This window comes from Onychostruthus taczanowskii, unplaced genomic scaffold, assembly GCF_017590055.1.
Source record: "Onychostruthus taczanowskii isolate IOZ18803 unplaced genomic scaffold, ASM1759005v1 scaffold75, whole genome shotgun sequence".
NCBI classification, from domain to species: Eukaryota; Metazoa; Chordata; class Aves; order Passeriformes; family Passeridae; genus Onychostruthus; species Onychostruthus taczanowskii.
The window spans coordinates 2,010,667-2,268,923 of NW_024505339.1; the positions used below are offsets into that span (position 1 = coordinate 2,010,667).

Here is a 258,257-nt window from a genome sequence, read left to right on the forward strand (position 1 = left end):
TAATGCTGCTGTGGGCATGTAAGTATTGCAAAGAAAAAAAAATAGAGTTTTCCTAATGAGCCAAAGGTTCTTGGCAGGGCTTTCAGTTTGTCAGCATAAGCTCTTGCACTTTGTGATGCTTTCCAATGAAAGGCAAAACTAGACCTTGTCCCTTGTGCAGGCTCTTCTCTGAAGGTAACAGCAGCTGCCCAGAAAGTGCTGCAGTTCATGAAGGACTCCTTGTCTCCCTGTTGAATCCCTTGCTTGCCCTTGGCTCCTCGTGTTGGATTTTACACAGCCATTGTACAAATGTGGGGTCCAGTGGTCTCTTAACTCAGTAACGTGAGGGTGGAGATGGGCACCTGGGGAAAAAAAATCCGAAATAACAAAATATTTTTAGAGCAGTTGTGCAACAGGGCTGGAGTGGGGGGTTGTACCCGTTGGGCCACCTCCTGAGGTATGTTTGAAATTCGCTGACAAGGAGCCTGGTAGTAGCACTTTGTTCCCATTTTAATTTTACTACACTACTACTTGGCCTTTAACCAACTGAAGCAGCATCTTTTATTCGGTGCAAGTGCTGACTCCACAGTCTTTATCACCGTTCTGGGCCTTATCAGCTCTTGGGGAATTTGATCAGTCCAGGGCCTTGCCTTGCTATGATGTTTCTGGGATTGGGAAGCTGAATGCTTGAGTCTGAAACGTGCTTGAAAAAAGAAAAATGTCCTGAACTTGATAATCTGCTCACAGAGAGCAGAGATAAGGGGCACAGAGGGCTTTCCTCTAAGACAGGGCTGCAGAGTACCAAAGGGATGATAAGCTAATTCACTTACAGCGAGTTAACGAGCCCTGACGTGGTCAAAGGGGAAGGTGCTGCCTTACAGCTCTTTTCCCTTATTTATCTGAGCTCTGGGTGGGGAACTTGCAGTCTGAAGGTCCCTCACAATCTGGGCAGATATGACAGCTAGGATTTGTGGAAGGGCTGCACGTGTGAAGCTGTAAACAGGAAAAGAGTAAAGATGGTAAATATTCAGTTTGTACAGGAAACACACTGTGCTGATCAGCAGCTGTCGTGGGAAGGTGCTGGCTGAGAGCAGCTGCAAAATGAAACCACAGCTGGTGTGAGAAGGGGAGTTTTAACTGGGGCTTTGCCTTGGTCATATGAAGCTTTCAGGCATCCAGAGAGGGGGTCTTGGAAGTGCAAGTGGAAGGGCAGGGAAACCCGAATAAATTGCTTTTGCAGTGGTACAAAGCAAGAACATCTCCTCCCAGTTCCCAGAAGTATGACACCATCCTAAAAAGAGAAAACATGTTCTTATGTGGGCAGACTGCAGAATCAGTTGTTTGCACATGTCTTTCAGTGTGCTATTTTTTTAAACCAATACTCCCAGTTCTTTGCCCTTGATTTCTGGGTTTTTTTTTTCCCCTCCATTTTTTTTCTTCTATAAAAAAGAGTGGAGGAAGATGAGGGTGTGCAGGCTGTGACAGAGCTATTGTCAGGGTGGCTGGGGGTGTCTTGCCTGTTTGACTCAGTCTGATCCATGAAATAAGATGAAAGGAAAGCTGCTCTCTGCCATCTGAGATGGCAGTCACTGCTGGAAAAGCCAGACTCGTTCCTCTGGTGATGTGGTGTGTGTGTGCCTGGGGTTTGAAGAGGTCAGTAAAGAGCAGTTAATGATTGACCTGCTACATGGAGAAAGGAGGGCTTTGAATGTTCCAGCCTGAACAAATCCCAGCAATGATCTTGACATAAATGATTACCCAGGCAGCCTTCTCCTTACCTAAGCTGTCATTCTTTAAATAGTAACTTGAACTACTAATTGGGCAGTAGAAATCCTGCTGCTTGTGTGGGGAGTGCTGTAAAAATAGGCAGCAATGTTCTTGTAATTGCTGGTAAAGACTTGTAGCTTCTGCTGGCTTGTCAGTGAGGCAGCAGTGAGTGAGCACAGCCCGTGCTGCTGCTTTGCCCAGGTGTGACACCTTGAGTGCTGCGTGCAGGTGGACTTGGCAAGAGGATTTGGGGAGGGCACCGCTGTGGGCACAGAGCCAGTCCTTCCCCAGAGCAGTTTTCCAGACGGAGCCAGGCACGTAGGAGATTTTCCCGGGAGTGTGGCACGCACCGATCTGGAACTGGATCTGAGCTGTGATTGAGGGGAAGCTGCTGTTTGCTGTAACCAGGTGCATTAGGTAGGTGAGTAGTTAGGCAGGTTCTCTGCCCATTAAACCCCTCCTAGCTGCGTGTCCTGTGCTGCCACTCGCTGCCCTGTGCCAACGAGCTGCTGGCACCCGAATCCGTGCTCGCGGATGAGTCGGCTCTTGGCTGGACCTTGTGCCTGCAGCACACACCTGCAGCCCTTCCAAAATGTTCTATTTATGGAGGTGGCTCAAAGGATCAGGGGATGTCAGGGTGCCAAGGGCTGCTGGAATCATTTCCATTACGCCTCAGTGGATCTTCTCTTGTTGCTCAGGGGCTGCTTCTATTTTCACAAACAATTTGTATTTCCACATAGCGCTGTTGCCTGGCCCCTCCTTGGAGCTGGCACCCAGCAGCTGTAAACAAGGTGATTGGTACAGGCAGGGAGTGAAGTTTGGTGTCCCATTCCCAACCTTCCAGTGTTCAGAGAGGGGCAAATTTCCTTGCTGTTTCTGAGCTGTGTCCTCACCTCGTGCAGCTCATCATGGGAGGGCCAGCAGGTGTGTGCTGTGTGAGCTCCTTGGGGACACGCAGCAGGGAACACATCAAAACATGAACAGGAATTTGTGTTCTCCAGCTTTAAAGGCTGAGTATTTCTGCTTGGAGATCTCTGTGTGGGGAGGGTTACTGGGGCTTTAACACGTGCAGAAATTATAAGGTCACTGCACTGTTCCTCCACCCTCCTTCCACTCATCAGCTGAGCTATCTCTGGAGAGTGCTGACACAGGGAAACTGCTACTACTTTGTCAATTCCCCCCCTCCTCCTTGTTTTCCCGAGTTTCACCTCTCACCCACATCTGTTTCCTATGAATTTATCTTTGTGGAGAGCCCAAAAGCCTTGATGCTGTGGGTGAAAACTGCAGAGAGCCTCCCAAAGTCTGTCCAGGACTGATTTCTAAGGATGTGACTCGGATGCCTCAGGCTGCAATGCTGCCTTCCGTGCAGAGCAGATGCTGCTGGTGGCACACGTGACATTTTGGGGATATTTGTTTCTTACTCTTGCTATCCATGACTAACAGGACAAGAGAAGGGGCAGATTAAGTTATCAGTCAAGAGCACATGGCAGTAGAAAGGAACACAGACAGTTAGAAGCAATCTTAGCAAAGATGCTGATGAGAGCAATGTAAATGGGGTTGAAATGCCCCAGCCTTCCCTGGAGTGCTGGGAGGGATCAGAGGCAGCTCCAAGGCCTCAGATATCAGTGCCTGAATTCCTGCTGATACCTGATGGCAGGAAGGTGGAGCGAGGTTTGTTTGCAGTGGACACAAAGCTGGGAGGGTGGTTTAGGGCAGCTGGGAGAGCCAGGGTGAAACCAGTAACTGCAGAGGAGCTGGGGTTTGAGTAGAAGGGAGGGAGGTGCAAGGTGGGGCTGTGCCACCTCCAGAGCTAACACAGAGCAGCCATGGGGATCTCTCCCACCAGCCACAGCAAGCAGGGAATGGGAAGCCACTTGCACATGAGGGATTCCTGCTAATTAACTAAACCAACCAGGGCTCACTGGGAATCTCCAGCCTCACTTCATGCTGGTGGTTATGTCGGTGACTTCTCTCTGTTCCTCCTTTACTACTGAACTTTGTCAGATCAATTATTAAATAAGAAGGAGAGTGTTTTATATCACTGGCTTGCAGCAGCAGCAAGAGAGCAAGTGCTTTGTCATAGCAGCAAAGGTTCCAGATAAGTGTTGGGAGGAGGAGAGCTGGAGTGTACTGGAGCTGTGAGTTCATGGAAGTCTGAAGGCACACAGCTCACTCGAGGAGTTGTAAGCAGCCTTGGGATAGGCATGTAACAGGAGAAGAGCTGACATGAGGCAGTAAAAGGGAACTTCTTTCCTTTCTTTTTTTTTTTTTTTTTTTGAACTGTCCTGATTCTGTCTTGGTTACACAACGTGGGCTCTGTTCAGCGTGGGAGTTTGCATGCAGAGTTCCTCATGTAAGGGCAAGAACAGAAAGCTGGGGATATAATTGATCTGTGTGACCTAAACCCATTTTGAAATGACAGAAAATGCTAATTACAGGGTAGGACTTAAAGATGCATCAATCCTTTAGAAAAACTGAGAAGGCAGGTGAGCTGCCAGCCCCCCTGGGAACAGGGTAGTTAAATCCAGGAAGGATTTTTCAGAGCCAGGGCAGTCAAAGCAGGGTGGCTGCTGCAAAGCCATTCTTCATCCTGGTGCCTGCAGTGAGGGTAGGAAGCTTTTCATTTGAGCAGGCTGCTGCTCAGTGCCAGGCCTTGTCAGCCTGGTGTCTGGAACCAAAATAACTGATTTGGCTGTAGCTGTCGTTAGTTTTGTTAGGGAAAAGATCTCTGAGAACATGACAGCTGTAGATTAGGAGGACCTTATTTTTGTATCTCTTTGGGTTTAGCAGGATTTAGTCTCCTGTAACTGCCAGGACATTGCTGTATAGTTGTTTTAATAAATTAAGGACTCTTCATCCCTAGGTTTTTACCTTGCAGCTACAAGGATATGTGTTTCATGGCTGCTTTTTCCTGCTCAAAGCAGAGCTCATCAGGTTTCCTCATCCTTCTACTGCTCTGCTTCTCCATTTCTCACTGATTAGAGTAAAAACTGAACTGTGGAGGGCATATGCCCAGCAGGGCTTTTCCCTTCCCTCCTTCCTGCAGCATTTTAAATCCGATCCTAACACACTGTCCTCTCCCACCCCATGCAGAGACCACCACCAACAGCTCTGAGCTCGACAACAGCACAGCTTCAGAGCACAAATGGCCTTCCTGCAACGCCCAGGATGAAATGCTGAACTTGGCCTTCACCATTGGCTCCTTCCTGCTCAGTGCCATCACGCTGCCCCTGGGAATTGTCATGGACAAGTACGGCCCCCGCAAGCTGCGGCTGCTGGGCAGGTGGGTGTGCAGGGCTCCAGGGGGGCTGAGGGCTCAGCTCCCACCCTGTCTGGGTGCTGTGGGCTCCCTGCAGCCTTGGGAAGTGTCTGAGGGATGAGGCTGGGATCTGCACAGGACAGCAGAGCAGCTCTTGGGTGATTTCAGCCAGCACAGTGAATTGCTCCATAAGGGGAGGGCCTGGGACTCCATGTCCACACTTCAGCTCTCCAGTGCTGCTCTGTGATCCCTGTCCAGATGGAGCCTGGAGGAAGAGCAGAGTAATTTGTGAGTCAGGGAGGATAGCTTTCTCCTTGGGCTGGGAGCTATGTCCTGAGAGGCACAAAACCAAGATGTTACATCATTGTTTGCAGGCTGGGGAGTTAACTCAGGGATAAACATGTCCTGTTGCCTTTCCCAGGGCCCTTCTTTTCCATGTGGTGTGTTGCTTTCCACCTCAAACAGCGAGGCTGTCAACTGCATCTGTCATGGCACAGAGGGATTAGTGACTTTTGGGATCACTGGACCCCAGCACTGTTTTAACTGTCACAATTTTAATGCAGTGAACTTGATTAGAAACCAAACTGGCCTGTGGGCAGAGTGGGAAAAACAGAGCAAGTCTCTGACTCAGACCCTACCAGAGAGGAGTTGAGTGCTGGGGCTCAGGACAAAGGCTGCTGGTGCTGCTGCCTTTGGTCACCCTGAAGTGAGGGCTGGAAAAACTGTGCTGAAAAACCAGTGGGAATTTGGGTCCAGACAGAGCTGTGTCAGTGCTGGGAGGAAACGTTCCTGCCCCAGCCCTTGTGCAAGGCTTGCCTGTAATACTTGTTTGCCAGTAATTTGGGTATTTCCCTGGATTTTTCTTTCCAGATTGCCAGCTTCCCTCCCTCTTACACAAAGTGCCCTGTGAGGTGCTGAGGAGGTGGAAGCAGCTGTAATTGACTGTGGGTAAGGCTGTTTGTGAGAAACTGATGGCTCTGGTTCCCTTTCAGTGCCTGCTTTGCCGTGTCCTGTGTGCTGATTGCGTACGGTGCCAGTAACCCAGACTGTAAGTTGGCATCTTTCTGCTGAGCTGGGAGCATTGCAGGGCTCTGGTTTGGGGTTTTTGGGGAAGCAAAGTTTAAACTGTCACCCCCCAGTGCTGTACTGGGGTCACAAGCCAAGCAATCTGCCAGGCTGAGGGAGCCAAGTGGCTCTGGGAAGGACTGGTGTTTCACAACACCAAGTGGAGAGTGTAGCAAGGGCCAAACGTCTGAGATACCCTGGTCTCTTAGTTTTGTGTTTGGGCAGGAGCAATTCCAAACAAGTTCCTGGCTCTTTCAGGGTTGGGAAATAGGTAATAGCACCCAATGTGTAATTGACTTTTTTAGCAGAGGTAGATGGAGCTGGCTGCTCAAGAGCAGATAGTGAGATGACCCTTTGGATTGTTTGCTCAAGTAAATCTTCCTTTTGAGACCCACCAGACAAGCTGCATCAGCAAGTGTGTGCATTAGAGAAAAGGAACCCCTCCATCCCCTCCTGAGCTGCCTTGGAGGAGAGCCCTGTCCCTGCCAGTCTGTGGCTGGGGAGATGGGTGCTGGGTCAGGAGCAGTGTGGCATGTCCTGAGGGTGTTGATCCACGTCAGGACCAAAGCTTTTAGGGCTCTGTCTCCTTTCCCTCTGCACCCCAGTGGGAGCTGAGGGCAGGTTTTTTTATTGTTGCAGCTCTGTCTGTGCTGATATTCATTGCCCTGGCTCTGAATGGCTTTGGTGGGATGTGCATGACCTTCACGTCGCTCACGGTAAGTGAAGAGTTACTACCTGACTGCTCTATCTCTCACTGTGGCTGTGAGCTGGGCTGGCAGGCAGGAACAAAGTGGATCTTCTGCCTGTGGCTTGAATAGCACGTGTTTGTGTTTGGTACAAAGGGTCAGTCACCCTTGGGAGTGAGTCCTTGGTTGTTATTCTAAAGCTTGTTTTCCCCAATAGGTTTTTTTTTTTTTTTTTTCACCTGCCCTATGTATCTCAGGTGAAGGTGGGGGGAAAAAAAGGAAGTGTTTTTGTCTAGGGCTCATAATGTGCCTGTACATGCAGTGCTCAGCTGCTTGGCACAGCCTGGATGTGTGTTTGCACTGGATTTAGCATTGACATAGTGCAGGAAGAATCAGCAGGGCACAAACCCTTGCAGCTGGGTATGAGCAGTTTTCTGCAATCACAGTGTGCCTCTCACCCCCACAGTTCTTCTTGATCACAAAAGGTTTTGCTTTTCAGAAGGGTGAGAGTCCCTCACAGGCTTCCTTAGAAATGCTGTGTTGTTGGGTGTGCACAGCCCCCTGGATATGTATGGAAGGCTTTGGTCAACAACTGTCAGCTGGATGTCTGCGTTTTGGGGTTCTTTCTGCCTGGAGGCAGAAGCAGTATCACTCTCCAAATAACTGCTTTATTTTCTGCCTCATTACCCTGATTGTTGTCAGTGTGGCTCAAGCAGGGCTGGGTGGAAAGTCGCCCAGGAAACAAGCCTGGGAAGCACTCATTTTTTAATTTTTTTTTTTTTTTCCCCTGAGCTGTAGTTGAAAACTTTCAGATTTGGACTGCACTACCTTGAACTTGCTGTTGAAGTAAAACTTCCTGTTAAAGTTACCTCTAAATTAACAGGGCTTAGACACTGGCTGAGGTCCTGAGACCTAAATTTGGCAGAGGCTGGCTTTAGAGGGCTCTCTGTGTACCATGGTTTTGCTGCTGCTGTTGCTTTCATATATTCAAAGCTTTCAGAACTCTGTGCAGATGTTTCTCTCTCCTTCATATATGGTGTTCTTCACTGGAAGCCTTGGCTGTGACCCCAAGGAACCGTGGGGCAAATGTCATCCTGCTTCAAATAAAAGCCAGGAATAGAGGAGCATGTCAGCAGTGCTGTGGGAGAGGATTCCCATCCTGCTGCCAGTATTGATTATTGTCTCTCTAGGTGATGATTAAGGGGTCACAGATATTTTAGAAGCACTGGTGATGATAGGAGTGAGGGCAGGATAGGGCAGGAATAGATTGGGTGTTCTGTGCTGTGGCTTTTAGCAGCAGAAGTAAGCAAAGCCACTTATTAGTGTCCTCATTAGTGAGCCAGTTCTGCAGTGCCAAGGAAGAGCAGCAGCAGGAGGAAGGTCAGCTCTTCCAAGAGGAGATCCAAGCCTTGGGGAGGTCTGAAGGAGGCAGTGATGTTGTGAGGCCACAGGAGCCTCAGGTGGAGCCCATCCCCTCAGCATGTTCTGCAAAGAGCTGGGGTGGCTTCAGGCCTGACTTCTCCAATCCACAGGCAGGTGTAGCTACTTGTGCAGCTGCACAGAGGCATTTTGGTACCTGAGGCGTGTGAATGTAATTAAAAATAGCCTCAAATGGGAGGGAAGCACTCCTTTACCTGCACCACAGCGTAGCTGTGCTGCTGCCTGTTAGAACCAGCTGCATTTTGGTTGTTGGCAGCTTACAGCTTTATCATTCTGCCTGCAAGCTGCACTTGGTGTGTCAAGAACCATCTTCTGCTGTCACAGGGTGATGCCTTGTGGATTCCTTCCAGCTGTGGCCCCTGGGGACAGGCGAGGGAGGGACATAGGGACAAGCCCATGGGCTGTGGCCTGGGCACGCTGTGCTCCGCCTTGTGCCCGGGAGGGGACGGGCTGAACGCTGAAAGGGGACACTGAAAAGACCTTTGTAAGGACCTTCATTACCGAGGAGATGATGAGCCCTGCTCCTCCCGGTGCCAGGGCAGCTCGGTCTGGCTGCCACAGGCGCAGGCTGCGTGCACAAGTCACAGCAAGGTGACTCTCTGCTCCTGCCAGCTGCAGGTGACCTGAGCTGCTCCAGGAAATGGGTCAGACCCACTGCTGCAATGGTCCTTGGCCACCCCAGGCAGGTTTTGGTTGCTGCTTCATGACAGGGTGTCCCCACCAGCTTGTGGGGTGTCAGGTGTTGACACCTCCTGGGACATGGTGGCAGGGACCGTCAGTCAGGGATAAACAGGATCTGAGTGGATTAGAGCCTGGGACAGTGTTCCACAAAGCTTTGCCTCTTGAGTTTAAAGCCTTTTCCAGCAACAAGTCCCCAGGGTATCATGAAAACACATGGCAAGCTGTGGAGCCAAAACAAGCTGCTGCTCCTGGGTGCCTGGCCTGTGGCTTGGGGAGGAGGGGGCAGCCAGCAAAGGCTTCCCAGTTCTGGGAACAAGGTCAGGCTGTGCCTGTTGTTAAAATGCAGAGGGGAGATTCTGCCTCGTGACTTGGTCTTGGCCAATGTAAGTGAAGATTGGAAATGGAAACAGATCTGTGCTGGTGGCTCTGACAGCAACACAGGAATCTGGCGCTGCTTCTGCTCCGAAGCTATTTCATGCAAAGAAATAAACATGTGTGATAAATTACCACAAAGAGCCTTTTATAGATTGTTCTCTGTGCTGTTTTCCTTTCAAAGAATTACAGCTGCTTTGCTCTGATTTTCTGCTGAAAACAGCCCCCTTTAATCAGAGGGGGGAGGGACATCTCTGTGTAGGGAATCTTTTTTGCTTGGAAATATTAGGAAAACTTAGGGCTCTGTGAGCTTTTGTTTGCTGGAGAATGGGAACAGGAGTTTCCATATGCTTTGGGCAAAGGGGGCAGTTTGAGGCTTTCCTGCAGAACATATTTTTAGTGTCTGTGTAACTTCCAAATACACCCTCAATAGGGAAAACAAAGTTTAATTGAACAAAAATACCATTTTTCAGTAGTCTAGTTTTCAATGCCTTGATTTTTTTTTTTACTGTTCTTTCAAGCAGTCCTTGCAAGAGGAGGAAAGCAGGCTTTGGTAGCAGTGCTGTGCTGTTTTCTGTATATGGAATATCTCCAGGGAAAAGCTGGAAAACAATATAAATTATTATAATCACTGTAGGGAAGATGAGGAAAAAAAATCTGCAAGAGGAAATGATTTATCAGTTTAGGATTACAGACCTGCAATAAAGGACTCCAGTAAAAAACAGTTACGTGTGGCAACATTCACTGAGTGTCTTTGTGACAGGGCATAAAGTTAATATTGCATTGAGTGTTAGTGACCTTTAAACAAGAGGCTTAAGAGTTTCTGTCGTCATAGGTCTTGCAGAATTGGAGCTGTCATACCAGAATGGGCAGAAGTTAGTGGAGGAGTCACTTCTGGCCTGAGGGGATGAGATCAGAATGAGGATTAGATCCTTTTTGGTGGCAGAAAAACAGAGCTCACTTGCTCCGTGGCTTGTGTTTTTTATTGCCTTTTTTTTTTTTTTTTCCCTCTGTGGTTCAATTTTTCCAATGCTTGCTAGTATAAAGACAGCATGAAAAATTACTTGGTAAATATTGCATGTTGTTTTTGTAGCTGGTCTTTAGATGAGACCTGCACAGGCCCTGCCAGTGCTGGCACAGTCTGAGAGGTATTCTGGTCTTGAAGGGACTCTTCCCCCTTCATTTCCCCTCTGCCTCTCCAGGTAGTCCCGCATTTCTCTCCATTCCAAGTGCTCAGTGTTTGCAGTTTCTGCTTTGATTGGGCTGGATAAGACATTAAACCTCTTCTGTCCAATTGTTTTAATCTAGCTGCTTGCTGGGTGCCTAATTGGATTTGAGGAAATCTTTAGCCTTTTTAGGACTTCTGTCCCAAGGTGGAAGCAGCCTTGGGTTCTCCTGGTCGTGGCTTCCTGTTCTGTGTCTCCAGTAGCCCTCAGAGCAGGAGGATCCACCTGGAAGTTCCTTTCCTGCTGTATGAAAAAAGCTTTTTGTGGACTCTGGATCTCTGGGGAAAACCAGCCTGAGCCAAGAAGCAGCTGTGTTTGTGCAGCTCTTGCCCTGCCCTGAGCTCCCCAGCAGGAGCAGCAGTTTTGTTGTCATTTCTGGACATTATTTTAGTTTGGGGTGTTTGGGACAGAGCAAATGCCCATCCTGGTGACAGCAACCAGCCTTTTTTACAACCCTCAGCTATTCCACTCTGCAGATGCTGCTTTCTGGGAGTGTGTACATTGAGGCCAGTGCTTCCAAGAGGAGATTTTTCAGTGCCTGGTAACAGACCTTTGGATCCTTCAGCCGTTTCCTGTCTGCAGCTCCCGGGAGCAGCCTGCTGGCAGCTCTCCCGCATGCGGGGTGATGGGTGTGGGGATGCTCCGCAGAGCAGCGCAGCCTCTCCTGCCTCCTCCTCCTCCTCCTCCAGGGTTCAGGGACAGCATCAGGCTCAGCACATCACTGCTGCTGCTCCCCAGCCCGGGGTTATGTGAGGACCTGCAGCCTGCAGTGCATAGGAAGCTCTGCAGTGAGGCACGGGGATGATAAACAGCCAGATGGGTCCCGGAGTGCTCCTGCTCAGGAATATTTTTGCCTTGTAAACACGCCGTGACACAAGCCAGATTTGCTTGCCTTATATGCTGCTCCTGGGAGAGATGGATTTGTTTTTCAGCCATGCAAGGGGAGTGTGATGGCAGCACTTGCTTGCTCAGGCTGATATTCTGTGAATTGTTTTGTTCAGCAGCCTCTTTGCACAGATGAAGGAAGGGCTGCTCCTGCTCTCTGTCCTAGAAGGCATCTGCAGTGTCCTGCTTTGAGGTCCTCTGAGGCTGACGTGGTAGTGATGCTCAAGTGAATTTGGGGAGTAAGTGACCCAAAAAAAGGGAGGTGGGAGGGAAATCTGCCAGCCTGCAGCAAAATCTCTGCCCGTTGACCAGCTTCAGGAGGTGTCAGCCCAGCTCTCCATAGGCTGATAACTTCAGTGCTTCTCCCTGTAACTTCCAGTTTCCAGGCCAGCATTAGTAAGTGATGGAAACTTGTTCACTTCTGGTTGTTTAGGTAAACAGGGGGTTCTTCCTTTCCCAGAAGAGTAGGAAGGTCTCCCAGCTGTTTCTGCCTTTGGATCTTGACTGGAAGCAGGGGCTGGTGAGCCATCCTGGGAGTGATTTTGCTGTTCAGGTAGCAGAAGTGTTGCTGTGAACTGCTGCTGGCTTACTGAGAGCTTTGCTTTCCCAACAGCTCCTTGCAGAACCAGCCTGGTCTGCTCCCAGCAGTGCCAGCACACCTGATGGGAGCCCAGGCAGTGCAGGGGGGTGGGTGGCAGGAGTAGCAATGTCAGTGTAGCCTGCTGCAGAGCTCAGTAGCTGTGCTGAGTGACAAATCCTTGGGTGTCTGGTGTTTGTGATTCCTTCCCTGCACCTAGCTCTGGGTTAGTGTGCTGAGGCATCTGAACCATCCCAGTGATGCAGAAATGATCAGCAGAGAGTCTGCTGCCACAGAAGAAGCCGTGGAGATGGCTAGAAATGGAAATGCAAACAGCAGCACTGTTTGTGCTTGTCTCTGTTCCTTCTTGTTATAACAGGAACTTTCTGGTCTGCTGCAAAGGATTTGGGTTCAGACCCAAGGTGCATAAACAAAGCTGGAACTTCAAGGTGTTGCAGGGTGTGTTACAGACTGCAGCCTGTGTCTAACAACCCCTGACTAAAAAGAGGGTGATAAACAGAGAATTTGGGGACGTATTTATGGGAGAGGAAAAGTGGTGGCTAAAGGTTTGGGGTAAGAAACTTTTAAAGGAAGCACAAGAGCTGCAGCAAATGCTCCTGTGCTAAAGGTGAATGATGCAAAATATGCTGTCAGGCTGGAAAGAAGCAGAGTCAGTAAGCACATAAATCTTGGATTGTAGACATTCCCTGTCTCTGGAGACACCAGTGAAACCTGCACAGTAATATCTTGAAGAGCTAAGTCATGCCTAAGTAAAACTGGCTGCTTCACATTCTGGTATCCAGGAGAATTAATCCTAAATGCCAATATCTCCTCAAGAAAGCCTCATTCCCTTGGCAGCAAACTGCTTCAACTGATTTTCCTTTCTCTCCCCAGCTGCCCAACATGTTTGGGGACCTTCGTTCCACGTTCATTGCTCTGATGATTGGCTCCTATGCTTCCTCTGCTGTGACTTTTCCAGGAATCAAGGTGAGGCTGTGGGAACAAGGCTTGTGACTGGTGGTGTTGTGCTGGTGTCTTGCCCTGTTTAACAATAATGTGGCAAGAAAGAGAGACCATTTGCTAAAGCACTTTTTTAGGGATGTGCATTTGCAAGATTCAGTTCCTGTCTGTATTAGAGACTTCCCAAGTGACTGCCTCAAGAATGCAGCAGATAGAAAACTTTTGAAGTGCTAAGTAGAAGTGAAAAACTAAAGGGTTGTTTTTAGAAAAGATTGCTTTGTTAATCTAAAAGTTGTGTGTGTATATATATATATTTAATATACATGTGTATTTTATCTACGTGATTGTCACCAATGGTTGGCTTTGAACATAATTTATGGCTGGCAAATGGCACTGAAAGGACACGAGATTGTCACCTGGGCTGCCTGGATAGATCACTTGGTTCTGAACCAGAGATGTTTCATTGCAGTCTCAGGTGTGCAGGGTAATTCCTGCTGGTTTTCCAATAAAGTCCTTGTCACAAAATTGTTTTTTTCTTACCACTTGAGTTCAACCCATTTTAAGTGTATCATGATGTTCTTTCCCTGCTCCTCTCAGACCTCATTCCAAAAATATTGAAGCCTCTTTCTGCTCCTGTAGCCAAACCCATATTCCTTTGTGATTCCCAGGTTATATATGACTTTGGGGTCTCCTTCATCCTTATCCTGCTTGTCTGGGCAAGCTGTGCAGGACTCGTTTTCCTCAACTGCTTCTTCAACTGGCCCCTGGAGCCTTTCCCAGGACCAGAAGACATGGACTACTCGTAAGTCTCCAGGGCTAATCCCATTCCTAATCCTCTAGGAAAAGCTGGCACAAAGAATTTAGAGGAGTAGACAGGGAACCCCTTGCATGTTGTTTATTGCTGCCACCTCTTAGGCTGAGGATTTCTGCCTGCCACTAGCATGTGATTACCTGTGCAAGGTTGGACTTTCCAAACTGTGGGAATTACAAAGGAAAAATTATCTGTTCCTGGTCATAAGTATTTTAATATTGATTTATGCCACGTTGGCCCAGGGAAAGTATCTCAGTGTGCTCTGGATCAAAACCATTTGTGGGTCTGTAATGGAAACCAGTGCCTTAAATCCACAAATAGCCTTTCTGACTCCTGCAACGTGGCTGTCTCTGACTCCTCACCCTGTGTTGCAGCTCTCACTCTCTTTGCAACCCAACAGGGTGAAAATAAAGTTCAGCTGGCTGGGATTTGACCACAAAATCACTGGGAAGCAGTTCTACAAGCAAGTGACGACCGTGGGGCGCCGTCTCAGTGTGGGGAGCTCCATGAAGGGCCCCAAGGAGCCAGCAGCTCTGCAGGAGAACAACAAGCTCTGTCTGTCTACAGTGGACCTGGAAGTGAAGTGCCAGCCTGACAGTGCAGGTGTGGTTCTGGGGTGCCCCAGGGTGCTGGCACAGGCCTGTTGGCCTCCCTGCTCTGCTCCAGACCTGCTTGGCAATACGTGATCTAGGTGTTGCCAGGGCCTCGTGCCAGCCACCAGGACTGGAACAGGAGTTATGTAAGGAATCCTGTCCTTGTGTCCTTCCCTGAATACAAATGGTGTAGCCAGTGGTGGGGACAGCACATGGTGTGGCTGCAGGGGGACAGGGCAGCTGGTCACTGCTGGCTCTTAGGTGCATTGTTGCCATCATGACCAAGCCTTCTTTACTCTGAGGCATCATAGAATGGTTTGACCTGGAAGGAACCTTAAAGATCATTTCATTCCAACCCTTCCACCAGAACACATTGCTCAAAACCCCATCCAACCTGGCCTTGATGGTGAAAGCAAATGGTTTGAGGCTTCTTTTTGTCCTAGTCCACCCAATCAGGGCAGCCTTCTTTCCTGCTGCCTTGCCCCAGTCACTGGTAGCCAAACTCCAAGCATCGGCTGCTGTTGATGTTGATGGGAGTTTGTGAGGCACCAGGTGAACTCCTTGGAGCTGCCACTGGCACTAGCCAGCAGAGACCCTACTAGCCCAGAGGAAAACAAAATGTTTGCCAGGGTGTGCTGCCTTCTTCAGAGGCTGTGTTATTCCTTCTGCAGCTACTCCCTCCTTCATGAAGAGTGTCTTCAGTCCCATCCTGCTGCTCAGCCTCATCACCATGTGTGTCACTCAGCTGAGGCTCATCTTCTACATGGGAGCCATGAACACCATCCTGGAGTTTCTGTCTGGAGATGAAAGTCAAGGTAGGGGAACCTCTGAACACCTTTACCTGCTTCCTTGGGGCTGGGAGCTGACCCAGACTTGGGCAGTGAAGGCAGAGCAGCTGATTACTCAGCAGATACTCTGAGCAGGGCAATCCATGGTGTCCAAGTGCACTGACAGCTGCTGGGAGGGTCCAGGGAAGGGCTGGAACCAGCCCAGCACAGAGGGGCAGTGAGGTAGGTGCTTGAATGTCAAGCTAATTTTAACCCTGTGTCTGTCAGATACTACCCCATGCTATTTCCCCACATGGGCTCTTGCAAGTAACCCCTGGGGGTGGACTGCTAATTTTTATTTTAACTGGAAAACCTATTTCAAAACCTATTTGCTTGTTATCCCAAGCAAGCAGAGAATGCAGAGCAGCTGACTCTCATGAGTAATGGTTGGACTTTGTGCCTCAGCCCAGCACCCAGGGGGGGAGAAGTGAAGTCAGAGCTGGTTTTTTGTGCTGCTTTGGGTGCTAGGGAGATTCAGGGCTGCTCCCTGTGCTGGACTCCCTGCATTTATAGTTCTGATGAAGTTCATGGAGCAAACAGGAAAGAGTACATTAGTTTACTGTCAAAAATACCCAGGATTGCAAAACAGGACTTAGCCTTTTTTTGGTTTTGTTTTTGTCCTTTGTAGTAAGATCCAGTTTGAACTTGTTAAATCTGGATTGCGTGAAGCTGATAAATCAAGAGGCACTCCTCTGAAAACAGGAGTGAGCTTTGGGGGAGGGAAGGAAACTCAGGAAACTCCAAGTGCCCTGGCATTCCCTGAATTGCTTTGTTTCTTGAACCTCTGACAGCCTGCAGCATTCAGCTCTTTATCTCCTGGCTCAGGAGCCAGCTTAGACATTAAACAGCAAAACAGGACAAACTTCACACTGCCTACCTTTCCCAGCACTGCTTCCTTTTCTGCTTACCTTGTAACTCTGACACTGCTTTTTAAAAAATTATTATTTATTTTTACCCTGGCTTGCTGTACTAATTTAATTTTAATTTCTTTCCTTCTCCTCCCCTCCTTGGAATTTCAGAATTAACATTAACTATATAAGCTGCCAATTCAGGGAGCTTAGATAAAGCTCCCTGCTAAAACAGGGATTGTGCCCCTTGAGTATACTGCAAATTTTCTGTGCCACCTTTAAGATTTCTTCCTATTTTTTCCCTTCCTCCCCCTGAATGTAGCCTGGGCTCATTGCAGTGCAGTCTGTCTTGGTGTTTCCATGGCATCAGCAAAACAGTGGTATTGTCTGGTCTCAGCAGTGTCAGGCTCTGCTGCAAGAGCAGTTCCAAGGCACGTGCAGCTCTCCAGAAATGCAATCTGTGTGTGCATCAGGAGGGGATGGGATGCTGCTCCCTTGCATTCCTCGTGATTCCTGCATTTATTCTCTTGGGTGGGGTTTGCTCAGAGAGCTCTCTCCACCTGCAGCTGCCCTTGGGAGCACTGAGGGAAGAGGAGAGCTGAGTCAAACCCTGCAAGTGTTGTGGTCAAAAGTTAAATATTCCTGGGATTACAACAGGAGAGAAGGATGTGAGGAAAATCATGCAGATAAGTAGTGAAGTCTTTAATTGCAGTGGGGCACAGTGGCCTTGAAAGTTCCTTCTGTGCAGGTTTTGATGACTTGGACCTGTCAGGAAACCAAAAGGTGGAGAGAGCAGTGAGCCTGTGGATACTTATCTGCTGAAACCCCCAAAAAGATGAGGAAGAAGCTTAAGGGTTCATTCTGTGAATGGCTGTGTAATTGTGTTGTAGGAAGGCAGAGGAGAGGAGACCTGTTATGCCTAGAGACTGAAATTTGTCTGCATCTTTCATAAATTGTCACCTTGCTCTCAAATGTGGTGATACTGAGAGACTTTGGGGAGAATCAGGGCTGGAAAACTCAACAGTGTGAGGTGCTTGCTCAGGGTAATTTTGAGTGAAAAGCATCTAAAACAGGGAATGTAAAGGCTTGCGCCCATGTGTGCTTCCTTTGCTAGGTATTCTTGCTTTTCCTCCTTGGGAAAGAATGCTTTTTAAAATGACAGATGAGCTGAGGGGGCCTTGTTTTGTAGCAGCTACTGTCTTTCCTCCCCTTCCCTTGCTGACCCCATAAATTTCACTCCCTAATTCAAGCTGGCCTCTGCCCTTGCTGTTTAGAGCCTAAGATTAAGTGTTCAGGGTAGCATAAAGAGGCAAAACATGACAGCGTGGCTTGCTTCTTACCCTCTATTAAAAAATAACCAGACATCAGTAAATCGGCTCCTGCAGTGCTCACAGAGAGTGATGCCACCTGTTTCTCTTGGCTGCAGCAGTTGCTATAATGAGAGGGGATGTGGGGTCACTTCAGGGCTTGCCTTTGTGGGAGGAACGGGGCCATGAATGTGAGTTGGGAGGTTGGAAGTTCCTCTCAGCTCCTTTGCCAGCAGCTGGAGCCAGGAAAAGATCACCAGGTGCCATGCTTGGGCACAGCAGAGCAGCCCTGCTGGGGTTTGCTGCAACTCTTTAGAAGAGAGAGGCTTGTTGGAAACTTTCTCTCCATTACCAAGTGGATTTTGGTGGAAATCCTGGCTGTACTGCTTTGGCTAGACTTAAAAACAGGAGGGACAAATGAAAATTTGAGCTGCTTTGCTTACAGGGCTGTTAACTTGTGCTCTGTGCTGAGATGGGCAGTTTCAGAGCTACATCCTTATTTCAGAGCTGTGGCACACCATGACTCACCAGCCCTTCTGTGTGGTGCCTCAGTCACCACGTGGGCTGCCGAGAGGAAGTGGAAAAAAGCCTTGCAGGGTGGGGGAACTGCTCAGTAACAGGAGAGGACAATTTCTTCTGAGTCTGCTGGCATCAGCTTTCCCTTAGCAAGCCATGGAGACACTTCTCTCATCGTTAGCACGAGATTTTCATCACTTTGAGCTTTTTAACAATTGCTCACAAATGATGTTATTTTTAGATGTTAATCTCCTGTCCCCTTTCTTCCAAACTTGTCCATTCAGCACAAACTGGGTTAGTCCTCACCTTCCCAGCCTGATTGTCCTCACTGGAGCATCCCAGCTGGAGAAGCTGTAGCTGCAGCTCCCAGCAAGCCAGGAGAGGAGATGACTAAAGCAGGCCTGGCTGTGCAGCACACAAAGCTTATAAAAACTTTTCCTGCTGGTCCTGCCCAGAATAAACCTCACTGACACTGAGTGGGTGCTGTGTCCCCATTTTTGGAGCCCTACCTGCTGCTGCCCAGAGAATTCCAGTGCAGGATCAGAATGGCTGAAAGAAGTGTGCCCAGCATGTCCATTCTAATGTCTGGAAGGCTGATGAATGACTGGGCTTTTAATAGGAGAAGTGATCAATGGGAAAGCTTTTTTCATTTTTTTCTATCTTTTGGACTGAAAACTATTTTTAACTTTTTTTTTTTTCTCTGCAGTGGCTTTCTACACTTCCATTTTTGGGGTCCTGCAGCTGCTGTGCCTGCTGACAGCGCCTGTGATCGGATACATCATGGACTGGAGAATGAAAGAGTGTGATGATGGCTCAGAAGAGAATGAGGAGAGCAACGCTGAGCAGTGCGTAGTGTGCGCCTCACGGGACATGCAGCCACCTGGCAGGCCCCCTCTGCTCTGCCTTGTGTGCTGTGGGATGAAAGACTGAAAAGAATATTGGCTCTTCAGTATAGAAAAGAAAGCCTGAAGGAAGACTTGATAATTGCAGAGGAGAGGAGCAGACTATCTTCCATGTCCACTAAGATCAGTCAAGAAGAGCAAATTTAAGTTGTAGCAGGAGAGGCTCAGACTTCCCTCCTAGCCTAAGAGTAAGAGTAACAGCACTGAAATAATTACCCAGATGTTCCTCACCTTCTACTGGTGGAGATCCCAGCACCTCCATAGGCAGATCTGTAACCAAACTGGTGTAGATAGTTGTGATGTGTAGAGAATCTTGCTGTGAGTTCCAGCAGCTGCTGGAAGTGTTTGTAACCCAGGTTTTGCTGTCCTTCCAGAGGTGACAAGAAAAAGAAAAAGCGTGACCGTCAGATCCAGAAAATCACCAACGCCACCAATGCCTTTGTATTCACCAACTTCCTGCTGGTTGGATTTGGAATCACCTGTCTCATTCCTAATCTACCCTTGCAGGTGAGTAGGTGAAATGGGTGAGGTGCTGGCAGAGTGACAGCACAGTGCCAGGAGAACCTGCTGGTTATGGCAGGAGGGCTGGGACTGGCACTGCTGGGAAACTTCCATGCTGCTTTGCAAGCCCCACTTTTAGAGCTGAAACAAATAACACTGTGCAGTTTAGATCTCTTGGGGAAAACCTGAACAAGCAGCTATAGTTAAAATGCCAGTTGATTCAGAATTTATTTGCACTTAAAAGTTTCTGCAGCTGGCCTGTGTGGCAACAAATTCTTGCCCACCAAGATCTGTCAGCAGTGCCTGTACATTTAAACCGGGCTTGATTTAAGCTGCTGAAGGTTGGAAAAACTTGCAGCAAGAAGCATAACACAGTGATGTGTACAGCAGCTTATTCCTGCGTCAAATGCTGTGCCCAATGGTACCTGTGGGATTTTAAACCTGTTAAAATATTTATTCTGTGGCACCACCTATTTTTGGCAGAGGAGTTTAGTGATTTTATGCTTAAACATGCCTTGATGATGTAGGCAAACAGCTGGAGTTTGCTCATACTTACGTGTTGTCTGCAATAACTTGTGGAAAATTAACTAAATTGGTGGCCATGGAAAAGCATTGTGATCCTGGCCAGGGGTTGCTGGGAAAACGTCCTTGGAGCAGTGCCACTTACAAATGAGAGAGGTCGTGTGTGTGTGCAATGTAAGGAAAAGCAGTGCCTGGAGATAAGTACAAATTTCTTCCCTCGTGCTGATATTTCAGGTTTTGAGTCCAGGTTTGCCAATCCTTCTAACAAGGTTTGTTTGTTAGAAGAACAGCTTTCAGGAATGGCTGGTGTTGGGGTTTGGCACACCTGGGTGGATGTCTAGGATGTGACATTTTTCTGCTTCTTTTTTCAGATTCTGTCCTTCATTTTGCACACAATTGTGAGAGGATTCATCCACTCAGCTGTGGGAGGCCTCTATGCAGCTGTGTAAGTCTCTGCTTCCCTACAAGATGTAACTAGCCAGATAAACTGGCTGTGCAGGGGAGAGGGAGATCAGGAATGAGGTCTTCATGGTCAGAGGGTAAAAATGATGCAACTTGTTTCCTCAGTCACCTAGACATGACAATAGCTGGACTGAAATCCCAGTGCTTTCCTTGTTTAGCAACAGAGACAGGAACAGTTATGTGTGAGACTAAACTATTGACACACAGGTTATATAGTAAAAACTCAAGGCTTTTTTTGTCTTGCAATGAGCAGATGTGCATGTGCCCAGGTAAAACATTAACGTGACTGAAAACATTGCTGCTGCTCTCTCTGAAGTTGACATTGGTAAAACATTGCTCAAGATAGCATTAGTGATACCTCCTCCCTTTCCCAGGACAGATCACCCATCCTGTTTCCAACTTAGCAAATTATCAATAGCTGAATCTAAATACTCTCTTCCTTATTAAGCAATGTTTTTGGTCTTGAAAACAGATCTGTCCCTCAGTGCTGAGAGGTAGGACAGAGGAACAAAGAGGAGCTGTTCTCTTTCAGGGAATCAGATTTGTTGAGGTGGGAAGGGACCTCTCAAGACCAAGGTCAGCTAGTGCAGGTGGTCCAGGAGTGCATCTGATTTTGTTTGGATATCTCCATGGATGGAGAGTCCAGAGCTTCACAGACTCTTTCTGTCAAAGGCTTAGATCCCTGTGTCTGGGGAATCCAGACTAGAGAGCACATCTAAGACTCTTCTTCAGAAATGTATAAACTTTTGGTTCCCTGGCAGCCAGAGGCAAAACATTTTTGTCTTGGGCAAGGTAAATAAATGTATGTTGCAGTATGTATCACCTTACTTGTAAATTAATCCTATTTGACCATTGCAATTCTGGAACTTCCTGGAGTTGAGGTGTTTTTGCTTTGAATATGACTTTTTTGAATATTTGAAGGTTTTGATTTGCTTCTTTGTTTCCAAGTTTAGTTTAACCTGACTCTTAAATACTGCTCAGTCATGGAAAGAGAAAGATGTTAGATGATTCCTGAAATTTATTTTTCCATTAATATTATCTGATACCAGCACTTGCCAGTCAACAGTGTTTTTTAGTTTGACATAGGATCAGACTTGTCCTCTAAAAAGGAAAACACTAACCTGTTGTACAGGTTTCACTCACCTCCAAAGGGAGCAAATTGTTATGACCAGATGAAGATGATTGCTCAGCCACCAGTGTTGTCATCTGGATAAAGAAGCCCTGCTTTTAAGTTGTAAATATCCATACTCTGCTCCCTGTGCAATAGAAACAGGAGCTGTATAAGCACTTCCACTTGCCCACAGTAGAGCTGCAAAACAAAACAAGTGCTGGAGCTGATATTACTGAAGTCTGAGAGCTCAGGATGAGAATAATCTGAAGAAGAAGGCTCCAGCTTTGGCACCAGTTCCATTCTGCTCTTGAGAGCAGTGTGTGGCACCACAGGGTATTTGTAAACACTCTGTAAAAAGGGGCAGTTACACAGTGCAGGAGGGAGTTCTGCACATTATGCCTGTCTTGGGACTGTGCTCTCACGTTGGTCTTTGTTCTTCCTGGACTGGGAATGTAATCTGACCTGGGTGATATGAACAGTCAAGGTGACACATAATAATGCTGTTGCTTTCTTTGTTGACAGATACCCCTCGACTCAGTTTGGCAGCTTGACAGGGCTGCAGTCGTTGATCAGTGCCCTCTTTGCCCTCCTGCAGCAGCCCCTGTTCATGGCACTGACGGGACCTTTGAGTCTGAGAGCTCAGGATGAGAATGATCTGAAGAAGAAGGCTCCAGCCTTGGCACCAGTTCCATTCTGCTCTTGAGAGCAGAGTGACACCACAGGGTATTTGTAAATACTCTGTAAAAAGGGGCAGTTACACAGTGCAGGAGGGAGTTCTGCACATTATGCCTGTCTTGGGACTGTGCTCTCACGTTGGTCTTTGTTCTTCCTGGACTGGGAATGTAATCTGACCTGGGTGATATGAACAGTCAAGGTGACACATAATAATGCTGTTGCTTTCTTTGTTGACAGATACCCCTCGACTCAGTTTGGCAGCTTGACAGGGCTGCAGTCGTTGATCAGTGCCCTCTTTGCCCTCCTGCAGCAGCCCCTGTTCATGGCACTGACGGGACCTTTGAAAGGAGACCCCCTCTGGGCAAGTTCTCAGTGTTGATGTGAAAGCTTGGGGGTTAAGATGATTTTTGGCTCATTTAAGGACTCCTGTGCACGGACCAAGTGTGTGACACCACAGGGTATTTGTAAACACTCTGTAAAAAGGGGCAGTTACACAGTGCAGGAGGGAGTTCTGCACATTATGCCTGTCTTGGGACTGTGCTCTCACGTTGGTCTTTGTTCTTCCTGGACTGGGAATGTAATCTGACCTGGGTGATATGAACAGTCAAGGTGACACATAATAATGCTGTTGCTTTCTTTGTTGACAGATACCCCTCGACTCAGTTTGGCAGCTTGACAGGGCTGCAGTCGTTGATCAGTGCCCTCTTTGCCCTCCTGCAGCAGCCCCTGTTCATGGCACTGACGGGACCTTTGAAAGGAGACCCCCTCTGGGCAAGTTCTCAGTGTTGATGTGAAAGCTTGGGGGTTAAGATGATTTTTGGCTCATTTAAGGACTCCTGTGCACAGACCAAGGTTAAGAACAGCTGTAATTTTACATGTCCCTCAGTCTGCTGTTACCTTGGTGCTGTCCAGGAGACCTTTCCCTGTGTGAGTAATGACTCCCTCAGCAGGAAAGCCAGTAAACCTTATGGTGAATGGAAAGGGAGGAAGGGAATGCTTTCCACTAACAGTTTATGTGGTGAGTCAGAATCTGTCAGGTTAAAATGGGTGAGTGTGAGCAGACCTCAAAATTGAGGAAAAACACTGTGATGCTTGAGAGCTACAAGCTCCAATTACCAGTAAATTTTGGATTGCTGATGCTAATGTCCAAAAAGCCAAATGGCTGTTGAGGGCAGGGCTAATGTGGTGTCTTGCTGAGAGTCTGGGCAGCTCAATAAAATCGTAACATAGGTAAAGCTGGGGAGAATTCTGGTCCCTAAGCTACGTGTGCCCGTGCCTGTTCCTCTTTAATCAGCAAACTTGGTGTGAAACACCTGCAGCTCCAACAGCCCTTGCCTGTTCTGTGGAACAAGACTCCCACAGCCATAATCCAGAGTGACAGACTCTTGCAGCATTTAGCTTGTACACACAAGGTTCTCTGGGCACGGGAGTGTAAATATGAAAACAGTGGAGGATGTTGCCAGCACACGGAGCAGGGCGTCTCCTGGTTTGCCCACAGCTGGGCGATGTGGGCTGGGCTCTGACACGGCTGCGTGCGTGACTGGGTTGTTGTCTTCTCCTAACCAGCCTAATTTTGGTTTGCTTTCCTCCTGCAGGTGAATGTTGGCTTGCTTGGTCTGAGCCTCCTGGGTTTCTGCCTCCCAATCTACCTGGTCTGCTACAGGCGCAGGCTAGAGAGAGAAAAAAAGCAGAAGATGGAAGATGCCAAACTCTTCTTCAAAATCAATGGCACTCCCACTGAGGAAGCCTTTGTTTAAACTGGTGCTTCATGTACAACCTCCCCTGTACAAGTTCCTACCACATCTGTGGGTTCTACCTGTGGTGTAAGCCAGGACTTTTCTCCCCTGGCTCTGCCAGTCTTTGCTCATCACTGGAGTGAGGGCTGGACATCATGACTGAGATTTCCTCAGATATATGGCAGGAGGAGACTTCCCACTCCTTATTCCAAAACACGGGACACTTTTCCTTTTTATAAAGGCCACACAGCTATTGTGTCTTAAATTATCCCCTGATCACACTCTCCAGCAGCAGAGAGTTTGCATGGGAAACTGGGGAGAGAAGGAATAGAGAGATGGGGGAAGAGGGAAGACAGACCATAATTTGAGTTTGCAAATGTAACACACTGCAGTCTGTTTTCTCCCCTTCTTCCCCCAAACTTGGCTGACACAGTCTCGGATGCAAGCTGCACTGTCCTCCCTCCCCAAGGCTTCATAATGGTCTTTCTGCTTGATGTTTAGCTGGAACCAGTGGTTTTACTGTCTCTCCAGACATATCCCTGTTTCTGAGGCAGGGAAGGGGTTTTTATTCCTATGTGTATGAGCACAGCTTCAGTGTTTTGCTAAATGTTGGCTGCTAGCACTGACAGCTCCCAAACCTTTTATTACTGCAAATGACACAGACTGTGAGCAATGGGATCTGCCTTCCACACTGAAATGAAGAGCCCGTAGTGGACTGGTGGTCCTAGACCAAGCCTTGGGAGGCCTGGAATTCCTCTTCTTCCCGGTTCACAAACTCACCTGTACGTGTTTTAAACTGTCTGCAGTCCTGGAGCCTCTGAGATAAGAATTGGATCTTGTTTACCGATGAAGTGCTTTGAGACTTTGTTGCCTTTTGCCTCTCCTTCCCCCCAGACATGCCCCTGGGAGGGGAGCAGCAATGTGTGTTCAGTAAAGTGGAGAAGCTTCTTGAAGCTGAGTTCTGGGGCTTCAGATACCTTGGTGTTCATGTGCTGTGAGCTGACCTGCTGGTGGAAAGAACCAGGAGCGCAGAACACTCCTTTGTGTCTGGAACTGGATCCTATGGACATATGGCAGGTTGATGTGGTGATACTATTTTTCCTTTAGCCATAGCTTATGTACCTTGCTATGATAATGGTCACCGAGCTGCTGATCACCAGGTTACTGTGACTGACCAAAATGCTGCCAGTTTGGCTGTTCTAGGAGCCTTCTACAATGCTGATGCTCTGTCTGGACAGAGCACCTGGTGATTGTATGGTGAAGCTGACTGTCAGAGCAATATGGTAGGTAAAGGTGCCGCAGGCCTGTTCACACCAGGGAGGGAATACAAAGGGAATTTTTAACCTGCTTATTTTTATAGAGGTTTTCCTTGTCTAAAGCAGACTTTTCTGCCCTTAACCTTCTTGTTGAGCTCGGTAGCTCAGGCTCTGTAGCCCTGTGTTGAGCTGCTGGGAGCTGGAGCTGGACTGTGCAGGGGTGAGGACGAGCATCCCCGGCGGGTGCGGGCACCGACTGCACTGGGCCGAGCTGGTGGCTGCGGGAAGGTTGGGGCAGAAATAAAACAATTCTGGAGACATAGTGGTGGTGTTTTACTGCAAAGCCTGGCAGGGGATCAGACATTCAACTTGGCCGTCTGGTTGAAAAAGTACAAGAAACAACACCGTGCTGCGACCTTCCTGTGACAAACTACCTGGAAGCTAAGCGGGCTGTGAGCCCCTTCACTGGGGTTTGAAGGAGCAGACCCTCAGCCCGGCGGGGTTTCAGCTTTGCTGCGGGGCGCAGAGCCCGGCAGGGCAGCGGGGCCGGCAGCCCCGCGGCTCCCGGCTGGTGGCAGGGCCAGCGCTCCGTGCGCCGCCAGCGCCATCTCCAGTCGCGGCTGCCCCGCGCTCCGTGGTACCTTTTAGTCTTCGGTCACTCGTTTCAGAAGGATTCACCACTTGAGGACTTCACACATCTCTGATTTTTATTTTTTTTTAATGTGTTGCCTTTATTAAATGTGTTTGTTTCAAGGCAGCTTTACTGCCTGCTGTCAACACTGTATTCTTCTGGAACTTTTTGGGTTTTGGTGATGATTTAGTGAGATTTCCATCTTTTTTTGAGCAATAATTTAAGAAGGCAGAGTTTTGATTCATTTTGCTGGTCACCTGTCTTGTCTGAAGTACATGTTCAGAGACACACCAGCAGTGGTACAGCCAGAGGGCTTTCTGCAGATTTCTGTGTTTTATATTACAATACTTCTAAATATTTTGAGAAGTGTCCTGTTCCTGCTCAGAGATACTCGTGACATGACAATGACAGATTAAGTATCAGGTGTGTGAGCCTCCATCCATAGTCTCAGTGTCCTAAAGCAGAGTTGGTGTTTTCTGTGCTAGCCAGCATTATTTCCACCTCACTTTCAGAACTGAATGTGATTTCTTCCACTCTTAGGTCACTTAAATGCCTGTTACAAATGTCTCAGCAAAATAGTGAAATAGAGAGTGGCATATTTTAATGAAGTCTTAGTGGAGATGCTGCTGCCTTTTAATTTAGCTGCACATACTTCAAAGAACACAGTTTCATTTCTGCCATCTACCTCCCTACTGCAGTTCCCAGTTCCTGCCCTTCATTAGGGCTCTCTTCAAATCCAGTTTTATCTGATAAAATGGTGAATGTGTGTGCTTAATGTCTCTGCTGATGTGCCAGGGTGGTCAGAAGCTGCTGGTCAGCTGTGAGGAGAGCTCAGGTCCTGGTGGGTACAGAGTGAGCTTTTAGCTGTTCAGAGTTGAACAGGCAAATGGGATCATGCTCTGGGGCCGTGCAAAGTCAGACTGGAATTCTTTGCTGCAGAATGTAGTGGGGAACAGAAGTGTCCATGTTTTAAAAGAAGAGGCTGGTTAAACAATGGTCTGCATCCACTAACTCAGGGAGATTTTAAGTTGCTGTAAATAAGAGTTATGCCAAGGAAAGATACTTGTCTGCATGTTCTGTCTTGTAAGAATTGGCCAAAGCTGGAGAAAACACGCTGGGCTGAAGTGAAACACTGGTCTGATCCAATGAGGTAAAATTCATTTTGACAGTTGTGAACCAAACTAATTTCAGTCTCATTTATCTATCAAAAACTGCACCTGCATGCAAGATGTGCAAACACTCTACTGATTGTGGCATAACTGCTTCAGAGCTGCACCTCCTGCAGCAGTGGGGTCAGTGGAGGGCAATATTCTGCCTCCAGATTGTTCTGAACATTGTCTTGCACAGCAGAAACACAGCTGGGGTGGTCGTGTCACGTGTGGTTGATCAGGGGCAGTTTGCCTTGTCCTCTGATGCTTAGGGAAATAAAATTGTTGTATACATTTGGAGTGGAAAACAGCACTGCTGCTTCCCAGCTGAGTGTTTCAGGACCAAGACAGTGCCTGGTGCACTCCCTGCGTGCATGAGCCACCTTGTGGGAAAAATAAATGGGCTACCAAAGAGTAGAGAGTCACAGCAGTTAGCATCAATAATGCATTTATCTGTAGAACTCAAATATAGGTCAATGTGTTGAACTGCTCTCATAATTCCTAAATGATGAATTTGTAGACTTGGGTTTTTTTTGTCCTTTGTACCTCCTTACCCTGATCCATATGGGAAGTACAGGGAGGGTGGCCATGGGAAAGAGCTCCATGGAAGCAACCACAACTGAATGTAAGGAAGCAGAAACCTGATCTGTGAGTACCTCAGAGCCAAAGGTGTTGCTGTGTAAAGCAATTGCACCTTCTGGAGACACTGCTCCCAGGCTGTACAGCCTCTCACATGCATTTAATCTGCATTTGTATTAAAATAAAATTGAATTCACAGAGTGGGGAAGGGAGGGTGACAGCTTTTTGCTTTCACTAATCTGTCAGAACCTAAGCCCTGTTGACACAGCCTTTATAGCACTAATGCAATGACACAATGTCAGAAGTAGCAGAGAAAAATCTGTGCTGTTCTGCTTAACAGGACACTTACACTATGACAGTCACTGAGTAAAGCTATATCTGGATCCTTGAGATGAAACTGGACACAGATGTCTGGGAAAAAAAAGGGGGCAAATCTTGCTGAGACACCAACTTAACTGCAATGCTGCTACAGCAACTGAAATGTTCAACTCCCACAGCAAAGCCTGGCCTCTTCATGCTCTGTCTGCAAAGGAAAATTGCAGGATAATGAGATTTTAAATGTCTGTAAATCACTAAAATGTTTTCAAGTAGGAGATTTCCCTCTTGACAGGCTGATGAATTTGGAAAATATGCTACAAAATTCAAAGCAGATACTGTAGGGTAAAAGGAATGAAATCTCTAAACTACACATATTTGCTACTCTTTTTTTTCCCCTCTGATTTTTTTTTTCTGCATCTGCAGAGCTTTTTGGTATTCCCTACACCCCAGTTTAAAAGTGCAAAGTGCTCATAATGGAAAATAGTATTACACTACAACAGATTCCTGTTGGGAATGGACTGGTTTGGTTTGTGGTTTTTTTTTTGTTTTGTTTTTTTTCTTTTTTTAATTAAAAAAAAAAAAAGGTCACTTCTGATTCAAAATGTTATCTTCTCTGGAATAGCTGAAACAATGATGTGTTATATAGCTGCAATCTTACATGTTAATTATAAAGCCCACAGGTCCTTGTTTTCCTCCATGTGCTGCCAGCCTGTCTCTGTGCAATCTGTTTTTACCAGGTGTCCTGTGCTCCACGTTGTCATCCTACTGGTGTTTGTCACTTCCTTGTGCCTGACCTCTGTCACCTGCTTTTTATTCTGGAAACAATCCCCTCTCTCAGAAAACCCACTCTTTAACCTTCCAGCATTACCTCTCCCACCTTTTCCTGTCCACAGAATTTTTTGTAGCGTTTGCCGAAGTGGAATTGTAAACTCCTCGGGGCAGGCCTGTGTCATCTTCTCTGTGTTTGTAAGGTGATGTGCACTCTTGCAGTACTATCTCAAAATAAAGTGATAATAAGTTAATCATTAGTTTTCCTTCTGAGGGTGAACATAATAAAAGCATTGGTTGCTTCCTAATGAGATTATGGAACAATGAATGCTTTATAGGGTGGCATCTGCCAAAGGGCAGGACCCAGGTTGAATATTTCCTTGACTCTTCTCTAGGTTAGGAGCTAAGAGCCACTGCCAATTAATTTTTTCTTCTCTAAATGAGCTTAATCTCTGAGAAAAAAACCCAAATCCTGTAGGTGGCAGGTTGAGAATGAGATTGAGCTCAGCTATACAGTGTGAACTGCTGTCAAACAGTGACAAATGAAGAGTGTGGCCTTAGAAGGGATCACAGGTGTCAACAGCAAAGCTGCACGCCTCGGTTATCCATGCCCTAGCTCGGTGATGCTAAATCTGTGGTGGTTTACTTTTCCAATCCAATAATGACAATCATTGAAAATGCCATAAATCATGACCTAGTGGCAAGGTGAAGCCCATAACCTGAAGCCACTCACCCTGTCTGACTGTAGCACTGACTTATCCCCTGGCTATTTGCGTTAATACCCTGGTCACTCGTCATTCCCCTTCCCCACCCTCCCAAAAGAGGGGGGCCAGAAAGTTGACAAAAATACTGGAGCATGTCCCCTGTTGAGACAGGGTGGGAAATTTGGGTCAGTTCAGCCTGGAGAAGAGAAGGCTGTGTGGAGACCACGCAGCACCTACCTGAAGGAGCTGCAGGGGAGCCAGAAAGGGACTCTTCATCAGGCACTGTAGTGATAGGACAAGGAGTAATGGGTTCAGACTGGAAGAAAGGAAATTTCGGTTAGATATTGGGAAGAAATTCTTCCCTATGAGGGTGGGGAGGCTCTTGCACAGGGTGCCCAGTGAAGCTGTTGCTGCCCCATCCCTAGAAATGTCCAAGGCCAGGTTGGACAGGGCTTGGAACAATGTGGGCTAGTGGAGGGGGTCCCTGCCCATGGCAGGGGGTGGAACAAGACTTTGGGGTCTTTGGGGTCTCTCCTAACCCAAACCATTCTATGATTTAAGGAGAACCTGCTGGTGGCAGGAGGGAGATTTCTGGGAGCACTGCAGGGAGACTTCTCGGGAACCCCAGTCCTGAGCTGAAACAAGTAACAACCATGCAGTTTACACCTCTTGAGAGAACCTAAAGAAGCAGCTGTAGTTTAAAATGAGTTGATGAGTTGATCCAGAACAGCCCGAGCGCTTGCCAGGAGAACCCTGCCAGCGGCACTGCTGGGAAGACTGCGGCACTGCTCTGGCAAGCCCAGCCTTGTAGCTGAAACAGCACCGCGCGGTTTATACGTCATGACAAAACCTAAAAAAAACCCCAAACACCAAAAACCCAGGCGTTTTAGTTTAAAACGTCAGCGGCGACCCAGGCAGAAAGCCGTGAGGGAACCTAAAAAAAAACCCAAACACCAAAACCCGGGCGTTTTAGTTTAAAACGTCAGCGGCGACCCAGGCAGAAAGCCGTGAGGGAGGCGCGCGCTGCCTGAGGGGGCCGGGGGCGGGAAGAGCCGGGCGGGCGGCTCGGCTCGGTCCGGTCCTTTCCATCCCGCGCAGCGGCTCCGGGACGCGCCTCCTGTCACCTTCAGCGGCGCTGGCCCTGGCGGGAGGCGCGCGGCGGCGCCGCCATGGTGCTCATCAAGGAATAGTGAGTGCGGGGAGCTCCCCCATCCCGGCCCCCTTGAGCCCCTCCGCTCACCTCCGTCCGCGCCCGGGGCCTGGCGCGGTGACGGCCGCGGGTGGGCGGCCCGGCCTTGCCCCGCACTGCGGCCGCGGAGAGGGAGGGAGGGAGCGGGGAGCGCCGTGAGGGCCGCGGCGGCGGTGGGGGCGGCATGAAGGTCACGGCGGGGCGGGGGCCGCGGCTGCCGGCGGGCACCGGGGCCGCTCGGCCCCTCTGCGGCTCCGCGGGGGCCGCCGGTGCCCCCACGGCCTCCGCACCGGCTGTGCGGGGTGGGTGTTGCCGGTGCCCGGGTGCCGAGGGCCGGGCTCGGTGCCGGGGGTTTCTGAGGGAGCTCTGAGGGAGGCAGGGGCGTCTCGTTGTACCGGAGCCAAGTGTCAAGCCTGGCTTCGATCCCCTCCCGCCTTCGGCTGTGTAATCTCCAAGGAGGGACTCCCGAGAATGTCAGAAGTGAGGTAGCTCCAAAATGTTTGTTGTGTGTGGAAGCCTCACCTTGGAGTTCTTCACTGACCCTGAGGCTGCTGCGGTTGTCCTGCCCTGTGATGGGGATGGAGGGGTGGAAAACGGGCTGGACATGAGGGTGTGTAGCTGTTAGTCACGTTGCTTGTCACAGTCCTCGGTTCAGCAGCTCTGTGCTTGCTAATGTGGAACATACTCTTGGACCGGTGCACTTTGGCTGGGTGTCTTCAAAGCTGTGTGCACTCTGCACATAGTTCTTTCCTGAATTCTTAAGGTTAACTCAAGTGCATTCCCAAGTTAAGTGCATTCCATCGTTTTAAACTTCTTTTGGCCGATGGAAGAGGCTTTCTGTTTATTTTGTCTTTCTCCCCTTCCAAAAGATACCTGTGGTCCCAGTGATAAAGTGGGTTTTCAGGTCTTCTCTTAGACACATTTACCTACATGACTGTGTCCTCCTTACAGGAATTACTTTGCAAGATTATCGACCATGGTGTAGATTTAAATATTTAAACCCTGTTGAGGGTTGTACTGATCCTTGTAGTTGCCTTTAAACTTGATTAACTTTTTTTTTTCCCCCCCAATCCTTAAACCCCTGCTATTTTTATCCAAACAATAGGAGTGTAGGATTCAGGAGCAGCAGCAGAGCTGCTCTTTGTAACACAAAAACACCATTGCCTTCTGTAGTATTAAACTGGATGGCAGGCAGAAACCTGGCCTAAGTGCTTTCTTTCAGGTGCATAAAAAGATAATTAACTCCTTCTACAGCATCTGTTTTGTTGATGTTTTCCTGTGGATTTACTACTTTCCCTCCTAGAGCACCTTAGCTGGGTTATCATGTATCTTTTTCATGCTTCTGCTCACAATCCCTTGCCCTGTACCGCAGTAAAGCTCATTATCAGTGAGCTGTGCTTTAAAGGTGAGAACATATGTACTTTGAATCAGATTTCTGACACTATGAGCACTTCATTTTCGTGACTATCGCTTCCAAAAAGTCGTTTTACTCAACATTATTTACCTCACCACATCAGCATGCCTACTAGTCTTTCACACTGCCTGCTTCAGAAACAAGGTGTGAAGTGTAAAGGTTAAAAGACCAGAATTACTACATTGGTTTCCTTTTACAGGTTTCCATTTGTATTTTCAAAAGGGTCACTAAACCTTTTTAGTGTTGCTGTTATGCTGTTTCTTCCCTTTGTTTTGCCCTTAGTAAGACATATGTGGCTCTAAGGACAGTCAAGGTTGCTGCTGGACTTTCCAAATGAACATTTAGTTTTGACTTTCTGAGATTCCCAACCACCTCTGCCAGCTGCACATTCTGAGTTGTGTCACTGTATTGGCTCATATTTAAATATTCCTGATGTGGTACGTGCCCAATTTACATCCTTTTTGAGATGGTTTTGATGAAATCTCATGTTCCAGGAAGCAGTTGTACTTGTTTAAGGCATGCTGAAACCTCTCCCTTTGGTGTGAGCTGGCTATTTGAAGTGCTTTGCTGGTACTGTTTTGCTGTTATTAATGTTAGTTCTGTTTGCATGCAGGTAATTACTGCCTCCCTGCCATAGGTGGTAAAAAGCTAAATGATCTGTAACTTCATCTCATCTGAGCAGATTGTTCTTCCATCTCTGTGACCCCTTTTCACCCTCTCCCTAGTAAATCAGATGGGTTTTATTATGCCTGTATTTTAGGAGCTGATACAGAAATAGAGCAATATAACAAAACCTGATGTCACATTTTATTATCAGCCAAGTCTGTGTCATCATTTCTCTACAGCTTCTTGTCCTGATGGTTGTGCAGTGATGACTTTAACCCTTTCATCTGATGCCCTGTCAGACTTTCTGACTTATCTTGCATTTCTGTCCATCCGTGCTGCAGATCAGCTGCATGGATTTTGTTCATTTGTTTGCATTTTTTGGGTGTCAGGGTTTGTAAATGCTGGCTGGAGTCTTGCTTGCTGTCCTTATTTTGATTTAAACTGCCTTGGAAGACCTTGAGGAGAATCAGAGTGTGGAGACTCACTTCCCTTTCCTGTGAAGTGACGATAATGCCACTGACCTTCCCTGCAGCTGTACTTCCCTTTGCTGTCATTTGAGGCAGATTTTAATCTAACAGGGGTCTTAAATGTTCCTCACCATTTTCAGGCTGATCACGTCATATAATTTCTCATAAACTGAGCAAGTTCTTTCCTAAAGTTAGGAATCTTTGTTCCCATTGCTGCTCCTGCAAAGCTTTTCCTCCAGATCCTCTTGAGGAGTCTTCCCTCCTCCTGCTTTATCACTTGACTACCTGTAAGTGGTTTTCACCCCCACTCTCTTGGTTTGCTGGGCTGAACAAACTGCAAACCATTGATCTTGTTTGTATTTCTGTTTCTCCATTGAACTGTAAGATAACAATTCAGATTTAGTGTCTTCCAGTTTTCTAAATGGAATTTCATTCACTTACAGCAATGTTTTACGCCAGATTTTCTGAAGAAAAATGTTTTAGCTCCATTCCAAAGAAATTGTTTCTTCCCTTTTTCTTGGTCTTTCACTTTAATTTATCATGCAGCCCCTCTTTTATTGCACTTTTATCCAGTTAACTAACCCAACATCATACTCGATGGCAAAGTCTACCTGTGAAAATCCCTTTCCTTTTTTGATCCTCCCTTACACCACACCGGTGTTGGTCCTCTTCCCTCTTGCCTTTCAGCAGGTATTTTCTGTAAACAATATATAACAGTGAGTGAAACAATTACAGTTCAATGTATCCTACCAGCAAGTGGCACGTGGGTTTCCATGAATTGATCAAATCCCATTTAAAAATTGCTTTTACTTGCTATGTTTGGCAAGGAATGCCATGTCTTCAGGAGATGTGACATAAGGAAGCACACGTAATTTGGTCTAAAATTTGTTGCCTAATGATTTTTCTGTTGTAAAACAGTCACTGTTCCTTCTCCATTCACTTTTTTTTTGCATCATTTATGATCTCTAAAACTCTTCCATACCTGAGCCTTTTAGCTGGTTTTTCTCCCAAGGTGAAAGACCAAGTCTTAATTGCTTTCATCTCACAGAGAAGTTTTTCCCATCTCCAATAATGTTTTTTAACTTCCTTCACTTGTTCTGTATCCTCTTTGAGATAAGGTGGCCGGGACTATGGGCAATATTCAAGATATTGATATGTGGGAGATTATAGTGACATATTGTCTTTTCTGTGTGTGTGTCTGTGTGCTGTTCCAGTTTCTAATACTGGATTTACTTTTGAACTGCCACTGAGCTGATGTTTCCTGCTGCTTTTCCATAAAGGCACAAGATAGTGGCAATAACTAACTTGGGGCTCATTAACCCCATGTGTTTGGTAAAAATAAGTGCCTGTAGTGTATTTATTATTATTTTTTTAATTGACACTGAACTTGATTTGCAGTTCTCAATAGTTCTTTCTGCAGTACTTTGCAGTCAGCATAAAGTGTTGCTGTCACAAGTAATCTTGCATAATCTGTAATCTTTTGCCCCTATTGCAGTTTGTTCTTTTGGTAAAGTGTAAAAAAAGAATTCTATTTTCACCACTATTGCTTTTTCATAATCAGTTTATTAATACAGAGGGCTTTTTTTCCTGATTGTGTCCTAGTTCCTTTGAGGCTAATTCCCAAAGAATTGGGAATTCTTCTGCCCATGGTAGCCATATCCATTTCCTATCTGTCTCTTGCTTTGGTTCCTTGTTTGACATCATCCTTGCTGAAAGCAGAAGTCAATCACAGATCCAGTTTTGGAGAAGACCTTAACAAGCATATATTTCTGTCAGCTTTAAATTGATCCTTTTCCAAAAAATCTGTATGACTTCAGGCAGTTTTTGCTGTGTTGTCCAGCCAGTTGATTCTCAGAAGCATTCAGGAAACACAATAATAATAAAAAAAACCCCTCATTTAAAGCAGTGGCAGCACCCTGCTTTGCAGTGAGCTCTGAGAAAGCCTTTCCTCTGCTGTTTGCTGCTGCTTTGGGACATGTGAGCAAATCGTGCAGTGCCTTGTGGCTATTGCAGATCTCTGCAGAATTGCTGAGGCTCACAGAAACCTCCCCAGCAGCTTGATGAGGAACAAGATGGGATTGCTGAAAGGATGGAGTGAGAGGGATCACCACTGTGTTGATGCTGTGTGGGTTTGTAGGCCAGTGAGGGATCACCAGTTGAATTACAGAGTTTTAGGAGAGGGTTGCAATTATGCTCTATCGTGTATTGGTTCTCTTTGAGGTTGTTATATAAATAGTCTTTGGCCTAAGGAGTACTGCGTGGATGCTGGAATTCTGGGGGGAGAGGAGAGCTGTGCAGCCATTGCTGTGAGGAATGTGGGAATTTTGGGGCTGCAGGGATATTTGCTAATCTCTGTCTCTGTTTCCCTTCCAGCCGCGTTATCCTGCCCGTGTCTGTGGAGGAGGTAAGTTCTTTGCTTCTTGCTTCCTTGCTTTAGGACTGGAAATAAACCTGTGATCAAAGCATGAAAAAAACCTGGAAAATGCAAGCTGTCTTCAGGAGCCCCTGTGAGCTGTTACTCATTCACCATCATTTTTGACCAAATAATTGTATTAAGTCTGAGATGCCAATCATCTCTCTTACAAAATACTTTCAGATATGCTGATTATAAATCTTGAGTTGTCAGGCTGTTTTCAAGTGCAGTTTCCTTTTCATTAGCACTATTGTTCTTTTCTGTTTTTTTTTAACAAGGAGGGGAAGCTTTAGTAGAGATTTAAGTCACCTTTTAAACTGTGTTTTGCTGTGTTTTTGTTTTATACTCTTAGGCAAAGATCAAGAATTACTTAGGAGGCTCATACAGCAAAAGGACTTTTTAAGATCTGTGCTATTTAGCTCTTACATACAGCAAACTTTCTTTTTGTTTAGATGAAGCTGAATTGAGAGAAGAGATGTAGTTTCTGTTGGACAGGGTGATTTTCATCACCAAACCACCCATGGAATAGCTGTGCAGACTCAGTGGCTGTTTCCCTCCTGTTTCTTCTGATTTTCAGCTTGCCTTTCCTTCCTCCCTCCTGCATTGAACATCACTCTTGAAGAGGATCTAACCATATAAGTGTTTTGAGTTTTTTAATCTTTATACTAACAAGGTAGAAATTGAAATGACTGAATCTATAGCACTGCCATAGCAGATTCCTTCTTCTGGATGTGTTTTGTTTTTTCCTTGCGATCCTTGGCTGTAAGCCTTGGGTTTGTGAACTCTGATCAAGGCCTTGTTCTACCTCTTAGGGAGAGCTGTGATAACAGCACTCTTGTTCATTTTTCTTTCCTCTGAATATAGCAGCTACTGTGGCGTAGACAGTGGTGGGCTGGCTCATGGCAGCACTTTTTAAAGCACATCCCTTTTATAACTCTCGCTCTTTTGACAGAACACAGTTTAGAACTTCATGTAGTGCATTCCTGCAGCCATCAGACTGGCTAGTAAAACAAAAAGAGGTGTCTGAGTTTCTTGTTCCTGTGGCTCAGTCTGCTGTGACAGGTATCAGATGCTGACAGGAAGCCCAGAACTCTGATCAGGGAGTGGGTTTAGATCTGGGTTCTATGTTAGTGCAAGAACAAGGCTGTTAATGCCAGAAGTTCTGTCTGTTGCTTGCTCCTTACCTGTAGCTTTTATGCTTTCTGCATGAATCTGTTTCAAGCAGTTTTAACAGAAGTCAGACTGAAGTATGAGAGTAGGGAAGTTTGGATCTTTCATTGTGCCTGAGCGCCACTCACAAGAGCAAGAGCTTGACAAAGGAAGGAGTAACATGATCAGCTTTATCAAGTAAGCACAAGTTGCAAACTTTCAGGTTAGAGAAAGCTGTGGGTAAATGGCAGGTTGCTGGAGCTCAATGGACAGAAAGGACCTTCCTGACTAACAGGAACCCTGCCTTGTAGTGTTATGGCTACTTGGTGTCAAGCTGTGTAAACAGAAAGCCAAAGCATCAGCATACAGATTGTTTCTTTGAGGGGGTTAGACTGGATGGAGCCCAACACAGGGTTTTCCTAAGTTCTCTGATACTGGGATTAGCCTTCATCCAGTTAAAGCGAGTCCCTGGCTGTGCTCTTGTCCCTCCCTGCCTGTTCAGAGCCTTGTGTGTAAACTGCCTGTGTGGAAAACTGAGGGTTTGGGCTGTGGATAAACCTGTCAGTCTCTGGCAAATTCCTTGTGTGGGTGCCCTGGGGTTATCTGTTTCAGGACATGTATTGCTCTACTCCAGTGCTTGCCTTGTGGAGAAACCCCCAACCTGACCAAATCAAATTTTTCCCCAAACTTGCACACTGTCACTGTGTCCCATGAGTGATGTCCCTTTCCAAGATCTGCTGTTTTTCCTGTGATAGGGCAGATTTCAGGAGCCAATTCCCTGAGCAGAGAGGGTTCTAAAGTTCACTTAGTTTTGCCTATGTAGCTGGGTGTGCTTAAGAAAAAAGGTTATTTCCAGTGTTGACTCAGAGGATGAGTACTGCTGTGTTTATTGCCTCATCCCCCTTCCTGTGTGCAAAGATGCTGACACATCTGTGCATCACTTGGTCACTGCACTGCTGTCTGTTCTACAAACCAGCTGTTAAACCTTCATTGCTTTCAAGGATTTCCTTATGTACTAAACTCTTAAATAGGGCTCTGGAGACTTGTTTGCTCCTGACTGTGTAGCTGCTCATGAAACATCTCTGGCTAGCAGGAGGACTTCTGATTTCATTTTTATATGGCTGATTTTTGCTCAAAAGGCTTAAGAGTTCACACCTTCTGCATGCAAATTATTGGCAAAAGTCTGATGCCAGCATGTAAGATAGGGAATGAAATTAATTGTAACTTTGAGATATCATGAAAGGGTTGAGGGAGTCTTTTGTGAGGTTCTGTGATGTACCAGGGATTCTGTGTTCAGTCTCCACCCTTAGCAAGTGGATCTTAACCAATAGTATGGAATTTAAGAGAAAACTGGTGATCAGGAAGGCACTGGGGAGCTGTGACTTAATCAACACAGAGCTCATTGCTGCTTAGCTAGCCAAGTTGGGAACCAAACAGTGCAAGAGAAGCCCTGGCGATGACTAAAACTCAAGAGCTGGCATGTAGGAGTTAGACTGTAGCAGTCTGTCTTCTACATGGAAACCCTGCCAAAACACAGTCCTGCTCAAGTGCAGGCTGCAAGCTGCACTGCTGTGTTGGTTTATCCCCTGTCCCACTGTGGGGAGCAAAGGGAATCTCCTCGTTGAGTGTTGGGTGCCAGGCTTTGCTCCCATTCCCTGACCAGCATCAGGTGCCAGCCTGGGGAGCGTGGACTCGTGTGGGTGTCTCTGCCAGCTGCCACTGAAATGCTGGTATGGATTAGAGCTGTGTGTACACATTCTGTGCTGCCTCTTTGTTCCTTTCACATGGCAAGGAGCTTGCCAAACACACAGGAATCTTATTAATTGCGTTCAAAGCAGCTTTCAGGAAAACAACTGCTCTTGAAGATGGTTGTGTTGAGATCAGGCCTGCTGGAGGAAATTTGGTGCAATGAAGATATTCTCTCAGCTGTATAAGAGGTGTTTGGCACAGAGCAAGAGGGATGACTTCCTGCAAAAGAGAAGAAGAGTTTTTTGGTGCTCTCAGGTCTGTCTGAAGTTTAGATTCCTAGAGCCAAAATCTTTCTCTCTGTTTACCTTTGCAGGGAGAATGGGATTTACTCATTGGGACAGTTTTATTTGGGCCTTTTCCTCTCTTATCAATGCAATTAAAGGCTCAGAAATAACAGGGAAGTTTAAATAGTGAAGATGTTAAACCAAGAGGTTTATCTTCTTAGTGTCTGAACTTTGCCCCAAGTATTTGAAAGGGAGAAGGAATGAATAAGAGGCTGTTACTAAGAGGAATTAGTTGGTGCTCCTTGAGCTATGTCCTGGGACTTGCTGCAAAGCAGTCAAAGCCATTCAGTCCTCCCCTGTAATCCTGTGCTTACCAAACTCATAATAAACTCTGTTCTATGAGTATTTGTGTGGCTCTTACTCTACTAAAGCAACTTTGCTTCTAAGGTTTCACAACTCTCATGTTTTTCTCTTCTGGAGGGAGGTGAGTGTTCTGCTTTGTGTGGGTCATATGTAGGGAGTCATAAGGAAGGCAGTGTGCTGTATGAAATGTCAGAAGGCAGAGACTTGTATTGCAGCCCAAAATGCAGACTGAAACCCAGCCTGCTGTGACAGTGCAGGAACTGTCCAGCCAAGTGAGGGCTGCTCCTGTGACCTGGGCCAGGACCTTCTTGGAGAGATCCAGAGTGCTGCTCTTAGCTTGAAAATGGTCTGGTTTTTATTCTGCGCCACATGAGCTGAGGCCAGGACACCTAGCCTTCTTACTCTGACTCCATCTATTCTTCCAGCAGGCCTTTGTTGGCACCAGATGGCACAAAATACCACAGAGCTTTGGGTACTGTTGTTATTTTGGATGCTGTGACAACAAAATTTAACGACTGTAGAAATCTTCCTTCACTGCAGAAGATGTTCCAGCCCAGTGAAGTATTTCTGGGTTCTCAGCTCTGAGCAGTATTCCACTTTTCCAGGCTGGCTTTCAGAAGTGCTATTCCTGTTTCTGATGCAGAGCCTTATGCTGTGGAAAAAGAAGATGGCCTGAACAGTGTTGCATTGCTTTGTAGTTATGTTATGGAATTTTTGGAAGGTTTTGGTGGTTGATTTTTTTTTTTATCATTGCACTTCTGGTGCCAAACCTTTGTGGTTTACCCTTTCAGATTGTGTCCCTGTACTGTTGCCTTTGGCAACAGTTGCTGTTTTGCTCACTTAAGAGTTCTGAAAACTTAACTCTCCTAAGTTAGAACTCTTCCTTTTAAGTCAGTGGTTTAGCTTCTTCATCCTCAAACTTTGCTCATGTAGCTTTGCCTCAGAGAGACCTGTGTGAATTTTCTTCATTTGATCATGTGTCTTTTGAGCTCTGCACCCCCTTTTTCAGCTACAAGAGGCAAGAGTGTATGAATCTTTACATCTTCTGCAGAGGAGAATGTTCTCCTTTGTTTATTTTTGGTTTTTCCTCTGTTCTGCCCTGAGAAACATTTGTGAATGCCTCTTATGAAAGAAATTGTGTAGTATCAAGTACTTCAAGTGATTCCTGGGAAATAATGCTGCCAAGTGAGTGTCTGTAGGAGACTGAGAAATTATTTTAGGGTAAGAATTTTACTGTATGTTGAAATTCTGTGCTCTCCCTGGGAGTGGTTTAAGCTTGTGGCTTAGAGGAAGTGTGATACAAAGGAAAAACAACACAACCCAAACCAAAGATAATAGGAAAAATATTAGTGGGAGCAGTGACAGCATAGATCAGCTGGTCATTTGGGACAGTGGCTCAGTTATTTCATTAGATAAAGTTTTCAGAATGAAAATACCCTCTTTACTTTTGGCTTCATACTCTGTTGTTTGAACTGCACGTGTGGGATGCTCACCTTTGACCCTCGGGGCTCCTAAGCTGTGCACATTTAACAAGTTTGTTTCTTGGGGCACTTAAATCAGGTGGTGCAAGCACCCTTTATTTTCTGTCTCCCTTATTAAGTTTTTCACTCTCTTCCCCCTTCCCCTGCATTTTATAAAAAAGCTTGATGTGAATTTCTTTGGGACTCTTCTGGATGCAGCACTGCCTGCTTATTGATTCAGGACTGGCAGTGGCTTAGTCTCAGTTTTGTGGGGACATCTGTGTGTCACTCAAAAAGAGTGAAACCCAATGGACTTTGCTACAGTATCCCTGAGGTCATCTGTGTTTTCTTACTTTCTGATGCTCCTTTCATCTTTCCTGCTTTCTCCCGATTCTGTGTTGATTTGGAGCTTGAGCTGGAAGGGTTAAAGGTAAGTGTTTTAGTGGCAGTGCTTTCCTCCTAGCGACCACTCAAGCTTTCTATCTCAAATGAAATAAATGAGCTGCTTGTCTGCCCATACCAGTGGATGTCCTTTTCTCTGCCCTCTCCCCAGGTAATAAATTTGTCCTTGGCTTCTTCTGGCAAAGTTATTACTTCAGCTGAATTATAGCCATGGTAATAATGTGTCTTTAACTCCTCCAGTATCAAGTGGGGCAGCTGTATTCTGTGGCAGAAGCCAGTAAAAATGAAACTGGTGGAGGTGAAGGAGTGGAAGTCCTGGTGAACGAACCCTACGAGAGGGATGGAGAGCGTGGGCAGTACACACACAAGATCTACCACTTACAGAGGTATGGCAACCAATTCATTCCCAGAGTTGGGCAAGAGGAACCAGAGGGATTGCAGCAGCTGTAAATCACAGATTATATGAAGGCTGAAAGATGCAGAAGGCAGGAGCATACAGCACCTGGCAGTGAGCATCCCTGGGACACCCACCCTCCCTCCCCTGTAAATGTGACTCTTGTCCCAAGAAAATCTGGCTTTGAGCTTTGCAAAGCAAGTCTGATCCTGCCACCCAGTATTTTCATACTTGAATTTGGCTAAAGAACAAAATGTCTCCTAGATTTCAACTTGCTTTCAGCCTCTTTTATTTGTTTTATCTTTCATTATGTAAAGAATATTTATTTTAACATGTCTGATTTAGCATTTCTGGAAAACATCATAATGGGGGTGGGGAGAGCCCTACCAATTCCAGAACCATGCAAAGTGTTTGCATTCCAGGTGATGTCCTGCCTCTCACTTCTCATTCCATGTAGTCCTTATCAATGCCTTTCTTCCTATTTCCAAATTCTGCAGCAAAGTGCCAACATTTGTGAGAATGCTGGCCCCTGAAGGAGCTCTGAATATACATGAAAAAGCATGGAATGCCTATCCCTACTGCAGAACTGGTGAGTGCCTGAGGAAGGACTCTGGATTCTCCCTTTTTGTTTTCAGGGGGACAGAAGGTGGGGGGGGAGGTATAAGGAAAGACCAGTAGAGAAACTATTTCAGCTCTCAGATCTTGGATTCCTGTTCTCTAAACCCTTTGTGTGGTCAGGAAAAGCAAAATACAGTGCTGAGGAGTTAAAAGAACTGCCCTTGTCTGATGTGCTGCTAATGAGTGACCTTTCTCTGTGAGAGGGAAAGAACAGACCAAGAAATATCTGTTAGTCTTCCTAAAGGAATAGCTGTGTAACACAGATGGAATAAATACATGAGGGGTGATTGTATGTGCTCCAGTGCAGCACAGCCAGGTGGGAAAAAGTGGAAGAATTAAGAGGGGAACAGGGCAGATCTCAGGTGCCTCTTGCTTAGTGCAGGTGAGGGGAACAAGTGTTCAGTGATGGGTGTTTGCTCACTTGCAGGATCTGAGGTCAGTGAGGGTTGACCAGAGAATGCTGCAGCTGAAGTGAATCCATCTGTAAAGGCAGGGCTGAGGCTCTGGAGCTGTGTAAAGTGCTGGAATAATGTCAAACCTATTTTCTGCAGGAGTGGTTAGTATTTACTTACTGAAGTTACCAGCCAGTGTTTAACCACTACAGTTTCTCTGGTCTTTACTGCTGTGAAATGAAAATTTGACTTTGCCTCCAAACTTATGTAGTGTTTTTGGCAGCATTTTGTGCTGTTTGTATCTCTGAAGGATACATTTGATGCTAATTGGTAGTGGTACAGTTGCTATGGGAACGAAACACTTAAAAAGTCCAACTGTTCTTGAAAATCAATATAAAAAACCCCTTTTTTTACAATTTACTTAAGTGAATTTTAAATGAAGTGTTTTAAAAGAAGGAAAAAGCTCTGCAGTGGGAGAGGATAGTGTTACTTCAGTCTGTGAAATTACATGCAGCAGTCTAGTGGAATGGATATTTCCAACACAAAATTCAGATACTGCCATCAGCTTTAGAATAAATTTTTAATATCTCCCAGAAGATGTGAAAACAAAGTTGTTCACAACCTTTCTAAGCTTTATGCACTTTTCTTGCTGCATGTTACTTAAATTAGTTAGTAAATGTCTAGTTTATTTCCATGTTAAGCCCACTGAGCTGATTTAAATGCCTGGCTGTATCCTCCACCTCCTCTTTCCCTTCTCCACCAATTTCTGAAACAAAGGTATGGAGTTACTTCTTTTATTATTCTTAAGCTGCTTATCCTTCAGTTACACACTAATAAAATTCCACTGAAGAATGGGATACTAAAATCTAGTGCAAGACTTTTCAACACAATCAAAGAAATTTCAGATTTTGATATGCTAGTAATGATAAAAAGCCAAAATAACCCCCTCAACTGTAATAAACAGCAACATAATATGAGATAAAAAGTGCTTTGTTGTGGGGGTTGGAGCAGAAGGCACTTTTGATGCGGAGGCTGATAAATCTGTTTAGAGAATCTGCCAGCCTGACATGAAGCAAGAGAGCTTGGAAAAGTTTCTGAAACCTTCCTTTGGCTGGGATTGGGCAGGAGGGGAGAACCCTTGGATGTGGGAACCCATGGATGAGAGGACTCATGGATTTGAGAGCCCATGGATGTGAGAGAGGACCCATGGATATGGGAACCCTTGGATGTGAGAGAGATCCCATGGATGTGGGAACCCTTGGATGTGGGAGGGAACCCTTGGATATGGGAGCCCCTGAATGTGTTGCAGGGCTGCCTTTTTTTACCATTTTCCTTTGGATGCGCTTGGGTGTTTTGGTCAGATGTGGGGAGATGGATGCCCTGCTGTGAATCCTTGGGCAGCAGAAAATGCTGTGCTGGCTCAGAGCAGCCAGGCTTTCAGCCTGTCTCACTAGAACCTGAAATTTCAGAGCCAGGGACCCAGTAGGAACTGAGTGTAGGAGCTGCTGGTGCTTCTGCCCATGCCTCCTGTCTGAGGTGGTATTGCTGTGCTGTCCCTGGAGCACAGCTTGCTTGTTCACAGAGCCTTCTAAACTGGAATAAAGCAGTGCTTTTACTTAATTGTGCCTCGTGGTGTTTTTTTTAATTATATGACTGCATCCTTCTCCCATTTCCCTGTATCTCATCTGAGAAGCTCAATTAATATACATATTATGGGTCATTATCAAAGTAGTGCTAGAGATTGAGGGAATTGAAATGCCTAGCTTATAACTTTCTGCAGTTCTGCACACTTCTTTGTGCTGTAGTATGTTGTTTTATGTACTTTGAATGGAAGCCTTGCTTAGTTCCTTTGAGAGTATAAACTGTAAGTGAGGTGGTTGTTATTGTATGGTTTCACAACTTCTGCAATAAAAATGAAGTGAGGATTGTCTAATAGTTGTACCTGTGGGCTGGTGCCAAGGGGAACAGTGTTCTTCTCTGCAGTCTGACTTAAATATTAATGTTGCTTAAATGTTTTTAGAAGAGCAATTTGATGTGTGTTCCACTCTGAGTGTAACCATGGCCTGTGGCCAAATGTCAAGAAACTGAGAAGTTATAACTGCAGTTGAAACATGTAGGAGTTGCTGCTGTAATGCCTCAAGAAGCAGGTCCTAATTTGTAGCAAGCTGAGCATTGAAATTTCAGTGGACATTTCTGAGGAGATTAATTTGTTTCTTTACAAATGAGGAGTCCTCCCCACAAGGGAGAAGTTAAGGAGGTGAAGGAACCTGTTTTGAGGCAGCTGCAAAGTCACAGCACACAGTCATGGCAAAGTGGGAAGGCCCTGGTTTATAATTATTGCTGATTTATTCAGTATTTTGTTGGACTAGCAGGAAAGAAACCCCATTTTCTTCTTGCAGAAATAATGAAATGTTCTTTGAGATGAAGTTCAGCATTTGAAAAATTAGCTTCAGCTCTGCTTTCTTGTTCTCTCCCTCCAGCCCAACATGCCAGTCTAAATAATTGGCTTTCTGTAAAATTGCTGTAAAAAGCAATTTTCACATGCTAGGGGTTTGGAACAGTCCAAGCCCAGCAGTGGGTAATTAAGGCAGCTGGATGTGCATGATAGGTGATTTGGGATGGTAACTGTTTGCAGGATGCTGGCTTGGAAACTCAAGAATTGTTACAATACCTTTAAAACCAAATTGCTCCTTAATCAAGCCCTGATGTTAGACTTCAGAACAGACCAGAGAACTTCACCTCCAGCTTCAGACTTCCTTCTGCTTGAGTAGAATCGCTCAGGTAGAGCAGATGCTGACTGTTACAGGATCTTTAATTGCTTTTCTGTGTTGAATAATTGAGCCTTGGTGTCCAGGGAGCTCAGTTACCACGAGCAGCACAGATGCAGAGGGTCTGGTTACTCCAGGCAGGGCTGCTCTGGCCTGAAATCCAGCATGGGTTTCCTTTGGAACTATGGAGAGGCTCCTTATCTGCAAGCTGAGAGAGGATTGGTAAAATGCTGTCAGCTGAACATACTTATTCCATCTTCTCATCCAGCTGGCTGCAGGCCAGGGAGCACAAGTGGCAGTGCATAATTAATTGCTGCTCCTCTGGGTTTCTCTGAGTCTGAGAATTTCCAGAGGAGAAGGGGGAGAAGTTAGCTGGGTTTTATCAACTTCCATGTCTTTTCCCTCAGAGGTACCTGGGAAGCTGGAGCTGTCCCTGTTTGGCTGAGAGTGGGAGGAGGGCAGTGCTTGCTGTTCAGTCTTTCCTCACTAATGTACTGTGTCTCTTTCTTTCCATGTGCTGATTTCTTGGACCAGTTATTACAGTAAGTATTGCTTTTACTGATAATCTGTGGAATAATGACTGAAATGAAGTGTTCTGGGTAGAAGAAGCTCTTTAACTTGAGCTAAAGGCATTTTAGCTTTTATCCTTGTAAGATCACATAGTTTAACTGCCCCTACCAAGTGTGGTGTGACCATGGACAGAGATCTGTCTGTGCTCAGCAAAGCTCAGCTTTACCAATGGGAACAAGCCCTTGCTTGGGTAAACTGAGTAAAAGCCAGTCAGCTCCTGCCATGCTGTCTCCTTGATTAATCTCTTCTGAATCTGATATTTCCTTTCCACATGCTGAGTGTTTCACTGGCTTGTGCTTTTGTTTCTGCTCCCCTGAGAGAGGATAGGGTTACCTTTGGGAGTCCTTTGCTGCTCACAGTAATAGTGAGAAATGGAAAGTTTTTTGCTTACTTGGCAGAACTGTTCTTCTTGTCCCTTCTCTTTTAGTGTCAAGAGCTCTCAGCACGTCAGTTTAATATTGTTATTAATTTGAAGAGTTGCATCAAAATATGTACTCAGTGCTAGATCAATAATCTCTGTGGAAAGACAGTTTCTGCCTAGCTAACTTATGTTACCCCTTCTAAACTCTATTTAGAGTGGCAGATATTGTCCTTTCAAGAAAAAGCTGTTTATAAACTCCAAATGTTTCACTAAAACAATAGAATTTGTGGTGGGTGTTTTTTTGGGGGTTTTTTTTGGATTTTTTTTTGTGTTTTTTTTGTGAACAGCTTGTGGTTTATTTAATCCTAAGTAATTAGTGATCAATCAGTTTTGCTGAAAGCCATGATTTGGTTACAAATAATTCTGAAATTCCCTAAGTTGGACGCCAGTCAAATGGAAAGTTCATTCTTTGAATTACTCAGTTCTTCGAGTTGACTCTCCTAATGCTTATCTGTGTAATAAGAAGACAAATTATATATTTGTCTTATATAATTATATATCCTAGAATAACAAGAAGCTTTATTTTGATGACAGAATGAGTATATGAAGGATGACTTCCTGATCAAAATTGAAACCTGGCATAAATCAGATCTTGGAACACAAGAGAATGTGAGTACTTGTGTCATGTGTTTTACTCATCTCTTTAATGTCACAGTGCTGCTTTCTGTGCTGGGTTAGAGAAGTGCTGTGTGGAGCTGTCTATTCACCATGTTCCTGCATTTCAAATGTTTGTCTCACTACCAAGGCAGACTCCCTTCTCTTGGCTTCACACATAAACTGAATAAAATTGACCCCCAAACACTTGTTCTGTGTGAGCACCTTTGCTTCTTTAGAAACCCTCCCACTGTGTGTTTACCCCTCTGTGGGTGGGAAGGGGAGCACTGGGTGTCTGCATTTCCATCTGGCTTTATATTTTCTTAGGCTGGGAATGTTCTACCACTGAAGCAGCTCCTTGGGTGATGTTTTTTCCCTGCAGGTGCATAAACTGGAGCCAGAGGTATGGAAGAGTGTAGAAGCCATTTATATAGACATTGCTGACAGGAGCCAAGTACTCCCCAAGGTATGGTAGGTGGGTAGCAGCTCCCTGGGGGAGAGGCCTTGTGCTAAAAGGGGGGGATCATGGACAAACTGCACTTCCAGGGATGGTCACAGCAGGACAAGTGGGAGGATGGACAGAGGAGGAAAGGTGTTCCTTAAAACTGCTCATTCCTAGCCAGAGGAAAAGCTTTTAAAAACTGTCAGCACTGCCTGTAAAATGTGTTGCCTGTGCATGTAACAGTATTTCTCCAGCAGTGCAGCTGACTGAAGTGCTTGAATAGCAGGAAATGGCACTCCCCTTTCCATACAGGATCTCTCCTAAACTTCCTTCTTTTTGATACTGACCCATGGCTTCACAAGTATATCTGGAAATGATGTAGCCAATACTTGGTTCTAAGAATCACTGCAGTTACTGTGAGAGAGAAAGGGGTGTTTCTTTACTGGGAAGAAAAATCAACTGTATAAAAATGGAATGTTGGTTGAGTTTCCTGACTTTCAAACAGTATTTGATACCATTTTCATGGTAGTACAGTGAGTCTGACTGTATTTTTCTTCTAGTGAGCAGCATGTGAGCATCACACTGGTACAGTGCTGTGAAAAATCCTAGATAGCACAGCTGCTTTCTGTAACAGCAGTGTTTAGCTCCCAGAGAACAAGTGGTTACAGGAAACATATCCTACAGAACTTCTGATAGCCTTACAAAGGTCATATCAGTTTGTTACCACTTCTTCATAGGTCTAGGACACAACACAGTGGGGAGATACATTTCCTTGGAGAGTGTCTGACCTAAAGTTGAGGTCTGAAAACAGTAGCTCTTGATAAGGCAGAGGTTAGTCTTGGGCCAAGAAAATAAATCCTTTGTGTGAAAGAACAGCTGGAAAACAGTAGGATAATTTGTGTTTAATCTTTGTGTCTGTCCAACAGGATTACAAGGCAGAAGAAGATCCAGCAAAGTTTAAATCTGTCAAGACTGGACGTGGGCCTCTGGGTCCCAACTGGAAGGTTTGTACTGATGAATTCAGGAACTCTATTAGGACAGATACTGGGGTTTGGAGCCAAAGATACACCTGGAAAACACTGGAATCCCTTCTGCAGAAGGAAATGCAGAACTCAGTCCTGAATCTGTTCTGATTTTAAAAGAAATTAAAAGAGCTTGGTACAAAGAGAATGATTTCCAGGAAATCTCTAAAGCTGTCTGGTGCTCAGCCCAATTGTTCACCCAAGAGAATTCAAGTATGAGATAGCTGAGTAATGACCAGCAGTGTGTAACCTTTCACTGAAATCCTTGGAATCTGAAGACATTACAAGTGCAGATATAATACCAGTCTTTAAAAGGGACTTTGGGTGGGATTTGGGGAGCTACTGGTGTGCAGGTCTGATTCCTAGCAGACAAACTTGGCAGAAGCTGAGGCTGATAGAATTCATTTGTGAAGAGTGGTTATGGCTCCCATAATGGGAAATAGGAAACCTTGTGGAGTTTTCTTTAAGACTTTATAATCGTGACTCTGATGATATAATCTAATTCCAAAATGTTTTAGGTAGGGACTTTATCAAGAGACTTTTAAGGAAGCAAAGTAGCCGTGGTATAACAGTGAAGATGCTGAAAGACATAATTTTAATGGAAGAAAGAGTGGACAACAGAGGAGAGGAAGGAATAGTTCTCAGAATGGAGGGAAAGCCACCTGTGAAGGAGACCAGGGTCTAGTTTCATCATGCCTTGAAAAAGGGTGAGCAAAGGTGTGACAAAACTTGTCAAAAAATATGAGAAAGGTGTAATAATGCAAGAGGATTGTGGGGAATTGTGGGAAGACTTCATAGTTAGGACTGAAGGAGATGCTTTCCTGGAGACACTTGGCTGGAGGCTTAGTGTGAATATCTTTGTGTCTTTGCAGAAGGACCTGGGGAAGCAGTCAGACTGTCCATACATGTGTGCTTACAAGCTGGTAACAGTCAAGTTCAAGTGGTGGGGTCTGCAAAATAAAGTGGAGAACTTTATACAGAAGGTAAGTTCTGTGGTGGGGAGAGATGTGGGAATGGGGCACATTTCATCACCCACCTGCTGTACAGGCAATGCCTCTGCCTGAAGTTCTGCACTCAGTTAAAGCTGGGTTCAATTTGCTGCTGGGGATCTTTCTGACAAGTCCTAGAGCTCTAGCCACACTTTCCTCTCCTAGTCTGCTGCTTGAAAAACCTGTGTTAAAAAATAAGCAGATGGTGGGAAACTTTATTAAATTAAAACATAAATAGCATATTGAAAAGAGCTTTTTTGTGGCAGAGTCTATAACCCATGAGCTGCAGCAGGATGCTACACCTGGGAATGGTTGTGTGTGGTTTTCCAGGCAGTGCTGTGTTCATAAAACTCCTGTGCCTTTAAATCACAGAGACTTCCCAGTGCTTTATATTGGTAAACCACAGAGCTGCTTCTGCAAAAGCAATTCTCTGGTGATACAATCTAAAGGCAGCTCCAAGGGGGAATGACCATGGTGCTGCAGGATTTCAAATACCTCTGAAAAAAGCTCTGAATAAAGCAGTGTCTTCAGTCTCTTTCTATTTATGAGTATCTACAGGTTTGCATCAAAGTATTCAAGCTGCTTTTGATAGATATGAAACCATAATTGGTAAAACTGAAGTGTCCTTCCTTAATGAGGTCTTTCCAAGAGGCATTATATATCCCTGTCTAATGTAATGATTTTGCCTAGTTTATGTCTTATAAAATGGAAATAAATTGCCCCAAACCTGGAGTAGTTTGTGCACATTAGACTCCTCTGCTGAAAGGTTTTCAGCTGTGAAAAACCAGTTTAGGCATTTTTTTTAGGTCACTTCAAAAGAAAAAAAATAAGATAGGTGCATGTCAGCCCTTTACATTTCCTCGCTTCTAGTTTTTAGCAAGTTAAGGATTTTAAAAATACCTGTTTCTCCTTTTTTCTGCACTTCCAGACCAACTTCCATGCTCTAAGTAAACCCAACTTGGAGCACTTCATTCAGTCAGAACAATACTGTCAAATCAAAGGAAATTCACTAATTCTTTCAGTGCAGTGTGCAGGCTGCTGTCTAGGTTTGGAGGGGAAAAAAGAGGCATTTCTCTGGGGATTCAAGGCTCTAGATTAGATATTCTGATAAAAGAATAAAAATTAGCTATCTCCAGTTTCCAATTGTGGCAGCTAGATGGAAAGGTGGGCGAGGGAGCCGATTCCACACATCTCTGAAAATTGTTACAATGCTGTGAGCTCCATGGTAATTGCCCTGTGACTAAGCTGGTTTGTGTTTTATTCCTCCTTTTGCAGCAAGAAAAGAGGCTCTTCACAAACTTCCACCGGCAGCTCTTTTGCTGGCTTGATAAGTGGGTTGATCTGACTATGGAGGACATCCGTAGGATGGAGGAGGAGACCAAGAGACAGCTGGATGAGGTCAGTGGCAAACCAGGGCAGGTGTGGGATGTGTGAGAAACTGCTTCTCTCCAGCACAGCAGAGAGGAAAGGCTGCTGCATTGTCAGGGCACGGTGTGAATTGTGCTCCTGCTATTTAGGTCATGCTGTGTGTGCTTGGAATGATTGGCCATGAGTCCATCCTGCTGGCATCTCCTCCTAATCATTATGGAATTCTCCTTCTGTTTGTTGTTGAGTCAGTAGATGTATTGAACCACAGGTAATGAGGGGTTGAGTGGCAATGATTCATTTACTGCCTCAATATCTTGTGTTTGCTTTTACTCAAAGCTGAATGGTCGATTTTGTCCTCATTAGTTGCCAGAAACCTGTTGAGTAAAAGGGGTTTTTAGCTCTTAAGTACCATAAGCAGGTAGTGGGGGTATGTAACATTCTTACTCTGAGAAACACAAGTTTGGTAATAATGAGAACCTTGTTCTGTGGTTTGTGTCCTGCCCTGCACCCTTCTCTCCCTTCATGCCTCAGGGTATTTCATTATGGTTTCATGTACACTCTTGCCCTTTGGATAATGGTTCCAAATCTGTTGCCAACCCACAGCTTAACCAGAAATGATGCTACATGTGCATTTCACAATCACTGATTTGAGGTGCTGAGATACAATCAATGTCTTACACACAGGAGGTGTTCCATAGTGATAAATTTTGAGATAACACATGTGAGAATCAGTACTTGAACACTTCTTTCCTCTTTCAGATGAGAGAAAAAGATCCAGTGAAAGGAATGTCGGCTGCAGATGACTAGTATGACTCCTTCCTTGTGCACTGTAGGTATCGGGAGATTTGATAAAAATCTGTATTGCCTCATTTAGTTTAAAACCCCCAACATTTGTGTGAGAAATGATCCCCTTCACAGCTTCTGACAGGCAGATCTGTGCTATTGATTGTTTTATAGTGAACCCATTTCACTGACAGGTTGATGAGTGAGGTTTACTGCCTCATTTCAGAACTATTCTAAAGAAAAGTCTGAGTGAAAAGTGTAAGAAAAATGTGTTAGAATATTCTGTAGTTTACTGCTATTATTTCTGTAATGCATATGTTACTTTCCATGACTTGCAGAGAAACTTTTGTCAGTTTCAAAAAAAGTAAGTTAGACATGCAAATACTTAGAATACAGTTGGAAATTGAGCATTCCAAGCATTTAGTGAGGAATTTATTTTTTCCATCGCTTGTTAGTAGTGTTTACTAATGGGCCAAGGCTTGGAGTAACCCTTGGGCATTGCAGGAGAAGCAGCAATGAAGAAGAAACAATTTTAAAGTTTTTGACTTGTTTTCTTTCTATTCTGTTAAATATGTCATCAGTTTGGGGGCTGGTTTTGCCAGATTTTTCTTAGACACTGCAAAAATGTTGTGCAGTATTAGAGAGGTAAGAAAGCAAGGAGAAAGAAGGGATTGTCCATTTATGGTGGGAAGAACAGGTTATTAGGGCAGTAAAATGCCATCCTAGTTATCCTTGGAAGGAATGGGGTGGGGCAGAACCACATCCTCCTGGAGTACTCACTATTTACTTCTGTTTGCCCTCTGTTATCTGCTGGTTGTTTGGTGGTAAGTGGGGAGCATCTTTTGATAGAAATACTTCAGTTTTTGAATGCCACTTGAAAATCAACCACTTGATTTTCTTCTGTCCCGTTTCCTGTGTATCAGCGCTGCAGTGTTACCGTGCTTTGTCTGCCTGGTGACAGAGTGACTCACATTTGCTCTCTCAAGGTTGTCTGACACCTCCCTTGGCACGCTGCTCTCCCAAAGCCATCCTGAAACATTTCCCTGTTGTCTCTTTGTTTCAGTTTGCAAGACAGTCATCAGGAAGGCCCAGGGAATCCACACCCTTGACTGACGGACCATCTCTGGATCAAGCCTTTCTCTGTCCAACTGGCAGGCGATTTTAAACCTCCCATAGCTAATTCTAGATGCCCCTTAATATTGTGAGCAAATAGACAGTCTGGTACTAAGCACTCCAATGTTAGCACGTGCAGCCCAAGGAGTTTCCTCCTCCTCGGGGCCGTGTGACTTAGAGATCGCTGTATTTACAACTCCTCCCTCCTCTTTTTTTCATTGTGTTCAGACCAATTTCCATGTGGCCCTGTTTGATTTCCAAGTGACATTTTTAGCTCAAATAGTCTTGTGATGTGGTGACTTAGAATTTTTTTGTTTTGTTTTGTTTTGTTTTTTTTTTTTCAAGTGGGATAAACTGCCACCTTTGTTTCTGCCCAGCCCTTCACCGTTCTTTGAATGTCTGCTTGGAGAGGGAAATAGTCCATATTTAAAAGTGCAAAACTCTTCCACGAAATGTTCTGCTCTCACCCTTGCTCCCAGAGGGAGATATTTAATGGCAGGTAACCTGAGTACAACATGAGGAGCAGCCAGAGAGTTCTTGGTTTGTGATGAGTTGGGATTTGTGGCTTCTGCAGGGCATAACTTTGTTCTGTCTTAACAAACATGAATTAAAGACTGTCCAGAAGCTGCAGTCAGGCCCTGTACTGGCGCATTCAGCACTTACCTGTTGATTTTCCATTTTAGGGGTCTCCCTGGCCCATGTAGCTCTGTTGTCCTCCAGCTATGCTTGTCAGTCTTACAGAATCTTTCTTGACACATGTTGCAACTTCCTGGTTCTTTGTTAATTAAGACTTCCCATAACTTATAAAGCTGGAATGCTTTTGACTAATAATAACAGTGTGATTCTCCCTGGACAAATTGGGATGTTGCAAAGGCTGGTGTGCAAGAGAGGTGTTGGCATCTGGTTACATCCAGGTGCCTGGGGCGGTGGTTCTGCTCAGCAATAATATTCTTCCCATTGCAAGACTGACTAAAATATCTCCTTTTGTGCTGTAAGAAAAGCTACTTATAAAGACCTGCAGTTTGCTAGGATATCTGTTGGTTATTATAAATCATAGAGGATACTGTTAATGTAAAGAGCTCTTATTATTTAATGAACTCAAATATTTACTGTAACTATCCTTATGTTGATATCAGCTTTAGACAATCAACTCAGCAGAACAGAATCAAGGAAATGCTGCTTTCTTCAATACATATGAGGAAAAAAATTCCTACTTCTTTACTTACCCCTGAGGCCCAGTGTTTGATTTTTTTCCCTCCCCTAGTAGTAATAACTTTATTTTCCACTTCTGTGTTTGGCAGCACTAACATGAAACCCTGAACGCCAAACAGTCGTGGGTGTATCACCACTTTTGAGGAGTCTTTTTAGCATTCTGTAATACTCTGACTCCTCCAGCCCTTCCCACTCCTGCAAGCAGGAGATCCTGAAATGATCCCATGCCCTGCTGAACAAGGCTGTGCTGGGATCAGAGCTGTTTTCAGTGTGAGGGAAGGTGGGAATGCTCTGCAGGGAGAGGATGGCATTGGTTTCTGGGGAGGGGGCAGTTTATCCCTTTGTTTTTAGTTTGTTATTTTGCCTTACTCATGTCTAAGTGCAATAAGCTCTGAATTGTACCAGTAACTCTGGCAGGCTCTTCTCAGTGACCTCAGACGGTTCTGCGGGGTTGGGGTGGGGTTTGAGGGGTTTTAGCAATCTCACCAGGCAGAAGTAAAACAAGTTTATTGTAAAATAGCTAAAGAAACTAAATTTTAATCTTTGAGGCTATTTGGGACCAGGATGTTTCATGACATGTTGTATAGCTGTTCCAGGAGTATTCTAGGAGTGTAGGCCCCAGTTAGAGTTCTTTCAGTTTAAAGTATTTTTAACAGAGAATTTATGCACTGACTTCAGTTCATGTTTGTTGGTAACGTTTTGAGGGATCCTTACACTTGAGGGCAACCTGAGAATACACATAGCACACTTGTTCTTTCAGTCTGTGTTATCCAAGAGGCTTTTTCCATCTGATGACACTAATCGCCGTGGAAGCAGATTGTAACATTCCACCATTGCAATCCTTTTTTGATCCTCTGATTTCAGAGTAAGAGCTTTTACACAAAGCTTTCCTGATTAGTGGAAAAACTTGGAGGGAGAGGGGGTGAAACTACAGGACCTTCAGCCTGAATACTCCCCCTCTCCTCCCTGCCCTTTGTTTTCTGTCCTTCCGATTTGATCCTAAGTGAAAGCATCCCTCAGCCTTTGGATAGACAAATCCTGTAAAGACCCTTCAGTCTCGACGCTTGGTTCCTGCTAGTGAGCATAGCAAAGATCACGCAGCGTTCCCGTGCCGTATCTTCCATCAGCTTGGGCGAGAACCCCGGGACGTGCCGGCTCCCGATGGGATCGGCTCCATCCGGAGGGGCTGGATGCGCTGGGATCGCCACTCCCATCCACGCCGGCTGGGTTTTGGGGGTCCAGGGGCTGCCCCCTGGCCCCAGCCTGGCTCAGCTGGTTTGCTGACAGGGCTGCTCGCCCCTCATATCCCTCTGGGTTCCCCGCCACGTCCCGACGGGTTCTCCGTGCTCTTTCCTTTGGCGACACACACACTTTGTAGAATGGGTTAGATTATCTCGTCGTTTCTTTAAATGTGAGTTTGTGCCTTTTTTGTCTCCTAAATCTTCCAATACAGGCATATTGGAAACGAAATCTAATAAAATACTAGACATAGCCTCTCGCCTCCGCCTCCTTTGTTTTGGGGTTTTGGGGATTTTGCGGGGGGAGGTCTCGGTGCTGCTGTGGGTCCTCCCGGCCGCCAGGGGGCGCCGCCGCGCGGTGCGTGCCCGCCCCCGTCACGCGCGCCGATGGGCGCGGAGCGCTGAGGGCGGCGCGGAGGCCGCGGCCGGGCCGGGCTGCGTGAGGGGAGCGCCGGGGGCTCCGCCGGCCCCTTCCCCGTCCCTCGGGCAGCGCTCCGCTGCGAGAACCCCGGGCATGGAGACCGCGGGCCTTCCCACCAAGGAGTTGAGGTGAGTGGTGGGCGCGAGGCGCGGGGCTGAGGGCGGCTCCGAAAAGTGGCCCCGAGCGGTTACGTAAATGGGCGAGAATTAGCGAAACTTGTGTGTGCGTGCTTATTAGCGCAGAATTACACGAATTGGCGGCGTTGCGCAGTCATATGAAACAGAGGAGAAAAGCTGATTTTCTGGTTTGGAAGGTCGGTGCTGGAGTGGCTCAGGGAGGCTTATGGGGCATTTTTGGGATTTCCCGGAGCTCTGTTAATGTGTTATGAGGGCACGAGCATCTGCACGTCTGTAATGGACCGGGTGTCTCGAACTTGGCACTTTCCGTGGGGAAGAAAGAGCTTGAGCAAACACCGAGCTTCTGCTTTTACGGTGTTTTTACAATGTGTCTTCACTCTCTGTCGGTGTCCTGTCTGGGCTCGGTTCCCTACGGAAACCTGCTTAGGTGGGATTTGGGTAACAGCCTGTGACAGGAATACTTAAACAGCCAAACTAACAAGCTGACAAGAGCTCAAATATCTTAAAAATCCTTTGAAGGCTTTATTATGGGCACTGTGACCCTGAGAAATTCTCCGCTATTGAGTCATTTGAGGATTAGCAGCGGCGATGCTAATAATGACTTTAGTAGGTTGCTTGTATTTAGGACAGTGTTTGTTTCTACCTCTGAGATCTGTGTTTTTAGCAGTGCTGTGGTCACTGGGCACCTTGAGGAATTGAATTTTTGTCTGTAATGTCTGATGGCTTCAACACTATTTCAGTTTTGTTTAATCAGGTAATTGTCTTACAAAATAAATAACTGGAGAGGATTCCCAAGTGGTACATCTCTGGTGGCAAAATTAGATCTGCAGCCTACCTACATTTTTTCCCCCTAGAAGTTTGTTTTGGTGTAGCTTTTGTGTGATTTCAGCTTAGTCTTACAAAGATACACTATTAGTGAGGGAAATTATGTATCATTTTAATCTATTGTGCAAGGTTGTTTTCCAGCTTCTCTGTATACATTTCTGTTGATTGTGGGATAAAAACACAGCCTTAATAATGGGTGTATTGATGGGATTCACTAATTATCAGTGTTCACAAGGTCGTTCTAGAACTCCAAGATGATGGAAAATTAACAATTTATTATTTTTTAAGCCCGTCTGTCGTGTAACAAGACTGACAATAAAGTGAATCTGTTTTTAGAAGCTCTGGTACTGAAATAACCATTTTGTAAAGAAACAACAGTGCTGTGATGTGGGTGTTGAGAGTCAGTGGCTTTGGTTCTGCTCAGAACTTTGAATGTTTGGGAGCTGGAGATTACATTTCTCCTTGCCTGCAGACGGGCACATGATCAAATCAACAATAAATTCTTTTAAACCCTGAGCTCGTCGAATTAACCACATTAAATCTATTATGAAAAAAACCAATTCACTGTGCGTGGTAGGACGCGATTGCAGCTTTTGTAACAACCCAGCCAGTGCGGTGGGAACGCCGCAGGTTGGTTTTTTTTCCCCAGCATTGCTGCACCTACATTTGTCCTTTTGCCTTGGAAGCAATGCTGAATCCCACAAGATCTGGAAAACCCTTATCAATCTCTTGATTGTAATGGGCCGGTCCTTCAGGGCATAGCTTTAACTCGGAGCAGATGGCGTCGCTGAGCAGCGAGGATGCATTTGAGCACTGCCAGGGGCTCTCCCTGGCCGATCTGGAGAGCGCGCCCAGCCTGCGCAGCCGCTCCGCCAGCCTCAGCAGCACCGGCTCCAGCGGCCGCCTGCAGCTCCGGCACAGGGTGGCCCAGCTGATGGCCTGCGTGGAGGACATCAGCTCGGACGATGAGATCCACGAAGAAGTGTCTCGCACTCTGGATGAAGCTTTCCTCATCTGGGGGAAAAAGCTGAAGGATAAGTGGCAAGAATTCAGGTTTTGCTCCCTCCTGTTGGTTGTTTTCGTGTTGGCGTCAGCGCTGGCAAATAGATTTTTAGTTGATGAAAAGTGACAGAAATTCACTTAGAAATTAGAACGTTCTTAGAGCTGGTTCCCTGTCCACATTTAAATTTTAGCATTGGTTTTGTGTGGTTTCTGTTTGGTTTTAGATTGCATTTAGTTACCTGGAACGTGGGCACAGCTTCTCCCCCTCCTGATGTCACAAGTTTACTTCAGCTCAACTCGCTGGGCCCCACCACGGACATGTATGTGATAGGGTGAGTGATACTAAAGAACTTGCTTTATGAGTTTATTGCAAAACTGCTGGGTCTCAGCATGGTGTGCATGAGAGGACTGTGTGATGTGAATCACTGCCTGGCAGATGGTTTAACACTACTGCTACCAGAGGGTGAAGGCTAACTTAGTCTAACAGGGGACTAACTTAGAACAGAGATGATTTATAGCAGTTGGCTGCTGCTGTGTGGTGACAGAATGCAGAATATCTTTTCTAAACACACAAAAAGTTTGGGCTGCTGTTTTTATTTTTGATAGCATGTTCATTTTGATATGAAAGTTACTGGAAATTCAGCATGTTTTAAGGGAATTAGTGCAGGCTTGTTAGGCACAATCTGCCACTATGTTGAAATTCTGAAGTCCTGACAATCAGGTTTTTACAACACATCTTGAGTCTGGCATTGTCTTAAACTCTATCTTCAGGTGTATATAACCTCCTTTAATTTTGTTTTACTCAGTGTCAGATGTATTAGATCTGTGTGTGGGTTAAACTGCTTGAATGAGAAACTGAACAGCAAGAAATTTCTGGGGTCTGTGTTCTGCAAAGTTCCTATGAATTCTGTCCAAACCAACTGGTGCAATGTGAGTAATTGTGATGTATTCAGCTTACAGGAGGTGAATTCAAAAATCACCAATTTTCTGTCTGACCTGGCATTTGATGATCCATGGAGCATTTTTTTCATGACTGTCCTGTCTCCCTTGGGATATATCAAGGTAATTATTTACACCACTCTTACATGTCACAGCACTGAAGTAAAAGTCTTAATTTTTTTTTCCTCAGATTATCCATAAAAGAGAAGTTGATGGTGTTTTTGCAGGTGTCTGTCACTTCCATAGGTATACATATGTTAGAAGTGATTCTTCATCACACCTGTGTTTTCCTGTTTTTCATGTCATGTGAACTCATACTGAACAGCATGTTTCTTGTGGCCACAATATCTTTATCTCTCTCTTGTTTGTAGAAAAGTTTTTTGCTCTGTGCAATATTGGGGAACTGTATTGTGATGCTTCTAATGTAGTCTTGCACTATAAATATCCCAAGCAATGGCAGTGATTTTCGTTAAGATTGGTAAGGCTCCTTTATCTTGTTTTTTTTTTTTTTTTTTCCTTTTTCCGACCAGTTTGCAGGTGAAAATAAATTGCATATGTGTAAAAGAGGATTTTAGTGGGTGTATATATTTACGTGAGGGGCTGATTTTTGGTTGAAGATCTATAACATTATATTGGAATTTAAATGATAAGATTTTGGGGTAATATCAGGGACATAAGATCAGCTAGAGTACTGGCTATTTTAATAATGTCAGCAATAAATGTAGGAAGATATCCTGAATTTCTCTATAAAGAGAAATTCAAAGCCTTTTGTAGTGATTTTCTAAACCAAGCACTATTTCTGGCTGATTTTGCTGAGGTGATTGCATTATCTGCATGCTAATCGGACTCAGTAGTTGTGCTATTCTTTTAATTGTAATTAAACAAAACAAAGGACCCATTGGAAATTACAAAAAGATAAAAACCCACATTGTTCACTCTGGCCTAAGTCATTGCTGATAAAAATTCAAAATCTGGCCGTGGGTTGACATTCAGGCCCTGTATACACACAGTTAAAAGAATTCCTGCCGGTATGCCTGGCTGATTGTGAATTCTAATTTATAACAGAGGCAGTTTGGAGCACACTAATGAATGGATGCTGCCACCTAATGGCTTTCAGCAGGACTTGATTAGCTCTAGTAAGGGGGAGCTGTCAGGCCGGGTCAAAATCAAACCAGGCAGCAAGGAAAGGTTATCCCAGGACTGAGCCAGGAATTTGGCTGAGCGGGAGAGGAGCACTTACCCCTTGGCTGACCTGTGACGAGGTTGGGTGTGGAGGGAGAGGTGTCATCCTTGGGACATTCTGTGCCCTCAGTAGCAGGGTCTGTTTTCAGAATGTTCAATTTGTCACAGTCCATTCTTCCACCATCCACAGGATCGTGTTCCCTCTGTGCAAGGGCTTTGCTTGATTTGGCTCTAAGGGCTGGTGGGACTGGTGCTGGTTCCAGCAGGGGAGGGGTCAGTGCCTGCTTGTGCTCAGATCCTGTAGATCTTGAGAAACCTCTGGGGACTGGCCACAGCAGAGTGAAAGAAAGCAAATAAATAATAAAAGGACTGCAGGATCTTGGTGCCTCTTGAATGTAATTATGGAAAGGAGAACGCTGACTACTAAAATATTTATGCATCGTTGCAGTAATTGCAGTCCATTGTTTCAGTATTCTGTGTGGTATTTTCTTGGGTTCAAGGACAATGAAAACATTAAAATATATTTTGAAATCATTTAATTTTGTAGATAGGGAGACAAAGGAGGAATTCTGTTTTAAATTTTGGGCTGAATTTTTTGTGCTTCTCCAGCAGTTGTGTAGTCAGTTTTATTCTAATGTAGTCTTTTTCTAAATTAATCCAGCATAAAATTGAACTACAGTTAATGTGTTTCAATGCCTGTATTTTAAATTGAATCATAATCATTAAAACACAATAAATTTTGTGTCTCATGCCAGGATCATTGTAAAGTCCATAAATGTTCAATGAAGCACATCTTTATTAGACTGTTTCCACACACACAAACCAAAAAACCCCCAAACCACAAAACCCCCGTGTCTTATATGCCCTCTAAGTGTTTGGAAAATCAGTTTTTACAGGCACTGCAAGGCAGGAGTTTCTGCTGTTTGCAGCTCATTGTTTTTGCAGATGCCTGGAGCTGACTGCTGTGCTTTTGAAGGCATTTAGAATATTTAATGAACTGCTCAAGGATTCTTCAATTTGAAAAAGCTGCTGCTGTTGGAGGACTTGTAGGTGTGAGTTATAAAGCTTTTAGTGAAAAGTGAAGGATTTGGTCGTTCATGAACAGGATTCTTAAAGACAGAAAGAAACAAGAGGCTGGTGAGGCAGAAGAAAAGTCTTTAAAGAGGTTTGGGCAGGTGCATATTTTGAGGGTGACTTCAGATTGAAATATAATGTTGGAACTGTGTTAATTAGCTGAGGAATTGATCAGATTTGTTTATAAAGGATATGTTTTTCACAGCACTGAAATGAATCTGCATTTACTGTCACAGTATTGAGGCCAGGCTTGGCAAGGGAATTGCATGACTTCTGCTGTGGCCTTCTTCCCTAAAAGCTCCTGTGAAGTAAACCCAAGGAACTCCTGGAAATGACCTTTTCTTCTTTTCTGTCTCCCCAGCTCTCCTCAGTTCGCATGCAGGGCTTGCTGCTTCTGATCTTTGTGAAGCACGTGCACCTTCCCTTCATCCGGCACATCCACACCAACTACACCCGCACAGGCCTCTATGGCTACTGGGTAAGGACTGCCTCTGGTCATGCTGGTGCTCTCTGCCTCTCCATGGCTCGCTGCTGGGACAGAGAGCATGTGCTTTAATTAAAAATTAACAACCTGACAAGCAGACTCATTTGTTTGAACCTCATGGGCAGCACAAACCGTAATTTCAGATTTCAGTTTATTTGCTGATACGCAACAAGTTGTGTAGAAGGAAATTGTACTGATTTAAATCTTAATTGCAAGATTTAAAAGGTTGTAGGTGGTGTTAGTTCCATTTGCAGGCAGTGACTTTCAGGGAAAGTTGTTCATCTTCCCTGCCAGGGGAACAAAGGAGGCGTCAGCGTCCGCATGTCCCTCTTTGGGCACACGATCTGCTTCGTGAACTGCCACTTGCCAGCCCACATGGAGAACACAGAGCAGCGACTGGATGACTTTGAGAAAATTCTGGAAATGCAGTTTGAAGGAGAGAATATTCCAAGTCCCTTGGATCATGAGTGAGTTGTTCATTCAGTTCTGTGTTCTTTTTATCTATTGTAGTGTGAACTCTTGCACTGAAGAATTTTGGGTTTGGATTTTTCATCCTTCATTTTATTTTAAATGTGCCTTGAGCCTTGACCCTGAATTCTGGGAGGAAAAGATAACCTGAAAGACAGATGTCTGTTTTACAAGACTGGTCTCTTCCTGTCTCTAATTACATTCATTTGTTAGCATGTAGACTGTACATGTCATGCAGGAAAGCTTTAGAAGCTAAAGCCTGTTTGTACCAAAAATCCTTTAGGTTGCTGTTAAATGTTCAGAGATGCAAGATGCAGGAGAAGTTAGTATTCAGGCAGCAATATGCAAGCAGTAAGAATGCAAGGGACTTAATTTACTGTTTCAATTACTTGGATATTTTTTTTGTTTAGCAGCAGGTTGTCCCTGTGTAAGCTTATCTATAGCTACTTAATGTTTGTGTTAAAGCTCTTTGCATTAAGTAATAAAAGTGATTAGAGCACCTAATTAGTGTCATGGCCAACATTCTGTCAAATTCTTCCCTTGAGTTAATAGATTCATGTAAATCTTCCTTGTTTGATGCATCTTGGTTTGGTTTTAAGGCTTCTCTTCTGGTTTGGAGACCTAAACTTCCGGATAGCAGATTATGGGATACACTTTGTCAGAGAATCTATCAATAACAAGCGTTTCAGTCTGCTCTGGGAAAAGGACCAGGTGGGTTGGCTCAGTCTCTTTGGGGGTTTGGTTTTGGTTGTAATGCACACAAACACAGTGTGGTAGTTAAATTACACCCTGAGCTTCTGATTTCTGTTAAAGAACACAAACTCAGAGCAGTCATGAGGTGGTCATAAGCCCCAGCTAATTGCAAACTTTTTCTGCTTTTGTGCAGTTTCTTACTCATTTACAATGCTCCTGTTTGACTGGAGATTTCTTTGAACTTCTTGTCTTGTCAGTTGTTCCTCACCTTTATCTCTCCTCCCAATAATTCTTTTTAAGACAACATTATTCTGGATGTTTTGGGTAGAATTGCCTCTAAACTTTTAGATGGATTGTGTCAAGAGTTCTGGCTATAACAAAGAGGCCCTTCTGAATTTACCTTTCCAATGTTGTACTGACTGCAATGTTGAATTCTTGGAAGATGCTTTCCCAATCATCCTTTAAGCTCTGATTTTTTTAAACATAATGTTTAAAAGTTACTTTTTATTTCTGCAGTTAAATATGGCAAAAAAGAAGGAAGCATTTCTGAGGGAATTCAAAGAAGGTCCTCTGCAGTTTAAGCCCACCTACAAGTTTGACCTTGACTCAGAGGTCTATGACACAAGGTAAAAGATAAAATGAGTTTAGATGTGGAATGAGAGTGAGTGTGGTGCTTGGTTAAATATCACTTCAGTAATCAGCAAACTTGAATTTCCGGTGTGTACTGGGGGTGTTGAGCTGTTCTGTTAGGCTTGGATTGATCAAATCTGAATAAATGAATTTTTTTGGGTGAAGAAGCTGGGGTCTGCTGATTGTATGAGGGAAGTAATGAAACAACCCAGCTGCCTTTTTGGAAAGACCAGATTAACAAAATAAATGAGCACTTGTTTAAGCTGCTTCTGTTTTGTTCTTTCCTACTAAAAGTGCTCATTGGTTGTCAAAAAGGAGCGAAAGAATAAGTGTCTGTCATTTTTGCTTCCCTTCTCTGTTTAAGCATTTTATTTGATATGCTGGTATTTGCAAATTAATGTCTATTTGTCTTTATTGATTACTTTAAGTTGAAGATGGGGTATCTTAAATTTCCAAAGTTTTTCTGTGATACTAAAGTCTGTTTGTTAAGTATTAGTCTTATCTTTCCACAGAAGGATAAGTTCCTGTCCAAACAGGGTTTTGTACTGACCTTTTTCTTTACTTCCAGAGAACAGAAGTCCCTGTTTTGGTTTAAGTAAGAAGAGAACTTTCTGAATTTTGTAGTTATTTTTAATATTTCAGAATCAAAACAAGGTTCCATCTGAGCTTTTGCTTTGATTTTTGTGAAATATTTGAAAATCAGATGGCAGCTGATTTTCTTTAGGGATTTCCTCTAACCTGTCTGAAAGCTGCAGTGTTATCTACTCTGCTGTTGCACTGAATATTGGAAGTTATTCATGTGGACCCAAAGACATTTTGCTTTCCAATTTAATATAACGAGATGTAATGGGACCAGCAGTAAATCCATCTTAAAAAAATACTTAAAATAATCCAGACCTGGACATTTTACAAATGATTCATAGCCTGGTTGTCTGTATTGGCTGATTTAGAGAACAGTGTGGTTACACATTCTGTGTGCATCCTGCTGCTGTTCAAGCTACCACAGAGACTTTGCTCATGTGGGGGGGACCAGTAAGACCTCAAGGCAAGCACCCTGCAAAAGTTGCTTTTACTGAAGCCCAGAGAATTTTATTTTTGATACTCCTTCAGTGTAAATTCTGAGGGCTTGTTTCCCATCTAAAACTCCATTTTCTCTGAAACAGGGAGTGTTTTACCTTAAGTTGTTCTTTTGGTATTTCCTGCACAGCAGAGCAGACATCTGGCATCTCGTAAAGATTTCTGTTGGTTTAGAGAATTACTGCAGTAAGTGGGATAAGGGCCCTTAGTCATTTTAAATCTTTCCACTTTATTAAAGGTAGGAAGGGATAAAACAAAATTATGTTGAATATTGAACTAAATGGCCTTGGTTTTGATATTTAAACTGACAGTTTTCCTTACACATCCTGCTTTTAACTTTCATAATCCAATCCAATCCAGTCCATTCTAATTCCTCTTCCATAGGGTATGATCTTTTCTCCATTTCAATTTGAAGTGATCCACCCATTCAGAGAGTTGCTGTTAAGCCTTCCTCCCACTACAGAGAGAACCACAGAGGGCTCATGTCTTCTGGTGTAATTGATATGGTATAAAAGGAAACTCTGCATTGTGATAACAGTTTGATGTATAGTACAGTTGCAGGCACAACTTCCTTGACTGTGGAATTTTGAAAGCCTGTTTTTATGAGACAGCAGTAGCTTACAAACCTGAAATGCAGGCTGGTACAATTTAGAGGAGCTTCTAAACAGAGCATTGCTGTGGCACCTGTGATGACCATAAGCTACCCAAGTTTGTCCTGTCTTGTGTTGTTAAAAGAAACTTGCTCTCAAATATTTTGAATAATTTCAAACATCATTCAGACTCTTCCTACGTATTCCTTATGCTTACACCCTCATTTCTCAGAATATGTGCGTTTGGAGCCTGGGGCAGTTGTTTTATTATCTCTAAATTCATGCATGTTTTTACAGGGTTTTAGGAGAAAGTATCATTTCCTGTATGAAGCCAACTAACCCACTGAAATGTCCTTCTCCCCTTCATTTTACTCCTCTTTCAGAATGCCATGATCTGTGCTGAATGGAGTTCAAATTAAGGAAATGTTGCTTGTAAAACACATTAATCAGAGCTGTAAAATGAAGCTTGGATATGATTGCCTCCTTTTATTAATATGTAGCTCACAGTCTTTGAACTCTGAGTAGATTTTGCACAGCATTCTTAGCTTTTGGCAACTTGTTTCTCTGCTCATTTTACTTTTTACCTTATGTTTTTGCAGTGAGAAGAAAAGAAAGCCAGCATGGACTGATAGAATTCTATGGAAAGTGAAAAATCCCAGCGAGGTTGCATCAAAAGAAGGCGAATTCCCTGAAGAAGAGAATCCAGTTTCTGTTACTCTGAATAACTATGTCAGTCACATGAGCTATGGCATCAGTGATCACAAACCTGTCACAGGAACTTTCAAGCTTGAGGTGCTGTCCCAGTTATGAAAAAGTTTGTTTTACTCAGTATTGCCTTACAGCAGCTGATCTCCTAAACCATAATCTCTGTTTTATTCTGATCATAGTGAAGGCAGCAAATTGCTTTCAGGTTATTTCCAGTCAGCTAAAGAGTCGCACGGGTGGCAATTGTGGCAGAGAAGAATAACTGAAGGAATGACAGGCTTGACTGAGTTTAAACTTTGTTTTTTGGTATAGATGAAGCCTCTTGTCTCAGATCCCTTGGTGGTGCTGAATCCTGAGGGTGACTGGAGCGCAGAGCACGATGTTCTCATCCGCTACTCCGCAGCGCCTGAACTCCCCAGCAGTGCTTGGGACTGGATTGGGCTCTTCCAGGTAATGTCACCTCATCTTGGCTCTTCAAGTTGGGGAATGTGACTGCAGGAGCTCCTGGAGAGTTTTAGAGCACTGATTCTTGCTAGTGCAGAGCTCTGTGAAATGGTTGTGTGCTTGATTGCCGTTAGTTTCTGTGTGCTGACAGTTTAGCTCTGCAGCATGTGAGTTCTTCCACACCCTTTAAATTCTCTGCTAAGGTAATCTGGTTGTTTATTGAGGTAAAATATTGCAGAAGCTATGGAAAGAAGCTGGTGCAACAAAGATAAAAGTCAGTAGAAGGGTGAGAGAACAGAGCAGTCCCACCCTCCCAGAAACAGAAGATGTGTGCATGTCCCCAAAATGTTTTGATCCTAGGGGTGTTTTAATTACTTCAGTGCAACAGTAAACATCTCTCACAGCTTTGTTTTTCATGTAGTATGGCTTTTGTTTCCATCAGGAAGCTGATAGTTTGTATCTTTCTCTGCAGGTGACTTTCAGGCATGTGAAGGATTATATTACTTATGCTTGGGTGGAAGATGATGAAATTTCTTTCAGCAGAGACAGCAAACAAGTAAGTTCTTATTTCTTTCTAATGTAGCTTTTCATAGAGTAGCATCTGAGGTCTGTTCCATATCCCCTTCCCCTCAGGGGTTCTGTATCCTCAGTTGAAGCCAATTGAGAACAATATTATTGTTTAAAACCCCTCTTCCTAATTCTTCCTATTGAATGTTTTGGTCCCTCTTTAAAAACTGCTGTCTGCTACAAAGCCTTCTAGTAGTGACTATTTAAAGCGATTTAAACCAAAAAAACAAAAAACACCTTATTTTGATGCAAATGATATATATCCAGAGATTTATTTAAAGCTATTTAAACCAAAAAAAAAAAAAAAACACAAAAAACACCTTATTTTGATGCAAATGATATATATCCAGAGATATTTACCTGAACAAATAGAAGTTGAAATTAGGAACGGTGGCTCCTTGGGACAGGAGCAAACCAAGCTTGTGGATTGCTCCGCTGTTGCCACCAGGAGGCAGCTCCACTCCCTCTGCTGCTCTCTGGCTTTGACCCTTCCCTTCCAATCACTCTGGGTCTCTTCTCCCTTGTCACTGAACCAAGCCAGCCTGCTGACATAGTGAAGGATATTCCTTCTCCTCCCTGATTTAATTTTCAGATGGTTTCCTGAGTTATTTTCATCCCCATCCGTTTTAGCTTACGTTTTAAAATGTGCTTATAAATAGCAAATACTGATTTTGATGGTGTCCTGAAGGGCTTTTTTGTGAACTTCTTTTGCTGTGGAAATTGCTCATTGCCTGTTCTTATTCTTGCCAGGTTTACATGAGTGCTTCAGAAATACCCAAGATGGGAGGAGAATTTTTGCTTTGTTATTTTAGCAATAACTTGCAGTCAATAGTTGGCATCAGTGAACCTTTTCAGGTAATACATTAGGAAGCACTGATTAATGTTGATGTGATTTTTTTTTTTTATTACTTCATTTGTTTTCATATGTATTGAACATAACTGTGTTAATCCTTGGGAAGGTAGCAGCAGAAGGAATTTTTAAAAGGATATGTCCTGGCTGAAAAGGATTTGCTGATGTGCTGAAAGACTCTGAGTAACTGTTACAGCATCTTTATATAATGGTATGGATAATACAGAGCAACACAGTGCTTTTGAATTGTTAATTTGGTTTTTATCCTTTTTTTCTCCTAGATTCAGCATAGTCAAACACCAATAGAAAAGGATGTGCCAGAGGAAGAGAGCAGTTGGCTGTACAAACCTGAGAATCCAGGATCAGGTGGTGGTTCTGAAAATAGAAAAGGCATTTAATGGTCCTGGTTCAGCAGTCAGATGATTCTTTATGTCTTAGTGATTGTAAGCTTTTGCTCTTAGAAGATGGAGTAAGACAGGTAGGAATGTTCAGAAACTTTGGAAGCTTGTAGAAGATAATTTATTGTGGAAATGGTTATTTTTATTCTGGGGAGAGTAACTCTCTTGCACTGGATGAGAACTGTAAAATAGCACTTAAGGAATGCTGTCTGTTTTAAGGTGATAGACATTTCTGATGCAATGATTTAACTTAAGGAGGTTGCAATGTTTAATAGGTTTTTAGGCTTGTTCCTTTTTTGTAGAGGATATTTTATTTACGAAGCAATATTTACTATACTGTAACCACTTAATAATTGATTTCCAAATTTTGAGTTTAAATGAAGTTATTTAAAAATTATTTATTAGATACAGCTAGTTAGCTTGTTTTGAAATTTTATTTGACTTTCAGATGTAAGCTAATTACCTTTTGGGAAACACCAGTGACAACAGGTCACATGAAAAACAAAATCTTTGGAGTGTGTAAAGTCTCCTTTGGTAGATCCTTCTCTTCATGCCTTACTGAAGAACTCTTTATAGGATTTTTAAATTTTTGATTCTTCCAAATTGAAATACATTTATCAAAATGCACTATTCCTGATTTTTGAAATTCTTATTTTATAAAACAATTAAGCAATTTGCCTGTTGCCTTTACCTCCCTCATTAAAAAACAAAAAAAACCCATTTTTGTACCAGTCCCTGGTTTGGAGTGAGCCAGGATCCCACAACTTCTGAGGGAAGTTACAGAAGTTGAGAAATGCTTTAGCATAGATGAGCAGCCCATGGTTGATGATTTGGCATAAACTTTGAAAACTGTAAATATCTTCAATTTATAGCAGTCAGTCTGCAAACTTTCTGTTTCTCTAGAGGTGCTCAGACCTTTCTGTATCCTGTGCACTTGAGGGAGGAGATGGAATAGAAATTTCCTGTACCTGAAAGGTAGTTAGCTTCTGAAAGGATCTTGTTTCTTGATGGGGAAATAGAGATCTTTGGACAGGGTAGGAAAGGGCACCAACATTCCACAGAATCTCAGGCTGCAGTGCTGGGACTGAGCACTTTGAGTTTCCCATGTTCTGTACCCACAGCTCCCTCCCCGGTGTGGTGAGCAGAGTTAGTCACTCCTCACTGGCACAGGGATGGAAAAGAGCAGGTTTGCTTCAGGTGGAAGAGCAAGGGGTGTTGGGATGTTCATGCTGGAATTCTGCTTCACAACTGAGTGGATTCCTTTTTGCTCTTTTTCTCAAAGCCTTATTTTTTTTCAGGGTTGTTTTGAGATAGAAAGTTAACAGCTTGATAGGATATTTGTTTTGCTTTTATCATTCACTGTACAAAACCTTTTGAGGTCCAGGTGTCTTTGTGTCCTGTTGGAGCTCTGACATAGGTTTCTGGTTAGGTAGTTGCAGTGGGCTTTAGGAACACTTGGCCTCTGTAGGTTTTAGATGTATCTCAGCTTGGTGTTGGGAATACTTGGTGAGCAGTGAGGGCAGGTTCAGAGGATGCTGTGTTCATTGCATGGATTAACACTGCCTTGAGGTTTACAGTTTGTACATTCCTGTTACACTTTGGAACCGTATTAGAAACAGTTTGCCCATTTATACTGGTCTCCCAATAATTTGTTTTGCACTGAATCTTCCAGATACGTGACTTCTCTTGGCAATTAGGGCATCAGACAAACCCCTGCTTTGAACTGCAGTCCCTTCTGCAGTTCCTGAGTTGTGCTCTGTCTCTGGTTTCACTGGTGTAACTCTCCATGCAAGGAGATTCTGTGGAGAGCCCAAAGAGCAGTGGGCTTTGAATTCCAGACCACAGCTGGCAATTTACTGTGGACCAAGATCCAGTTTCTTCTAAGCAGGGTGCATCTGCTGGGCAGGAGCAGCTCAGAGGGAGCCATGCAGCCTCTTTGCAGGGGCGAGACACTCGAGATCCTTTGTGTTTGTGGGAGCTGAGAACCCTCTGTCACTGGACACAGAAGCTGCATTTTGTAAACTGATCCTTTGAACCACGGGACTTCCCGGAAAATGCCCCCAGCAGCTGGGATTGGAGCTGCTTGTGTGTAAGGAGGATGCTGCACAGAACTCTGCACTTCTTTCTTCAGTATTATGCACACAGAGGCACTTTTGTTTACTACTGTTACCTATGGTAGCTTTTCAAACTATTCCATGACCTGTAATGATGCAATTTCTGATGAAATTTATCTTTTCTTAAAACACCTTTAATTGGATGTTATAATCACTGGAAATGTTTTTATACTCATGTGTTTTTCTTTTCATGAACCTCTAAAATAAATCCTGGCAGTGAAGTGATGTGCGTGGCCTCTGTTAATTGAGAAGGCACAGACTGGTTTGGGTGGGGAGGATTCATTTGTAACCTTTCTCCAAAGAACTTGTTTTGGTCATGTTTGATACACGGATACAAAGTATTTTAGAAGGAAATCAGTAACAACCTATGGTAGGGCTTGGGCTGCAAGAGAAGAGCAAGGATAAATGCTGTTTTTCCTTTGGACAAAGCGGATTAATTTTTTTTCCCCCTATTTCAATGAATCCAGTATTAAATGCTCTTGTGGTTTTGCAGTTTCTGTCCCTCTTCCCCATTGAGGTTTTGACATTTTCCTTGTAAAAATGCCCCACTTGACATTGTTTCTTAATTTTTGAGGTTCTTCTAATTTCACTTTTTCACAGTGAACTTTTCACAGTGTGATTTCAGGTGTCTCTTTTGCCTTTATGAAAGATCTGCTAAGTTATGCATCATATTTTAAATTTTATGTACTTTAATATAAATTTGCACTCTATTTTCATCTAAGGATAATTTTTCATAACTCCCTGCTTCGAAGAATTAATTTTCAAACGGCAGCTATATATCCCAAGGAATGTTATCCAGTCTAGCCTCATTTAACTCTCCTATATTTCTGATTGCTGGCTAACCTCAGGATGTGCAGTGTATCATTGCACACAGATAGTACAGCTCTGGGTAAACAGGAAATATTTCTAAGATGTCTTGCGTGTTTGTGAGACCCTAAAAATACTTTCTGATAAAGACCATTGTTTCTACTACCACTGCTTCCTTCTCTTCTCTTGGACACTGAGTGACACTCAGATGAACTTGTGTGAATTAATATACTGCAGTGGAAAGGCCAGCTGAACAAAGCTGGAGTTAGGTTTTCTGTGAGAGAGGAAATGATACCTTTTTTGAGAGCTCTGTGTTGCTAACAGGAAACTTCCTGCGGCCCTTTCTGCCCCTGGGTTTAGGAATTGCTGTTTGCACGTGATTGACACGAAGCAATTTCTGTTTAATATACAGTTACTCTGGAAAATTATCTGCTCAGGAACTGCCCTGAACTTATTTAATTGCTTCAATTTGAGGAACATCATGGATCTGTGTTTGTACATTCCACCTCCCTCTATTACAGTGGAACTGTCATCTTCCACTTACAGGGTGTCTGCAGTTAAGGAGAACTTTGGGCAGCCTGGAAAGCAGCAGGAGAAATCTGTGTGGGAACAGCTGAACACAGCTTGGGAGAATCACTGGAGTCAAACAGTGAAGTGTGAGATCTGGGGATGCAAACTGGCAAGAGGAAATGCAGAGGTGCAGGAAAAATGCAGAAAATATTAATATAGGCACGACAAAAGGATGAAAAACAGAAATGCTTTACAGAAAAACAGAAATGTTTTAACCTGCTAACCATGCTTTGAAACTGGCAGTTCTCAGGTACAGACATCAGCTCTGGTAGGGAATGCTTCAGCTTTATTTGACAAATTCTAATTGCACTGTAGCTGTGGTTTTACACCTCAGGCTTATCACAGACCACACTCTGCTCCTCTCTGCCCTTTTTATTTTTTTCTTTTACATTTTTTCCTCCAGCTTCTTTCTGCTGTCTTCACCTTTTTTTTTTCTCTTACCACTCGCTTGTAGCCCACTTTCAGAAGGTTTCTTTGCACATAATTCTGGTATCTTCTCCACAAGAGCCATTCCACTAACACAGCTTTGGTGTTCTGACCATTGTGATTTCTCTCCAGAGAAAGGGGAGGTAAATCAGGCTGGGTATTGCTCCTTATTACTGAGAATAGGGTGGGTTTGTTTGGGGAAATGACAGTGTTGGGTTTTAAAATGTGATAAAATCTATTTTTTTAGTAGACCTCTGTATTGGGAAGTAAGTGCTTAAGGAAACAATTGTTGGACTGGAACAATCTTGTGTATAACAGTGAAGGAAGCATGATAATAATTCCAGATATGAAACGCAGAACCTTTCTTTGCAGTTGCTGAACAGAATTGTATCCACCTGTATCCACTCTGGAGTAGTCAGTGCTTGTTAATCTTATTAATCAATCTTGTTAATGCTTTCTTGGCAAGCATCATCAACTGCAGTTGGTTTGTAGTAGAGTTGAAAATTCAAATTTGGCTCTTCCAAGAAGATAGAAAGAATTATCTCCTCAGCAAATCTTAAAATACCTGAAATTTAGATTGTTATTTTTTCTGCTCAGTCACAGGCAATACCACAAGATATGTGGTATCTTTTTTTGGAGCTCTGGCCACTCCATTAAGGGATGGTATGATCATTGTAAAGTTCTGTAATTGCACTTAAACCAGCGCTCACCAGATTATTTTTCTCCTATTTGCAGGAATTTTTATGCAGTAACGTGCCAATTAATTTCCTTTGCCATGATTAGTGAGCTACTCAAGGACTCAATTAATAATGATTCTGTTCTGCAGCAGTTTGCAGAACTTCCTGTAGTTACCATGGGAGCAGTCAGGGTTTTTTATTGCTTGCTCTTGGAGGCAAAGATGAAGGATTTTTTCTGCACAAAATCCCATGGTAGATTTTTGAAGTCCACCATGGGATTGTTCCGTGCCAACACCTCTGGAACAGCATCCGCAGCGACCTGACTTTTCTGAGCCCGGTGGGACAGAAATGGAACAGCAACAAAGTTGGAGGCCATAAACACAAACATAAATTTAGGCTTCTTGGAACTGTCGTGGCACATTGGAATGAGTGGAAACCAGTCTTGAACTTCATTGTTTCAGCTCACACCTAACACTTGGTATAAATACAGAGGTTCATCTTTTCCTCTCACAACAGGGCTCTGAACCAAAGGCTGCACTTAGTCAAGGTTGGCTGCTGCTGCTGCACACTGAAACCAGAACTGTCCATAAAGAATAGAGGGATTTACTGACTTTCCTTGGGAAAATGGAGCTGCAGATTGAACGTGTTCCTACAGGAGAAATCATCCGCGTGGTCGGCCGCAAGGCAGAGCGCAGGACTGTAAGCCTGGCTTTTCTTGTTCTCTGTCCCCTTCTGGTACTGTTGGTTACACAATAACCAACTTAGATCTGAACTGAGCAACTCCAGGGTAAGAATGGAAGGGTTTGCAAGGCTGGCTGGTCGTTGGAGTGACTGGAGCTGTGTTGTGAACAGTTTTTTCTCTCTGGGATGGAATTAGTAGCAGTAAAATGAGTGGGAGTTTGGAAAATCGTTAAGATTTATTTCCTGTAGAAATACTGCAGTGAACCAAAGCTGGTGTTTGGCCTGGCTGTATGAATTCTGTCAGAATTCTGGGAGCACTTTCAGACTGCAGAGGAAGGGAAAGAGCTTTGCAACAGTTGTTTTGTTCCTATTGTGTTGGCTGTGCTGTCACGGGATTCATGCCCTGAATGTTACAAAATATTCACATATGGAAAATTCAGTGATGCAGGCACATATTAACTAACTTATAAGTATCTCAAGAAACTGACTATTCTGTGAACTTGGCACTTTCTTGACCTGTGTTCAGGGTTTGTATGTAAGCAAATAGAAATCCATGAGCTGATCTTTTCTGGTTTGACACAAACAGTTGATAAGGATGGTACTTTTCTAATAATTTCAGTTTTCTTGGAATTAATGGCTGTTCTGTGTGTTTTGTTTTCTATCTGCATTTTTATAATTTTTAATTAGAGGAGACAAAGAAAAGGAACTGTGTAAAATTTAAAATGTTTGGAAGTACCTAAGTGCAACTGAATTTCTCTCTCTCTGCCATAGCTATTTAAAACCTGTTTAACAGATCTTCATCTTGTACTGAAGTGCACATCTGTGCACGTTGCTGCTGTTTCCTAGCATTGTCTTTCTAGTGACTAATCTGAAACTCAATCTGAAAATGAGCTGAGACATTTACTGTGTGGTTATGCAATTGTCAGGTAGAGTCATTTTACTCCAGAAAAAGCCAAGAGCTCCCTCTGCCTTGCTGGGAGAGGAGACAGTGGCAATTCTGGTGTTCCTTGGTTTGCAGGAGTGTTACTGACTTATTTGCAGTGATAGCAGGGGACAGTGGCAGGACTGAAGTGTTGTTCCCAGGGACAAATGTTCCTTTAAGCCTTAGCGTGTGCCGGGGTCCTGGGGAAGACCTCAAAGAGAGAAAAGGTATCGGTTCAACTTTCTAAAAAGTTTTAAACACTTATTAACATTTTATGAAATAACTTGCTACTTTATGTGTCGAGCAGTTTTGGTGTTGCATGAATACCCAGAGAGGGGTGGTTTAAGAGAAACTTTAAGATACTTTAAAACTGCTGCAGGAGTGCCAAGAGCAGAGCTTTTTCACTGTTTTAGCTCAGAGTGGTTCAGGCTGTTGGAGTTCAGTGTGTAGAATTTCCTGTAGATCCTGACGAGACTGCCTCGGGTATTTCACACCTGTGTGGGATGAGCCAATCTGCTGCTCACAGCGGATGGTTACCCGAGCTCGCTGCAATCACTCCAGAGCGAACTCCACCTGCGTCCTTCCCAGGAACGTGCACTTCTGATGACTCCCACAGCCAGGAGGGGCCGGTAGAATTACCATCAGCGTTCCAGGTTTATCTTGTCCGTCTGCAGCAGACAGGTGCGTCTGCCCTTGGAGGCAGCAGCAGCAGCTCGCTGCAGAAGCTGCTCGGCAGGATGCTGCTGCCGCGGACAACGTGACCAGCGCGGGCCGTGCCGGGGGGCGAGGCGGGGTCCCGGCCGAGCGGCGGGGCCGGTGCAGGTGAGGGCGGAGGCAGCGGCCCGCAGCCCGCATGCCCGGCGCTCGGACATGCTCACTAGCGGCGCGGCGCGGGCTCCCGCGGGCAGTCGGCGCCGAGGCGCTCGCGGAGCCGCCGCAGGGCCCCGAGCCGCGCGTCCCGGGGCACCGAGCGCAGGTGAGCGGGGCCGGGGGGGACCGAGCTGAGCGGTCGGTCGTGTGCGCGGCCGCCTCCCGCCCGCCCGGCCGGCGGCACCGGCGCTCCCGGCGCTCGGGCACATGGCCGCGGGCTGCGGGGCGGCGCGGGGGCAGCGCCCCGGGCGGCCGCGGCTCGGCCGTTCTCCCGCAGCCGCCGACCTTCCCGGAAACTCGAAACATTCTCCACGGAAAGGGAACAAATGAGTGGGGTAGAGCAGCCGGCATCTCGGCGGCGGCACGGCGTGGCTGCGGCTGCCCGCAGCAGTTGCTCGCTGCCCGGCTCCCGGGCGGTCGCCGGCTGCGCTCCGGTAACGCTTCCGTGCGCGCATCCCTGCCCGGCACGGGGCGAGCGCTGCTCGCGGGGAGCCCGAGCGGAGCCGGGCAGGGTGTGGCGGGGCTGCTCCCGCCTCAGACGTGGCCGTGACACGGCCGGGGCTCCAGGCGGCTTGGCTTGCCCTTGTCAAGACAGGCTTCCTGTACATCCCGAACTTGCGTTACAGCTCCGAGCGCTGCTGGGTGTGATCCACCCTGCTGTGCACAGCGCTGACGTCCGCGTTGGAGGAATTCTTCCTTCTTTGCCGGTGCTTGCACAGGTGCCTCAAAGCACTTCATGGAGAAAGCTCGGTATATTTAGCCCTCTCTCACAGGTGGAGATGGTCAAACTCCTTAACTTCTCCAATTTAGACCACAAGTCTTCGTCCTCACTGAGGTTCAGGGGTCTCTGGCTCTAGTGCTGCTTTCATACCGGTTTTCCTCAGTTCTAATACACCCGGAGTTAATTGTTTTAAGTGACAGTGACTCATGGGAGGAATCTGACTCTGCCTGAATGAGCAACTCATTCTAGTAACTTGAATTTTCCAAGTAAGCTGGCTTGAGCTGCATTCTTGTCGTTGGGAGGATTGCAGAGGAAAAGTGGTTCTGGGATACAATACAGAGATTATTCTGGTATTTAATCTCTCTCTGACAGTTGCTTGGGGCGGAAGGCTCCTCCGGAACTACTTGTGGATGGCAGCTGCTTAGTTTTTAAAAGTGACAAATGAGAAAATTTACTCGGTTGGTGGGACAAGCCATGAAAACAGAACCACATCTTAGAGTATTTGGGAAGAAAGGCATTTTTCTTTCATCCCCTTTTGGAGCAATAGACAATTGCCAGTTGTCAGCACCTTTTCAAAACTTTTAGGAACTGCCTAAGGCTTATGGAACTGATGAGTTCTTAATTTTCACAGTAGGCCCTGATATGGCAACCACTGTCATAACACTTCAGGGGTTTTAGTTTTGATAGTGGATATAATCCTGTGTTTAGGGAGGGGCTGTGTAAATATGAATTTTGTGTTCTGCCTGGCAAGGACCAATAGAGTGCTACACTGAACACATGTTCTAATTTATCATGGTATAAAGGATAGATTTTTTTTTTTTTTTAAGAGAGAGAGAAAAAACAGGTGTGAATCATAACACTAAGGAGTGAGAGATCCCGTGTGAGTCAGGATCCACATGTGTAATTTCTGTTCTCTTCTGCATAATTAATAGTGAAGAAACTTGTGATTTACAGTACATCTTCAGGATTTATAATAACTGTAAGAGAACTTACATAGATCCTGACAAAATGAGTCAAGCCATTTTTATTTTTTTATTTAATCTAACCCCGCTGGAGGAAGGCCAGTAGAAAACTGGGGTCTAAGAATGCTTTATAACATTAAATATAGTGTTTTTTTCTGTGAATAATCTCAAAATCTATGGATGCCTTTATGCAAAGCTAAGACAGTCTTAGTCTTGTTCAGATATTTGGGATTTTTCTGTTTGTAGTGTCATGTTGCTTATTACTGCCTTAGGAACCACATGCTTTCTAGGAACAGGACAAATTCCTCTACCCCTGTCCAAAGGAACAGTGTGCTCCAAATGCAGGAAAAACAAACTGCAGCAGCTGCCACAGTGCCAGGGCAGTGTATAAACCACAGCTCCCAGTGCCCCTTCCTTTGCCTCTTACCTGGCAGCTGTGAATGGTTCCAGCATGGAAAATACTGAGGAGCGCTGGGCTGCAGCACTTTGCCTCCCAGTTCAAAGGACTGATGAGAGAGCACTATTCTCAGATAAGCAGTAGTGCCTTCTGGAGGACAAATGTGCGTTTGGGGAAAGCTGGAGTGTTACAGGTGCTGCAGAAGAGGAGGTGGAGGGAACTCAAAGTACAGATTTCCCCGGGGCTGCTCTGTCCCACAGCCCTTTGTCAGAGATGTAACTCAATCACTTGTCCTTTCACACAGGCTAAAGAACCATTTAGAAAGGCTGATTTGTGTGCTTCCAAAGTGTTACCGTGGGGAAAACCATCTGTGTTGTGCTTTGGGTTACCTCAGTGGCAGCCAGAGGTGGTTAACTGGTGGGAACTGATCCAGATCAGAACTGAGCAGGCCAAACAAACAGGTGATTTGTGAGGAGCAGTTTCCCAGCCCAGCTCTCTGTGTGAGCACAGCAACATCTGCACAGAGGCAGGGAAGGCTGGGATCAGGTGGGCCCTTTGTGCTGGCATGAAGTGATTGCAATTATGGCATGTGTGTGTCTCCTGTCAGGGCTTTTCCTCTGTTAAACGCTGCTTTACTGCTGTGGAACCAGCTCCTGAGTGATGTGGTTGGCTCTGCCTAGGATTGCTATCCCTGGCTTCTCCAGAAACCATCCATCCACCCTGCTGTCAGCTCTAGTGGGTGAGGTTTGCATGCCTTGTCTTCCTCTGAGATTGTTGCACAGTTCTTCTTCTGCCCAGAGGGAGCCACTTGTGCTGTGCCTCTCTGTGCCTGGATTCAGGGATCTCTCTGCTGGAAAATATCCTGCTCTGTATTTTGTGCCCTCCTCTGCATATTTCTTGTTGATGTATTAGTGGGGTGGGTGACCAGCTCTTTCCAGAAAATATTAATAAAGATGTAAGCAGGCAGCACAAGTCAATGTGAAAGGATAATAAGGCTTGTTATGGCAGAAGGTTTGGAGTGGACAAATCTCAAGTAATTTGTTGTAACTGAGTCATGTTCTGTGGGGGTGGAGGTGTTCCTTACAGCCCTGCCCTGCCTTATTTAAATATTTAAACATTTAAATACAGCAAGGAGCAGCAGGGCCAGTACCTTTTCTGTTGCTATATATCTCCAGTGTAGTCTGTTCTGTATTAAATTCCTGTACTGGAAGGCAGTGAAGGTTAGTATTTAGAACTCCTGTGGCATTCATGCATGCATGGATAGCTCTCCCTGGCAGCTTTTTTCTGTAGGAAAGCATTTGGTCAGGTGCCAATGTCCAGCTTTCCTGGGACACTTTCAGCCCTTTAACCAGTACAGTGACCTTGGGCCAGCCTGGCCACCACCCTTCCTGTGATTCAGTTCAGCAGCTGATAATAAATGGACGTAGAATTTGACATTTTGGCAGTACCTTTGGAGTGTTTGCCCTCTGGGCAGTGAGGTCCCAGGGCTGGGAGGTACAGCAGGCTGCAGTCACTGAAAGCTCTGCCACTGAATGGGCAGTGTCATTGTTGGTGGTGAAGAATGTCGTGTCAAAATGTGTTGTGATATTTGCCAGGAAATGGAGAGTCCATGAATGACTAAGTCCTCTGTGACACAGCTGTGGTGGCACTCAGCCTGCAGCCTGGGCTCTGTAAGCTAGAGCTGTGCCTTGAAATTTATGTTGGTAATTTCTTTTGAAGGCACTTTTCTAGTAAAATTTCACCACAGAGTTTGCTATGAAGATGATGAAAGGTCTAGAGGGGAAGTCCTATAAAGAGCAGCTGAGGTCACTTGGTTTGTTCAGCCTGGAGAAGAGGAGACTGAGGTCAGACCTCACTGGGGGCTGCAGCTTCCTCAAGAGGGGCAGCACCAACCTCTGCCCTGTGCCAGGAGGGAGCAGCTGGAGCTGTGCCACAGCAGGTTTAGGTTGGATATTAGGGAAAGGTTCTTCCCCAGAGGGTGCTGGGCACTGCCCAGGCTCCCCAGGGAATGGGCACGGCCCCAGGGCTGCTAGAGCTCCAGGAGAATTTGGACAACACTCCCAGGGATGCTCAGGGTGGGGTTATTGGGGGGTCTGTGCAGGGCAGGAGTTGATCCTTGTGGGTCCCTCCAGCTCAGGATATTCTATGATCTGACTCTGTATTTCCTTTTAGTGTTCTGGTGCCTGACCAGAGATTTCCCCCTTAGAAAAGGTAACACAGAAATGTGCTCCTACCCTGGCACACTGGAAGAGGAAAACAGCCTTTGGAGGGGGTTGGAGGCTGCAGGGAAACCTTGGTGCCTTAGCAGCTGAGTTTCATTAGGCAGAGTGATCTGGTGCCTTCTGCCAGCTGACAATCACCAGGTGTATTTGGCCATTTTGCTAATGAAGAGAGGGATTATGGAAGGAGCTGTAATTCAACTAGGGAGCAGTGTTTGTCAGAGGATTTTATGGAACTTGCAATTGCATTTTTCTTCATTACCATATTCTCAATATTTTATGGTTGTCTTTATGTCTGTTTTCATTGTCACCTGATGCCTGGTCTAGATGGGCTATTCCTATCCAGGAAAGAATCAGCTTTACTTCAGCATTGTAATGACAAACTGAGAACAGAAAAAAGGGTAAACTCAGCTTTCACACTGTACATATTGTTCATGGCTGAAGGGTCCAGTTAAGTCAATGTCCAATTATATAATGAAGAGATAGTGATCTGTTTAGCTTTTTAGAAAATTAAATTCCACTGAAACAATATAACTGGGACTATAGAAGTAGGAGGAAAACTATTTTCCATTCTGAAGCAGGCCTTTGTATAGAGTTGAGTTTTTTTTTTAACTCACTAACAGTAACTAATAACTTGTACATTATACAGCCCACACTGAGTCATTGTTTACTCAGGGAAATGACTTTCAACAGCCAGACTTGTTTGTGAAGTTTAATAACTAAAATATGCAGTTCTGTGCTTTACAAGGCTGCACACTATAACCAACATTTTGGAAAAAACAAAACCTGGTGCATATTTGCAACACCACACAGCACTGCATTACAAATGCTGCTGCTGCAGCTCAGGGTTTGATCTGCAGTAAAAGCTGGTGAGTCCCATGGTGTGGTTTGGAGACAGGGAAGATTATTGCACAAATTAGTGTTGGGATTTTCTAAAGTTTTATTGAACCTTCCAAATTAGAGACCAGGAAGCCTTCTTCTGTGTCCACAGATCTTGTTGTTTTAAATAACAGGTTGTCCTCCACTCTTAGGACTTTTGGAGTCTGTTTGAAATTGCCTCTTGTCCTTCTTGCGAGGGAAAGCCACACCTTTGCACCAGGAAGCCAGGAATTCTCTCTCTGACAGAACTGGAACTTAGACAGAAAAGCAGATGTTTCTTTTGTCTCCTTTGAGTGAGCACTGGAGTTCTGTTGTGAGCTTTTCTGCCTTTTCCTGACTCATGATCTGCTGTTCTGTGTTAGCATGGGATTTTCTCACAGATGTTACAGGAAACTTCCCTCCCCACCCTTTACTCCTGTAAAGGTTTTAACAACCCAGGGTTTGTGTCCCTGGTTGGTTTTGGGGTTCTGAATAAACAACCAGCAGAGCACCCATCACATTTCTCAAGTAAACCAAGTGCTTAATTTTAAATAGTGTATTCAAAAAGTTTATTTTTGATTTTTCCCAAAATTACAAGCTTCTTTGGACACAATTTTTTTGGAAAACAGAAAGGAAAACTTCATCTCATAATGAAGGCAAATACAAAATATGTGACTTGCAAAATCCTCATTTTATTTGTGCATGGATTTGTTTGCTCTTATAAGTGGGGGATGGGATCAAAAGCAAGTTCTGCAGAAAAGTACAGAGTGTGTTTTTGTGTGTGCCCAACCATAGCACTCTGAGGGAACACATATTATATTTAATTTTGCTGATCTTCTGTCCAGAAATCTGATGGATAGAACCTGGGAACAGCAGCTGATGGAGCTATCAGCAAAGCTTAGAGCATCAACTTTTACCATCCCAGAAATTCTCACATTTTACTTTATAATGCCACTAAAACAACTGTACAGTGCTGTGATAATTCTAGCAGGATTGGAATCACTGAGAGAACCACCAGGTTTCCTTGGGCATAAACCCAAGTTCTGACTGTGAGGTGTCAGCATGGACATGGGTTATTTCTGGTCTGCTGGGGTGTAGAAAAAGTGTGGATGGACATATCAAGGTGAAACGTGGTTGTTTGGAAAGGGAGTTTACCAGTTCATAACCTTCAGGGGGTTTGAATATTCTGTGCTGGTCTGAGAGAAAACCAGAGGCTGAAAACCCAGAAGGAAAAGTGGAGGACGAGAAAGGGTGGGAGACCAATAGAAAAAGCAGAAACTGAAAAGTGGGAGGCCAAAATGGTGTGGGAGGTCAGCAAGGAGAGGCCAAAAAGTGGAGGCTGGAGAAGTTAGATGGAGATAAAGATGTGTGGGAGGCAGAAAAGGTGGTGAGGCCAAAATCAGCCCATATCAGAGATCTGATCAATCTCCTTTTGCTCTGTTGGCCTCCACATCCTCCTGAAGAAGGGGACTCTCAGACTACTCAGCTGAAGAAAATTCAAGCTCAGCTTTATGGAATAACTTGGGGACAAATGCCCATTGTCTTGGCTCTTGTATTACTTCAGTTGGAGCTTAGTTTCAGCACTTAAAAATTTGGTTTCCAGCAGAAAGCAGCTCTGTAAATTGTTTGAGTCTTGATTGTAAAAGTAGTGCAGATGAGCTGTAGTGCTGTCAGTTCAATACCTTAAAATATTGTGATTTAAGATTACCAAAGAGGTGTCCCCTAAACCCACAGAAGAAACAGCACTCTCATGACTGCTTTTGCAGGGATTTGAGAAAGCTAGGAGGAATTTGGGATAATTAATGCAAGAGGTATTTCCAAACCAGGTATGTTAAAGTCCCTTAGAACTTTTAAGAAAAACAACATAATGAAGAAGCACAGTGTCTTTTTTCTTTACCTGATATAATTAAAGAATACAAGGGCTGCTGGTTATGAGCCATTTACATATTAGGGTAAAGCTTTCAGACATTATTTGACTCAAATATAAACTAATCTGATTTGAGGTATTTGTGTCTTGCTACAAGGAAGAAGCAGAAAGGAAAGGAGAGTAAGAAAAAGAGATGATCTGCACTTCCTGGAGAGAAAAGCAGGGCATGGCTGGTGCTGGCAGCCTGGCAGGTAGTGAGTGCTGGGAGGGACTGAGGACTTCCCTGCTGCTCTGGCAGACTGGTCATGAGGGCTCCATGTGAAGAGGAAATGTTGCAAGAGATGTGGTGTTCTCTATGCAAAAAAACCTTCTGTTGTGCAGGAGGCTGTTTGATCTCTCTCTTCAAACTGAAACCTGAGTGGTTGCCAAGTGTCTGCTCTGAAGTTTCCGGATCTAGGTGGGGACAGGGGAGTTCCAGCTGTAACCTGAATGTGTTGAACTGGCAGCTGCTGGTGTCCAAACCGCTCGCACCGGGAGGAAAATTCCACAAAGTGGCTCCGTGTAGGATGAGAATGTGAGCTATGTCCAGGCTCACGGCCATGGAACTCAAAGCTGCTCTCCTGTAGCTGTTTATTTTTCTCTGGAGGCTTCAGTGAAGTTGGCTGTTTGTCACTGAGTGCAGCTTTGCTGGAATGCTGCCTGCCTGCCATCAGAATAAGGGAGCACCTGTGACAGGATTGTGGTGTCACCTGAGAGGAAGGAAATCAGTGTTGCTGCAGGGTGAGTGTGCACATGTGGGAGGAAATCTTTGTACGAGCCAGTTATTGCCTTCCAAGGAAAAATTAGGTTGTGACAAAATTTTTTGTTTTGGAAAGGTAAATTCTGGTGTAGCTGTTAGCTTGGTACCTGGCTGTTTTGAGCAGTGAATTTCTCTGTGCTGAACTGTTGAAAATGCTTTTCAGTCCACACTTGTACTGGTCTCAAATTATCTTAATTGCAAACCACTTATCTGAACTGATGAGTAGTTAACACAAATGTGACACGGTGCTCGTTAGAGTAGAAAATCAATCAGTGTTTAGTGTGGGCTGGATTGACATTTCTGGATTGATAGGGCATGGGGAGGTTCATTTGGCTCAATAAATGGCTCAGTGATGAGTGTGTGGAGTGAGCTGCTCCTCTCCTGTGTGCTGGCAACCAAAACCCACCAGCATCAGCCCTCATTTCTAAGGCCAAAAAGTGTCAGGTTTTGCATTTTTTGGGAGTAGCAGAGCAGTGCTGGGACAGGATCCCCACGTGTCAGATTAGGTGATTTATGGTGCTGCTCCCCTGCTCCTGGAGCACTGCAGCTGACAGGCTGCACCCCTGGTGGCATTCCTGGGCTTGTCCCCAGGGCTGCTGGGGGTGACACTGTCCTCGTGTCACTTCTCCAGGATTTCAGTGCTCAAGGCATGAGGGTGTGCAGAGAGGAGGGGATGAACAAGCAGCCAGAGAGTCTTGGAGCTTCATCCATGTCACTTCCATGAAATGCCCTTTCTTTTGTGTTCCCCCAGTATCTAAGATAAGCTTATCCTGATATCAGTTCTGTTTAGAATCATAGAATGGTCTGGGTTGGAAGGGACTTAAAGATCATCTTGTTTCACCTTTCACTGAACCAATTTTAATTGGTTTCACTGTAGTTCTCCACTCCCTGCCTTGTACTTGACCCATTTGACCCTTTGATTAACCCTTTGAAAGAAAGTTGGGAGAGCAGTGATGACAAAAACAACTTTTTCTATTTGTTTCAGTTCCCTGAACTGCCTGCTGAGAGCTGAATGGATCTTAGAGGGGACAGGGCCAGGACAGGCACAGCCGGGACAGAGGCTGTGTCACAGTAACATCAGCTGACAGCAGCCTGGGACTGCCCTCTGGCACCTCAGAGGACATTTTCTGTGCCCTTTTCACCTTGGACAAGTGTCTGTAGTGTAATGATGTGGGAAGGATGGCTTGTGTGGCTGTTCTATTCTTACACTGCTGTGTTTTGATCCTTGAAGTCAGTGCTAGTGAGAAGTTTGTTTGCTAGAAGGTTCTGCAGTCACACTGGGGGACTTTTGTGCTCTGATGTGTGGGCTGATTGGCACCAAAACCTCCCAGCATGTGGATGTGGAGCTAGGCCAGCTGTTTGGGACACAAATGGTAATTAGTTGTTTTCTAAATGTTGGCTTTATCAAGGTTTACAAACGGAACAGGCCATCTCCACTGCTCATAACGAGATTCCCAAGCTCCAACAGTCCCAGCTCCTGAGCAGTGCAGGAGCACCTGCCCCTGAGTCCTGCCCTGCTGGTGCCCTGTAATGTGCTGTCAGATCAGGGAGAGAGAGGCACTGATAAATCCTTCCAGGCTGCACACACATGGACACAGAGCCAGGAAAAGCTGCTGTCTCTTCTGCCTCTTGCCAAAGCATCCTTAGAGTGGCTGGCATCCAAAACAGGAAGAAGGGCCCAAGGCACAGGGGTCCAGTTGGTGTCTGGAATATTTTGCTCCCCTCCCCTTCCCAGAGCAATGTTTTCCAAGGATGGAGTTTGGGAGAGCCAGTGCACTGAGGGTCAGGATGGGGGACACCTTACCCAGGTGAGGATGCAGAGATTCCCATTTGTGCCCTGCTTTTCACCAGGTGTAAAGATCCAAGGAACCTTTGAGCCCAGTGGGACTCTAACAAGGCATTTGTGGTGGGTAGTAGAACAAGGTTACTCCGTTGTGGTATCTGAGCATGCCATGAGAGACACAGGCAGGGTGAGGGAATAGGAATTAATTCTGCTGCCAGAACCTTCCGTGCCAGAGGTCGGATGTGGCTCTGTGCCCACTCTGGGCATACGTGCAGGTTCCTGCAATTTGTTGCTGTCACCACCAGCAGTGGCACACAAGGAAACAGAATTTAAGAATGCCATCCTGCAACAGAGACCTCAAGAGGCTATTTCTAGCTGGAATTGGAGCTCTGTGTGGTGTAGTGGGCTGTAGGCTCATTGTGAGGGTAGAAAACAACCAAAAGTGGTTTGCTCTGGAATTCTTTATGCTGCAGTAGGCAGCTGGATTCAAATGTTGTGGAGTTTTGCTCCTTTTTGATGCACTGTGGGTGAAGAGGCTTCACAATCAGCTGTGTCCCAGCAGGTGAGCTGGAGTGGGTTAGCACTTGGAAAAGTGAATTTTGGAATAGTGGGTTTAGCCCTGCAGGTACCTGCATGCAGCTACTCCTGGGAGCCATCAGCTGTTGTGGAATTTGTCAGCTCACCAGACAAGTGTGTGCTGCCTCTCACACACCCCAGCAATTCTGAGAATGTGAAGGACTCTCAGATTCCTGTATGGCCCTTCCCCTCCAGCTCTAGGGGCTGGTGGAAGCAGGAAAGGAGGTCAGGCTTGAAATCCACAGTCGGAGGGGAGGAATTTGTGGATGCAGAGCAGATAACGCCCATCACTCTCTGCACTTGGCCACTCCCACTCCCCTGCTTTGTGGAAAGTCTGATTAAAGGCAGCCCTGCCTGTCTGAGCCATACATCCATGCACAAATGCCAGATTCTCTTCATTCCAGCCTGCTGACTTCAAGAAGGACTTGCTCTGACAAGCTGGAAATGAGGGCTGGCAGCTTCATCTGCAGCTCAAAGGCTTTATCTCTCTTAGACACTCTTCCTAACATTTCCCACAAACACTGCTCTGCTGGTAGGAGCTGTTGCACACACAGGATCCATCAGGCACTTATGAATAAAGCCTTACCTTGTGTAACTCTCCTCAGAACAGGCAAGGAGCACTTCTCAAAGCACTTGGCACCAGGCCTGTGGCAGAGCTGGCTCTCCTTGTGCCTCAGCCTCATTATCTGGGGAGCAGTAGGAAGAGTCAGCTCAGCCTTTGATTCTCCTGTCCCCCTACCAAGCACTGATGTTCTTTCCTCCACAAAAATCCTACAGTCCAGCCTCCATCTCCCACTTGGACTGTTTCCATCAGCTGAAATCTGGCAGCTTTCCATCACCTCCAGCTTCCACACCATATTCTGATAGTTCTCCACCTCAGCCTCTCTTTCCTCTCTGAGCTGCCACCTTCACTCCTGCCCCTCTGCTCCATGATGAGTTCTTTGACTTCCAGGATTGTTCTGGCCCCAGCAGCAGCTGCTGTTTCCCTGGTGTTGCCTCACTGCTCCATGAGGGATGCCAGCTGTGTCCACCTGTTAGGTTGTTTTGCATGTGCCTTTAAGGCAGCTGCTTCTGCTGCATTTGCAGCCTTAAACCTGGAATATTCATATTCCCTGCCCTATCTCAATCAATGGATGAACTCAGCCTTCACTAAATGCTTTCCCAGGGTGAAACCTATTTGAGATATAATAATGGTTCTAGAGAACCTGTGCCAGGAAATGCAAGATAGCCAAGCTCTTCTTTGATTGCTGTTGCTGTTTCAAAATCAGTATTAGAGCAAGTGTACTTTTACATTCACATATTTAACATGTGGAATGAGATAACCTTAAGCTTGATGCAGTAAGGTGTGCACCCTCGTATAAAAATTTATCATAAATCAAATTTGAGTCATCACCATGATTGTGACATGATTTCTGCTTGAAAGGGCATCTTTGATGTCATCACCATATTGCTTCACAAGCAGCTTGCTGGTGATATTTTAGGTTGGGGAGGGTGTGTGCATGTCTATAGCTTCTAAAAACCATCAGGCCAGTGTTAAATGTCTGCCCTGTGCCTTACAGATTGCACAAGTGGCTGTTAGCAGACAAAACTCTTTTTTTTTTTTTTTGTCTGATTTTTGAGGGAGGGCTGTTACCACAGGGCTTTGACTTATGGCCCTATAACCACCCCTGCTGAGCAGAAAGGGGATCCCAATGATATCTGCTCCAAATGCTCTCTCCTGACCATGGCACTGTGCTTCCTGGACATTGTGTGAACTCAGACTTGTGAAACAAAAGCTCTAATTTCCCTTTGTGAAGCTTGATACAGAGCACACAGCTCTGGAGCAGCAGGGTATGAGAATTAGAATCATTGGTGCAGTGAGGATTTTGAACAAGAAGCAGGCATGAAATATCCAAAGCATTTAACCTCTGTGTTTTATTCATCCTGGAGCAAATGTAATTTAAAGTGGCACCTCTATAATTGATGAAGTATCTTTTTACCATTTGTTTAATTACCAGTTTCAGTGTCTAGAAAGCAGCAGATCAATAATTTACAGTGATGAACTTCCCTGTGTCTCTGTTTTTCTACTTCAGCCGTGCAAACAACAGCTCCTGAAACAAACCCTCAAATATTGATGCTTTCCTTTAGGTGATATAAAAGAGCTTAACCTTTTTTCCTGCCACAGGTGCACTCCAACACCACTGAAGCTGAGGACAGAACACTGACCTTGGCAAGGCAGGGTTAATGTAGGGCTTGCCCTGCATTTTGTATCAGCTCTCAGCTTTTTGCAGCCTCCTCTCATTGTTGGAGTGATGAAGGCTGGGCTCCTGTTGTTGCTGTAACAGCAGATGCTGCTGCCCTGGCTTTAGGAGAGATGTTAAAACAGAAAATTTAAGCTAATGAACCAAAGCTGCTGCCTGTGGTTTATATGTATTTCTTACATGATGGGTTTTGATAACAAATGTTGACTTTTCTATGTGAAATACCTATTCTGGAGAGTATTGGATCCTTCTGTCAGCCTAGAGCTCAGATTCCCTCATGGTCCTACAACACCTCCTCAAGGGGAGGTTCTTGATCTGTCCAGGAGGAGCTACAGGATCTGTACCTGTCAAATCAGAGGGAAAAAGGTGTTTCCTTCCCAGTGGGATGGGCCTTCAGACAGTTCCTCTTGTGGTCCTGGCTGCCATGGACCGTGGGGTTTTCCCACACAGCATCAGAGCAGAAGATCTAAAGACACCCAACTTCCATGAGATCTCCAAATCCAGGATTTCTAGCAGGATGGTGAACTCTGCTTTCAGACTCCCAGTCTCACACCTCTCATTCTTCTCACTTTTTAGAGCCAAGACAAATATCTTATTTCTTCTGGACTTGCCTTTGAGCAAACAACTTAGTGACTGCATCCTTGGGCTTGGTATGAAAAATAAACAGGGAATACATCCCTTTCCTGTCTCTTAGGAGTGCCAGTCCCCATCTCCTGTTGGAGAACAAGATGCTGTGGGACAGTTGGCATTTCTGTTAATGTCACAACTGTCAATTCCTTCAGGATCTCTCCTTTCAGCTCACAGCCCAGAAGAAGGTTTTGTTTAGAAAATGGGTGTAAAGGGTCATGGGGAATATTCCTGGGCCTGTTGTGTCAGCCTCAGCAGGATTTGTGCAGTTTTGCAACCACCAAATGCAGGATTAGGAGTAAAGCAGAGAAAGAAAAAGGGTTTGGACCTAACCACAGCTGGGGAATGAATGTTTCCATTCTCTGCAGAGACCCATGTTTATCCAGATGTGCAACACACATTCCTGAGAACCACAAAGGGATGGACTCCTTCATTGTTCCTTAGTGTCTCTGTTTCTGATTAAACTGGTGTCTATGAAAATGCAGAAAGTTTTGAAAATGCAGAGGGCAGAACTGTCTAGGTCTCCTTAAGAGGGAGTTTAAACTGCCTTGGAGATGAGATATTGCTTGTAATCCAATGGGGGCTAAGTTGCAGGAATTTATGCATTTTTTAACATCAATGTAATTACTGCTTCTTTTACGTTAAAAAAAAAATCTTGATTTAAGGTGGTTTTGATCCAATAGGAATGCCAGTTTTTAAGTTATTGGAAAACAATATTCTGAATTGAGAATATTCTGAATTTGAGTGCAAGCTGATGCAGGTGGGCATGGGATATCCTTCTGAAATGATGGCTGTATTTTCCAGACAGCCTGGAACACTTTTGCCATCATAATGACAGCTCATCATTCCCTGTGGATGTTAAGTGATGCAAAATCTATTTTGGGACAGAAAAGATTCACCAAAGCATTAAATCCTCCACGGGTGATACAGGGGGGGCTCCTTGGGGCGCAGGCAGAGCAGCCAGGGGAGATGACCTCACACCATACCCTTCATCTGGTGCCTTTTCCCCTCGTTTTCAGCAGGAGCAGGGCAGGCAGGGGAAAGGGAAGCAGCTCAGACATCAGCTGCAATATCATCTGCCCACGTGCTCAGCTCGCTGCCAGGGCCAGCCTCACTGCCTGGCTCCTCTGCAAACTGCTCAGCCCCTTCCTTTCAGCACAATCTGGAATTTCTACACCTCATCCAATATTCTTATTTTGGGTTCATGATCTAGTTGTTGAGACTCTTTGCTTCAATTTTTCTTAGGGGGCTTGTGCCATCACAGTCAGTGTAAAGTGCTCTTTGTTCCCTTACAAAGAAGGGTTTGGAAAGTTCAGTCTCATGTGTGCCACTAATAGTTTTGTTAGAACTTATTTATAACTTTTCACTGCCCCAAAATAACTGCCTGCCTTAGGCCAACAAAGTCAGTTTGAAACAGAGGAGAGAGGAAAAAGAAAAAAAAAAGAAGTTTAAAAAAAAAAAGTGGAAGTACAAATTGTGCCTGTAAACTCTTCACTTATAAATCATCAAATTAAAAATTGCTCCACTTGTTTGAATGTCCAAAGCATTCAATGTGCTCCCAGAACTTGACTCCACTTGGGAACTTGGAGTTTGCTACAGAATTGCTACGTTTGCTTTAAAGGAGGGTCACACCCAGAAGGAAAATAAGAATTTGTTACTCCCAGGTATCACCCAACACTTGCAGGTTGCTGACTTGGCTTTTTTCCCTAAGCAACCTGTGGATAATCCATGGAACAAACCTATGGCAAATACAATTGTACCAATACAAAATGTTGCTCACAGGAACATATCCTCATATTTTGGGTACAAATGACACTGATAAGCCAGATATTGCACTGATATAAACATCTTTATCCTACTGCAAACTGTCCATACTAAGGGATTTTGCTGTTACAGTAACAGTAGAGAGGAGTAGGGTTAGTTATTTTTTGGGGTATCACTCATGTACAAAGTATTTTATAAAAAAATCCAAATTTAAGCAAATATGTTCCATATGTGAGCCTCTCTCCTGTGCTTTTCAGAAAAGTTATAGTCATTTGACCTTTATTCTTCTGTCTTTGGAAGCTTGAATATACTCATAAAATCTAGATATTACCTATGCTGCAGTCTCCACATAGCAGAAAAGCTCGTGGCTTTGAAAACAAATTAGGAATTCCACTATAGCTTTATTCAAGCTCTGTGAAAAGGAAAAGCTCCATGCTGCCTTAAAAGAAACAATTTCATTTGGCTGTTTTGGAGGGAGGTATTTCCTTTTTAAACTGTTTTGCACAGTACCAATGGTCTGATTTTAGGTGTGGTTTGTTTTAATGTAAAGCTACATTGGTGAAAGCTGTCAATGAAAAGAGAAAAGGACAGGAGAGGTCAGTGAAGTTCAGTTCTTTCCTATAAGCAGTCTGATATAGTAGAAAAATCTGGTATTTGGATTTGTGTGAAATGATGTGTGTTGACTCAGTTAAGAATGATGTCTTTCAGGTAGCCTTCCTTACGTTTCAGATTTAACCTACTAAAGAAAATAAAGCAACTTAAACTTTCTGCTTTAGTGCTGGCAGTTCTAAACAGATAATTCCTATATTTAGAGAAGAATTTTGCAATCATTGGGGGCACAGGGGAGGCTTGGGATCCTGTCAATACAACATTAATGGGGTAGATGAACTCTGCTTTCAGACTCCCAGTCCCGTACCTGTGATTCTTCTCACTTCTTAGAGCCAAGACAAATATCTTATTTCTCCTGGACTTGACTTTGAAACTGAGCAAACATCTTAGTGACTGCATCCTTGGAGCTGGTATGAAAAATAAAAAGGGACTAAACAGTGTTAGGGTCCAGCCTGACAGCTGAGACTTTGTACTGACTTGAATCCACAGGGAGCTCGTTCCCAAAAATATTTTTCTCCAAATTTAACTTCCAGATACCACTGACCACAAACCATACCAGCAGAAGCCATCTTGCTGAATTGCTTTATAATTGTTATGGAGCAAGTATTACATGAGAAAAGAGGCATAAGAGCATTTAAAATTAGAGTTTTTTGTAGCTGTTTTTCTCTCAGAGTCGTAACCACTTGTGTTTCCCACCTCTGAAAAACCTGCCTGTTGCCTGCACTCATTTTCCCCCTTGCTGTGCAGTCAAGGATGTGAAGTATTTAACAGGACAAAAATTAAAGGTCAGTCTAAAAATCCTCAGAAATCAAGATGTCCCTAAAGATAAAGCCCAATGTGAAACATCCTCTTGGCCCAGAACATGCCCTGGAAGGCTTTGAGTGCACACCCTGTTCTGGCCAGGTGCTGTGGGGACAAGGGCCAGGTACAAGCAGCTGCTGAGGTCCCAGTGACACTGGAGGAATCCTGTGGGACAGTGGAGAGGATTTGGAATAATTGGGAATATCATCTGTGTTTTCATGGGGACTGGGAAGCTCCTGATGCTGTGATGTGGAGAGAGCTTTGCTGTCAAAATCCAATCTCTCATTAATGACTCTTTCACAAGTGTAGCCTGGGTTGGATTTTTTTTTTAAAGTCTCTCTTTTTAAGGTTTTTTTAATGTTTTTTGGGTGGTGGTTTTTTGTTTTTTGTTTTTGTTTTTTTTTTTTTTTTAATTTGCTGTGGCAAACTGAGCCCTGCAGCTCAAGGAGGTCTCACCAGCTGACAGGAAAATGTTGGCTGGGATTTGGCCTCACTCTCCCCTGGAAGTTGTGTCATTCTGCAGAGAAGAGACATAGGATGTGGCAGGGCTACAGATACAGAATTGTTTGTACATTTTGTCACAAACATCTCTTGCTGTCAGGGAGAAAAAAAAAAAAAAAACAACAACAAAAACTCTGGGTGATAAATATGTCTAGCAATTTATATTGTGCTCATTTCCGTGGCAGCTCTGGGGCTGTGTTTGCTCAGCAGGCTGCCCTGCACTGGGTGCTCCTGGCCTTATCCAAAGACACAGCAGAGATGGAAAGATACCCCTTGATGGGAATCACAGAGAAACCTTCCAGTTCTATCACTTCCCCCAAATGAGGCCTCTGTGAGCGTTGTTGTAGGAATCCCTTCCATTTGTATAAGGAGGAAGATGTGTCCTTTAACTGGGCTTGCAGGTTTGGTGTCTGCTGAAGGGATGGTGGAAAGTGTGGGTTGGAGCTACAGCTCCACAGCAGTGCCCTGGCAGCTCTGCTGGGATGTGCACAGCTGCCTGGAGCTGCTGAAACTCTTGGCCTAGGAGACATTAATTCTGCTCTTTTGTGGGAGTGCAAAAATGAACTTAAATGGTGCTTGATGGCTTTGCTGTTTAAAGCAAGATGAGTAAAAACAGTCCAGTTCATAAAATATTAGTGCTCCATGGATGTGCAGCCCAGGAAGGGGAGCTCTCAGCCTGCCCTCTGCATCAGCACTGCCCATGTCGTGCTTTAGGGCATGGTTGTGTCTTTTCCTGCCCTTTCCAATCAGAAACATGCTCAGCTTTGCTTTGCAAGTGTTATTTTGTAGATTTCAAAGTCTGTTCAGTGTTTTTCCTGCCGTGGAGAAAAGCAAGGGCATTACAGAAGGTCAGAGCATCTCTAATTTGTCCATTTAGTTGCTATTTTGGGCTGTAGGACAGGACCCTGCTGGGCAGAGGAGTCCCAGGTTAAGCTCTGTCCCTGTGTGGGGAGGGGAGCCCTGGGTGTGCTGCCTTCCCCTGATGTGTGAGCAGCCTGGTGTGTCTCTCCTCAGGATTCCTGTACATCCTTCTCCTCCAGACTGCAAACAGTTTAGTGCTGATCTGGCCTTATATAGTCATTTCCTATTATTAGAAACATTTCCTTGGGATCTTGCTCAGGGAGTAGCAGAGGGAAATCCTGTTTCCTTCATCTAACTTGCAGGCACAGCACCAGTGCTCTCTCTTTCCTTATCTTGTGTGGATGGAACAAGAAGTTTTTGTTGTGATTTGCTTTCCAGCCTTAAGCCCTTTCTAACACTGAGCCTCTTTTCAGAAATGCAGGAAAAGAAATGTGAGGAATAGGAACTGTCAGTCAGCAGTGTGAGCTGTAAAGTTTTGTCTGCAGCCTGTACATTCCTGTTCTTTTCATCGTGTTTTCCTCACTCAGCTTGAGTTCTTCCTTTGGAAAACCAGCTCTGTTCAGTGCTGGTTTGTGTGAGAAGCAGTGTGCTAGGATATTTCACCTGAGAGTGCCAGGGATGGGCAGACAGCCAGTGGCTGTGTTAAAAAAGAGGAACAATTTTAAATTAAGGAAGGAGAAGTTTTTGTTCTGCGTGCAACAAGAAGTGTTTTTAAAGGCGAGACTCACTGGAAGCACAGAGATATGCACAGGCTTTAAACACTTAATTTTTCCTGTGAAAACATTTTTTCCCCTTAAAAGGAAGATGTAGGTCCTGCCACTAGGAGTGACTGTTTGGAAAGTCAGCCGGCAGGAATGCACATCAGCTGAACTGAGTCAGGCTGTTTGTGTTACCAGCTCCCTCCAAACCCGTCCCTGCCACAGCCGCTGCAGGGGAGCTGCTGCAGATGATTGTGCCAGAGCAATCACTGGGAATTAACTGCTGGGTTTAAACTTTGTTGTTGGAGTCAGTGCAACAATTGCTGTTGGGATTGGAGTGCGTTTGTAAAATCAGGGAAACCCTGACAGGGCCGTGAGCGGGAGCAGCCACGGGCATGAGACAAACTGGCATCACATTAAGGGCATCTGGTAATTATAAAGTGGGACTTTGTCCTGATGGCCACTGTCAAAGCCAGCCAGCCATTTCTGTTTCACTGCTTCAGCAGAAAGCAACAACGAGGAAAATTTATCTTAATTTGTTAGATTAACCCAGTTTCTGTTTTCGCTCACGTCACAGACCCAGAATTATTGTGTGTGTGCGAGAGCCATAACTAAATACAAGCCTGTCATGTGTGCTTTTTAATCCATCACCAGGGGCATCAAAACAGGGAACAGCACTGGCAGAGAAAGTGCAGGAATCCAAGGAGACATGTGCATCTCCACTTTTTTGCAATACTTCTTTTTTTTTTTTTTTTAATTTATTTGTGAAAGACTGAGCTTGGGAAGAAAAGAAGTTTGGTGTTCTCACTGACAAAGCTTTCTTGAAACAAACAAAACCAGTATTGACACTTTTAGGCATTACAAAGCATAAATTAGAATCCAAAATAATAATCTAAATAGTATTTGTCTTCTGGTTTTTGAACCCTTTTGGCCACACCTCACTATTTTTAAGGTTTTCTCTGTAATCCTGCAAACACCTTCACACAGAATCTGGGAATTCAGTCAACTTGTGATGTCATGAAGTTTGCAGTAAAGTGAAGGAACTTTCATCATCTTGAGGCACCTTTTGAGTGAGTATAATGAGCTTTTGGTTTAACCCTTCTAGGTGTGCAGTTTCATAACTGTGCAGGCATGTTGTGTCTGCAGGGACCAATGTCCTGTGTTCAAACCTCTGCTCATGGCTACTTGTTTGGAGCACTCTTGAGAGGGGAAGAGGAGATGCTTTAATCCAAAAACTGGGTAGAAAACAGACAATTATTAGAAGAACTAATAACATAGAGAGGAGGTTTTGCCTTTTTATCAAACCTGTTGCAATATTTAGCATTGGCTCTTTGGCAGGATATTGATTTATCCTTATCCTGCAGTCAGATGTTCATCCTCTCTTGGACACAGGGTGTTTTTCCTAAGCAGTGGGACAAATGTTTCTCAGAACCTTCAGCTTCTGCTATAAGGTGTTTTAGGAACGTGAGGCATTTTAATCAGTTTTAGATCAGGATAATCTGGACAGCAGGACACATGTGACAGGTTAAAGACATTTCTATTTTTTGATTAAGACATTCTTCTGACCTGCAAGAGGAAGGGCTCTCAAATTCCTGGCCTGTTTAGGGTGGTTTCTTTCCCATGGTATTTTTGCCAAGTGCTTTCTAATTATGGAATGTGTCTTATTCTGTAGTTCTTTTGCAAGGCAGAAATAACGAATATTACAAAAATCCAGAAAGAACTCACTCACTGATAGATGAACTTGACACCTTTTGGAATAACATAGATGTGATCCATATTGGTTTTTGAACAGCATAAACCCAAGGCAGCATCTCATACATCCAGATTTATATTTTGCAGTGGAATGTGCACTGCAGAGGGGAACACTGATGGTGTTTTCACGGAGCCAAACTCTTTATTTTTTCAGCAGAGCCACTGCTTGCGGGTGTAGCTCAGCGAGTCACGCTCGGCTCTGCGAGCCTGTCGGAGCAGGGCTGACAGGAAAGGTTTCCAGTCCCCTTGCTTTGAATGTGAAATTGTATTCAGGGAATCAGCTGCTTATCTGCAACGAGCAGAGCAATCCCAGTGCTCTAATCCAGGGTTTAAATGAGTCACTTCTAACTGGTGAGGCCTGGAAAACTTGATTCATCCCTTGGCCTGTAGTTGCCTGTTGGAGTGAGCCAGACCTTGCCAGCCACCCTCAGCAGAAATCACAGACAAGGGCTGGGCTCTGCTGCTGGAAAGGAAGAGTCTGGTTTTATCACCTTTTTAATCCAGGCTCAAGATCTTACAAAGTAAAATTATCTCTGCTTTTCAACTTTTTTTTTCCCCCCCTCCTAATTTAGGCTAACACACATGCAGGAGAGTTTTCCTTACCAGCAGGAGTTGGGCAGTAGTTTGGCAGCAGAAAAAAAGCATTTTGAGTAAAGATCTTTTCAGTGAATAAATAAATAAAAGGGTTCTCCTGCATGAAAAAAAACCAAGGGAAATATGTAAAAAATGTACTTCTAAGTGCTGGGCTGTTGTATATTTTTCTCTTATGTCGCATTTTCTGTGATGAGATGTGACTTGAGAAGTTTTAAGAGGTGTAAACTAGGGAAAAGGTAAGGTTGTTTATGTGAAGGTAACTCTGCTGATACTTAGAATTTTAACAGGAGTTTAATTCAGTCTGTTTGATGACAATTAGACTGGTTTGAGGAGTGCTGGTGGAGCTCTGACATTCTCCTCCTGAAGAATTAGAGCTGCCAGGCCACAGCTTTAATTACGCTTGGAAAACTCCTGGCTCAGGGCTCACTGTTGTGTTTCACTAATGGCTAATGCGGCTCAGTTTGGGAAGTGGAGTTTATATCATCTCTGATCTCACCTGTGCACAGGAGAGGGGCTTGGAGTAGTGTCCACTTCCTTCAGTGCCAGCCCAAAGCTAAACCCTCCTCCGAGCCACATCCTGAAGCTGCTGCTGTTAAAAATTCACCCAGCTAATAAGATAAGAAGTGAATGAAAGTCCTGCCAAACAGAGTTGTGCAAGAACCACAAATGATGTTCAAAATGGAGGCTGAGAGGGCAGAGGAGCTGTGGCACTGCAGTGCTCCCAGCAGCCAAGCTCCATCCCAAATCCTTGGCACATTCTGCCAAGGAATGGTGACATCCACCACATCCAGGATCTCTGGGATCTCTGCCTTGGGCAGAGCTAATTAGAGGGGAGTGCTGCACCCAGCCACTGACCACATCTTCTACGTGTGTTTGCTTTTAAATAGCCTCCTCTCTGAGGAGAATTAAGCTCTTTAGCTTTTTGCTCTAAATCTTTTTACTCCAGAGCTTGACCTTACCCTTCCTGTAGCGGAATTTGTGAAGGGTGCATTTTGATAAGAAGGGAAAAAACAAAGCAAACAAAAAACCCTTTAAGCAGAGCTGAGTGCAGATAGTGCCAGTCATGAAACATCAGCAGCTGAGCTTGGGAATCATTCCATAGCTCAGCATGTTCAATGATTAGAGAATCTGCTTGGCAGCTCACAGTATGAATTGCCTGAAACACCTGAGGGGAGGCATCCTCTCTAACAGATTTGTATCTTTATTTCCACTACCTGTAACTCCTTTTGGGATGGATCCACAGCTTAGTGCTTTGAGGAACAAAATAATTAATAAAATCATAGAATTATTTTAGATTGGAAAGAATTTGGAGATCTCTGGTCCAACCTCACTTCCAGGCAGGACCAATTTAGATCGAGTCACTCAGACATTGTCTGGTTGAGTTTTAAATATCTCCAGGGATAGAGTTACACAACTTTTTGGGACCCCTGTTCCAGTATTTGACAGCATTCAGTGGGAAAAAAATTTCCCAATAACTCATCAGAATTTCCTTTCTTCCAGCTTGTGTCCACTGTCTCCTGTTCTTTCACTTCCCCCTAATGCTAGTGAAGGCTGTGCAGTATTTTTGTCAGAATGTCCTTATCTCAGGCAGGTGGGTGGGAAATGAGGTGGGGTTTTCACAGTCTTGCTGTAGCTGTGATCATAAATAATTCTGTGTGAGAATGCTGATGAGCTCAGAGACAGCAAAATGTGCAACTTCTGTTTGCAAGGGCGGGGGACTGAGGGCAGCAGTGCCTTCACTGTGTCCTCTAGAAGGCTCTTCCTTGGTAGTGCAGGTTATTTTGTAATAAGGACCTCACAACTTCCAGGTAAAGTGGGTGTTTTGGTGCTGGATGGCTCCAAAGGAATCTGGAATAAAATCCTGCTGAGCCAGGTTGGACAGGGCTTGGTGGAATTGGAAATAAGTGGAATTTAAGGTCCTTTCCAACCCAAACCATTCTGTGACTGTAAAACCTTGTGAAGGCAAACTGCATCCAACCCTGCACTCTTTATGGCCTCTGATTCTCTGAGGGGGTGATTCCAAGTGTAATGTCAGTGCCAGGACTGGGGTTGTGTTTGGGGTGAGCTGGGAGCAGCTGTGGGGAGCCCTGTCCACGCTGCTGTTCCAGGACAATAACCCACTGTCCCAGAGCTCGTCTCTTCCTGTCTGATGGCTGTGGTTTGTGTGCTGGGCTCAGCCCCAGCTTTTCCAGTGCCTGGGATTACTTTTCTTTCCGTTTTTCCCTGTCATTGGGCAGCGGGAACTCCACGGGCAGAGCGCAGCTGATTTCCCTGGGACTGCCTCTGCTGGGCTGCTCCTGCTGGGAGGGGAGTTCTCCTTGGAAAACGCCCTCTCCAGATGCTCCAGTAGGAGCTGGTGGGAGGGAGGGAGTTCTGACTGCACTGAAAATGCCATGAAAAAAAAAAAATTAAAAAAATAAGGCAACTGACAGAAGAGAGAACTTGTCCTGAGATTGCTGCTTTTTGCAGCGGCGTAAGCGAAGGCTCTGCGAGGGCTGCGGGAGCTGGCGGGAGGCAGAGATGAAGTTCCGAGGCGGGGGAAGGTTTATTTAAGGTTTATTTCACTCCTTTAGGGGCTTTGCAGCTCTCAGACGTGTATTTGTTCTCAAAAAAAAAAGAGAGGAGAAACATTGTCAGGGTTTCAGCAGGAAAGTGAAATGCTTTGAGAAGGATCCCTTCATTGGAAAGTTGGGTGAAATTGGCTAAAAACTCAAGGAATACCTGTTTGGAGGAGGAAGCCAGGGTGGGAGTTGAGAAAGTGGGAAGAGAGGGGGAAGCTGTGCTCAGCTTTGGGAGGGAAGAAAGGGTGGAGCTTTCACTTGGACACAAGGATGTGAAGGGACTGTCCTGGAGCTGGGCTTTGCTCCTGTCCTTCCCAGGGCTTCTGTCCCATTCCTGCCATCCTAGGCAATGGCAGGAAGTACCTGCTAAAGGATTTATTGCCCCTCAGTTCCTCCAGGCTGTTTTAGTTTAGGAAAACTTTGTCCATGCTGTAGCAGCAGCCAGAACACCTGGTCCTGTGTCCTGCATGGGGCAGTCCCAGGCTTGGGAAAAGGAGTTTGTGGCAAAAGATTGAGAGGACTGGGATTGTTACCTGGAAAAAGAGATGAGGACAAGAGAAGGAGAAATAAATAACAGTGCCATAGAGAACACAGAGCTCCTTTTTCTGTGTTGTGTAGCATGGAAAGAGAGACACTGAGTTAAGCTAAAAGTTGTCAAAGAGATGCAAAGATCATTTTCATGCAATGAGTAATTGGGCCATGGAATTCACTGACTGTGGAAGGCGTTGAGGTCAAGAATGAGGGAGTGTTATAAAAAAGTGTGTGAGCTTTTGCCTGGATAAGAATGCTCAAGGCTTTAATTGGTAAAGTGACCAAATTTAGGAAGAGAAGGGTTGAAAACGTCACTTCTGTAGCTTGGAGCAATTCTCTGTTAAAAAAGAGTTACCATGGGGCTGGTGTATCCCATACCTGCTCAACGCAGAGATCCTTGCCTGTTTTCCCAAATATTCTGATGCTGACCACTGAGAAAGCGATGAAGGGAAGGGCAGAGCTTTTTGAGAGCCTCCTGAGTCCTTCTCTGTGGGAGTGCAGGTGACAGAGCTCCACAGGGTATTTCTGCTGGCATCTGGTGTGCTGGGGCCACCCCCTGCCCAGCTGTGGGCCTGGAGGAAGGCTGGCAGAGGTGGCAGTGGCAGTGTGACAGGCAGAGCTGTGTCTGGGGTGGTGGCCCTGGTCTCTGAGGGAGCTGTGGGTGTGGAGGCGCCCTTCGCGTGGCCCCGGAATGCTCTGGAGTTCTCTTTGGAAAGTTTGAGTGTCTCAGAGACCTCGTGGTGTCCGAGGGTTCTGTGGGGGTGTGGAATGCAGGGGAAGGGTGGGCAGTGCCAGGGCAGTGCAGCAGGGATGGGGCACAGGGGGTGCCCCAAAGCTGCAGGGGGCACAGGCTGGCCCTGGCTCTTCACGTTTGAGTTTCTTCACCTGCTCAGCTGCTCTGGAAATCAGCATCAAACCTCACCTGAAGGGGCAGCAAGCTGATGTTTCGCCTTTTTTAAATGCCTTTTTGGAATCTGTTTGTCCTCTGAAGCTGCTGTGGGATGCTCAGGCCTGTGGGCACAGGTCTCCTGAGAAAACTGCCACCAGCAACATCTTTGAACCAGCAGCAGCTTGTGCCATCTGTTCAGGAGCAAAAAATGTCAGCTCTCTAAATATAGAAATTCTGTGTATTTACTTTTCCAGCCCTGGTGATCTTTCTGGTTTGCCTAGTTCATTTTTCTTAGTGCTCTTTTATATTTAGCCTGTTGATTGAAATATCATTACCCCTCTTAATGGTAAACATTTTTCCTGTCCTTCAAATCAGTCCTTACAACTGCCTTTTCCTTTTCACTGCTAATTGCTTATTTCCTTACTCATCCCCCCACGAAGTAAAATCTGGAAGGTACAATTATGTTATAAATATTGAACAAATAATATTACCTACTTATTATTTCAATTTGTCCCTACCCAAAATGTGGAAACGTTTGAAATAATTACTTTACAAGAATTAGTCAAGAATGTAGCATTTCTATCTCTTTAATATAATTTTTAAATAGTGTATTCCGGAGTTCCATCCTTCCATCTGGTTAGGATGGGAAATATCAGAGGGACAACCAAGTTCTGAGTTCCCTGACTCCAGACATTCCATTGCTGGTGATGTATTAGTCTAAAAGAAGCAAGAATAAAAAGTTATTCTAAGAAATGGTCCTTGAGTGGCAGCTGCAAATTCAAGTTGTTCCCTCTGACTCTGCTAGTCTGGGTCACCAGAGCTGTTACCTGGTTTTGGTCCCAATCCCCCTGACAGCTCTGCTTTTCCCAAGTTGTCTTTTGGGAAACCACTTCATTTTCCTTACATAATTAAAAGCAAATACATATCTTATCAATTATTATCTCAGCTCAGGTGGCTTCAGAAAGGGCAGACAAACCCAGGTGGTTGCTTGCAGGGGATTTTTATGGGAGACACAGAGCTGCCTCTCAGGGAACCTTCTTTCCAACCCTGTTGACTGACAGAGGGAGTTGTGTCCAAAATGAGCAGCTGATTTTCAGTGTGGCAGGAGAGAGGAGGATCCTGAGTGCCTGAACTTCAGTCTGTCAGGGATTTGCTGGCAGAATCCCTGATTCTGGTCCAGCTCTGCCATCTTCATTATTTCTTTCTCCATGCAGAGGGAAAGAGGAGCTTTCCCATTCTGCACCTTGGGAATTGAGGCCTTGGATACAGCAGTTGATTTTTGTCTGCTCTGCTGTCTGGCCCACGTTGTGTCCAAGCCCTTTCCCAGACTGTAGAATGAAGTAGAAATCAAAGGAATTTCTTTTCTTTCCTGCAGCTTTGGCATGACAGTGAAGAATGTCCAACTATCCGTGAGACAAATATTTTTTAGCTGCCACCTCCCCACGAGAAATTCCTTCTTGGTTCAGGCTTGCATTGTCTTCCAGAATCTAATCTGAATTTCCCTTCCCACTCACATTTGGGTCTGGCCTGTTCTTCCGTTCCCGGCTTTGTGGCTATTTCTGGAGCCTGCAGATCAATCATCTTGCACTTGATACCAAGATAAAGGTGCCTGCCTCTTCCCAGATGGAGCCACTTCCTGGGGCTCTTCCAGTGAGTCTCCTGAGTGGATACAACCCAATCTGTGAAAATACACTGCCAGGAGAAAATATTGCAAGATACGTTTTTAGGTGTTGAAACACAAATTCTGTTTATGTTGTGACTTTCCTTTCTGAATCAGTTATGCAGTTTCCCTGCTCCATACAAGACTGTTCACTTTGAGAATTCCAGGTGTTTTCCCATGGAAAGGAGTGGGAAGTTGCTGGTGCTGCCTGTTCCCTCAATGTCTGGATTTGAGTTTTAAACCATTCCATTACCCCTCTGGGAAAATCAAGCCTGGGAATGAGTCTTTGCTCCGTGTTGGGTATTCCATGGCCACGGAGCAGCTTCTGGACAAAGCCAGGGGGAGTTTCTTGCTCTGCTCACATCACCCCCAGACCCCTGTGCTCATGGCAGAGCTGTTCTCCCATTTTCCAGCACAAATTCCCCCAAAGTGCTCAGCCTGGCTGACTCAAATCCTTTGGATTTTGCTGCACAGAGCAAAAGGTCCTGTTTTTCATTTCTGAGGTGTATTAGTTCTCCATGTCCTAAGCAGAGGAAAAACTTTATCATGCTTTGGCATTAAGCGGAGTTTAAAGGAAAAATATGTGTTTACACCTTCACAATCCCATGTCAGCGATTTCCCAGTTCAGTGTAGGAAACTCCTTGGTACAGTTGTGAGTGGTTTTGTGCTCTCAGGAGCTTGGAGGTATTTGCTGGTCTTGTTGACTCTTGTAGGAACACAAAGAAAAGCTGGAACCCCAGCCAATGTAAACCTGGCTCTGCAGGCTGCATTCAGCAACCAATTTACACCAGCGGAAAGTCTTTCCCAAAATTCAATCGCAGGGCAGAAAAAGCCCTGGAAGCAGAGCTGTGGTGGTGATTGCACTGGCCTGGTCCCCACCATTCCAGAGGGACTTTTCCCTTCCTGGCCCCGAGCCACTGTTGTGCTCCAGGCTCTGGAGAAGACATTAAAAGCAAAGAGTGGGTTAAAACAATGTGGGAACAAATCCCTGGAAATGACACCGTGGGGTGGCTTTGGGAAATGTGGTGGCAGAAATCAGACTGGGCACTCTGGAGTGACCCTCAGGACAGCGGGTTCAGCACAGGATGAAAGGAGAGATTGAGAGGAGGCACAGGCACTCCTGAGCCCACAGGCACCACGATCACATGCAGATTGCTCAGATTTTTGCCATTCCCTGTCTGCAGCCTGTGCTGGGTGTGGTGTTAGGTGTCCTCATCCTACAAAGGTCAGGATCCTTAGCCAGACCCTCCTTTTGATCCCATAGGGGACCTATAAGGTGTGGATGTGATGGAGCTGCCCTGAATAACTGATTCAATGTGCTACCTTCCCTCCTTTCCCTTCTGACACTCTCCCAATCCCACAGCGAGGTGATTTACCTCAAAACCTGCAGAGAAAACCATCAGATTGTTTTTTTCCTGCTCTTTGTTTTGCTGGTGGAGTTGCCCTGGTTTGGTTTGGAGGTGTTACCCAAAGGGAGGTAGCAAAGCCTGGAGGAGGGATTTGATGCTGAGCTTTTTTAGCTTTTTAGGCTAAACCCGACCTGCCTCTTAGGTGGAAGGTTCCCAAACATTTCAAGGCAGCAGGAACTGGCCCTGCTGCTGAATCCTGGCTCCTCCCTGGCCCTGCTGTGGTTCCCCATTACCCTGTCCCTGGCCATCATCATTACACGTGGGACCAGTGTGGGAAAATGACCTGGATTAAAACAACAAAAGAATCTGAGCTAGTTTTAATCCCTGTCAGATTTCCAGCCTGGTTTATTGCACAAGTCCTGGGCCAGTGCAAACCAAAGGGTGCCGCTGCACTGAGTCCTCCCTCAGGGTCACAGCAGCCCCTCTAGCACTGAGCTCTCCTGGCAGCTTCCAGAAAAACTCATTTCCAAAAGGAAGGGTCTGGACACACCCTCACAGCCTGTGTTCTCCCAGTTCTCTGGAATATACTCCCTGCCACAGGGCTGTCAGAGTGGTCCAAGCTGATCTCTTACCTGGAGCAGAGGATGTTGTAAATGTATTTCAGTTAGAGGTGGTTTGGCACAGAGAAATTCATCCCCTGCAAAGACAACAAAGGAATGAGTGTTGTCCATAGACAAACTGCTTTAATGGTTAATTAGCTCCCCTGCACCACATTTAACCCCCCAGACTGGGGGATTTCTAGCATTAATTTACCGCCACCACATCTGATGTCTGCCTGCTGACAGAAAATCACTAACATTTTGGTTATTTTAATTTATTGGGTGCCTCACATTTATCATTCAGTAGGAACATATGATCATCACTGTGATTATTTTTTTCTTAAGTAGTGTCTTCCTTCCCCACTTCCTTCCTTCTGCATGACTGATCTGTTTCCATTTTGAAAAAAGGGTTTATTTTCACCTCCTTTTATGGCCCATCAGTTGATGTCAGTGGCAGTGAAACAGTTAACACAGACATTTGAAGCTGGTGGTAGACTTGGACACATGCAATAAAGCAAAATGTTGGCATGGAGCAGTGCCTATTGCTCAGCTCTGCCTTTTATTTGCACTCAACTTGGGTTTGGGAGGCTACAAGACTGAGTGGAGTTTATATTCAGGAGGCTCTGACTGCATCACATCCCCTGGGCACATTAAATTATCACCAAAAAGCCACTTTCAGTCGAGTTGGTTTGGCTTTTGTTTTGTTTCAAGCTGACTGCAGATTTGAGGTGGTTATTTTGTTCTCACGGCGAGGGGTTGGAGTTGAATGAGGAGACAAAAACTGGAGGAAACCGAAAGTTCTTGGCCTTAAATGCCTGTCCCAGAGGAGTGGAATTTTCTGTGTTGTGAGGGGGATGGATTGGCTCTTGCCTGTCCTGGATGTGCACAGCTGGGATCACTTTGTCCTGGCCTCAGGGAGGGGCTGATGAAAGAGCTGCTGAAGTGACGTTTGCTGTGGAAGGCTTCAGGATTATATAAACTGGGATTAACTCTGCGAGGGTGGAAGTTTCTCCTCAGTCCTTGTTGAGGCAGCTGTGTTTTAGGACTGCAGTTGTACATTTTCCCCACTTGAAAAGGAGTTATTTTCCTTTGGGTTTGCCTTTGTTCTCATCACCTTGGCCAAAACCTGCTCTGGGATTGCACTGCTCTGATAGAAGGATTCCAATTTCTAGGCAGAGTTTATCTGTAAATTATTTATTTCTATTTTCCTTTCCTTATCTCATCACCTTCCTTCTCCAAGGGTTATCCCTTTTCTCCTCACCTTGGCAAAGAGGGTAGAAGACAACAGAGCATTTTGCTGAAGCTGTGAAGGACTTGGCTTGGAAAATTTTGGCCATTTTAGAACGATTACTTCATGAGAGTATCTGCAGAATTCCTCCCAAGCTGGGTCTTTCCAAGCTTAGAACTCAGGCCTTCCAGACCATGAGACTAATTGGAAATATAAAACAGGAAATCAAATGATGTTTCTTTGTGTGGGTCTGGGTTTGAGATTTCCAGAAGGAACTGATTTTCCTATCTGAAAACTGCTGGGTTCAGGCAATCGCTTCTGCCCAGGCTTACAGGGAGGAAGCCAATTAGAACTGGCAGAAATAGCAAAACTGCATTTACTAATTATTTACCAAATCAAATAAAGAAACATTTACCAAGAATTTGGTGAATCAAAGCAACTGCAGGCTGAGGGGATTTGGGTTTGACCCAAATTGATATTTCAGTGATTCTTGCTTTTATTACTGTTTAAAAAACTTCAGGTAAATTTTCTTCCTGACCAAGGCTGGGTTTATTTTATTCCCTGCACGTCACCAGTGCTTGTGGTTTGGCCACTTTTACGTCTTGGGAAGGTGCAGAAAGCAATTCTGTGAGTCAGTAAAAGTCATCTTCATCATCGTGCAGGTCTGGCATTCCCAGTTTGTGATGGGTGTCTGGGATTGCTCTTGGTGCATGAGCCTGCTTTAGGAACAGACCCTCTGGTCTTTGTGCATCATCCCAAAATATCACTCAGTGCTTTAGGGAAATGGTTTAGGAGAAAGGTGGTGCTGTGAGCAGTTTGCAAAGCAAGAAGGGTTGTAGAAGATAAAGAAATGCATGCAGGTGTGAGGCAGAGGGTTTCACACGTGGTTTCTCCTGTCTCTGGTTTCTGCGGTGCCTCTCATCTCCTCCATCTCTGTCCCCTGAGTAGAGATTTCCCCAGCAGCAGCCACTGAGTCACCCCTGGGTTCAGATTTCCCCTCCCTGCTTCACAGTGAAGTCAGGAGTCAGCAGATGAGTGCTTTCCACAGAAGTTGTGTCTCACCCACATCAGGCTGAAAATGTAACCTTTAAAGGAGGGTCGGGGTAGGAGTCTCTTGATGCTGTCAGTGTCACCATCTAAATTCAGCAGTGTGGGTGCAGAAATGCCCATTTCTCATTTCTTCTCGATCTTCTCAGAATTTTCCCATTGGGTTCCTTGCTAAAGCTGTTAAATTGGTCAGCAATGTGAAGCTGTTTGCTTCTGAGATGAATCATCATTAGTCATAAAAGATTCCTTACCTCGAAACAGCTTCCCGTTGTGAAATCAGAGACAGGAGAGAACACATTTCAATCTCCCTCCTGCTAAAGGATGCCTGGGAAGGGAAATCCAAGTTTTATTCTCTTTATCAAATGTTTGTTTCTTTGATTGATTTGAAGTTATTGGAAATTAAGCAGTAATTTTTCCCTAATGCTGACTTGTCTTCCGTGAAAGCAATTAGAGCAGACAACTGATGAAGCATTGTAATCACTGTTTTCAGCAGCAACACTGGGATTATTTTAATATCTCATTTTAATATGGTTATCCAATGGTAAATGTGGTTCTTGTGGACTTGGGGAAGTGCCTGCAAACCCACAGCCATCCCAACTTGCCCGTGCTTTTGGCTGCAGGGATTGGGAGCCAACGGCATCCGGCTGAGCATGGAGAGCGCGCTGACCGCCCGCGACCGCGTCGGGGTGCAGGACTTTGTCCTGCTGGAGAACTTCACCAGCGAAGCTGCATTCATTGAGAACCTGAGGAAACGCTTCAAGGAGAACCTGATCTATGTGAGTAGCACAGGGACAGTCCCCAGGGTGTCCCTCAGTGAGCTGCAGTGTGGCTCTGCTCTGCAGTGGGGTTTGGAGGTGCTGCTGGTGGCACTCACACAGGCCGTGGGGGCTTGTGCCAGGACCACTCTGGGGTGCTGCCATTTGATGGGTGTGGGGACTCACTGCAGTGGCCCTGTTGAGATCTGGTGGCATTGACAGCACTGAAAATCCAACTCCCACCACATTCTTCCATCTCCTGAATTCACTCGCTTCCACCAACCCAGACTTTTTCTCAATCCTAAATGTATTTCAGAAATAACTCAGTACTGTGCCTTGTTGGAAACTGTAAAACCATTTGAGGTGCTTTTCACTCAGCAAGGATAACATGGCTGGCACAGCTCCAGTAGTGTCACTTTTCCAGAGCTGAGAATTCTCTTCCTCAGCACCCTTGGCCTGTTTGGAAGCCCTCAGCAGCATCCCCAGGACACCAGGATGGGTGTCCAGCCTCCAGAGACACCTGAGCTCTGCCTCCAGACCTCCTGTAAGCTCCCTGCTTTCTGTTCTATTTTCCAGACCTACATTGGCTCAGTGCTGGTGTCTGTGAATCCCTACAAGGAACTGGAAATCTACACCAAGCAGAACATGGAGCGGTACCGCGGCGTCAGCTTCTATGAAGTCTCTCCTCACCTGTGAGTGGGTGCCAGTGCAGGTTTTGTCACTCCCACCCAGCTGGGACACGTCAAAAGAGGCAAACAGGACTTTGCCCTGTCCCAGCTGCAGCCCTGGAAGTCCTGGGGACAGAGAGGATCCTCAGGGTGTGGTGTGAGGCTCTTTCTATTCCTGTTCCTCTCTCCAAAGAGGATGAGTTGCCTCTGCAAGAGCAGTATTTGGAAAGGGAGTTGGTTCCTTCCTGGCTGCAGGAACAGAGCTGCTTACCCAGCCCTGGCAGGACAGGAGTTCATTGTTCCAGGGTTATTTGGGGTCTCTGTGTCCGGGGCTAAGTAGGGGAAAGAGTTTCTGCTGTGTGGGGGTTTCTTTCCTACCTCTGCTGTTACTGCCTGACCAATATTTATCTGGTATTTCCCTTGTTGCTAAGATACCATCAGCCTGTTGGAACAAGGAATGTATTTATTTACATGGTCTGGCTTGGTGAGCATTCCCAATTTCCCATTTAAAAAAAAAAAAAAAGTTTGAGGTTTAAAGTTATTTTTGAAAGCGTTTGAATTTTTTTGTCAGACTGAAAGAAAAAGATGACTGAGAGCTGAGGCCACATGGCTTCAAAATGGTTTTTCTTCAGGACTAAAGGCCAAATTCTGAGCACCTCTTGGAAGATTTTTTTATCTTGTGTTTGGTTGCTTTTTTTTTTTAAAGAGATCTTGGAAGAGTAAATGATATTATTTTTGAGCAAACTATTTGGGTTGCTTCTTATTGCTGGCACATAGCCCAGGAGAGTAAACAAACCAGAATGTGCTGCAAGCACAGAGAGGGGGAGAAACACCATTACTTGGGAAAGTCTCAGCACTTCAAGTTGGATTTGTTAGGACAAAAATATGATTTTTACTGTGTGAACCCAGATGGGGGAGAATTAAACCTGAAAAACCCTGCATTCAAACCTGCTCAGTTCCCTTTGCCTGTGGTCAGGAAAGGGCTTCTGTGCCCTTAGATGTGAATTTTGGGACTCTCTGGAAAATCCTTGGGGCTGTGGCTCTGGTTTTTAGTGTGCAGTACAGGACAATGCTCATGGATAGCACAAAGCACTGAGCAGATGTGCTTTAATTCCACTTAATTCACACTGTGGCTGATTATTTCTTAGGCTTTCTTTCCTTTTAACAAGTCCCTTCAGAAGCTGTAAAATGTGCAGCTCATAAGTGAACCCTGGAGAACTGTGATCCTGGGTACTGCTGCTCCCACTGGGAGAACAGATTTTTTTGCTGACTGTTTTTGCTGTTCCATTGCATTATTTAATTATTTTATTGCATTATTTCATTATATATGCATTTAAAAATCCTCTGAGGAGCATCAAATGCTCCATCTGCAGTCTGGTGCTCTGGGTTTCTCCTTTTCCAGTAACTCATATGTTTTCCTCTTTCTCCTCTTCTAAACTGACTCTAAAAAGCCAAAACACTACAAGGTCTCTATTCCAGTGTCAGACAGTTCAGCTGGGTTTTCTGGGAAGTGCATCACACTCCGAGGAGGAGAGTTATCCCTATGGGCTTGGAACCCAGCATATTCCCAGAGATCTGTCACATCCTGTCCTGTTTGTGGCCTGCAAATGGGACCATAAACATCTTTATTTCCAGTGGTTCTGTCTGTGCCTGGCTGGAGCTCTTGGGGCCATAAACCACCCCATAAAGGCCCAGGGGCCAGAGGCACTTCTTCAAATCCAAATTAAATCTGCATTTATTCAGCTGTTTTCCAAAAGACTCCAGAGGCAGAATCTGGATGGGAAGAGAGGGACATGATGTATTTTGTGGGGTGAGTTGTGTTGCCAAGGGAGCTCATTGGTGTTGCCTTAGCACCAAGTATTAATAGACTGGAGAAGGCCATGGCTGTTATTTTGGTGTGATTACTGCTAATTAATAGCACAGCAGGAGAGTAAAAAAAAAAAAAAAAAAAAAGGAAAAATGAAAAATTAAAAAGCCAAGCTATTAAAATAAAATGTTGTCAGGTGTGTGAAGAAGACAGGATATCTGTTTGCTCACCACATGTGAGAGCTGAAAATGGTGTCAGGGAGGTTGTCTTTTCTGTCCCCCTGAGCAGCTGTCACCATTGTCACTCATCCCCTGCTGCTCTCTGGTGTTGTGGGAGTGTGTGTGACTGGGTGTGAGATCCTGTCTGCTCACAGCACTGAAATGAAAGAAAAAGCAGCAAAGGAGGAAGCAGAAGGGCAGGGCCAGACTGTGCAGGCAGAGGAAGTGCCTGGAGTTTGGGGCAGGATGCTCCTTAATCTGTGGTGGCTTTTCCAAGCTCTTCCCACCATCCAAGAGAAGCTCTGGAGCCACCCAGACAGCAAAATTCTGTAGTGACCTTATGAATGTGTCACCACTTAGAACATAAGCAAGAAAAAATACCAGTGGAGATGTTTCCTGAGTGTAAAACTTCTGTCCCACGGGACCAGTGTTGAGAGATCATTTGTATTTAGAAAAGCCAGTTGTTCTGCACAATTTAGTCGACTTCTACCTATTTTTGTCAGAAAGAAAAGTCAAAAACAGTCTCAAAGACTCTGACAGTTTGTGTCATGAGCCTGCAGAAGCGTGGCTCGGTGGCTGAGGTGTGACCAGAGGTGTCAGCGCTGTCACCTGTGCTGTCACCAGCGTGCAGCAGCTGCGATCTCACCCAGCCGTGGCCTGGGGCTGTTTTGGGGCACGTCTGTGCCGGGATTTCAGGGCAGACCCGCTGATCCCGGCTGTCCCCTCCCAGCTACGCCATCGCAGACAACTCGTACCGCTCGCTGCGCACCGAGAGGAAGGACCAGTGCATCCTCATCTCCGGCGAGAGCGGCGCCGGCAAAACCGAGGCCACCAAGAAGATCCTGCAGTACTACGCTGTCACCTGCCCTGCCAGCCAGCAGGTCGAGACCGTCAAGGACCGGCTGCTGCAGTCCAACCCCGTCCTGGAGGTACCTCCCGCCCGGAATGCTGGCCCTGGGGACAGCGGGACCCCACGGGGCGGTGACAGCGTGTCCTGGGGATGCTCTGCGGGCACAGCACCAGGGAATCCCGCTCTGGTTCCCGGCCAAAGCACTCCTGGCCCTTCCCAGCCCTCCAGGAGCAGTTGTGGTGTGGATGGGGTTCGGGGACAGAGGGGATTTGGCGTGGGAAGAGCTCGGGGTCACTGCAGGACTCTGCAAAGGGGCACATCCCAGGGGGCAGCTCACACAGGCTGGGCTCGTTTTGTGGTGCTGTGGTGTCCTCTAGTGTCCAGCCCTGGCTGTGTGCAGTGCCCTCAGATATCCTTGTGTCCCTGCATCCCTGAATCCCTGTGCCCTATATCCCTGTTTCCCTCTGCCCCTGTGCCCTGAGATGTCCCTGTGCCCTGAGATGTCCCTGTGCCCTGAGATGTCCCTGTGTCCCGGGAAAGGTGACTCCCAGCAGCAGGAAGCCCTGCAGCCCCTCTGGCAGTGAGCTGTGACAAATGGCAGTGGGGACAGAGGAGCTTGGGCAAGGCTGTCAGACATGACATATGTTGTCAGCAGTGGACTGGCATTAAAATCAGCTTGCAGGGGCATGGAAGTGTTTTCAGAGGATGTTCCATCTACACTGCTTGCACAGGGTGTAAAGATCAGCCTTAGAATTCAGGGAGAAATCTGTTTCCTTCTGGGTTTCCGGGAAGGAAAATCCTGGGCTGTAAATAAATAACTGGCAGCTTCACCCAAGTGTTTATAAATAATCTGACTTGGTACTCATTTAATTTTCTCTGATCGTTTTCATTTCAGGCCTTTGGAAATGCAAAAACCCTTCGGAATGACAACTCCAGTCGGTTTGGGAAGTACATGGATGTGCAGTTTGATTACAGGGTAACTTGCAATCTGGTTTGTATTCCAGGACTGGTCCCAGTTGTAGGAGCTCTCTGTGTTCTTGCATTGTTGTGTGTGTGTAGTGAGTGCTTTGCATTTCCTTGGTGATGGCATAAGCAGAGCCTGTGGTACAAAGTTTGGGTCCAGAGGGTTTTATGACACTCACTCTTCCTTCATTCCTCCCTTATGTCTCTCTGTAATGGGACACTGAGATCAAACCCTTTTATTTCTAGGGTATTTTATTTCTGGTGCTCTGTGCCAGTGGGCACTCCCCAGGTAAATCCACATGACCCAGCTGAGAGCTCTGAAGATAATTCCTGCCCTGTGTGACTTTGCACAGTTTGTGCCCACTCTGATCCCACAGCAGCAAGGTGCACACAGTGCAGGGGCTGAGGAGCTCAGCACTGCCATCCTTCAGGTCTCCTTTAATCCCTCCACACTCAGTTTTGGTGCTTTCCCTTTGTGGTGAATTCCTAGAAGGAATTTTAGCACTCAAATCACCAGCGTGCTGAAATAGATCTTGTGGCACAGGATGACAGATCATTTTCTGTGTTTTTGTGGGCTTTTGCTTCAGATCTTGTCTTTGAACCGACAATGAAGAAGCAGAAACATTTTCCTCTGTGTTGATGGACTCTTTCCACATGTCTGGTTTGGTTTAGGGGGCTCCTGTTGGGGGCCACATCTTGAACTACCTCCTGGAGAAATCCCGAGTTGTGCACCAGAACCACGGTGAGAGGAACTTCCACATCTTCTACCAGCTGCTGGAGGGAGGGGAGGAGGACCTGCTGAGGAGGCTGGGCCTTGAGAAGAACCCACAGCAGTATCACTATTTAGTAAAGGTGAACATCAACTATAATTCTTAAAATACTGTATTATAGGGTTGGGATGTCTCCAATTAACTTTGTAATTTCCTTCCCTCACTTCAGAATTAACTCTGAGGTAACTGCTGTAAAAAGAAACACAATGCATCGAGCATGGATAATGTATCTTTGGTGATTATTTATTTATTTATGTCAAACTGTGTCTTTTTAGGGTCACTGTGCAAGGGTCAGTTCCATAAATGACAAAAATGAGTGGAAGATCATGAGGAGAGCCCTGTCTGTTATCGGCTTCAATGACAGTGAGGTGGAGGTGAGGTTTAGCAGCACAGATTTTCCTACTTTTTAAAAGATTTTTTACTGCTTTGATTTAGGATTTCTGATTAAAATCAGTGGATCAAATCAGAGTGAATGCATTCCCTACAAAAATCCTGAAAAAATATACAAAATAGTCTCCTAAAAAGTGAATCAACACAAAAACCTTGCTGTTCATTCCATCATCCTGATCTCTGCCTGTTGCTCCCATGGCAGGATTTGCTGAGCATTGTGGCCAGTGTCCTGCACCTGGGGAATGTCCAGTTTGCTGCTGATGAGCAGGGCAATGCTCAGGTCACTACAGAGAATCAGATTAAATACCTGGCCAGGGTGAGTATCAGCAGTGAGGGAGATGTTACAGGAAAGGTGAATTGTAGAGGGTTCCTTACTTTGAGCTTAATACCATCATAGAGTTTTATACTGTGATTTAGTTGTTCTCATAAATTTAACTGTAATTTCACCTAAATAGAATGCAAATATTATCATCAAACCCTTTTAATTGAAAACTTCTCTATTTACCACCTGACCCACCCCTGCCTTGATGTTTCCACCTTTGGGCAGTGAGGTAGGAACAGACTCTGGGGAAGAGTTTTAAAGAAAGAACCACCTTAGTGCCTTTGCTTGGTCACTTCCTTCCAGCCAATTATTTGTTAGCTCATATCCCTGCCAGAAAGAAGGGAAGGGAGGGATTGATGCTGCAGAATTGTTCAGTGTGAGTGAGAAATAAAATAAAGGGTTGTTTCACTGGGCTGGGATTTTAGGAAAATGGAATGTACAGCTCCATAAATTAATTGAATGTCCTGTGTGCAGCTGCTGGCAGTGGATGGCTCAGTTCTTCGGGATGCACTGATCCACAAGAAGATCATAGCAAAAGGGGAGGAGGTAAGAACAGGCCCTGGGGATTTGGGAGGCAAAGGGGATTCCACGAACCAGCTCTGCCAGCAGCTCCCTCGTCACCCCTCAGGAGGTTGCAGGGCTCCCACTGGTGACGGTTCAGCCACGAGCAGGATGCTTTTGAGTGGCTGCTCAGTGATGACGAGGCAGGAAAAGGGGATCCCTTGGTCTGGGGGCTGCTCAGGGCTTTTCTCTGCTCCTGCCTGCAGCTGGTGAGTCCCCTGAACCTGGAGCAGGCAGCCTACGCCCGGGACGCGCTCGCCAAGGCCGTCTACGGCCGCACCTTCTCCTGGCTGGTCAACAAGGTCAACAAATCCCTGGCTTACAAGGCAAGTGACCCTTCTGCTTGTTGAGATCTGTGGCTGCATTTCTCTTCACAGAGCAAAGCAAGGCACAACTTCCCAAGGATATTTGCTAGGGTTCACATTCTCTGAACCTCAGAGAAAGAAAAAACAATTCTTATCTCAGTTGCTGCTCCTGTTGTTGTGCACAAGGGGAATGCATTGTGGAAGATTGTTTACCTGAAGGGAATTGGTTATTGGATTCTGCTGTGAGTGTTTTTGATTCACTGCCCAATTGAATCCAAATTCAATGTGTGTGTGTCAGGACTGTCAGCTGACAGTCACGAGATTCTGTGCAGTTGGGTGCTTGTGCAGATTCAGTTTAGATGTAGTGTAATATAATAAATAATATAGTATAATAAAATAATTAATTAGCTTTCTGATAAGATGGAGTCCTCCTCATCATTTTCTCCCCTTTGTTGGGGTTGCCCTGCTTTGCTATAGAGATCCAGCCAAAGGTGACAGCATTCCAGATCTTTCAGCCTCAAAGCAAGTTCCATGCTTTTAGTAATTTCTAAATTAATTTGTTTTCTAAATTGTGCAGTAAATGCTGGGATTAGATGATGGAGATCCAGGATGGATCGTAGCTGTGAGGAAATACCTACATTTGTTTTCTGCTCTGTTGCAGGAAGAGAAGTTTCCAGGCTGGAGAAGTACAACAGTTCTAGGATTGCTGGACATCTATGGGTTTGAGGTTTTCCAGCACAACAGGTTTGTTTTGAAAAATTCTGAGTTACATTATTCAGTTTATGGCGTTTTCTCTCCCTTGTGAAACAAGGCTTTATTTAATTTCTTAGTAAAAGACGTGGCATTTAAATGTCAGGACATCAGGTGACAAAAAGCTAATCACAGGGCTTCTAACACTTAAGACATCCAGCTAATAATTAGCATTTACAGCTATTAATGGACCTGGTATTTAAAATAAACTGTTGTTTTTTGGGTGTATTCATACCTTACCTTGAGCTGTGCATTGTCCAGCTCTCCAGCCCAGGGGTGGCTGTTGTGGCATCTTCCCATGGTGGTGACAAACCAGGGGATGGGACTGGCAGAGTCTGGGACCTCCCTGGCAGGTAGCACTGAACAAAGACTCTACATTTGAAGTGTTACTGTGCCTTTATTCAAGGTTTTTGTGTTCCTCCATGTTCCATCCTTCATGTCCATTTTTCTCTCCTTCTGGAACTCTTTGATTTTCCCTAAATAATAAATTTACTAAATGCATGCAGTCAGGAAATGAATTCTGTACAAAGAGTGATTATTTTTCTGTTTTTTCTTTGCAGCTTTGAGCAGTTTTGTATTAATTATTGCAATGAAAAGTTGCAGCAGCTCTTCATAGAGCTGACCCTGAAGTCAGAGCAGGAGGAGTACGAGTCCGAGGGCATCGCGGTAAGAGCCCAGAGCCCCCTTCCCTCTCCTCCCAGAGGTCCTGCCATCATCTCCAAATCAGGGAATTAAAGAACTTGCCTTTTTCCCTTCTTTTGGAAACCCTGGTAACTGTGTGAGACAGCTGGAAGTGAGTAATGCCATCCCAGGCTTTTACCCTGATTTTAACAAAGGCAATGTTAGGAAAACAAATGTGATGAGTGAAAAAGCTTTGACAGAAAGATTGTTTAAATCAGGTGCTCTCTGAAATGTTCTGAAATTTACATTTCTTTTCCAGTCTAGAGTTGTTTTCACCTAAGTGTGATTTCTTGTCTTTGCAGTGGGAACCAGTTCAGTATTTCAATAACAAAATAATTTGTGATTTGGTGGAAGAGAAATTCAAAGGCATCATTTCTATTTTGGTGAGTTAAAAACATCTTTTTGAATGAAAAATTTGAGCAGTGTAGTGGAAAGCAAGGGGGAAAACATGGGAAAAAATCAGTTTATGTTGGAAGTGTTTGAGTAGGTGGGAAGAGCAATAATACACCATTAAAAATCATTGCATCACCTCCATGGGCTCTGGGGAAAGCAGCTCCCAATCCAGGCAGTCTGGAAGGAGGGAAATATTTCCCTTTTCAGCTCAAGAATTCTTCATTTATTGAGCTAAAAGTTGTTTATCTGTGGAAAGGCCAAACTGGAGGAGAGTTTCAGTAAGGCAGAGCCTAGAAATCCCTGGAATTTGTGTGTTTGTAGGATGAGGAGTGTCTGAGACCTGGGGATGCCACAGACACAACATTCTTGGAGAAACTGGAGGAGACTGTGAAGAACCACCCTCATTTTCTCACGTGAGTGTTCCCTCAGCTGAGGGATCCCAGTGTGTGGATAACATCCTCACCATGCTGGGTCCCACATAAAAGATGATAATTTTTTTTACAGAGAGATTTGATTGATATTTAAGCTAACATAAAATAGGTTGTTGACACAAAGTGCCTGACTGAGCTTCAGAATGCAACAGGGGCAACAAAACTCTTGTTACTGACTCACCTCTCACCTTGCAGATTGTTTACTTCAGTTTTGGAGCTCCAAATGTCTGTTTATTCTGAATGTTCTGCTTTTATTCTGAATGCTCAGTTTAGGATGTCTACATCTTGTACGCACACAGAACCACTCTGCAAGGAACACTGAAACTCTCCTTTTAATCAAACATAAATACATTTAATAACACTTCTGTGTTATTAATAACTTTATTTACCTGAAAATCCCCAAGTCCAATTTGCACTCCCTGCTCACCTTTGCACAGTCCTGCTCCAGGACTGAATGTCCTGGTGCTTTTTGAAGTGAATCCTGCAGGATTTAGTTTCTCCTGAAGGTTTTTGCTCCCTCCCCAGGCACAAACTCGCTGACCAAAAGACGCGCAAGTCGCTGGGGCGGGAGGAGTTCCGGCTCTCGCACTACGCTGGGGATGTCACCTACAGTGTTGCAGGTAACAGAAAAACCAAACTCTGGGCCTTAAATACATCCCCACATCATTTGATCAACCAGATTAATTTCAAATCTCAAACCCCTGCCTTGAAGTCCCAGTAGAACATCCTGAGTGGTTTGTTTTTCTTGCAGGTTTTCTAGATAAAAACAACGACCTTCTCTTCCGGAACCTGAAGGAGGTGAGTGTGGACAGAGGAGTTTCCAGGACAGAAGGAGGAGTTGGGTTTCAAATGAGGTGGCACCTGAGGGAAAGGATTCTTCTAGACTCCTGCTGGAGGCTCTGTGTCCACAGGGCTGTGCTCTGAAAAGACTGATTGAGATCCTAGTGTCCATTTCGTTATTTTAAATAGTTTTGTCCTCAGGTTTCTCTGGTAGTTCTCTGTACTTCATCTCTGAAAATATCTCTCTCTGCAGACCATGTGCAACTCAGAGAACCCCATCATAAACCAGTGCTTTGATAGGACAGAGCTGACAGACAAAAAGAGACCTGAAACGGTGAGAACTCGAGAGCTGGAGGCGGCTGTGGCTGTTCCCTCTTTTTGGAACATGAACTCTGACATGATCTGAAATGCAAACCCCTCACATTGTATTCTGCTGCTTGTAGCCAGCTCCAAGTCAACCCTTCATGTGCAGCTTCTTTTTTTTTCTCCTAGGCAGCAACTCAGTTCAAAAACAGCCTCTCCAAACTCATGGAAATCCTGATGTCCAAAGAACCCTCCTACATTCGCTGCATGAAACCCAACGATGCCAAACAGGCTGGTATGGCCCTGGGACAGAGGCAGAGCACTGCATCCCAGCCAGGGAGACATGGAAAGGAGCCAAATGAAGATTTTGGGTTCATTTTGAGGCCGTGCCTGAGCTTCTGTAGGGAGGGGGTTGCAGTGCCAGCAGCCAGGAATCACAGTGGGAGCACTGACTTTGGGCAGAGGAAGGTGGTGGTTAAAGTAAAGAATTATTGACCTGTGTAAATTGATTCTAATGACTTTATTCTCCCTCAGTTTTGGTTCCTCTTTGCATAAAACATCCCAAAGGAAAACTTCATTTTGGAGCTAAATATAAATAATTAAAAAGGGATGGGAGGGGGGAAGACAGGAGACACAAAACTGTGTGGGACTTGTGCTGTGAGGATTCATTGGAGGTTAAAGATAATCCTGTGAGATCCAACCAGAGCTGAACATTGCCCTTCTCTAGAGCAAGGCCCAGCTGTGCACTGATTGTGTTTGTCCATTTCCATGCCCTGCCAAGACCGATTTGATGAAGTCCTGATCCGACACCAGGTGAAGTACCTGGGGCTGATGGAGAACCTCCGCGTGCGCCGAGCCGGCTTCGCCTACCGCAGGAAATACGAGGTGTTCCTGCAGAGGTGAAGCTACTTTGGAATTCTTTCCTCTGCTGCTCCCTCTCCCTGAGCTTCATCCCACTGCTGTTGAGGCTGGGAGCTGTAAAACAGCACAGGGGCAGCTTTACCACCTAGAGGGGTGGGAAGCTTGGGCTCTCTCCCTTCCCTTGACCCCTCTGCTCCTTGGATTGCACTTGTCTCCCTAAGATTTCCTCTCCTGCCAATTCCCAGGTACAAATCCCTGTGTCCAGAGACGTGGCCCACGTGGGATGGGCGGCCCTATGATGGGGTGGCTGTGCTGGTGAAGCACCTTGGCTACAAACCAGAAGAATACAAAATGGGACGGTCAGTTCTGTGTTCTCAGTTTGAGGTTATGAATCACTGCGTGTCCCTGCTGTCCCTTTGAAATGAAGCTTCTCTAGATAATGGGGGAGGGAAATGTTACAGAGCCCAAAGGGGATGCCAAAATCAAGTTGCTCCAGCATGCAAAATGTAATTCTGCATTTCTATTTCCAGAACAAAGATTTTTATCCGCTTTCCCAAGACCTTGTTTGCCACAGAAGATGCTCTGGAAGTGAGGAAACAGAGCCTGGGTGAGACACTCACACTTGCAGTAGATTTCTATTTTAAAAAGCTGAGTCTTTTTCTACCAAAATGTGCTTGGTCGTGGTTGCAAATTGCTGCTTTTCTTGCAATTCCAGCCACAAAAATGCAGGCGACGTGGAGAGGTTTCTACCGCCGGAAGAAATTCCTGACCATGAAACGCTCAGGTATGAGAGACACAGGAGGGAGAGATGTTTCCCCAGCAATTCCCACAGCAATTCCCATCCTTTTACTGACATTTATCCCATGTATCCTATTATTAAAAACTCATATTCTTGCCCCCATGCCCCACTGAAAGCTGGTAATTTCCAGAGTGGGTTTTCCTGAGCATTTTTGGTGCCAGTTTTGTGTGGAGTCAGTTTGGGGATGAAGGAGCTCCCTTAATGCAAAATCTTTGTGTTATTTTTAGCCATCACCATCCAGTCCTGGTGGAGGGGAACGCTGGGACGCCGAAAAGCTGCCAAGAGGAAATGGGCAGTGGAGACAATCAGGAGGTGTGTGAAGAGCAGCCCAAACATCACATTCCTTAACAATAAGATGCTAAAAAGAAACTTTCTTGTCACTACACAGTTTTTTAAAAATAAATTACAACTATTAAATAAAGCCCAGGAAATAGAACCTGTAAATACTGCTAATTTAGATGACTTTTTAAAATTTTCAAACAATATTTTCCACTCCCACAGGTTCATTAAAGGCTTCATTTACCGGAACCACCCGCGGTGCCCAGAGAACGAGTATTTCCTGGATTACATCCGATTCTCCTTCCTGATGAACCTCAAGAGGAACTTACCAAAAAATGTCTTGGACAAATCGTGGCCAACTCCTCCCCCATCACTCTGTGAGGTGGGAATGAGCCCTGGGATGTAGGAGGGGAATCCAGGCCTAGAGGATTGCACCTTCTTGGAGTGTGGTGCTGTTACAACACCATTTCCTCCTGGCTTCTCAGCCATTTCTGAAATTCCCTTCCATTTTCTCTTAACAAATTCAGTTCCCTCTGTTGCTGTTACTATCCTGCATCTGCTTGAATTGTTTTATTTGCTCAAAACAAAATATTGCAGAAATCTCAGTTACCTTAGCAAAAGAATTGTTAGGAAGGAAGGGAGGGAGGGCACAGCAGTGCAGAGAGGAGGGACCCTGGTGTTTATTCCCCATTCTAAAGCAGCTGGAGAAGTCCAGGGCAAACCCTCATAGAGAAAGGCAAAAAAATCAACTACTTATTATTTAATTCTTGGTCAGGAAACAGTTTTTTAAGCCAGCAGTGCAGTTGCTGCTGCTCTGTTGGGTCTGTCAGTGGTTCTGAGCTGTTGGGTGTCTGTCCCTGTGGGTCTGTCAGTGGCTCTGGGCTGTTGGGTGTCTGTCCCTGTGGGTCTGTCAGTGGTGCTGGGCTGTTGGGTGTCTGTCCCTGTGGGTCTGTCAGTGGTTCTGAGCTGTTGGGTGTCTGTCCCTGTGGGTCTGTCAGTGGCTCTGGGCTGTTGGGTGTCTGGCCCTGTGGGTCTGTCAGTGGCTCTGGGCTGTTGGATGTCTGTCCCTGTGGGTCTGTCAGTGGCTCTGAGCTGTTGGGTGTCTGTCCCTGTGGGTTTGTCCCAGCTCTGAGCTGTCCCCTGTCCCGTGCTCCCTGCAGGCGTCGCAGCTCCTGCGCAGGCTCTGCATGCAGAACATGGTCTGGACCTACTGCAAGAGGATCAGCCCCGAGTGGAAGCAGCAGGTACAGGGCACCTTTGCAGGGCTTGCCTGACTCTGCCAAGGGCAGAGCTCAGGGGAATGGAGGAGGGGGCAGCAGTGGGGGGCTGTGAATCGCTGCTTTCTGGGGTGCCACAGGAACAGTGCCACTGGTCTGGGTTTAGGTTAGACACAGAACACTAAAAGCCTGGAATGTGCACAGAAGAGACCCCATTCTATACATCTTTCAATAGATACTATTTAGACAGGCTGTGGAGCCGAGCCCCCACATAATTTCTCTATTGAAAAGCCCTGCTACTCGGCCCATGGAAGCTAAAAATATAAGAAGCTGCATTATTCTGCCTGTACCATGTAAAGTAGAGAGTAAGAATCCTGCAGACACAAACCCAGTCATTTTCCAAACAGAGAAGTTACAGGAACCATTTCAGCTGCTCTGCTGTAGCTAAAAAAAAAAGAATAAAAATGATACTGAGATTTGATTCATCTCGTGGAAAGGTAGGGGGAGGGAGTTTTTGTATTTAAAAAAAGAGCTCAGTAAAGACACAGAATAGGAGATGCTGGCTGTAACTGCCATGAAGGTTTTCATTGCACCATCTCTCACCTTCTGCAGTGCATGGACACCTGGAATGAGAGGCTGGGGCTGAGCCTGTGATTAGGGACACGGGATTAACTCAGCTCAGCAGCTGCTTTCCCCCAGCAAACCAGACTCACTGATAAGGAGCCTCCTTTATCCCCATTTTCCCTTGTAAATCATCCCAGGTGCCTTGTCCTGTGTCACAGCCTTGGCCCCCAGTACAGCAGTGGGGTTTTCCCATTTTCCCAGCTCCTGGTTTGTTCTTGGAGCAAAGGAGCCCAGGGCTCAGGTCACTGACAGGGACTGAAAGTTTAGGGTGACTCCTCATCCAAACAGGAACTGAATTATGACTGCTAATAAAACCACAAAGGGAACATCTCTTCTAACACAGGCCTATCTTTTTAATGAGGAGAAATTTTATACTAAATAAGAACACTTCTTTTGTCCTTGCAGTTGGAACAAAAAGTAATTGCCAGTGAGATTTTCAAGGGTAAAAAAGACAATTATCCTCAGAGTGTTCCCAGGCTCTTCATCAACACTCGACTGGGTGAGTGGGGGTTGCCAAGTTTAACAGGAGGAGGGAAGGGAGGGATTAATGAACTCTTTTCTTGCTGGAAATTCCTTTCTGACCCCCCACCTCTTTGGTTTTAATACAGGTAGAGAAGAAATAAATACTAAAGTCCTTCAGGCATTAGAAAATGAAGCACTTAAGGTGAGAGATGTCAAGCTTTTGTCAAGTTCCCAGTTATTCAGCAGAAGGGCAAATTAGATTTCTGGAGAAAATACAGCAAAAATTTTACATTGTAAGCTTGTAATACTCTTGAGGACAGTCTGGGAAGAGTTGATGGATTAGAAAGGGGAGATTTGGGCAGTTTAATGATGGCAGTTAAGAACTGAATGGGTTACAGCTGGAGGGGAAGGGGGAAACCCCAGAGTGACACCAAACCTGGGTTTCCCAGTCCCCAGGCAGGGCAGCCACCAGGGTGGGTCCTTGCTGCTCTGGGGCAGTGAGGAAGCTCTGGCAGGGAGGATTTTCTGCACTCTGGTTTCCCAAGCCCTGGCTGGTGCCTGCTGGGGGCTGGCAGTGCCCCAGGTGGGATCTGGCCCTGCTCACTCGTGTTTCAGTATGCAGTGCCCGTGGTCAAGTACGACAGGAAGGGCTACAAGGCCAGGGCACGGCAGCTGCTGCTCACCCAGAGCTCGGCCATCGTGGTGGAGGAGTCCAAGATCAAGCAGCGCATCGACTACTCCAACCTGACAGGTGGGAATGGCACAGGGATGGGGCTGGGCACTGCCCTGGCCCTGCTCCTCAGCTGCACTTTAATATGCACCACTACAAACTCCAGTTTGTCCTGGACACGAATGAGATGAGCTGATCCTGGCTAGCATTTTAGTACCTTGAAATTGTCTTTTTCTAAACTGAAGCTCCACAAAACGTCACCAAAATGACTCAATTGATCTCCCTCAGCCCTCCCCGAGTGATTTCCCAGTTGCAGGGTCTGGCCATAGGGGGGTTGCACCATTCCTGCACAGCAGCTGCCTGAGCCACTGCTGCAGCTTTTGGCCCTCAGAACATCCGACAGGAGGGGGAAGCTGCTGACCCTGCTGCAGTGTGGGCCCTGCAGCCTGGGGCTGAAGCCTCTCCCTCAGCCCCCTGCAGCCCCTCAGCTGTGCTGGGTGGGAGCAGTTGCTGCACTCCTGGAGAGGCTGTGAGCCCTCCCTGGTCCGGGCAGTGCCAGTGATGCTCCCGTCTCTCCCCAGGCATCTCCGTCAGCAGCCTGAGCGACAACTTGTTTGTGCTGCACGTGCACTGTGAGGACAACAAGCAGAAGGTACTGGGGGCTCATCCCTCCCTCCTCCAGGGAGCACATCCAGCTGGGAGGAGGGGGTGACAAGGTCACAGGGATGTGACTTTGTGCCAGCTCTTTCACTGCTATTTCCCTGTGTTCTCTGCTGGGGCTCAGCAGTGCTCGTTTGTCCCCTCTGGTGCTGTCCCTGTCCCCTGTCCCTTACACCACGGTGGTTTTGGTGCAGTGACACCAAAGCCATGATCCTAAAGCATGGACTCTCCTCCCAGGGTGATGTTGTCCTGCAGAGTGACCACGTGATTGAGACACTGACAAAAACAGCCATTCTGGCCAACAAAATCAACAATGTCAACATCAACCAGGGCAGGTGAGTGACACCAGGGCCCTGCCTCAGCTCTGCTTCTTCCTGCACCCCATCCAAATGTACCCAGTCCACCTCAGCCAAGGCTCCAGAGCACATCTGCTGCAGCTCTGTTAACACCCAGCTCCTGGAGAGTCCCACACGCTCACCAGGGCTCTTCTCACCCTTTGCTCTTCACAGCATAAAGTTCACAGTGGGACAAGGCAAAGAAGGGATCATCGACTTCATCTCGGGATCAGAACTGCTCATAGCCAAAGCCAAGAACGGGCATCTAACAGTGGTGAGTGTGGGCTGGGGATCACTTACCCTGGATCCAAACCAGCATTCTGGCATGGGACACATGCCATGGGATGTTCCTGCCAGTGGCAGTGCCCTGCTATCCCAGCCTTTCCCCTAGTTGGAGCTGGGCACAGGGCTCCTGCAGCCCTGAGGGGCTGCCAAACTCACACTCAGTGAGGAATTGTCCTCACTTTTTATTTCCATCCCCCGAGATTCATTTACCCTATATAGCAAAACAAATTTTAGATACATTTAAGAACACAAACAAAATCCTCTCGTTTTCTCAGCTTTTTTGTGGTGATCCTGGCAGTCAGATCACCCCACAGCTGATTCACACTGTCAGACCCCAGCTTACTCAGAAATAAATCCAGCACTAATCCAGACTGCACTGACACCCCTTCCAGCAGAGCTGAGAGCTCCCATTAGACCAGAGAGCTGCCCCTCAGAACAGCCTCAGCATGCCCAGGAATTCACTTTTGCAGCATTCTGAACACGCTTTCAAACCTGTCCTTCTCCTGCAGGTCGCTCCTCGGCTGAATTCCCGATGATGAAAATTTCCCTGCTCCAGGACCTTCCCTCCAGAGAATTGGCTGAACATTGCTCCCAGCAAACCCCCCCTCCTCGCTTTGCTCTTTCTGTTACTACCAAAGACCTGCACTTTCAGAACAACCACAAAATACATCCTTGCTCTCTTGTCTTACTCTCAAAGTCCCAGACAAAGGCCTTCTCCTCTCCTCCTTACCCGACTGAACGTGGGGTCCAGCACAGCATTCCTGCAACTACAGCTCAGGACCTTCAGCTGGGCTTTGAGGAAGAGTTTAAGCCCTGATGGAAACGACCAAAATTTGTGCTTGTCATCACCAAAAAAAAGCACAATCAGAAAACAAGTAACTCTGCTGCTTTCTCAGCCAAATCACTGAAATGCCAAACTTTGTATTATGAAGAATTTTGCTCGGAGATGTTTTAATGCTTTGTGTTACAAATATAGTGAAGCCATATTGTGTAAATGAGTAAAACCTGTAAATACTTTATAGCCAAGGATGAGATGCACTACGAGAGACGGAGTTGATGTGGAAATTTTATGTTTTAGATTTGGAATTTTTGTTGGTTTTAGTTCATGGTTACAAGGTATAACCTGAAAAACCCATCATGTAACTTCACTGATCAGGAGCCAGAGACCTTTATCTTTTTTTGAAGTCAGCTGTCCCATTTCTTGCTCTCTATTTTTATACCATAGGAATTTTTCATATCCACACAAACACAATGTAATACAAACTGCAGAGGTTACCACTGCTCTGGGCTGGCCATGGGATGAACATGAGCTCCCCTCTCCCTTTCTTTCCCTGTCTGGGAGTCCCCACTGCCCCTTCCCCACACAGCTCCGCAGGCTCAGAGCAGCACCTTCAGGAAAAATGCCTTTTCCTCTTGTTCCATAACTGGAAGTCTGATTCCTACAGTATTTATACCAGTGCCTCAGTGCTGCATTACCAGGAGGGCTGGGCACTGCTGCTGCCCCACAGCTCCAAGGACACAGGGGCTGGCTGCAGCACAGGCTCCTCCTCAGCACCTTCCCTTAATCCAAACAGCTGCAGGGTGCAGGGCTGCATGGGGAATTCCTGCTGCATCCCTGGCACAGCTCCACAGCCCAGACTGTGCATCCTGCTCTACTTGCCTTAGACACCCTTCCCCTCCATCCTGCTGCAGCCACAGCCAGCCCTGAATGCCTCTCACCCACTGCTGCCTCTCTCACAGCCTCAGCTCCCTCTCCTGCTCTGGTTCCTGACACGATGCCATTGCCCAGCCCTGCTCCTGGCTGGGATGTGGGATACACTGCAGGCCATCCCCAGCTGTGCTCAGTGTGTGCAGAGCACGCTGCAGATGTTGGTGTATAACCTCTGCCAGACTACGCTGAATAAATTTTTACAAAAAACCAACAGCCCTTGTGTTTGGTGCAGTTTCCTTACGTGGTTTAGGGGGAGACTGACCCAGCCCCAGCTCTGTGTCCATTCCAAGGAGCAGGTTATTCCCAGCAGAGCAGAGAACCTGTGTCCCTTCTCTCCATCTATGGAACTGCACTGGATGAGAACTGGAACAGCAGGTGAGAGGAATTCACCAACCCAGGGATTTCTAGACGGGAGGACTGGATAAAAGAGCTGCTCCCAGCAACACAACTCACGCTCAGACCAAATCTTCCTTAGCTCCTGTCTGAAGAACAAGGCTGTTCCTGCTGCTCTCTCCCCCTCCAACTGTTCCTAGTACAAGCAACAAAGCAAAGTTACTCTTCTAAAAGAAATTCATATTGATGGTTGGCATTTTTAATTTAGGTTTGTTTTATTTAAGTTTAATGTTAATTCCATGCTGTGTTTCAGTAAGAACAATACAGATTCTGTATCTGTGGCTCCAGTCAGATATCCAGTAGTACAAATTAGCTTCAAGTTACACATACTGAACAAAAGAGGTTGAGCGAGCGAAGGGAGATGGGGAGAGGGGAGGGAGAAAAGAAAAAATATTGAACACGCATGCAGGCTTATCAATGCCACCTTCAATGCTAACCTGCTTGGAGGGAAAGTAAAGAACAGGCAAGAATGAGCAGCCACGGATTGTTGAACTGTTACCAGCACCATGATTTTCAGCAACATTTCAGCAGTTTGGAAACTATTTGTTTTTATACAGTAAAACCACTACAATAAATGTCCCAAATGCAACCTCGCAACTTCAAGCTAAACACCCAATTAAGTTGAAACATTGGTATAAAATTCAGTTTAAACAGTTATAAAAAAAAGAAAGATGCCACCACATGAGCACTACCTGGCCAGGACCAATCTCTCCCTACACGGCCTTCAGGTGTCACATCCAGGTCTGATGGCAATGTCACCACAGCTGGCAGAGACAATACAGTAATGCTGAAAGAGCCTTTACGCAGTCCTGTTAGTGTCTTAAAGAACCTAAAAGCTGGCACCAGTAAAATCCACAGAAATTCACTCTTGCCTTTAAGAACTTTTAAACTGTGTAAAAAAAATAAAAATAAAGAAACCCAACAGGGCAGGAACCTAAATTCTGAGACCCAATGTAAAAGTCAGATTTGGTGGTTCTCAGAGTGACACTGAGGGTTTTTGTGGGGAAGGGGGAGGGTGGTCAGAGATGGGTTCTCTTGTTGGCCTTTGTGTCTCACTGGTTTTCATCTTCCACATCCTGCAACGCTTCTTTATTCTGTTCTTCACCTGTGGAAATGGGAAGAAGGAAGGAAAATGTTACCATATAAAACTGAGAGCTGCAGAACAGTTTAACAAGCACCTAGAGATTAATATTTTCATGCAATACACACTCACTCTCCCACTCCACACTTCAGAGTGAAGCATTCCCATGGAAACAAAGCCTTGGAATCACCTGCACCCTCACACACAACTGCAGCCAGGCCATCAAAACATGTGAGGACAAACAAACCCAGCCCTGAAAACTGACACCACTCAGGTGAGCAGTCCTGCTGAGCCAGGGCTGGACAGCCCAGGCAGAAACCATGGCAACAGCTGTGGATCAACACCTTGGATCTGGAAATCCCTTCCCCAAACCCTCCTCTCTTTTTCTGCCCAAGCCCACTCAAGCCTCAGCAGCAAAGTACCTCAGGGAATTTTACACAGTTCCACTGCTGGCAGGAATTACCAAAGGTATGAAAAACACCCTACTGCGAGTCCAACCTGACAAGAAACCCTGGGTTTAAGGTTATTAAAAACATCTTGTGGAAATTCATGTCTCTGTTCAAGCAGGCTGTGCCATGCAGTGGAATGGGGCTGTCCATGAGACTCCTGCAGTTTGGTTACACTCCAGCTGCCCCAGGGAGCTCCATGCAACTCCTGCAGGGTTTGCCAAAATTCTGCTGCAACTGGGCAAGTTCCAGGTACCTCAGCTGGTGCCATCACACATGCACAAATCACTTAATTGACAAGGGAGGCTGAAAAAATGCTTACAATTATCTGTAACCACATAAGATGGGACTCTCTTAAGGGAAATAAACAGAAACTAGTAATTAAAAACTTAATTTGCAATAAAACCCAATCAAATGGGACAGGTAACTTCCAGCAGATAACCAGAATGTTTGCTCAGAGCATGTCCAGATTCAGGATTACCACCAGGTACAATAGGAAGAAGATTTTGGAAGAGGGGCCTAGGAACACAGGACATTCAACAACAATAAAGTTTATAGACAGAATTCTATTTAAGAGAGGAAAGCAGATGCTTTAACCCAGATGAGAAGATCTGAGCATGCTCTAACCAACACACTTGAGCAAGTACTCCTCTACCAGGCCACTGTGAAATACTCCCCATGCCCAAATATTCTTCTATCCATCCAGGTTTGCAGCTCAATTCCCAAACATGTGAGGTACTCAGGATCCTCTCATCCCTGGGCAGGGGACAGGTGCCACAGGAGTGGCAGCAGGGACACAAGCGTTTGTCAGCAGCAGGTGACAGAGGCAGGCACTGTTAGTGACAGGAAAACTGACACTGAAAACTCCAGTGAGCCACAACAAGAGACTTACAAAGTAGAGTTTTTAGGAAATGAACAGTTGGATTTTCCTTTAGGAATCTATACAGCAGGAAAGAAGGGGAGAACAGGAATCACATGGAGATGACATTACAAGTGTGGAAATAAACTCAACACTCATCTGGCCATGGGAAAACTACAGGGATTGAGGTGGGAGTGCAGCAGCTGGGTCATGCCTGGCTTTACATCCCTACACGGCTGAAATGGAAACAGGGAAAAGCTTAATGCCAAAGAACAAGCCCTTTCCAAGCCTCTCCCATCCCCTGGAAACTGCCAATTTGCCATTATTTGATTTATTGTGCCACTATTGATTAATTGTTCAAAGGCTCTGCTCGTTTGGGAATACGCAGCTCTGGAACCAACAGCTGGAAATGCACTCACAGGATCAGCAAAGTATGAGGAAACAAAACATAACTTTGCACCTGTGTCTGAACATTCTACATTATCACTTTTCTGGATCTGAAGAATTCCATCACGATTTTAAGCAGTCCTACAGTATTTTCAATTCTGTCATCATTATCTTTCTGGCACCAGTAACCAAGACAACCTGAACCACTTCAGGAAGAGCAAAGATGTCTATTTTCCATGCTGTGGAGCAAGAAATTTAGATCTCTATTTCTTTTTTCAAAATCTTAAGAGCCTGTAAATAATCCTGTGGAACTTCTATATCCAAGATCCATGAGAGACATCAGCTTATGGGCAAATCAGGAACTTTTGGAAGACACTGTTTGGAAGATATTGGTATTATCCCACACTGATCCAACCTTGTCACTCCACTAAAATGGCTTCCACAAACTACCAGGGTACTTGGCCCCAGTAAAAAAAGTAAAGGTTGTATCTGAATCGAGGAATTTGAAATACATTTCTCTCTCCAATGCCTACCCATGGCAAGGAAGGTATTCAACATCTGGAATGTTTGGAGAAAAGTCTACAGATCCATCCAGGGCCCATCCTGCACTAGGAGATAATCCTTGAAAAGGGAGGCACAAGAGCCTTAAACACTGGGATGTGGAGCAAACCAGGAGCCAAGACCCCACACATTTACAGCATTCCCAGTCCCAGCAGCCCAAAGAACAGAGTGACAAGCTATGGAATAACAACACCTCAAAGCAAATCCATCACCCTACATAAAAACTGGGAATTGGGAAAAAGTTAAAAGATTCTGCATTTGCTTTCAAATGGACACACCACCAGTGAAGGATCTCCAGGAATGCTGTGTGGCTACAAGGAACAGCTTACCAAAAATTTAAGACACTCACATCTTTATGTGAAGTTCAGCAGTGTTGTTTCTAAGCTCTGGGCATTTGTAGGTACCCAAAATAATCTTATCAGGACTTATTTCTTCCCCTCCAAGTTAAAAGTAAAGAAGTCAGCTCTTTTCATTTGTCTCTCCAAGAGAGAAACCCTAAAATGAGTAGATTTATACTAAGCATTGAATGTGCAAGTTTAAGTGTTGGGGAAGTCCATTCAGTGTGCCAAAACCACTTCAAAAATTTGTGCTACCCTTTGCTAGTGAACAGAAGCAATCCATGTCCCACCCTCTGGTACTGCCAGGGGACACATTTGACATTTGCTCTGGCAATGAGAATATGGAGTGACCTGGAATGAAGGGAAACTAAAGCATTTCCAGGGCTTCCTCCTGCACTGGAGGTTCACTCTGCTTGGAATGACAGCCAGAGATGAGCATGACAAGCAGAAAGGAAGAAAAGATGAAATAAATGAAGTCACTGCTTTTACAGTCATCACAGCTGCCATGCGGGGAGGGAAAAACAACAAAGTGTTGCTAATTCCACACCTCCTTCCTTCAAGTGAGAGCTCAAAAGACTCCAGTGTCACCCTTACCACCTGACCCAGTGTTAAGGCAGGACAGGAGGGTCGTTATTAGGAAAGACAGAAGTAAACCATCAAAGGCTCTCCATTTCCACACTCTGTTCCCTGGGTCAGGATGAGCTTTCCCAGCAGGACTCACTTACCATCACCCTGCATGTCTGAAGTCCATAGTGTCAGGTTATCACGTAACAACTGCATGATAAGTGTAGAGTCCTTATAGCTTTCTTCACTCAGTGTATCCAGTTCTGCAATAGCATCATCAAAAGCTGCTTTTGCCAACCTGCAATGACAAACAAAGATTTAACAAATACTGCTGAACACAATCCAGAAGCACAACTTAACACCAGTCACTCTATGTGCTTTAAGAAACTTTTTACTCAAGAATATTGGTTTCATTAAACATTTCTACATCTTGATTAAGTGCTGCTAAAAACTTAAGCGTAGTCTGCAGTGACAGAAGAGAAATGGTATTTGCTTCAATCACTGCCACTCTGTACATGCTCACAGGTCACAGAAAGCAGTGCCACCACCCCTTCCAGCTTGTGCAAGACAAGTTAAATCACCTCACACCTTGGGCAGTTTGAGGGCATGCACAGAGTTAACCTGGCAAGCTGCTGAACTGCCATTAGCTGATCAATTCAAGGTTATCCCATTCAGCTTCTCATACACCATTACTCCCACACAAACACGTGGCTCTGGACTCCAAAGAAAATGGTGATGCTGAAAATCTTCCCAGCCAATTGACATCAATCACAGCAAACATCAGCAGGAAGAAAGCAGGAAAAGCAGCTACCTAAGGAGCAACACTTCTGGCTTGTCTGTTATTCACACAACATTCCCATATTCCCACTCTGCCAGCCACCACCTACCTGCAGGCACGATCAGGAGAATTAAGAATTTCATAGTAGAATACAGAGAAGTTGAGCGCAAGTCCTAAGCGGATGGGATGTGTTGGTGGGAGTTCTGTCATTGCAATATCACTAGCAGCTTTGTAAGCCACCAAGCTGTTCTCTGCAGCCTCCTTCCTGTCATTTCCTGTGGCAAACTCAGCCAGATACCTATGGTAGTCCCCCTTCCTGAGAACAGAAACAGTAGGAAGTCAGTAATCCTTGTTTGCCCACCAGTCATTAAATTACCATTAAAACTGAAGTGAAATTGAAGTGTGTTTAGATATTCACACACCACGCGCTCTGCTGCTCAGTTCTTGTCCACACAACACTGCACCAGGAGCTGAGGGAATTTTAAACCATCATTACAGGACACACCTTCTTTTCTTCTCTTCAGGAATGTTCAGCTCACGTAAAATTAAAAAAACCCAAACAGCAATGTGACTTCTACAATTGCAACTCAATTAAAAGTGCTGTTTCTTACATCTAAGAGCTGCACAACAGTCTATTTTAAGTTCCCATTACAACTACTTAATTTCTGTCTCTTTTTCAGGCCTTTCCCCTCACGAAGGTACTTACATTTTGTAATAGAAAACCTTGGACTCGCCAGTGTTAGCTGCTGGAATGAGGTGTTTGTCCAGTACATCCAGAATGTCACAACAGATTAACTTCAGTTCAGTCTCAACCTAGTAAAGAAAAATAAAAATATAACAAAAAATTAGAAGAGGGGGCGGGGTGAGCACGTAAGCCTAAAAGCTTTCAAAAGTACCCAAATATCAAACAGGTAACATCATGAAATTCCAAAGAGGGTTAAGACAGAAGAAAAATAAATAAAATGCAGCTGCTCCACAGGTGCATTAAGCAAAACAGTTCTGCACATTTAGCTGGCACACACAAGAGGCAGGGACTGATGGATGATGAAATGGGGAACCAAACAGTGCAACTGTAAACTCCTTGGAAGACATCTTGCTAGACCACTGCATTAAGTTTGTCTCAGGATGTAATTCCCTACTGCAAGGCTTGCACAACTCAATTCCTTCCATTTTTGATCCTGGAAGGCTGCCCTAAAAGTGGCAACAGCAAAGGGGACAATTTGAAGGTAATTAACAAAAATCAGCTCAACTCCATTATACCCCAGAGTTAAATGGCACCTTCACAACAGGTTCTAGTGAGTCCTTGGAGGCAAAGTTCTGGTTTTAGAGCCTTAAGACAAAACTTATGGAGTATCAGAACAGAATCAAGATGTGCCACACAAACAAAGGTCAGGTACAAGATGAAAACAAGCTCCAGCAGCAGGTGAAAAACACAAAACGCAGCAACTCAGTGAGACAGCAGCAGAAATCATCAACACTGACAGTGAAATCTGTGACCAAAAATACAGTATATAAAACCTTATTTAAAAACAACTACTGGATTTGAGTAGTCTGAACTGAAAACAGTCACATGAACCTTCATTTTTTCCCAGTTCCAAACACAGGGTCAGGGTTTACCACAGAGAGTTTCACACCTGCAAGCAAAGAAACTGAGCACACCCAGAAAAGCTGAAACCCCTCCTGTGACATCAACATTGCCCAAACCAGATGGGCTCTGAGGCCCCAGGTCAGTCCAGTAGGAGTGGTTGGTTTAATGCACACAGTCTCCCATTCATTGCTGCTTTTTCATCATTTCACAGGAACTTTCACAGCTACAGCTGAAGAGAACTCTGGCTCAAGCTAATTTCATATAAAGGAGAGATTTCAAGCAAATGCATTAAAGAAAACTACCAGGAACTGCACATCTTGGATCAGAGGAGCAGCCCCACTCAGTCCATCAGCCTTCCTAGCCTCCCACCCAAGCATTTGCTTTCCTTTTTCCTTTAAGCATTTTCCTTACCATGTAATCCTTTTATCACCACACAGCTCCCAAACTATCTGTGTTTGTAACCACAGCAGTTATACCCAAAAGGTGTTCAAACTACAGATCCAAAATAAATTATAAACTGGCACATACACACACATACTGACTTGTACAAAGCAACAGATTTGCAAAAGTTCCTTTAGGTAAATTAACTGTGAGCAAATTTAATGTACAAATGTCAGAACACCCTGACATTCACAGGAAGAATAAGATGCTGTACTTCATTATGTGACAAATGCTTAAGAAAGGTGCTGAAACATGGTCACTTGAGAAGAATCTACTTCATATATTCTTGGGCTACAAAAGCTATAAAACCTTTGGCCAGCAGTCAGTTCCTGCAAACTTCTTTCCTCTTGATCCTCTTTTTCAATGACTTCTTTTGCAGAGAGATCTTCAGCAAAACTGCAAAGAATTAAATCAGTTTCTAATCCTCTTTAGTTAAATAACCATACATGTACAAACTTCTATTTCATCTCAGACAGATCTTTTCCAGCTTTGCTAAAAGGATCAGTCACACTTATCAGAGATCAGCTGCTGTCCAGGGCAATGGAAATGTCCTGAGCAAGCTTAGTTTAAAAAGATTTAATATAAATCAAGGTGATTAAGAGTAAAACAAACAAACAAAAAAGCCCACAAAAAACCTAAAAGCTCTTGTACAAAAAGGATCTGTTCCAGACAGAGTGGCTCAGTGAGAACTCTCTAACAAGAGGGGATGGAGGAGAGCCTGGCAGCTGCCCCAAAATACAGCCCAGGCTGGACGTCAGAGCACTGGAAACACACAATCCATGTGCCACATCTCCAGAGCAGGAAGGGGAAGGGCAATACCTGTGCTATGGTGTGGGAATGGATCTGGTTTGACTGCAAGGGAGGGAACTGCACTGTGTGCAGCAGCCACGCCCCACTGCAGCATCAAGGATGAAGAGCACAAGCCTCAGTGTGCTCTCATCAGATGCAGCCAGATGAGAAATTCAGGGGCTTTTGTGCACCCAAATGGCCACAGGAGCCAAGAGAGCAGCCTATCTACAGAGGAAGCACCTAAGTGGAATTTTCCCTCATGGCTATGGATGTGTTTGGCTCCATTCAGCTGAAGTGGCTTGGGAGGAGGCACAGTCTGGTGTCTTTCATCTCCCAGTGCACACTTCAGACAAGGCCAGCCCAGCCCTGCCCTCCCACCACCACCATCCCTCGAGTTCTGCCCCAGGTCACGCTGACCACTAGCTCAAAAATCTCCCAATGTGAGCCCTGTGCTGAATTGTAGTAAACACAGACATACACCAAACCCAAAAAATAATTACTTTCACAAAAACCACTACAGAACTTTCAATTCCTGCTGGAGCAGCACTCTACAGCTGAGCAAGGTCACAGCTGCTTCTGGTAGATGAGATGTGTCTCTTAGAGATACTGGTTCTCTCCAACTCCCCAGTGCTTTAAACTTGGCCTTGCTGGCTCACAGACATGGTTTGGGGGTTGGGGGGGAGGTCTGGTTGGTTGGGGCTTTTTTCTCTTCTTCAGAGCCTTTCAAGTCTGAAAAAGGTTTTCCCAACAATGAACTTACTCTGGAAAATGCTACAATAGGCAGAATTTGTTGTCAAGGCAATCACAGTGAGCAGAATTCTGCTGGAAGCTGTTTCTTCAGGGAAGCACCGAGCACAACAGGGCAGGAGTGCTGCTGTTCAGCTGTGACAGTGAGCAGCAGCATCCAAAGCTGTGCCATGTTCCTTCCTGCTCCCAGGCCATCCTGCCAAACCCACTCACACACTCAGAGCAGATGCCAACCCACATTAAGTCTCCCAGCAGCTACTAACAGGATCTGGCTTTCAGCTACAGATGATGCTCAGGAACCTCTTGTAAAAGTCCCTGTGGAGCTGGGCAGACACAGCCACCCTTCCTCCAGTGTGGAACCAGCAACAGTTCAGTGCACTGCCCTCCTGTGCAGCTGTGAAAGCTGCTCCCTCTCAGGATTTAACAGCTCAACACCCTGTTGGCATGACACTGATTTCATGTGGCCTCTCCATCTCTTCAGACACCTCAAGCACTACAAACCTGTACTTCTTGCACCCCAGTCCATCCAGAATGGCACACATCCTTTACAAAAAGAGATGCAGAATAAAGGCTATTTCTAGAGTCCTTTCAAAACCAGGAGAAAAGTCTTTTCATCATTAAAGGATCTTTGGCAGAAGATGATAACCACCCACAAAACCCTATGCAAAAGAATCTGGAAACACACAATTAAAAGTAATTTAATCACTGGATAGCTGTTGTGTTGTTTTCTATGTTCTTTTAGGAGACTGTAGACACCCATCAAGAAAAGGTTATTTGGGACTGTATGTAACTGGCAGAGTCTCATCCCATCAGCATGCCAGCATAAAATTAGAAACTCACAACTTTAACAATTCCATGGAGCCACAGAAACCCTGTGAGTCAACAGAAAGTAGACAGAGCCATTCCTGGGAGAAGACTTCCAAGGCAAGATCATTTCCCTTGCTGGTATATGAATCAGTGCCAGGTGATATAACAGACTCCACTGCTTCTCTGGAAGTGAAGATATGAACCATGTGGAGGCACTTGTCCTCAAAAAATGGAGATGGAAGTCTCTGCAGAAATGTGTGGGATTTAAATAGTACAGGAGCACGCCTGCTCTGTGCTAAACCATCATTTAGGGCAGGGGGAACAACAGCTCACTAAGAGCTGGAGATTTCATTAGCCCTTACCAATGGAAGTCAGAGCTTGCTGCAAGTTCTCCATTTTAGGTAAAGCTGCACACACTGACTAAGTCAGCATGAAGTTATGTGGATCAATTTTTCCCCTCTCTCTCTCTCCAGAGAGAGAAAACAGCAAGGCCCTGAAGGTTGTTTCACAGCTGGGATGACCAGGACATCCCCAGGAACAGGAGTGACAGAAGACAAGGAGCCAAGAAGAGCCTGAAGAACCTCACCATGGACATTTCAAGTGTTAATGTATGGAACTTTCTAGGACAGAGAACTGGAATCACAGAAAGTGACACTGTATGATCCAAAGCAACTTTTATAGGAAGTGGAAGCTTAACAGCCAAACACCTCCTCTGACAAGGTTAATTAAAAAAAGATGTTGCTTGGGGTCAGTGAGGTTGGAGGGGAAGGAATGAGGCCTCCTGAGCAGGTGGAGCCTCACACCTGAGTAAGCAGGGAAGTGCCAGTGCAGTTCAAATGCTTGGCAGAGCTGCTGATGCACTGAGGGAAAAGCCCTCCCTCTCCTGAGCCTGCTGCCCTTTTCTGAGTGTTTACACAGCAACACCACAGCTCTCCCCTTCACCAAGAGATTCATTCTCCAGATAAGGAACAAGCTCCAGCTTTCCAAGGCTGCTGCCACCCTATTCCAGGTCAGCACAGCACAGGCAATCTGGAACACCAGGGCAGTTTATGGCAAGGGGACCAGAACTAAAACAACATTTTCTGTAAGACCAACCCCATCTTACCATTTGCCGGTATTCCCGAATCATTTTTAATTTGTCTTCTCCACCTTTGTTTTCTTCTTTCTGTTCAATGCTGCTGATTATTCTCCAGGAAGCTCTCCTGGCTCCAATCACATTTTTATATGCAACAGAAAGCAGGTTTCTTTCTTCCACTGTCAACTCCACGTCCATTCCAGCCACCTTCTTCATTGATTCAACCATTTCTAGGAGGAAAAGGTCACGCAATTATTCTCACACCACCTGAAGCAGCTTTCAAATCATTCAGTACAAGCTGTACATTAATGAGAACTTCGAAAATTAATTAGATTCCCTCCTCTTTTAATCCAGCTACTCCTCACTTTTACCCTGTAGTGCTCCAAACAAATCAATCAGCACATACACAAAGAAGTATCTGATATCCATCTGCTATTTTACAAGGGTTCCAAAAATTAATAACAGTTATCAGCACAATCCTACAGGAGTGTGTGTTCTCCAGAGTGCTCTGGAGAAATAAGACAACAGTAAGAAAAGGTTTTTTTGGCTTTTGGCACAATCAGGATAAATCTGAGAAATTACAGGTTGCTCTACTGATTTGTCAACTGAAATACAGTGTAATGTGGTAATTAACAAAAATAAAATCCAGATTTGAACACATGTAGAGACATATGAGTACTGTTACTAGGAAAGTGAATTAAAGCTGCAAGATGAACCTCCAAAAAAAAAAAAAAATTTGATGCTTGGAGTGGTAACAAAATGGTAACATCCTGAGTGTACCCACAAGCAACCAAATGTTCCCATGCCAAGCAGCCATTTACACTGAAAAGTAACACACAAAATATGAATATATATTTGTATTTTAAGCCTGTTGAAAAGTATTTCTAAACCTGAGGTTCAAACAATCAATACCAAAACCAGCTTTGCTGTACTCCAATGGAAGCAAAGACTGAACCACTTAAGGAAAGTTATAACCCTTTAATTACCTAACCACACTGGGATTGTTCAAGACACATTAGAAGAACAGTGTTAAATATACAAATGAAGCTTAACTATCATTTTTTGCCCTCAGATGTTAAAATCACAACCTGAACAGGCATAAGCTACTGCAGCAACAGAGACTGTAGGCTCCCTGGCAGGAACAGTGTTATCAGTCTCCAACAGGTCTCCATATGTGGAGGACAAAATTTTATGGTGGCTCTATTTTTATCAGCAGATTTTGCTTCTCCAAATCACAGAAAGTAACAAAAAAAACCCACCAAGGACTTGATAAAATTTGTTGAAAAAACCACCCTGCTACTGCAAAATGGTGAGCATGCTAAAGAATCTGAGAGCTGCCCTGGAACACTCCATGTTCACACAATTAATATTAACATAAACATAAGTAACTGACACCAGCTAAGTTATAGGCAATATAATATAGCTACAATTTGCTACTTAAATAAAGCAAGTACTGTGATTTATTTCCTGAAGGATCCCATTCATACAAATCAAACCATCCCACTCATACAAAGAATCTACTTAAAAGCTGTGAATTTTTTTTAATTATGCAAATTAAGCCATCTAATATTTTGAAGTTTATTGAACAACAGAGCTACACTCAAGATAAGATGCCTGACAGTTCTTGTGGACTAAAATGATAATCAGGAATTGAGACTTGCAGTCTTCATGACCTGGGTATCTTTGTCAAGCTCCAGCAAAAAATGCAGGTCTTGTTTTTAAGCCTAATATTTACTACCTCCATAGAAGCAACCTACAGGTTACAGAAGATGCTGCCTTTTCTTTAAAGGATTATTGTGCTTTATCCACTGGGATTAAATACACAGCACTGCAGTCATACTCCTGGATGTACAAAATGCTTTTATAGACAACCTGCCTCTTAATGAAAACAACAGAAATCTATTCACACTTATCTCACATAACAATGATATACATGGAATAATGAGTCCAGAAGTGTGGAGGTTGAGGAACACGGACAGCAACAGCTTCCAAGATCTTCTGCCCTGTATCAGGAAACTGCAACAACTGGGGCAAAAAGGGCACATTTTATCAACTGTTCCACAGGTTTCCTTCACAACCTCTTCCTTAGAAGCACATCTGCCCAGTGTGAAAATTTAAAATAAACAACTATAACAAGACTTGCTGTTCCCTGTAAATGAGTAGCTGTTTTCAGTGTACATTCAAACACATCATTACCAATTTAATCAACTGCTTGGCTTCTGCAGGATTTTATCTATTACCAGCCTGAAGATCTACAAGCCCTTGAAACAGAGGTTAAACCCAATTTAGCTGAGCAATAGCTGGTACCAAGCCAAACCCAAAACCCTGCCCTACAAGGAGTTCCTGTGTCAGTGTTTCAGTAGGAGGTCATTAGCCACCCTCCTGCAGAGCCACAACCACAGAAACAAGGGAGACAAAGGGAAACAAGCACCTGCTCACAACTACTCCTTATCAGTAAACAGCCCTTATCACCCCAACATTTTTATGAGTGAGCTGTTAGTAAATTAAATAGACTCCCTGACAAGTGACAGCCACTGGGAACAGGATGCTGGGGGATGGGGGAGCACCTCATGTTCCTCCATTTGTTCTGAAGCACAAAACCCTGAGCACCCCTCACACCGGGTACACAACCTCCCAACACTGACTACAGGAACTGAAAGATCTCCTCTACAAAATCTTAATCCTGTCACTAGGTAACCACAGATCAGAATCCCACCCATAAACAACTGTCCCACCCAAAGAGAAAACATTTATCAGTCTTTATCAGTCTACCCACAAAGCTGTTGGATAGAAAGGTTTCTAGTTTAGTAAAGAACTGAATTTTACTTACAAAGACAAACATTTGGGCTGGTATTTCAACAAGACAAAATATTATGCACACACCTTGGTCTTCCATGGTAAAGCCATAATCCAGCCCTGCAAATTTAAGCCTGATGAAAAATCTTAAGAACACAGGCAGTACAAAATCAAGGGGAAAACCTATCTGTATATCCTCCAACAGAAAACAAAAATCAAGTCACCCACACCGGCAAAAGAGCAAATTATTTTTTATTTTAAGTGCAGTTTTACCCATCTAGAAGTTTCCACAAGGAGGTGGAAAGCTCAGTCAGAGACCATTCAAGACAAAATACAAGCCTGAGATTACATTTCATTAACAAGGATTACTGCAGGAATGACAACTCAGTGCATACAAAATCCAGAGATTCTTACACTGCATTATGGAAAAAAGTAGTGTTATGCAGATTCAGAGAGACAGAGACTGTATTTAAGTGGTTAAGTTCCAGCCTCTCAGGTGATTGTGGCTGTCACTTATTATGCTACTGTCAGATCATGCCACCATCAGAGCAGGAAATCCCAAAAATGTAAATTGTGGAAGGAGAGGGGAATATTCTGGAGAATGACATGCTCGCCCTAGATTTAGATCCCTGCCCAAGCACCTGCTGTTGGGTAAGAAATACCACAACACACAGACACTGCCTGATCAGATTCTTACTGAAAAGCTGAGACTCCAAACAACTGCCTAAGATACTACAGAACTGTCATGGTGGCCAGGCCATTTTTTAGGTTCCTATATTCTACTACTGTGATTAAAATGCTGGCTCCCCATTGGAAACCCTGCTGAGTCACCTCCAGCCAGCAGGAGGGACACATAGGCAAAGCCTGGAAAGCACAAAGGGTTGGGACAGAGGTGGCCAACTCCAAAAGGTTTGTGAAACAGCAAGGGGCAAGGCTTGGGATTTAAAGTGAAAGAATAAGACTTACTCTAAGCTAAGAAGTCATGGGGAAGTTTACAAGGGTTGAGAAGCATCCTTAGGGGCCAAGCCACAGAATAAAGGGCACAGCTGACTCCCTCTTGACCAGAAATGAATGAGAATATTGGTATTTGCTGCTTATTAAACTCTAGAAATCAAAAAAACCCAGGGGAACTACAATATCCCCAGGTAAGGAAATAAGGAAATGGGTGACATACAGCAAATTTAGTGTGAAGACTAAAAACTTCCCAATATAGGATACAAAACAACAAATAACAAACCCTACCAAGAGAATAGCCAGTATCTGGCAGTTCTATCAAAATCTGTGCTTGTAACAGAAACCATCTGGCCTAAACACAGGCTGATGCACTAAAGGAAACTCGGTAAGGGAAATCTACAGTGTTTGTAACCTCTAGCTCAGTGCCTGAGTCTCACTAACCACGATGCTACAGGGTCAGATTTTTTTGTTCACAACCAGGGCACTCCTTGTGACTTTAAACAATACACAGGATCCACTGCTGGAGTAACTCCCCCTGGCCTCCACATATATGCATAAACTGTAAGAATTTCAATGTTACCACAGGAAAAAAACAAGAGCTAGAAAATCTCTTAGTGGGAGGCCTCCCTTACAAAAGAAGAACTACTTAAGAGAGAAAGCTTCTTGAAATAAGAACAGAAAAAGAACATGTTGAGCAAAGGTGAGATGGACATGATGTAATGGTCATCATACTCAAATCAAAATGAACCTTAAGGGAAACCAGAAAGTAGAATTCTTATATATTATGTGATGAAGAGCAGCAGAAGCACTGTCTTAATTCTCCATTTAGTAGCAGCAGAACGTCAGCAAACGGAAGTTGTGTTTTAAGTTTAATCTTTTCTACTGCCCTTATCTAAGGGCAATAAAGCAAACCAGGATCTTCGAGCTTCTAAGCTGCTGCCCAGTACCTACTTCAGCATTTCAGGAGCAAAAAGCTGCAAATGAGCATCCTGTGAGCTGTGAGGAGGTGGAGGACACAGGAGAAAAAACAAGTCTTCCCTTGTGTCTACCACAGATGATCACAGGCCATAAACAGTATTCAAAGACTCAGTACAAGTGTTAGCCTTGTACTTGTTCATTCTTGCAATGAACAAAAGATGATCAGAAACAAGTCACAGGAACTTGAAGTATCTGACCCTAAACTGTTGTGTATAACCTCTCAGTCAGGGCTTTAATAGCAGCAAACACAAAGTGGTTTACACTGTTCATTTGAGAAGGGTTCCAGCAGACACTCAGGGGACCTACAACACCATGAACTTAATCTCACTAGGGGTCAAGCTAATGGGAATTACATTCACAAAAACCCTGGAACAAGGGGGTATATGCATAATCATTATACTGCAGAGCATGGCCTTCCATTATGCCTCACAAATCTACTGGAATGCTTTGAACAAGTGAAGCACATGGACAAGGAAGACATAATTGGAATAGTCTACCTGGATTTCCCAAAGGCATTTGACAAGGTCCCTCACACCCAAGGTTCTTTAAGGAACTCAACTGCCATGGGATAGGAAGGAAAGTCCTCACATGGATAAACACTTGGCTGAGAGACAGGAAACAAGGCATGAATATGAAACCCAAGTGTTGAGAACAGAGAAAGCCCACCAGTGGAATCACAAGGGATCTGTGCTGGAAGCAGGCTGACATTTCTGAGTGAGCCACAGAAACAGAAGAAAATAAGAAGTTCTAACCTAGTAGCAGCAAACTCCTAGGAACAAACACGAGAAGAACTGAAGAAGTAGGGGCCAGTGTTATTTTCTTCAGTAAGAGATGAATGTAACTGTGCAGATTAATGCCACAGACTGCATTTCCCACAGCTACAGACCTAGCACAAGTGGCCACCACGATGATGAGCTCCAAATTGAACCAAGTGGAAGTTCAGCTCCTCTTTCCATCCAACAGGAGCTCCTCTAAACACACCATCACACACTGCCTGCTTAAGGTTTTTTTGTTCTCTTAGGGAATCCTGTGTTTGGCATCCAGAGATGGCTGAACCCATCCCTACTAATTCCCCCGGCCAGCTCAACACCCCTCTGACCTCTCAACTGGCTCATTCAGGTCACCAGCTCAGACAACTCCTCATAGGGAAAAAATTAATCCTGCTTCTAAATTTAAGAACTGAATTGGTTCTAAGGGTCAGACCAGAATTCAAACACAAATGAGAAGCATTCCTTATCACAATATGCAAGTTTTACACAAATGAGCATAAAACAACCTAACAGGTGGATTCCCAGTTAAGACAACCAACAGGCAGAGGAGGAAAAAAAAACCCAGATAATATCCAACCTGCACAGTGGCTTGCTGATGATTTTGTGAACAAAGCAGAGGGTTATACTGCCAATCCTTGTGTAAGGTTTGTAACAGCTGGTGCAGTCAAAACCCTTCCAGACCTGACAGCATGACTCTGCAAGAAACAGTCCTGTACCCCTACACACGTGGAGGAACACAGGTTAGGGCCAAGTTATCCTAGCAACAGTGGGATTTTCTGCATGATCAATGGGGTGGTCTACCACAAAAAGAACAGTTTTAAATAGTTCCTCTAATCTCTTCAAGTTGGGAAATGTACTTTTCCAAATCAAAAGGATTTCCCCAGTATTTCTAACAAACATTTCAGTTTGAAAGCAAACATCTTAAGCCTGGGCCTGATAATAAATCTCTCCCCTTGACTGAGATCTGCTACTGAGCAATCCTCTAACACTGCAAACCAGTTCAGCTTCTGGGCTCCTTGCAGAGGACCTCACCATGCAACTGTAGAATTGTGTCTCCTTTGTCTGCTCCTGGTACCTCAGAAAATTCAAGAAGGCCATTACAGACAAAGGCCCTCTCTCACACAACTGCCCATAATCACAAGTCAATTTCTGTCCCAGCATGTACAACTCCCACTTAAAGAAATGTACAGTCTTACTCCTTTAGCACTGTCTTGCCCATATTTTAACTCTGGGATTCCTACAATTCTTAGGGATATGCTAGGATTTTTCTGCCTTCTATCTCAGAGACAACAGTCACACCCCACATCACTACACCAGTAAGAGCTGTAACAGGTAAGTGGTAACCATTAATGGGGAGAGGAACCCAAAAAACTGAAGTGTGCTTGACATCTGCTTGAAAGAGACCAATCCTCTGCAAGCCAAAATTAACATACAACTTGAATTCTAATTTGTGACTTATTGATTCCTCATTAGGCTCTAAGCTGAAGACCTGTTACTAGGAGACAGATCTTCCTAAAAAGGGTTCAAATCTTGAACGGAACCCAGTGCTGCACACGTTCCTGCCTCCATGATGAAGACATTTCTGAAGACAAAGGAGCCAGCTGTTAGCCTGCAGGAGACCTGTCATGGGTGGGCTGGGCTTTCCCTACTGTACCTTGACCTATTCTCTGGCTTTGAGGGGGAAACCCCACCTATTTCACCTCACCCAAGTAATGCACTTCAAGACTTGTAGTACAAAGCAGCTGTTGGAAGTATCTGCTCACAGACTGCCTTCAGCCATAGCATGTTTCTCACCTGAGACAAAGATGTTCCCAGCTTCCACGAAGAGGAATTGTTTCAATATTCAGCAGCAGTCTACAGGAATTCTCTACATCCTCTTGACATAGAGTTCCACAGTATCACTTACTCCAATTGTTTTCCAAAAAAGGAGTCAATTTAGTTATACATTTTTCTACCACTAAGGAATAGCAGTGAGTGAGATTTCTCACCAAGCTTCCTGTACTGCCAGTAAGCTTCCTGGCATTTTGTGATTTGCCATAACATGCCTAAGCAGATCTGTGAAGATAGTCAGACACCCAAATCTCTTAATATATCTCTGGAGATCAGGGTTTAAGTGCTACTTACACTGCAAAAGTACCTAGAAAGTTGTCCTCTTAATCTGGGCCACCATGCTGAGGACAGTACAGACACAGGACTAGATTCCCAACCGTTCACAAATGCAGCTCCCAAGACTTCAGAAATTCCCTAAGTGGGTCAGGTAAGTAACACCAAAGAAGCCACAGTTGGATGCCCACCATAAGTGCTGCTATAAATGCCATGAGCCATACATAAATAGCAACCCACCACTCTTCCAGTCTCCAGGAGAAAGATGGGACAGAAGTTTACACTTATCCTAATGCTAAACACAAAAAAATTTGAATTACCCAAGGGACTTGTATTCCAGTGTATCTGCAGCCAGTACTTACCATCACCCCATTTCATATGTGCCATTAGTAACTGTGGCCTTATAATTGTGCACCTCAAAGATCAAACTGAGGAGCAAAATTAGGATTAGCTTAATCCTTCCTCATATTGCTTCTCAAATCACTTTGTTCACAGAATTATTCAGCAGTCTCAGCTATGATCTTGGCAGAACTGCATTATTTCACATTAACAAGAACAAATTATGCCAATCATTTTTAATTGTTTCAGCTGAACAGGAACAGAGAATTAAATGATAAAACAGTATCTACAGTACATTTTCTTCCAGGCCATGGACACGAGGGAAGTGAAGATGCATTTAGAGCAGCTGGCAGAATTAGGGGGTGCATCTTAAATTATGTTGACCCAACCTGATTCCTAAAACCTCTGGAAGTCCAAAACACACAGCACTGATTTCAACAAGACAACCTTAAATTCAGTGCTCCCTCCTAAATTGTAACAAGTCTCATGCCCATTCAGAAGCAATACAGCACAACAAGTCTTCTACATTTTGCTCTGGGCAGCTTGTTTAGCAAACAGTCATGGTACTGGGAGAACCAAAAGTCCACCCAGGGAAATGCCGCACACCAAGGCAATAATCCTTCCCAATCAATTTTTATCAGTTGACAGGAAGTTTGCATTGCAGATCTGTGCCATGGGGTAGAGTCCTATTACCTTCTAACAAAGTGATTTACTGCTGACTTCAGAAAAGCCCAGAAAGACAGTCATGCCTCAAGAGCTCCCAAGGATGATGATTGCTCCAGGACGTTGGGTTTCCACTCAAACCAAAGCCAACACTTTCAGTGGCACTGACTCACCCATACCAGGTGGAGAACCCTTCCCTCCTCAGCAGGAGTTGCACACACTCTGTGGAATATGGATGTGTCCCTCTGCCCAGGATAATTATGGTACCCCAATACCTGGTTTCTGGGGGCATTTCCTTTCTCCAAGTCCTTCAGTTATTGCAGAGACTGACTTACTGCTTTCCTTTAGTGGTACTATGAATTCTAAACTATTTTCTCATCAAAACTCTTAATGCATGGCCTCTAATTTAAGCCTTCTTTTTGTTTTAAGTTTCCCTTTTTTTTCCCCCAAAAATATGTATTTTTTCAGATTTTCTGCAATGGTGCCATCAGATGTTTTTTTGCCATCAGATTTTTTTCAAGCATTTATCATTTGGTGAGAAGTTGATCATGTTGTCTATAAAAATTTATGAACAGAAAATATCTGGAGTGTCTTCTTACCTCTCTAAATGAGGTGTTAGAGCATTCACACATTCTACATACATATATTTATTTCACTTCAAATGAGTAATCACAGCTCTCAGGGCAAAGTAACAGTCTCAGAAGAGTCGAGAAAATTAAAGGCCCTTTCTATTATATGCTGGGGAACCATGTTTAAAAGGAGCAGTTGCAAGACAGACATTTTTGGGGCAAGAGACACCACCCAGGGTTGCCAGTTCCTCCCCTCTACCACTTTTCCCCCAAATATTAAATCATCACGGATATTAAATGATCAGGGACAGCACAAAAACTTAAAAGGGGAAAAAGGATGAAAAGAAAACGCTGGGAAAGTGGAACTACCTGTAATAATTTCTACTACATAATGAAAGCATATACGTTTTCTTTAGGCAGTGAATCATGTACTCGCTCCCTGCAGGGCGAGAACTCGCTCTCTCTGGGTTTGCCAGGGGCAGCAGGATCTCCAGCCGGGGGCAGAGGCAGAGAAAGAAGCGCAGCCCCGTCCCCGGGGACCCCCACGAGCACGGCCGGCGAGGGGCCGAGGGCCGGGCCCCCCCTCGGAGCGCTCGGCATGGGCGTTGTCTGCGGCGAGCCGCCCTCGCCCCGCGCCGCCCGGCCGGGGGAGCGCGGCGCCGGCCGGACCTCGCGGCGCCGTGAGGGGCAGCGGGGTCTCTTTGTGGAGCCCCCCGAGGCGGGGGCGGCTCCCCTGCCCCCCCCTCCAGGACTCGCCCTTCGCGGCCGCCATTTTATTCCCGGCTCCTGCCGCCACCGCCCCCCGCCCCTGCCCCCCTCCCCCGCCCAGCCGCCATTTTGTGGCCGCTCCCTCCCTCCCTCCCTCTCCCCTCGGCCGTGCACGGCCTCCCGAGCCCGCGCGCTCACCATCGTAGCGCTCAGCCTGCTCAGCCAACTTGGCCTGATAGACGAGGTCCTCCCGATCGTCCATGTCCTACGGGCGGGGCGGCGGCGGGGACTGCGCGGGGCGGATGGCAGCCGATGGGTCCGGGGGGCTCTGCAGCTACCAGCTCGCTGCTCTCCGGGCAAATATGGCGGCAGCGCCTCCTCCCGCTGCATCCGGGCACTCCCGCGGGCGCGCGCATGCGCCCCGCCGCCTCCCATGGCAACGGCGGCTCCCTGGCAACGGGCGGCGGGCGGGGTGAGGCGGCGTGAGGGGTGTGAGGAGGGGTGAGGAATAAAGGGAATGGGGCAGTGTGAGGGTGAGGAATAAAGGGAATGGGGCAGTGTGAGGGGTGAAGCAGGGTGGGTGAAGCAGTGTGAGGAGTGAGGCAGGATGGATGAAGAGGTCTGAGGGGTGAGGCAGGAGGGATGAAGCAGTGTGAGGGGTGAAGCAGGGTGGGTGAAGCAGTGTGAGGAGTGAGGCAGGAGGGATGAAGCGGTCTGAGGGGTGAGGCGGGATGGATGAAGCAGTCTAAGGGGTGCGTCGGGATAAGGAATAACGCGGGATGAAGGATGAGGGGGCCGGCAATGGCGGGGATGGATCCGCCGTTCCCCCGCCCGCCTCTGGCGGGGCCGTGACCGGGACATGGCTGAGGGCAGCGGGCCCGGCCGCCGGTGGCGTTTCCCTCAATGCGGCTCCATCTCTCCGTGTTTGTGCTACCTCGGACGCTGACAGCGCTGTTTGGGTTACCCTCTCTCGGTATTTCGGTACAAATCACCGCGTGTGCCCCACGTGGAAGGGTGGATCTGTGACCCAAAGGCAGACGGCCAGGTACAGGTTTCTGCAGCATCTCCAGGGTGTTTGCTCTAAGCGTCACCTCCAGTGCATAGCACGTGGTAATTTCACAGTTTCAAGAGGCTAGAAAATCTAGAAGTAAAATGGAATGTTTTGCGAGTTCCTCATACAGTACTTCTGAAAAACAAAAGGAGCATTCACTTCAATAACTGAGATAATGCCTCAATTACTGAAATGAATATGGTTTTGGAAAACTAAAAGGGATGATGCATAGCTGGCATGAACCTGATCTTCAAAGATCCCCATCCCTGGGAGTGTTCAGGGCCAGGCTGGGTGAGGCTTAGAGCAACCTGGTTTTGTGGAAGGTGTCCCTGCCCACGGTAGAGGATTGGAATGAGATGAGCTTTAAGGGCCCTTCCAACCCAAACCATTCCACAATTCTGTGATTTGCTTAGGGTAGCTCTAAATGAAGTCTTGTCTCTTTTCCCAGTGTCTCCCTGGAAGTGCAGGCTATGGATGCTCTCCCATCATTCACTGACAGGAAAAGTGCACAGAGACCTTTGCAAGTATTGACAGCAGAGATAGAGCTGGCCCTGGCACCTCCTGGACACAAAGTCAGGTTTTATTTATTGTACTGTGCCCACTGAAACGGGCTCTTGATGGGTGACTGAGGGCACACACCTTCAACACCATTCAAAGCACATTTTTTTCAATAGTTTATTAGAGGCCTGACTCATTTTTTTTCAGTTGATGATCAAGAGTTTTAGGGTCTGCAAGATCAACATAACCTTATGCTTTTCTTACAAATAAATCTAAAAACTTGATAGAATTATTTTTATATCACTTGCTCAGAAAATCAATGTTCTGTTTTCAAGGGATATTTAAACCCTCTTTTTCACGGATCAGAATCATCTAATCAGGATTTCTTAAAAACAAAGACACCAGTGACTAAGGTCACTGAAAATTAGGCGCCAAGTCCAGAAAAAAATTTGCTTTTTTGATTTATTTGAAGTAAATTAGAAAATGCTGATTTTGCTGAAATTGGGAATCATTGTAAACCTTTACTTCTGAATTGCTGGTAAATACATGATACAGAGTTAGGCACTCAAAAGGTCCCAGTAGTGCACAGTCACCATTTCTGTGTACATTTTTAAGACTTACAAATCACTTCTGCACTCTCTTGACCATAAAAGTCTATTTTTCAGCAGAGACTTGGGGAGCTGCGCACAATAAATTAGATTTGGATCAATTTAGGATTTTTTCTGTGATCCTCACGTTCAGCAGGCACTCAGGTTGCAGGGTAATATCAGTAAATCAGGACACTTCAGCCAGATTTAATTGCCAGAAGTGAGGTGCATTCTTAATGCCCTTGCTAAATAATAGCATATTGTCTAAATACTTTACATTCTTTTGAATGCACTCGTTACAGATGGCATTCAGATATTTGGAAATTGGTCAGGGATTTGGCAAAGCATGAGGAATAAACAGCCTAATCCAAGGAACTACAGAACAATTTGCTGATGCAATCCTTGCTTGCCCTTTGCCCCCTGAACTTTCACATTAATTCATTCAGCCACTGCTGCAGCCAAACCCCACAGCTGAAAGGAGAGGGAATGGAACAGGAAAAGCAGTTTTCTGCATGAGCCCTGTGCTCCATCAGCTCAGGGAGCTCTGCAAACACCAGGGCAAGGTGAAGCAGGAGGGGATGGCTGGCAGGGCCCTGGGGAAGGGCAGGCACAGCCTCTTCCTTTTGGCTGCAGGCAGCTCTGAAATTCTCTCAGCTAATCTCACTAAAAGGGCATTGCAGCTCTGCAGTGGGTGAGCACTGGGGCAAAGCTGGGGGCTTCCATCTATGAAAAATTAAAAGTTTTTTTCCATCTGGAGCTGACAGAATAATCTTTACTGTGTGGAGACACATCAAGATTCTTATCCTTGGGGCCTAAGGGTCACTGTCCCCTTGCAGTTTTTAAGGAATAGTGTAGCAAAAGTAACTTGAATGCAGATTGATGTTACAAACATTGCCCCCCATGAGATTCTGGTCCTGGCTTTCTGTCCTTCAGCCCTTGACAGCACCTGCACACCTTGGCCTTTCACTGAATTAGTGCTCTCACACCACCACACACAGAAACAGCTCTTTGGAACCATCTGTAGACTCCTACAGGAGATTTGTGCTGGTATTCATTTGTGAAACTTTGTTTTCACTGATATTTCTAAAAATATATAAACAGCTTTTTATCTTCCTGAACACCCCATCCAAACAATCCCCAGACTATTCCCTGACACACTTGTGCAGGTAGAATTGAGAGCAAGAGATACAAAATCTCATCTTAACATTCCTCACAAGATTTTTTTGAAATGAGAATATACATTTCCCCCAACCCCTTGACTCATTTAATTACAGTAAGTCACCTTCTTTCAAAAAAAGCCAATTTTATTGCTTGACAAGTTAATTTAGTTACCAAAATGAATTATTTAATTATTTTCATACTAACATGGCCAATTAAAAATGGCCATACCCCCTCTATTTTCAATTATTAAATGCAAGTACTCTAAGAACTGATTGAGAATGACTCTGAGTCAAAGTTTTGGCTATACTTTTATTTACTTCACGTACTATGAACATATACATTACATGCTACAAAAAAATAAAAAAGGACTTTAACTGTCAAGAAAGTGGATAGTGTTATAATACAATGGCACATGTTCATATTTTTCTTCAAACAGGTTTGGTTAGAATCCTTCCCCAAAACCATTAACAAAAAGGAAGTGTTTTACTCTTAAAGATGATTAGAAATATTTGCATTATTAACAAATACAATTCAAACAGATTAACAAGATTTAACCAGGTCATATATTAGTAAAAAGGCTGGGGCTTACCAAAATGAAATATATATTAAAAAACCATAGCAGCCAGTTGTACTTTTTAGTGTGATATAATGTGTAAATGCACCAGAAGAACACAGTGTAATGGAGCATTCTGCTTTCATGGTGTATTTCTAGAAATGATTATTCTAGTTCTAACACCTGCCTATGCACAAGAGACCAAAACCACAGCCAAGGAAGAGACAAAAGATTGTGACCAACATTCTGAGCAATGATTTTTTTGCACGCATCGGGGAGAAGGGAGGGAACAAACAGAAAAGGATAAACAAAGGCCACAAAAGGATTTCCTCTACATGTTCATGGACATAGGTTCTACCTATTTGCCTTGAAGAGCCTGACAAGTTGAAATGTCTATTTTGTCCAAATTCATACTCCTTTCTATCACCTATCAAACAAAATCACATTTCAGCTTAGAACTGAAGAGTGGAAAACAGTTGCATTAATGTATCAGTCAGCTAAAAAAACTGCTTGACAAGAACTTGGGATTCTAGTGTAACAGCAGCTATTAAGACTCCTCTAGTTTCCTTATTTTGCTCTTTCAAAGTGTACAAATATTCACAATTTATACAGTCTTAACAAAACCACATCTACAAAGTTTGCAGGGTACTTGCTAGTTAATTCAATTCATGTATTTCGTATTAAAAAGGCAAGGTGTGCATAATAAAACTTCCAGAAAAATGATCTTTTGGTATCTGAATTCCTGATTGCAAAGGTACAAATATATGGGCTTTCATTAACTGCAGTTGTCAAAAATACTTCAGAACAGTGTCACTCTAAGGACACACTGTTTATCATGTTTCTTTTGCAATATCTGAAAAAAGATATAAGCATATGGGCAACTGAAAAACTCAGTATTAAGTCTGTTATTTAGAGTGCAGTTACTGAACAAAACCCCCCCAAACAGTTACAGTGACTATCAAGATCAGAGGAAAACCACAAATCAGCCTTAAAGAACCTGATGAGTTACAGAACCTAGAGTTAGTTTCGCATTTTTTTTCCCCTCAAAGTAAATTTTGTACTAAGCTAGAAGAGCTCCCACAATCACTGGCACATCACCCTAACCAGAATAGAAATCCAAGGTAGAACAGAGCTGCAATTCCTTGTTTCCATTCTTACCCCACTGTCCCTGCTGTCAGTTTTTGATAATAATCCTCAGTAGTGCTCATGAGACCGGTGATGGACAAGTGTGATTAACGTTAGTCCACAGAATTAATGAGTGCCCATAACCTGAACATTACTCAGACTCGCTGATGGGTTAGTTTTGAAGTAAAACAACTAGTACTTAAATAGAACAGAAATATTATCATTTCCAGCATGTTACAGAGTTCTGAGGTAAAGTGTTACCAGTATTGTTGTAGGGTCCGTGCCTTGCAGCAAAGGCCTTTGCAGCACGTGCAGCCCATGAGCCTTGGGGTCACAGGGCTCTGAAGCAACCAAACCCAACAGTTTCAGTTTGATACTATTTAGAAAAACCCTTCTGCATGGATTATACTGTAGTCAAAGTTACAAAATTTAGTTTGGTCACCAGAGTGCTGTGCTTGGAAAACAACCCAGGGTACAGGCAAGGGAGAGTTACTTCAGTGTTTAATTTCAGTTTACAAAACTTACTAAATCCATTCTGATTTATATTAGAGAAAACCAGATAATTAGAAGAACAGACTAAAAAACAACCATCAAGCAGTGCATAATACTGCCTACTCAATGCACTGATTTTCATCATGAGCTAGGAAGCCATATTTACTCTATTATGCCTTTTGAGAATCAATCCAGAAGCACACAATTATTTTCCATTAGTTTATTAAAAATAAAATCCTCATGAATTCACTATCAAATATTTTACAGATGGGAATTAAACCAGAAGAGTCCCCAGAATGTCTTTAAAATAAAACTAATATTTGGTTTGTCAGTTCACCGTGTTTGACACTGATTTGTACTGTAACAGTATTGTAAAATATTGAAGAATTCTAGAAAAATTAAACTAGCCCTACACAATTTAATTTTATTGGAAAGCAGTGTCAATATTTTAGTATATTTAGTGAATCAAACACTGCTTTAAAGCTATGTATTAAAGTGCTATGCACTGATATGGAGTTTTACACTTCCATAAGCCTTGTATTTGTGGATAAAAGGAGATACTGTGTGTTAATAAAAATCTTAAATTAAAATCAGCTGCTATGTTTGAAGCATCAACAGTACTGAAGAAATCAATCTAGTGTCCACAAGCTTCTAGAATTCTGAGGTTGATTTGATCTGTCATTTACCATGAAAATGGTAAGGATCTGTAAATCATGAGGCTGTCCCCAACGGCCCTGCATCAGTCTGTGCTGTGCACAGCTAACTGACCACACAGGGCACTGCGGAGCCTTTCTAGGACAGAGAACCCAGGATGCAAAAAAACATGGAGAGAGCTCCAGGATAAATTTGTGGAATTTCTATCAAGGTATTGAATTGTCTACGGTTGATCTTCATCGCCTGAGGAAGAAGCAACATAAGCAATGGGCCCGGAGAGAGCTGTAAATGTTCTCTGAACATCTACAGCACTGCTTTCTCCAGCTGCTGCTGCTGGCAAGGTCCAGGCTGCCGTGCACGTGGACATAAGCAGGCATTACAACCTATAATCATGGCCTAGTTCTGCCACTGGACACACGAGTTAGCTACTGTCGTACCCTGAATTACATGACCCTTGCTTAAGGAATGGTGGTGTTGAGTCCCAGGGGTTTGCAGGTTATCAGAATGCTTATCCAAGCAATACCGCTTGCAGCGTCGGTCCGAGCTTAGTCTTGATGGCATCTGCAATAAAAACAAGTTGAGATTGTTCCCATCTGGAAGAGCAACTGTTGAGCCACACTCAGCTGAAGTCCTCGTCAGGATTCTGTTGATCCAGCAGACGGACGTGTGTGAATGGAAAGTGACCACGTCTGCCATTACATTCTCCTTCCCACTGACCACTCATGTTAATCTTTGTGACCTTTACCAGCTCACCGACCTGTGGGGTAAGAAATACACATGTTACAAATCAGAAACATGGGCAGGATGAGCTGCCACCCCTCCCTGGTGTGCTGTCACCCACGTGCACCAGATACACATCTATAAAAAGCAGCTTTAGTCCTGACAGTGTCTGAGACACCAGCCTGCCCCCAATGCCATTCACTCCAAGAAAGTATAGAAAGAAATGTACCTAGATCAGGTGAGAACTACCTGAACTGAAGAGCCAGCAATCCAAAACCAATCCTTCCAAGTGCCATCACGTGCTATCCTGATACACGTGCCTTGCTGGACTGACAGAGGCCTGCACACTGCTGAGACTCCATCCAGAGCCTCATACAGCAAGAAAGGCTTGCACCTGGACCAAGTGGACACTAATCTACAAGCTCAAATGCTCTTTAGGTTTGGAATTCCACTTTTCAAACTGTGGAAAGTGGAGGATCTCTCTCTCTCTTCACAGATTATAACAAGTGTTTAAGAAGTGCTGTAAGGCTGCTCTGTTCTTGCTCTGGACATCCACAGTCAGCCACTACCAAAAGCAAAGCCAGATGGCACTTCAGTCTTTCCCAGCATGGATTTCTTAGAGAAATAAATCCCACTGAATCACAGAATTGTTTAGGTTGGAAAAGATCTTCAGGGTCATTGAGTGCAACCATTAACTCAGCACTGCCAAGTCCAGCACTCATGGGAATAGTAAAGATAACAGATGCCCTCTCCCACTTGCTCAGGAATACATCTCCTATTCTAATCTCCACCCTAATATTGCCAGCACCAATTCCAAAGGCATCATCTATCATCCCCCTGTGACAGAGGGACAAACTGCACAGCAGGCACTTCAGGCAGTACAGGCAGTTCAAATCAGGACACAAGTCTAGGTCTGATCAGTCCCCAACTCTGTTTCCTATTTAAGGGTACTTTAATTAAGTGGCACTTACACAACCCGAGAAAGCAGAATTTACATTGTAAAGGCACTCACTGGAAAGTTAATGAATGCACCACTCAAAAGCTGTCTACCCATTTCTACCCCTCTGCAGAATTTTATCAATAATCTGATTTATGAGTAACGTACAACGGTTTTTAGTCTTCTTCCCACATCCCAGATGGAGGATGCTTTTGGGATAGATAGACTCTATTTTTTTTCACTAATACTGTAAATAAACTCTGAAGGTGTGGCCAAAGGCCTCGCTGCATTTCATCCAGAAAATCACTGACTATACTTATAGTTTACACAGACACTCATCACCGTGTTCCAAATCCATCCAAAACACAACCTCATTATTTGCACTTTCCAGGCAGGCAACAAAGAACAAGGAAAACAATTTGAGATGTTACCAATCTCCATTAACTTTACAGGTTTTAATCACTTGAAATAATTTGCCAGAACATCTTTTAACAGTTCATAAATTCAACCCCTTTCGTGGACATTTAATTAAGCTTCCCATACCTCTCATGATTACTTATCTGGTAATGAGAGGCCCATTGGGACTCTTGCTGTAGCTTTATTTTTGTCTTTTGTAGTCATTAGTATAGACATTTTAATGAATCATATTTTGAAGAAAATCCTCTTATGTATTAGCTACAGGCAAAAAGGAAGCCTTCCTCCAGTTCTGAATGCAAGCTTCAGCTCTTTAAGAATTTAATCATGCAGTTTGTATCATTTTGCTACTGCTAATAACCACTGGGGGGGTTGTACCAACAAAAATATTCTGCTGACCAAAACAATCTATCAGCTATAATTTAACAAGGATAAGATTCAATGTGACAATACTAGAAGTGAAAAATCTGATTTCCTAATCACAGCCATTGCCAGATCAATGTCCCAGATAACTTCAAACTGCTTCAGACCTGGATATAATCTACAGAGGAGCCCTCAGCAGAACAGTGTTTAACCTCCAACCCACTGGGAAGGGAAAAGCACAACTTGCACTGGTTTGCTGTCTTAAGACTGTTGGCCTCTGCTCTATCACACCCTAATTAGTGTTCATTAGGGTTTATCTTGGATGCCTCACAATAAACTCACCTGCAAAAGGTGGGTGCAACAGAGCAATGACTCTGAGTTACAGTATGGGATGCTTGTGAAACTCCCCTGCTCCCAAGCATCCTGTAGCTGGTTTTTGGTTTCCAGGGGTGTTTCAGGGTCACTGCAGCCAAGGGACACTCAATTATGACTTCCCCTTACTATAAAAAGCTACACTTGAAAGCTGCTTTTCAGTAATTGTTAAATGAGGAGAGACCTCTGAGATCAAATATTCATTTTTTTTGCCAGTAATTTCATTAAGCAGACACACTGATACAGTTTTTATTCCCTTTTCATTTATATATATAAACCTTTTCATTCATTCTTATATATACATATCTATGTATCTTTACATCTGTCAAAGCAGGACTAACTTTAAACAAGCATGGACCATTTCACAAATGCTGCCTTGATAAAATGGCTCCATTAGATCCTGACTAACTGAGAGATCTTTCTAGATCTGCTTCAAACCTCTGCCTAGTAAGATATATTTCAACCACTCTCCTGAAGACAATATAGAGAACCCTTCCAAAAATTACTTATTACAAGTGCTGAACTTTTAAAACCTTTAGGCTAGGAGTGGATGTTGTCTCTGAATTCTCCTCACTTTCAGCATTGATTTATGGCAACATTAGTCCATAGTGCATCATCCCACCAAGCACAGCACCTCAGGAACAACACTGTACCCTGCTAGAAAGCCAGGTTTGTCTCAGTCTTCATCAGAAGCTTTAAAACTAAATATACCCCATATGCTTCAAAGCAAAACTGAAGGTTCAAGTGAAGACTTCTGTATGCTGTGGTTTTATTCCAAGTACTCCTCTTTGGTGAGGTCAAGGTGGCAGAGTTCTGCTACTGTTACAAAGAAAAAAAATAAATCCATCGATCTCAGAGTCATTCACCACACAGATCTTCCCTTTTCCTCCTCTATTTTCTCTTAAAATAGACTGAAAACTCCTTGCATAGGTCCAGTTACATGCAAAATAAATGTTAACTTCTCCTGCTGCTGAATCTTTTTTCCATAATAGAGCACAGCCTTTATTAGAACATCACCTGCTCTGCTCCTCTTCAAAATCACGTCAGGCTTAAAATAACAGAACAGCACAGATATTCTGTTTGCAGTTTGGGCAAAAACTGTTTGATGTTAAGAATCTATTTTTCTAAGAGAAACAGTGGGATCCACCCCCTCCCATGAATATTGCCAGATTTAAGGATAAGAGTTTTCATTTGGAAAGAATCCCACTTGCTGTATTTATAAAGAGGTCTGGGCAAAAATGGCCTGGTAAGATTTACATAATGCTCTCTACTAAGTTATCTAAGAAAGAGATCTCTAAATAAACAGAGAAGGAACACCATGAAGTGAAAGGGAATGTGGAGAAAGGAGACAACAAGAAACAGCACTTTGATAGACAGGATGAAGAAAAACTTGGGAGAAAATGAAGTGCATATTGCTTTTTTTCCTGTACAGACATTGAAAGCAACTCAGTAACATTGTGATTGGAAGTGATAAAAGCTGCAAAGATTTGAAGGCCACTAGAAGCAGTGATAAATGGCTCAGTTTTTAAAACTAAGTGTTTGCAATATTACATACAGAATGAAGAACCACGACTGCTATTGCATTTCTTAAATGAAGAGCAAGACAGGAATACAGCACCCCAAACAAGAGGGCCAAGGTGTCAACTGACAAATATTTAAGTAGTTTTAAGAGGCCCACAAAGGCCATTTCTCAACACCAGAAATCTCCTGTGGTCACACAGCCAAGCTGAGCTGACCCTCAGCTGCCTCTCCCAAATACTTCAGCTACTCAGCCTTTCCCACCAGTTAGTAAAAGACACTAGAGGTGAAAGGCAGCTCAGAAGAGAGAGGTGTTACCCACAAAGCTGCTCTTCCTACAGCACAGCACGGCACTCTTGCCAGATCATGTGAGTTTTGGTGAAGAGGATTGAACTAACCTAAGATCAGCCCTGGCACCCACGAGCTGCTCTCCAGCGTGGAAAGCATTTCCTTTCACTCTAAGTTGCTTATGGCCTGGATTAGCAGCATTTCCTCACTCTCCCTATTTCACTCCATGCTCCCAAATCCTGCACTAGGCAGCAGTGTGGGGTTCTTTAGTGGAATAAAGTGTGAAGTTAAGGCTTAAGAGAATGCAAATTCAGAAAGAAAACCAGAAGATTTTGCTAAATATGCCACAACAGTATCCAGAGGCTCAAATCCAATCTAACATCTAGGAATTATAACAGCCTGCATTCAGGAATATTCCCAAGCTCCAGGAGGTAACTGGGTGGAAAGGATGAGAAAAAGAAGGAAAGAGACAGCATTTTAACCTTTATGAGAGTTTGAAGGGTAAAAATCCTCACATTTCCCCAAAATCTGGTGAGTTTACATAAATTTTATACCTGCTTCTCAACCCAAAGATATTCAGCCCTATAACAGAATGCATAGCAACTCAGAGTATATTTACTACCTACATGGGAAAGATTTCACATCTGCCAGGCTGTACATCAGTTCTCCATCTGCAGCATGTGCTGCATCTCCCAGTTCTGCACCAGACACACACCTACAGCTGCCAGATCACTGAAGTCCTGGAGTGCCTTTTGTGCTATGCACAATTACACAAAGTATTTGAGAGTGCAGAGGAGATGCTCTGACTCAGCACAGAAACTGTTTTTTCCCAAGTACTTAAAATGCTATATAAACAGGAAGTCAATTAGGTATCAGGAAATTCCAGAGCCTCTAGCTCAAAGAAAGCCTAGATTAAAGGATACAATTTACATATCCTAAGGCAAAGGTCTGCCACAGGGAATACCTTAGTCTCAATTTCCTCAAATGCAACTTGGGGGAGGAACTATCAGATGTGGAGAGATAGAGCATTCCAGTCACCTTTTTAAGAGGAAAAAAGACAAATCAAGAAGGGCCTGTGCAATTACTTGGTCCTGTCAGGAAGTGAATCAATCCGGGGAAAACTCAGTGCTTTACTACAAACCCTACTCCATCAATCACTGCTTTACACCCGACCTAACAAACTGTGGTGTGAATTGTAAAATACTCCTGCCTCAAACCTAAACCCAAAGTAATCTGCTCGAGGTGATGTTACAATTAAATTCTATGTGTGATCATCATCTCAGTCCAGGTAATTTCTAAGTGTACCAATGTTTCCACTGATTGCTTTAAAACTGCTGACACATTGGGGAGAAAAAAATACCCAACACAAACCAACAAACAACCCAGCACACCTTGTACAGATTGTGGTGAGGCACACAACAGCAAACACAGGTACAGACACGCAATTTATGAGCTGCTCCCTCTCCCTCCCCCCACAAAAAAACATGGATGGGGAAACACTTATGTTAGTGATGGTTGACAACAGACACAATACTGGTTCAGTAACCTAATAATAATCAACAATAATCTAATTTACAAGTGACTCGAGTCACTCATTTTATCCATAACTTATTCATCATGACATAAAACCAGTATTACAAAGCTTTTCCCTTTCTCATTCCTCCAAAACTACCACGTGAGCGAAAGGGAAATCCCTTGAACAGATCTCTTCCTTCTAAATTTTGCCCATTATGTACCTCCAAAGCCAAGGCTGTCTTGTCGTAGGCATTAGGGACTCGCTTCTGGATAACCCGGGCAAAAATAGGGCCATTCTGAAGGTTAGGGAGCGGAGTGTTGATGCTGGGCTGGGCATAGGGCCCTGGCTCCGGCCCACCCAGTGGTTGTGGGTGGGAACTATCCTGGTTACCTCCAATCAGAGTGGGGACTGAAGCAGAGGAAGGTCTATACTTCTCGACGTAAGGAACGGGTATCATTCCCCTCTTCCCTTCGCTGTCTTCTGCGTTCCACCACTGCTCTTCAGGCTTATCCCGGATTCTCAGGATGTCTCCTTTCTTAAAGGGGAGGTCTTCCTCATCATTGCCATTAAAGTCAAAGAGGGCTCGCACATACTCGGCCTCCTCCTGCCTGAGGATAACCCCGCTATTCTGCCTCGAGCGCGAAACGGGTTCTATCAAGGTTGTAGTGTCCAAATAGTGTATTTTGTAGAATTCCAGTAAAGATGGCAAAGAATCAAACTCTTGGTCACCTATTCGAAATCTGGTGGGATTCGACCCTGAAAAGAGAAGGCAACATGTCAAGGAGAGCATTAAAACCACAAATCAAACATTTGAGAAGACAAACACATTTATACAGAAGTATTTCAACACCAAATTTGATCACCTTGATATCGTATTCAGCTTCTCTGAGCATTTTCAATCAAAGGCAGCACTATCATGATTACGAGTACAGGTTTTAAAAAGATTTTGCCAAGGAAGGAAAATAGAAATTCTTTGGCACCACCAAACTTCCCGAATTAAGATAAAAATATCTTTGTTTCTTTCAATGTTACATGGACGCAACAGATTAAAATATTCAGTACATCAGGGTTTCTCAGGAGCCTGTTCAATTCTCCTGTTTTATACTCTAAATATAGGAAGTAAATTTTGGTACCATTTCAAGAAAATTATTTTTTTTAACTCTCTTCTGCTGTTCAGATCTATTTCCAAAGAACAACACTGCAATAAAGGTTATTTACCTGTTGTAACACCTTGGTCTAAAGGCATGGACACTACAGAAAACTGATTTGCATGGCAGCAAACAAGTGATGTCAATGAGCAAATAAAGTAATTTTTCATTTTGATAAAAGGTACCAGTAAAGAAAATTATCTCCGTTCCGTGCAATGCAAAGCAACAACACATATTTTCATAACAGGTATAACTCAGCCTTTTAATCTCAAGTCTTGGAGCTTCTTTGCCATGTTTGTCAGATGGAGCCTAAGCTATAAATCCAAACCTCAAATACACTGGAATACAGATGATGTTCACATCCAAGCCATTACAAGCATCACTACAAATGCAGAATATCCATTTCCAATCTGTGTGCTGTGCTTTTTTTTCCATTTTATGTTCTTCAGGCTCAGCTAAGGAAAAACACACACATGATGTTCTATTTCCACCATGCCCCATGCCATCAGTTATGGGAAGAACTGGGGAAGGCTGGGGGAAGGGAGTGCAGATGAAAAGATTTATACTTTAATGAGTAACTCTTTTAGCAAGACAGAGATGCTTACTTTGCAAGTCTGTTTTCTCTGCAGGGAATATCTAACAGTCCCAAGCCGTAGCTCTGGAGTACAAAGCTAGCAGAATCTTTCAAGCTGTCACTGATCCAAAACTCCCTGCAAAGCAGCACTGTCAGCATGGAAAGCTAATGTTACAACAAGTTCTTTCAGGAGAGCAGAAAGGGGTTGTAACAGAGAAAAGGGCAGATTCAATAAGACCAACACCCGAGAAATGAGTTCTGAAGTATCCTGAAGGAACAGGAGCATTAGTGGAGCTGGTTAAAGGAAATTCGAAGGAGCAGAACTAAGTCATTGGAAAAAGCATGTCTGCATGCTTTAACAGCCCTGAAAGGCTCTCAAAAGAAATGAATACAAACACAGTGAGCCAAAACCCAAAAGCAACAGCTTTGAAAAACTGCAAAAAAACTCCCCTCAAACTGGCATCACCAGAGATAAAGGAAGTTAATGTAATTATCAGTGAGAAAGGGGAGCCCAGCATGGGAAGAGAATTAAGAATCCATCATATTCTCCCACAGAGTAGTGCTGAGAGGATGCAAAACCCCCTCAACTTCTGTTGCTGAGATGCAACTTACAGCTCTAGACTTGGCCAGAACCCTGGAATTTCATCCCAGTGGCACTGTCAGCTCTGTGGGCTCACAGGACAGGAATTCTGGCTGGACAGGCAGCATGCCTGCAACACTTCAGAACAGCTCAGTGGAAAACAGGATCTGGGAATGCTGCACTTCCGCTAGAGTTAGAAGTGGGAAACACACCAGGTCTCAGACCAACCTGGTGACAGAAACCATGTGCAAACTTCCAGCACTATTTTGGCTGTGAATCTTTAGGGATCAAGGCTTGACATCTGAGCAAAAAGAAAAAGTCATGAGAACTTAAAGAGCAGGGCAGCAAAGTTCTTTGCAACCCATATGGAGAAAGAAGACTTGAGTCTCAGGGAAGTTCACTGACATGGAACTTATTTCACATGACAGAAACAGAGAGGCTGAAACACCAATTTACCTCAGTGAAACCTGCTACAAGCTGACTCAGCCAGGGGGCTGAGCTCTGTCTCAGCAATGTGGGATTCACAGAAAAATCTCCACAGGTCACAGGAAATGAGCAGTTCATCAGTAACATTCATCAGCCAGGTCAATCTTCAATCTTCACCAGGATGAACAAGGCATTTGAGTGTCTTTTCTTTTTTTTTCCTTTGGAACAGGTTCACGCTCTTGAATTAATGCACAACAGCCTGAGGGATCTGCCAAGTGTACCTGAATCCAAGTTGGACTTTAAGAAGAAAAGTCCTCTGGAACATTATGTACAGAAATCACTGTACTGTATCCTGGAAATCAGATCCTAAGAGGTGTTTTGCACAGCTGAACAACAGCCAGAGGACACAGACCCTCCAAACTGTGGGATCAGAAAGATCAATGCACTCCTTGAAGGGACAGAGAGAAAAGCATCAGAAAGGAGATATGTCACCCTCCCAAAGACCACACTGCCAAAAAAGCCACGTGCATTTCTGATGCTTTTCTTTTAAAAAATGTAAGACAGCTACAGAAGATTTAGAACAAGAAATCTATAAACTTAATCTAAATTAATCATCAATTAATATAAAGGCAGCAATCTCATAATTGTCTGGAGAACTTAAATAGATGACTCCTAAAATTTAGCTAAAACAGGCATAAAAAGGTCAACATAGTTCAAAGTCAAAGGTGGTAAAATGCAGATTGGAAATAAAATACAACTCCACCTTCCCAAGCAAGTGGAAAACTTTCCATCAGTTTAAGTCTTGTGGATCTTCAGCTACAATGTTCACATGCAGTGGGAAACTATTCCACTCCCTACAGGCTCCTGAGTTTTGTCATTCCCTGGTATAATGAAATTCAAAGATTAACAAATTTCAGGATCAGAGGAATGCTTCAGCCTCTTGTTTGAACTGTGACACTGCTCAGGCAAGATCTAACACAAGAAAAAGGTACAGCAACAAGGTGAGTGGGGTTTTTTTGGGAATAAGAGCAGTTTTCCTTTATGATCCTGAGATTCCTCTTGAAGGCACAAGTCTGAGCAGCACAGTGTGCACATCTTCTGAGTGCTCCCAGGAAGAGCACAAGCATGGAAAGGCGAGTCCAGTTCCTGCAGGAACTTCAGTCACTTCCTGAGAAAATTGGGACACTTGAGTACTGGAAATTCTCTTTCTGCAGCCTGGCACAGCTGAAGAGGAAGAGCTGCTCAGGGAGTACCTCCACCACCAGCACTGCTCAGCTGAGCAAGATTAACTTTTTTAATGAGAAGCACAAAGGGCTGAGTATCCTCTTTCCTCCTTACTCCATGTCCACTAACATAACTCCAGCCATCTCAGGATGCCACAAAAGGTGAGGCAAGAGTTAAAATCCAAAGGCTCCCACAACTGAAGAACTTTTCAAACCTGCCTCATATCAGTTCTCTGTTTATGATGCACATTCCCTCCTGTCACAACCCTCTGACACTGTGGTCCCACAACTGAGAACGTTTCAAACCTGGTTCTCTGTTTATGATGCACATTCCCTCCTGTCACAACCCTCTGACACTGTGCTGCCTTTGTGTCAGTCTGGGAAAAAGTGCTTGTGTATGTTTTAAATATTGTCCAGATCCTGGGGAATCAGGGCTATAAACCACCCAATATTCTGCTGATTGGGCAGGTGGTGAAAACACAGAGCAACTTCTCCCTTTATCAGGCATCTCAGGGGGTTTGCATTTCTCTCTTCACTCCAATTGTTAGTGTCAATAGAGAGTTTTCTCATTATTCCCAAGCTTTGGAAACCTTTTCCTTCACCAAAATACAGGTCTTTATTTTTGCATCTAGTTTTACTCTGTAAGGGTGACTCCCTTTCCCAATTCAGAGTGTGTTTAGGGCCACAAAAGCTGTTCTTATCTCAAAGAGCACCAGTAAGACACCCCAGTGATGTAAGCCACTTCCTCCTGGAGCATATGGGAACTGGGCTTGAAGGCACCACATTCCAGCCCTTGTGCTTCCCCCACCCCCACGGGTGGGGGACACCTTTTTTCCTTGTTCTCAAGTACCTTCCTACTCATGCTGAGCAGAACAAATAAATGCCATGAACACCCTATAAAAACATAAAACTCTATTGAGTGGAAGAGCTCTGAGCACACCAGGAAAACATTCACTCAAGACTCATTTCTGATCACTGCAGTCATCATTTACAGATCAGAGGATAAGAGCAGATGTCTAATATAGGCACTTTCTAAAGCTGCAACTAGTTTAGTAATACATTTTGATCTCAATATAAAAATGAAAATAAAACCAAAACACAAGCATCAGAGTTGAACCACTCTGCTCACACATGCCTAAAGCCACTTGACCCAGGGCTGAGTGTGGGTATCACTCTGTAAGGATTCTATGATTCCGGGAAGTTCAATTCAGAATCATGTTCTTAAAACTCATAAATGTGAAAACACTCATTTCTGCATTTTATCTGTTATATTTGCTTACTTCAGGCAGACAAATTTAATAACATTAAGGCTTTATCTTTATAATGCTGCACTCTCAAGAGAGAGCATTTCTATCTTTAGGTATTTCAGGCATTTTTTAGTGCATATCACACATTTTTACCCCAAGTCCCCATGTTACAACACAAACACATGATATATTTAATATTTCCTCTGCTGTCCATCAATATGCTAATGCCTGCATGGAGCACTTTGTCTTGTTTGGGATTTCTTTAGCCATAACTGTGATACTCCATCACAAATTATCCACTCCCACTGGAAACAAATTATTTTTCTTTCCCATAATTCAGTGATTTATCGTATTTTTTAACATCCTTAAAACATTCCAGAAGACATAAAAAAAATCTGTTCAATTCTTTTTTCTTTGTTATGTTGAAAAATCACCTGCAAGAAGTCAGAAACTGCAGCATCAGTCAAAAGGTCAATTTAACAAGAGTTTGCAAGTTTACTTTATACATCAGAAATCAAAGAAGGTATCATGTTTTTGTGACATTGTGGCTTTTAGGGAAGCCAAAGCTCCTCATTTCATTCATTCCGTGCTGAGGCTTCCCTATCCCTAAGAGCAGCCAGGAATTTCACAGACACTGAGCCCAGCACAAATCAACCCAAGAACCCAACCTGGAATATTCAAATTTCCAAGAGACACAAGTGTATTTGCCAAACAATTGCTAAAAAAAGAATGTACCATACTAAAATAGAGTGATTTTGTTTTTCCTAATGTTTTAGCTTGGCCACAGTAAACAAGCAGGAGAATTTGCAAACATTTAACTCTTTTTACCACATTAGCTTCCCTACCCAAACACAGAATCATCTTCAATCTTCTACTGTTTTCACCTCCCTTCCACTGCAGAACAACCTCCCACTTATTTTTTTCTGAAAGTGCACCTTAATTACTCTTGAAGTATAATTCAATATATACCTCCCCAGCACCTTCTTTGGTTGGAGCGTGAAGACAGCAGCATCAGCATGGAGGCATGATTTAATTAAAATTACTGAAATCAGCGTGGGAGTGTCTGTAGTGCAGGAGTGATGCATCACCCCTCCCCAGAACCTCCAGGGGACAAATAAAAAGGAGACCAACCAAAACATAATTATACTTTTCCAGATATATTAAGCCTACTGTGCCACCAGCTTACACAGCTACTCTTTTAAAACAGAAGAGAATTACAAGGCACTTCATGATTTTAACCAAAGCCAACCCACAGAATGCCACAAAATGTTACTGAGCTTAGGATGTAACACAAAAAAAAAATCAGGATGGCTGTACTGAAGTGATGCCACTGTTGCCCCAGAGATTAGCTGCTCCCCAAAAAACAACTGCCCAGAGGTGACAGACACTCATGACCCAGTGTTTTTTGTCTTTAAAATCCAGTTAGGTTGGATTCACAACAAAGCATGCTGGTGACCAACTCTGCCCTACACAACACAGCCATCCTTGTCAGCAATTACAGCACCAAACCTGAGTCTGCACACACATGGAACAACAGGAACCCAGCACATTCTGACCCTCCACAGCAGCAATAAATTCCACTTCCAGCTGAATTCAGCCACCTTTAACTTCTACCTGTGGAGTTCTGTAACCTGAGTGCACTGTGCAGCTCCAGGAGGTTCCTGGGATAAACAGGATGAGTTTAGACTTTCCCTATTTTTCCAATCTGAAATACTTCCCCTGCATAACAGTGCAAATCTACTGGCACTAATTTTGTTTTCTCTCAGATTATCTCCTTAGTCAACCCCTCTGTGCAGAGACTGAAAAATAAAACAAATCTTGTTACATCTTTCCACTACTGGTCTCCTATTTCACCACAGACCTGCAGGAGTGTCTCTGTCTACTGTCTGCCAAACAAGTTCACCAAATCTCTTATTACACAGGTTTACTGTAATAATAATAAAAAAAAAAAAATCTAGTGGCTCCTTGCAGAGATGCCAATGACACATCCACATCAGTTTGGAAGGATTAATATCCAAACTCGAGCAGTTCCAGCACCAAGTTCCCCAATTCCCACAGGAGGGACACCAGTGCCTTTGGACTGCACGTTCTGACACATCCAAGGGCTCTGCACTGCTGGGGTTTAGTTGGACTAAACAGCAAAAATTCTGCTTCTCCCTCCGGCACAATCAGCACCTTCTGCACTTGTAGTGTTACACTTCAACGTGCTGTTTTCATTATTAATGTTCAGCTGATGAGAATAATATCAAACTTCTCCTTTCAAGGGGAAAGAAACTGAACTGATTTCAAGAAACCATTGCCTTTACATCCTGAAGAGTTCCCACCACTGAAACTCGAACTCAGCCTCCCTGACAATGCAAAACTGCCTTGTCAGAAGTCACACTTTGGGGATGACACTTCCACAGAACCACCTCCCGGCTGAGATAACACGGAAAATCTATGAATTATCGCTAAGGGGGTTAGGAAAACAAAGAAGTGCGAGGCTGGAGCGGCGGGATGCCCAACTCCAGGACGCTGAATTTCAAGCGGCACAGGACGGCAGGTGCGGACGGTCGGCTCTGCTCGGGCAGCGGCCCCAGCTCCGGAGCACGGCTTAATTCCACCACAAAGGCTCCACGCCTGCCAACACCGCCCGGGCGCCCAGCGGAGCCGCCCCGGCTGCCCTGCCCGGGGCTGCGGGCACCGCCGGCCCTGGGGGTCACTCACCCGGGGCCCCGGGGCCCTCGCCGCCGGCCCGCCGGGCTCCCGCCGGCCCCAGGCTGTTGACGATGTAGTGCGAGACGCGGGAGCTCTCGGACACCGACAGCACGAAGTCGCCGGGGATGGTGCCCGAGTCGCGCACCAGGAAGGTGCCGTGGCGCTGCCCCTGCAGCAGCGATACGGCCTCGGCGCGGCTCAGCCGCCCCCAGTACCAGCTCGCCCGGTCCTCGGAGTCGAACTGCCCGGCCATGGGGGCCGCGCTCCTCCCCCGCCCGCGGCCGCCGCCGCCGCCCGCGGAGCCGCTCAAAATGGCGGCCCCGGCCTGACCTCACCTACCGGACGTGACCGCACGCGGGAGGCGTGACGTCATCTCCCCGCGCGGGCGGGGCGGGGGGTTGGTGTGAGGGCGGGCTGTGAGGGGGAGGCGGGAACGGCGGGTGGATCCCGGCATCGATCGGGCTGGGAAACACCGCTGGAATCATCCGGTCCGACCGTGAGCGAACACCGCCTTCTTAACCAGATCAGAGTGCCGCGTCCGGTCGTTTCTTGAACACCTCCAAGGGCGGTGACTCCGCCACACCGCTGGGCAGCCCGTTCCAACGTATAATGATCTTTTCTGGGAAGAAGTTCCTCCTGATGTCCAGCCTTAACCTCCCCTGACACATCTTGAGGCCGTTTCCCCTCGTCCTGTCCCTCGTTCCCTGGGAGCAGAGCCCGACCCCCACCTGGCTCCCACCTCCTTTCCATCAGTTGTGGAGGGAAGGTTCCTCCTCCTTTTCTCCAGGCTCAGCTCTCCTGGCTCCCTCAACCTCTCCTGGTGCTCCGGATCCTCCCCCAGCTCTGCTCCTTTCTCTGGTCATCCTCCAGCCCCTCCATGTCCTTCCTGAACTGAGGGGACACGGTGCTCGAATGTGGCCTTACCAGTGCCCAGCACAGGGGGACAATCCTTCCCTGGCCCTGCTGCTGAGGAGGCTTATGAGAATGGACTGGGGTCACTTGGTTTGTTCAGCCTGGAGAAGAGGAGACTGAGGTCAGACCTCGTTGTGGTCTTCAACATCCTTCTGAGGGACACAACCTGTGCTCTGTGAGCAGGGACAGGACCCGAGGGAAGAGCAGGAGCTGTGTCAGGGGAGGGTTAGGTTGGATATTAGGGAAAGGTTGTTCCCTAGAGGGTGCTGAGCACTGCCCAGGCTCCCCAGGGAATGGGCACGGCCCCAAGGCTGCTAGAGCTCCAGGAGAGTCTGGACAATGCTCTCAGGGATGCTCAGGGTGGGGTTGTTGGGCTGTCTGTGCAGGGCCAGGTGTTGGAATAGATGATCCTTGTGGGTCCCTTCCAGCTCAGTATATTGTGTATATTTTCATCTGTACATTAAAGGCTGCAGCTCACTGTGTTTTCCTTCAGGGCTGTGCCAGCAGCCTCTGTCCTCATCCTCCCTGCCAGCCACATATTCCCACCCCATGGCTGTGCCAGCACAGCTGCTTTTCATGGCAGCACACACTGAATTGGGCCAACGAGCTGTTCTGGGTTAAAAATAGCCCTGCAAAAGAAAAACTTTCATTTTATTCAGGGCAGTTCACTGACTGCATTACCACAGAGGTCTGCAAACAGGGAAGAGCTTAAGTTCCACTGGTGCCACAGAGGAGCCATGTGTGTGTGGGCAGGCACGAATTAAGAGTTCTATTTGTGAGAACAAAGCAATATTTACCACTTTTAGACTGTACACCAAGATCTCTTAAACGCCAGAGTAATATCTGTCAATGTGTGTAGAATTCTGCTCAGTTCTGTGAGTTTTTTTCCAGAAAGTAATGTACTTTTTCAACTGTGTGGCAGCACTTGCATAAACAATGTTAGCTTTTTCAACTGTGTGGTCTCCCTGTGGCAGCACTTGCATAAACAATGTTAGAGCACGGCTGTTCCTGACTGTGAGGGTGCTGTGCTCCTCCCTGCATCCAATATCCTGCTTTTTTGTAGGGCCCTGTAGCTGCCTCCTGGATGGGACTCTGGCATTGTGTGAGGTTACCAGGGTTGTAGTAACCTCCACAATATCCCAGTGAGAAAATATTCTGTCTCACAGATGGGGAGCCTGTGGTTCATCAAACCCATAAGAAAAGACCAGGTGCTTGATTTCAGCCTCACACATGAACATCCTTCCTCTGCTGATGCTGTTCTCTCTCCAGATGGACTGGAGCTAGGAGCGAGCCCTGATCCATTTTTGGAAGGCAGTCCCAGTTTCCCTGGTGATGTGTGGGGTTTGCTGGCCAGCTGCAGGAATAGCACACACACTTCCATGGGTTTTTCACAGGTTTGAAAAGCTGCAGGTCCTTGTTGAGAGCCCAGGACGACAGGAGAGTTAAATCATATCTGCAGGAACACATGTCCTTTCTGATCAGTGTTCACAGACCTCAAACAAACAAACAAACAAATCAACCAATACTTTATTAGAGCAAAATTCACCATTTTTCTGACTCCTGCCAGACCACTGCTAAAAAAGGCTCCTTTTCTGATGGCTCACAGACTGTTCTTTTTTCCCCTCCCTTCCCGGTCCCCATCTCCCGTTTTCAGCCGATCCCAAAACTGCGGGAATTGGTGTTTTCCATCAGGTTTTGGTTTTGGTTTTCGCTCACGTTGGGAATTCTGTTGCATGAGCTCTCTCTGGTGGTCAAAGCTGGGAAACCCAATAGCGCTCCTGTTCTAAATCGCTCCCGTGGGTGTTCTTGTGCTGGAATTATTTCACAGGATTTTGGAGTAGTTTGGGTTGGAAGGGACCTCGTAGATCATCCAGGCCCGACCCCGAGCCGTGGACAGGGACACCTTCCACTAGGGCAGGTTGTGGAGAGCTTGAGCCTTGATCACTTCCAGGTTGTCCACAGCTCCTCTTCTACAGTCACCTTCTCACCTTCATTATTTGTAAAAGCCTTTCCTTACTCAGCATTTCTGATGATGACCGGTAGCCTTTCCCAAATTTCTTTTTCCTCCCCTATTTAAGCCCTGCATCCCTCAGCAGTTTATTACCCTCGCCCATCCCTGCTGCACAAAGGCTATAAAAGGCAGAGCCCTTCTGCCCAAACCTGCTTCCCACAAGTTTGAAAACAATTAACATTTTAAGAGTTCAGGTGATCTTTCACAGGCAGAGGGGTTGCAGAGAGGAATGTGAAAGAAAAACAAAGCTCTGGGACACAGTCTCAGAAGAATAAAACAAATCAGCTTGAAATGCTGACGAATTCACTGTTAATTACAAGATCCTGAAAGGAATTATAAAATATTATGAAAACATTCTATTCACTCGCCTAGTAGTAAAAACCCCACTGGTACCCAGGTTTAGTTTCCCTCTCCTGATTTTATTGTCCCTACCAGTTGGCCAGAGATTGTTTTTTCCTAAGCTCTAAAATTCTGGCAGTGTGTCTAAAGCCACAGTGAATCAGTAGCAAGTTTCTTGATGAGCGCAATGAGTGAATCTTGAAAAGGTGCCAAGTATGGAGGGCTGTAGTACAGCAATGTTCTGCCTGAGGTGACATCCAAGGGATGTTAAAACAAAATCAGGAAACACCTGGGTCAGCCCAAGGTTCATCTGCACTCTGCTGACAGCAGTGCCAGGTGACCTGGTGTCACATAACCCTGTCCCAGCTGCTCCTTGAAGGGTTTGGCTTTGTCAAGCTGGTCTAGATCACAAGGCAACCCTGTGTCCTACTTAGAAAACTAAAACTAAAGGAGGAGAAGTTCCGTCTCTTGGTTTCTTCTCCCTGTGACCTGAAGAAACAGCATTTCTTCCACAGAAATGTTTCCTCTTGCAATTAGTTCAGGCTCAGCTGCTCGCAGGAGGTGCCTGTGTCCTGTTTATTCCTTTTCTACACCTCATGTGGCTGGAACTTGGCTTCACACCTGTCTTGGAAGTGTCACCTGTGCCAGAAGTTCCTGCCAGGTGGGATATCAGACCCAAATGTAGCACTTTTGGTGAACAGTGACATGAGCCATTGTGTCATGAGGTCTGTGTGAAGACTTGGGAATAAATAATCTTGGAGTGATGGGTGGAAGGATCTCTTGAGCATGCTGGATTTTGTGTAAGGGGAGGAGCCTTTATGCTGCCAGCTGGGAAATGTATTTGTGACAAAGGCTAAATTTGAATTTTCCTGGGAGGTACCATCAGTTCAGAGGGAGAGTGATGTGTCACAGGAATGGACTGGAGAGGGTTTATTTGTAATATGTGCAGAAATGAGGCGTGGAGCAGCCTGAGCTGGAGGGAAGGGTCCTGCAGCTGGAGAAGTAATAGGAGTTCTCAGCGGTGTGATGACCACACACAATGACAATGGGATGGGGCTGTGTAGTCTGGCAGTTGTGGTGTGAAATAATAATGCCAAGGCAGGAGGAACTCCTCAGCTAGAACAGGGCTCTGGTCTGCTGTGTGTGAGGGAATGGAGCTAATTAGTGTCATTAGGGGAATGAAGAACTTGTCTCATGGGGACTGGTGAAAGCATGTGGTTTATTTAGGCCAGGAAGAGGCAAGGCTGCTCTCCTGGAACAAGCTGAACACCTTGGGAAAAGGGGACAAAGACAATAACTGAGCCCCAGAACAATGGGACGCAACACTGTGGAGAACTGCGAGCTGAGAATTAATTTGATTCCATCAGAGGTGTAACATTCCGCTAGTATGGACAGCAAAATTGAACATCAGAGTTCAGACAGTTTAAAAACCTCCTTTTTTTTTTTTTTTTCGGAAAAGACTTAAGTTCTGTGTTTGCCCGCTCTCCGGAGCCGGGGGTACGCAGGGACACAGCAGGGCCGCCCTCTCGCCCGCTACAGCCTCGCTCTGCCCGGTCTCTGTGGCCGTTCTCCCCGCTGAGCCCCTGGGCCCTGAACCGGCTCCGTCCGGCCCGGGACGTGCCGGGCTGGGGGTGCGCTGGCTTCGCGCTGTGCTGGGCTCCGGGGGTGCGCCGAGTCTCGGGGTGTGTTGGTTTCGCGTTGCGTTGGCCTTAGGGGGTGCACCGGGCTCGGGGGTGCGTTGGATTCGAGGCGTGCTGGCCTCACAGGTTCCGCTGGGTCTCGGGGGATGCCCCGAGCCCGCCGGGCCGGGCCGCGCTGCGGGCGGCGCTCGGGGCCGCTGCGCTCCGCCCGCCCGGCGCTCCTGGCCGCTCTCCGCGCTCGGAGCCGCCCCGCCGCTCTGTGCCGCCCCGCGCTCGTCTCGCTGGCCGCGCTGGGCGGGCCTGGCGGAGCCATGGCGGCCGTGCGGGGCCTGCGGATCTCGGTGAAGGCGGAGGCGAGCACGACCGCGGCGGAGCCCCGCGGCCCCGAGCCCGAGCCCATGGAGGTGGAAGAGGGAGAGCTGGAGACCATCCCTGTGAGGCGCTCGCTGCGGGAGCTCATCCCGGTGAGGGCCGAGAGGTCTGGGCGAGGAGGGGCTGGGTCCGGCGGTTCGGGGTGTCTGAGCTCTGTGGGGATTTTTGGGGGGGTTCTTGGGAAAAGCAGGGATGTGGGAGCGGGGATATGAGGGGACTCGGGCACGAGCGCTAAGGAAGCGGGAGGGATGTGCTGGGGAGGGAATGGAATAAAGGAAGCGGTGGAGAAGAGGATTTGGGGTGCAGTGTTGGGGTGTGAGGAGGCGGGGGGTGGGAGGGTGCACAGGGAGCGTTTGATGCCGGGAACACAGGGAATACCTGGAGCAGGAACAGGGGCTGACCGCGGGACAGCAGAGCTGGGAGTGGGGGCTCCGAGGGCTTCCTTCCCGATGTTTTTCTGCCCTTTTTCACTCGCTGATTGTTTCTGTACAAGTTTTAGTAGGATTAGGCTTAACAACTAAAAAATGGGTCAGAGTTCTAAAATCCTGAGTAATCTTTCACTCTCAAAACTTGGGTGAAAATTGTTTTGGAAGCTAATCTTTAATTAGCAGGTCTGCCAACGTGCTTGTGCTTTTGCACAACATGTGGCCTGAGAGACAGCATCGTGCTGTACTTCCTTGTGCTCCGTGAGTCAACCTCAGACACTGTGGGGTTTCAGCTCCAAAAATCATGTTTATTTTGCTTTTCCTTTTCTAGTAACTCTGGCCATTTGGCAGCATTAGAGGAACTTCGGTGCTGTTACTAAGAAAAGCGGTTGGATTGTGTGTGTTCTTCTAAACTGAGACTAACCTCCTTCTAGAAATGGTCCTTTAGCACAGTAATTATTGCAGCACAAGTGTAAAGAACACGTTTACTCCTAAAGAAAGGAAGAGGTGTTCTTCCAGCTCCAAACTTCTGCCAGTTGAGAGTGTCTGAATGAAGAGATGCCATTTTACAGATCCAAGTAATGGAGGGCACAGAATTGGGTCATTGGTCCAGGGGCTGTGGGGTTTAGTCCCTCTCTGAATTCAGCAGTCCTGACTGATAGAGATGAAACTTGTAATTTTTTCCCCTCTCATTCTCCATTTTTACCCTCTCTCAGTATCAAAACAGAAGTTTTTCACCTTGGGATTGGAATTTGGGGTTGAAATAATGATAGGAATAAAAAGTTACTTGTTTCATTATAGATGTGGCTTGGTGTTCTCGCTTTCTGAAATTAAAAGCTGCAAACTGACGTTTCAGTAGTCAGGTATCACTGTTAAATCTGCTCATGTTTTACAAGGAAATTATACCCAAACCCAAAATTGTGGAAGTCTTACTTGGGAAAGATGTTTGATGTCTTTTCCTGTATTACTGAGAGAGTAAAAGCTTAGCAGCATCTGACATAGAAACTAAATTCTGTCAAAGGAAAGAATCTTTACAGTGAGGGAAGTTTGGTTCAGTTCAGTTCAGCTTTTACTTTCACTGACATGAGTGCCTCTCTGTCCAGGGATGTAGGAAAAGAGGATCTATTCCTTGTAGGAATGATCAGGTGGTTTTTTCAGTGTAACAAGTGTGTTGCTTTCAGTGCACATTGAGATTTCATCACTATTTTGCTTCGTTTCAGGACACCAGTAGGAGATATGAAAACAAAGCTGGAAGTTTCATCACTGGCATAGATGTAACCTCCAAGGTAATTTTTGTGCTATGGCTCTTCAACATTTTGCCATTTTTGCCACTGGAGAGGTGGAACTATTTAATTTCTTTCTTCCCCAACATGCACAAAGGTTTAGCCTGGTGTTCAGGTGATTCAGCTGGTATGAATCACAGTGTGTGCTCCAAAGATCCAAAAACCTATAGTGCTTCCTAATAAATCTGGAGAACAAGGAGCTTCTCAGCCACTTCCCAAAACTGCACAAATTCCAGGCAGGCTGTTGCTCGTGAGCTACATAAGAGGAGCCTGCATTGCCAGTCTAAAAAGTTCTCTGGAGCCAGCTCTCCAGTGTTTAACTCATGCTCAGAGAAACAAATTCACACTTTTGTATATATTAAAAAAAAAAAAAAACCACGGGGAAAATAATATAATCTTCAGAGATTAATTTTGCCTAAAAGGCTTCTTTTAGAAGAGGGGGTTTCCTTAATATTTGTTAGTAAGGACTAGATAATGTTCCTGTTCCATGATGAGTCTGTGTTGTCCAAGCCACCTTGTTTTCCATGCATCCTGATTCCCATTGCTGGATCTACACAAAAATTGTTCTGTGACACAGAAATATTCTTGTGAATTACTACTACATTCTGAAACCTACAGGTCTCTCCAGAATTAACAGAATTATTAATATAAATTGTTGCTGTCTGGTAGATTTTAGGTGTCCTCAGTGCAGTTTGTTGAGCGTGCTCCTGACTCCTGTTTGGGTGCATTGTTTTGCATTTTGCAGGAAGCAATTGAGAAGAAGGAGCAAAGAGCCAAACGTTTCCATTTTCGGGCTGAGGTGAATCTGGCCCAGAGGAACGTGGCCCTGGACCGGGACATGATGAAGAAGGGTACGAGTTCATCCAGCAGTCAGGAGAAAAGATCCCTTCAGTTACTTCCTCACAGTTTCTTGACTTGATTTATCCTGTAATATTTCCTGCATTCCCAGAGGTTTTGCCTGATTACTGCTGAAAGGAATCATTTTGGGGTTTTTCCACCTCCTCGTTTGCACATCATTGTTTTTTTAACGTATTTGACACTTGCCACTTCACTCCTTGTTTTACCAGCCCCACCACAAAGGGAACATTTTTTGTGTGCCTTCTTTACTACTGCTAACTGCCCAGGATTCACCTTCTGGATCAGTGCTGCTTAAAGGATCTTTAAATGCTTCGTACAAAGCCTGGAGCAGTGTGTGGGTACACGTGGAGGACTCTGTGTCCTGTGCACAGGGAGATCAGACTCTGTGCTGTACACACAGGGAAGCTGCACTCATGGCAAGCTGGAACAGAAGCCGGGAGATGTGTGCACAACAGATTGGTGCTTTTGGCACCCAGTTAGTTCTCAAGGCTTTTTTTCCAGCTGGCAGCTTGGACCTGCTAAGCTGTGGCCTGGAACAGCTCCCCATCAGGTGATACAAGTGGAAGTGCTTTGTGCAGGGCCTTGTTTTGTTCTGGCTCTTTAGCGCTTAATGATAGCACTTTGGCAGTGTTCAAAGAGAAAAAAAAAAAAGTTTTTCAAGCTGTTTGGTTGGTGTGCAATCTCTGTATCTAGCAGTGCTTGAAACCTCTTTTAATTCTCAGTTTGCATTGTGGAAGAATAAACTAAGTTATGGTCTATGTCATGCCTCACTTCAATTAGTTCCTCTTTAGTTTATTTAAAGTATTTGCTTTATAAACTCATATGACATTAATCAGAAAACTTGCAATAAGTACCAGTTTTGTGTCTTTTCTTCTTTATAGCAATCCCTAAAGTAAGACTGGACACCATTTACATTTGTGGAGTGGATGAGATGAGCACCCAGGACATTTTTGCCTATTTCAAAGAGTATCCTCCAGCTCATATCGAGTGGCTGGATGACACCTCGTGTAAGTAAATAGAATATTTGTAATTCTTACTCTTTTATTTAAACCTGGTCACAGCTATATCTCTAAGGGGAAAAAGAAAAATGTGTAAAATGATGAAAAATGCCTAAAATTGTTATCTCCATCTTGACATAAGTAATATATCTGAGAGAGGGTGATTGAACTGTGCAGCTGGGCAGGTTGGGATGGTTTTGAGAGGAGGAGGAGGAAATTTGTTGCCATATTTGTGTAGTGCATGCTCCGGGAGAAATGGGTGGGTGGAAGGAGGTGGCAGCTGGGTGTGATTTCCAGAGACTGGAAAAGGAATGTGGGTACACATGGTGAGGGCTGTTTTGGGGAGTGAGATCAGCGAGATCAAAGGTGGTGGAGAGTTGTGCTTTCCTCACTGACACTGAAGCCTGTAGAAGAGTTTTTTGCTACAGAAAATGGAACTGGAATACTCTGAAATTGTCATGTGGCTACAAATCTTTTGCCTGAAATAATAGAAAAAGAAATAAGAGCCAGTGCAGGTTTTACAAACAGCTGGAAACTTACTGACAAGCATGGCTAAAAGCTGAGAATCAATACCTTCATTCTCTGGAGTGACCCTGAAGAAATTCTGCTCCAGTGCAAGACAAAATAAATGGTGACCTTGAAGTCACTGTATATGACAGCTTGAAGTACTGGCACAAGCTGATAGAAAATGTGAAACCCAATGAGCCCTGGGTAGATAATTGCAGTCCAGAGCTGCTGGACCTGTGCTGATGAATGAGCTTGGAAATGCACAGCTTAACTCTATCTGAGGCTTCATTTCCAAGATTGTCTTTTTTCTTAAATGCTACATGAGCAAACTCATGTGAAAATCAAAGCTTCAGGCCCCTAACAATATCCAACTATAGTTATTACACATATTTTTTAATGGTGAATTTTCATGCTGTGTCTGAGTTCCTTGTCAGCTACACTTGGTGAAAATATCAAGAAAAAGCTTTTTCTTTTCAGCATAGATTTGAATCATGGTGAAAACTTCAGTGTTCCCAACTGAATTACTTCTTAAGGTGACTTAGTGCAAAGGTGGATTTAGTGATCTGTGTTTCAAACCGATGAACGTGAAATGATGAAGGTTTTGGAAATTTGGAGATGGGAAGATGAGGCTGAGTGAAAAAAAAAAAAAGGAGATTTATTAAACAATCGTTGAAGTTAATACCTGGGTGTTCTTCACCTTGTAATTCTTGTCTGTTTGAGTAATTTAAGAGAGATTCTCTTATTTTGGGTCACTGTACAGTCTTCTTAATACCTGAATCCACTCTGCTTAACAGCAGAACAGAGACATTTGTTGCTGTATTTGTACCAAGTGCAGAGAGCTTTTGTTCAGATTCTGTTTCTAAGCAGTTTTAGCTCCTTCAATTTCAACATCTATGAAATGCTTTTAATTGGCCTAATAAGTTATATTTTAGTACCATCTGCTGATGCTTAAGGCACATCCTGAATGATACTGTGAACCTGTGTACTCTATAATCTCTGCAAAGTGCTGGAGCAGTCTCCTATTTTCCTGCTTTTTGGAAAAGATTAACAGAATTCTGCAGTAAAGTCCAAGGTTCTGTCAATTGCTAAAGGGGAAAAAGATCCAGGCTTCATTCCTGCCCCCTGCTGCTCCCTTAATCACATTTGTGTGGGAACACATGGATCCACTGACCCCAATGCAGTGCCCTGTTTGCTGTTTTCAGGAAGCCTCTCAAATCTATGGTTGTGCATTTCAGTGATTTTGGGTTTTTGATCAGCTCTTGTGTTTTGTACTAAGCTGAAAACTGTGTGTCCTTCAGCTTACCAGGTGTGTTAAAGAATACCACTTTCCCTGAATGTGACTGCAAGAGATCTGCTGGCTTTTTCTGTCATTTCTGATTTTTTGTCATTGATTTCCTTCCAGCAAGGCAGGGCAGATGTGACTGCTTGATGACACCGACTGCATTTGGGTTTTGTGTTTCTGTTTGTCCCAGGTAATGTGGTCTGGCTTGATGAAGTGACAGCAACACGGGCTCTAATAAATATGAGTTCCCTGCCTGATCAGGAGAAAACAAAGAGCAGAGAAAACAACAAGGAGAAGACAGCTGAAAAAACCAAGAAAGGTAGATTGAGATATGCAAATACAGCCATCATCTCATTAAATCAATGAAACTTTAAACTTGTGCTGGGGTATTGCATAACCTAAATTACTGAAGGAGCTTCTATCATATAGTTGCAGGTAAATGTATTCTGCCACTTTAAAAAAGGCTTTCATCTTGGAAACCTTTTGAAGAAGCTGCTTCTTAAAAGGTGGGTTGGAGCTAGACCAAAAGCAGTAATTCAGTCGATACTAAACGTGTTAGATGAGGCTGATACTGAGCTGGTATTTATAGTGGGCCATGTGCACAGAAATAGCTCTGTGTGATGTGCCCACAAAGGCAGGCAAAGTGGGCAAAAAGCAGGAGTGAGAAAATGCCCTATTTTTGAAATGCCACAGCTAATTCCCTCTTTGATGCACCACCATCCTTCAAGTGTATTCCTCACAGCAGCGTGACAGTGCATCACTTCAGCAGGGTGTGTATCAGCTCTAAATTTGGCTGTTAGCCTTTTGAGAAAGAAGTTATTAAAAGGTTGGTTATAAAAGAGCAGAGCAGCAAAAGTACGTGTCAGTGTCGTGATCAGTCTGGTGCCTGACTGCCTTGGTTGTAAATTTATTTCCCTTTTATGTGGGGAAGTTTAAAATCAGAATTTTGCTACCTGAGGACAGTTTTACTCTTAGGCTGCTGTGAGTGCTGTGGTTGGAGGTGCTCTATCGCATGATAAAGAGAAAAAAAAATGTTATTATATTTATTAACTTTTCCATAGATTTTGCTTAAAAATGCTGTGTATGACTTAAATGCAAGTAGCCAATCTCTCTGTTAGATATCTGCAGTGCTTCCAAAAGCCCTTCTGGGAAATTTGGTGTTTAAGGCTTTGTTAAATATGTGGATTCTTCGAATTCACCCCCTTTTCCTGCTCCTTTTCTCCGCAAAGCAGTGGCTCCTCAACCATCCACATGACTTTAATTTTGACCAAATGCTGATAAAGCTTCAAGTAAGACTTGTTAGGAAATTTTTGGAGATCAGGGACATTGCTTAAATGGAGCATAAACATATATATTTAATCCTGCTTGCTATGAATTGCATGTTATATTATCATTGCACCCCATCTGAAAATAAGAGCTGGCATCTGAATGACTCCTGTTCCTCTGGAAAAGTGGGATATTAGAGAAAGTACAGACTGTTCAATTACATCTTAAGGTGTGAGATCCATACAGATACCCTGGAGTCATCTGGCTTGGTTACATTCCTTTTTTTAGATGGGAATTTCAGGGCTGTTTCGACATTTAGGGAAGCAAAAGATTGGTCTGTGCTATGAGAAACTTCTAATTTGTGAGAGAGAAAAATGCCTGAGTACTCTCCCTGATGCAACTTAATTATTCTGGTTTGAATTTGGGTAATTTGTTTACTTAAATTCTCTCTTTGGTTTCAGTTTGGTTAATTGAGCTTTATTGTTTTCACTCAGGAATATTTTCAGGATCTTTTGAACAGCTGCCACTCTCTATTTTTTAAGTCCATTGTTGGAAGAAATTTAAAATAAGGAACTCTGAAATACAAAAGAGAGGAGTTTTTTAATCTTAGTCCTATGAAGTACTTTGAGATCTTTGCAAATGATATTGGCTTATCACACTTCATAGCTGTCCATAGTCATTACTTTTTTGCAATATTTTATTTCTTGGGGGCTTTGGAAATAAAATCACCATGAGTTTTCTTACACTGAGCTAAAAAGAACTAAGAAATCAAAGCAGCTCACAATTTTAGCAGTTCTGGAAGCATTCACTTATTTTTTCGTTATTTCACAGCCAAATGAAGTCTCTAAGGTTGTTTTTTCTTTTTCTTTTTACTACTCTCTCTCTCTAGGCTTTTAATTAATAACCTGTTTTACACTGTTTCCATTGGATGTTTGCAGACATTTGAAAAGGAGATGGAAAGAAAGGCTTTTATGTGCCTTTAGTGCCTTGGCCTTGCTGATCTCTGATTTTGAACACACTCAATCCTGACAGGCAGTGCAGTTTCATTTGCTTTCAAAGAATTAAATTAATGATGCACATGTGCTGCTGCAGGCACAGAGCTCTGAATTTCACTGTGCTCCACTTTTCCATAGGCTTTCACTGCTTTGATTATTCCCTAGGCTGTTCAGGAGGAAGGAAAACACCTTCAGGCTGATTTCAGACAATGTAGGTAATCATAAATCAAATGAGGCTGACACACTAAAATGGAGCTTGGTTTTGTTTTGTTTTGTTTTTCCCCAATTATTTTCCTTAGAAAAACAGGAGGAAAGCTCTGATGATGAGACAGAAGAAGGAGAGGTTGAGGATGACAATCCCAGTGATGTGGAGGTCAGTACAGCGGGAAGTGGAAACTCTGCTGTGGAAGTTCTGCTCTGGCTGGTGGGAAGTTTTCACAGCATTTTAGGTTTCTATTTGCAATTCACAATTTAATGATCAAAATAAATTAGGTGTGGAGTGACAGGGAGTGCAGGTGGTGATAATCCCAATGGAAAGTGCTTTGTGAAAATAGATTTTGGAGAGTTTAAGAGTGAGCCTGGCTTCTCTTTTCTGCTGAGAGGAGGCAAAGAAAGAACAATAATGGAAGGCAATGACCTTTCAGCAGGGAAAGTGCTTAGAGCCCTGTGGGATTTAGGCTGCCCATGGATCTGTGGGAATCAGCACACACAGTGATGTCCTGGCAGCAATTTAATCCTCACTGCCTGAGTGTACAATAGGTGTGATTAGGATTTCCTGTAGGAATGGCTCAGTGAGCACTCCTACATCATGAAAGTCTGAATTGGAGTTTCTATAAAGCAGCTATAAATGAAAAAGAAAGTTTTCTAATCATTGTGTGAGGGCATGAGAACCTGTTAATAAAATAATGTAGCTGTGAAACAGGAAAAATTTTTTTCTTCATTGCCCAAGTTTTGCTATTTATTTTCTGCATTTCAGTCAGTAATATAGAGTCATTTGACAATTACAGGATTTAATAACCTGAGTTAATTTTTCTGGAGCAAGAGAAGGAAATACTTTAAATTTTCAGGACAGTTTACATTAAAAATTAACATCAGCTTGTCAGGAAAATAAAGCAGAGTTCATTTGAACATCATTTGAAAAGTGACTTTCTTCATAATCACTAGATTGCTTCTCTGTAAGCAACCCATTTTTGTTCAACAGTCATTTGATTTTTGAGTCCAAAATACCTTTTTTTGCCCCCAAAGTTGGATGCCCTCTCCCAAGTAGAAGAGGATTCCCTCCTGAGGAATGACCTTCGCCCTGCCAATAAACTGGCTAAAGGAAACAAGCTGTTCATGAGATTTGCTACTAAAGGTAAATGACCACCCTGACAAGCACCCTGAATTCACTGCTTGTACTTTTATTTGTTGGCTAATTAATGACTCAAAGTGCCTACTTCTTATTTATAACACTTCTTATAAAATAACACTTCTTACAAACACTTAAAAAATAACACTTCTTGTAAAAGTGTTATTTTTTTGCTAATTGTTAGGTGTTAAGATTTTGCCATAAATCTACATTTCTTGTGTTAATTATATCCAGTTCAAATTGTATGAAAACTATTGTACCTGGAAATTGTATGTTGGGCTCAGGGCATTCTTCCCAATCCCATGGAACAGGAATGATGCCTTTTTCCAGAAGTAAATTCCACATTTTATAAGTATGGATACAACTGGAGATGCCAGTGGGGGATCAGTAAAAATGGTTGCAAAATACTCATTTTATTTATGAATAAAATAAAAATCCATATAACTTCTGGACCATGCAGGAAGTGGCACATTCATCAGGAAAAGAAAGGTGATGAGGAAGGTGAGTGGAAAGTCCAGCAGTGACAGGGGGATGTAATGCCCTGTTAAGCTGATCTGTGGAAACCCAGTCTCCCTGGAATTAAGTTTCTAGACACAAATAAAGCTGTGGTGGTAGGAGAAATTCCAGAGGTGTAAGCAAAATTGAATCCTTCATGGAGGAGGGTGAAGTAATTCTGATTTTAAGGCACACTCAGTCCCACTCTCTGTCTTTGGATGGTTATTTATTTTTATGCTGTGCTGTAAGTTATACTCTAAGAGGGAAAAATTCTTATAATTTATGTTTCTGCAGATGACAAAAAGGAGCTGGGAGCTGCAAGGAGAAGCCAGTATTACATGAAATATGGCAATCCAAATTATGGAGGCATGAAAGGAATTCTTAGCAATTCTTGGTGAGTGTTGGACAGAGGAATTGGAATGTTGCAGGTAATTGGACAAGCTAATCTAAAACTGTTAATTTGTGGATTTTCTGTGGAGTTTATGTAGATGCTTCAGTGTAAATAATGGTTTTGCAGTGTGAGTGTGAATTATAAGGAGAGACTTTTCTCATGAAAATGAAGTTTCTATTCAGACCAGCTCTGACATAAACATGTGTCTGCTGTTAAAGTAGGTGATCATTGCACATCCTTCATCCAGGATTTAGGGGTCATGAATGAGCCATAATTCCTGTGCCAGGAGTGTCAGCCTCTCTGTGCTTTTCAGGAAGAGGAGGTACCATTCCCGCAGGATCCACCGGGATGTGATCAAGAAGAGGACGCTGATTGGGGACGATGTGGGCCTGACTCCCCCCTATAAACATCGACACTCAGGTACTGGTGGCACTGGGGCAGCCCTGGGGGGACACTGGGATGTGGAGGGTGGGCAGGAGCTGGAGCAGTGCCTCAGCAGCCCCATGGGATATGTGGAAGTTTTCTTAAAAAAATAAATCTCAATCCCATTTTAAGAGTTGACAGGAAATTCCTGAGGTGGAAACTTCATTCTGCTCGTTGCTTCTCAAAATACATGTTGCTTTTTATGTGGCATTTTTCTTTTATAAAATTTAGGGCATGGGGACTGTGGCATCAAAGGCCAAGAGAAGGGATGAATGACTTCTTCAGCCTTCTTGGCAATTTGTCATACTTGCTACGTAAATTCTCCAAATCTCTAAATGTAGGACAGTAGGGATGAGAAAATTCTATTAATTAGGCTTGAACATCTTCATCTGCTACCTAAGGTAGAAAAACAATGGGTATAAAAATCTAACATGAGACAAGTGCAGTGTGATTGGCCTGTTAAAAATACAGCCACGGATGTGAGGAATCTCATGGAAGATTTTCCATGTTGGTCGTGCAGTGCTGTCTGAAGAGATGTCTGAGTGCTGGTGATGACTACATTGAAATTGTTTCTATTTAAATCACTGTGATGAATTCATAATAATGACACCTGTGTTCTTTTTGGCATTGCTGCTTGCAGGACGTGAAGGGATTTTTGCAGAGCCAGCAGCTGGCACATTAAGCCCTGTAAGATCCTGGGAATTGTGCTTAGCTCAGGAAGGAAGAACTGCACCTTCTACAAGAGGCAGTTGTGCTTTAATTACTCTGTCCAGCTTTGTGCTTGGCCAGGCCTCTGAGGGAGTGAACACCAGGGACATTTTGTCCTGTAGCAGTTTTCTGCCACTTATTGATTCCACTTAAAATATTCTGCAAAATACTCTCTCTCTTTAAGAAGAGAGAACTAAAAGAACTTCAGACTCATCTGTAGGAGATCATCAATTACAGTGAGGCGATTTTCCTTTAGGTTTGGTTTTCAAGTACTTTCTAAAATCCAGTCGATCAGAACGAGTTCATTTTGCTGCAGGCTTGGTAAATGTTCCTGAAGAGCCCATTGAGGAGGAAGAGGAGGAGGAGGAGGATCAGGACATGGATGAAGATGACAGGGTGGTGGTGGAGTACCGGGACGAGCTGCAGGCTTTCAGGCAGTCGCGGGAGCGCAGCGCCGCGCGGAGATCCAGCGCCAGCGCCTCCGACTCGGATGAGATGGACTATGACCTGGAGCTGAAAATGATCTCCACCCCCTCGCCCAAAAAAAGCATGAAGATGACCATGTATGCAGATGAGGTGGAGTCACAGCTGAAAAATATTAGGTAAAAGTTTTTTAGTCTTTAAAAGCAGCAGTTGAGAGCGATTTCCTGGTTTTAGTGACAGAGCTGTCGAAGGTTAAGTTAGCAAAATTATGTTATTTTGTATAGATTTTCTAACAAATACAGAAACTAGCCTTTCAATAGAATTAACATTTTGTTAATACAGCTTCTTCTGCAGGTCTGATTTTCTAACAAGAAATACAGAAACTAGGCTTTTCATGGGATTAACTTTTTTAATACAGCTTCTTCTTCAGGTCTCTCTATCCTTGCTTATTAATAATAATGAAACTTGAAGTAAAATCAAGAGAGATTTATGAAAACAACCATAATTAACAGGGAAAAGGAACTCCTCTTTCTGTTTTCTCTTTGCACCTTGCTTTTTATCTTAGAAAAAAAATAACCCTCAATTCTTATTGACAAAAAGAAATTTATGTTCATTATAGGCTTACTAACCAAAGTTGTATATATTGTAGATCAATAAAATGACATTCATATAAACCCAAATAAATATTACTACCCCTTCAGTAGGGTGGTTATACTCATTATAATGTCAACAATTTTGAGGCTGCCTTGAAATGAATACTGAGGTATTCATGGAATTATTGTTATATTTAGGATTCTGGCTTGAACAGCTTCTAAGCATTGTTTTTCCTCTTTTTCTCAGCAGATAAATCCTGATATTCTTATTTTCTGTGATGTAATTTTCCATATAAGCAGACTTAAGAACTATTCTAGATTGAATTTTATTTAGAGGACATCAAATCTATGATTTTTTTTAGGAATTCCATGAGAGCAGATAGCATAGCCACCAGCAACATCAAAAACAGGATTGGCAGCAAAGGATCCTTGGAGAAAGTTGCAGATGTGAGGCTCCTGTTGGAAGAGAAACGTCAGAATAACGCTGGGCCACGGCAGCCAAACAGCACTGTCAAATCAGGTGACTTTATCACTCATTGCTGGGTAGAATTGTCACTAAAATATATTTATTTCACACCTGTGCTCCACTGCAGATAAACTCTGCATTCACACAGTTTGTCCTCACTAAGAGATTGAGGTGGGAATTGCTTTGGGGAAGAAATCAAGTTCACTTTAGTGAAAGTTTTTTAGTGATGTTGATTTCCATCCATTTTCTTTGCCTGTGCCAATCTGCTCCCACTTTGTCCTTTTTGATTTGCTCCCTCCTTGAGGCAGAGATTCTCTGCAGCTGAGAAACAGCACACAGGGAAGGTCATGCACAAAATCAAATGTAAAACACTGACTACACTTACAAATACACATTAAAAATGTGAATTGCATGAAGATGGGAGGTTTTCATTCGGCAGGATTTATTTCTGAGCTTAAATAACTTATTTATTCGACTTAAATGTATATAATTTCAGCTGCTTCTGACATATGTAATATTATCTGACTCATAAGTGAAAAATACCTTTTTGTATCAATGAAATGTCAAAATTATATTTGTATATTTTACCTCTCCTGCCTGTTTTGAGCCTCTGACAAGTTGACACATGGTCCCAAAATTTCCTTTCCCTTCATATTTTTGTCTGGACCCCCTGTATGATTGGGAACATCCAGCTAAGCCAGGCAAACTTCAGAATACAAAATTCACATCAAGGGTTAAGTATTAATATCTTTAGTATTCTTTTTATTTTATTCTGCCAAATACCAAGCAGTGGTAGAATTGTAAATCAAGGTATCTGTTACCTGAAAAGAGTTGTTGAAGGCAGACCAGTTTCCATGGACTTTTCCCTCCTGCTGGATATTTACACACTCTGCTGCTACACCAGAAAAGCAGCAGGCCATGGGGTAACTTAGGTTTTGATCTTTTGGACAGAACACAGCTTGAAAACATGAAATGTTAATTTTGTTGCCAAAACTGAAATGAAATCTGGCTAAATTGTATTGCAGAAATTTCCAGGAAATCTGAGTATTTAAGTCTGAAAGACTTAAATAAACAGGCTGAAGAAAAGATAAAAGCAGAGAATCTGTCTAGTTTCAATAGTGGATGAGCATAAACTGAGCTGGCAGAGTAGAGTAACGGCCACAGGATTTATTTTTGTCATTTTAATCACTGAAAATATCCCCAGATGTGAGGCAGAGACTGGGAAAAAGGCCACACTCTCCAGAAATCAAAGCTCCAAGCAGTACGTGTGCTCCTCGTCGAGAACCAATCTCAGATGTGCACAGCAGGCTGGGAATCCCCAAACAAGACGTGAAAGGCCTCTACTCTGACACCAGAGAGAAGAAATCAGGTTAGTTGTCTGCAGAAAATGTTCTGCTGCACTTCCTTTGGTTTTGGAGTCCAAGAGAAATCCCAGCAGACAGCCATGAAGGGGAGCAGTTGAATGAAATTCAGGATAAATTAGCAAATGTTTGTTCAGAGCTTTGAAATCTTAAGTACATGTAGGGAGGAGCCTGGGGGGTTTGGGAGCAGTATTTTTATGGAGGTGGGGTGAAGATCAAGGACTGCTTTCAAACTGTGGGCACCAAAAGAAGTGTCAGGAATGCAGGGGCACTGGAAGTGTGAATTAAACATCCTCTGCAAATGGGGAACAATGAACAAGGCTGCCCTGAGCCTCCTGCAGTTCAATTTCAATTACTCTTCAAAGCATAATCAGTTCCATGCCAAATATTGAGGTGGGAGGAGTAGGAAGGGTTGAAGAGTTTGTGAGTTTAAGAATTGGTTCCTTGACTTCTTCCTCTCAGTCCTGTCTGTCTTGTTCTTTTTTTAATGTTTGTTTTCATCTGCTTAGGTAATTTATGGACCAGACTGGGGTCTGCTCCGAAGACACAGGAAAAGACTCCAGAGAAAGCTGAAAACTCTGTGGCATCTCCAGAGGAAGATGACTCTGAGCTGCAGAGGGTTTGGGGTGCTCTCATTAAGGAAAAAGAACAGTCCAGGCAAAAAAAGAGTCGCTTGGATCATTTACCCTCCCTACAAATCGAGATCAGCCGGGAAAGCAGCTCTGGCTCAGACTCTGAATCATGATGGGCTCACAGCCTGACCCTCCAGGTGCTGACTGCAGCCTGGCAGGATCTCCCTTGCCCAAAAGCTGGACACTGGCAAAGACTCTGCAGTGAAGGTTCCAGAAGTGTCTCTGTTCCTTTTCTACAACAAGAGAGGCATAAACCACTTGAAACCTGAAGCGAAGACGTTTGTCTGGATTCTGTGGCTGGCCCTGTGCTCTGTGGGGCACTGTCATCTCTGTTTATGACAGCAAACCTGTAGTGAATTGTAGCAAAACATTTTCTCCCCCGAGCTTTGAACTTAAAAGATGAGGCAGAAATGCTCTGTATTTTTAAGGAGACCTTTTCTGTTCTTGATGTTTTCATCATGGAGGCTTTTAACAAAATGTTTTTCACACTTCATCCAAAGAACAGGGCATTTATTTCATGATCCAGATCACTGCCTTGCCCTTCTGGCTCTTACCAGCACTTTTCCTTTCCTCTTGAAGTAATAACAATAACGCTTCCTGGGTGGGCAGCCAGCAAGGATAAAGCATGAAGGGATTGATTATCACACTCCCTTCCTCCAACACACTGAATGTAAATCCAAGTTACACATTTTATTACAGTTAAATTCCATGTATGTATCCCAGTGGCACCCCAGAATCCAAGGAATCCTGCTCATTTCTTTTGGTGGTGCCACATTCTGCTGTAGCAGGGATTAAGATGTTCAGGACTGCAAAGTTGGATGTTTGACAATTGTGTAAACCCCTGAGGGTTTGGGGGTTGGTTTTTTTTTGGTGTTGTTCCACAAGGAGAGATTATATTCCTGTCATTCCACCTGGATTATGTCCTGAAGCAATCCAACAGCTGGAAAGCATTTTTGTATTTGTGAGAGTCTTCCCATTGGCCACGGTGAAAGCTCTAGTGATGTTCTCCTCTGTGCTGTTCTATCTGTGTAGAAGTGAAAGAGAAAAGGAAAACTTTAGGATCACTGTCTCCTGTCAATATTTTGGATGTTCTTCCTGTATATTACATGTGAATGTGGACATGGGTGACTTGTTCCATTCAGCTTTTTTACCTGCACATTTTCACCCCTCCCTGGGTAGGACAAGGGTTTGATCAGTGTGCAGCTGCTATTCTTTTTTTTTTTTTTTTCATGTTGCCAGTAATTCTGAGTGAGGAATAATGCAGCACATCACATTCAGGTAAACAGGTAGCAAAACCATTTTAACAGTCTGAAATCTGTTTGGATTGTCCCTGTTCCTTGGTTCTGTCAGTCCAAAATACCTGTCAGCTTCTCTTCCCATTTCTGCTTTTTAACAAGCAAATTTTTCTTGTTTGGGGTTTTTTTTTTTTTTGCCCCCCCTATTTTTTTTACTAAGTTGAAGTAGGTTTGAGATTTCAGCAAGGAATCTGCAAAATTAACTTTTCTCATGCTTTTTGATGTGCGAGGATAGCAGCATGTCAAATGAAAGGTCAAATGACAGGCACAGTGACTGAAGGGCAATCTGGGGGCTGACCAGGCTTCAAGCCTTACTCTTTCCTTGTTTTGTGACACTCATCCTTGATTTTATATTTAATTATTGAATATATAAATGTCTCATAAAAGTAATGTTGAGAGAAACGCCTGCAATGTCTGATCACTGTAATAACTCATTTTAAACGTGTGCTTTCACTGATATCCTTTCCCAGAGAATCACTCCCATCTCTCCAGATCCTGATAAAATTTATTTCACTGGTGTCTTTTTGCCAGTAAACCTTTGTGTTGTGTCACTGCTTTGAATCCATTGGGACCTTTCTTTTTCCTGAAAGGAATCAACACCTCATGCACCAAAGCTGAATTATTGGGAGCCCTTGTGTGGTATTTCCATGTCAATATTCCGAATTTAAACCAGGTGAAGGATAAACTGATGAGAATAGGAATAGAGGATCTCTGGCTGATATAAAAGATGTGTGAAATCAAGCACAGTCCTGTGACCCTTAATTTTGCTTCTGCCTTCCAGGTTATCAGAAATACGCCTTAAAATTTCCCCCACGCCGGTCAGGACTGTGCTTTTATGGTTTTGGGGTGGGTTTATGTGTGAGCACACAGGAGCTTAGGTGCAAGAAGAAATGAGGTTTATTGTTTAGAGAGGGTTTTGTAATTGAGTGTGCCTGGTTTTGCTTTTTTACAATGTCCAGAGAAGCCTTGGAGAGTGCTGGTATCAGGAATTCTTTCCAGTTTTGGGCTTCCTTAGTTACCCGAGCCAGAAGTGCTGGGATTTGGTAATTAAAAATGAACTCTAAATTTTAAGTCAATGTTTTTTCCTCAGTGTTTTAACTTCCATCCATTTGATCAAGAGATTGCAAAGAGAATTTTGTTCCAGGTTCCCTTTTGTTTGTGTTCAGCTGTTCAATCCTTAGCTAATGTGATTTTTCACTCACCTCCCAGCTATCATCACTTTCAAGAATTTGATGCAGAAATTGATGTTTGATAGGGAGACAGGACCTGTGTATTTCACTAAAATGTGTTTATGTTGAAAATGGCAAAAAAAGGAGAATGTTGGCTTTGGCTGTTGCTGGAGGATCTGAATTTTAGGTGATTTGTTATAATACCACACTAGTCCTTTTTGTAGGAAGTTTTTGCTGTTTGGAAAATGGATTTTTGATAAATAGTTCTTCAGGCTGACTGAACACGTGGTGTTGAGGGTGAAATTTTAAAGAAAAGGTGGCTTTTGTGTTTCTTCTAAAAACGATGGCTGATGCACTTAACAGAGAGGAAAGGACACCAAAACACCCCTATTTTCAGTTCAAGATGACACAATGAGAAAAGAATGAAACTTTTATTTAAAGACAGCTGTTCTGTTCTAAATAAAAGTGGCCTGAAATCACTCGACCTCTCCAGTGTTCCTGGAAAGGGCAGGGCCGGTGCTCCCTGGGGCTGTGCCCGGCCGGGGGCCACATGAGAGTCCCTGCCCGAGGCTGTCACCGGTCCCTGCCCTGAGGTGGTGCCTAAATCTGGGGGGTTTTGGGGTTTTTTGGGGTTTTTGAGCGATCCCCGCAGCTCCGCCCGCCCCGTTCCCTCATGGCCCACACGGCAGGAAATGGAAGCCTCGGCGCCCCCCGCCTGTGGAGCAGTGGCACAGCCCGCCCCCGCCGCGGGGGTGGTACGGTCCAAGGCTTTATAAGCGGCCGCCGAAAAGAGTCGCGCCTTTTCGTCTTGTGCCTTTGGAGGGGATAAGGTGAGAACGGGCCGGGCTGGGATCAGGGCCGTGTTCGGGGCCTGCAGTGCGGGCAGCGAGGAGGCGCAGGCCCGGCTTGCCGAGCGAAGCGGCCGTACCGCTGAGTGAGCTGAAGCGCTCGCTCCCCTTGCTCGGCAGTGGTAGCGGCCGCCGGGCCTGCCTGGGCCGCGCGGGCCGGGCCGCGCCATTGCAGGGGCGGGGGGGGCGCGGCCTCGCGGCGCGTGGCGGCTCACGGCTCTTGTCCTTCAGGCCACCATGGAGGCGGCACCGGCACCGCGACCCCGCCGGCAGCGCCGGGACCCCGCCGGCACCGCGGGAACCCCTCCCCGGTAAGTCGGGAGGAGCTCGGCCGGGCCGGGGCTGTGTGCGTGGGGCATCGCTGCGGGGCACGGCCCTGCCCTGCCCGCGGCTCCGTGAGGGCCGTGCAGGGATCTGCTCCGGGGAGTGCTCGGCATCCAGCGCTGTCCGTGGATTTTTGTGGCGCTGCGGCCATAGAAATCAGCAATTAAAGCCCTTTTTTAAAATTTTTCCATGTGCTAGACCCTTTCTGTGCAATTTAAAGTTACACCCATAGCATTGGAGTGTTCGCCATTTCAGTATGAAAAGTGCCTTGTTGGTAAATGCAACCTTGTGAGCTGCATTCTTACATTAGTCTTAAGTTTACCTAGTTTAAATTCCCTGATTTCCAGGAAAATTTAAAACTTTTTTTCTAAACTGGAATTTCCTAAATTTCCAGTTAATTTAGAGAGGATTGCTGAGTACTAATAGCTGTCTGATATAAATATTTCAGTGATTCATAAAAACGCAAACACGGGTGGGAGCACAAACAAGTTGGCCATGAGGGTCTGGTTTTGTTCTTGTTTTTCCCTGAATAAATCTTCTTTATTCTGTTAAATCTAGTAACACTTCTCTTGCTTTTACTCCCACAGCAGAAAGATGCCTTGAACTAAAGAGTAAGTGAAATTTTTTCTTTTTACATTAGGGTGTGCAGAGTTGTTAAAGGGGGTTCCAGGCCTTTACAAGTCAAAGATAATCTGTAAAAATAACACTTCAAGTTAAATGAAAACTAAATAAAACTGGTTTTATGTACTCACAAGTTAAGAGTTCATACTTCATACGCAGAGGGGAGATTGTATGAGGTGAAAGCTGGTGTTTTGAGTGATGAATTAGAGGAGTTAATTAACAGCTGTTGATGATGATAACCCTGAATAGGAAGTGCCGTCAGATGCGAGAACTGACGATACCCTGGTTCTGGTCTGAAATGCAGCTACACACAGCAGCTCCAACCTCCAAATTCATCCTCTGGAGCTCAGCAGGCAGCTTGTGTCCATGAACTCATCTCACCTTCCTGTCCCTGTGTCCCACTTCTCTGCAGGGCTGGCCTTTCCACCTGGTGTGACACCGCAGGGCTGGGAGCAGCTGGGGAGCTGGCCCTGATGTGAAGGTCAGTGATGGGTTTGAGTGCACTGCACAGAGCTGTGTACCAGGTGAAATGTAAATTCAGCACGAGGTTTATAGGGTAGAAGGAGCTTGAGTCTGTGTTCCTTAGAGTTTTAAGCCTGATCTTTGTTTTCTGATGTATTTAGGTAGAGCCTGCAGGTCTGTGCTGCCACGTGCTGGTGGTTGATGTCCCCCCACTGATGGGACAGCTCAAGTCCTGTGGAGGGCACTGAGACAGAGCAGGAGAATCTGCTGGGTGAGTTGAATATTTATTGTGTTCCTAGCTGAATGTGGTGGCTTTTGGCTGCAGTCTCAAAAAGAGACTTAATTATACATTTAGAGCAGAGTTTCTGCTCTAAACCCTTAGGCAAAAAAAAACCAAAAAAAACCCAAAACAACAAACTTTGGACTGAAATACAGGCAGTAAGTGTGTGAGAGCAGCTGTTTCTGCACTGTAGACAGAGATAAAGTGTGTTCCTGCCACAAGTGTCAGTTTCTGTGATATCATGTGATGAAACTAACCCAAACTTGCTGGAATTACCGGCAGATTGACTGGTGGTGAGCAAAAGGTCTTCTGATGATATCTGACTCATTAACAAATGCACTAATGATGATTGAGGCTGGTTACCTGACCCTGCTCCTGTGTTCCAGGTGATGCTGCTGCAGACATCTCTGAGGCAGAAGGACTCCAACAAAACACCTTGAGGATTTTGTGTAGGCACATTTTCTGCCTGTTCCAAAGTGCTAACAGTTAAAGTGGTTTATTACATGAACATTAAAATAGTTTTTAAAATCCCCACCGTGTTTGGTCGCTTCATGCATCAAGGAACCTGGGCACTGCTGTGATTTGCTGTGAGATGAAGAAGATGTACCCAGACTGCAGAGTGCTCACTGCAGATCATGCCAGTGGGGTTATTGTGGTAATTAGAGTTACACAAGACACCAAGAGTTAATTACTGCAGAGATCAGCCCTTCAGCACTAACAGCCAGAGCAGCAAATGCAGCTGCATCTGTAGCTTGTTTGCAGGCTTGCTATTTGTCGTTTTGATCTCAAAATTGAATGTAAAGTCTGCTGCAGAGGCAAAGTTCAGGGGTTAGGGGGAATCTTGGCAACTTGAAGATGCTTAAAAGAGTGGAAACCCAGTGTTTGAGGCCAAAACTCCCAATTAGCTTAATTATGTCAGTACAACTGTCAGGTTATAACACTGGAGTGCTGCAAACATCCAAACTGATGGTGCTGAGCCTTCTGCCCTCCTGGTGTCAGCAGTGAGGATTTTAGGGTGTGCTTTTTGCAAAGGCTTTTTGCTTTCTGTAAAATTTAATTAATAATTAAACTAATTCCTCCGAGCCTGTGGTCACTGCCAAGGGGGGATCACAATGTTCACTGCACAGCTCCAAGTGGGAGAGCTGTGGATTGGCTTTGCCTTCCCTGTGGAGTGCAGGTGAAGATCTGAATTTTAATTTTCATTTTCTGACTGAAAGGTACTGCATTTTCATGCTGCTCATGTGGCATCCCAGGGCAGTGTCCCTGTCCCTGCACAAGCACAGGTGACTGCTACCTGAGGTACAAATTGCACAAAATGTTGAATTTCAGGAATTTCTCTTAAATTTAGTGTTTAGAAAAACAGGTTCAGTGTTTTTCAGAGAAATCTCCTGGTTCTACAACATGCAGGTAAATTCATCTTTTTTTTTTTCCTAGAATTGTTGCTGTAGTACATCCAGGCCTTAATAAAAACACTGAGCCTGGGCAATGGAGTAGGTAAAACATGTTTGGAATTAGTTGCTCTTTATCTGAAAGGATTTGAACACTATGAAGAACAGGTTACTCCACTGCTTAATTAAAATGCAAAGTTACATTCTGTTCCCAGTGTTCAATGAAACAAAGCTTATTTTTGCCTCATTTTAAGAGCGTGTGTATTACAACATGTTGACATTTCTTATAACATGCACTGGGAATAGAAATGGGTTTAAAGCTCTTAAAAAGCACAAGAATACACCTTTTTTTAAATGTGAATCTGCAGACCATGGAGGTAAGAGCAGCCACATGCCCTCAGCAAACAGAAATAATCAGCAAATTGTTTAATGAGCTGGTTAATGTGCTCAAGGAAGGTTTGCTGCAACTTGTTTTAGAATTCTTGCTTTCTAGTGTTGGGATTCTCTCATTAAAACAGAGCAAAGTTGATCTGGGAAAACTTAAATACTGAATTTACCTGGGTTTTTTGAGGGTGCAGTTGGTGGTATCTGTTGGAGATAAATATTCATGAGTTTCATTTTAGCATCACTTGTTTATTGTTCTAATCAGAACCAAAGTTCCTCAGCAGGGATCCTCCAGCAGACTGGGTTTTTTTCTGAGATTAATGAATGGAAAAGTGTTATTTCTGTTAGAAAATGGTGCCTTTCAAACATAACAAATGCCCTCAACATTTTACTGTGATCTTCCAGGGGAGCACAGATAATTTCATGGTGCTTGAGGGGAAGGGAAATAAAACCATTCTGTTTTGATTACATTTGGAGCACTTAAAACTTAGTGTTGGGGAATAAACAGCAGACAAAAATCTGGTTTTAAAACACAATTATTTTGGGTTTTCTAAAGGTTTAGAAAGAACAGTTGGCAGGAATCCCTTTGGCGCTCAACAGCAGCCAACAACCCTGCATAAATCTAAAATAGATGAAAAGATTAAAGCAGAAAGAATGAAAATATGCAGCAAAGCAAAGAATGGCTTAGTGCCAGCCTTTAGCAATAAGAGAGATGGCAGTGCCACGTCTCAAATCAGTGTTTGAGAGAAAACATGGAGATTATCCCCAAAATCTGCTGTGGAGCTGCTGGAGAGGGGCTGGAATTGAGGAGGGGGGAGAGGGGCAGAGCTGCCTCACTGTAAATCACAAGCTTCACATTTCACATAAATGCTGGTTATCATCCTCATTTCTTGATTAGTATTGTAAAGCACTCATATCTGCAGCAGCATGAGCATAATCACTCATGCAAAGCCATAAATTACTGTAATTAATACATGCCAGCTATTAATGGCAATGTAAAGAGGAGCTCTCTTGCCTTGGTGGCTGCTGTTCCAGCTGAGGCAGTTTGGGCTGTAGCTACTTAATTAGAAGGGAGGAAGGGATATCCTGTGTGTCTGAGCTTTTCAGAGTGCAAGAAATCCTAAATATTGACACTTCACTCCTTTTCCCCTCCGAGCAGGAGGAAGAGCTGTTAATTTTCCAATTCTTCTTTTCAGAGAAGTGAGGCACAAAGGAGCTGCTGTTTTCCAGCACTGGTGAGCTGCAAGAAAAGTGTCACAGGTTTGTTTTCTCCCAGCTAAAGGAAGGCAAATGCTTTGTTACAATTTCTGAGATATCACAGGCAGCAACTCTTGAGCTGATCAGAGCAAAAACTCAAAATAACCAGGAGGACTTTGGCCTTTCTCAGGCTCAGGGTGTTCCTGGCACCCCTCTGACCTTGTGCTGCCAGAGCTGGAGCACATTTCACGTGTTCCTGTGAAGAAGGACAAGGTTAATGCATCATTTAATGCTCTGCCAGGACAAACATTCCCCTTCTTTGTCACTTCATGTCATTTAGTGCCTTAATTTTACACTTGAAATCAGTTTCAGCCCAACTGTTATGAGCTGATCCTAGAGCTGCTGAACGTGGTGAGGGTTGAGCAGGTGGGATTTGACTTAGGCCATGCAAGGAGAGCTTATTTAAAGAACATTGAGCATTTTCTGCTCCTGTGCTCCAATTCACACTAACATCTGTCCTGCTTTACTCCTGACACGTGAGCCCACAAGGTGGGGCAGTGACCAAGCTCAGAGCATTTGAAATAAAATATTTTTGCAGCCTTGGAGGTTCTTCTTTGGGGAAACTCCGTTTTAATGCTGGTTCCTTCCCTGTTTCTAATAAGATTTGCAACTTTCATTACTATGTAGAGAATCCCACACGCAGTGATAATGTCGCTCTTTAATTAGCTGTTAATTAATGTGTCTCAGTGTTGGACCAGCAAAGGCTCATTTGATGAGCTTTTGGTGCTGTGCAAACTTGCAGTTCATGGTCCCACCCCGAAGTGTTCCTGCTCTGAGTGTGATGAGGAGCCAAAGAGTTAAAACTTATTTTTGTTTGATAAAGGATGATTTGCTCTCCATTGCCCTTCCCTCCCATGCAGCTCAGGAGCTGCCAGGCTGTGCCTGCTCCACGTGGAATTTGAGTCAATAAACACCCCCAGCCCAGCACCTGTGTGGAACTGAAACCTGAACAAAATGCAAATGAGAAAATCACTCAGTGGAGGCTGATTTCAAATCCCTGCTGTTTTAATCAAATAAAGATGTTAAAAGTTTAATCTCCAATAATTAAGACTTTTGTTTGTTAGACTCCTGTTAGTTTTTGCAAGTCAATACTTGGATTTTTTCCATAGCAGTTTTTTTTTGTTGTTGTTGTTGTTGTAATGGTTTGTGGTAAAATCATTGCACAGCCCAGCTGCAACACGAGCTCTAAACAAATAATGATTGATGTTTCTGAAGCTGCCTATGGCTTTCTGCTGGGCTCTCCTTGGTTTTCTTTACAATTTTGATTTATTTCCCAGATTTTTTGATTGCTTTCTTGCTCGTGCTTTCTCAGATCCTGTTGGATAGTTACTCTAGGTTCGACTTTCTTGGTTTTTTGTTTATTTTGTGCACTTGCAAACTGCACCTAAAGGTTTGTTAGTGTTGGCTTTGGGTTTGTTGGGTGCTGTTGTCACTGAACAGTGGAGTAGGCTTGAAGTTTAACAGCACATTAAAGACAAACTTCCAGCTAAGCCTGAGGTTATCAGCCATAATAAAAAATAATAAATTTTCCTGGATAGCTGAAACTTTATTAATAAACACCTGAGTCAAGATAATAGTGGCACCAATGGTAATTTGGTTATCAGCCCTGATCAGACAGCGAGAGCAGTGCTGGTGCTGAGGTGATCTGTGAGCTGTTTAATGCCCCTCACAGCAGCAGCAGCAGCTGAAATGTCCAACAGAAATGTTTTCCATCTGTGCCTCCATCTGATAATCCTGCAGCAGTGTGCAGTGCTCCACAGCCCCTCGGTGCAGACAGGAGCTGGGGCTGGGAGCCCTGCTGGGAGCAGGCACAGGGTCTGCTCAGCCACTGGATAAAGCAATTTTCCTGAACTGTGTCAAATCAGGTATGCTGTTCCTTTCATCCATGGCAGTAAATAATAAACCCTTTGTGCTGAGTGAAATCCAGGGGATCCTGCTGGGAAGATGATGGAATTGTTTCAAAGGTGGGAGCTGTGAAATGCACAGTGATGTGAAGCCCCTGCACCAAGGTAGCTGCACTTTGAATTTAATTAATTTAATCTATCCAGGCACCTCCCCACCAGCCTGTTTGCTGCTGTGTTTGGAGGAAAATGCTCTGTGCTTGCAGGAGGTGAAATAAAGCTTCAGTGTCAGGGCCAGGCTGTTTGGAAATGCAAAACAGGAGCTGCATCAAGGGCAGGGATTTCAAAGGTGCTGCTTTTATGCTTCAGAAAGGTCTTTGGAGATGACAGCAACAACGTGGTGTCACCTGGCAACAGGTCAGAGGCTGAAGCTGAGGCAAAAGAAGGGTTTCAGGGAGGAGAACAGGGCTGAAAAATCACCAACACCAAAATGGTTTGAAGAATGGATGTGACACCAGGGTGAAGGGACAGCTCTGGGCTGGTGGCTGCCCCTGCCCTGGAAATTCAGCCCATTTTGGGGGCTGGCACAGAAAAAAGGACAATATTTGCATTTCAGCCCCCAGCTCTGCTGTTTCTGTGCCTGTGGTGGAGGGGAGCTCTGAGCCTGCAGGAAAGCACAACTTGGGAAAATCCTGAGCCTTGGAATTGATCATTTAACAAGCAGGTGGGTACAGTGAAGATGAAACAACAACAAAAAAGGAATGGTGAAGTTCTCCTCTTGGAAAGTGATGTGTAAATGCACACAGCCCCAAGCAGAGGCCTTTTATTCTGTGTGTTTGAAGCCTGTCCACCTCTGGGGTTTTCTGCCTGTTCCTCTACCTGCAGAACTCCCCAGCAGTGGAATCCTGTGGGCTCAGGAGCCAGAGCCCTGGGGCAGCAGCTACCAGAGTGTGATTGATTCTTTAGTGCCTTGGTTTTCATTTCTGGAAGAGCTGGAATTGCAGCTCTTACCTGAGTGAGTTGCCAGACCAGGAGCAGCTGCCCAAGGGAAGCTCATTCCTGGGTGATGCAGCTGGGTTTCCACATCTGTTGCAGCCCAATATCCCACAGTGTTCCATCCATCCCTGACTCTCTGGATGTCTATTCCAGGAATTTGGGCCTGTAGTAAGATGCTTTGAGGTTTTAATTATGTAGGTTATTGTTTAGGATGGTTGTGAGTGCTGCTTGCAAAATCCTGACCACAAAGCACCTCCCCAAAGCCTTGCCCAGAGCCAGAGGAACCCTGCTTTCCCTGGAGAAGGACAGAGCTGACAGGGAGAGCCAGGAATAAAGTGGTTTTACATCACACACCTTGAAAATCCAGTGATAAATGCCCAGGCCAAACCTCCAGTGAATTAAATATTAATATTTCTCTCCTCTTTTGTAAACCTCCAGTCTATTTGTCCTTCCAATAACAGCTCCCCGAGAGCTGCCACGTGCACTCACTGAAGGCTGGGATTGCTCATCCCAACCTGCTGGATGCAAACCAGCCCACAGGTTTATTTTCTCCTCAGACTGAGTTAATAAAACAGCAAAGAAAAAAGATGGCCCAGAAGCCACAGGATCAATAAGCTATTAGGAGCCAAGAAAACTCAGCAAACTGCTCACATAATTAAAGGCTGTGGTGAAGAGGTTGCATCTTTTCTGACTCTATTAAATCAGGTCTTCAGTTTTATGTAAAACCATCAGCTGAGCTGGAGGTAAAACCAGCTGTGTCTCTATGTATTTACAGAGGGGGATAAAAAATAGGGGGATAAAAATAGGGGGATAAAAAATGCAGGCCCAGAACTGCCAGAAGGGAATGCAAACAAAGCACCTCCAGTTCCCCATCCTTCAGGGGTAACTGGGCCATGGGCTGATGGAGCACATCAGAAATGACACTTTATTCCCAAATACCTCTCCTGCAGTGCCAGCTTGGGATCCAGGATTCCTGCAGTGAGCAAAGCTCTTGTGCTCCTCCTTGAGAACAAACCCTGTGCTAACATTTTATAGAAACAGATCCCAGGATGGTTTGGGTTGGAGGGGAATTAAAGCCCATTTCATTCCAACATTCTGCTGTGGGCAGGAACACCTCCCACTAATCCAGGTTGTTCCAAGTCCTGTCCAGCCTGGGCATATCCATCTATTTATTCATGATAATTAATTAATATTAATGTGCCTGGAGCTGGGCCCTCCCTAGGAATTGAGGCTGGAGCCTGGCTGGAGGCAGCCAGAGCTCTGTGAGGGATGGCTCTGTCCTTCAGAATTTCCTGTTACAGACATTTCATGGAGCTGGAAAGCTCCTCTCCTCTCACAGCCTGCTGGTGGAAATCATCCCCAGGCACAGAAAAACCCCACTGCCCTTGGAGTGGAGGAAAAGTGGGATCAAGGATGACATCCTTGTACCAGAGAGGTCTGGAGGAGATTTCATCTGTTGCTCACCAAGGAACATTTCACTGCAGAGTTTAGGTCAGTTGTCTTCACCCCTTTTCCCCTAAGCTTTGGTATGTGAATTCTGCTAATAAGGTCAATTAGTTTCCTTGGCAATGGCAGATCCCAGCCAATGGAGCAGGGGAGCCTTTGTGCTTCCAGGACATGAGTGGTCCTGAGCATGAGCTCACAGCCTCCTGCTGCTGCTGGAACAGGGGTGATGGACACAGGGGAGCCCTGCAGGGGTTTTGCCCCTCTCCAAAGGCAGTTCTAGTGGGATAACCCAGCTGGTGGCACTGCCTGGGGCAGCCTCAGCCACCTCCCGTGGTGTCCCCTTGATCCTTTAGGTCACTTTTTGGCTCTTCCTCTGGCAAAGGTTGTGTCTGGGCAATTTTGGGTTGACATCTGCTGACTTCTGCCCCTGAGCAGCAGCAATGCTTTTGGCCTAAGTATTTTGTGCTTCTGGACATCCCCAGCAGCATTTTTGTGTCTCCCTCTGCTCTCCCACACACTCCCTGCTCAGGGGTGACTTTTCCCAGCCTCTTTCCTGCTCCCAACCATCCTCTGGCAAAGGAACTCTCATTTTAAATGAATAACCACCTTCAAAACACAGCCAGCCCTGGTGCAAACCCTCCCCAGCTCACCCAGCTGGCAGGAGCTCTCCAGAGCGTGGCACCAGCCCTTTCATGGCCCTCTCACCCCTCTCTCACCCCATTCCCTGCCTGCTGTTTCCATTCCCCTCGCTGTGGGCTCCTCAATCTGCACAGAATGATTTCCAATTACATTTTTGTTGCTGAGGCCATAAATCTCCTCCCCAGACTGCTTTGCTTGATGCCCAGGCAGAGCTGTGGTGCTGCTGGGTACAGAACCAACCAAGCCAGGCTGAGGCTTTTTATGCTTTATTTATTTTATGGTGGCCCTTTCCTCCTCTCCTGGACAAGAAATGACCTCATTCTGTTTTAATATTCTAACAGCAGCGATTTCCAGTGGTTGAATCCTTCATGTAAGGCCAGTTAAAAGCTTCTGACCCAAAGCAGCAGCCCAGAGTAGCCCAGGGAACATTGATTATATGTGGCGTGAGCCCTGAGCTTGTTTTGATGTGGATGAGCTGGGAAGGGAAGCTCTCACTCTGCTTTCTTTAAAAAAAAAAAAAACAACAAAAAAAACCCCAAGCAAACCCCACTCTGTGCTGAGCCCACAGGATCATCATTATCCTGAAGTGCACTAAGTGGATAATTGAGCTAATCCACACTGTGAGGGAGGCACTGATGAGCCAAAGCTTTTATAACCAACTCTCTACAACAGCTCTGCTTTTTTCCCCCTTTTTCCATGGAAGTAATTTGGTGCATCCTCCAGCATGCACGGATATATTGACAAAAATCCCTTTCCAGCTCTTTCTCTGTCTCAGAAGGGCTAAATCCTCACTGGGCACTGGGATGTTATCAGTGCCAGTGGAGCAGAGGTGGCTCAAGCACTGCAACACCTGCACAGGGCAAAGGCTGTGGGATCTCCCTTTGGAGATACTGAAATTATTTCTCCATGGCTGATGTGTTTCCCAGCAGGTGGAAGCTGAGCTGGAAGGGAAATGTGGCAGGAGCAGCTCCTGGGTGGATTTTGTCTGTGAGGGAATGGAGCAAAGCAGGAATAAAGGATGCAGAGCTTGCTCTAAATGCAAAGTGCCTCTGGTTTGTGAATTTGTGAACTGGGGGGTCCAGGCAGCTCCTCAGGCCCCAGGTCCTGTGCAAATACTTAGCAGGGAATAAAAACCTTGCAGCAAGGAGCTTGTGATTGAAATAATTTAAACAGGCAGAGGGGCTTGAGCTGTGCATGAGGAGCAGAGCCCAGCACTGAGGTTCCTGGGTAGAAAGAAGGAATTGCTGCAGTTTTTCTTTTTTTCTGCAAAGAGAAATCTTGTTCTGAATTAAATCCCCCTATGTTCCCCCAACTCCTTGGCCCCCACGGTTTGTTGCTGGGACAGAGCCCCTGCTGCAATAAACAGCCTTTCATCCTTCAGGAGATAATAAACACCCTGTGGAGCACTACCCCACTCTCAGCCTTCCTTTCTCCCACGTTATTTTATTTTGGTAATATTTAAAATTTAAAAGATTCTTTTATGATGCTTCTGTGTCCACCTTATGCCCACCCTGATAAATCCAGCCCATGAACTGAGCTCTTTATTTCTCAGCCTCCTGAAGAAGCCAGAGCAGCAGCTCTCAGCACTGCCTTGTCCTCTGCTTTTTCCTGGGCATTCAACCTGGACAGAGGGAAAATTCAACACTGGGTCTTTATTAAACATTATCATTTATTTTGTTTATGGATAGCTCCTTTATTTCAAACAGAAATATTCCATATTCACTGGAAAGTTGTTGGGTTTTTTTTTTCATGCCTGTTGGAAAGAGTTAGAATTAAAAAAAAAAAACAAACCAATAAGGAAAAAAGGCTTGGATACATGCAAATCATACTGACTGTTGCCAAATGTAATAAAAGTAGCAGAGTTTTTTCTAAGTTACCTTCTTGCAAATGGAGGACAAGCAACCAGTGGCAGCCTGAAGCCCCTCTGGAAAAATGGACAGAGTCAATGGGACCAAAAGTCTGTTTGCACCCAAAAAAAGCCAAGCTGGAGTCACTGCTGGGAGCTGCTCAGAGAAGGGCTTGGGGCAAAGAGGCTCCCTCTGCAAAGGGAGTCAGCTCTGCTCCGTGGAACACGAAGGAGAGGAAGCTTTCCCCACTTTCCTGCCCTCCCCCAGATTTGGGATCCGATGAAATTCTGGTTCCAAAAAGCCAAAGTGCACATTGCAGCACTGCTGCTCTGGGCTGATCCATTTCCCACTGAAAATGAACCCAAAATCCTGGCTTAGAAAAAACTGGAACCTTTCAGGAACAAAGCACTTCTGGTCCAGGGGACAACAGCCATGGCCAAGGGAGCCCAAGGTTTTCTGGGGCTTTAAGTCCCAGCTGGCTGTGTGGCAGTGACAGAGGGGATGAACCCCACGCTTGTTTGACCTTTTTAACCCTTCAGTACCGTGGTCTCTTTTGTCAGTGATGCTCCTGAGCCCTGACTCCAGGATTTGTGTGTCCCTCCCAGAATGGATCAGATGCTCCCATCAAAAGCTCAGGAGTTCTTACAGCTGGTGGGAAACTGGGTTTTACTGGACAAATCCTGGGCAGGCACAGGTGCCAGCCTGGTTTTGGTAAGGCTGGAGGTGAGGGTGGTGTCCAGGCACGCTGCAGGCTGGGATTTAACCCTGCCCAGGAAAACAAAGCTCTCCCTCTGGGCTGGGCTCACAGTACTGAGAGGAACACCCCTGCTTGGTGCGTGAGCAGATTTTTGAGCTCTGGTTATTGTGTGAGGTTCTTGTTGTGTCTCAGCAGCCATGCCTCTCACCAGTGATTCCTGAAGTCAGGAGTGGGAAGGATTGAAGGTTTATCCCAGGCAAGTCCCTTTGGGGTGGCTGCTGTCCGTCCATCCCACGTGGGGAGCAGCTGAGACCCAGCACTGAGGAATGGGAGCCCTTCCCTGCGCAGCCTGCTCCCTTTTCTTGCCCTTCTGAGGTTTTGCAGCCCCTTGGAGATGCATTTCTGAGAGAGCCAAAAGCACAGCACACCACTAATGCTTCAAAACACCTGGCCAGCTGTTAGAAAATACAAACACTCTACGTGATCACTTTTATGTGTTCTTCGAGAAGAAAATCACTGACGCTCGTGGCACAGGGGGAAGGCAGCAGCTGGGACTCCTGGAGCACCCAGGAGTGGGAACAGACCCCCCCAGCTCTGAGGTTTTAAGTCATCCTTGCTCAAGGTGCCCCCCAAGGGCTGGCATCATGTCTGTGGTGTGGCAGCACCTTGCTCTGGGCCAGGCAGCTCCCCAGCCTCGGCTGTTCTGTCCATCTGCTCCCAGCCCGTGCTGCCAGCCCGGCCTGGCCCAGCCCTCAGCTCCTCCTGGCTGTCCCCTAGCCCCTCCTGCCCCTCCAAATCACTGAGCTGCCCCTCCCCAAACTCCAGGATGGTCGGCAAATTCCCCTGCTTGGGGCAGCGCCTCTTCAGGCTGACCAGGAAGGGTTGCGGCAGCGAGAAAATATCCACGTTGTTACCCAGATCGATCCAGGTGACGCTGGGGAACTTCTTGGGGTCCTTGAGGGTCTCGGTGAGGTCCCTGAGGATGGCCTTGGTGAGGCGGTTGCCGTTGAGGGCCAGCGTGGTGAGGCGGGGCAGGCCGCAGAGCGCGGGCAGCAGCTGCAGCAGCATCTCGTCCGTCAGCTCGGTGAAGCACAGCTCCACCGTGTCGATGTGCTCCGAGCTGTGCTCCAGGTAGGACGTGACCCTCTCCAGGTCCTTCAAGGTCAGGGGGATGCCTGACAAGTCCACGGTGTTGTCTTGGGGCTTCCCCATCAGCACGGCCTTCAAGCTGTGGGGGGAGGTGAGGATGGGGTTAATGGGGGGTGGCTCTGTTTGGGGGCAAGTTGCTGAGAGGGCAAGTGTTGGAAGGCTGGATGTTGGGGCAGATGAAACAGGAAAGCCTTATAAATATGATTGCCTGGCAAAAGATTTTGCCAGGAATATGGAATATTGAATATGGAAACCATAAGTGAGATTGAAATGAAAGCAAGCTTTGAGATACCTTAGTTACTGAACAACTGGAAAGCAATTGCATGGCTGGCTGAAGGTAATCCCCTTTTGATGGAACAATCCCCTCTGCTTGCAGACAGGCCCAAGGGTCAGAGCAGACCCTACTAGCTTGGCAGAAGGGGTCCAAAGAGCAGTTTTTAGGGTTTAAAATGTAACACAGTATGGTAATGTAATGATTCTTATAGGCTGTATGTAAATGCTACAGGATTTGTATCTTGTATTAGATTGGTTAGTGAGAATTAGAATATTCAGCACAGAAGATTTGTTGTATTGTAATGGGAACTTTGGTCTCTGTTACTCTTTCATGGTCTCTCTCATCCTCTTTACCACATCTTGTCTTCCTCTACCACTCTCTTCTCCTCTCTCCCTCTTTGGGGCCTGCTCTGAGCTGTGGCTGGCAGCTCCCAGCAGGGCCCCTGCACCCAGCCCTTGGCAATAAACCCCAAGTTCCCAGCTCAGAGCTGTCCCCTCACTCTGGTGTCACATCCATTCTTCAAACCATTTTGCTGTTGGTGATTTTTCAGCCCTCTGACCATCCTACCCCCATCACTCCTACACTGGATGCTGAGAGTTTTCAACTTTCTGTGCTGAAAGGCACAGAGAACACTGCAAGTGACCTGAGGCTGTGGAGAAGGCTTCCACAATTTATTGATAGCACTGGGATTACGGGTGTGGAGTTGGTTACAAGTGGGTAGTATCACAGGGTGGAAAACTTAAGAGTTTGGGGTTTTAGAATATAGAAATAAATATGAAGCAAGATGGAGGTTTTAGAGTGGAGGCAGGTTGTTCTTCTTTACCTTCTTCTTCCTTCTTCTTCGTGAGTTTTGTAATTGGACAGAACAGTCCACACTGCAGGCTTCCAGGGATCAGTTATTGGGTTAAAAGGGAAATAATCTAGGTGTCAGTTCTTAACTGGATAGTTTAGTCTTAAAAGACCTTGTAACAAGAGATTGTTGGCCATTTTGTGCCTTGCTTATGAAAGGCTGCAGAACTCATGGCTGTGAGGCTGCTTCACTGGTAGGAAATAATAAACACCTGAGCCCCAACATGAAATACCACCTCAAATGCCCTCAACCCAGACCTTGACAGTGGTAGAAAACAAATACAGAGAACCCACAGGCAAGGACAGGAGTTGTGGGAAGTGGATTTGTAGAAAGTTATATAATGTATTATAATTTATAATTTTATAATTAGGAAATAGTTGGCTTCTAGTTGTGATAGCATGACTTATAACATCTGTATTGTCTCATCCTTCTCATGAAACTAAAAATGGAATAAAAGTTTTCAAAATGCCTCTCAGTTGCCCCATCTCTGGGGCAGGAAAAGGTATTGTCCAACAAGGAGTTTTGGAGAGGTTTCGTGGAGGATTTCAGCTGGGATTGATGGGACTGTGGGAAATGGATTTGTAGGGAGTTCTCAGGGCCTGGCAGAAGGCTCACACAGTGTGCATCTGTGTGCAGACCTTGAGGTAAGAAATGCTGACTTAGAAATGCCATGGAATAGGACAGATATTGTTGAGAGAGAAACACAAGTAGAAACAAGTTTCAAAAGATGGCCTTGCAAATAAATCTGGATACTTTAGAGAAATAGAACTGTGAAAGATGCATTGTAGTGGCACCCACGAGGGGTAGTTTTAGATGATTGGCTTTAAGGCATGGTGTGGCAAAAAGCTGATATAAGAAACACTTATAATGTATTGTAACTAAAAAATAGTTGGCTTCTGATTGTGATGGCGTGAATTATAACACTTGTATTGTCTCACCCTTCACATGAGACTGAAAATGGAATAAGAGTTTTTAAAACACCTCTCAGTTGCCCCATCTGTGGGTTAGGAAAAGGGTATTGTCCCACAGAGGACGTCCAGCAGCTCTTCTCTAGGGTGTCTGTGCTGCTGGGGGTCACTGAGACATTCCAAGGCTGTTTCATGAGGAGCCCACACTCAAACCCCATCCTTCAGGAGTGCCAAGTTCATTTCTACCACTCCTGGAATAAAGAAGTTATCCTGGCTTTTCAGAGCCTTTCCTGCTGGTTTCAAAAGGGTGAGGATGCCCTTGATTAGACAGGCAGCAATTGCTGTGTGACATTTCCCACTAGGAAGCTCTTTGAGCAGCAGGACAGGATTTTTGTCCTCTCAGCTGCACAGGTGGGAAACTGAGACCCCTTAGCACAGGAAAAACAGACACCTCCAGGGTGGTTTGATCTCACTGCCAGTGTGTGAGACCTGTTCTCTCCTCAGCCTCACCACAGAGGAGATAACCCTACAAGAAACCCTCAGAAAAATACATTCTCACAATCTCAGAGATTTATGAGCATGAGCTGGGCTGGAGTTTCACAGGTCAATTTATCTCCAGCAAAGCCCTGCTGGCAAACCAGGTGCTGAGGATGTTTTGTTAATGAATTATCCTGGGTACCTGAGGAGGTGGAAGGAGCCCTGTGACTGCTGTGTCAGCTTGGTGGCCTCAGGTGTCTCCTAAGCTGGCCAAGGAATGTGAAGCTGTGGAGAATTCTGTGATGCTGCTGCTCTGGATCCTCTGGGAGTGTTTTTTCCAAGCTGCCCATGAGGGATGACTGCCCAAAGATTCCAAAGAAGAGGAAAAATGGGAGCTTTACCCCAAAAATCCATGCCCATGAGTTGTGTGCCAGTTAAATCCAGAGCTACTCCAAATCCAGAGCTGTAACTTGGTGTTGGCAGCTGCTTCTCTTGGACATCTACAGCCACATCATTTTTTGGGAGCAGCCCCGTGTGAGATCAAGGTGATGCCTCAGTAACAAGTTTTACCCAGCAAAAAAAACCCAAATTCCTCTTGTCTTGCAGTCTTTGAGCACCAAAGCAGCATCTCACTGCCAAATAAAGCACAGAGTACCCCTGTGAATCAGTGACAACCATTTAACAGCATGGCTAAAACACATCCAGGGCTTGATCCTGGTTTTATCCATTTTTTCCTGTGGGATATCTGGTGTGGCTTTAAATAAGCAAAGTTAAGGAGATAACAAAGGGGGAATGGGGACAGCTTCAGGACAGCTCTTTTCTTTTTCCTATTTTCAGCTGTTTTCAGTATTGCTGCACATTTGTTCTTTCCCTCAGAGCATGTATAGGATTTCTGCCAGGCAGGAAAAGGGGATTTCTCCCTGTGGTTTTGTCCTTTCCCCCTGAGAGGGATTTAGCTGACACCCAGTGGAACAGATTGATTCTCTTGTACAAGCTGCCTTTTCACCCTGCTGATGAGCACAAAGATCTCCTGAATCCCCAGGTCAGAGCAGCCCTGGGCTGGTCCTGGGGGAGGCTTTGCCCTCCTGTCCCTGGGGAACCAAGCAAACAAACCCCAAACAGGATTGCATCCAACCAGTCCCGTGGCTATTCTGAGCCAGAACATGGAAATAAGGGGGATATTTATGTTAACAAACAGCTGGAAAAGCTCCCAGCCCTGCCAGAAAAGTTGGCCCCAAATCTCAGGAGGAAAATCTTAACCATTAAGCAAATCCCTCTGAGCTTTAGTGGGGGATCAGTTACACCCACTTGGTTTCATCCTCACATTTTACAAGGCTGTTCCATAGGGAAAACACTGATTTTTTTCCCCCCAGCTGGGGTTTTGCCCAATATAACACCAGGATTGGGAATAGAGCCCTTCACTAAGCTCACACACTGGCAGGATGCTGATTTATCCACGCTCACGCTGAGCTAAAAGCTCTCTGCCATGGAAGCAGATCAGAAAATGTTGTCATAAACAGGAATATTGATGTTTAGATCAAAGGGGATGAAAAGAAAGGGGTTTCCTCCTGGTTTAAATTCATGGCACTGCTCTCAAGCACTGCACAAATTGTGACTTGTGTCGTGTTCTGAAGGAAAACTGGGATGTTCAGCCCAATTCCTTGCAAAGGAACAGCTCAGGGAAAATGAAGAGGCAGCCCCAGAGACTGAGGAATTATAGCAAGAAATTTGTAGAGACACCTGGTGAGAAAACTATTTATAAAAATGTCAGTGAAACATGATTGGATGTAATGAGTCACTCAAAAAAATCCAACACAACAAAAAAAGGTAAAATCCTGAGATAAAAGATTTGTCCTGAAATAATGGTGGTAGCAAGGATCAGTATTAAAGTCTTTTTCAAAATCCCTGCTCCAAATGATGGCAGTCAAACACTGGAGCAGAGATTTGGGAAAGGAAGGAATACAAACAAATGCTGCAAATTCAGTGATAATTTTGAGTAAAGGGTTGAGAATCCCCACCCTCAGAGGAGGAATCAAGACAAATAAATACAATTATTTAGCTTAAAGAGGGAATGTGACTTAGATAATAACATATTCTATATTGAATATCCTGTATATTGAATATCCTGAATATCCTATTACTTTATATTTTATATATATATAAAATATATCCATATAATGAGTATGAATAAAACAGAAATGAGAATGAAATGCTCTTTTTTCACCCCTCTTAATGCAGGACACCTCCTGAGGCTGAAAGACTGAATTCTCAGGGGATAAAAGGAGCTCAAATTAACCTCCAGCCATGGGATATCCCTGAGATCAAAGACTTTGTGGGAGGTCCCAAGTGGATAGGGCACTGCTGTGGCTGAGAACATCCAAAGTCATGGTAGCATTTCAAAATAAATAAATAAAAATTTTGCTCTGGACTAACTGAAATTGAGGAGCAGGAGCAATTAGCAGCTCATTTGCATGCAGCTCCTGCTCCAGGAGCCTGCCTTGGGATGGGGAGGGAAGGGAAGGTCCTTGCTCTGTTTCAGAACCATCATTTCCCCCCCTCAATTTGTTTTTATTTCCTGCTAAACAAAATGCTAAAAATAAGCACTTGGGAGCAATCAAAATGCTTTGCTATAATTATAACTCTATTTAATTTAGTGGGGGAAAAAAAAAAAAAAGTAAATCTGCTGTTGGAGAGCTCCATTTTCCTATCCCATCCTCCCCAAAATAAAATGTATTTATATCACCCTCCCAACGATATAATTTGCTCCCAAACCTCTGTTTTTATACAGAAATTGTTGGGATTTTCCCAGCAAACTCTACTCCAGTGCAGCTGCAGCTGACAGAACCTGGATTTTGCAGGAGAGGCAATTTGCACAAATGCCCAGAGAAAAACAATCAGCAATTCAAAGGAAAACATGTTGGGCTCCTGGCTTTTGGAAATGACTCCCTGGAAGAGAACTGGCCCAAAATAAGGATTTGTGTTACAATAAATATTTGAGAGTTTGCCATAAAACAAACAGCATTTTCTTCAGATTCTAGCACAGGAGGGGAAAAAAAAGGCTGGAAAGGCTCTTGGAAAGAGATTTTTATGATTGGATAGATACAAAAGCACCCAAATCATGTTGGATTCACATGAGCAACTCCCCACTAGGGAGAGAGGAAGCAGGGCTGGTTAGGAAAAGAACCTTTAAATCCATTTGCAGCCCTCAGTGTCCAAAGGGAAGAGGCCACAGGAAAAGAAATTCCTAAAAATTTGCTCATAAAAACACCCAACTGGCTGCCAACATGGGTAAAAAAAGTGAAAGAAGAGGAGGAAAAAGGGAGAGGGATGTGATGGAGAACAGCAGTGCTGGCCAGGACTGCAGCATTTTTCTGGAAAAGCAGGATGGAGATTGCCCTAAAATCCGTAATTCCAGCCTCTCCCTTTGGTTTTGTTGGTGCTTTGTTTGATTTTTGGAAGGAAGGACCCCGTTAACAGGCTGGATGTGACCCCAAAAGTGAGGGGAGAGTGTGGCTGCTCCTGCTCTGTCCCCTCACCACAAACTGAGTTTTGCCACGTCGATGGAAATTAGGGCTGGTGTTAATTATCTCCATCCCATTCCAGAGCCTGAGGAGTTTTGGGATGGAGGAAACACCCAGGAACAGCCAGGCTTGAGAGGCAATGGCTCCAATTCACCAAAATCCTCTCCCAGCCCTCAAATCTGTCCCTGGTGTTGTCAAACAACAACAACAAAAAAAAACCAGGAAAAAATTGTGGAGAAGCCCCTGTATCCAGGCCCTCGCTGAGGGTTTGAGGTTCACACTTAGCAGAGGCTCTTTGTGTTTCCTGTTCCTTGAAATAAGTTGAATTCTGTTCATACGAAGGGGAAAACCCCAGGATTTTTGGGGGTGGGGAGATGTGGGGAGAGAAATTTCAACTCTGATCCTCCAGCACAGTTTTCTCATCAGAAACAAACAAAAAAAACGCCCAAAAAAACTCTCTCCCAACTGCTCTTCCTGCAATTAGGGAGTGATCAGCTGCCAAAATGTGTGCCTGGGGCTTGGCTTTCCCTAAAATGTTTATTTTATTGGAGCACAGATCACATTTGGAAGAGTTTAGGCAGGCTGAGGTCCCCTCTTGCTCTGATGAGAGCCAGAGCACGAGAGGCAGCCGCCAGCCCGGCTCCCAGGGTCCTGCTTGTCCCCCTCCCTCCTTGGGAAGGGATTTTTTCCAGAGCCAGGAGCTGCCATCACCCCCTATTTTTCCCTTTTCCCCCCCAAAATCCTTGGCAGGACCCTATTCCCGGCCGAATCCTGCCCTTCCCACCAAAATCCCAACAGCTCTGGGGCCCAAAGTGAAGCCCAACATGGCTCCTGCCACACTCAGGGATGGATCAAAGGGGAAACTCCAGCTCCTGACCCTGGGCACAGCTGGTTTGGGGGGACAGGGACCCAAGGGATGGGTCTGGGATGTCCCATGTGGGGCTGGTGGCCTCCAACCACATCCAGGAGGTCAGGAAGCCCCCCCAGAGCAGAGAACATCCTGAGGAACATCCAGGGATTTGTGCTGGAGGAGCTGCAGCAGCCAAAGGAAGAGGAGATGGACACAGTGAGGCAGCCAAGAACCTCTCACCTGACGTTTGGCCAGTTTTTAATCAGAATTTGTACATCTATCGAGCCAAAAAAGCTTTGTTTCACCTGGTTTTCAACACCCAGGTGTTCAGCTGGCCAAGCAAACTCTGTTCCTGTGGCCACCCTGCCTCTCTGCAGGGGCCCACGCTGCTCCCAGGGGCTGGGATGGGGTCCCTGGGACTCAGGATAAGGAGCTCTGGTGTTGGGAATTCCAACCTTGGGGAGCATCTGCTTCACATTAACACCAAACACTGGGTCCCCCTCAGCCCAGAAGAACAGAGCCACCATTGTCTCCTCAGCTGCCATCCAGTGAGGAATAACAAGGTACAACCTGACCCACTGCTTCAAAAGAAACAGGGATTTTTTGGGTGCCTTTTTCATCTTCTGTTCCAATGAGAGGATTTCTCAGCACCCCTCTCCTTTGTCCCTGCAGCAGAGGTTGAAATTGAATTTCTGGCACCCCGTGGGTTACTTTTCCTGCTGGGCACAGTTTTTGGTGCAGTTATTTCATTTTAAATCCCCTTCCCTGAGCCCAGGGGCGGCAGAAAGCGGCTGCAGCCATTCCTGCAAAGCCAAACAAAGGGAAAAATCCAGGCAACGAGAACAGCTTGAGCTGCCCAAAGGAAACTCCCTCTTCCCCCAGCTCTCCATTGCTTTTGGCAGGTTGTTTCCCTGCTGATGGGGGGATTTCAGCCTCCAGCTGCCCCCAAAGATGCAAAGAGAGCAGGGAGCAGAGGTGGGGCTGGCTGGTGGAGCAGAGCAGGGATGTGATCCTGAGCTCTGAGCAGCCAAACACTGCCAGGCTCCCCCATCCCCAGGCACGGCAAATTCTGCTGGACAAGCAGGAAAACCACAAAAAACCTTCCCTGGATTTTCCCTGGCTGCCTGTTTGGCTTCTCTGCTCCAACACAGGCCCTCCAAATGCAAATATTTTGCCTTTTTCTCTGCTTTCTGCACCCACCAGTGATGAGGGTTTGTATCACTGTGCTCCGAGCTGGCTGTTTAAGGAATGCTGCTGCAGAGATCAGCCCAACAACAAATCTTCCCCAGTGATTTGTCCATATTATTTTGTCAACACATGTTTGGGGTTTTTTTTTGGTTTTTTCCCCCAAATCTCCAGCTCATCATCTTTGGGATAACGAGCCTCACTGGAGGGGCCAGCATGAGCCAGCAGCTGATGAAAGCAGGGAATGCAGGAGAGGACTGGCTCCAGATGGGCATTTCTGCCAGGCCAGGAGCTGCCCAGGGATAATCCTCATTCCCCAGGGCACGAGAGGAGTGACTGCAGCACACGAGGGTGGATTCATCCAGAAAAAAAAACCCAGCTCCCCAGCCTGGCGCTAATCCTGGATAAGGGGAGAGTGAAACACCTGCAAGAACATATTGCCACCCTGGGCTGGACAAAAGGGATCAGCCTTGGGGGCTCCTTTGACACTGGGATGTGTCAAAACACAGCCTGGCAAGGCCTGGAAAAACTTGAATGTGTCCAGGGGCTTTGGACATTTTCCTGGAGGTGCCAAAATCCCCTTTTGAGATGCAAAAGAACCTTCTGTGCTTCAGATGCTCCAGAGGGTTTTTTTATTTTTTATCTCCACTCCATCTCCCAGGAGTCAAGGGGTGTGTGAGGATGAAGGGTCGGAATGGAAGAGGGTGAGCCCAGATTGTGCCACCCGTGGGGACTCTCAGGGGACAGACAGAAGCCCCTGGTGATGCCACGGCCCCCCGCTGTCGCCGTTCCCATTTGCAGCGTTATTTTAAAGCGTTATTTCCAGTCAAAGAGAGCAGCAGCAGCAGCAGTGGGAGGTGGGAATTCACCGAGTTAAAGTGATGGATGAGCTCACTAAACACCTTCATTCACCGCCTGAAAGGGCTGGGGAAATAAAATAAATTTAAAGAGTGCCTATCAAAGCTTCATCATCGAGCTTGATGGTCTTAATTGGGAAATATAGCCCGGGGTGACAGCCAGGCTGGGCTGGCTGGGGATTAAATGGGCTCCATGCCTTTCCCCCATGGAGCAGCATCCAGGCCCCAAATTGCCCCTCACCACCCAAAAAAAGGAGTCAGTGTCTGTTTTGAGACAAAACAAATCATCACAGAGTGTCTGGACCACTTCCAAGCAGAGGGGATGAATTATTTTCCCAGCTGATTCCCTCGTTTAATAACAATTTCTACCGGTTGGTTCCCGGCCCTGCAGCCCGAGTGGTGGGGATGGATTTAAATAATCCCCGCCATGTGTCCATGGAAAATCTCATTTCCACTCTGCCCAGAAGCAGAGGAGCAATTATTAAAAAAAAATAAATTAAAACCCCACACTTTTCACCATCAAAGGCCTTTTCTAATTAAGCACTGGACTAAAAACACACTTAAGGAGGCATAAGCATCCAAGTGCAAGGAGGTGGGAGGGGAGGAAAACCACCATTATTCCTTGATTCAGCTGCAGGAGGAGAGAGGAAAGGGGAGGATGAGGATGGCTAGAAATGGAGGTTTTAAATCCCAGGTAGTGCCTTAAAAACCTGAGGTTTATAAGGCTGCAGCAAAAGTGAGAGGGAAAAGTCAGTGGGGAGGAGTGTCCTGCTGCTCTAAATCACCCCAGCGTGGCCTCAGGTTGTTTCTGCTTTATTTTGCAGCATTTCTGGCTGACAGGAGCAGCAAAAGCAATTTGAGATTTTGTCAGGGTCAGTATTCATCAGTGTGGGGGGAATGGTGTTTGCAGTTTGGGTCAATTGTTTTCAATTCTGGGGCAACCCAGACAAGGAGCAGGGGAAGGGTTCATTTTGCACACTGAGCCAGTGGAAAACTTGAAGTCCCCCCCGGATGTGCCAGCCCTGTGCCACCAACCCGGGTGGCATTTCAGTGGCCATGAATTATTCACAGCTCAGCTTCAAATGCAGGTCTTGGTTAATGCCAGCTCCTTGCTGGGCAAGGTGTGCCAGGAGCTGCAGCCTCTCCATGGGCAGGGATAACCTTTTCCCCAGCCAAATTCAGATGGAAAAATAACTCAGTTCCACCCCAAACCTGCTGGTCTGCTGGCCAAGTAGTGGCAAGGAATGATTTCAGCACCTGCTTGGTGTGGTTTGCTCAGTTTTTCCAGGAAGCAGGGGGCAGATCCTGCAACTTCCACTGCAACAGGCACAGGAAAAATCTGATTTTCTCAGAATATCATCAACAATAACTCCCTTCATCCTTTAAAGTTACTTAAAGGATACCTGGAGGCATATAAAAGATGTGGAGATGTGTTCTTGGCTTAGTGGTGGACTTGATCTCAGAAGGTTTTTCCAGCCTTAATGATTCCATGATGGTGGCAGCTCCTTTAATTGCCACAAGCCACACATTGCAGAATTATTTCTCAACCACAGCTCTCACAGATCTTTACTCCCCCAGATTTGCAGCATTCCACCTTCCCCCCACACCAGGCATTTCATCTGCTCACAGCTTAGCCCTGTTTTCATCCTGCCAAAAGTCTCTGACTCTTTAAACTCAACCAGAATCATCACAGCATTTTCCTTCCAAGCCTCTGGAGCCTGAACGGTGAAGTTTAATGTCCTGAATTCTCTGTGCTTTTGGGCCCTTCAGCATCATCCAGCAGGGAGAACTGGGTGGAAAAGGAATTCCCTGGGTTGGTTTTCAGCCTCTATTTTGCTGTAGCACTGGCACACTCGGGCTGCTGAGCTGGGAGCAGCTCAGGACATGCCTGTGCACTGTCAGGTCCATCCCTCCCTGCCTGACACCCCCTCCCCAATCCAGGGATAAAGTGGAAACCAGGGACACCCTGAATTTATACCCCACTAGCCTGAAAAGATAATTATTTAACACCAAATCCTCTTAGTGCTGTACATTATCAACTTTAAAATGACAGCTTTCTTTTTTTTTTTTTTTTTTAATTTTTTTTATTCCTCTCTCATTCAAGAAATCCATCTCCAGCTGGATGGAATCCTTCCTTTCTTCCCGCTCAGCCTGTGCTAGATGATGGCTGGCCTGTTCCTCCTCTCCCCTCCAACATCACACCCCATTCCCACCAGGACAACACATTTCAGTAGGGTTTTTGCATGGTCACAAAATCCTGGGGTTGCCAGAGGAGATGTTTGCACATTAAACAGCATTTTTTGAGAAGATTAATTGGAATTTCTACATGACAAGGAGCTCCAGGGAGCTGCATCCCAGCTCCAGAGGGTTGGGATTTTCCCTTTTTTCTGGGAAGCAGCTTGGGCACATTTAACCTCAGGTTTAACCTACCCACGCCACTCAAATCCCTTGGGATTCCACAAAAAATCCCAAATCCCAGCCAGGCACATGCAAAGGACCAGCCCCAAATGCTGCTCCTGTTCAGATATCTTGGAAAATGGATTTTCCACAAAGCAAAGGAGCAGCTTGGAAGTCACCCAGCCCACGAGAGAGCACAGACACAGCAGGGACTGTGCCTGCAGCCAGGCATGTGCCAAAGGGAATAAACTCAAGGGGCAGCAGCCCAGAGCAGCATGGGGAGGAGGGAACAGAACAACTGACAGGGCACATCAGGGTTTGTTCCCAGCCCAGCCATAAGAGAAAGAGAAAAGTCACATCTTGAGTAGCTATAAAAATCCAAACTGGGCAGATGGAGGAAATGCCCCATGGCCATGGAGGAAAGCGAGGTGGGGAGGACAGAGGTGATGAAAAGGGCATTCCTGGGATAAAATTACGTCCAACTTTTTCTCCCAGCTCCTTACTGGTACCTCAAAAAGTTCCTTTTTTTCCTCTCTGTGTGCCCTGAACCCCATCTAAGTTCCTCATTTGCTGTGTGGGGAAAAGCCAAATCCCAGAGCCCCCTCCTGCCCTTCAGCACCACAAATTCCCAAATATTTCTGCCAAAGCACAGAAAATATTCCCAATTTATTAAGCTGGCTGAGCCCTGTGTGAACTCCACCAAACCAAAGGTGTCTCCCAAAGGTTTTCCACTCTCTCTCCCAAAAATCTTAGCTCATTTCTGTGTCACTCCTGGCCTTCCCATCACATTAAGACATTTATTAGAGAGTGCCTCTGAGCCTGGGCTGAGCATCCCAACCTGAAAAGCCACCAGGAGCCAGAACTTTGCTTTTCTCCACCCCCAGAGCCTCAGGCCATGCTGGACACAGCAGAGAGGTTTGGGAATTGCCTGTTTTCCACTGCAAAAGTTGGAAAACTATACTACCACCCCAAACCACTTAGTTCTGGGCATTTGGAGCATCCTCCGTCCCCTCAGCTCCCTGGGACAGCCGTGGAATGTCCATGGAATGGCATCCCATGGGCACAGGGAGAAAGGGTCACCCACACACATCCCAAAGGCTCCAGCTCCCACATTCCCTGCTCTCCTGCAGCAGCTCCAGCACACACACACACACACACACACACACAGAAATGGGATTTTAATGACCAGGAGACCCTGCTCCAGCCTCCTCCCACCTCCTGGGTTTGTGCTGGATGCTCTGAAGGGAACATTTGTTGCAGGAGCTCCAACTTCTCTTGCTCGCCCACCAGCTGCCACAGCAGAGGAGGATTTCCAGCCACAAACATTCCCTTTCTGTTCTCCAAAGGGCTTCTCCCACCATTAAAATTCATTTTGAAATTATTTTTTTCCTTTGTAAAGCAATGCAAGCAGGCACTGCCAGCATGAAAGCCCAGCACCCAGCATTCCTGCAGGACAGAAATGTTTTGTGCCCTACATAAAATCAGGAGTGGGATGCTAAAAGATCATTCCTGCCATCAAAATAAGGCTGCTCAACCAGTGTAAATTCATCACTAAATCCAAACACCTTCTGTTCTAACAGGCCTCTGCTCCTGGATGCCAAATGTCATGGAGAACATCCAACTCTCAGGTAACCAGGGGTTAAATCTGCCACAGCCTCACAGAGCCTCCACACTCCCAAAAGCTGTCCCAAATAATTAATTTTCCTGCTATTTTCAAGGTGATTTCTAATGATTTCACATCAGAGGGTGAAAGGAGTTCAGGCTGAGTCCCATGTGTCACCAGCAGAAAGGACAAGTGGCAAAGAAAAGAAAGGGCTGGAGCGAAGGAAAACCATCTGGAAAACCCAGGAGAAGTGAGAAAAGAATCAGCTCCTGGCTCTTTCCAGGTGCCAGCATTTGGAGTTTTGCATGAGCGAGGCCTGGGAGCTATGAAACAAAAAATGGGGTTAGAAAGTGCAGAAAATGCCACGTTGGCTCAGCCTGGTGTGGACACTTGGGGGTTTCTCTGAGCAGCAGAAGGGTCAAAAAATCCACAAATTTAGGTCCAGATTGACCCCATTTCATTCTATTTAAACTGAGCTGCTTCACCCTAAATTCCTTCCCTGCTTCGTGCAGGGGCAATAACAAGAACTGTGTGTAAAAAGAAAAAATAAAGGGTTTATCTGATGTAAATTTGGAGTTACAAAGTGAATATTTGATATTCCTTCAGCTGGTGCCCACTGCCCCATCCTCCCTGCTGCATTCCTGGCTCATCCCTACCACAACAGAGCGGGATATCCCCAGGGGTGGTTTCCTCTGGGAAACACCTCCTTGCTCCCAGCCCTGCTCCACAGCAATGACGGGAGCTTGGATTCCCGGATTGCTTTTGTGATGCTGAAGGCCGGCGCTTGGCAGCAGCAGGAGCAGGGAGATTCCAGGAGCAGGGAGATTCCAGGGCTGGAATCGTGTCCCCAGGCAGAGCCAGGCGCAGAGAAATGACTTTAGCAGGCTGCCTTCATCCTGCTGCTGTCGGCTTTCCCCGATTTTCATCCCTGGATGTTTAATGTATTCCGAGGGAGGCGTGGAGACAGCGAGGGAGAGCCAGACAGATTTATAATGTGCCAAAAAAATAAGGTCATTTGGCAGAGGTTTGGGTGCTGCTGTGCCAGGGCTGGGAATGTCTGCCTGGATTTAGGGAGCACACCCAGCCTGGGAGGAGTTGGGATTAGGAAGCACAGCCTCCCCCCTCTGCCCGGCCAAAAAATCAGCTCCATCCTCTGTGCCCATCCTCCTCCTCCTGCTGCTCTGCTTCCCATCCTCACCTGCAATGGATGTGTGGGTGTGGATGAGGGAAAGCGATTTTCCCTGCAAGACACACAGGAAAAAGGGTGGATCTGTGATATTGGGCAGTTCCTGCAACACCTGGCAGCAGGGCTGAGTCAGGGCAGTGCCAACACGTGGGAATGGGAACTCATGATTCCCCTGGGAGCAGCACAGGGCATTGGAAACCCCAGCCCAGAGCAGGATGCTCTCTATAAAATCCCTGTTTTATGGCATTTAGACCTTAGCAAAAGACTGACTTCACCTTCCAGCAAAGGGTTCAACTCCCTCCTCCTATTGCCACCTCCTAAAAGAGCATCTAAACCAGAAATCCAGGAAAATCCCACCCTCCAAAGCCTGACTGGGGCAGAACCAGCAGCCCACGCTGGCACTGGGTCACTTCAGGGCTCGCAGACAGCCAAAACCTCATCCAAAAACCTCATCCCAAAACCTCACCCCTGCTCCTAAAGGCCCGGGAAACCTCAGCTATTTCCCGGCTGCTGCAAGGAAAAGCTGCAGCTAAAGCCTTGCAAATCTCGGGCACGAGGCTGTGCTCACACCGCAGCTGATCCCGGGCTGGGGATTAAGGACAGGGATTGGTAATTAAAGACAGAGGGGCACAAAGCAGGCTCGAAGTTTTTTCATTTCCAAGGATTGCGTGTGGTTTGGGGGCTGTAAAGAGCTCGGCGATGCAGCAGCAGTGTGACTTGAACAATGCCCTGATGGGGTGATAAGGGTTGAGCATTTCCGACTCTAATTAAGAGGAAACCCCGGAGGGTAATGAGCTGCTGGGTCATTACGGCTTCGTGTGCCCGCAGGACACAGCCTGGGAGCTCCAAACTCCCCCAGTTTCTGCTGCTTTATTGGAAACTGCAGATTTTAACCACCAATACACCTTAAAAGCCACCAAAAATGTGGGTAACACTGCTAGTTAAACACATTTCTCCACGTTTTGGTCTCTCAGGACAGCACTTTGTGAGGATGATAAGCCAGATCCCTGGGAGATGTGCTCCTAATCCTATTTGACCACTCAATCCTTTATTTCCTTGTGTCTTTTTTTTTTCCTCCTGTAACCATGTTCCTCCCCTCTCTTTACCTATCCTGGTTTGTTTTTTTTTTCATTGTATTAATTCCCACTACAGCTCCATTACAACCAAAACTCTCCTGGGACCATGAGCCAGCACCTGGATACAAATCCTGACTCTCCCAGATTGCAGCTTTGTTTCTATTTCTCGCTTCCTTAAGCAAAAATAATAAATATATAATGCCCAACATAAGGAAAGCAAGCAGCCCTTTCTATTCCCATCAGCCTCATCCACAGGTTTCTCAGCTCTGTGGATCCAGAATGACACCAGATGGGAATGCTTTGCTGAGGAGCTGGATGAGGAGGGGATTTGGGTTATTTTTTTCCCTATTTTGAACAACAAAGTTCCTTCTGTGTAAACTGCAAGCCACCGTGTGCATGGTGACACGTGCCTGTACATTAATTACCAGCTAATTAAGAGCTCTTGGAGCAGTTTGGGAGACAAGGGATGTTTGGAGGATGGATGGCTCAGGTTTTCCAGACCATTCCTCCTCCCCAGGCACTGAAGTGCAGCTCTCCTCTGCAGCAGGGAAAGGAAGATGGAAATAGAGGAAAACATCTCTGGGGGAGCATGAAGGAACCATAAATGGGGGAAATGCTGGTGAGATTGGAGAGGAAGGAGGATTTGGAGGTTGGGACACCCCTGTTCTGAGCACTTCCCTTCACCCTGGTGGATTTGTTCCTCCTGTGGCTGCAGGGAGAAACAGGCAGCTCCCACATTTGCCAAAACCACCGTGAAAAACCCCCCTCCCCACTGTCCCCAGCACCGTGGTGGCCCTGAGGGGTGGCAAGGCCAGCCTGGGGACAGGGACTCACCAGGACTGCGGCTTCCTCTTCATGATGCCCTGGCGTCTCCACTGCGAGTGGGGGCTCAGGTGGTAGGTGAGCTGCCTGCAGAGCTTCTCCATGGCTCCCAGGGAGTCCCCTTCCTGCAAAAACATGGAAAGGACATGGGGTGAGGGCTCTGCAGCATTGCCACCACACCCAGGGGGTGCTCTGAGCCCAGAGTGGCTCCAGCTGAGAGGCCTTAAGGGATCACCCTTAAAACTGTCTAGAGAGGGGGGGAAAACCTCTCTGATTGCTAAAATTCTGCAGGATGATGATGATGATGATGATGATGATTCTTATTATTACTACCACTACTACTATTACTACTATTACTATTAACTTTATTATTATCCCACCGTTACCATCTGACACCATGCAACAGCTTCCAGTGCTAAAATGTGGCAGAGATTGATTAAATTTGGTTAAATCACCCATTCATCACCACCAAAAGCTGCTTCCCAGAGGCTTTGTGAGCTGATGGAGTCTTGGGAAGAGAAAGTCTCACAACACTTAATTGTTAGGAAAAATAAAACATGAAGAAATGTGGCGCCTTCTTGATTTTGGATCAAATTTCCCTCCCAAGGGATACTGGGCTTGGAAAACTTGAACTCTGAAAGTTTCTAAGGATTTGGGTCTAGAAATTTTGGGTCCTAAAAATAAAATAAAACACAATCCTCAGTATCCAGACTGTTCCATCATGTTTCAGGATTTTCATACACATGATCTGCCATCCAGTAATTCCAACCACCCATCCTGCAGTGCCTCTTTTGCTCTCTGAAAGGTCACAAGCAGAGATGAACCTGACTGAAATATCAATAATGACAAAAAGAGATCCAAAATGCGACAATTTGTGCTGTCTGCCTGGTTTTATCAAACTGCTGCATCATTAGGGAGGACACAGGAATTAAAGAGGAAAAAACCCTACAATAAACAGTCAGCCTGGGCTGCTCAGCTACAGGCATAGCTCAGGATTTTCTGGGAAAATACAGGCAGGAATGCTGAGGAAGGTGCTGCATCTCCTCTGCCTGGACAGCCAATTATTGCTGCCTTCACATCCTCCCTGAGAGCTCAGCTTTTGCAGCCTAATTTATGAAATTTATGCAATTTATGCAATTTATTCCCCCCTTCACCTCCGCATCAGTGGAGCGGGACCGGCCTTATAAAGACATCATAAATATTGAATTACCCAGGAGCAATTGGGATTTTGACAAATCACTTGGGGGTGTACAGGGAAACAATTACAGCAGGTTTTCTCAGGGTAAAAAAACACCCAAACCCACAACAACCACAAACCCAGGACATCTCTGCAGGTGGCTGGGGCAGAAATATCAGCCAGGATTTGTGAGGTTTGACTCCACTCTAACAACGAAGCCTTGTCTTAAACTGGGAGGGTTTCTTCCCAGATACATCATGATGATTCCCATGAATCACCAGCTGATTTTCCAGCTGATTTTTCCCTGCTAATTCCAGAGTGGTGCTTGCCCAGCTTGCCAGGGGATTTCAGGTAGAAACTGCAGATCCAGGGATCCCAGCAGGACACAGAGTATGGAAAACCCTGGGAACCAGGAGCCATTTTCCCCCTGAGCCTCTGATTCCCAGGAAATCTGGGTTTATAGGAGCACATTTAAACCCCTGCTTTTCAACACCTCATTCACCACCACGCTGAACCCAAAATCTGGGTTTTCATCCCACAGATTTAATTCCTCAGCGTTCCCACAGCTCCTCTCCCACTGCAGGCCCTGTGGCAAAAACCAGCCCCAGGCCTGGATGAACCCTGGGAGGCTCAGCCTGTAGAATGAACACTGAGAAAATTAAGAAAAGCAAGATTTTTACCTCATGTTTCCCACTGGAAAGCCTGAAAAAGCAGGCAATTCCTTAATTAGAGCCTCAAAACATTTGGGAAGGCAACACTGCCAGCAACACCTTCCCGGCTGTGGAAGCACCCGCCCCAACATGAGAAGAAAACACCACGGATTTTGACACCTCTCTCTCTCTCTCTCTCTCTATATATATATATATATATATATTTTTTTTTTTTTTTTTTACCTGCCAGCTGCCAGCAGCTTTCATTTCATCTGCTTTTCAAAACATTTTTAAGAATTGCAGCAGCCCCTGAAATAGCAGAGCCCACCCTCAGGGATGAGCGGGGGTTTCCAGCTCCGAGGCCTCCCTGGAAAAACTGCCGTGGAAAAGGAAACAATGTGCTAAAATCGTGAGGGGGAAGGACACTGGGCTGGCATTTTGTGCTGCAAATCGCCTCCAAAATAACCCTGGAAAAAACAATTCAAGCTGTCTCCAGCGTTATCCCAGCTGAACTGTTAGGGAAGTGAAATGATTCACAAGAGGAACACGGAGAAGCTGAGAAAGTAAAAAAAAACCACCACAAATTTTTGCTGTTTCAGGTGTGTCATGGCCATCTTGCCTCTCCAATGAGGTTTTTTGAGGTTTTTGATGAGGTTTTTTTTTCCCTCAAGCAGCTCCCAGACCCCCAGATGGCTGAGGGAAGCTCAGGCCTGAACTTCCCATCCTGAATAATTTCAGTTCCTGAATAATTCAGCCCAAAGGAGTTCAGCTCAGCAAACCCAGCCCATCCATGCTGGTACAGGAGCAGGACAAGGAGTATTTTAATATTTTCTCCATATCCAGCTCATCTTTCCATGGCCATCCCCACCCTTTCAGCCCTTTTTCTTCACAAGCTCAACTCCCAAGCCCTGCAGGTCCTGGGATATTTCTGTTTTGGAGGGTTTAATAAGTGATTTAGAGCACATGATTCCTGCACACATCAACTCTGTAGATAAAAAAAAATAATAATAACAAATAAAATTCCCATTTCAGAGCCCTCCTAACGCACAGGATGGGCTCCTTCCTTCTGCACATCTCATTCCCACAAATTCTGTGCTTCAGGAACCTCCGTTTTTTAGGTTTTTACCCAAACCTCTACAGCCCCAAAACTCATGTGCAGGAGAAGGGACTTTGCTGGTGCTGTTCCAAGGCCTCCAAACAAAAGCTTTTCCTTGTTCCTGATCCAAGTCTATCAGGAAATAATTGGAGCTGACACACACACCCTGGTGGGACTGAGCCCAAGAGCTTGTTTGGAAAAGGAATCAGCATAAAAATCAGCTTAAAAAACCAGCCCAGCTCGTGCTGGCAAGGTTTGAACCTCACTGGGGAATGGGAAGACCCCCAGTTGAGGGGATTAGCCTGGGGGAGGGATAATGCCAAGAATTCTTGTGGGATGCTCCCTCTGCCTTGGTATAACATCTCTGCCCTGCACCATCAGAACCCTCAGAAGGATGGAGAAAAAGACACAAACCCTTCTGGGCAGATTCTCCTGCTTCCAGGGGTGAAGCACTTCCCACAACAACAAAATCGAGGCCAAAAGCTCTTTCTGCCACATCTCCATCAGTCTGCATCACATCACTCATGGAAGGTCAATATAAAGCTGATTTTTTGTGGTCAGAGGGCAGGGAAACCTCAACCTGCAGAGCCTGAATCCCACAGGACTGGGTTTTGGGAAACCCTGAGTGCCCTTTCCATGGAAAGGACAACAACCAAGCACAAAAATTGCGTTTTCCAAATTTTCCAACCCAATCCCAGCAGCAAATGCTCTTGAAATAATACACAGGAAAGGTATCACACAAGATGTGGCCCCTCTAACATCCACAGGGGGTGGAAATGTACATTTTTTATCTGGTTCTCAAACTCTGGGAGAAAAATTGCATGGCAGCGCTGGGGAGATGGGACAGACCACACACATACAGAGTCCAGCCTTCCCAGCTGATGCTGCTGACAGGAAAAAAGCTAGGATGTGCCTTTTTCCTGAGCACTGAGCTCCCAGCCAGCTGATAAATGCTTGGTGAGGAGCCCCCAGCTGAGCTCCTACACATCCATCAGCCACACATCTGGGAATATCCATGAATCTGTTCCCACTGCCACGATCTACAGCTCCTGCAGGGAGAGAATCCTGGGTCACACACAGCAAAAATGCTGTGGGCAGCACCTAATGGATCCCTTAGGATTTTAGCTGTTATATTTTTCATATATTTGTAATCCTGCAGTTCTTTAGTGCATAACTCTAAACTACATATACAGTGCTCACTGCTGTTCTCCCGTTTTTGTCAGACACAAAAATTCCTCTCCAGGCCTGGGAATCAAGGACACCTCACTGCCTCAGGCCCCGAGAAATGTAAACAAAAGTGAGTTGGGGGAGCAAACTTGGGGTAAATGACTTCATTACCTGAAGCTGTAATTGGAAGATTAACCTCCAATATGTAATTGGACTAAAATTATAAAAGTATAAAAACCTGTGGCCCCACATCCATTTTGAGCACAGCCCCTGGGGGACTTCATCTGCCCTAAATGTACCTGAAGGCCCTTCAATAAATATAAATAAGCTGCTTTTTATTACCTTAATTCTGCCTGCCCTCTGTTTTTAGGTGGCCCAAAAAGGCATCAAAATCAGCTCCTGGAAGGAGCAGGAATGCTGCACAGCTCTCTCTTCCCCTTCCATCCACTCTGGAAGCTCTGAGGAGAAGTTGAGCCCTGCTGAGCAATTCCAGGCAGCAGCTTTGGGATGACTCAAGGAGCTCACAAAGCCCAGCTTTGCAAGACTCAGCTCAGGGGAGCAGTTTTTGGGCAATGCCTTCCACTGGATCGTGTCCTCTCCAAACTGGCAGAGCCCCAGCACAATTCCTGACCTCCGGATGAGTCGTGGAGCACAGGAGGGATGCAGGGAGGGCTGGGAGAAGAAGATTTCCCTGCAAAGGGCCTCTTTCCTCATCATTCCTGCTCTGCTCCAGCCCTCTGCAGAAGGAGAGGGCTGCTGGGAGGAGCTGGAGATTGAGGGGATTTGAATCCCTTAACAGATTTCAGCTGGGAATGGGATTCATGGCACTGTGCAGTCCCCAGCCAGCCCTGCTCAAGGGGATTTGCTCAGCAGGAAAACAAGGAAAGGAAGCACCAGCCAAGCCCTGAGTGTCCCCAGAAAGGATGGGGGCATCTGGGCTTGTGCTGGAGACCACCAGGCTCCTGCTGCTCTGGGTGAAGGAATGGGAAATGATCAAACGCAGCGTGATAGATGAGTAATGTGATGGTTGAGTCACACAATTAAAAGGTAAATGTCATGTATATATGTTTAGAGAAGTTTTATAGATTTATAGTTGTGGTTTACCCCCCTTGTGTTGTTATCAGGGGGTGGCCTGGGTTTGGGACATTTGGGAGGGTCAGTTTCTTACTCTGGCAGCACCTGAGCTCCAATCAAGATTTAATTAAGTGATCTCCACCACTGGGCAGCACAGAAGGAGTTGATGGACAGAACTTTGGGAGGGGTTAAAGGGTTAAAAGGTGAAACCCCCCACTGTGTGGGTGAGCACATGGTGGGAAAAAATCCTCTGCTCCTGGCACTGTAATATTTTCTCTATTCAGTCTTCTATTGTATTTTTGATAAGGTTTTAATAAATCTTTAAAATTTTTGGAAGTATCTTTTCTCACACCAGGGATAAATGGGAGCAGGCAGAGGTTGGGAGTTGGGATTTGTGCCCTGGCAAACCTGCAGGGAGCCCTGACCCCATGGCTGAGGCATCACCCAGCACCTGCACAGCACCTTTCACCACCCCCCAGGCACCTTCCTGGCTTTTCTGCAGGGCAGAGGGATTTCACCACGGAAAAACAACCCTGGGAAGAGCAGGGCCATGGTTCCACTGCAGATAAATAACCCTGGAGTCACTGCCTGTCCTCCCTGCATCACCTCATAGGCAAGATTTGGATCCCCAAACTGGATTTCAGGGCTGCTCCAAAGGACAGGAGGAAGGAGGAGGACGCAAAGGAGGTGATAAAGATGTTACAGCAAATTAATTTGTTTTCATTAAAAAATGAATCCCTGCTCCTCCTCCAGCAGCAGAATCCCTGGGGATGGGCAGAGCCCTGGGGGCTGCACCGGGGCCAAGAACCATGGAAAAGAGGCCAACATTAATGATTAAAGAGCCCTGGTGAAGGATTCCTGCTGCAGCACAGCAGGGGAGTGACCCAAATTAGAACAATTAGCCATTGTCTGGGGGCTGCAAGGAAGCAACAGGATTTTTTTTTTTCGGCGTTATTACACAGTTCCCACATTTCTGTCACTCACAATCAATCTTAAATAAAAACGTGCTGTCCTGCATATCTTAAAAATGAGAACTCCCTGGCCTTCCCGAATCCATTAAAAATTGGGTTTTTTTTTTTCCCCTCTCCCCTTTTGTGGTTCCTTTAGAAGACTTTTCACACTTGCAACATCCCTTTCTGGACGCTGCAGGATTTGCAGCTGTGAGGCACGAGCAGCTCTGTCCAGGCACACACCACACTTATCCTGGGAACCCCATTCCCTGCCCCGGAAATATTTGGTGTGGGGATCCTTCAGTCAAGATTTTTGCTTTTCATGCTGTTCAGCAGACAATGAGCCTTAAAACATGACCTATTTCACACCTTAAAAATAAAGAGAATGAGAGATTTCCTTCCAAATCCTTCTTTTTGGTTTTATTTTTTTTGTCTTGGATGATCAGCTAGGACAATAGGATAATAGTTTGGATTATTAAGCAAAAAAACTCAAGTGGTTGAAAGACAAAAAAATTCTCACAATGATAAATGGAATTATTATCCAGTTAAACAAAGGCATAAAACAGTGAGACATGCCCCGGGAAGCCCCAGGGGAGAAAATCCTCAATGGCTTTAATGTGTATCCAATCAGTTATCCCAAATTAGCAGGAGGCAAAGAGAGCAAATCCCCAAGGACTGGAGTTGGGTTTTGGAAAGGATGAGAGCAAAGTACAGAGGAAACGTGGAAATTGTGTCTGAGCCCCTTGTGTGAGAGCTTCACACCCTGTGAGATCCCCAAAATGGGAATGGACACCCCAAACACTCCAGGGACCCCCTGGTCTCAGGGAATCAGGGAGGGAATCAGCACCCACAATGCACAGAGGATGAACCCCACAAGCCCAGGACAGAGCTCTGCCCACCCCAAACTTTCCTGCTCCCCCCGGCTTTAATGGGATCCGAATTTACGACTCTTCCCTTTTGATGTTGTCACGAGGGGCTGAAGTCATCTAATGATTTTCTGCTTTGCTTTTTCCCTTGCCTTTCTTCTTCTTTTTGTCCCTCCCCCCTCTGCTTTCAGAGCTATTGTTGCTTGCAGACATCTGTACTGCAGCCAGTCCCAGATTTCTCTCTGGAAGTCCTAATGGAGTTTTCTCCAGCAAATCCTGTGAGATCAGGAGGTGGGAAAAGATTTAAATCCACCATTCCCTCCAAAATATCCCAAGAACCAGGAGGTGAATGTAGGGATTGGTGACTGTTCCCACCTACAACCCCATCCAGGTGTGCAGGGGAGGATCCACCCCAAATCCCAAATCCCTCCTCCTGCATGGCCAAGTTCCTTGGGCAAGGCATGAAAAACCCTCCTGAAAGAGCTCTCCAGGGAGGTGTCCCTAAAATATCACCACAAGGGTGTTCAGGCTCCTCTGGGAAGAGGATTGGGTGTGTGGAGGATGAGGGATGATGTGGGTGATTCCCAAAGGGAAGCAGATGTTGGCATAGTAGGGTGATAGATCCCAAAAGTAAATTCTAAATAAAGTGACAACGTGGCTTTAGGGCTGATCAATTTGACCACCCCGTAGCTCAGAGCAGAAAAGCTTTTGAAAATAAATCATGTCTGGTTTAATTCAGATTAGAGGAGGAACTTAAGCAATTTAATAAAGGCCATTTTAATAAGAATGAGGGGTTTTTTTGGTCATATTTTGCAATGATTACTGTGGAGCCACAGGGCTTACACACAGTCAGAGCCTAGCATCAAATCAGATCCTGCATCACCTATTTCAGGGGGGTTTTCCTCTCAAACTACCCCAAATATCAGGAAATCCTGGTAGTTTGTGGGGAATCCTACTGAAATAATGTTAAAGGATGCACAGATACAGAAATAAAAGACATAAAAGCTGCACAGAAACAATGCAAACCCAGCAAACAGCTCCAGATGCTGTTTGGATAGGGAATACTGTTCACAGCAGAAACCTCCCTTCCTTCTGGTTTGCTTGGATAGAGGTTTTACCACCAAAAATTCCCTCTTAAATAAGGTAAAAGAGGAAAAAGAGGTAAAAGAGGTAAAATCTGACCAAAATTTCCCTCTTGGGAAGGTAAAAAATGAAAAAAGGAGGTAAAAGAGGAAAAAGAGCTAAAATCTGGAGTATCATAAATAAAAGCCAAAGAAAAGGGCTTTTATTTAAGGAGGAGAAGAACCAATCTTCTATCAAGCAAAAATTAGACTTTGATAAAACCCTATTAGAAACCCCACTAAATTTCCCATCCAGCAGAACTCTTTTTGCAAAGGAAGCAGAATTTTGGAGATGCTGATCAGAAAACTCACCCCCATCTATCACCTGGCAAATCCCAAAGCCACCTACAAAACCATCCAGGGCAATTCCAAACCCAGGTCTGCAGGTAAGGACTTCATAACAAACTGAAAAAGGTAGGAATAATTAAAGGTGGTGGCTGTAATTAGCTGCAGAGCAGGGAGAGAATACAGACCCTGAGCAGCACTTCTGGCCTTTCACCACCTTTTTGGAGCAGCCTGACACTCTGGCAGCTGAAGGTGTCCTGGAGCAGATGGCAGGGGCTCCGTGCCAGGGCAAAATTAACATTTTGTGGAGTCCTGCTTGACAGCAGCATAAAACTCAATGAGGGGGAAAGGCAGCAACTGGTGCAAAATGGGATTGGGCAGGAGGGGCCTGCAGGGACAGCCAGGCTGTCACCTGAGGGGACCTGCCTGGCCCATCTCCAGAAGGTCCCATTAACCCTTGGCTTTCGTCACATTAACCCAACACTGAGCATGGCAATTGTTTTTACTTCATGATTTAAAAAAAAAAAACAAAACCAAATCCTGTGATTCCAGGCGAATCTAGCAAAGCTGGAAACCCCAAATGAGTGGGATTGTCACAGCTCCCCCTTATGTCCTGGCTGCAGGGATGGGGAGGGTGGTCACCTCCCCCCAGCATTACCCAGTTTCATTCTTGGGCTCTCAGGAAAGGATTTCCTCTTTTTCAATTCTTAAAATTCCAGTTCTGCCATCAAAAACCCCTGGGCTTGTGAGGTTTGAGGTTTTATCAAATCCCACCAGCACTGAGTGCTCACTTAGGACAACCACAGAGCACCAAGGAGCCAGCAATTAAACCCTGAATTAGCCAAAATTACCTGCAGCAGTGTCAGAACACTGAAAGGCAAAATCTGTAGAAACAAAGGGAAGGAATGGAACCCAGTTTTGCCCATTTCCCCCCAATCTGCTTTGCTGAAAGGCCAAAATGCAAAGCCTCAGCCTCGGTGTTGACGCACCAAAATGAAAAGCAATGTACAATAGGGCTTATCAAGAGAGGCAGAAGCAGGAGATGAACGGGATTGCAGCAGCTCAGGAAGTTGTTGCAAAGGATCCTGGAGTAATATTGCACTTGGACTTCAGAGAAGCAATTAGAGAAGGCAATAAAATCCGAGGTGATAGATGGCCCTGAGGGGAACATGGAAGATAAAATTGCAAAAAAAAAATAATATCAAAATCTTCCCTGAGAGCTGCTAGAGGGTATCCAGCTCAGCTTCCACAGCAAAAGAGGAATGGGAGCAGGGTGGGGAATGGCAGGGAGGTGTGTGCTGGATTTCCCTGCTCTGTGAGGGCCTAAAATCCTGCCTGAGGTGTGGCAGGAGGCCTTGGAGCATCCCCACTCCTGATAAATTGGACCCACATGATTGCTACAAACAAAGTCATTATGGTAAGATCACTTAGATGCCACTGGAAAGGTCACTGGAGCAACTAAATTTTAATGCTAAATCCATCTGTATCCTACTGATAGAGCTACCATGAAACAAAGGGAGCAGCTAAAAATCCAGGAAGGATTCCTCTGGATTTACTCATTACTCTGGAAATATCTCAGCAAACAACAGGTTAATCCTTGCAGCTGGTGCACAACAGAAAAAGAGAAAAACACCCAAGGAGCTGCTGCTGGAATCAGAGTGCTCAGGGGATGATGGCACTCTCAGGAAAGGGAATGAAATCTTGATTTAAATGAGGATCATTTGGGCATTGCTATGCACTTCATGTCACCCCATTCGCTTTTCTTGTTTCACTTTGTATCAAATTTTGTTTTATTTTTTTGGAATTTCATTTCTGTTTCTCTTCTGTCTCTTTGTTTGCCTTAATTCCCTGATTTTAGAGAATTCAATGGGAATATTTTTTGATCCTTTTCACTGCACTCATTTCCTCTCAGTGTATTTGGTTGTAGTCACTCCATTTCAAATTTTATGTGTTTTTTTCAATTTCATTTTTACTTGATCCTATCTCCTTTCTGGAGTGTTTGTTCCACTCTGTCCTCTGATTTCAAGATTTCATTCCCTTTCCTGAAAGATGGCACTGCCTTCCCCCTCAGCACGCACAGGGAAGGTGAAATCCAGAGGAAAATTGGCATTTCTCAGGGAAAATCCCCCTCGGAACCGCAGGTCTCATCGCAGCAGGCACCACTCACCCTCCTCTGTCCCCCTCTGCTCCCAGGATGAAACCAGATGTGGCTTTTGGGTTATTTATGTCCCAAATTCAGCACATCCCAGAGAGCCTTTCCCAGCCCGGATCAGCCGGGATCCCACGGGAAGCAGAGCCCAGCGCAGCCCCCCATGGCTGCAGGAGTGTCCCTGAGATATTTCTGTCCTTCCCTGGGGGTTCTGAGCCCTGGGAGCCTGGGGAGGGGAGACAGGACCCCCTCCCATCCAGGCCCTGCTAATGTCAATCCCAGGGAAAGGGCACAAGGCTCAGCTCCAGCTCATGAACCACCTCTGCTCTGCAGGCACAGCACAAATGGGCATTTCCCGAATTTTTTTAAAGGGAAAAAGAGGTGAGGAAGGAGCAGTCGAGGGTATCCAAGCTCTCCCGCAACAGCTCCGGGATGCAGCGGGGCTGGAGGGAGCGGGGTCCCTTCCAAGGGCTCCGAGCAGATGTGAAAACACGGATACAGACCCAGGAGCTGTGCTGGGGCTGTCCCGGCAGGATGGATGGCGAGGGGAAAAAGGAAAGTGACAGAGAAATCAGGAGGATTAGCAAATTACCCAACGACTGCGGAGCTCTTTGAAGATGGGAAGGGTGGGATAAAGCTCTTCGAAATCCCCAAATAGCCCAAACTGGGAGATAATCGCTTGCTGGACTTTGGCCAGGAATCCCAGTCCCTGCCATCGAGGAAGAGCAATCACTGGAAAGCAGCTTGGCACCTTCCCTATTTACAAAAACTGTTTGCTTTTATTTCTTTATTTTCTTTTGTTTTTTTTTCTTCCCTAATAGAGGGTGCCTCCCCTTTGGAAGGAGCCATCACCTGGTGCTTCCCAGGGAAAGGAGAGGACATTCTGCCCCTGGGGTGAACCAGAGTGGGTTCAAAAGACCCACAGGGAAAGCCACCCCAAATCTGGGGGAAAGCATCTCTGCCCTGTGGCACAGCCAAACAAATCCTATTTTTAACCTTTTAATTATCCAACCATGTGATGATGCCCATCACCCGCAGCTGGTGTCACAAAGATGGGGAAGAGAGAGGGGAAGATGAGCACATCCCTGGCTGCATGATGTGGCACCTGACATTTGGGAGGCACTGCAAAAATCCATCTCCAGGCTGACAAAAATCCACCCTGTGGCATTTCCAGAGCTTTGCAGATGGCTGGGAAAGGTCGTCCTGTTATTATGGGAGCTGAGCAAAAAGGGGGCCTGGCAATTGTGCCAGTTGGCTCTGAGATTTTGGGCTTAAGCAACCCAAAAAGGGATCAGAAAGATGAAAAGTTTGATAAAAGTCACCTTGGCCGTGCTGGGCTGGTTAATGGTTGGACTTGGTGATGTGAAAGCTTTTCCAGCCTAAATGATTTTTTGATCAGAGTGTGATCAACTGGTCACATTTCCAATTTCATATGGAAATGGGGAGCACTGTCCTCAGGCTGGGAGGGACAAGGATCCAGGGTCTTCCTTGCACCCCACAGGGTTTGGACAAAGGAGGATCAGGCAGGGCTCAGGTCCCATTTCACAAAAAAACCCAGTAAATTCCCAGTAGTGGCACCATCACAGCCCATCCAGACCTTGCCATCATTCCCTGTTAGATTTCATGCTTAAAACCCCTGCAAAATGTCATTTCCTCCCATTTCCCAGGCACTCAGCTCAGCTTCAGCTCTCACACAAAAGCTTTAGGGGAGGAACATCTCTCTTTTTGCAGGGCAATTAGCAGGATATCAAGTCAGCAAAGAACCAGAGCTGCCCTCAATCGGGTCTGAGCTTTCCAGATTTTTCCTTCTTCAGGACATCTTCAAATATTGCCGATGTTCTAAATACCCACAAAGAGGGATCTTCACACTTGAAGCAAGACCAGCAAAAACAAAACAAAAAAAAAATACCCAGAAAGAGCCATTATTACAAAAATAAGTTGAATCCTCATCATCCACTCTGGCCATTATTACAAAATTAAGTTGAATCCTCATCATCCACTCTGCTTTTATATCATATTTTGGGAGTTTAGAGGTGTTTTGTTCATAGATCAGCTCCTTTTATGATGTTTCTTAAAGCAGAAAACAAATAATACTCAGTGTTCTTATAGCCCTTTGGAATCTGAGAGCTGTGTGGGACTTTCCTTGCACACCTCAGAGCAAAAGGGAAAGATAAAAATCTCACTGGGGTTGACAAGATCACCCTGAGCTGGAGTGTCCCTCAACGTGGCACCACTTCATACCTATAAGTTCATCCCATAAGGCTGAAAACCAAATTTGGCATCAGGAATTTGGAATGATAATTTGAATTCCAGCTCAAATAATAACACATGTGGCAGAGGAGCTGGATTATGGGGATATTTATTGGGGATCAAGGCCCTGAGCTGGTGGTCGTGGTGCCCTGCTTATCTTCATCCTGCACAAACTGAGGTTATTAATACACTTTTAGCCACATGGCACAGCACAGAGGGATGGTAAATAAGAAGAAAAATGCCCATTTTAGCCCTGAGAGAAATAATACATTTTAAAAAATGCAGGACATAAGAACCTCAAGATCATTTGTAAGTGAAATTGTTACCTCACAGAGCTGAAGGAGGGTTAGAAATAAATTATTCCATCCAGGTCACAACAACCACTTTTCCTTTCCATGTTTTCTTGTTTTCATGGGTGACAGTTTATGGAATCAAAGCCATCCTGAAAACCTGATCAGTTTAGAGCTCAGGCAGGAAAAGACATCAGAGCCAGGGATGTGGGCACACAGAAATTGCTCAAATGACAGGAAAACCGAGCTTCCATCCACTCAGGGCAAAATCCACTTTGCTTCCACTCTCCAGCTGCTTAGAAGAGCTTTAAAAACTCTCCCTGTCCCCATTCATCTTGAATTTCAGTGGGGAAGATGAGGATAATGTTCCCTATTGCACACACCAGGGAATTATCTCAATCCCAAATTGAGATACTTGCCCAAATCCACTCCCCTGTGTTTGAACAGGGTCACATCTTCCACCAGAAGCCTGGGAGGAGCTGCTGCCCAGGAGGGGCAGGAGAATGGCAGGCAAAGCTGGATTTTGGGATGGGGCTTTGCTAAGCTGCTCTGCCAGCCTTGCCCTGGCACCAAGCAGCAGGATGGGGATCAGCAAAGCCAAAATCTCACTCTGGGCAGCCTTCAGGGCTTGGAGGAGCTTCCAGGTGCATCCCAGGGATTGCAGTGAAACAACACACGGGCACAAGCCCCAAACCAGCCTTGCCCAAGGCTCCACTTTCCCTTTCCCCCAGTGCTTATCCCAAATAATCCAACAAGTCCCCAAGCTGGAGGGAAGCCTGACTCACTCCCTATCACAGCCATCAATCATCCACACACGTGGCTTTGGTGTGTGGAAAAAAAGGGAATTGCTTTAATTTTCCAATAGTTCAGGGCCAGATATCCCTGCTGGCATGGAGAGCTTTGAATTTTTCATGGGGGCCCTTCGCTCCTTATTCAAAGTTTGTGTTTTCAGCTCCTTCCCACTGCAAACCAGAGCAGCTGCAGGAGATTTGGGGCCTCCTGGCTGCTCCATCCCACAGCACATGGCTTTGCTGGGGTGTTTTGTACCCTTCTCCTGGCCATGGGGACAGGTAGATATCCCCCTGAGGGCAGCACCCATTGATTCCTGGCACTGGGTTTTGGGAAGTGGCTTTGGAGCAGAGCTGCTCTCCAAGGAACTTTTTCCACAAGGAGAGAGGCAGGGAGATAAAAGACTGGCCATGGGAGAGAAGACACTTTTTCAGATGTTTTTGATCCCCCTTTTCTTGCTGGAAATCTTCCTGCACAGTCTGAGTTTCCTGAACAGCAAATCTGCCCCTTTCCGAGGCCTCAGGAACCCCAAAGGTGACAAGAGCTGCACTCCAGGACCTGGGTTTCCTTGAACAGCATTAAACACATCTGCAATGGGACCAAATCCAACCCCTGACTTCCAAAGGATCTTGGAAGGAGTTTTTCCTTGGCTCCTTTCACACCCCAACCCTCGGGCCAGGCTGGGACCTCAGCAGGGCCTGGGAGCAGCAATCCAGCCCTGCACCACTGCCTGGACACCCACACAAAGCTCACCCAAACATTTCCACCTGCCAAATTCCTCCTTCACAGCACTCCAGCCTCCTCCAGCTTTTGGGTTGGATTTGCTGGCTGGAATCAGCATCCCCTGAGCTCCAGAGCCACGCTGGGGAGGCCAGGCCAGTTTTTCCTGGCTATACAGACTCAGGCCGTGTTTACCCAGGGCTTGGAAAAATGATTCAACTTTTATTTTAGCTCAGAGGAGAGACCAAGGGGTCATCTTTAAGCTAAAGGTGGTATAAATAGAAGCTGAGTGAAAAAAGCAATGTACAGAGAGTCAGGAGAACCTCTCCAGGAGGGCGGAGGGAAGCAGGACCCCATAACCCTGAGCAGGGACATATTTAAAAGAGAAGGTTAATAGGGACCAGGGTCCAGGTCAGCTCCACCCACCTCTGGATGGATAAGGACAAGCTCCCAGCTGCCTCAACATATATATTTATGTATATTTGTGGCATAGGATGCAGAGCAAAAGCCAAAAATTCTGCAGCACTTCTGGCCCTGAGTGTTCTGCTCTCACACATCATGCCAAGCCTCTGTCAAAGTGAAGTAAGTCTGGGGGAAGAGAGGGCTGGGAGCTGGAAAATAACCCTGGTGACTAAAGCATGCAACTTTCTGGGGACTTACAGAACATCAGTATCTCAGGAAACCACCATGAAACACTGGGATGAAGTTACTTTTCACTCAGCTGCCAAAAAAAAGGGTTTAAAGCACAGCCAGTGGCACCCAAACCTGAGCAAGGCAAAGCCACCAATGAGGAGCTGCAGCACAGCCCTGCTGCTGCTGGAGTTGTTCTCTGTCACCTGCACAATCCCTGCTTCCTTCTCCAAGGCAGCATCCCCATCCATCCATCCATCCATCCATCCATCCATCCATCCATCCATCCATCCATCCATCCATCCATCCATCCATCCCTGGTGTGGTGCTTTGAGCTGTGCAAAGGATGTGGAAAGGACCAAGGGCATCCAAAAAGCATCTCCTACAGAGTGAGAGCCTCAGTGCTTCACAGGCTGATTCATTTGAGGTTTTGCCACCACAGAATCCCAGAATGGTCAGGCTGGAAGGCCCAAATTTCCCAGCACGTGGCACAGGATTGTGTCCAGACAGCTCTGGGATCTCTCCAGTGAAGGGAGGCTCCACACTCCACACCCTCTCTGGACAATCAACTCCAGCTCCCACCTGCACTGGGAAGAAATTCTTCCTCATTTTCAGGTGGAGCTTTCTGGGCATCAGCACCTGCCTGTTCCTCTTGTCCCACTGCTGGGTCCCTGCACACACAGACAGCCAGGGATGAGGGCCCCTCTCAGCATCTCCTCTCCAGGCTGAACAGCCCCAGCTCCCTCAGCCTTTCCTTGCCAGAGATGCTCCAGTCCCTTCATCCTCTTTGTCCCCCTGCTTTGGCCCTACTCCAGGACCTATTCTTGCCCTGAGGAGCCCAGAACTGGACACAGCTGTCCAGATGTGCCTCACAGGGCTGAGCAGAGGAATGAGGACTTTGCATCTCCCTGCTTACCCTGGCACTGCCTCCTCCACAGCCTTCGGTGCCAAAAGAAACCTGCAGGGGCACAAGGGAGAGCAGGAGCTCCACGCCCAGGAGTGGCCTCGGGGTGTTTTTATGGGGAATACAGAGCTCTCCTCCCATGGCTCACCCTCAGGAGGAGAAACCAGCTTAGTCACAGTGCTCTGGAAAAGCACAACCTCAGCAGGGGAACGGGGCCTCTCCGCCTGGAAACGCGCCCGGCACGAGAGCAGCTTTCTCCACTTTCCCAGTTCATGGGGGAGGAGGAAGGAAAGGATCTTATTCTCCACAGGAAAAGGGATCCATGGATATCCCTGCACAGCACAGGGGTGTGGCTCCATCTCCATCTCACGCTGTAGGACATGGACAGCCATCCTTTTCTCTGGAGGTGGAGATATGGGTCCCTGGTGTCCTCTCCACCCTTCCCAGCACCTTTTACTGAGAGCAGAGAGTTTTATGAAGCCCTTCAGAGTCAGACTCACACCACAGCCCAGGCAGACACAGCCCCAACAGCACCTTTGTGGCTTTGCCTCACAACGTGTAAGAAATCTGTAAATGCTTAAAAAAAAAAAAAAAAGCAATTTCCCTCCTTTTCTAACACTGATGGAGGCTATAACTGAGTAAAACATCCACAAGAAGCAGCAGTGAATGACTCCATCCCTTCAGACACTCACAGGAAATTAAAGACCTGTTATTAGCAGCAAATACAGGAGAGTGATGCCTGCAGGTCCATCCACCCATGGATGATCCCTTGCCACACAGAAGCCAAAAGGAGTACCAACATTAGCCAAATATCACTCTTTCAGCTGGAAAACCTGATCCTCTTGGTCCAGACCCACCCAGAACTGGGAGGATTTTCCCCTAGCACTCCACATTCCCAGTCTGCAAGGCAGCACAGCCCCAGAGTGTGAGGAGAACGTGGCACCTACTGGTTTGGGGCAGTGGATGTATCTTGCCAAGCTGATGATGAGGTCGTGGGTGATGGGATCCACCAGGTTTCGGAAGCTGGCGTAACGATAGAGGACATCATCCAGAGAGGTGGACTCCATCCCTAAATCCTGCAGGAAACAGGGCAAAGGAGCAAGGTTAGGTGAGATAGAAAAGCCAGTGGTTCTTAAAGTCAGCCCTCACTGGAGGAGAAGCCAAGGAGAAAATGATCCCCAGCAGCTCCCACTGAAAATGTTGTTGGAGGGTTCTTGTTTTCCCTGCAGTGTTGGTGACAAAGAGAAGGAAGGGACACCTTGTGTGACCTTGAGGGAAGCTGCACTCCCAGCCTTCACCTGCTCTGCAAAGAGGCTTTAGGGCTGCAGGATCAGCCTCATAAACCCACGGAGTCAATGACACCCTTGCAACAGGATAAAATCCAAGATGACCCCAGAGAACATCACACAGAGCTGCAACTGGAGAATAAATGCAGCACTGGAGGAGTTCTGGGGCTGCCATGCACAGGGAGGGAGGAAGGAGCCTAAAACTGCAGCACTGGAAACAGGAGGATGGATTGGAGAGAGGGAAGAGCAAAATGCTGGGTTAGACTGACTGGGAAGGAGAGGAAGCTCTGCCAGTGGAGACTGGACAAGGTGGAGTCAGGAGCAGTTCAGGTGGAGCTGATCCTGCCCCAGGGATGGGCCAGACCTCCTGAGGTCCCCTCCAAGGCTGCTCTCTATGGTTTGTAATTCTTAGGCTGAATAATTTGAGGAATTTTAGCAGAGAACTCCCCGTATGGAATACATCAGTGCACAGGGATGAGGAGGGGAAGGGTTATACACAGTGTGCTCCTTTTACCTCAAATATATTTGTGTGTATAATACCCAAATACTCTTTTTGTTCCTTTTTGAACTTCTTTTACTTCCCATGGAGCTGGTGGCACCCGGCACAAAGAATTTCCTTTTGGCAAACTCAAGCCAATAACATCTTGGCACCGTGCAATAAATTAAAGCTTGTCCTGAGCTCAGAGATGCTCCAGCCCCAAAAACCCCAGGGGAAGGCACATTGCTTGTAGGTGTGGATGCTCTTGATTTCAGACAGGTTGAAAATAAACATCTACACTTAAAAAAAAAAAAAAAAAAAATCCACTGTGCCTTCAGACACAACAGCCCGAGGGATCTCACATTACAGCAATTACAGCTCAGGCCACAAACGAGGTGACAAGTGTTTATCCCACTGGTTTCTTTGGTATTTTTAGGATCAGCCCTGCAGCACTGCCTGAGTTAACACCAACTCCTTGACTGCAAACAGGTTATTTAGTAAAAAAAAGAGCTGAGGCAGTTGAAAAACACACACGTGTGAGGCTGCCCTGTTGGGAAAATCAAGTGGCCAAACTGATTTCTGGTCTGTCTCACAGCTTCTGCCAAATTACTATTTACAACTTATAAAAATCATATTATATGATACAAATTATATGTATTATATTGTACAAATTACTATTTACAAATTTATACAAATTATTTTTGTACTTTAAAAAAAAAAAAGAAAAAAAAATCTCAGTGTGGAGAGAGCTTGGGCTCCTTTGCAAGAGGAAGGAGAAATAGAAATTGTGGAGGGAGGTGCTCAGAGGAAACTCCTACTTTTCCAGGGAGAGAAGCACCAACACCAGCATGGATGTCACCTTCCCAGTTTGGTAAAGCTCAGCATTAGGATCAAGCAAACATCAGATAAAAGCTGGATTTGGTCCATGATCTATGGCAAACACCAGGCATTACCAGAGGGCCACTCTGGGGACCTGGGAAAACTCACTGGGACCTCTCAGAATCAAACCAGGCTCAGCTTCTTGCCCCTTCAAGCATCTCAAAACTCTTCACCATTTTCTCCTCAGCTAAAATGAAAACGTCCAGCTCATAAATCAGAGAATTTCTCCTCCTCTCTCCTGGGAGAACTTTACATTTTCCACATGGAGCCTTCCCTCCTCCCTCCTGGAATTCACATTTTTTAGGCACAGATTTCTTTCTCAGCTGCTCCCCAAACCTCTCTGCCACACCAACATTGTCTCTTTTCCACCACACACATTATTTTAAAGCCTCTGAAGGCTGAAACTTGTTCGAGGCCAAGTGATGAGCTCATCTGCAATTTAATAACTTAACACCAGTTCATGCTGTCAGCAGCAAATCACCCATCACTGGCTTTGCAGAAAACGCCCAGCATCTGGCTCCAGCCACTTTTTTTTCAGCACGTTCCTTTTTCCCAGGGGATTTTACCTGGATGGCAAGTGCAGATTTCAAATAAATAAGGGTTTAAAGTGATGGGATTTATGAGCCAGGCATGGCTTCCTCAGGACAGATTTGAGGGGTGTTCAGGAGTGGATCCAAACCCCTGAACTCTGCTGGGGTGTTTTGTCCACGTGTGGCAGGAAAATGGGAATCTCTGCAGGAAAAAGGAGAATTCTCAAACAGGAATCACCCATGACCTCTTTGCAGTTTATCCCATTTGTTTCCAGTTTTAGGAAGCTGAAAGGCAAACCATTGATCCATCCTTATCCACTGGAAGGAAAATTTCCTACCACCAACCAGCTGAGCCTCCATGGGAGACTTCTGCAAATCTAGCAGTGTAAAGCTATCAGGTTCAAAAAAAAAATAAAATCCAACCACCTACCCCACTCTGAGCGGTGAATTTGAAATTTATACCCAAAAATCCAGCAGAGAAAAAAAAGTAACGTGTTCCTCCAGCAGCCAGCAATAGAAATTCCCCAGACACAGTCATGAAAGGTATAAAAAACCCCAATTATTTTTGAAAACAAACCCCCAAACCCAGTGAGAAGCACAGGGATGCTGTGCCCAATCTGTTATTTGCAGCAAAACCCATAAAAACAGCTCTTTTCCCCCAAAATTCAGAGCTCACCCATCACTCTGCAGGCCAACATCACCCAAGGAAAACATCTGGGAGCCCACTTTTCTTTCTCTCATGTAAAACTTCTTATTCCTTTCTGCTGTCCAAAACTGCAGCTCCCAGCCTTTGGAAGCTCCAAGTTGTGTCTCCAGCATCCCCCAAGCCACACAGAGCCATAACCAACCACAGCCAAGCCCATTTTTGCTTATTAAACTATTTATCACTGCAAATTGAATTGTAATTAGGGGAAAATGCAGCAGGTCCCCGTGAGGAGTCATTGAGAAAGCAGCTTCTGCTGTTGTTGTTTTCACTAACACCGAGTTATTGCTGCCCAAATGAGGTTCCTGTGCAAAAAAACCCTCATCACAGCTGCTCACAAATATCCCAAGAGCTGCTGGTTTGGTCAGCACCTCTTCCAAAACTCCTTTATCTCCACTAAATTCAGGGCAGCATCCTGAATTTCCAAGCAGGGGGGTTTGTGTTGTAAACAAGAGTCAGGCACTGAAGGAAGGAAGGATTAATTCAGTGTTCCATCCATCATCTGCTCCAAGTTACCTGGGAAAAATGATTCCAGCAGGTGGGAGTAGTGTGGGGAGGGAGGTCAGCTCAGAGAGAGGGGTGGGATGTGACTCAGCCCTGTGTTCCTCTGGATGTTGGACACAACCTGTGTCCTGTGGGGAAAATCCAGCCACTTCCCCCTACTCTTCCCCAAAAAGATTTTTAAGGTAGGAATCGATTTCTGGTTGAGAGAAAAGCACCCCAAAGGTAATGATGTCACAGCATATTTTGGGACAAAAACCAGCCCTGAGCCACACAGAGATGATCAAATTTGCACTTTTGAGGAGGGCAGGCAGCATTTGGGAGCTCAGCACACCTGGAAGGGGGGTCCCAAAAGCCACCCTGGGAACCTCCACACAAACCAACAACTGCTTCTGCAGACTTCATGTCCAACCCACCAGCCTGGAGTAAAATCAGAGTTTAAATATGTGGGATATTTTCTGTTTCACAGAGTTAATATCGGTTTGGGAGCCACAAATGGCTCATTCAGGCACTGAGGGTGCAGTAAGAGAAGGGAGTCGATGCTTCAGGGAAGGAGCAAATATTTCCCTGGCAGACTGACTCAAATAATAAATGGTGGCAGCTTGAACCCCCTCCAGGAGGCTGGAATTGGAGGAACTTGGAGAGATGGATTAATGGGCAGAGATGTGATGCTGCCAGCCAGATAATAAACAACTGAGAATAGGAGATTTGCAGAAAAATGCTCTTTTATTTCATACTGCCAGGCAAAGGCAATGACTCCAACTGGAATTTGGCCAGATCATAGCTACAGTTAAGATTTCTTCAGGAGAGTGGATGTTTAATGAGGATGGCCTCAGCTCTGCTGATTTACAGAGCCCCTGGGATCCCAGAAAAAGCTTGGAAGTTCTGTTTGGGTAAGGTGACTCCAGGATTTGCTTTGAACAACTCCAACAATTCCCATCCACCACTGCCTTTAACCCAGTTCTGCCCTGAGCTCACCAAATCTCATCCACTCATCCCTCCTAAAGCAGCAGGAGCTGCCCAAATCCTGTTTTTCCATCCAAGCCTGGGGCTGGGGCTCCAGCTGGGGCTCCAGCCCCAAGCCAGGATCCTGCTGGCCATGCAGAGCCCGCACCAGATGGCTCCTGGTGGCACTTGTCACTTATCCCTGCTGCTCCCAGACGGATGGGTGACAGCCCAGCCTGCCAGAGGCACAAGAGACTCTTTAGAACCTTCCCAAGGAGAGTGGTGCCACAAAGTTTTCCCCCTACAAAGGGAAGAGGCAGAAAAAGCTGCAGGTCAAGGAGGATTTGAGCAAAGCACAGCTGAGGGGTCACTCTCCCACCCCCTCAGCTCCTGGGAGCCAGCTCCAGCCAGAGCCCCACACATTCCTGGCTAAAACCCAAAGAAAAAGGTTCATGGATCAACCCTGCACAACACCCACCCTGTTAACTCCAGTCTGGCTGCTGGGCCTCCACAGCTCTGCAGTCAAGCTTTAAATGAAAATAGAACCAATTTAATCAAATCTGCCATTTCCATCCTCGCGTGTCTGCCCAAAGAGCTTCCTGGAGCATCCCAGGTGCTGCTTGGAGTATCCAAACACAGGTTAGGAGCAGAACTTCATCAATTTCTCCTCCATTTTGCCTGTGACCAGCAGCTCTCAGGGCTGCAGAGGAACTCGGCCCCAGCACGGGGCTGATGCCCACGATCAGCCCCAGCCTCGACCACATTGTGCTGCCAGCTCCCAGCTGTAAAAAAAAACTAATTTTCCCTTGCAAAAGCCTTCTAGGTCCCTGCTGGAAAATGGATTTGGAGGACAGGCTGCCTATTATCTCCTGTCAGGGAAGGAGCCAGAGCTGCCACCTAAGCTCAGGGCGCTGTCAGTTCATATGAGGATGGTGATTCATCCTGCTCGGAGACAGCTGGGCTGACTCAGGCCCTGGATGAGCTTGTCTCTCTCATTTACCTGCCAAGAAAAGCCCCTCTAATTAGCTGATCCTAGACATTCAGTGTTGAGGCAACTGGAGGAGGAAAATCCCCCTCGTGCTGCTCTCACCTTTGTCTCCCAGCACAGCGAGCACGGAGCTCTGAGTGGTTTTCCTGCCCCCTCTCCCAGCCAAAATCAGCCCCATCTGTTCTGCAGCTGATCACCCATCCATATTAGTTAGATTTTTATGATTTGCTTCAGCACACCATGGTTTTTTTTAGAGGTAACCCGAGGCTCAGACAACTCTTGTCCTTGGGAGGTGACAGGAGATGCCTGATGGCCACTAAAGATTTTTATTTGTGTGTCTCCTACCCTGCCCTCACAAGCAGTAAATCCACAAACAACCCTAAAATAAGTATTTACAGGAACAAAAGAGAAAAACAGAACTGGGATCCTTGCAGGAAAGGGGAAGAGATTCACAAGCAGAGGATGGGGAGGAATCTCTCGCCCTCATCCTTTCCACTGCCTGTGAGAGAAGGGATGCTCTCAATGCTGCCTGGGCTTGCAGCAAGTGAGCAGCTCCTGGGACAAGAGCAGCATTCCAATCACACAATTCCCTGCTTGGAATCACAGACCAGGCTCCCCACACCCCCTCCAGCTGATGGGAGTTGTTGGATCAACATTGAGTCCTTGGTGCAGTCTGTTCCTCACCCACACGTACAGCATTCCATGAGCCAGACACCCCAGCTCTGCACATCCCTGCAAACATCTCTGCTGGGAAAAGAGTCCAAAAAGCCTCACCCAGGTGGCCCAGCATCAGGGATGAATCAAACAGGCACCAAGGCTGGTGCTGCCTGTCCATCCTGCCACCCCCTGTCCTTCCCCAGGTGACTCTGGTGTCACCACTCCTGTTAAACCATGGGGAAGGGGCAGGGGTCTCACAGGTGATGAAGGTTATCTGAGTTCAGGGGAATTGGGAGGGAAGAAAGACCAGATCCCAGCAAGGGAAGGAGCAGGATTTGGCTGTGGAAAGCCCTGCATGGCAGAACAGATGCTCTGCAGCTGGGCCAGATGGTCCCCAGCTGCTGTCAGGGATTCTGCCTGGGACAGGACAGGGGATCCTGCTGGATCTGAGCTTTGCTGATGGGATGGAGGATGCAGGAAAGCTCAGCCCTGGTCTAACAGAGCAAATGAGACACTGGGAGTCCTCACCTCTCACTCATCTAATCCAGCCCCTTCTCCAAATTACCCTCCCTTCACAATTAACACAACCCTGCACGAGCTGCCAGGCTCTGCCATTAATTCTAAACCAGGCTCTGCTTAGGAAGGAATCAGGATTTGTGGTCTTGGCCCAGCAGCTGTCACCAGGAGAGGCTTCAGGAGGAGGCCAGCGTGGGTCTCCTGATGTACAGCAGGTTAAAAGCCCTCTCTGAGCCCATCCTGACCTGCTGTTCCCAGGAGCAGCAGAAACAGAAGGAATTGCAAATCTCACTTGAAACAACACATTTGCTTTTTTTGTCCACTCCAAAAATGTTCTTTTGATGGCTCTCCTTGCCCTCCTCAGCCAGCAGAGCTGTTGCAATCCAGCAATGGGAAAAAAAAAAAAAAAAGTTGAAAATATTGGGGGATTGATCAATGCAGCCAAAAATCCTGAGGTGGGGATTGCCCACAGCTATCCAGGGGTTTTGTTTTGATGCCCAGCCCTAGGAAACACTCCTACACCCTCCCCCAGAACCTGCAGCATCAATAATGATGTTCCTGCCTCACCTGGAAGCCTCCTGGATCCAGCAGAAACCAATCCACCCCTGTACACACAATGAGAGGCTGCAACCCAAGAACTGCTCTCTGAAAGCTGCTCCCACTTCCAAGCCCTGAGCTGATTATTATTGCATCAGCCATGGAGGGATGCATTGTTAATGCTCAATGGATGCTAAACTCTGCTTCAAAAGGATGGAATTTCGGGGTGGGAGACTCTAGGAATGTTTTGGCATCCTTTAATAGGTGCTGGAATAAAGCCTCAGATATTTGTGATAGAGAAAATAAGCATCAGTGATTCCTCATCACAGCTCTCTCCCAGAGTTATTCAATGGAAGTAATTGAAGGCATCTTTGAGAGACAAAATATTCAATTAACTCTCCAAACTGGCTGCTGTGGAATAATGCAAGCATGACAAAAAGATAATTTAAGTGAACAAATTGCAGCCGACTCCCATAAAATCATGCCAATTTTTTTTTTTTTTTGGGCCCATTTGACTCCCATAAAATCATGCCAAAATTTTTTTTTGGGGCCCATTTACACCACTGCAGGAGCCTGGGTGGGAGGAGCACAGGGAAAAAATGGGTTTGGATCAATAGCAATACCTGCACGTACCAAAATCCAGGCATATCCCTGGATTTTTACCAGCAAAGAGAGTAGAATTACTCAGCACAAGAATCTGGCTGAGTGTCACTGCAGGAATTAAGAGATTTTGGAAGGTAAAGATTTAGAAGGAGAAAGATACAGAGAGATTTTAGGACAAAGCAAAAGCGGAGGAAGTAGGGTTGAACAAAACAAAGAAATAAAAGCTCCCTGACCCTTTTTTGCATTAAAATTTATCCTAGGAACAGCCTATTCCATGAAACCACTTAGTACATTCCCAACTGTTAAAAGGGAATTCCAGCAAAGGAGAAAAACCAACCCAACCCCACAGCACCAAATTATATTTTCTGAATTAAGACAAAGCAACAGGAGTGGAATAAAAATCAAGGTTTCCCCAAGGAAGCCAGCATCACCCAAGTAATTAATATGGACAACATGAATTCCAATTCTTTCATTTGCAAATCCAGCATCCCCAGTTAATCTCGAGCATGGACAAAGTCCATTAATAAAGCAGAATCCTGTAATGGGATTCAAAGCAACGTCAAATCAATAAATTAAAAAAAAAAAAACAAACTTGTGTGGTTAAATAATCTACACTTTGCATAATAACATCAGTGCTGTGATGCTGGGTGGTTAAGTGGAGACAAATTCCAGAGCAATACCAGCAAGAAAATCAGATTGAGGTGGGAAAACCTCCCTGTTCAGGGGTGAAATCCATGAGCCAAGGGAAAATCTGCCTCACACTCCATGAACCCTCTCCTGAGCAGCCCCACACAGAGCTGGGAGCTCCCCAAGCAGCTTTTCAAAGAGTGAGGGGGGATGATCTCCCTTAAAATCCTTTCTCAACCCCTCTGGTCTCACCCTGGGTGAATCCTGACCAGGATGTGCCAGGTCTGAATTCAGCAGGACCTTTCCTGTGCCCCCCACTGCCAGCTCAGATGAATTTACTGACCAACACTGACCCCAGCTCCTCCTGTTTCACCAAACCACTGCCTTTTGGGGCACCTTGGATGCCTCACAGCTCCCTGCAAAGAGCTGAAAAGGAGAAACTGAGTCACAGACAGCTAAACCCACACCCCAAACTGACCCTGCTGCCCTCAGCATCCCCACTTCCAAACCCTTCCAGCTGGGAGGCCACGGCTCTGCTCTCCTCCTCCTCCTCTGGGATATCTCCTCTCAGGCTTGCCAAGTCAGAAAACCACTTAAATACCTGATTAACTACAAGCACATGTTTAAATCCCACTGGAGCCAAAGGGCTTGGATTAGCAGAGTGCTTCGTGCAGGTTTTTGTTAAGCAAAACTTCTTCCCTCCACCCAGCTCCCCTCCCAGGGAAGGAGTGGGACACCCCAGAGTGAGATGCAGCTCAAGTGAGCAGTGGAAGAAGCATTTTGCACAAAATCAGGGAATGAGATCCCAGGGGACACAGGCTGGGCTGATGGAGAGTGCTCTGCCCTCCAGAGCCAGCAAACATTTCCAGTAAGTGCCATTAAAATTCTCTTTATTTCACCACACACCAGGCTCCAGAAAGGCCAGAGGGTGGTGGCTGCTGGTCCTGAGCCCCAGAGATGTGACAGATTAACCCAAAAATGGCCTGAGAGCCTCTGTGCCTGGCTGAGAAGGGAAATCCACCCCAGGTTTCACTGGGGGTGCTGAACAGACCCAGGTAATGAACAGCTTTTCTGCTGGGTCCTGTTTGTGGGGTCTGGCTCCCTGTGAGGGAAAGGGCTGCTCCCTGCACCCCAAACCCACAGGACCCCCACAGCAGGCAAGGAGAAGCAGGAACATCCCTCCTGCCCAACTCCTGCAGTATCACATCCTGTTTTCAGCAATAGAAGGTGCAACCCCCACCCTCCCCACCACTAAAATCCTAATATTTCTGCTTTGTTTGACAGCCAGGGCCATTAAATTGCTGCTGTTGATATTCCATTTCCCAGTGGCGATGCCAGAGCAGCTCGGGAGGATGAGACACAAAACACACCTCGGCCCAGGGAGCTTCTGCCAGGGAAGCAGAGCCTGTGATGGATCTGTGGCCCCAGGAGGAGAAGGAGCCACGAGCTGGGTGATGAAAACCACGCCTGGAGCTCACTTTGCAGGAGAGGATCCTCTGCAAAGCTGCTGCTCCCACTGCTGAGTCACAGCTGCTGTGCAGGATTAGGAGTTTCCTTCCATCTGGGGCTTTTGCCTGTCGGGGTGAGCCCCAAAAGACACCAAGGAACAAGGCAGGGAGCAGCTCCAGAGCAGGAGCATCAGCAAAGCATCCGTGCCCTGGGATATTCCCTTCATTCCCTACAATGTGACACCAGCCCAGGAAGCGTCCCCAGGGAGAAGCCTGGAATGCCATGGGTAACAGAGCACCCTGCTAATCCCTCCTGCTTCCCCAGGGATGGCTGAGCCTTCCTGGGAACACTCAGCTGGATCCCATGGAACGCTGTGGCCACTGGATATTCCCACAGGTGCCAGAACCAAGTCTGTGGCTTGCAGTTCCTGCTCCCAGTTCTGGCATTGCAAGCCCAGAACATTGATTTTCCAACTCCAAAACAGCCAGCACTGATATTTTTTACACCAGCAGCTCCTCCTGAAGTTAACAGCAGAGGAAAAAGAACCCCAGAAACTTTCAGGACACGGCACCAAATCCTTAATCTCTTTTCCCAGATACAACCACGGGGCTGAATAATCCCTGAAACCTGATGTAGGATGATGAGCTGAGCAAGAGGAAAGCCAGGATGAGCTCATTGTGCTGAGCCTCCCCTTCCCTGCTCCAGTCCCACCGGGACATCTACAGCCCTGGGCTGGAATTCCTCAAACGGCCACGAGCAGCTGATTTCAATATCATTAAAGCATGACTAACACAGACCTGGAGCTGGTTCTGAAGTGGAGGAGCCACTGGTGGGTGGTGAATCAGACACCTCCAGCCTCACACACACGTGATGTGGGGTGGCATTTAGCACACAGTGACACCAAACCTGCCTTGGGACCTTCTCCCCGTGCCAAGAAACGCCAGAAATTCATGGCTGGAAGAAAGATTCCCTTTTGCAAGGCATGAAACAGGAGGAAAAAACCCTTGGTTTTCTCTGAAGACCCAGAGGCTTGTCTAAAATCACCAGTGACAAGTAAATAGATTGGAAAAAGCTCCCTCTGAGAGCCAGGCTGACTCAATCTGTGTTATCTTTTCCCTTTTTACTTTATCTTCCCTGATGTTCCTGCTCAGGAAGAGATAAGGAGCAGCTGCTCTCGTGGCCCTGCCACTTCTGTGCACTTCATTCCTGTTCTTGGGAATTCCCTGCTTCCCCTCCCCTCTGCTAGAGGGATGCTCAGCCCTTCTGCTCCATTCCCCCTGAAAAATGAGGAGTAGAGAAGCTTTTCCCTGGTGAAGAATAATTCCCTGGGTATTATTTAGGGTGGAAAAGCTCAAGTCTGACCACTAACCCACGACTAAACCATGTCCCCACATCCCACAAACTCCTCCAGGGATGGCACAGCCACATCCTGGTGGCTCTGGGATGGGTCAGTCAGAGCTGGAACATCCAGGGGAGCTTGGTCAGCACTGGGTCCCACCAGGATTTTGCAAAATGTCATTCCCATCCTCCTGCAATCAATGGAATGATCTCAGCCTGTGGGAATGGCACTGTATTCCTGCCTTTGGGAATATTCCAGGCTCCTGTATTTTTGCCCTCTTCCAAAGGGAGGGCACACAAGCAAACACGAGTCCTCATGGAAAATAAAGTTGATTTATGCGATGCGGCACTAAAAGGTCTTTTTTTAAAAAAGATATTTCAGGAGAAGAGTTTAGCTGATTTATTTTCTTTCAGGAAAGGAGTTTGCCTGATTTATTTTCTTTGTGTTGGTGGAGAACAGCAGCTGATGGGCAAGAGATGAAAGCACCCCAAGCAGAGATTCCTGACCACGTTTCACGGAGTTCATCCCATCCAAGAACTGCTTTACATCTAGAAAAGGATGGAGAAGTTTATCACAGCCAAAACTTGCACTGCTGCAAGGCTGACCCCACCACCTGCACCGTGCAGATTCTCCATCCTCCTCCTCTGGACACCAACGGGGTGGGAAGGAAACCAGAGGGAAAACCAAGCTGTGCAAGGAGAGCTCAGGAGAAGCACCAAAGCTGCTCCTGTTTCACAGTTCAGCCTTTCCACTGAATGACCACTGCCATGGACTGGAAAGTCAGCTTTGGGATGTTTTCCCCTGCCAAGAAATGCCAGGAATTCCTGCCTAGAAGTGGTACAGCTCCAGCAGCTGGATCCCATGTGGGAGCAGGGCCGTGCTGGATGCTGCACACCCACAGCCCTGCTGTTTACGAGGCACCCAGCGCCTTTACAGGGATGCACACATCCTAAAATCCAGGAAAACCCGGAATCCTGGCAGCTCGTGGGGCTGCTGCCACCTTTGTTCTAAAGCAGCAAGGCAAGAGAGAAGAATGCCATGGAAAGGACTGGATTTTTACACTGAGAAAGGAGATGCTGCAGAGCAGATGTTGTGCATGTCCTGAGACACATTTCCCCTTCCCAAATCCACAAATCTGTGCAAAGACTGGTTTGGGTTGGAAGGGACCTTAAAGCTCCTCTCATTCCCACTCCTCTGCCATGGGCAGGGGCACCTTCCATAGACCAGGGAGCTCCAACCTGGCCTTGGGCTCTTCCAGGGATGGAACAGCCACAGCTGCTCTGGACACCCTGTGCAGGGCCTCCCCACCCTGCCAGGGAACAATCCCTTCCCAACATCCCATCCAAACCTCCCCTGGGCCAGCCTGAAGCCCTGGCAGCCTCTCTGAATCACCCACACTGGTGACACTCTGTGTTTTTGGGGCACCAATGAAGAGTTCAGCTCTAATCCAGAGAGAGGATGAAAAGCAGAGTCCCAGACTCAGCAGGAGCAGCTCCACACCTGCAGTCACCAGGGTCCTGCTGAGTGCTCCAAATTCCCCTCCAAATCCAGCACACCCAGCCCAGCTGTGACCCCACTGAACAGCCTGGGAGTGGCACACACACAACAAAACATCGATTTTGGAACTGCTGAGAGGAGGTTTTCCTCTTCAAACACCCACAGAAAACTGGGGAAAGGAATGGATGAGACCATCAGCATGGGCAAATTACCCTCATTTTTTGCAGGGTGACTCAAAAGTCTCCCATTTCCCATCCTGAGACTCAGTCAGTGCTGTGCCTACACCACAGGGAGCTGGGAACTTCACCCTGACTTGTATCAACAAAGGGAAGTCAGTTTTGGAGATGAAGGGAAGAAATGAAGCCTTTCCCATGTTTTATGCCACGCTTGTGTGGTTTCACTTGCAGCATCAGATTTTGAACCATCAGGTAGAGCAGGGCTGGGATTTGGTATTTGATATTTGAAGAAGGTTGGAAGGTAAAATATTTCTTGAAGGCTTTCACAGCAACTTCCCTGCCTGTCTGGCACCAGGGAATTTGGATGCTCCTTTGAGGATCCACCTTGGCATGTGCCTCCAAACTGGAGGTGGGATCCTCCCAGCTGGCTCAGCCTCTCCAGAGAAACCCAAAAGTAAAGGATTTGGGCTCATCAAAGTCACCAGGAAATGCCCAAACTTGCTAAGGAAGAATTAATGACTGAGCTGCCCAAGGATTCAATTCAGTAATATTAAAATTCAATTAATGCTGCTCTACAAAATAGCTTTAGACATTAAATATGTTTACTTTAAACCACCCAGATTTCAAGCCAGCGATTTGATGCCAACCTCTGGTCAGGCTTTAATTTTAAAATTTAAAAAATTATTTAATTTTAAACAGCTCCTGTTAGCCCAGGTAGGCAGGACATGGCTGCAACAATTTCAGGGAAGTCAGTGATAAAAACAACCAGAAAAGAGTGAAGTGCAAACATAGCTTTGGGGAGAGTTTGGCTCTCTCAGAAGGACAAAGAAAACATCCTAATTTCAGTTAATTCAAATGTTTCACTCCAATTTCAAGGATTTTAATTCACTTAGTCCAGTTTAACACTGAATTTCAGTAAGTCAATGAAAAAATCAGGAGTATGAAGGAGAAATGCACATTTTCCAATCTGCAAGTAAAACTTCAACCTGAGAGACCAAGATCTGTAATTATGGTGACCAGAAGTGCAATTCATGATGCACAATTAATACTCCACTTAATGAATCAACCAGTTTTAAATGCAAAATCTGATTTGAGACATTTCCTTTGTCTGCTTTCTTATCCAGCATATTTGGAGAGTATTAACTGATCAAAAAACATTAAAAACCACTTTTCTGCTCTTTAAACTTGCTTTCATTTCCCTGTAACTCGAGTCAAAAATACAAAAGGATCAATCAATAAATCAATCCTGTAAACCCCAAATTCACCATTTCCCACCAGAATAAAACCACAGAAAATTCCTCACCCAGCCACACAGCTGCCTAAATAAATGTCCCCAGATACACCAGGCTCCCTCCTCAGAAAAGGAAGTATCCAATTACACCAAGCAGAAGCAGCTTTTTACAACCAAATAGGAAAACATCCTCTTTCTTATAGAATGACCCCCCCAAAAAAATCCTAACCACAAAAAAAAAAAAAAAAAAAAAAAAAAAAAAAAAAAAAAAAAAAAGGCTGCTTAAATCAAGATTTAATCCAATCCTACATGATTTTGGCTTGGTGTAAATAATGAATGCAGATCATTCACACTCTCATCCCAAATTGTTTTTCTGCAAGCCCAGGAAGCTCACAGAGACATTTGGGAGCAAGATTTCCCCCAAATCCTTTCTGGAGAGGGGAGAACTGTATCCAGATGGAAATAAATGGAAATAAATGGAGGGGTTCTGGGATGAACCAAGGCTTTGGGGCTGTTTGCCGAGGTCTGAGTCCTGTTTCTGCAGAGATTTGGGTTTCTCTGCCCTGATTTTGGGGAGCTCAGGCTGAACGTGGAGCTGGGGTTTGTTCAACACCAACCAAACCTGGGGCAGAGGCTGCAGCAGCTTCAGTTCATCCTTGTGCAGGAAATTGGGATTTTTTATTGAGGTCCAAACCCCCCCAGCTCCTGGATCCCACTTCCCACTGGGGGTGGGGATGCCCCAAATCCCAAAGCAGCCCCCAGAGCTGCTCTGCAGCAGGGTGGGAACAGGGACAGAGATGTCCCAGGAAAAACCCTCAGCACATCCCCGGCCAAAACAACCATTTCCCACCACAGTCTGCTCTCCTTCCTCTGCAGCCTTTGCTTTCCCCCGCTGGGATTTCACTGCGGTGCCAAGATCCTGGCCTTGGGGAGGGTGGGGGTGAAGAACAGCCCTGCAGAACAAGGCAGGAATTATCTGCTCCCAGCCCCACAGTGGGCTCATCCCTTGGGACAGGGGAAGAGGCAGCTCTGGGAATTTCCCAGCCATGGGACTGGGGCTCCTGGCTCCAAGCCCTGTGCTCTCCCACCCAGGGAATCTCTGCACAAAGGGAGGTGAAGGCACAGGAACTGTTCAAAGAGGTTTTAGTCTCGTGGTTTCTGAGCTCGTCCTTGGAGCGGGAGGAAGGGACAGACACAGCTCGCTCACCTCGGTGTGCTCTGCATGCTGGAGGGTTGAAAACAGAGCTGCAGCTCCCACAGAACTGCAGCTCCTGTCCCTGACACCCATTTCCTCCCTTTCTGTGCCTAAACAGAAAGCAAGGAGCTGAAAAACCCAGCACACAAATCCCCATCCTCCACCTGCTCCTGCTTCAGGCTGGCTGGTTGGGCTCTCCTGTAATGAACCAACCTTCATTTCCACACAGCTGCTGCTAGAACTGGAATTAACACTGCTGCCAGGCAGTGCCTCGCTGAAACCTCCCCCAAGTGCAACCCCTGAGCACTTCTGGGAATGGGCAGCAGCAGTGGCAGCAGGAGCTGGACTGGGAAGCTGCTCAGAAAGCAATCCCACGGGCAAAGGGACATTCAGGGACTGAAATCAGCAGCCAGCAGCAGGACCCAGGGCTGGGGAGGAGCAGACCCCAAGGAAAACCTCCATGGTTTTCCAACAAGGACTTTGGAGCCACTGGAAAAGGCAGAAACATCTCGTAAAGAAATCCCCCCACCAACATCAAACCTGAGTCCTGCCGGGCAAAGCAGGACAGCCAGGACTCTGGGAGATTATTGTGATATAAAGAGGCCCTGAGGAAGGAGATTTCCACTGAGATACCCAAAGGCAGGAGGAAAAGGCAGCTCCCTCCCCTGGGCTCTGCTCCCTGTCCAGGCTCTCTCCAGAGCTCAAAGCCTGGCACAAAGGAAGTGCCTCTGACTCTGAAAGACACCAAGATAAAGAGTCTTGAAAAGATTTGAGGATGCTGGAAAGCTCCAAGCAGCTCCTGCTCCCCAGCAGCAAGGTCAGGGCCAGGAGTAATTGGAGCTAAAACCTTTGGCCTGGAGAGGAATGGAATGGACAATTTGCTTTTTCTTTTACAGGCAAGGTTAAATTTACCATGCAGTGATCTTTTCTCCAAAATTTGAAGGAGAAGGAGGCTGAGACAGAGAGACACAGAGAAAGAGAAAGGGAATCAGGCATTAAATCATATCAGGCATTTGGCCAGGACCTGAGGATGTTGAATACTAAAAAAATTCCACATTGCTTGTAGGAGAATGAAATGAATATTAATACATAACCACCTCCCTTAGCTAAGAGAAGGCCCAGCCACAAATCCCCCGACACAGCAAACAATGAAGCTCCAATACACTGAATTTCAGGTGCATCACCCCCATTCCTGCCCCCTGCACAGAGCACATCCCCATGCCAGGGAGGGCTGTGCCCACACACCCACGCTGCCAGGGGGAGCAGACAGCCTCACACTCCGGGCTTTCACAGGCTGAAGCAAGATAAAAAGGAAAAGAGAGGGGAAAAAAAGGTGTATGCCAGGCTGTCTGCAGCCCCAAGCTGCTGCATTTCATATCAGGTGTGAAAACAGCAGAGCCTGGAGGGGGGAAAAAAAGACACATTCCTGCTATTATATAAGCAGAGAAAGTGCTGAACAGGGGCTGGGGTGGAACAGCAACCATTAACTTCTGCCAGCTTGGAGATTTCTGTCTGCAGTGAGGGCACAGGCAGGACCTGATCCCATGTTCCAGGTGCCCACAGCCCAGCCCAGCTCAACCCAGTCCCCACTTTCTATCACATCCCAGCTCTCCCAGCCTTCCTCTCCCCCAAAAAACCACATTTCCCCCAGGAGGAGCAGCAGCAGCCACCTTCCAGGGGGTTCATTAAATCATTAAATCCAATCCTGTGCCTGCAAATGCCACTGAAGGATGGGAAGAGGCAAAGCGAGGGAGCATCTTACAGCAGGGCAGGGTTTGGGAACACCAGAAACCCTTTTTGGGGCAGGAAACACCCCAAATATCAGAGATATTTGTTGTCAGTGCCTCCAGCAGCCTAAGGGTTAAAAAGCATTGTGGGGAGCCCTGGTGGGGTTTCAGCAGCAGCTTGAGGCAGAGGAAATGAGGGCTCATCCCAAAGCCACCCCACTCAGAGCAGGGTTACCCAACTTCCACCCTGGGGCCCCGCTGCAGCCAGGGCAGGGCCCTCCCTTGGCCCCAGCAGCTCCCAATTGAGGAAAAACAACCCCAATCCTGCAAAATTCCTCATCCCTGTCCTCTGCTGGCAGCCCCAGGCTGGGAGGAGCCCAGAGACCCCAGGCTGGGTCACCTTTGGTGCATCAGCTGCTCTGAGCACGCAGGAGAAGGGAGCAGGCGTTCATTTGTGGGGCAAACACAGCAGTGCTGAGCTCCTCCAGCATTCCTGGGATGGCTTCCATGGGAATGCTGCCCCATGGCTGGGGTGCACAGGGCCAGGGGCAAGCACTGAGTCCAGCCACAAATATTTCAATTTTTTTCTCTGCTCTTGTGTCTCAAGGAGGAAGTCACAGGAGCCCAAAGTGAGCTGTCTCCATCAGTATTTTTAATTTTTTTTTTTTTTTTGTGTTTTACTATCCCCACAGGTCAAGCCCCTCTTACAATGAAAATATTCATCATTAATTAATTAATTAAACATCCCTGTGCCACACAGTTTCTAGGCTGCTCAGGTCATGTCTTGTTCCCCACAACCTCTGGCTGGAAAATCCCCCTGGGATGGGGCAGGGGCACAGCTGCACCCACAGCAGGGGATGTTTGTGGGACAAACCTCGGGGTTTTGTGGGATAAACCTCAAGGTTTTATGGGATAAACCCCAGGGATCCCAGGCTGGACCACAGCCAGGAGGGGCTGCCACAGGGGCTGCAATGTTTGGTGGGCACAGAGCACGTTTGCTCCCAGCCCCTTCCTGCAAATGGGATTTTTTTGTGGTGTTTTTGCCCATTTGGGGCCTCTCCCCTGCCCTCCACACCCCGGCACTGCCCACCCCAGGCTGGCACGGCACAGAATCCACCTTGCAAGTGGTGCCACACCTTGGACCTTGGCATTTGGCTTCTGGCCACACCCAGGCATTTACTGCCACGCTCTGCTTTCTCTGCCCCCTTTCCCCACTGAATTCCTGGAACTGCTGCTCACCTGCCCCGTGCAGATGATGCTCAGATCTGCTGGATTCCTCCTCCTCCTCCTCCTCCCCTCTCCCCCAGCCCCAGAACAGCAGCAAAAGCTCCACGTCCAGCCATAACCAATGGCAAATTCCTTGAGCGCAACGTAATGTGCTGGGAAGCGCTTCCCCTTCTCGCTTGGGAAAAGCGATCCTCTGGCAGCAGGGAGGAGGAAAACATGCTTTGTTTTACAAATCCTCTCCCCAGCAGGAGAGACACTCCCAGAATTTAATATACTGACAGCGCTTGGCTGCCTTAACCACTGAAACTCAAAGAGTATGGGGGAGAAAATAAAAGAGTAAAAATAAAAAGTGCCATGCTCTGTAAGGTTAAAACCTATCCTGCTCTGCAGCTGGTGGTACTGGGAAGAGTGGAGCTGGAATTCTCCCACCTGGATGGAGTGAGGGGTCTGAGAGTGGGTTCCCATGTCCCAAGTGCTGGACACCCTGAATAAATTAATTTTTTTAGCCTCTCCCTGCAGCAGCTCCTTGTTGGAAAGCAGAGAAGATGCTGCCAGGTAAACCTGGGAAGTCACTTCATGGCAGATGAATTCCAAGTTATTCCGTGCAGGAATTACTTCCAGCAGCTCCCTCTGGGTGACTAGCAAGCCTCTGGCAAACCCCAACACCAGCCTAAAGCAAATGTTAATTATTTCAGTGTCTTTCCACTGCATTTATGCCAAAGGCATCCTCCCTGCAGCACCGTGAGGGAAAACACCTTGGCCACGGAGAGCAGCAGGCACTTGTTGGGATCTGGGGGATTTGAATTTTGCAGTGTGGGGTTTGGGCTCCAGAGCAGAAAGAAGGAAAAAGAAATGAGTATTCTGTGTCTCAGGAGCTCGATGTTAAATTAGCCTGGCTGTGCCAGAGGAGCACAAACCCTTTGGAATGGCTGCTGGCAGCAGGAATAACAGGAGTGTTATTTTGGGGGCAGGCAGTGGGATCAAATTGCCTCCACAGCAGAGACCACTGCTGACCTCTCTGAGGAAGCAAAGTCTGTCTGCTCTTCATGCTTTTTATACTTTTAAACAACAAAAAAAATCACTTTATATCTCAATATTTTATAGTTGTTTGAAACCTCCAGGCAATCCCAGAAACACAATCCTTACAGGAGCCTGTAAGGAAAACAGCATAGCTCCCACCTCAGGGGAGGGAGAAGGTTGGATAAATTCTAAATAAATTCTAAGTAAATGGGTGGAATAAAAAGGCCACAGTGGACATTGGTGCCAGTGGTGGGACTGGAAGGGCAGGACTTGCTCCAGCAGGTTTAAAATACAGCATTGCAGCCCTGCCCTGCTTATCAAACACAGCTTTTGTGGGAGCAAAAAAAGCCCCCCAAACCTTGTCTTGAAGAGGGTGTTATGGCACAGAGACCTGAAAAACAAAGATTTTCAGCTCTGGCCATGTGTTCATCCTGGTCCAAAAAAACCTGTGGAGCCTCTCCAAAGGCAGGGATGCTGTCACCCACCCCTCAGCAGCACGCTGGGCTGGCTTCAAAGCCAGCTAAGTCAGTGGAAAGGCTCCCAGTGACCTAAATGCCTGGGATTTAAAAAAATCTCTGCTGAGAGCTGGGCACCAGGTCACTGGGTTTGCTGGGAAAACCCCAGTTTTGCTGGAAAACATTGAGTTTTACAGCAGCACATACGTGGAGCACAGTCCCTCTGCGTGGGACACCCTAAAAATGGCTCAGGGAAAAGTCTCTGCCCCACCAGGCTCATCCATCCACCCCTTTCCACAGGGGGAAGCTCGTCCTTCTCCCCAAATCCTCCCTTTCAGGCTGAGACATTCCAAGGGCTCAGCTCTGGAAGGCTCCTGCCGGAGTGGGAACAACCCAAGTGGTGCCTTGGAGCCACCAATGCCCTCCTAAAACATTTCCTCCCAAATCCAGCTGCTGGAAAAGCCCAGAGCAACCAGGATTTGTTCAGTGGGGCATCCCACATTCCCTCCCTGGAGGCAGGGATTAATATCACCTCATTAAAAACCTGCTTGGAGTCTATTATAGTATCTAGGACAAAGAGTTCTCTATTTTGACAGTCTAAGATATATTTTATCAGAGCGAGATCTTCAGAGACACTCACTGCCAGAGATGCACCTGACTGTAACAGGTTCCTTGCTTCCCCCAGCAGTTTAAGATTAATTTTTAGCTTTTTCTTCCCAGTCTCCAGCGAGGTGAGAGGGTTCCCTGTGGTCAGGTTTGTCATTAGGGCGTCCATGGTGCCCAGCTCCCTCACTCTGCACAGAGAGTGAGGACAGAGCTGAGCATCGCCGAGAAAAACCAGTCTGGAGCCAGGGAGAACGTGAGAGTGATTCCTGGCACTTTGCAGGCCCCAAGATTTATTTTTTGGGGAGGTGTTTGAGATAAACACCCTCTAAAATTAGCACCTGCCCTTCTGCCAGCTCCAATGGGCTGCGACAACGATAAAGATTTGGCATGGCTGAGAGGGTGCAACATTTGGGCTCTGATCTGCTGCCCAACTCAACCCCCACGGTCCCACAGATCCCAAATGGAGAGGTCACTGTCCCAGGGAATCCCACCCCCAACTCCCAGACAGGCAGCACACTCATCTCAGGAAAAGTATTTTATCCCAAAGTTGAAAGTGGGGATAGTTTTCCACAAAAAAAAACCCAAACAAACCAGAAATCATATGACACAGTTCAGATTTCCCAGCTGGGCTGCTCTAAAGATAATCCTAAACCTGCAGGGCAGAGGGAGAAATGGAAGTGGGCTGAATGGGGACATGCCCCAAACAACACATCCACTGGCTGAAAAGTTACCTGGACCAGAAAATGGGGGGAGGAAATGCTATCAGGAAAAAAAAAACAAACAAACAAACAAACAAAAAAAAAACACGCTAGCAGCAAACCCCAATCCCAAAATCCCAAAAGAAAACCAGACTGGACCAGTCCCATGGACAGACTATGGAAAGCAGCTCCCATGCCCAGCAGAGATCTGCACAACTTTTCCCTGGGTGGCAGAACTGGTTACACCGAGCAGCCCAGGGAGAAAACAAACCCGAGCTGGAAGATGGATCTGCTTTAGGTTTGCATGGAAAACTCGCTGCTCCTCAAAGCCCTGCGCACCCCAGAGCCTTGAAAACGCCCAGAGCACTCGGGTGTTTTTATCAGCACCTATCAGCAGAAAAGATTAAATGCTAATTTGCTTTTCTGTTTGCTCACAGCAACTTTCCGTCCTGTTGCGTCCCAGCTAATGCCCAGCTCAAACAGATTTTTCAAGGCAAAAGGTCTCGGGCTCCCTCAATTAATTCCCCGCTTCCCCAGAGCTTCTCGTTCCTCCCAGCCTCAGTCAACACCAGCAGCACTCCACCAGGCGATTGTGCGCCAAAAAGATAAAAAAGCAACGCTGCCAGCTCTGGGTATTTCTAAGCCAGCAAGAAAAGAGCCGATTCTCAAAAGCTGCCAGCTCCAATTGCCTCGGCGCTTTTACGGAGCTGCTTGAAACACCAAACTTTTGGAAAGTTGAGTGGGAACCACTCTGAGCAGGCTGCAAACCCCAGAGCCACCAGCGCCAGCAAGAAAGGGAAGGGGGAAAATACACCCGGCAGCGTTTGCTCGCTGCAGACAAGGCAGAGCAATCCTGGGGCTATTTCCCCCTCTGTGACACCCTGAGCACCCTGCAGCTCCTCAGCCACTTCCCCAAAATTGCGCCCCGGGAGTCAGAGCCGCAGAAGCGGAGCGTGGCCCCCGTTTGCCACCCGAAAGCAGCGCCGCGAGTTGCTGCTCAGCTCTTTGCCCCCTTCCCGCGGGGAAAGCCGCCCATCCTCACCTGCCGCAGGTTCTTCAGCAGCTCGGTGGCCTCCTCCTGCCTGCCCTGCTTGACCAGCAGCAGCATGTCCTGGATCATGCAGATCCGCCGGTGGTACGGGGGCAAGCTGGCGCCGGCGCCCTTCCCGAACTTCTCGCCCGACTTGGCCACGAGGGAAGCCAGGAAATCCCCCCTTTCCCTGGGGGCCACCTTCTTGCGGTGGTGGCCCGGGGGGCTCTCCCCGGCGCTGCCCGGCTGGCAGCCCTTGGTCTGCTTCGTGCCCATGGCCAGCGGCTCCCGCAGCCCGGGGGCCGCATGCAAGGGGGCGGCGAGGCTGGGGGGGGCACAGCACAAAGGGGTCTGGGGGATGCACAAAGGGGTCTGGGGGATGCACAAAGGGGTGGGATGCGCGGGAGGTTCCGAGGATGCCGGGGGGGCTCAGCAGAGGGGTCGCTGCCCGGCGGCGGGGCGGCTCCGCTCCCGCAGGCGGAGGATGGGGCGGCTGCTCCCGGCCGGGAGGAGCCGCGGCTCGGCCCCTCCGCTCCGCTCCATCGCCGGCAGAGGCAGAGCCGCCGGATCCGGGCAGCTCCGGGCAGCTCCGGGCGCTGCCTCGGCGAAGCGGCGGCGGCTCCTCCGCGCAGCCTCCTCCCGGTGCCGAGGGGTCCCCCGGGGGTCCCCCGGGCGCGGGGGGCGGTGTCCGAGGCTTGGGGGCAACTGTTGCGCTCAGGGGGCTCCCCCGGAGGCGGCGCGGCTCGGCTCGGCTCGGCCCGGCCGGCTCGGGGCGCTCGGAGCGGGGAGAGCCGGGGGAGGGCCGGGGGCGGGCACCGTGCACCGAGGCAGGGCTTGCGGAGGAAGCCGCAGCCGGACGGGGCTCGTCCTTCCTTCCCCGCGGGCTGGGGGCTCCGCACGCCCCGCGGGGGATGCTCCGGGCGGGGGCAGCGGGGATGGGGAGGCGGCACCCCCGGGGCATCCCCGCCGGGGTTCCCGGGAAGGGATTCCCGCTGGACCATCATCGCCCGGGGGATTCGATGGCGTTCGGTCCCTCGGGGATGTGCCCGGCACGGGGGAGGTCCCCCCGCCTGTCCCCTGCGGGTGATGCTGGCGTTCCGTGCTGCCACGCCGAGCCTGGCTGCTCCTGCAGCTGCTCCCCTCCCTCTCCTCCAGCCCTGCTGCCCGTCTGGAAATCACCACCTGTGCCCCCTCCCCATCCCCATCCAGCGCTTCCACCCCTCCCTTGCGCGTGCTGCTCCTTCCAGCCGCTCCCCAGCCCATGTTCCATCACTCCTGCTGTTCCATCACTCCTGATATTCCATCACTCCTGATCTCTCAGACTCCCCTGGCCGGGCTCAGGGCATGGATTGAAGCTCCCTGACGAAGCTCCCGGTGAGCTCCTCCTCCAGCCAGGCTCTGCTCACCTGCTGCAGGACAGACTGATCCAGAAGGGCCTGGAAGGGATCAGCTTTGGGGTGATGAGGCCCCAGCAGTGGTCTCAGACCCTCTCCTGGTGTGAGGGGATGTTTTCCAACACAGAAACACTTTGCAACTGTTTTAAAAAAGAACCCCACATGAGAAGTTTTTGCCTCCCTGCGTCCCATGCAATGGCACATCCCTGAACACACAAATTCCACGTTACTGTGGTGGATAAAAGGCAGCTCTCCCCCACCACCAAAGAGCTGGAGGCCCCTGCCATTGTTTCTCAAACTCGACTCATTCTGAGCCACAGACCACGAGAACAACACAGCCCCAGTGACTTCATCAGGGTTTGGCTCTGCTCTGCAGAACTGTGCTGCACATGAGCCAAAAGCTGGGTGTCTTCCCCCAAAAACACAGCTCAGGGGCCAAAAACTCCATTTCCTACTTCAGCCATAGTGAGTCAAGTCAGATGAGGAAACAGGTGATGCCTCAGGCTTTAACTTTTATATTTTTCACATTCTGTGCTGCTTTAGGGGTAGCTCTGAGGTTCATATTAGGTGTTACCAAGTTCCCTTCACAGGGCAGGCAGACAAAACAATCCTTTTCCAGCCTGACCAAGGACAACTGTTACAAGCTGCAGGCCCAAAAATACAAACAAGGGTTGTTGTTGTGGGGCTTGGGTCTTCAAAGAGACAGGAGCAGTTGTTGGTTGCAGTAAAGTTGTTTATTGCACGAATGCAAGGAGTTCAGAGTAATTATTAAAGTCCATGCTAAAAGCTTTCTGGCACAGAGTCCTGATGTTTTGAGCAGAAGCAGCAAAAGCAGCAGCCACTATCTCTTTTTCTTCTTCTTCATCATCTGCACCCCATTACAGGAGCTTTTTATTCATAAATCATCCAATCAGCTAAAAACACGATTCTAAAACATTCTTTCTACACCAATCTGAACTTAATTCTAATGTACGAAAGTAGTGTCAGTTCTCACACAAAGTCTTACATATATAATTTTATCTATTTGTGTAAATGGTACCATCTGTGTTCTTACCTAAAATCTGCATGTATAATTTTATCTATTTACACAAATAGTTCTATCTATTCCATCTAGAAACCCAAGCAGTGTTCTGCTATGTTTTTGTTATGTCTGGAGCTAAGTTAAACTAGGCTTTAGGGCCTTTTACTAGCTAGCACAGTCTCTTAAGGCACTCAAGATATA

At 45.7% G+C, this 258,257-nt stretch overlaps 8 protein-coding genes, 2 long non-coding RNA genes and 2 other non-coding genes across 27 annotated transcripts; 9 read left to right on the forward strand and 3 right to left on the reverse strand.

Moving 5' to 3' along the window:
- The first annotated feature begins 4,198 nt into the window (after window positions 1–4,198).
- SLC43A2 (solute carrier family 43 member 2) lies at window positions 4,199–28,662 on the forward strand. Its single transcript, XM_041422853.1, has 13 exons — window positions 4,199–4,232; window positions 4,840–5,029; window positions 5,998–6,053; window positions 6,710–6,786; window positions 12,832–12,924; window positions 13,566–13,699; window positions 14,109–14,311; window positions 14,973–15,116; window positions 18,506–18,644; window positions 19,076–19,208; window positions 20,096–20,169; window positions 22,210–22,333; window positions 23,568–28,662. Exons 1-13 carry the CDS (start codon window positions 4,199–4,201, stop codon window positions 23,727–23,729), a joined length of 1,563 nt encoding a protein of 520 aa, XP_041278787.1. The 3' UTR covers window positions 23,730–28,662.
- Window positions 28,663–30,179: 1,517 nt separating this feature from the next.
- PITPNA (phosphatidylinositol transfer protein alpha) lies at window positions 30,180–54,725 on the forward strand. Its single transcript, XM_041423131.1, has 12 exons — window positions 30,180–30,301; window positions 35,162–35,192; window positions 40,789–40,934; window positions 41,440–41,531; window positions 45,255–45,262; window positions 46,246–46,320; window positions 46,688–46,771; window positions 47,674–47,751; window positions 48,642–48,752; window positions 50,034–50,156; window positions 50,886–50,955; window positions 51,973–54,725. Exons 1-11 carry the CDS (start codon window positions 30,282–30,284, stop codon window positions 50,931–50,933), a joined length of 816 nt encoding a protein of 271 aa, XP_041279065.1. The 5' UTR covers window positions 30,180–30,281; the 3' UTR covers window positions 50,934–50,955; window positions 51,973–54,725.
- Window positions 54,726–54,848: 123 nt separating this feature from the next.
- On the forward strand, window positions 54,849–70,572 carry INPP5K (inositol polyphosphate-5-phosphatase K). Of its 5 annotated transcripts, XR_005954000.1 has the most exons (14): window positions 54,865–55,021; window positions 56,611–56,908; window positions 57,082–57,189; window positions 57,811–57,919; window positions 60,414–60,530; window positions 60,831–61,003; window positions 61,604–61,715; window positions 62,214–62,323; window positions 64,594–64,786; window positions 65,012–65,149; window positions 65,616–65,699; window positions 66,461–66,565; window positions 66,842–67,038; window positions 70,426–70,572. XR_005954000.1 is itself a non-coding variant. In XM_041422932.1 (13 exons), exons 2-13 carry the CDS (start codon window positions 56,634–56,636, stop codon window positions 66,956–66,958), a joined length of 1,641 nt encoding a protein of 546 aa, XP_041278866.1. In that variant the 5' UTR covers window positions 54,865–55,021; window positions 56,611–56,633; the 3' UTR covers window positions 66,959–69,293. The 5 variants fall into 5 exon arrangements, 4 of the variants coding, with proteins under 4 accessions (XP_041278868.1, XP_041278866.1, XP_041278867.1 ...); XM_041422932.1 differs by lacking the exon at window positions 70,426–70,572 and having other exon boundaries at window positions 66,842–69,293; XM_041422933.1 differs by lacking the exons at window positions 54,865–55,021; window positions 70,426–70,572 and adding an exon at window positions 55,085–55,206 and having other exon boundaries at window positions 66,842–69,293.
- Window positions 70,573–70,584: 12 nt separating this feature from the next.
- On the forward strand, window positions 70,585–123,581 carry MYO1C (myosin IC). Of its 6 annotated transcripts, none has more exons than XM_041422927.1 (33): window positions 70,585–70,699; window positions 72,069–72,251; window positions 105,139–105,294; window positions 105,850–105,965; window positions 108,697–108,895; window positions 109,712–109,792; window positions 110,452–110,631; window positions 110,825–110,923; window positions 111,142–111,255; window positions 111,736–111,807; window positions 112,029–112,148; window positions 112,789–112,871; window positions 113,438–113,543; window positions 113,861–113,941; window positions 114,273–114,364; window positions 114,908–115,002; window positions 115,134–115,180; window positions 115,416–115,496; window positions 115,655–115,760; window positions 116,247–116,364; window positions 116,572–116,685; window positions 116,857–116,933; window positions 117,042–117,110; window positions 117,353–117,437; window positions 117,627–117,786; window positions 118,565–118,648; window positions 119,651–119,744; window positions 119,854–119,909; window positions 120,323–120,458; window positions 120,959–121,029; window positions 121,275–121,372; window positions 121,547–121,646; window positions 122,167–123,581. In XM_041422927.1, the coding sequence occupies exons 2-33, from the start codon at window positions 72,177–72,179 to the stop codon at window positions 122,191–122,193; spliced, it is 3,192 nt and encodes a 1,063-aa protein (XP_041278861.1). In that variant the 5' UTR covers window positions 70,585–70,699; window positions 72,069–72,176; the 3' UTR covers window positions 122,194–123,581. The 6 variants fall into 6 exon arrangements, with proteins under 6 accessions (XP_041278861.1, XP_041278865.1, XP_041278859.1 ...); XM_041422930.1 differs by lacking the exons at window positions 70,585–70,699; window positions 72,069–72,251 and adding exons at window positions 74,070–74,131; window positions 76,713–76,844; XM_041422931.1 differs by lacking the exons at window positions 70,585–70,699; window positions 72,069–72,251 and adding an exon at window positions 73,261–73,382.
- A 376-nt stretch (window positions 123,582–123,957) lies between these two features.
- On the reverse strand, window positions 123,958–144,501 carry YWHAE (tyrosine 3-monooxygenase/tryptophan 5-monooxygenase activation protein epsilon). Of its 2 annotated transcripts, XM_041422937.1 has the most exons (7): window positions 144,301–144,500; window positions 134,253–134,452; window positions 129,482–129,588; window positions 128,885–129,091; window positions 128,159–128,295; window positions 126,181–126,227; window positions 123,958–124,866 (listed from the first exon to the last, which is right to left on the reverse strand). In XM_041422937.1, the coding sequence occupies exons 1-6, from the start codon at window positions 144,362–144,364 to the stop codon at window positions 126,220–126,222; spliced, it is 723 nt and encodes a 240-aa protein (XP_041278871.1). In that variant the 5' UTR covers window positions 144,365–144,500; the 3' UTR covers window positions 123,958–124,866; window positions 126,181–126,219. The 2 variants fall into 2 exon arrangements, with proteins under 2 accessions (XP_041278871.1, XP_041278870.1); XM_041422936.1 differs by lacking the exon at window positions 126,181–126,227 and having other exon boundaries at window positions 144,301–144,501.
- A 3,193-nt stretch (window positions 144,502–147,694) lies between these two features.
- CRK (CRK proto-oncogene, adaptor protein) lies at window positions 147,695–164,582 on the reverse strand. 5 transcript variants are annotated; one of them, XM_041422823.1, is made up of 4 exons: window positions 164,256–164,582; window positions 156,572–157,107; window positions 153,741–153,845; window positions 147,695–150,980 (listed from the first exon to the last, which is right to left on the reverse strand). In XM_041422823.1, exons 1-4 carry the CDS (start codon window positions 164,497–164,499, stop codon window positions 150,843–150,845), a joined length of 1,023 nt encoding a protein of 340 aa, XP_041278757.1. In that variant the 5' UTR covers window positions 164,500–164,582; the 3' UTR covers window positions 147,695–150,842. The 5 variants fall into 5 exon arrangements, 4 of the variants coding, with proteins under 4 accessions (XP_041278757.1, XP_041278756.1, XP_041278754.1 ...); XR_005953991.1 differs by having other exon boundaries at window positions 150,852–150,980; window positions 153,683–153,848; window positions 156,742–157,107; XM_041422822.1 differs by lacking the exon at window positions 153,741–153,845 and having other exon boundaries at window positions 156,742–157,107.
- A 4,855-nt stretch (window positions 164,583–169,437) lies between these two features.
- Window positions 169,438–186,917, forward strand: NCBP3 (nuclear cap binding subunit 3). Its single transcript, XM_041422818.1, has 13 exons — window positions 169,438–169,612; window positions 171,166–171,231; window positions 171,974–172,079; window positions 172,968–173,093; window positions 175,064–175,192; window positions 177,434–177,507; window positions 178,380–178,488; window positions 179,272–179,371; window positions 179,682–179,788; window positions 180,816–181,101; window positions 181,878–182,035; window positions 183,186–183,350; window positions 183,852–186,917. Exons 1-13 carry the CDS (start codon window positions 169,460–169,462, stop codon window positions 184,085–184,087), a joined length of 1,815 nt encoding a protein of 604 aa, XP_041278752.1. The 5' UTR covers window positions 169,438–169,459; the 3' UTR covers window positions 184,088–186,917.
- A 320-nt stretch (window positions 186,918–187,237) lies between these two features.
- LOC121345798 lies at window positions 187,238–189,497 on the forward strand. The gene is made up of 6 exons (XR_005954003.1): window positions 187,238–187,268; window positions 187,518–187,597; window positions 188,198–188,221; window positions 188,644–188,712; window positions 188,855–188,964; window positions 189,360–189,497. It is a non-coding gene; the product is annotated as an uncharacterized LOC121345798 (long non-coding RNA).
- LOC121345905 lies at window positions 188,457–188,530 on the forward strand. The gene has a single exon (XR_005954025.1). It is a non-coding gene; the product is annotated as a small nucleolar RNA SNORD49 (small nucleolar RNA).
- LOC121345901 lies at window positions 189,215–189,288 on the forward strand. The gene has a single exon (XR_005954021.1). It is a non-coding gene; the product is annotated as a small nucleolar RNA SNORD65 (small nucleolar RNA).
- A 2,443-nt stretch (window positions 189,498–191,940) lies between the features above and the next one.
- LOC121345832 lies at window positions 191,941–197,957 on the forward strand. Its single transcript, XR_005954013.1, has 3 exons — window positions 191,941–192,005; window positions 194,460–194,567; window positions 197,851–197,957. It is a non-coding gene; the product is annotated as an uncharacterized LOC121345832 (long non-coding RNA).
- A 636-nt stretch (window positions 197,958–198,593) lies between these two features.
- Window positions 198,594–255,922, reverse strand: LRRC75A (leucine rich repeat containing 75A). 2 transcript variants are annotated; one of them, XM_041423071.1, is made up of 5 exons: window positions 255,654–255,922; window positions 233,689–233,817; window positions 216,636–216,748; window positions 200,383–200,696; window positions 198,596–198,848 (listed from the first exon to the last, which is right to left on the reverse strand). In XM_041423071.1, the coding sequence occupies exons 1-5, from the start codon at window positions 255,915–255,917 to the stop codon at window positions 198,793–198,795; spliced, it is 876 nt and encodes a 291-aa protein (XP_041279005.1). In that variant the 5' UTR covers window positions 255,918–255,922; the 3' UTR covers window positions 198,596–198,792. The 2 variants fall into 2 exon arrangements, with proteins under 2 accessions (XP_041279004.1, XP_041279005.1); XM_041423070.1 differs by having other exon boundaries at window positions 198,594–200,696.
- Between the last annotated feature and the right edge of the window lie 2,335 nt (window positions 255,923–258,257).

Excerpts from the sequence above, each read along its gene's own strand:
- INPP5K (XM_041422932.1), top strand. The coding sequence starts at position 56,634 with ATGGCGTCGCTGAGCAGCGAGGATGCATTTGAGCACTGCCAGGGGCTC. Across the intron at positions 56,909-57,081 it reads GATAAGTGGCAAGAATTCAG|ATTGCATTTAGTTACCTGGA; the intron begins GTTTTGCTCCCT and ends GTTTGGTTTTAG. Across the intron at positions 62,324-64,593 it reads TCAGAGGTCTATGACACAAG|TGAGAAGAAAAGAAAGCCAG; the intron begins GTAAAAGATAAA and ends ATGTTTTTGCAG.
- CRK (XM_041422823.1), bottom strand. The coding sequence starts at position 164,499 with ATGGCCGGGCAGTTCGACTCCGAGGACCGGGCGAGCTGGTACTGGGGG. Across the intron at positions 157,108-164,255 it reads CGAGGGCCCCGGGGCCCCGG|GGTCGAATCCCACCAGATTT; the intron begins GTGAGTGACCCC and ends TTCTCTTTTCAG. Across the intron at positions 153,846-156,571 it reads AGACAGCCTTGGCTTTGGAG|CAGAACTCTGCCACCTTGAC; the intron begins GTACATAATGGG and ends TTGTAACAGTAG.
- YWHAE (XM_041422936.1), bottom strand. The coding sequence starts at position 144,364 with ATGGACGATCGGGAGGACCTCGTCTATCAGGCCAAGTTGGCTGAGCAG. Across the intron at positions 134,453-144,300 it reads GCAGGCTGAGCGCTACGATG|AAATGGTTGAATCAATGAAG; the intron begins GTGAGCGCGCGG and ends TTTTCCTCCTAG. Across the intron at positions 128,296-128,884 it reads TCTCCTGATCGTGCCTGCAG|GTTGGCAAAAGCAGCTTTTG; the intron begins GTAGGTGGTGGC and ends TTGTCATTGCAG.
- MYO1C (XM_041422925.1), top strand. The coding sequence starts at position 74,009 with ATGCCCGGCGCTCGGACATGCTCACTAGCGGCGCGGCGCGGGCTCCCG. Across the intron at positions 105,295-105,849 it reads TCAAGGAGAACCTGATCTAT|ACCTACATTGGCTCAGTGCT; the intron begins GTGAGTAGCACA and ends TCTATTTTCCAG. Across the intron at positions 121,030-121,274 it reads GTGAGGACAACAAGCAGAAG|GGTGATGTTGTCCTGCAGAG; the intron begins GTACTGGGGGCT and ends CTCTCCTCCCAG.
- NCBP3 (XM_041422818.1), top strand. The coding sequence starts at position 169,460 with ATGGCGGCCGTGCGGGGCCTGCGGATCTCGGTGAAGGCGGAGGCGAGC. Across the intron at positions 173,094-175,063 it reads GTGGCTGGATGACACCTCGT|GTAATGTGGTCTGGCTTGAT; the intron begins GTAAGTAAATAG and ends TGTTTGTCCCAG. Across the intron at positions 177,508-178,379 it reads ACAATCCCAGTGATGTGGAG|TTGGATGCCCTCTCCCAAGT; the intron begins GTCAGTACAGCG and ends TTGCCCCCAAAG.
- PITPNA (XM_041423131.1), top strand. The coding sequence starts at position 30,282 with ATGGTGCTCATCAAGGAATA. Across the intron at positions 46,772-47,673 it reads GGAGCCAAGTACTCCCCAAG|GATTACAAGGCAGAAGAAGA; the intron begins GTATGGTAGGTG and ends TCTGTCCAACAG. Across the intron at positions 47,752-48,641 it reads CTCTGGGTCCCAACTGGAAG|AAGGACCTGGGGAAGCAGTC; the intron begins GTTTGTACTGAT and ends GTGTCTTTGCAG.
- LRRC75A (XM_041423070.1), bottom strand. The coding sequence starts at position 255,917 with ATGGGCACGAAGCAGACCAAGGGCTGCCAGCCGGGCAGCGCCGGGGAG. Across the intron at positions 233,818-255,653 it reads TGCTGAAGAACCTGCGGCAG|GATTTAGGGATGGAGTCCAC; the intron begins GTGAGGATGGGC and ends TGTTTCCTGCAG. Across the intron at positions 216,749-233,688 it reads ACATCCACTGCCCCAAACCA|GAAGGGGACTCCCTGGGAGC; the intron begins GTAGGTGCCACG and ends ATGTTTTTGCAG.
- SLC43A2 (XM_041422853.1), top strand. The coding sequence starts at position 4,199 with ATGCATCAATCCTTTAGAAAAACTGAGAAGGCAG. Across the intron at positions 13,700-14,108 it reads CCAGAAGACATGGACTACTC|GGTGAAAATAAAGTTCAGCT; the intron begins GTAAGTCTCCAG and ends GCAACCCAACAG. Across the intron at positions 22,334-23,567 it reads TGAAAGGAGACCCCCTCTGG|GTGAATGTTGGCTTGCTTGG; the intron begins GCAAGTTCTCAG and ends TTCCTCCTGCAG.